The sequence below is a fragment of the Podarcis cretensis genome (assembly GCF_951804945.1).
Source record: "Podarcis cretensis genome assembly, chromosome: 10".
Lineage (NCBI taxonomy): Eukaryota > Metazoa > Chordata > Lepidosauria > Squamata > Lacertidae > Podarcis > Podarcis cretensis.
The window spans coordinates 41,859,043-42,109,125 of record NC_137179.1 but is presented as its reverse complement, the minus strand read 5'-3'; the positions used below and the strand labels follow the sequence as shown (position 1 = coordinate 42,109,125).

The following is a 250,083-nucleotide window of genomic DNA, read 5'->3' as shown; positions in this document are numbered from 1 at the left end:
ATTAATCAGACAGATTTCCATTATGTTTAATTGTATGCAAACTTATACTGATTTAATCAACCAGCTGAAACTTACATGACTAAGCAACTAAGATATGGTAACTGAGTGACACCTAAAACTCATTTGAATATCAAATTGTTGTTATTTTGTAAGAACGGGGTTGATCCTTAGCAGATGCCAGATTGGTGGTTTAGTGACAGAATGACTGTTTGCTACATCAGGGCCAGATGCAGTGCTTGGCCAATATAGAACATCCTGTTTATGAAAGCAGGTGTGCTGCAGTGGTTAAAGGCTGGGTTGTGGAAACACAGGTTTGAGCCCTGTTGGAAGTCTCGGCGCAATTCGGCTTGCACTGTAGGCTTATGTACCTGCATGAGAAAGGATAGAGAAGAGCTTCCAAGTATCCTAGACTATACTTGTGCTCACCTATTGATATTGCTTCAGGTTAGACTGAAACTCTTCTGTTGCTGATCTGACCTCATTTCCTCCTCCATGTCGTCCTTATGAAAGCAGGCATACTTGGAACACTTTCTGCTAAGATGAAAGAATAAGCATGGCTCTTCCCATCTCCACCTTAGAACTAGGGATCTTACATAACAAACATGTATTTCCTGTAAAAACCACCACCATAGCTTTCTTATTTTCCAAACCCAGAGTCTCAGTGTGATTATATCTAGGGTAAGGTGTCCAGCAGAGGTTTTGTATTAAAATTAATTTCTGCTGAATGTTTCAATTCCAAATGTCATCAAGCTCCTGCTCACTAATGAAGTTCAATTTGACCTTAAGCAAGGCATTATCTCTTAATCAAACCTCGCAGAGTGGTTCCGCCCTTCTTGGATGGTCATATCCAGAAAGTGATGTTTGGACAGTTCTCTTTGGCCCCATGGAGACTTCAAGGTGGAGTTCCTCAGGGTTCGATTTTATCACCCATGCTGTTTAACATCTACATGAAAATGCTAAGTGGGGTCATCCAGGGCTTTGGAGTACAGTCATGCCTCATGTTGCGTTTGCTTCAGGATGAGCATTTTCAGGTTGCATCCTGCGGTGACCCGGAAGTACCGGAAAGGGTTGATTCCAGGTTTTGCCACTTGTGCATGCACAGACGCTCAAAATGACATCATGCACAGTCATGGCGAATCGCGACACGCGCAGACGCGGTTTGCGTTCTGCTCAGGTTGCAAACGGGGCTCTGGAATGGATCCTGTTCGCAACCAGAGGTACCACTGTATGTTGTCAGCAATAAACTCATGGCACACACCTCTATTTCTCCTTTTCATCTGCAGTTGTGGCAGTGAATGTGCTGGACTTGCCTCAGCAATGGACTGGATGAGAACCAACAAACTGAAGCTCAGTTCAGATAAGATTGAGGCAATGTTAGTGGGCGGTTCACTAGACCGGATGGATGGGAGGTTGCCTGCTCTTGATGGAGTTACACTCCATCTGAAGGAGCAGGTACATAGCTTACGAGTATTCCTGGACCCATTGCTGTTGCTTGAGGCTCAGTTATCCTTGGTGCCACAGAGTGCCTTCCATCCATCACCTTTGGCTTGTGGCCCAGCTGTGCCCCTATCTGGACAGGAGTAGCCTAACTTCTATCGTATAGTTTCTGGGCCCAATTAAAAGTGCTGATTTTGTCCAATAAAGCCTTAAATGGTTTAGGACCGTAATACCGTAAGGACCACCTCCCCCATATGAACTGAGCCAGGCCCTGCAATCATCATCTGAGGCCCTTTTTTATGTGCCTCCATAAGAAGTCAGGAAGGTGGCAACACGAGAACAAGTGTTTTCTGCAGTGACTCCTCGTTTGTGGAATGCTCTCCCCAGGGAGGCTCACTTGGCACCTTTGTTACAGATCTTTAGGTGCCAGGCAAAGCATTCCTCTTCTCCCAGACCTTTGGCTAATTAAACAATTATTTTTAAACTGGAGGTTTTAAACAAACTTTTGTTTGTTACTATGCTGTGCAGTTTTGTGTTTTTATGTTGTAAACTGCTGTGTGATCCTCAAATAAAAGGTAGTGTAGAAATTTAATAAGCAAAAAGAATAGAATAGCATAATATAAGGTAATAATATAATATTATTAATTATAAGGTACTGTACTGTAATAATCTTATGTAGCCATTCTGAGCACCTAATAAAAATAGAGATTGGATGATACCAATACGACATAACATAAACATATGTTGTGCACCTTGGTTTGGTCTAGCAAAATGCCAACAACACCAGCAGCTTTTCTCACTAATTATGGGATTACATAACATCGTTCTGGATGTTCCTCTCATCCTCAGAATAAATTGAATCAGGCAAAAGCCAAGCCTTCACTTAGTCATTCCCTTTCCTCCTAGCCTATATCCAGCAAGCCTGCAGAGGTCAGATCAGTCAGATTGGAGAAAATGCTTGTTCAGTGGTCAAATCCCAATTATAAAACTCCCTCCCGAGGCAGCTCTGCCTGCTTTTAATGAATTGATCAATAAGTAAATCAATCATAAAAATTATTCACAGAATGGGGATTTGTGCTCTCTGTTTTTTAAATGTGAAGGACCAGGTGTCTTTATTTGCGATGACAAATGAAAGCTAGAACTTGGACTCAGTAGATATTTTCTGAATAATTGACTTTGTTGAAGGCTAATTAACCCTGGGCTCCTTTACCACAGAAGTGCGCTGGTGAAGCTTGTGCAGTCATCCAAAATCATCAAATCCAAACTCTGTTAGGCTATGGAAACATTAGTTTAAGCTCCTCCTTCATTTGCTTGCTGAGCAGCATTAAGCACATTACTAGTGCTTAACAAATAATAGAATCTACAAACCAGGATATAAATGTTCTGCAAAAATGTTTGCAAAAAAATACAAACACAGAGCGAAAGTATGTAAAGCAACTGCACTAGCACTGTTCAGGAGAGTGGGAACATTTTTTTTCTTTAAAGAAGAAATGCAGCTCACTGCTGTAATAGTGTTCTACATAAAGTGTTATCCTCATATTAATTATGTATTAATTTTCTGTCCCAAGATAATTGTACTTTAAAAGAGGATTAGGATTATGCAGTCTTATTCATCAAGGGAAAAGTGGACTAAATGGTTATAATAAATACTAAATGTAGAGAGTTTCTTAAATAAGTACAGTTGCTGTTCAGAGTTCTCCAGTTATTTAATTCCCCCTCCCCCCCCAGCAACATCTCTTACATGCAACATAGGTAAAGGTAAAGTGACACCTGACCATTAGGTCCAGCTGTGGCCGACTCTGGGGTTGTGGCACACATCTCGCTTTATTGGCCAAGGGAGCCAGTGTACAGCTTCCGGGTCATGGCCAGCATGACTATGCCGCTTCTGGTGAACCAGAGCAGCGCACCGAAACGCTGTTTACCTTCCCGCCGTAGCGGTACCTATTTATCTACTTGCACTTTGACGTGCTTTTTAACTGCTAAGTTGACAGGAGCAGGGACCGAGCAACAGGAGCTCACCCCGTTGCGGGGATTCGAATCGCCGACCTTCTGATCGGCAAGTCCTGGGCTCTGTGGTTTAACCCACAGCGCCACCCACGTCCCATACATGCAACATAGACAAAGATTAAAAGGTATGATTCATATTTCAGTGGGGAAATAGGATCTATCAATGTTTGCAGACTATTACCAGCCAAGAATAAATAACACTCTTAAAAGTATTCATCAGATTTTTACACCTATGCTTTGCAGTCCTTTGTAACTAACTAAACCAGATATTCCCTGCAAATTTCTATCATTCCTCTGTTAACGTGAGTCTCTACACCCAAAATCAAATGTATTTGATTGCCCTTCTTTATACCTAGAGCAAAGTATACATCAGGAGGCTTTAGTTTGCTCGGAATCAAGTCTACACGTCCAGAATTAGTGCTAAATACATTACTTCTAAGGGACGCGGCTGGCGCTGTGGGTTAAACCACAGAGCCTAGGGCTTGCTGACCAGAAGGTTGGCGGTTCGAATCCCCATGATGGGGTGAGCTCCCATTGCTTGGTCCCTGCTTCTGCTAATCTAGCAGTTCAAGAGCATGTCAAAGTGCAAGCAGATAAATAGGTACCGCTCCGGTGGGAAGGTAAACAGCGTTTCCGTGCGCTGCTCTGGTTCGCCAGAAGCGGCTTAGTCATGCTGGCCACATGACCTGGAAGCTGTATGCCAGCTCGCTTGGCCAATAAAGCTAGATGAGTGCCGCAACCCCAGAGTCGGTCATGACTGGACCTAATGGTTAGGGGCCTCTTTACCTTTACCTTACATTACTTCTGGTAAATGAACTACCACAGCCTCTAGAGGGCCGTGAAAAATTGTATCCCAGGCTTTTTAGACTAGTCTACCCATGTACTATCTGAAACCAAAGGGGCACATTGGTTGCCAGGTGTGATTTTTTTTTCTTCAGCTCTCCTACCCCACTAGGTATTTAACTAAGAAACAATGTGAAATGATTATGGAGGGGTTTTAAACTCAGCAACTCCAAAGTAGAAATAAAACACAACTATTGAGCAAGGGAAAGCATTTGTCCTTCACAGCAGAGTAGCAAAGGGTATGGCCGATGCTCTTTCATCAGATTTGTTCCATTACAAATCCAGAAAACAAGGGAATTCCACTGGGCCACACTATGGAGCCACTGCTGCTTGGGGGCCGCCTTGATTTTGATGTTAAAATTATGCAGCTATGTATCTGAGAACTGTACATTAGACCTATTGATGGTTTTTATTTACTGTAACTTGAGGTGCTTGAGGTGGGAGTCACCTTCTAGATACTGCATAAAAATGAGTCATCAAAACTGTAACTCGTATCATAGCAACCGTTTCATAAATTATCTGGCTTTGAATCAGACTAGCAACAAGCTATAGTCAGATTTGCCAAACTACTTACTATTGAGAAGTCCTATTGCAGCAAGATCCACTGCTTTAAAGACTGTTAACATGATATTGTCACAAATGTCTTGCAAAACATTTCAATCTAATTATAATTTTGCTGCAAGTCTTAGTCAGAAGATGAGGTTTCATTTTAGATATTACATAGTAGAAAGAAGATTTGACTGTATATTGACGCCAAATGGTGATGAGCATTGAAGTCAGTGACGTTTAGATTCTAAAGATTTAATGCATTCATTTGTCATCAGAGCTAAGCTGTTGCAAAGGCAGTCCCACTGCTGTCTTATCATGAACACAAAGCTTATTCATTTTTCCTGATGACTTCGGGGTCACCACACTTGCCTGACTGCCTGGTCATTTGCAGCCTCATGTCTGTTCGTCATTCTTCTGTAAATCTTGTTTTCTCCCATATACAGAGTGTCAATATCAACATACATCATTTTTCTAACTCAGTTTCAATATATGGGAAGAGGAGGGGGTTAGTGTGTTCCCACAGTGTCTTGCTTTTCAGTATTGCCTCAATCTGCAGATAAATTGACTTGGGAAAAACCAGAGGAGAACATGGGTACATAGAGGCAAGCAAGCACCATAGGTAAAACCAAACAGTCTTATTGTCTTCATGGTGGGCACCTCCATATACAAACTCTACACTTTTGGATGGATAGCTGAATTTAACGCTACTCTTGAATCAGAATATTCATCTATTGCAGACGGGGTTGAATTCGGATGCACAGAGGTTTTTGCCTGGATATTCTCCCCGTGAATATTTTTTAAATTAAAAACCCTCATTCTTTATTATGTAATAAATGGGGACATAAGTTAGACTTTGCCAGACATCTCTAAGGAAGGTCAACTTTGCAGTTATGCATTAGTATGATTTGTTTTGAAAAAAAATGGCACTTAAATATTTAAGTGTACCAGGTTCTATGTGTTTAATTTCATTGTTTAGCTGTTGCATAGTTTCCCAACTATGTAGCTGCTGGCAAAAAGCAGTGGGCTGCTCTTTATTTATGTGCTGCTGCTTTCGGGAGCTTTCATGACCGGCTGCAGTTATAAGTTGTTGCTTTATGCTTTGGAATATGTGTGTCAAAATGCATAGGATACCAACAAGCCCTCCTTTTATGGTACAGAAGATGAAGAAGACAAAGAGGAAGTGTAATTTTAGACTGTTTGCCATAACTGGTTTTATAAGAATCCCAGCTCAGGATTTTGTTTTTATCCTGGTGCACGGAGATTCAGGCTTGTGCCTGTTCTTGCTAACAGCAATAGTTAAATGCGACTACGGTTTTCCAGCACCTTGCTAAAAATGTCCTCTGAGAACTTGGATGTCATGGCTCTCTGTTAGCAAGCAGAATGGAATTCACAGTGCAACATGGACTATTGTGCCCTGTTGGTGTGCATGGCACTTTGCAGAAGAGGTCCCTGCCCCAGGGACCTTACAGTTTAAAGTTGGGCACAAGAAAGGGAGGGGAGGGGAATGGGAAATTGGTATGTGGTTATTTTATTCACAAATGCTCAGGCTTAGTCACACTAGGACATGGAGAATAAGAGGTTGTTGTGCCAAAGGCTATCGTCCTCCTTGCAGAAGAGCCATGCTTATTAATATGTACACACACACACACCCCTCAGTTCTCTGCTGACACGCCTTCTTTTCCCTAGAAAATTATGGGGAAGAGAAAGCTTGTGAGCACCTGATTCTCACCCACTATTATGTTTCACTTCTATGTTGCATTGGTGAAGTGGATATAAACAGACTATGGGAGAGTCCACTATAGCTTGGGCCAGGGTTCAAATCCCTGTTCAGCCACAAAACTCCCTTTTCCTGTTGTGGCTGCAAAGTACAATGAAAGCGAGATGGCTTGATGTTTCCCCAGAAAGAATCCGCTCCGCAGGCTTTTAGTTCATGAGATCCATAGATGGGATATAGCACAAAAGAGCAAGCTGTGTGACGTGCATATTTATTTATCTTTGCAGCACTGAGGAACAGCCAAGAAAAGGGCTGCACTTGGGATGCCTGCTGGTCAGAAGGCAGGTACACATGACTCGGGCAGCCTTCTCTTGTTCATATAGAAAGGAGGAGGCTGCTTGTGCAATTCTGGAACTTGGCTTTAGAAATGAGAGAACGTTTGAAAACTATTCTATTAAAGGGTATGTTCAGAAAAGGGACGTAAATAGAGGCTGGAATGTCATCTCTGAGGTTCTCATGGCTTATGTCAGCAGTAGAGCCCCTACATGGAACTCTTGCCTTCTTATGTATAGTTCACATAAGGACAAACAGCCGTCTCCATTCCCCAGGGAAGCCCCGATTACCAGCCCAGTGCAGAGTTTCTAAAGCGTTCCATGCAAAACAAAAGGCAGAGCCTGGATTTGGGACGGAGCAGAGCCAAGACACAACGGCACATTTAGAAAAGTTACTTAGGTGGACGACTGTAAAGCCCTACAGTGGGGATATTTTATAGCTGACTTTTGCCAATGTAGCTGAATGAGCTACATCATTTAAGGGCAGATACGTCCACTGATGGGTGTACTTAATTCAATCTGTGCAGCTGCTCTTCCAGATCCTCCAAGTGTCCCTATTATCCAGAGATGTCCCTGATTCAGAGAAGACATCCCAGTTTCTGATTTGATCCCAGAATGTCCCACTTTTCCTTAGGACGTCCCTGTTTTCAGTGGAGAAATTATGGAGGGTATGGTAAAGGTAAAGGTAAAGGTACCCCTGCCCGTACGGGCCAGTCTTGACAGACTCTGGGGTTGTGCGCCCATCTCACTCAAGAGGCCAGGGGCCAGCGCTGTCCGGAGACACTTCCGGGTCACGTGGCCAGCGTGACATCGCTGCTCTGGCGAGCCAGAGCCGCACACGGAAACGCCGTTTACCTTCCCGCTGGTAAGCAATCCCTATTTATCTACTTGCACCCGGAGGTGCTTTCGAACTGCTAGGTTGGCAGGCGCTGGGACCGAGCAGCGGGAGCGCACCCCGCCGCAGGGATTCGAACCGCCGACCTTTCGATCGGCAAGTCCTAGGCGTTGAGGCTTTAACATGCACAAATCATAGATGGGGGAATGTCACACAGCATGCTGAGGGAAAACTTCAGATTGTATTTAAAGAAAGATGAGCTACACTAACATTTGGACATGCACACATTTGACTTAAATCGAGAAGCAATATCTCTGCAGAGTGGAAAATAATCCCCAAGGCTGAACTCCTCATTGTGGTTGGGCTATGTAGATTAATCTTAAAAACTTGGCTATATGTAACTACATCTCTATAATTTGTTTTTGTTTTTTATACTGAACATGCTCCTTTTAAGGTTCTGCTAATGTTTGTACGATTATGTTCTAGTTTGTAAATATGATAAATCAATAAAAATATTAAAGAACTGAGGCATAAGAATCAGGAAACTGGTATGTTTTCATAGCTCTGCTTATGCCCACAAGGAAGGGATGCAGTGTGGCCATCAGAGAGCCGTTGACCCCACTGGGATTTCAGTGCCTATTGATGACATTTTTAGCTCAGATAAGCCTTCCCAGAAGGGCGATCCCGGCCATGCCTAATGTCAGTTTTGCAAAACAGAACATTTAAAAAAAATGTGTTCTTAATGTTGTTGTATATTCTGATTCCATAAAACTTTTTGTTGTGCGCCACTTTGAAATTCTTCAGAGATGAAGCAATTAATGCATTTTTCAAACAAATAAATAAGAAGGCAAAGTTTCAATAAAGGGAGGAATTATATTGGAGTCATAGCACTCTTAAGCACAGTTTTTGTTCGGCACCTAACATCATAATCAGACATATGTTATGTATGCAAGAGTTTACATCTAGAAATAGATCTGGCTTCTGCTTTTGTGGCATCAGGCTACATAAAGGTGCTCATTTATATTCTGATTTCCTGTTATGCCAGAGGATCCGAAGGGAGATAATAAAAATACATATTGTGGTGTAGAAGGGAATTGGGAGAAAGGGTATAAGGTTATCAAATCCTTTCTTTAACAGGTATGTGGTAAGTTTAAGAACATAGAACACAGAATGATCCCTCTTGGTTCAGGGTACAGTTCAGCATTTTGTTCCCAAGGTGACACAACCAGAAGCCCTCATGCAGGCTGTGGAAGCAGTAGCAAGATAAAGGTAAAGGGACCCCTGACCATTAGGTCCAGTCATGACCAACTCTGGGGTTGCGGCGCTCATCTCGCTTTATTGGCCAAGGGAGCCAGTGTCCAGCTTCCGGGTGATGTGGCCAGCATGACTAAGCCACTTCTGGCAAACCAGAGCAATGCACGGAAATGCCGTTTACCTTCCCGCCGCAGCAGTACCTATTTACCTACTTGTACTGTTGTGCTTTCGAACTGCTAGGTGGGCAGGAGCTGGGACCGAGCAACGGGAGCTCACCCCGTCGCAGGGATTCGAACCGCCGACCTTCTGATCGGCAAGTCCTAGGCTCTGTGGTTTAACCCACAGCGCCACCCGCGTCCCACAGTAGCAAGATACCATCTAGTGTAACGGCCAAGTCATTTTTCAGAGACAGCCCTCTGTAAAAGACAAGTTTTCAATAGACACCTAGATACAAAAATAAGAGACACTGGCCAAAGTCCACCCATTTTGGTGGTGGGCTTCAGAGAGGAAATTGCCAAGCTTTCTGAAGGTGTCAGAATAAATGTGGTTGGGACTGCTGCAAAAAACCAACAACCTAACAATATCCCTTCAGATGTCAAACATGCAAGGTTGAAAATGCTTTACATGCTATGTTGGTGATAATAAAAACTTTATTAAGTTATGGGGGTGGGTGGGAATCTAACAATTATAACCCCTCACCATTCCATACAGGTTTCTCAGTTTAATATCAATGTCTCACTTTTCCAGTTGGCAATAAGCAAAAGAAACATATAAGAAAAACAACAAAACAGGCAGAGTAAGGGAAGCACTAGGACTCTGGTTTTGAAACATTTCCCCATCCCTATGCACTGATGTACTACACCTACTTCCCACAGAAAATATGTAGTTATAAGCAACTACAATCTTTTAGCTAAGTTGCCCTCGGAAGCCTTGTTCTTATATATTAATAATAAAGATACCATATTGTTTTATTTAATATTGGGTGCTCTGTTAGTGCTTTAAAATGACTGGAAACCAAATTAAAGTTAATACGTTGTCTAGCAACCCAGAGAAACAAACATTTAACTGTTTTCTTATAGTGCATGCCATTTACTGACTCCATGCAAATGAAACAAGCTTACTGCAAGGAGTAAGTTAATTGTCCCTCTTGAGAACGTGCTGGAGGTTTAGACTCTGGATAAGAGATGTGTCACTCCTTGTGAAAGTTATCTGAGCCTCGTTAATTCTTTCTAGTCAAATCAACCCCTTCATTTTTACTCCTCTTTATGGAGTCCAGACCATGCCACAAGGTTGGAAGCATGAAATAAAGTAGTTCAAGAATATGATGGCAGGGAGGAGGTAGACAGGAGGAGGAGAGAACAGGGAAAGGTCACATTTCCTACCATTTTTTCCCCCTGAAGTCTTTCCCTGTTGCATTATAGAATGGATTATAATGATTCAATTATTAGACCCATTGCTCCAGAGCTCTAGTTGAGTAGAGGCCCTACTGCTGGCCCAGATTCTTAATTTTTAATGATGTTGGCAGTGGGTGTTAATGATGCTAGCCACCAACCTGAGTTTTGTGGTCTCATAGAATGGGGGTGATGGGCTGTGGGGAGTGGCAAAAGGAAAAGAAGAGTTGATGGGGGGATGCTCCATGAAACCAGATCTCTTATTTGTATTCCATTTTGGATGACACAAGAAGAGAAGCTACAATTCTGTGGTTCCATTTTCCTGACTATATTTACATGGAAAATAGATGTACGAAAGTCAGAACTGCAGTTAGCACTGCAGTAAATCACATTGCCTCTGACTTAAATGGTTGTTCGCTGTCAGCAAAATGAAATGCTTAAAAAAAGGGATCCAGAGAGATTATTTTTTCCTAAACATCATCATCATTAAGGTTTTATATCCAGAGGCTGTTCCCCTTCCCCGGCTCCACCCCCGCTTCTGCTCAGTGTTACAGATTTATTTTTAAATATGATAGAGAGCCAATTACAGGATGGGCATTTTTTTGTCTTTCTTTTTTCATTACATAATGGTAAATGGAGTATGGGAGTTAAACCTGAGAGACCTCAGCCAAGTACGCAAACTGGGTGGCCTTAGGCAAATCACTAGTGCTGTCACTCCATGTGTAAAGAATAGGAACCTGCCTGAAGTGCCTCATGAGGGTGAACATAAAGATGGCAAATCTTTTTGCACAATAAACCCTTCTATGGATAATTTAGATTTTCATCAAAATGTGTCACATGGCGGCTGAAATGAGCTGAATTAACTCTAGTGTACAGATAGACTTTCAGCATGGGACATATTGCTTTTCAGACATCATCTGCCATTGTTTGGAAAAGATGGATGTTTCTGAAAGTGAAAAAAGACTTCATTCAAAAAACAGACTGGAAAATGAGCCTTAACAATAGATCTTTATTAGAAAGGGCACCGGACTGCTATGCATGTTCCACTTGTTCATAGTATTGTATCGTTCTGAGTCAGCTGGCTCAGGCAGGAATAACAATCAGAGTTCTGTACAGCAATAATTGCTTGCTGAGGCACTAATTGGAACAAATTGCCCCCCAGGGGTAAAACATTGCATGATCTTTGCACCGTTGAATCTGTCCATTTCTCAAATACTGCAGTGAGATTTGAATGCAATACAACTGTGATCACGGTATCATGGTACTCAAGCAAGAAAGAGGTAGGCAAGTGAGTAAGACCTGCATCATTTTCAAGATTTTCATCTCTGAAGGATTACTTGCTAATTAGTCATCTGATGTATGATGAGATAAAGCAAAGGACTGAGTGTAACAATTTACTTGACAAAAATAAAATGTGGTTTGCTTCCCAAGTATTTCACGGAGTACTTTCTCCTGTATGAACCTCCTCCACTCACTCACAAGGCCTTAAGGTTGACTAGTATAGCCTACTCTGCTTTATTTCATTTAATGGTGTATGGTTATTTTTTGCGAGAAGAAGGGACATTTTGTGGTGGCCCCAGAGTTGTGGATAACTCTTCCCAAGAAATGTGTACATCGGGGTAGCCAATGCAGCATGACTGTTGGCCATGCTGCCTATAGCTGACAGAAGTTGCAGTCCAACATCTGTAGTACACCACACTGGCTTCTGCTTATGTCTGTTCCCTGGTCTCCTTTCACAGACAGGTGAGAACACTTTTAATTCTGCCAGGCTTTTAGGGGTTAGTGGAGATTCTGTCTCTATGTAGTTGTAAATTTTGTTTTTTTGCTTAGCTGTTTTTCTATTTTATTAAGATTTTTAGTGTGTAGTTTTTGAGTGTTACAATTATTAGCAATATATATATATGCTTGCAAAGGGGCTGTTTTGATGCTAAAGTATTACTTCAAAGGACATACCCAGATCTTACAAGAACAAAAATTATGTTGCTAGATTTGACCACAGGTTCATCTAATTCAGGATGCTGTCTTCAACATTAGCTGGTTAGATGCTCCCGGGATGCTTACATGATGGAGACAACCATTCCAATTTCCCAGAAGTTAGCCCCATTGAACCAACAGGATTTACTTCCAAATACACACATAGGATTGCATTGTTAGTTTTTACAGAGCATTCATGGTTTCCAATGTTTTTTCAGACATGTTTTGTGATTATTTTTCTGGGTTGATGGAATATAAAATAAATTAATAAAACAACAGCAACATACATGTATGCATGCATGCATGCATGCATACATACATACATATGTACATACATTTGCAGCACCAGCTTTTCCAGTGTGATTAGACAAAGTACTATTAAGCCTTATTGGAGCTCCTTTGTGTTTAATAGGACATTTCCTAAGTACAGCTGCTGCCAGTTTTATGGTTTATTTATGAGTGTCGGGGAGGGAACTAATATTGAATGGCCTATTAATTGCCCTTGAATAACCCTGCTTGATTGCCCAGTGTCAGTTTCTGTTCCTATGACAGAGAGAGGGAGTAGAAGGCTTTGATTCTGTTTGCTTGGTTTTCTTTCTTTCATTCATTTTTTCCTCCATGTTTCATTCTCATTTTTATAATGATACGGTATAGTTGTCCAGTTCCGCCTGAGCTTGGAGGTCACAGGGGAAACAGGCAGAGTGACCAGTCTATGCCAAGGTCAACCTGAGAGCAGACAAGAGCAGGACCTTGGACAGCTCCAGCAGAGCCTTGTTCTCTGAAGCTACAGGTGTTGCCTCTGCAAGGAGCTAGAGCACAGGTCGGCAAACTAAGGCCTGCGGGCCAGATCAGGCCCAATTGCCTTCTAGATCTGGCCCGCAGACGGTTCGGGAATCGCTACGTGGATTGCCAGTGTGTGGGTCGCCAGCATGCGCATTCTTTCCCTCTCCCTCCTTCTCCCTCCCACGGTGGCGCTTTTCTCCTCAGGGACGGAGCAATATTGTCCCACGCTGGGTGCTGTCGACAGCAGGAGTCAGCTCGCCCGCTGCCTGCCTCAACAGGACAGCACTGTGAAGGGGGGGGGGTGACGCCGGCTGCCGCTGCGTTTTCCTCCTGCTCCTCCTCCCTCTCCCTCAGTCCGCCCTTCCTTCCTTCTCCACGCCCCTTTTCCACGCCGCTTCCTTGCTTGCTTTCTTCTTTGCCACCTCCCTCCATCCCTCCCTCCTTCATTCCTCCCATGGCGTTCAGGTGGGTTGTTGCGGTGGCTGCGGCCACTGCTTGCAGGTTGGCGGGCGTCTCTATCTTCTTCTCCGCGGTGCCTCTTAGGAAGCAGCAGCAGCAGCAGCAGCAGGTGGTGGGTAAAAGCTCCGGCAATGCCCTGGTTCCCCTACCTCTGTCCGTGGCTCCTCCGCTGGGGCTGCTGCTTCTGTCTTCACCAGCCAACGCAGCCTCCTACCCTGCCACAGCGCCTGGCTGGCTGGAGAAGCCCACCTGTAGCTATTGGGACGACAACTGGGACAGGTAAAGTGAAGCATCTTCAGGCCTCTTTGTGGACAGATGAAAATCGTTTTCTCCCCCCCCCCCAATATAGTCCAGCCCCCCACAAGGTCTGAGGGACAGTGGTCTGCCCCCCTGCTGAAAAAGTTTTCTATTGCTAGAGTCAACAGAAGCCTTATGGAGGTTGGCCAGACCTAAGGTATGGTAAGCTCTGCCTCCCTGGAGGAACCAGTTGGCTGGTTAAATGTCTCTCACCCTATTTTGCAGGGAGACAGATAGTGGTGGGGCTGTGTCGTTTGGTCAGGAAGGTCCCCAGTAAGGTACAGGAGGTAGCCTATATGTCATTCTCATAAGAGACCTCCACCATCCATTGCAAGATTCTTGGTTGTGAGTCATGACAATTATTCCACTATTAAAATTATAAGGAAAAAATTGAGAGAAAATCAGTAACTAAAGCCATCTTCTCCTCTGGTCAGCAGAAATAGAAACCGACCCTGCAAATTTTCCAGGAGAAATGGAGATACACTCTTTAACACTAATTTTCCACCAACTCTCATATGAAAGCAATGACATGTAGGAAACATTTAGCCAGTGTTTCTGAGACCCTTTGCTAAATAGGCTCATCCGTGAACAAACATTATAGGATGATATTGGCCATAAGGATGATATTGGCCTTTGCTAAATAGGCTCATCCGTGAACAAACATTATAGGATGATATTGGCCATAAGGATGATATTGGCCTTTGCTAAATAGGCTCATCCGTGAACAAACATTATAGGATGATATTGGCCATAAGGAAGGGCAATGCTGGATGATATAGTAGTACAATAAATGCTTGAGTGGGAACTACAATTCAACTCTGTTTCACCTAAATTGTGGGAAAGTAATGCCTCAGCGGCAGACTAAAGGGCTGTAGAGTATTTAAAAAAAACAAAAAACTAGATAGGTTCAAACATATATTTTTGCTAGATCTGGAAAGCTCATTATAGCAAGGGTATCATTATAACATAAGGAATCCATGTCTGTGTTCAAGAAACTTATGTGGAACCTATGCAACTCTGTTAGTACTAGTAGATCTTGTTGTGTTAGTGGTGAAATGAGTGGAGCTCATTGGAACTTCCCAGGATAGGATTGTTTACCCTTAATTCTTCTCCTCCCTTTTTTAAAACATAGGCTTCTTACGGCAAGAAGATGAAATATGATGATTTCCTTAGGTTGCAATCCTGACCGTGCATACCTGGAAGTAAGCCCCACTGAATTCAAACAGACTATGAGTAGACATGGCTAGGATTGCGCTGCTAAATTTTATTTTATTTTTTCCTTTTAAACAGAAAGTCTTCTTTTGAGGCTAGTTCTTACCAGTACATTTCAGTGTGGGCTGGAGCTTCTCAGTCATGCAGACCACAATTAATATCTTTTACATTAGAGCTGAACCACAAACCACAGCTTTAAAGTATAACTTTTTGAAATCTTGATCTGGCAGTGTTCACCAATGAGTACTTTTGTACCATGGAAGTTGAATGGCACTGCAAATAAGATTAAGCAGAAAACCAAAGCAAATAACTTGCAGTTTGGAAAGCAGAAGCTGGGCCTTGGTTAGAAAAAAGACTGCTCAGCTTTAACAAACTCTCTATTTAAAAAGTCAGAACTGTCCAACAAGTGGAAACTCTGTGTAATACTGTTTATTTGAAACCTAATTTATTGTATCAATAAATTAACTCATTTAGATGTCATTTAAGCTGACCTAAATGAGAACTGAAGCAGTAACAACCCTGGTTTAAGTACATATTGGATCCTTAAACTCAGTCATAGCAAGCCTCACTCAACCAAGAAAACTAACAAAACCAACTGTTTGCATTCTCCATTTGTAACCAAGGAAAGTAAACACATATACTAGCATTGCTTTCACTAATTCTTGCTCCCAAATTGAGAGTTCATTTCACACTTAACATGAAATAAGTTTGCCATCTAACATAAGTTTGCAGCACAATCCTGCACATGCCTACCTCAACCCATTAAGTCCAAGGTTTCCCAAACTAAGCTTCCTAGAGCAAAAATATATGCCTGGAGGCTGAGTTTGGTCAGAATTCAGTATACACTTCCAGAGTTAATGCTAAAGACATTGCTTCTGGTAAATAAGCCACCATAGCTGCTAGAGGGTCATGAAAATTTGTGTACCAGGCTTTTTAGACTCATCTACCCATGTACTAGGGACACGGGTGGCATTGTAGGTTAAACCACTGAGCCTAGGGCTTGCTGATCAGAAGGTCAGCGGTTCAAATCCCTGCAACGGGGTGAGCTCCTGTTGTTCGGTCCCTGCTCCTGCCAACCTAGCAGGTCGAAAGCACGTCAAAGTGCAAGTAGATAAATAGGTACCGCTCCGGCAGGAAGGTAAATGGCATTTCTGTGTGCTGCTCTGGTTTGCCAGAAGCAGCTTAGTCATGCTGGCCAAATGACCCGGAAGCTGTACACCGGCTCCCTCGGCCAATAAAGCGAGATGAGCACCACAACCCGAGTCGGTCACGACTGGACCTAATGGTCAGGGGTCCCTTTACCTTTACCTTACCCATGTACTATCTGAAACCAAAGGCGTCCATTGGTTGCCAGATGTGAAATATGTTGGCATTCTTTTCAGCTCTCTTACCCTGCTACTAGAGGTATGTAAGCAGAGACTATATGGCTATCTGTCAAAGATGTTGTTGTTGCTTCCCACACTGCAGATTCTGCATTCAGCAAGAGGTTGGAGTAGAAGAGTGCCAAGATCCCTTCAAACTCAGATTCCTCAGATGTTAATCCTTCCCCCAAATTTCAATAGAATTAAAGTTCATGTAATTTACTTAAAGTAGGGATTTTAAATGAGTGGCAGTTAGGAAAGTGTTGCATTTTGTCATTTGTTATCTGCGGTTTTCTCTGCCTCTGCTCCCGTTCCATAGTTCAGTGGGGATTTGAAGCCGAACTTCCAATTGTTTAAACCATGGGTTGGCAAACTAAGGCCTGCGGGCTGGATCAGGCCCAACTGCCCTCTGGATCCGGCCCAGAGACGGTCCTGGAATTGCCGATGGATTGGCATTATCGTTCGGGCTGTGCCATTTTTTTTTTCCAGGCGCCATCCCCCCCCCACCAAGGCAGCGCCCCCTCTGTCCTCCTGGCCTCTCTCCGCCCTGCGGAGGAAGGGAGCTGGGCTTTGATGGGTGCCAGCCAATCTGAAGCCCCTCGACCCAGATTCGCCACCCGCCCGCCGGCCTCTCCATGCAAGACCGCGTTGTGGGTGCGTCACGGGGCTTTGTCTGGAGATTGGTGCACCTGCTGGCCCCGCACCTAGTGCCCAGGAAAGCTGGCCTGGAAAGGAGAGGCGGCGGCAGCTCCTAACCGCAGGCAGAGCAGAGGAGGAGGTAGGAAAGCAGGGGGAAGGGAGGGGCTGGGGGAAAGGGGGGAGACAGAGAAGCCCCCCCCCATGCTGCGTGTGTGTGCGCGCACCACAAGGTCTGAGGGGCAGTGAACGGGCCGCCTCCTAAAAACGTTTGCTGACTCCTGGTTTAAACTCAGCACTGTCTCCACAGGACCATATATCATAGCTGTCAACGTTTCCCTTTTTAAAAGGGAAATTCCCTTATTCTGAATTGGATTCCTCGCAATAAAAGGGAAAAGTTGACAGCTATGCCATATATTTTGGAAGAAGTACAGGCACACATATATGCAGGGATTTTTTTCAGCCAGACCTCAGTTCCAACAACTCTCAGGTGGCCACCATTGCCATTCTAAGAGAATGAGGGATATGTTCATGGTGAATTCCAGCACCTCTTTTTCTGGAAAAATAGCACTGCATAAATGTGATCTTGATTTGAAATGCTCATATTGAAGTGTCTGGTGAAATTTGGACTCTGTACACATACAGGTCTGCTGCAGCATCCAAACCTGAATTAAAGGTAGAAATCTCAGAAGAGAATGTGCAGGTTTATATCTGAACTATGGATATCACTGGAACTATGGTGTTCTCTAGGAGAAGGCACCCATAATATGTTGCAGTGTTGGCATTATCTAAAAAAAAGGTTGTTCATTTGAAATCAAGGATTTCTGGTAACTCTGGATTCAGCTATAGAGCTGCAAATAAAATGTTTTAAGTGTGTTTTAAGTGTAGTATACAGTGTGACACTAGATGGTGAGCCTTATGGAAAATTCAATGTATTTTTAAAGATGCCTTTTTTATATATAAAAAAAAGCATTTTCAGAACGGTTTTTATATGTGTGTAGAGCTAGGGACCTGGATTTGTAGCTTGCATCTCCCTCTGGCTCTCTTGCCGAGCACAGATAACTATGGCAAAATGCAAGCGTTTCCTAGCTGACAGTTAGGAAGAATACCAGATGCATATTCACAGAGTAAACTTCTGTGGACAAACTCTACTCTCTGGCAAAGGAATAAATGTCAAGGTAGCTTGGCAAACTCCTTCAGTCTGATACTATCTCTACCTTCTTTTGTACTTAGTTAAGGGCCTAATGATCTTTATGGGGGAAATTGCATTAGATCCAAACTAGAGGTAATCCCGACTTCTACTTACCTGGGAGTAAGCCCCATTGAATTCATTAGGAATTACGGCTAGCCTTATGTTACTGTAATTACTGAGAATTAAAGTCTTGCTGACCACCTTCAGCCCCCATCACTTTCAATGTGTGTACTCTAAATATGACCTATCCTAATATTTATACGCTACAGGTAAATACAATGCAGTAGGACTTCTACACAGACTGTGTAGAAAAGATCCTGGGGTGCTTCCACACAGGTGTTTATTTTAGGATCGGTGGTCCTCTTCATGCGTGCAAGCTTTTTTGCAGTGTACATATGACATCATTGTTATCAAAATGCTATTTTCCTCCCATTTAGAACTTGCACACGTTACCCCTAAAAACACAACTAGGTTGTTCTTTTTCTCAGTTCATATTGAAGCTGGGGTTTTTTTTGGGGGGGGGGCAGGAAACACATCAAAATGCAGTATTTCATAAGAAACTACATGATATATAAGGCATACATATGAACTGGGTCTAACGTCCTGTATTCACCACTTCCCAAAGCAGCAGATGCAGAGGAACGAGTGGGGGTGTATACAGCCTTAATCTGGACTGACCATTTCCAGAAGAACTCTAAAAGCTTTTTTTAAACTGTTGCCAATGCTGATTTAGATATTGGTGGGCATATTTTGGGATATGAATATGAGCATTATTCTCTGCAAGCAGGTTGCCTGGAAAACAAAGTACCGTATATGAGATCATAGGCTGTTCCAGAATCATAGAGTTTCAAGGAATTTTAGGATTATTTAGCCTCTCCCAGCTTCTCCATCAACGAACGAGTAAAAATCACATGCTTGTGAACAGCCACAGCTTCATCTGCTTGTTTTAGATACTACAATTCTTCGCAACATGAAGGATTATAGTGAATACTCCCATCTTAAAACCTCTCAACAACAAATCCTAAATTAGAAGTGGGACACATTCCAAGGCTTTGCGTCAGAAGAGAATCACAGTATTCAGAACTTTATTGTTTTGGACATCTCTCAAGATCAAGCTGTGTGTGTGCGCGCGCATGAGAGAGAGGGAGTGTGTGTGTGTTCATGTTTTGAAAGAGGCCAAAAATAATCTTTTTAATGGAATATTATTTATTTCACTGCCCTGCAGGCAAAATATATTGCCTGATATATTAGATACCAAAGCAGGTATGCACTAGAACTGAAAAGGTAGTATCGAATTCCAACTATTTAGATCAGGAATGTGCTAGCTTTCAAATCTGCATAACCAAAGGGATGTCTGCCAGATAAATATATGGTAATCTACACACATATATTAATAATTGTTTTTAGACATAGTACCAAAAGAATGTCTGCAATTACATTGTTGTGTTAATAAGGGTACACCATTAATGATTCAGACAGCATGATAAACATTGAATTAATAATTCCTTTGGAACATCCAGACCAGAAATGCTAGTAGCTATTCAATGCATTCTAGTGAGTAAGTGATACTTGGCAAACTCCGTGTTGAAGGCTTGATCTGAGTCAAGAAACTGCTTTCTGGAAACAAGCAAGGCCCCAGGATTCAAAGTCTTAACCAGGAGGAAGTAGATGAACTGTAAAACTCCCAGTGAGTTTGGATGTTTGGTACAGTGACCTGTCATATTAGAAATATTCAGGCATTTCCTGAATGCTAACAGTTAAGGAGATTGGTGGGGTGATCTAGGGAAGGAGTTCCAAAACACAGGTACCACCATTGCCTTTTGTGGAATCAGATACCTAGTGGCCACCAATTCCTAGGGAGTGCAGGCACCTAAAGTTACATACTCAACTGGGTGCCAGATGCTGCAATGCCTGCCTAAGGAAGAAGGATGACTCTGGAATAAAGGGATACTCATAAGTAAGCTACTCCTCACTTGCAGACCCAAGAAACATGGATGGTACACAGCTGTGCTATCAGACTGTAATTCTGGCCCTGATCCACTCTTAGCTGCTCTGCCTGTGAGTCACCTGGTTGAAGATGTCAGCAAGGTGTTGGCTCTATGGTGATGTTGAATGGAATGTCCCTATTTTAATCTTAGGAATGTTGGAGCATATGGGTCATCAGAACTCTGATCTCATCTTCAGGTAAGTCCTATCCAAGCAGACACGGATGATGGCTGGATTAATCATTGATCTCTGTTCTGGTACAAGGCCTATAGTAAGTTCATGGAAGGAATGTTTCGCATCTCCTTCTCCCTGTGCCCCCTGAATAGCATCGGGAGGGTTGTGGGCTCTGCTGGGCCATGTGTAAGGAAATCAGCCCTGAGTGTTCACTGGAAGGACAGATCGTGAAGCTGAGGCTCCAATATTTTGGCCACCTCATGAGAAGAGAAGACTCCCTGGAAAAGACCTTGATGTTGGGAAAGATTGAGGGCACAAGGAGAAGGGGACGACAGAGGACGAGATGGTTGGATAGTGTTCTCGAAGCTACCAACATGAGTTTGACCAAACTGCAGGAGGCAGTGGAAGACAGAAGTGCCTGGCGTGCTCTGGTCCATGGTGCCACGTAGAGTCGGACATGACTAAACGACTAAACAACAACAACAGCGTAATGCTCTAGAACCCATGCTACTTTTCTAGAAAAAAAATAGGTGCCGGAACTCACCACAAACACATCTCTTATTCTCTTATAATGGCAATGGCATCCACTGAGAAGTGCTGGAACTGAATTCCAGCAAGTTCCCGCTGGAAAAAAGGCCCTGCCTAGAACCAAGCGTTCCAGAAAACAAAAAGTCTGCTCTCAGTAGTCAGCCCCACTGATAAAAATACAATAATAAAATAATAATAATACAATAAAAAGTACTCAGCCCCACTGATAATAGCTGTCAACAATAAAAATCTGCTACACACTATACAAATGAATCAACTTGAGCTTTAGATGTTTAGTCAAGTGCAAGGACAAAAGCTTGCAGCCCTAAAAACACATATTCTGCATATCTCCCAGCAAGCCACAGGGGGAAAATTGAGGCAACTTCCCAAGACGATCATGTGATTCCTGCTGCCTGCTTTGACTTCCCCCTGCCCACTTGTGACCAGAAGTTTTCAAGTGTCTCCCTTTGACTTTATAGGCTTCCTGGGGGCATTTGCTACTGGTGTGTTTAGAGCTCACTCCATCATTTCCTTTCAAGAGCTGCCAAAAATGGCACTTTAGAGGAAACAGATGGGCTGAGTGTGGCAGTTAGAAGGCTTATTATCACCCTGAAATGGTTTCTATAGCAACTAGAGAGATGCTGGATTATTGGTCTACCCTCCTACAGGAGTAGGTGATGGCTCATCAGACTGGCAGGTATGTGGAAAAAGCTCTGGGCACATCCTTCCACTCCTCCCCAAAACCTATTTTTAGATGGCCACGGAAATAAAGTAAATGCACATTCATACATGGCCATGCCCAGGGGTGGTTTTTTTTGAGCAGGAACTCAGGGGAACAGAGTTCCCTTACCTTTTAAAAATTAAATAATAATAATTATTTTTGTCTGGGGGGACTGGAACAGTTATAAACCCAATAACTGAACCAAAAATTCACCTATATCTGTAATCGATAAAGTTGTGGCTATTTCTAATCCAGATCACTGTCTGCTTGAGTATATTAATCACATCTTACATTTAGCCTCTCTCTCTCTCTCTCTCTCTCTCTCTCTCTGTGTGTGTGTGTGTGTGTGTGTGTGTGTCTCACTGTGACTGGACCTGCAATAAAATAACCAACATTCATTCATTTATGCCCCCATCCCAAGAATCTTGTGAACTATAGTTTGTTTAGGGTGCTGGGAATTAAAGCTGTGTGTAAACTTCAGTTCCCAGGGTTCTTTGGCAGGGGGAGGAGCCATGTGCTTTAAATGCCCTTTACATGTATGGTGTGGATGTGACTTCAGACATCCTGGCAACCACAAATTGTGCCTCCAAAATGTGGAGGTGCCTCAATTCCAACTCATCCTGCTAAGCCAGTCTCACCAAGCCAGTCTGATGTGGTTTGGAAGGGAAATTTATTAGGAGCTCACTGTTGACTCCAATGGACATGTTTATACCTCTGCCATTTCAGGGAACTCAATGTGGTGTACACGGTTTACCCCTCCTCATTTAATCCCCACAACAACCTTGCGAGGTTAGGCTGCGAGGCAGTGACTGGCCCAAGGTCACCCAGCAAGCTTCAAAGCCGAGTGAGGATTTGAACCTTAGCCCAGCACTCTAACACTGGCTCTCAATGGATCTTTGAGTGCTATTTCTTTCCTGCCATGACACCACCTCCAACCATTTTCCTTCCCATGCAAACATTGTGCTCCTAGCAATTCTGGAGAACAGCCTTTACCAAAGGTGTCATGGACTTTGAAGACGCTTGAACTCAGGACAAAAGGGAGAAACATGCTAAGAGGAAGGCACGCTTGGCAAACTCTCACCATGATCAACTCCTGTCTGAAAACATATGCCTCCACTGTGGAAGGACGTGTGGACCCAGAATTGGCCTCCACAGTCACTTACGGACTCACTGTTAAAACCATGTTCATGGGAGACAATTTTACTCAGCTATGAGTGATCGCCAAAGAAGAAGTGGTCATAATTTGAAGGTGAGACCTACATGACTTATTTTTGTGTGTGCAAGTAATGCCCTTGCTCATCTTGTAGCAAGTCGTCTTGGTATTCTAGATCTTTCAAGTTTGACTGTGGTTTTTTTTTTTACTTTGAGCAACTATGTAGATCTCATCATTCCCAATATATTCCTCTGCCCCTCCTGCTGTTCTGCTTGCCCCTTGCTCCAATATCACATCCTTTAATTTTGCTTCCTCTTAGGAAAAGAAAAAAAAGCCCAGTTCTGTTACATTTAATATGAATTTCTTTGCTTGCTCTGTACCCTAAAAAAACAATGTTTGATTTTGTAAAAAGTTCCTGACTCCTTCAGGGTGTAACACAAGCAAAACACATTCGTAAGCAAAGAAACAACAGCAGTGAACAACAGCGCCGTGTTGTAATGAACCATTGTTTATTTACTATAACATTTAATTGCTCAACTTTAATCATAAATGCAACATCGTGTTATTCGTCAGGAAGACCTTTTGGCTGCTTAGCTGAGTCATATAACCAAGCCACATATTTATAAGTCTATGAAGAGGTGACCATTCAGTTGTCTACGGACAGTAGCTTGAGCTCCAGGAACAAGAGGGCAAAAACTTGTGCCTCACTTTCATGGGTGATGCTTAAACTGATTTTAAAGTACAGTAATCTAAATTTGCCTTCAGTGTGATTGCTCACCTGTATTGTCTCATAGGCATACACTGTCACAGTGCTTCAAATAACACCAGGGAGACTCCTGTGTGACATTGCACAGTGATAGAGCACTTGCGTTGCATGGAGGTTCCTGGTTCAGTCCCTAGCATTTCCTGGAAAGGCGGGGAAAGACCCAGACTGAAACACGAAGAACTGCTGTCAGTCACTGTTGACAATATTTGACTCATTTGACCAATGATCTGACTTAGAATTGACAGCAAGATGTCTTATACCATCTTCATAGCTTTGCCCTTCCCCAGAGCAGGATGGAGACCACAGCCAATATCCTTCTAAATGTTTCCCTCATCCATGGAGAGAATGACATGAAGGGGAGCTGGGCATACACCTGGGCGAGGGCATTTGCAGTCATTGCGTATCCATTTCCGTATGCATTCATTATATTTCTATGCGGCTTTTCTTTCACACAAATCACAAAGAAGCTCACAAACAATAAGTAACAATAACATAGTAGAGCATCACAATCACAACATAAATAATATCGAATAGTGTTTTCCAATCTTGGCTCTCCAGCTGTTTTGTACTACAACTCCCATCATTCCTAACTAGCAGGATCAGTGGTCAGGGATGATGGGAATTGTAGTCCAAAAACAATTGGAGACCCAAGGTTGGGAAACCCAGATATAGAATAAATAACAAATAGCCAAAAGAACAATGGCAAAACTAACTGGCTGTAATGGTGACGAGAAAGGTATGTTATCCGTTGCTCCCAACTCCAGTGTGACAGAAAACACCCCACAATCATTACATAATAATGTATAAAATTGTGAGCAAGCTCAGAGTAGATGGATGGATGGATGGACTGAGAGGGAGACAGGTGACCCACATTCATCCACTACTTCTCCCCTTAAAACTAAACCTCATTTCCCCTTTTTCCAAATGCACATCTTAGCACAGCCACCAGCTGGGCTAACCAAAACTTTTAGCTCCCTTGTAAATAATAAACAGCTGATGGATGTATCATTTCCTCTTCCACTAAGGTTGCAAATCTTTTTCTGCAGGCTCTTAATGCCTACAAAATCCTCGCTGTTAAGAGGCTGCTCTGCCCACGCAGCTGTGTCTATGTCAGAGGAATAACATGTTCCCTGCTGTATCGTGTATAGTTTTTCTTCTCTAGCAAGAGGCAAAATGAAAGCTACTCAAAACCAACTTCTTGATCAGCATGAGAAATATACATTATAGACAGCAGGGTGATCAAAGGGGTATGTGCTGATTCATTGGCTATATTCATCTAGAAAGGTGTGTGTGTCACATGTACAATTCTGACAGCTTCTAGGGCTGTGAGCAACTATTACAAAGCCTTAAAATGGTTCTAGAATTGTTACATACTGTAGGCCGTGCACTGAAAAAAAAAGATTTATTAAAGAACAAAGTCATTACGGATGAAAAATCAGTAAGGATGATTTTTTTCACCATTCAAGATGCTGGGGAACAGGAAGTGTGGCTGACTTACACTTCCTGCTCTCTATGATTCTTTATCATATCTGAACTGGAGATTGTACAGCCAGCTTCCCTTGCACTAAGATGCACCAGTGATTCCTACATCAGAAGCATGCACACATATCTCACAGCTGAGGAGATGCATGTGCTTCATTTTGGACATTGTACAGAAGCAGAGAGAAGAGGAATAAGCATTAATCACTTATACTTTCTGCCCCTTCCCCAGATGTCAAAGGAAGGGTACCCTCAGAGAATGGTGGACAAACTGAGAGCTTAGAAGCCTGCAAGATAAATAACATTTCTTGAAAATGGCCTGTCTGGCCAGTCACCTTCCTTTTCTGCTGCAAAATTTTGAACTACATCCCAGATTATCAGTAGCAGGATCTCCATCTTTCTATATGATGATTTCTCCATGTGCCACGTGGATGTAACCAAAACATATTTAGATTGAGAGGGAGTTGGGTGTTCAGATTTTTCAGAGGTTCTCAAACTGTATTCCTAAGAAGTTTATTGGGGGTCTTCAATGATAACATTTAGAGTAGACAAATGTCTCTGAAAGGCAAGCACTGCTTCATTATAAAACATCTCCAGAGATGCTCAGGCCCAGGGGAATGTTAGATTATAGATTGACACACTCTTATTTTGCACAGAGGAAGGGCAAACCCCAGAGCCTTGAGTGGCATTCGGTGTAAAAGAAGCCCCAAATCTATTGGCACTTGAGGTGGTCCAGCAAACATGCATAAAGTTTAGGAAGAGGTAATGAAGGTAATTTCTTACATAATGGGTGTAAAGGTAAAGGGACCCCTGACCATTAGGTCCAGTCGTGACCGACTCTGGGGTTGCGGCACTCATCTCGCTTTATTGGCCGAGGGAGCCGGCGTACAGTTTCCAGTCATGTGGCCAGCATGACTAAGACGCTTCTGGCAAACCAGAGCAGTGCATGGAAATGCTGTTTACCTTCCCGCCGGAGCAGTACCTATTTACCTACTTGCACTGTTGTGCTTTCGAACTGCTAGGTGGGGAGGAGCAGGGACCGAGCAACGGGAGCTCACCCTGTCATGGGGATTCAAACCACCAACCTTCTGATCGGCAAGTCCTAGGCTCTGTGGTTTAACCCACAGCGCCACGCATGTCCCATAATGGGTGTACCGATTCCTTTAAATCCCAAACTGTGACTTCTATCAATTACTGATGAGTTGAATAGATTTAATATGTAAACCACTTACAATTTTTCTATTAGTAGCTGCTTGTTTGACCATATCAAAGGGCTGGAAGGAGTCTTGGGTTTTTCTTTAAATAATTGGTTCAATGGTTATTCTCAGTTCTGTGAAACTGATTTATAAATTAAGGGAATCTTGGGGGGTGGGCAGCTACATCTATGGATTTTGCTTCCATTTGGTAGCAATTTATTGCTTATATGGTAAGGCCAATCACAGGGATATCAAGTCCTGATGAAATATGGCTTTATTTGGTATTCATAACATTTGTTTTGTATTCTTCCTATATCAGGTCGGTTTTTGTTGTAACATCTAATTTATTGTGCAGTCCCTTGAGAATGTATTTTATGAGGTAATGGCTGTGAAGCTTGGGTTTGTTTGTTTTTTAACTGTTTCCCTTCGTCTTCTTTTTATTTTTTAAATTTCATATTTCTTATCAGATTGTGATTCATAATACTTTTTTTAAAAAAAAACTCCCTAACTCACCCTGGAATTATCATCTTTGCAACGTTGAAGTCACTCAATAGGCAAACAGTGATTTTGTGATGGTTCCCAGAGGACAGGAAGTTTGAGAAGAAAACCACTAGTTACAGGGAAGGAGGCAATGCTTTTAAGTTAAAAGGCAACAGCACACCCACTTCTCATCCTCTTTGCAAGAGTTCTACAGGATGGGGAAATGGAGATACCATTGAGGCATGAGAAGCAGAAGGGCTGTTAAAGCTATAGGGATGGTGGGGCTACCAGATTTCAACGCAAGTTTCTTCCATGACTCCTCCAATGGAGTCCAGTAACACTGTGACTATAAAAGGTAAAGTATGCTGGTAAGCCACTGGAGTCCTGCAGTATTCCTGCGGCCTATCAGATTGTTTGAATAGGGTAGATAACCACTGGACTAAGCTGCTGTGCGTGCACATCCTGCTGCAGTAGTTAATTACCATGCCCTCGCTTTGGCATGCAGATTGGGAACAACCCCTTTCTTAGACAAATAAATATATGTGAGTTGTAAAGATTAATAGGGGGAGAGGAACGGGCGGACAGGGAAAGAGATCTTGGTTATAATCAATACCAAGTAGCAAAGTAATGCCTTTTCCCAAATACCTTATACGGCTATAGCCAGCCTTAGTCACTTCTTGCCAATTTATGTTCCCTTTGTGTTGGTGCCATGGCAACTCCTCTCCGTTTATTGTTGGCATGCTTGACAGAGGAGTTCTCGGAGGATGAATTCCTTGACCTTCCCAGATGCTGCTTATTTGGAGTTCAGAAGATTGTTTCTTTTTATAGGCAGCAAGTTAAATTGGGATTTTCTTACATATGCAAATAAATCAGCTTGCCTCCGATCCACCAACCTGCTCCCCCAGTATCTGCTGCTGCTTTATCTAGGATTTTTGCCATCGTCTGAAATGAATATATTTTTTTAAAGGAGTATGTCTAAAAGCAGAAGTAATGTTGGATTTATGGTTATGATCTGACTAACAAACATTGTATGCAAACAGCTCAGGTAATTAGGAGTCTGGATAAACAGGAGTGCTATGCTATATAAGGAGGGACAGCTTGGGGGTGGGGAGTGCAAAGCAATTGCAGGAATAATGAAGTATGGCTAGACGAGATATATATTAGATGCCTAAGTCCAGATTATTGCAAATATCTGGAACATGCAGGTGCAGAGGTAAATACTGGCATATTGCCAACAAGCTGCTTTACCTGAAGGAATGCAGTGGATCTGAGTTTTATAGCAGGCCCTGGCTTAAGAAGAGACTGTTTGGGATCATCAGAATCCCAAGATCAGGAGCTAAGTTCTCATACACAGTATCCTGGCTCCATCTGTATATATGATTTACTCTCTCTCAGTCAGTCACTTGATGCCCTGGACTCCTGGTTTCAGACACATAAGGTTCAAGTCAGGGGTGTGGAATCTTTTTCATAGAATAATAGAATTGGAAGGGACCATGAGAGTAATCTAGTTCAACTCCCTGCAATACAGGAATCTTTTGCACAGTGTGGGGCTCAAACGCACAACCCCCAGATTAAGAGTCTCATGCTCTACCAACTGAGCTATCCCAGTTTTAGATTTAAAAAAAACTTAGGGTATGTATATACCATATGTATATACCATACAGTTAAAATATATTTAAAGCAGCCCCACAAGGAATCCAGGGACCTGCCATTTCCTCCTCACAGAGATACCTTTTAACAAACCACGATTCCCAGGATTTGGGGTGGGGTGGAGAACCTGCTTTACAGGTGTGTTGTGTATGCACCTTGGGGACCACATTCTCACCTGGACAGCCTTCTGGGGGCTGCACACCAGAGGTGAAACAGTGAGCAAAATCCATGAATGCAAATTTAAACTTTGTACAGTAGGCTACTTTCTATACCTACTCACACCAACCAGGCAACCAAGGGGCCAAGAACAGATTGCAGCCAAGAAAACGCACCGATGAGAGATATGAAGTAGGGTCAGTGAGGGGTTAGGCTGAGGAGATGTGGTCTGGGGAAAGAGTCCCAAGGCTCAGAGAGCTGGAGAGTTGCATTTGGTCCCCAGGCCAGTTCCCAATCCCTAGTTTATGTAATGTGGAAAGCTGCCTTACATGAATCGCAATATTGCTCCATCTAGCTCAGCATTGGCTACACTGACCGGCAGCAGCCCTCTCATATTTCAGATGGAGGGGTGCATTCACAGTCCTATCTAGAGATGCTGGGGACTGAACCTAGGGCTCTCTGCAAGCAAAGGAGATGTTCTACCATTGGGCTACAGCCCTTTGGTTCTCCTACTGAACTACAGCTAGAAGGAAAAGCACTTTCTTTTTCCCAGGAACACTCTTTATAGCTACGGTTCTGGGGGAAACCCAGCAGGGCTTAGCAACTAAGCCAGTCATGAAAACCATGAAAAGCAAGGGAGTAAAAGAGGCAGGAGTGGGGATCTGGACAATTTAGTTTTGACAGCACTAATTCTGGACTGGGCATTCTGTATCAAGGGAGTGGGAGTCAGACAATGCTTTGGGTAAACCCTGCAAGGCCTTGAGTCAGGGCAACGTGCTCATCTGGGGAGAAAGATGACCTGTCTGGCGTCTCTGGCAAAGCCTGGAGAACACTGGAGTTGACAAATATCTTCACAGCTTTCTTCAGATACCTTCGGTAAAATTCCAAGCGTTGAACTGACCACTGGAAAACAGGAATCCCTGGTGGGAGAGTGTTTACATTGAAATGAAGTGTTCTCCTGTCTATAAAATCACCCTGTTGCTTTTAATCAGCTGTACCCACTTAACTTTATTACAAATATTGTCACTGAATCTTCAAACGTTACTTCAAAGGGCCACAAATAAAACCGAAGACATTTTCTAGTGGGGTTAGTTTGCTTCTTTACTCAGCATTCAATGGCCCCCTGGTGCCAGCTCTGTGAATCGCAGCTCAAGAGCTGAATCCAGAGCTCAAAGACTGGAATAGACTTTTGGATCAAACAGCAGGTATTTGTGAAAACAAACTACTCAAGGCTTATTGTTACAGTTACCTCACGGTCAAAGCTACAATTTCCGTGCTCAATCCATGACATCATAATCCAAACCACTTTTTTACCTTGCTTTCTGGACCTTTTTCATTCATAATTGCCACATAAAGATTCTTCTCCGCTCAGTCCTATGCATGAGTAGAATAGGGCTTGCTCCCAAGTATGTGTGGTATTTCAGCATTAGTCTTAAATTGTTGTTTAAAGACAAAATACTCCTGTCCTGATTCATCCCCTTCCTTTCCGCCCAAAAGTATTTATTTAAGGTATGTATAGGCCACTCTTCATTTTATCAATTCCAGTGTGGTTTGCAAATAGTTAGAAAGACCGACTTCCCAGCTTCTTTTCCACACTCAGTATCTCCCTGCCTTGGATCTTGCACTTATCCTCTTGCTGAATCCTGTGTGATTTGACTCTGCACCACCTTCCTGCTCTTCACACCTTGCTTCTTCATTCCAAATCCCAGAAGTATGACATCCTTCAGTGGTTACAACTGCCTTCCTCCACCTCCTGCTCCAGTGAATGAGGTAAGGTGGGTCGGTGTAGCCCTTCTCAGCGGTGGGTCATCTGGGATAGTGATTCCCAGGGATAGTGATTCCCAACTCCCCCAAACCCATTTGAACTTTGCTGTATTGGAATGCTGTACTTCAAAAAAACCATGCCATCAGTATATTTAAAAGTAACCTTAAACCCACTGAGGCTTATTCCTCCTGCGCAAGATTGTAAGATTGGGAATTCTAAATGGAGGTATCCATGGTGACAATTGAAGCAGGGTGCTCTTTTATTCTGAATTTCTTATTTCAGAACACTTTGTCTCTGGCAGGATCCAGTGGGGTGGGAGCACAGAATAGCTTCCCAACAGGAGAGTCACTACTGCTTATTAGGATGGGGAGAGGCAAGGTGGTGCTGTAGATGCATCTATGCTGTCTGTAAAGCCCTGACCTCACCGCCACTTCCCTCTCCCAGTAAGTAGCAGTGGCTCCCCTGGACAAGTCACTCCTGGTCTCTGCCTCTGCAGATCATTGCCTCTGTCTCCACCCACCTCTGGCTTGTACCCTGAACAGATGAGCCCTGAAAAAATTCAGCCCTTGACAGACAACACAGCTGACCACTCCTGTTCTGGAAGATACACATGCTGGAGTTTGGCTAGTGCTCTGGATGCTCTCTGCCTTCCGAAAGGTCAATAGAGATGACAACAGCTTCATTGCTGCCTTTTAATTTTCTGCAAGCATTACTTAACCAAGGCTGTGTACTTCGTTGAGATTCATGAGTAATGTGCATTAGCAAGCTGGAAATGGTTTATAAAGCATTTAATTGCATGTGATGCAGCCAAGTATTTTGTCCTTCTTTCAGGGTCCTTGCTGATGTGTTCCCAAGAGACCACAACTTCCCATCACCACTTTAGGAACAGCTCATCCTTTAATGGTTTCTTTTTCATGCTGACTAAAGATGGTGGCAGGAAGCCACTGTTGCTAAATATGTTTATCTCTCCATCTGACAGCCCTGACAGTGCAATGCTGTTTGCATGGCAAGGAGTTGTGGTAACTGCAAAAAAGGCCACTGTGTGCTAAATGGCATTCCCAGCCTTTAATTCGATACAGATTAAGGGGAAATTGTTTGAAAAGCTGTAATAAGCTAAAATGACAAATTAATATTAACCTTTAGAATATGAAAAGCCTCACTTGACTTTGAATAACAATGACATGTACATCATATACATCCATAGTTTGTCACAGTTTATTCTAAGTAGGGTTAAATGGAATATTTGAAAGGCAAACCATTTCATGGGAGGGGGGAATGCCCCAAGTTCCCTGAAGCTTCCTCTACCTTTTTGCATATGTGTACATATTTACATATCCTCTTGGTACTTCAGCACCACTTTTCTTCTTTCATATACCATCTTGATGCTAGCAATGCAACCCCAATTGGGGACCAAGTCTGCAAATGTAATGTGTGAAGAGGAAAAAATGCTGATGCAATTTTTGATTAAATATGCATGAAACTGGGCCTTAAAGTTTTAAAATAAGTTTTGCAAATGATGGATTGTATGATTTTAAAGTTCAGAATGGCAGAAAGTGAGGAGGAATTAAAGAACCTTTTAATGAGGGTGAAAGAGGAGAGCGCAAAATATGGTCTGAAGCTCAACATCAAAAAAACGAAGATCATGGCCACTGGTCCCATCACCTCCTGGGAAACAGAAGGGGAAGAAATGGAGGCAGTGAGAGATTTTACTTTCTTGGGCTCCATGATCACTGCAGATGGTGACAGCAGTCACGAAATTAAAAGACGCCTGCTCCTTGGGAGAAAGGCAATGGCAAACCTAGACAGCGTCTTAAAAAGCAGAGACATCACCTTGCCAACAAAGGTCCGTATAGTTAAAGCTATGGTTTTCCCAGTAGTGATGTACGGAAGCGAGAGCTGGACCATAAAGAAGGCTGATCGCCGAAGAATTGATGCTTTTGAATTATGGTGCTGGAGGAGACTCTTGAGAGTCCCATGGACTGCAAGAAGATCAAACGTATCCATTCTTAAGGAAATCAGCCCTGAGTGCTCACTGGAAGGACAGATCGTGAAGTTGAGGCTCCAATACTTTGGCCACCTCATGAGAAGAGAAGACTCCCTGGAAAAGACCCTGATGTTGGGAAAGATGGAGGGCACAAGGAGAAGGGGACGGCAGAGGACGAGATGGTTGGACAGTGTTCTCAAAGCTACAAACATGAGCCTGACCAAACTGCGGGAGGCGGTGGAAGACAGGCGTGCCTGGCGTGCTCTGGTCCATGCGGTCACGAAGTCGGACACGACTAAACGACTAAACAACAACAAAGTTCAGAATATACAAGCACTGAATATATAGCACTGACCCTGTCTTCAATATTTCCCTAGTGTGCAGAGGAAGAGCAGAAGCATGTGGGTCCATGAGGCTTGACTTGTAAGCGAGCACAATATGCAAGACTTAATAGTGACTTTACTGCTTGCCTTCATGTAGGTTGAAAGTTAATGCAGAGGCCTTAAGTTAGTGCTGAAGGTTTTTTTTATCCTAGAACTCTGATTTATGTCTAGCATTCAGTTAATATAGACATTCTCAAAATAATAATCATAGTATCAACACCACCAATACAACACACACACACACACACACACACACACACACACACAAATTGTTGCTGTCGCTTCCAGTTTCACAAATGGCTTGATTTAAAGGCAAAATAAAACAAAACCACCCAGGTTTCTACAGATATTTATTTCTGCATAATTCAAGTATGCCTCTCGCATGTACTGTTCTTGTAGCACCAAATGTAATGTTTATCTTGGCATTTTAATTGGTTTTTAATTAATGGGATTCATTATTAGACCAGTCTCTAGTACACTCTGCTTCACGTATGATATGGTGGCAATAAATCAGGGTTGCTCAGCCTATTAAGAATTTACAGCTGCTTTCCTTTGCAGAATAGGCTCTTTTTGGTGTGTACCTATCTCCCAATGCAACCAAGTAAGCTGTGCTGTTACAGTACAAGTGTAACAAGCAGTTCAATCTGATTAGAAACCAAATCCCTCTTCAATTGGATAGTCAAAAATAAGTAAATAAAGCAGCCTTGGTTTTAAACACTTGCCTGGCAGCTATAGGTGACCAGGACCTCAATGGAGGTGAGTGTGCCAGCTCTTAGGCAGGTGTGGTGAAGATGCCCAGAATGGATCTGCTTGCCTCCAAGTGATGGCAGTAGAGGTAGCTCAGGATACTATGGATTTACACCTGCCTGTTTGGGCTTCTGCCTGCTGTTGGGTAGATGCACCAGCAGAGCTTCCAGGCTAACAGCAGAGGCTGGCAAAGCAGGGGGACACCTCTGCTCCATCCAAACCCCCTGCAGCGTGGTGGACTGGAGGGTTGGATTGCTTTGTAAATAAATAAATAAATCTTCAAGAAGAAAAGGAATTTCTCCTTCATAGATGAAATCTTCGCATAACCAGCTTCCTTGCATTAACCCCACTTCATACGTTCTCTTACTGGTAAGCTTGTTGCTGCTCCCAGTTGCCCTCACGCCAGTCAGATACTGTAATGTCTTAATGTAGGGTTGCCATATTTCATAAAGTGAAAGTCTGGACACAAAAGTTGTTGAGCTGTGGTTTTTTGCAAGATCTCAAAGAAGATTTTTTAAAGGAAATTCGTCAAAAATCTACACTTCCAACATGGGTTGCCATATATCCAGATTTTCCTGGACATTTAAAGCGATTTTCCGTCCAGACACTGTTTCCGAGTCTGAATCCTGGCAATGTCCGGGAAATTCCGGACAAATGGCAACCCTACTTGATGTATCCTGTACAGATGAACAGCAAATTACATCTAAACCTGAAAAGTATTTTTTGCCCATCCTTCTTTCTTTGGCCACTCACTTTTTGTGTGCCTTGACTCTGCCTTGTTGTATCTGTAGAATACAGGCTTGTTTAATTATCTCCTACTTTTCAAAGGTAGTGGCAGCAGGATTCATGAATTTGAAAAATAAATAAATCACATTTCAAATGCTAGATAACAGCTCACAACTGTTGCTCTCTCATCATTAAAACAAACCCATGTCTTTTACATTGTGTGTGCAAGGCCTTTTTAAAGAACCTAATTAGATGTGAATTTTGCCTGCCAAAATAAAAGCATCTGGTCTAAACCATATGGTTTGTCTAAAAAAATTCAGTCTCTGGAGTGTTACTCACACAGGCCTATGTATCACCAATTCTTCACAGACCTTGTAGTTTTGTAGAAGCTTTCCCACAGCAATTTGGGCTTAATTGTTGGTCTGTTTCTAATCTTGTTTTTCTTTACAAGAGTGACATTTTAATATACTTCCTAATGTTCAGTGTTTCCACAATTGCTTAGGGTGTTACTACTGGCTATATTTTGCTTCCTCTGTGCGCTGGGACAGCTGCCGGAAGAGCACATATTGATATGTTAGATTTCTGAGTCATGAAAATGGTATGGTTCTTTGAGCATAAGGAATAGCCCATAAATACATTCACCCTGTTGCAATTGCATGGCTTGCTTATCAAGTTTTCTGCATTCTCAAAGTGTTCAATGCGCTCAAGTCTGACAAAACTCACAGAAAGCACCTGTATGTTTTTCTTATTTGTTTCATAAAAGTTATGCAGCACTTGATGGATGGGTGCATGGGACCTCAAAGCACTTTATAAAGAAAATAAAGCAAGAGAATTATTAATAAAACAACTATTTAAAAACAATTCTTTAAATCAATTATCAGCATCAATTGCAGTTGGTAAAAGTTACAGGTAGGTAGCTGTGTTGGTCTGCCATAATTGAAACAAAAATAAATAAATAAAAATTCCTTCCAGCAGTACCTTAGAGACCAACTAAGTTAGTTATTGGTATGAGCTTTTGTGTGCATGCACCCTTGTTCAGATACACTGAAACAGAAGTCACCAGACCCTTATATATATAGTGAGAGGGTGGGGAGCGGTATTACTCAGAAGGGTGGTGGGAATGGTAAAAGGCACTTCTAGCCCCTGAGGCTAGCTGAGCCTCCAGTGACATAACTGGGTCCAGAAGACCCTCAGACTACAAGCCTGTTCCTTCAGCAGCAGCACAACCCCCATCCAGAGAAGGAAGTTGACCAATTTCTCAGATACTACTAACTCACAGTACTTCTGTCTTGCTAGGATTCAAGCTCAGCTTGTTTTTCCTCATCCATCTCACCACTGCTTCCAAGCACTGGCCCAGGGACAACATGGCATCTCTTGATTCAGATGTTATGAAGAAATAGAGCTGTGTACCGATAATGCCTTGCCACCAAACTCCTAATGACCACTCCCAGTGGCTTCATATAGATATTACAGAATTATAGTGTTATGTACTGAGTCAAATAGGATCCAAACTGCAGCAGTCTGATTGGTCCACAATAGGATCCAAAAGGCAGCAGTCTGATTGGTCCTAGAACAATGCAGCAGTATGATTGGTTGGCAGGAACCACCCAATCATGCTCCAGATTGAAGTGAATCCACAACCTGATTGGCTTACAGTAGAATTCCGGAATTAGCCAATCATGTGCAGCCCATTGTGTAAATAATGTATATAAAGCAGATACTTTGAGGGGACATTCATTCCTCCTCACCACTATGAGCTGAATAAAGAGCATGAAATCACTTTGCGATTCTGAGTATATTTCATATAGAATCACAGAGTTGGAAGGGACCATCTAGTCCAACTCCCTGTAACGTCGGAATCTTAACTAAAATATCCATAACAGATGGCCACCCAACCTCTGCTTAAAAACTACCAATGAAGGAGGGAGAGTCCACAACCTCCCAAGGGAGTCTGTTTCACTGTCAAACAGCTCTTACTGTCAGAAAGTTCTTCAGTCTAGCACTGAAGACAAGAAAGTGCCCTGCATCATCCCATAATGTAGCCACCAAAGGGCTGAGAAGCACTCTTATAGTGCTGCTCTCTGGATTTGGTCCCAAAGCTAGGATTGGAACCACTGTTAAACAGTGGTCCCGATTCCTATTCCCAGTTTAGGATGATACCATGGTCAAAAGCTGATGAGAGATCAAGAAGCAGGAGCAAGTTTGCACTTCCCTGTCCCACTCTCTGTAAAAGTAATCAATCAGGGCAACCAAGGCAGGCTCAGCCCCGTGGCCAGGCCTGAACCTGGACTGGAAAGGATCTACATTACCTGTCATCCAAGAATTTCTGGTTGTTAAAATTGAGGTGCATGTTTTTCTTATACATCTAGTATGCTGAATTATGGTTACAGGTTTCTTTCCTTATAACCCATTTTCTGCCATGCATGCAGTTATACAAACATTTCAAAGTATCTCAAGGTAATTTTTATAAAACGGTTTGCTCACTGTGTGTTGGTTCATGACACATGATAAAGTTGCTTAACTAGGCACAGAGGCAACTAGCAGCTTTGAGCAACAAAGCTCTGATAAGTATGAGCAATAGGGAGAGAGGTGTGTTGTCAAACACACCCCATATCAAAAGGAGCAACTCATTTAGCCCTTTTCTTGTCATGGGTCACGGCAGCTGGAAATGAGCAGCATGTCAACAAAGAGGCATCTTGGCACTGCCAAACTGGTTTCTGAAAAAGCAGGCAAGAGGATGACACACCCAAAGATGGACTACTGTTGCCATGATCCATGCAAATCTTCTGAAAAACTAATTTGTGCTGGTATAACATCCCCATGTGAAAAAAGGTGTAACATCCTCATATGAATTTCTCATGTGATTTTCGGGCGTGGTTCCTACAGTATATTTAACACAAGGGTGGGGAATCATTATCAGTCTGAGGGCCGCATTTCCTCATAGGGAAAATTCCAGGGGCCAGTGGCCGGTGATGGGCAGGGCCAGAGGATGGAGGGATGGACTCTTACGTTTGCACAATGGGCTACATTCCAGCCATGAAAAGGGCAGAGGTTTCCACACACACTTTTGCATATAAGTGTCTCTCCACCCTCCAATAAAGCACTTATAGGAACAGGCATTATTATAGGCCATTTCAGGCAGGCAAACACAAGGAGGGTGTAGTGCAGGATGGCCTAGGGAGAGACCCAAAGGCCTTAAAAAGAAGCTGAGGTCATACCTGGTTTTCCTCACCTGTCTTAATCATTAAAAAGAGCCACCGAAGCACCACACAAACCTCTGCTATACATTAATAAGCTCCATTATATTTTGGGACCTAAGAATTCATCAGGTTATTCCAGTAGTCTTCTATTTTTTAAATTGGACATTTAAATATTGTATCGCTACCACAAGGGACGTGGGTGGCGCCGTGGTCAAACCCACTGAGCCTCTTGGGCTTGCTGATCAGAAGGTCGGTGGTTTGAATCCCCGCGACGGGGCGAGCTCCTGTTGCTCGGTTCCTGCTCCTGCCCAACTAGCAGTTCAAAAGCACGCCAAAAAAGTGCAAGTAGATAAATAGGTACCACTCTGGCGGGAAGGTAAATGGCGTTTCCGTGCGTTACTCTAGTTTCGGTGTTCCGTTGAGCCAGAAGTGGCTTAGTCATGCTGGCCACATGACCCGGAAAGCTGTCTGCAGACAAACGCCAGCTCCCTTGGCCTGTAAAGCAAAATGATCACCGCAACCCCAGAGTCGTCTGCGACTGGACTTAACTGTCAGGTGTCCTTTACCTTTACCTTTATTGCTACCACACTATTTTTTTACTGCCTCGCCAAAGCCTAGCATGATGATAAAAGGGCCAGTTCTGTATGAGCAGGCAAGGCTCTCTAATGCCAGATTTCTTAGCCAGAACATTATAGCTGTTCAGTGACATATAGAAAGTCAAATCACAGACCTTGGTAATTGATCAATTAAAAAACTGAACAGATAATACAGTTTAGTCTCAAGCCTTTTTACACAAAACCAGTTCACTTCAATGACTGATTGAACCTGTGCAATATTTTTGACAATAAGGCTGAGGAATATTTTTGACAATAAGGCTGCTATTAGCTGTTTCACATTCAAGCTCTCCTCTGAGAGCATTTAAATGTGTGAGAAAAGCATTTATCCTTTCCTAGGGTGATCAGATGCTTCCGTTTCTAAGGAAAACAACTGGGCCTCTTGGGCCTCTGCTTGATCTTCCCCTTCTGTCATATGCCATGTAATCAAAGGCAGAAAAAGTCAAAATTACAAGGAGAAAGATTTCAACTAAAGGCTTATAGATGACTGCTGCCGGACAGCTGGGTTTTGGACTGACAAGCTCCAATAAGAATTGGGGGCCCTCTAGACAACCTGTTTATGGCGTATTCATCCTGATATGCTTACCTAAAGCTTACATGAATATTAGATTGTATCCAGTCTTTATTGAACTTATGTTCTGATTGCTTTGTTGAGTGTTTGTACAATGAGCATTTGCTCTGCATTCATCCCGATTGGCTTGTGGGATGTTCATACATCTTTCCCTTAATTGTTCCTTCATTCTGCACTTTTCAATGCATTTCCCTGTCACTTTCTAAACTGCAAAAAGTCAGACCCTTTTCTAAAGTGGATTTTTGTGTGTGCAGTTTAATTTATTTTTACTGCACAAACCTAAAATTGTGGCATGCGCTTGAATTCCTCCTGCAAAATAGTGAAAGTTTGGAGGTGCCCTCCAATCACTGTGGTGGTAATTATGGGAATGCTACAGTTTTGGAATCTGCTTTTAGTGCTGGCCTTTCTATTCCCAATAGCAATGCAAAGTCTCTGTGTTAGTTAACAGGCAGGGAATGGCAAGACATGAGTTGCCTCACTTGATGTTCTGCCAGATCCTTCCTGTGGCATCACTCCCCTTCCTGTATCAGGGGTTGGATGGGGAGAGGTTTCTGACTGGTCTTTTGTCACAACTCTGCAAAAGAGCTGGTATCTGCCTTGCAGAAAGAAAAGGGGCAAACTGGTCATTACAGGACTTAGTCCTGTTCTTTCCTGGAGGACCTGTTTTCTTTTGGGCTCTTGAACCACCATGTAAGCCCAATCCTATGCATTTTCAAACCAATAATAAAACTGGAGAAGGAAAATATCACAACAGACTTGCTCTACTGTATATGGAAATACTATACTATTAATTCTGGCAACCAATCCGTTCTAAAGCTTAAGTTACAGAGCCCAGTCATATGTGTATCTAATCACACTGCTGGTTTAGTCCTGCTCAGCAGTGGCACGTGAGGGTGTGTGTAGAGTGGCAGTGGTGCCTTTATGGTGGTAATAAAGCAGTCGCCAGCATGAGGCAGGCTCGCAGTGAGGCTGGGGGAGGTGCAGGTTGGATGTAGCAGCCCCTCAAATGAATATCTATCTATGGGGCTGCTGCCACAAACCCAAATCTCTCTGAACTGTGTAACCACCTCACCTTGCCCCATCCAGCGAGTGGCAGCAGTACCCCAATCAGAAAGGCCCTGCTGCTGCTCCACCCCACTCGTGTCCTGTCGCTGGTCTCGCTGACTTGTGTGTTACCTCATGGAATGCCCAGCTGCCTTCAGTCTTGTGTTCCTCACTACATTCTACATCTATCAGCCTTGTTCCTCCTATGCACAGTGTAGCACTGCTTCCATGTGTCATTCTTTCTATAAAAGCAGATAGGTGTACACTTCTGTGTGGTGTCCCCAACTTCAGTATCAAACTCGAACCTTACAAGAATAGAGGACTATGGCTGAAAATACAAGGTAAAGTGTGTCTGAACAAAGTCTAAATTGTAAGTTAACATGTAGGGAGACTGTAAAATGGGAGACTAATGGCTGGACCAAAAGCTGTGCTTCTGATCATGGGAGGAACCTTTCTTCAAATGTAAGACACTTTGATCCAGCAGACCAACAAACAGAGGAGGTGTTTTGTTTTGTTTTGTTTTGTTTTGCTTTGTTTCCTCCCCCTCAGCCATGGGCATAGCCAGGATTTATTTTAGGGGGGGCAGGTTTTATGGGGGGGGGGAGAACCAAGTTATCTGTGACGCAATTGGTCAGTTAGTTAAGCATTTTTATTTCATTACTTGATTTGGGGGAGGGCAGCTGCCACCCTGCACCTTGCCTGCAGCCTCCCAATGCCACCTTGCCCACTGTTTTCTGTATTTAAAATATTTGGAGTACTGCAATGTGAAGAAGGAATTCGTGAAAATTGTCTCCTACCTCTGTTTGTGGGAGTCTCTGCTGAAACAAAGGTTTTGGATCCAACTCATGGTGCATAAGCTGAGGTAGCTGCACAAAATCAAGGTAAAATAGTTTTAAAATTAAATAAAAATGTATTCAAAAATGAGAAAACAAGAACCAAAGAGAACAAAATAATCAAGTCAGCAGTAACATTTCTGAAAAATCAACAACTAATATAATCTACACAATTCTGTTTTGTTTTTGTTTGAAGGATACAATACACTTATTTTCCTCTATGTAACAAGATGATATCAGTTTAGTGCTGAAATTGAGAAAACAGAGCCAATTTTGTCTTGGAAGGGCTCATTAATTTCAAGTCATGACACTGAAGATGCATATCTCCAAATATGAGGCGCCTAATAATGCATTCATTGACTCAACATATACTGAGAAAGCCAAGCATACTCAAGTTATAATGTCCATGTTGGCAAGAAAGAGTGAACTCACACTTTCCACAGCTCACTGAAATACCAAGTAGTTCATGAATGTCATTTATAAAATATGCAAGAAAGAACGAGATGACGCATGTTCACAGCAATGGTTACAATGTTCATGCTGAACAAATTTAATATGGAAATTATGTATGCTGAATGCAGTTGAGAGAGAATGCCATCTGTGAGTTATGGATGTCATGACCAATGCAGTCCATTTGTCCAATGTAAATTTAATAACAAAACAAATGTGGAAGTACTTTACCTTCTAAGGAACATAAGCTTTGCTATAGTAGGTCTCCTGAAATCTCAGGCATTTGTTATTTATCCATCAATATCAAAGAAAATAAAAATGTGAATGCAGGAATTATCTTCTACTTTCATTAGCCCCACAACAGAAACTTGAGGGCAAGATAAGGGTTTGAATGTTCAAATCTCCCTCTACTTCAAAGCTCGCTGGCAAATAAGGTACAGTTATAGTGGTATTATTCCTATCCTGTGTTATGCTTATCAGTGATAAGAAAATGTTTAAAATAACCGCTAGGTGGCATGCCAATTCTGGCCATTGGCAAAACCAATTAGTCAACATGAATCATATGGGAAGAAGGAAAATTATAAAACAGGAGGCTTCCAGTTCTAATAAATAAAATTTCTAGTAACTTTTTATACTTCTATTCTTATCACTTGTGGAGTAACAACAGTAAGAGAGAAGGCAAACCTTGGATGAACTGAAAAATATTTCTTAATTTGAAGAAAGGCCCACAAAATTTGGAGAAATACATGCCCTACCTAGAAACCATTACAGTGGTACCTCGGGTTAAGTACTTAATTCATTCCGGAGGTCCGTTCTTAACCTGAAACTGTTCTTAACCTGAAGCACCACTTTAGCTAATGGGGCCTCCTGCTGACGCTGCGCCATCGCTGCACGATTTCTGTTCTCATCCTGAACCAAAGTTCTTAACCTGAAGCAATATTTCTGGGTTAACGGAGTCTGTAACCTGAAGTCTATGTAACCTGGTGTATGTAACCCGAGGTACCACTGTATTTTCAACCCAGCATTATTTGTTTACTCTAATAACATTTGTATTTAACGGCTTTAATCCTCAGAGATGTCCATTGTTATATATACCACAAAACTTTTTTATCTGAAAGTGAATTGGACTGGATATGGGAAGCAGGACTGACTACAACTGATAGATTCAGTCTGTGGCAAGGGCTATGCACCAGAAACAAAATACATATTGGATCCATTAGATTGGCCTGGAACTGCTTCCATTTTCCACAAGTCAATATGATGGCACTGTGGGCAAATAGGAAGTTTTTATAGCTTCCAATTATGCCTGACTGCTTATAGTGAATTCAGTGCAATTCCCTCAATTGCATAAATTGCAAAGAACAAAAAAAAAAGAAAGGTGTTGCTGGACCACGGAACAAGTAGAAAACAATCTAACAGAATTATTAAATAAAGCATGTATGAATAATCTTTGTGATTGGAGCTGGAAAAATATTACCAATCAACACTAGTGGGCTTGTCCACACTTAACTTTTGCCCCACTTTTTCCAGACACAGGTCCATGCTTTAAACCTCTGTGTTCCAGCATTACTTTTTTCAGGTTTTCCATGAAAAAAGTAGAGATAGTGCAATCCTGTATGTATGAACTCAGAATCAAATCTCATGGGGTTCAATGGTACTTACTCTCAAGCAGATATAGGACTGCAAACTGAATCAGATTCCTACATCCATGCAACTGCAAAGCTGCATTATGTGGCATGACATTAATATGCAAGAACTACGGTAAATAGCATAGAACCAGCAGCTGCACTTTGTTCAGTCAGTGGTTGCCGGGATGGGTGCAACTTGGTTCAGTTTTCTGATACAACTATAGGTTTAGTTCAACCCTTGCACCTTAAAGATATTCAGTGGCCCTTTTAAATTCACAGCACAATTCTTTGCATGTCTACTCAGAAGTAAATTTAATGGTGCTTGCTCCTAGAGTGTGTAGGATTGTAGCCCAAGTCATAGTTATAGGGACTTTCCTTCCCTTGTCTAGTCATACCAATTTTGGAGGTGTTAGTGGGAACAGCATGATACTAAAAGGTGACAGAATATTAGTTTATCCAGAGCGAAAGGGCATTATTTTGCGTGTGCTCCTAACAGTGTTATCCTCTGCTTATTCTATGTGCTTAACATTGCATTTACTTAGGCTTGCCATATGTCAGGGAAATTCCTGACATGTCCTGGTTTTTGGGAGGCATCAGGGGATTTTTTTTGCCAAATCAGCAGTGTCAGGGAAAACCTGGGTGTATGGCAACATGACAGAAAAAGCAGGGGAAACAGAACCCAAAGCTTAAAATTACTATTTTGGGGGGAGATTTCCCCCCAAAGCTCAGCAATTGGGGCTTGTTCCCAAAAAGAACTCAACTACTTGGAGGGTGTCAGGAATTTTACTTTTTGAAATATGGCAGCCCTACACTTACTTATCCGAGTTCCACCAAAACTGTGGAACCTATTTCTGAGCAAACAGGAATAAGAATGGCTGATTTACTTGGAAGTAGATCTCACTGCAATAAAGGGAATTCATTTTGAAATATAAGCAATGGTTATGGAATGGTTGCCATTATTCCCACACTTTCTGCGTTGTGGAGGAAGGATATAGGGTAATCAGGAGATTTTTTTAAAAAAAGCTAATTGCTACCTTGCCATAAAACGCCTGGGCAAAGCATATAGTATTCAAGTCTTCTGAGTATCCATGACGACCGCTTTTCTAATACAGGATGACGGGGTTGAGTAAGTCTGCACACACCCTTATAAAGCATATCTGAAGCCTTCCCTCAAGTAATGATGGGAACAGTACTCTTCATAAGAGTTCCAGTGCCCACCAACCTTTAACAAAGTCTTTGGAAGGAGGAGGCCGGGGGGGGGGCGACGAATTCGCTTTAAACCGTTGGTGGGTTCGCAGCCTCAGCAGCGCGAGCATCAACATCAGGTGCGGAGAAATGTGCCTATTAAACGTTATGCAGCATGAATGCGCCTGACTGCCTCCTCCCACCCCACCTTCTCTCTCTCCACACAGGAATGCCCCTCGCGGAGGAACCCCTGCGAACAAGAGAGCCGCAAGCGCCGCCATTTCCCTCAGGCAACTGCGGCAACGGCGACGGGAGCCCAAAGCGGAAGCTCTGCCGGGCAGCGCGGGGCGTCGTCGGAAACAACGTCACGCCCCGCGCGACCGAGCCTGCCCCTGCGAGATAGGCCTGGGAAGCCCCGCGCGCTTCCTTTTCTCTTCCGCTCTCGCTGACGGCAAGGTGGGTGATCCGTGGGGCTCCGGCCTTTTCCCGGTCGCGGCGTTTAACGCGGGTCTCGCGAGCTGGTCTCTCACTCGCCCGTTTCTTTGTGCTTTTCTCCCCTCCCTCAGGCGCCATGCCGGCTAAGGGACCCCTCCAGAGCGTGCAGGTCTTCGGCAGGAAGGTGAGGCTGGCGGGGCCGAGGGGCTTGGTGGTGGTTGGGCCTTGGCGACTCTTGGGCTGTACACGGGGGAGGGAGGGAGGGAGCGGGTATCTTCTCGGTTCATTCTGCCCCGTGAGTCTCGGCTGCTGCGGTGGAGGCGCCTTTCCCTAGCGCGCCTCGGCTCCCTCACATAATTCACTGTCCCTTTTTTCCCCGCCGCCCAAAAATAAAGTAACTGCAGCTGCTTGAGTGGAGGGCGAATTGGATTCAGCGTCCCCTGCTCCTCCCGACGAGCTGTCTTGTTTTCTCATAACTTGGCGGGGTGATGGGAGGTCCTGCTCCACGTGGCTTTTGTAAGCCTCCCCCCTTTTTTTTTACTTAGGCGCCAGGCAAATACATTTCCCTCCCTTTGCCTTCTGAAAAGCTTACAGTGTAATTAAAAAAAAAAATCGAGTTTTGTTTTATTGTCTATTTGAATGGGCTGTTTCTGCTTTGGTTTGCTTCAGTTTTCCGTATTAGTTTGCATTATTCTTAATGTTATGTCAATAGTATTCGTTTCCCCTTTCTATATTGTTAACTGCCCTACCCCAGCCTTGGTATATATTAAGGTCACATGCGACATGGAGTACACCCTCGCTTTCTTATAGTGGGTCTTTGCCACTCCACTGCTCCACCAGTGCTGAAGTCCGGAGTTGTCCATAAGAACATAAAAAAAGAAGAGTATTGAATTGGGATGAGGGCCAATATAGCCCCAACATCCTGTTCCTGTAATAGCTTGTGCAAATGTCTATTGGAAGCAGGGCATGAATGCAACAGTGCACTCTCATCAGTTGTGGTTCCCAGCAATTTTGTGGTGTTGATCTCTGCAGCGTTTTTTCTTTTAAAAGGATTTACATTGCATAATGAGAAATGAGGATAGGATTTTATAGATATATGTAAATAGCAGAAGCTACACTGAAGTATGAGCCAGATCTAACAGCTACTGAAAGTGGTTTTAGTAGTAATAATAATAATAAATTTAATAATAATAATAATAATAATAATAATAGTAGTGATCTGTATATAGGGGTTGCTTCATAATTATATTTTAGAATGGGAAAGATACAATTAATGCTGCTCAACTATATACTGTATGTTAGAATTGTTCTTGTTTTTCCCCTACCTTGTTTTAGAAAACTGCTACTGCAGTTGCTCACTGCAAAAGAGGAAATGGCCTCATTAAGGTGAATGGAAGGCCTCTGGAAATGATAGAGCCCAGAACTCTGCAGTACAAAGTAAGTTTCTACTTTCATTTTAGCATCATGAAATGCTTGTTGTATAGAGGTACCACCTAGCATACTAGTACTAACTGAACCCCCCCCCCCCCAAGTAAATAAAAGTGTCTTGCTATGCAATTACCTATTGTGAGGGTGGACTGCGTGAATAAGGCATCTACCACTGCTTCCTAACAGTCATTGCAGTGTGACTGCCCCTTTAACATTTGGGGTAGTGTTATACTTTGGAAATCACTATGGTAAGGGGGTGTCAAGAATTTGAAGGCAAATAGGGCAGTGTTGCGTGTTTCTGTGCCATTGAATACTAGACAAGCCTCTTTTTTTTTTTAAAGCTGAGGTGGGGGGAGTATGAGGCTTTCTCGTTGTTGTTGGACTCCGCATCTTTCCCAGCCATCATGGCCTGTGGTTGGGGATTATGGGAACAGTAGCCTCACAGCATCTGGATGGCCACATGTTGGCCACTCTGGTTTAGACCACCAGTACTGTATTTTTGCAGTGCAGTGGAGAAGTAGGACTGAAGTGGGTATCTGGGTAAATAATCAAATCTAGTCAGAGTGGCTGGGGCAACCCAATCAGATGGACAGGGTACAAGTATTTATACATACATTTTATACCACTAAATCAAGATGAAAAATGGTCTCAAAACAGTGCACATAACAGTGAAAACATAAATAGGCAAATATGAAAGCAACATAACTGGGTCACATGGTAGGGTAAGGTGATGTAAATAAAAATGTTTTAAGCTGATGTCTAAAACTAAACACAGGAAACACTTGTCAGATACACAGATACTACAGTATAGGTGCTAAATACCTCATCTCTTGTGGCTTCCAGACATGTCATAAAGGGGACAGGTTAGCAATTTTTTCTCGCAGATTTCACAGAATGACTAGGAATGTATGGAGAGAAGTGGTGCTTCAGGTAGATTGAACAGTAAAAAAATAATTTGCATTCTAGGCGGTGATGCAGTCATACACTGAAGTAATTAAAAGCACAATCATTCTTACTGTATCCCTGGGATGCAACCCTGTGCATATTTAGCTGGAAGTAAGTCACACCAAGCACAGTGGGACTTTTGAGTTGACATGCATAGGATTGTGCTGTTAGTGATCTACTCTCCTTTCCTACATACAGTAGGTTCAGCTTGATAAACATGTATTGGATGGACATAGAGCAGGCTTACTAATTTTTTTGTAATTGCTACATCAGAACTTGTAGTTGTACTGCTAATTAAAGTGTGCTGAGATCATGAGTGCTTAAAGGTTCTTTTTATAACTTTTTATAAATTATATAACTTCTTTCTCCAGCTGCTTGAACCAGTTCTCCTTTTGGGCAAGGAGCGCTTTGCAGGAGTCGACATCAGAGTCCGTGTGAAGGGTGGAGGTCACGTAGCACAAATATACGGTATGACTTATAAGCAATACTTGTTCATTTGGGCTGAAAAAGAACTGACATTTGTTTACATATATTAGCCGCTTCCTAAAATGCTCATAAGTATTTCAAATCCACCTTCGTACAATTATAGATGTTATAAGAATATTGATAGGTCTAGAGTCCCATCTATTAAATTTGCCAACTAGTTCTTGTATTGGGTTTTTTCCCCTCTCAAATTTATACATGAGATCCCAGATCCAAAGAGAGCAGGAGTGTGCAGAATAGTATTGCTGTAGATGTGTACAAGTATATGTAATATGTGTGCATAGTCATATTAGCTCAGAGGTACTACCTAAATATCCCCAGTCACCCCATAGTTATGTGCTCTGATCTGCATTTCACCTTGCTAACCAGATTGTATCTAGTGCTAATTGTTGATTTCTTCTACAGCAATTCGGCAGTCTATTTCCAAAGCGCTGGTGGCTTATTACCAGAAATGTAAGTTGCTTCATTTAACTTTTTTCTTGTCTCTTACAAATGCATAACTTCAGACCAGCTGTGTAGAGCGACAGTTTGTAGAGTATTATTGGTACTTAATTGTACTGTTCTGAGCCAGATCCAGCATTGCACATAAGTGAATGTTTTGAGGACTAATGCAAGTATTATTTTGTTTTCCCAAGATGTTGATGAAGCTTCCAAGAAGGAGATAAAGGATATCCTTATCCAGTACGATAGGACCCTTTTGGTTGCTGATCCTCGTCGTTGTGAATCCAAGAAGTTTGGTGGACCTGGTGCTCGTGCACGTTACCAGAAGTCTTACCGTTAAAAGAAAACTATGCATTTGTTCAGTCTTTTAAATAAAGATGGAGAAAACTGAATTCTTGTGTTTGTCTGAAAACTTTACACAATTCTCTATGTTTGGGTGTTCAAGAAGAAAATTTATCAGTTGGTTGAAGTTACAGGATATAACTCCAATGTGTAGATTCCCTGATCTCCTGTTGTGAGATCAGGGAATATTAATGGGTCAAGGGACTTAAAGGGATCACAAAAGAAGCAGTGGATGTGATTGCTTCTGGATGTCTCCTCTTTCCTGGCACTTGTCCATTATTTGGTAAGGGGTCTGAGTAGCAAAGTAGAGCATTTTAGAAGCACCAAAAAGTAAATGCAGAAGTTATATCATCACTGTTGCTGCTACTAGTTGTCTTGAGGTGCAATTGCATGGATGAAAGTCAATACATTAAGAGATTTCTTCTCAGGAAAGTGTGTATAAGACTGCAGTTGTCGAATTAATTCCACCGTGTGATTATACAGGGTGAGTCCTTTAAAAGAGGTCCTGTGGATACAGAGTACACACGTTCCATGGGCCCTCTTTTAAAAGACTTGCCCATTATATAGGTAACTGATGGAGCAAAGTTATTGGAAACTAGCCTCTACAAATTGTGTTTGACTCTTAGAAGTCCCAGAGCTCTGATTACAGATGGCTGCTGTTGCCCCACATGATAAGCCTGCACATTTGCTTTTTCCCATACAGTTGTGCACCTATAGTTTTTGAGGGAGCACTAGTGTGTATATCACAATGGACATCTCTGAGGAATAAAGCAGTTACTTAAGACAATACTAGGTTGTTCTTGGCAATAAAGTAGTGATAATTTTCTAAATGTTATCCTAACAGCTCATGCACACTGCATCAAATAGAAATGCCTAGTGCAGATTTTCTAACCACGCATCATTACCATTTTGACCAAGGCCAAGATAAACATGCTAGTAAGGCTCTATAGCCTATTATTTTCATAATGTGCCTACTAAATTTATCCTAGAAATTCATCAGGGTTCTTCCTCAGTGTCTGGCATATGCCTGTGAGTTTCATAATAAGGTGCTGGTTTTGATAATGCCAGTGCTGAAAAAAAGATTTGTAATCCTTGTCCTGAGACTTCCAGAAATTTTAAGTGGTAGAGAACTGGCCTAGGGTCTTCAAATATTCCCTGTTTTGTTTGGAGGGCACCACATTGACTTCCTTTGCTCTAATTTCCTTCCATGCACACTAGGTAAAGGTAAAGGGACCCCTGACCATTAGGTCCAGTCGTGGCTGACTGGGGTTGTGGCGCTCGTCTCGCTTTATTGGCCGAGGGAGCCAGCATACTGCTGCTGAGTCATGTGACCAGCATGACTAGACCACTTCTGGCGAACTAGAGCAGCACACAGAAATGCTGTTTACCTTCCCACCGGAGCGGTACCTATTTATCTACTTGAACTTTGACGTGCTTTCAAACTGCAAGTTTGGCAAGAGCAGGGATCAAGCAACGGGAGCTCACCCCGTCACAGGGATTTGAACCACCGACCTGATCAGCAAATCCTAGGCTCTGTGGTTTTACCCACAGCGCCACCCGTGTCCCCTTCCACGCACACTACCATTCTGTTAATAGGTTCTCACAAGAGCCAACTGGATCAGGCCAAAGGCACTTCTAGGCCAATACTCAGTGGCCAACCAGATGGCCATGGGAAGCATGAAAGCAGGACCTGAGTGCAACACTACTTTCTGTACTTGTGATTCCCAACAACAGATTTCGAGCACACTACTCAGAGACAAAAAATGAAATTCAAATCTCTCATTCCTCTCTTTTGTAGAGGATGTTCTGTTTGTCAATATCTAATAGAGACAGAGATGTGCTGCTTTCCATTAATAGAATATTTTAGAATGTTACAGGATTTGCTGGGAGCTGTTCATTATTGACAACCAGATTTTGTTCTCTTATTGGTAACCTAATTTTTAAAAATTGAGGTTTGTATTGATCGTAATATAAATAAATCAGAGATGGTGCACCATCCCAATGTTGGTGGTGATGGCCGAAGCAATAAGTCAGTATGCTACTAGAACAAGCAGTAACAAGTGAGAGATGGAAGGAAAAAATGGTTTTCAATTGTTCAAAATGACTAGTAAATCCAGCTTGTATTTTGCAGGCATATATTCATTCCTGGCTGTCACTGATAATCTTGTATCCTCAGTTCTGAAAAGGAAATTGCACAATCTTTTGCATCTAATTAGAAGCAAATCCTATTGAGTTAATGGGGCTTTCTCTTAGGTAAATGGATATAGGACTGCAGCATCCCTTTTGTGCCGTTGCCTTGTTACTAAGTTCATATGGTATCTAGTAAGGGTAAAGGGACTCCTGACCATTAGGTCCAGTCGTGGCCAACTCTGGGGTTGCGGCGCTCATCTCGCTTTATTGGCCGAGGGAGCCGGCGTACAGCTTCCGGGTCATGTGGCCAGCATGATTAAGCCACTTCTGGTGAACCAGCGCAGCGCATGGAAATGCCGTTTTATTTCCTGCTTGTACTTTGATGTGCTTTCAAACTGCTAGGTTGGCAGGAGCAGGGACCAAGCAACGGGAGTGGTTTAACCCACAGCGCCACCCGCGTCCCATAGTATTTAGTAGGCATTCCTTGTTTGGTTTGGGACCCATTTCAAGCAGGATTGCTGTGGCCCCAGCCTGACTTTGGCTCTGAAGTGTGGGCCTTGCAGGCAGCAAGTGGTGGGGTGGGGAGAGATGATGTGCGTGAAACTTCCTGCATCAGTCTTACTCTTCCTCATAACCTGATTGCTCCCCTGCTTTTGACAAGTCCAGATCACTCGGAGTGGACTTTCACCAGTCTGGAAGAATCCCAGTTGAATCCAACTCATTTCAGGATTTGTCCAGATGGGTGTCACAGCCCTGGTAACTAGGACTGCAAACACAATTAATTCCTTGTTCTCTTTGAGCATTAATGTTGATGAACCCATAGGGGAGAGGCATGAAGCAGAAGAGGTTGTGGTGGTTATACTCTGTATTTTGGTATTTTCACTGGGCTTTCTTGTCTGTAAAAGCGCTACATAGTATTACACAACCACGGCATTATCTCAACTGAACACTTACTTGCTACCCAAAATGCGGAGGGCCACAATGGCTTTGTGTAAATCCACAGCAACAATAAGCTTATAAGCTTTTAAATAATATTAGCGTCAACATGTTACATTTAGCTCCCTCTAATGACCGAGCACGGGGACGCAGGTGGCGCTGTGGGTTAAAGCCTCAGCGCCTAGGGCTTGCCGATCGAAAGGTCGGCGGTTCGAATCCCTGCGGCGGGGTGCGCTCCCGCTGCTCGGTCCCAGCGCCTGCCAACCTAGCAGTTCGAAAGCACCTCCGGGTGCAAGTAGATAAATAGGGACCGCTTACCGGCGGGAAGGTAAACGGCGTTTCCGTGTGCGGCTCTGGCTCTGGCTCTGGCCAGAGCAGCAATGTCACGCTGGCCACGTGACCCGGAAGTGTCTCCGGACAGCGCTGGCCCCTGGCCTCTTAAGTGAGATGGGCGCACAACCCCAGAGTCTGTCAAGACTGGCCCGTACGGGCAGGGGTACCTTTACCTTTAATGACCGAGCACACTTTTTGACCATGTGGAAGGATTTGCATGATGCAATCAAGAAGAGCCAGAGTGGGATTACAGCTGGAAATACTAATCATTATTGAGGCTGTGGTTGCTGTTTTCACATCCCTTCAGGTAAAGAACTTGCCCATGTTCTCTTCTGAAATACTTGCTAAATACAGGAAGTCTGGTGATATAACCCTGTCCTTGTCAGATCATTTTGCTTGTTTATTTATACTTCAAAGCTTGCGTTTTACCAAAATGGCCCCCGGTTGAATTACAAAAAATATCGCAATGAAAACAAGTACAGTGTGTATTAAAATAAGTAAAACCACGACACCAATCATTATTAGAATACAAGCACAGCAGTGAGGAGGGAAGAGAAAACTCCATCAAAGGCTTGGGCAAAGAAATGTGTCTTGATCAGTTGTCAAAAAGCATACTGTGATGGTGCAAGTTGTACAACCTGGGGTCCGACACGTCAGCTCAGAGGGGCCAATGCACTTTTGGACCCCACAATGTTTTTTTTGGAGGGGGCCGGACCCCCTCAATGTTCAGAGGGCATTCGGCTCTGCCCCCTGCCTCCTCGCAACATCACAGGAGTGATGTCAGGAGATCATCTCAGGCCCCCTCAGTCTTCTTGAGAAGATGGCGCCTCTGCCTGGGGTCAACCACAAGCAAGATCCTTTTATGTTTTCATTGAACCAGGAAGGGTGGCAGACCTACCAGCAGGCCTCCCTTAGCTTAACATCCAAACATGTTGATGTGGGGGTGGGATATGCTCCTGTTGCATGACATTCTGACAAGATTCCAACACCAGGGACTGTCAGCATCACCCTTGAGCCAGTGCCACCAACTGGACTCATCCACTTCAGCCCCGACTGGGCCAGGCGAGCTGGGGTAGCACTTCCAGAGACCACCTTCTGCAGGAACAGGTCTAAGTGCTGTGGACTCACAACTCAGAGTTGTGAGCACCAGATTCACTTCCAAAGACAGTTGTTGCACAGCAGAGTACAGCAGAGCATAAACCACTCGGAGAACAGCTCTGTAGAATAACTACTTTTATTCTATCTACAACTATTATACAAACTATATACAGAGCTAAATGGAGAAGCTGAACTGCACTGAGTGTCTGCAGCTCTTAGCAGCAACCTTATCTATACAGAGATAACACACACACTCTCTAACAGTCTCTCTCTTTGATGTGAGGCTGGAGCGGAATAAGTAGTGAGCAGAAACCGCCCCCTCCTATCTGGAGAATCAGCAGAGAACACCAGCAGATTCTTGGAATGGGAGGGGTGAAATCTCCTCAGGGACTAGTGTTCCCCTAGCCCCATCACTTGAATGGAACACATTCCTTTGCATCTCTTATGAGAGTTATTGAACTATTCTGATCAAGAGACGGTTGTTCTGTCACTTGATATGGTTCCTTATCTGACGTCTTTGAGAGCCCTACACACATCAGAATGGCGTTGCTTATTTGTGTAGACTATGCATGATGTAAGAGAGGATTGCGGTCACGTTTCAGAAATTCAGGTTAAACCCATTACAAATGGATACTTGCTTGATGCAAATTGACATCATTGCTATTGAAACAAATGTGCTTCAAAGACGAACGTTTCTGCATGTTTGAACTCTTAAGTTGTGGTTGTAAGATGGAGAGGGTGAGGAACTCTTGGTCAGTGAAGGCTTCAAAGCAGACAGATGCAAAATGATCTCTCAAAGTAATGTGGCACAGAAAGATTTCTTTCTGTGTCACTGTCCCCAAGCGTTATAAAGGGTTGATTCAGTCCAAAAGAGGAGTAGGAGCGTCAGGTCTCGTGTAACTAATACTGACTCAGGTAAGGAGCTACCATGCATTACTAATGAGAGAAACCCAGCCAGAGCTCATGCTGCGTTTCCAAAGCTCTAAAAAAGTGAGTGTGGCAAGAAAGCTCCGTTTTGCTTCCCCCTCCCCCCTTTTTATTTCAGTTTACCAAATTTACAAAAGATCTGCGAAGGACGTTAACTTTTAAGATGCCATCATAGTTAAGGGCACCAGTCTGGACACTTTCCATCTTAAGAAGTTACCTTGAAATGAACATTGTGAGAAAAGTCAATTTCATGATACCGTGGGACATATTTTGGGTTCATTTTCTGCTGTTTTCCTTGGAAGGTAAGTTTTGTTCGTTTGCTTGGTGTGTTTTTTTACTACAAATAATTGATAAAAGCTCTAAGAAATAAAATACAGTTGGTTGCTTCCCCCCCTTTCTTGCAAAAGAATAAAAACCTATTTCTGTTACCGAATAAGGTGTATTCTTTATCTCAGGTATATTGAAAACAAAAGCAACTTTGATGCGGTTAAAAAAGTTGTGGTCTAAATTGAGGGATTTTGGTTTAAAACAGCTAACAATGCAATGCTGTGCGTGTTAACTTGGAAGCCAATCCAACTGTATGCGACGGGGCTTGTTTCCAATAAAGTGTGCATAGAATTGGATGACAAATTTATTTCCCTTCCAAGTAACTTACAGTTTTCTTCTGGAGTTCTGCTTTTCCTTCAGAGTGTTGAAATGCTAAAAAAACACACATTTAACTGATGAAGTATTTCTTAGCTGGCTTTTTATCTCACATGCTAATAACAGAAGTTCTGGAGAGTTTGGGGAGTTGTTTGAGACATTATGGCTTTATGGCAAAACTTAAAATGCATAAATAACAGTTTGTCATGCAGTAAATACGGACTGAAACAGATGGATCTGTGTGTTATCTAAAAAGGGTGCTAAAGAGTCCATTTTGCCAAGTCAGGACTCTCATATTTAATGTCAGTGAACCTGATCCTGGAAGGATTGCATAGGAATCATTGCAGGACTTCCACTTAAGCCTTATATTTCATATGCCTGTCATCCAAAGCATACCTACTTGTATGTAATTCACGCTGTGACTTATCTCTCAGTAAACACAGTTTAGATTGTGCTGTGCATGCAGTTTTCTTCATGTGTCGAAAGCCACAAATTCTGAGTTCCCAAACGCTTCAGTGTTTTAAAATAACAGGCTTCTGCCACTCATAAAAAGTCTATATTCTACCTTTGTCTGGATGTATCTTAGCTGAAAATCCTGTTAATCATTTCTGAAAGAGTACAACTCATCCTTGTTTTTAAAACTGAACTCAGATTCATCATAATCTTCTGAGCTCAGTCTAGAGCAGATACAAGGGGGAAGAGTGAGAGACTTTCTGCCTTTTTTTATCTAACAGGATCCCTCTGTGAATTGTCTCTTCTGAAAAGAGCTCCAAGGTGAGTCTGCATTCATCATTTGCAGGATATAATAGTCCATTCAATCACAGTGTATAGCATGACTCTGATGCATCGAAAGTATATGAAATAAAAAGTATAATTAAGCAAGTATGTATTAAACTCCCCCCCCCATGGTGACTTAACTGATTTTCAAAGCATTAGCAGGCAAAATGTCACCCAAAGGCATTTTGTTGGTAATGAAATATGCCTGTTTTGTAACTGCGGTAATTGAATATAAGGCAAGCTTGGGGAAAAAGTGCTTTTGACTGTGTTACATGGTGCTTGGAACGGAAAAGAAATATTTGAAAATGTTTATCTGAACTACCAATTATAATATGCTACTTGCATGGGTGTGGTGGAAGTATAAAGTCAACATATTTCAATTATTTCAGTTTAGTTAGGATTCTCTTTGAGTAGAAAGATACACTATTTTGTAGACTTAAACACAATACTCCCCCCCAAATGTAGCGCGTAATCTCTTGTCAAATTATTTGCATGCAGCAATATAGGACACATTACCCCCCAATTAAATGGGATGCTCTTAAATAAGGAAGGCCATCCAGAGGATGAAGCGCCTAGTAAGAATAATTTACCTGATAACTGCTTATGTTCTTGAAAGCAGAGGTAGTTATTTTGGTTCTTAAAACTATCCTTAGAGTCCATTAATTTTAATTTCTGTGTGTAGCTGTTGCCATAGGTGATAGCCCAGACAGTAGTAGCTAAATTATATTTAAATTATATTTAACAATTGAACTGACACTGCTTTGGTGGCAATTTCAGTTGCAAGTCAGGGAAGATAAACAAGTGAGGTGTAATTATAATGCGTTATTCAGAATGAAGGTGGGGGAAAAGAAAAAAATTAACCTGACCTTGAAAAGCACTTGAGTGTGTCACCATTTGCTCTCCTACAGTATTCCGTAAAATAATAATAATAATAATAATAATAATAATAATAATAATAAATAATAATTTTATTTATATCCTGCCCTCCCCAGCCGAAGCCGGGCTCAGGGCGGCTAACAACACTAAAACAGTACAAAAAAGACTGAGATCTTGGTATCACATCATTTCAATTACCAGTTTCATAAAAAGGCAAAGTGGGGAGGAACACCCCTTGCTCAAGGCAGAGCATCCTCAACAGATACCTGAATCAATTACCTGTCTGACTGGATGGGTGCTCTACCTCACTGCATCCTCAAGCAGAGGCTAGATAACCATTTTAGCTTTGCTGAAGTCTTCCTGCATGAAGCAAGAGTTTGGACTGGAAGGCCTATGGAGCACCCTTCAACTCTCACTGACTTATTCAATTGGCAGCATATTTCTTTGTTAAAAACTGCCTGTAGGACCACTGACCTAAATCTATGCATACTCAGCAGTTTGGATTGTGGAATTTAATGAAGCTCTTGTTCACTTTGAAAGGCAAATAAAAAAAAGGGGGGGTTCCTCTTGTATTTTGTCATCTGAGAGAAGAAAAAGAGAGGACGAATGTTGAACATGAACTTTAAAAAGGGGGAAATAAAAGAAGAATTAACTCAAGAAAGGTGTCTTTGATAAAATGAGAGAAATCAAAGAGAAACACCTCTCTCCTGGGAGCCTGCAGATTCAGGTTGCTTCGAGACCTTTGATTATACAAGATTCTTTTTGTTTTCTTCCAGGAATGAATTTAATGCAATTCGTCAGAAAAGAGATCTCTTAGCAGCTGAGGTAGGTTATACCTCAAAGGGAGAAAAGAAAAACCCACACACTCTCACCCATCAGCCTACAAGGGGAGCTTGCTATCCCTACAATGAAGCCTTTGTGCAGCAGAATGGAAATGGTAATAGCAAGGCAGGGATGAGGAGGAGTTGCTTTTCCATACCTGTTTTCCTGCAATTCTCAAAATGCAAACCTACATTCAGCCATTCATTCATTCTTTGCAAATCACTTCTTGAATTAACCACCCCAACAAACCAAGTGACGCACATCAAGCGAGGTAGGGGGTGTATTTCACTGTTATCTCTTTTGTGAGAGCAAACAAAGAGACTGGGAATTTTGCTAGTGCTTGGCAAAAGGCAAGATCACGAAACAGTAGATGAGCTGTTTTTCAGACGGTGCTGTTATTGTGACAGCTTCTGCTCCGCTCTACAATAGGTTCCCAGGACAGAGTTGCTTACTTGTGAAAAGTGCTCTCCCTGCTTCAGTGCCTCACTACACTGGAGATCTCCGCAGACTAGTTTTCTAATATACCAGTTTCAATGTCGGTTTTAATGTACAGCAGGGTTGGGGAGCCTCTGGCCTGGGACCAAATGCAGCCCTCCAGGTTTCAGTACCTGGTCCTTGGAACTCTTCCCAGGCCACACCCCTTGGTGCCCATGCATTAGACCCCAAAATGATTTCACCCAGCTGCTCTGGATGGAGGGTAGAGAGGTGTGTCTGTGTGCATTGAAACCAGCCTACTGCACTAAGATAAATTTTATATTAATTGCTGTACCCACTTTTGCCTCTAACCCTGTCCACTAGTGCAATGTGACCGTGGGAAGGTTGCCCAGAAGGGAAAATGTTCCCCTGGCAGAAAATATTCCCCATCCCTAATGCACAGTTTTTTTAGATGGGACTGGAGTAGAGAACTGGGTTTTTGGGTCAGCTCTGAACCAATACCTGTTGAACAAGGAGGCCTTTCAGGTCCCAGCACTGAGAGTCCAGACCTTACACTTGGGAGACATTCATGCCAGTTCTGAGATCCTCCTTCAGACTTGCCTTAAGATGCTCATTAAGCTGCTTTGTTGTCTTAATTTGCTGCTGGGTTCGCTGCTCCATGTTCGTTTCAACCAAATGCCTTTGCTGTTCCAAGGCCTCCGTCCTTGCTCCAAGATGCTATTTTGACTATTGGGATGCCTTCAGTTGCTGTTTCGATACATACCACTGAGCCTCTTGGGCTTGCCAATCAGAAAGTGGGTGGTTTGGATCCCCACAGCGGGGTGAGCTCCTGTTGCTCTGTCCCAGCTTCTGCTGACCTAGCAGTTCAAAAGCACGCCAGTGCAAGTAGATGAATAGGTACTGCTGTGACGGGAAGGTAAATGGCATTTCCATGTGCTCTGGTTTCCATCACGCTGTTCCGTTGTGCCAGAAGCGGTTTAGTGATGCTGGCCACATGACCTGGAAAGCTGTCTGTGGACAAATGCCGGCTCCCTCGGCCTGGAAGCGAGATGAGCGCCGCAGCCTTTGACTGGACCTAACCATCCAAGGGTCATTTACCATTATTATTATTATTATTAGAGTTAAGAATGTTTCTGCAGCTTCCTCTGTTTTAGTTCAGGCATATCAAGTTAGTTTCTCTCAAATAAAAGGTCATCTCATCGTTAATGGCATTGTTATGTGCTTCCATTTTCCTGAGCAGTGGGATATCCCAGGACCAGTGCTATTAACCTAAATTTGCCGAAAGAGCATCTCCCATTCAAAACACCCTAAAGAAACATCTACAGTTTTAACATTAACTCCCGGTGAGGAAACACCTACCACAATTAACAAGCAAATTCTCTAAGAAAGGAAGGTTGTCCCATCATGGGAGCAGCTTTATGTGCAAAGAACCAACCCATATGATCAAAAAAGTAAGGGAAGAATTGCACAGTGTCCATAATCTATATGTGCATATCACCTGCTTCACATGTGTACTGGTGTACATCTCCTGCTTCGCTAGAAATACAACTTTCCCACCTTTGGTGAATGTGTTAACTGCAGTCTGGTGGCTTTTAAGAAACATCAGTGGTAGAAACAAATGACACAATATGGCAGTACATTTAAACTGTACATTTCAGATATGGAATGCAGTTAAAATTGTAATGTATGACTTATATGAATTTTAAGTAGTGCCCACGTCTGTTAGCTTGCTGTTTGTGCAACATATCTAGTGTTTGAGTTATCAAGGCTTTTTGGCTTGAGTGCAAATTCAGGATAATTTAGTTTAATTGTCATAATTTTCTTTTGCACCATTATCAGAAACATTGGTTTTGTACTTCCAAGGGCTTTAATTAAACTAGCACGATTTGCTTTTGTCTTTGTCTTTCCGTCTTAGACTGCTGCAGTTTCTTCTGGGGCTCACATACATGAGGCCTTTTCTCAGGCTCAGAATTCATCAGGAGGTCAGTACCATATCATTACTATGATGCCTCTTTGAAAAGACATTTGTGAAACGTTCCATACAATAATCATTGCCAGTAATTTTAATCATGAATGCTGATATACTATTTGATTTTCTAGAGTTTATTACATTATTACATAGAGGATTGAAAGCGGTCCTGTGAAACCATTGGCCAAAATCATGGATCCAGCAAACATAGCAACAATTCTATACATTAGTTGCTGCAACCTCTTTGTCCTCACCATGCACTGAAAAAGACTTTTCATTGTTTAAGTATTTACTGTGTTTCTCCTGCTCCCTGACCAAGCCAATATTTCATGGGTGGAGGGCATCAACAGTTGGTAATCTACTATGCTTCCATATTGAATTTGAAATTGTTTTTACATATGATTTTTTAAAATAAAAACTGTTGTTATACATAGAATTCTAAAATTGTTTTCAATTACTGATGTTTTTGCGTGGACAGGCGGAGTCCCCAGATCCCGCGCAGTCCCCCCCCGACATGTGGAATAACGACTCAAGACAACATGCTATGGGATTAAATTGGCCACAACTTTATTAAATTTCAAATGTGGGTAGACCTTGGCTCAGGCATTGGGCGTTCTCCCTCCCCAGTCCCCAGCCGGGGACCTAGGGAGCATCAGGGTTATCCAGTGTGTGTGTGTGGGGGGGGATGGGCCAGCTCTGGAGAACATATGTTCAAGCAGAGATAGCCGCCCCCGTTATGCCGCCACCGCAGGGGAGAGCAATGATGACCTTTCGGCGTACGGTCAAAGCCTCCCTTCAGAAACCCCTTTAACGGGGAACCCCGGTATTGCCGCCGCAAAGAGGAAGATGGACTAAAGGATTCCGCCCAAGGCCTGATACCGCCAAAGTTGTGACGTTTTGCTACGGGAAAGGCAAAACCTGCCAATGCAGGGAAATTCCTTTCCGGCCCTTTAACAGCGACCTTAACGTAGCAGCACCCGCATACCTGTGAAGAAAAGTTAACCTGCAAAAGAAGACATTAACTGAGGGTGGGTAGGGTGGGAGAAGCTCTGGAGCCAAGTGAGGATTCCCAGGTAAGATCCTCCCTCTATTGTGTGGGCAGGTAATCCCTCCCCTACCTGGCCTGGTCTCCTTGGCAACACTTCCTCCAGGTGGGATTGGACAACTGACTGAGGTAGGCGGAGACCTCCAGGTATCCCACCTGAGGGAAGGCAAAGCCAAGCCTATGCTGTTGGAGCCGCTCCAGATCTAGGGGCTGCGCGTGTCCACGCAAAGGGCGCCCCCCGTTTTAGGCGGGGAGCGGTCATTACTGTATGATTGCTTCAAGATATTTTTATGGGAAGTAGTTCATAAATGGAATCAAATGGCTAAATGCACTCTTAAATTCCTTATTTAATGTGTAACAACCTGAGATTTTATAGTGTATTTCAAGTGTCCAGTATCTCAGTATCTTCACCAAAGAGGCCATGGCACCATCCAAAAACATCAGCAGTCACTAGCATCCCAGTGACGATTACAACTGCCCTGTAATGTATGCCAGTACTATTTCCACCATTATGATGGGGATTTTGGAGACGGGCACTGAAGCTGAGAGAAAAGTGGAATACTTTAAGGCTACCATGTGAATCCCTGCTTGAGAAAGATTTGAACAAGGGTTTTCCCATTTCACACTCATACACTGCATTCTACATGTGCTTACTCAAAAGTGCATCCTATTAGCTTCAGTGGTGTTTATTCCCAAGTTGTAGTTTAGCAATGTCTGTAAGAAATTCTAATACCTGGGCTGCATTGTACCATCCAGGTTTTCCCTGACATTTTGTCAGTTCAGCCACATTTCCCCCTAAGGCTATTTTTACATCCAAAAATCAGGACATGTCAGGAATTTTCCTGATGTATGGCAAGCCAATATGGGGTGATCCTTTTAATGCTGCCGGAGCACAATTTCTGTTCTCATCCTGAAGCAAAGTTCTTAACCTGAAGCATTATTTCTGGGTTAGCGGAGTCTGTAACCTGAAGCGTATGTAACCTGAGGTACCACTGTATCAAAGAAAAAAATAATTTGGGCTTTATGTCTTATACAGTATAAAAGCTGGTACAGTTTTCTTTAATATGGGTAAACTTTTATCCAAACTATGCAGGATGTTCATGTAGTTTGTGTGCTTGTTGACATCTGGCTGTTTCTGCTGTGCAGGTTCTTGCCCTCAAGAATGCCTTAATGGAGCAGTTTGCACAGAGGCCGGAATATGTGATTGTGAGACTTTCCAGGCACAGGGTGAACGGTGCCAAATTGGTAAGTTCCAGGAAGATGTTAAGGAGCTGAATTTCATATTAAGGTGAGATGTTACAACCTTGTTTGTTAAAACAGTAATGCATACAATGCTTTTGCAATTTGCTTCTAACAGTTTGTGGAAGCGAATTGTAAAAGTGTCACACATATCACTATTTTAACATTATTATTTTTTTTGGATTGCACATTTTTATTCTTTGTAAGCTACTTTGAGACCCAGATGAGGTGAAAAGCAGGGTATACATTTTTTAGAAAAATAATAAATAAACCTAATCAAATGCTAGATCCCAGTTTAATTGCATGGAACTTTCACTAAAAGACCAGTTTACACTGGGTTATATTCAGCCACCTGGAGTTTCTGTACAGAGTCAGTGACGAATGGATACAGGAACTGACCCTGTACCATCGCAAACAGCCTGTGCTGAAGATGGCTGAATCTGCATGGTAAGCCACTACATTTGAGTAAATTGTTGCATGAGCCAGCCTCCACATGACTGCATGGAAAGTAGCTATCTACCCATGTGAGTCTGCCACGAATCTCAGTGAAATTAATAGTACTTTTTAACTACTGAACAAGAATAATGGGGTTTCAATGCAAGCACTTACAATTTTATCCCCTCTCTTTAAGAGCTCTGAAGTTGAGCAACATTCAGCCTGTGTGCTATTTTCCTTCTCTTCCACACTGCAATGAGAGATGTTGCATCTGTGATATTCTTCTCTATTCTATTTTTTATTTTTTGCTCCATCTTGAGTTCATGTTCTCTGGTTGCAAACCAAATTTGAATGCAAGTGAAGGAACCACACATATTGGAGGAACTTTCCTGGGTTCCTTTCTCTGCAATAGCTCTGTCTTTTCAGAAAATACTCAAGCTGTTCATGTGATGCCAACGTGAATGTGAATTGATTTTTTTGATAGTGATCCAAATAATCTGGCCTACATGTGACAGGCATCTCTTAGATCATTCCATTTATAATCTAAATTTTTAATGTGTGTGTGTGTGTGTAAATATATATATAAACTGATATGATGAATATATTTGAAATGGGCGACATGGGCTTCTTTTACTGCACCTGCAAACCAACACTTTGCTCTTTCTAGTTCCAAACGCTGGCAAAGACAGAGATGGCATTTGCAAATCATGGGGTCAGCATCACTTTGAAACATTTGACGGCATCTATTATTACTTCCCGGGAAACTGTTCATACATTTTTGTGAAAGACTGCAGTGATCCAGAGCCTCAGTACACTGTGTGGGTAAGATTGGGAATTTGGCTTGAGAAGGAAGTAAAAACAGAATAAAAAAATAAGTACAACATTTCTTTCCACTTTCTTTAACTCCTCTGTAGTTGCTCTGCACAGACTGTAATGTTTTTAATTGAAATATGTATATCTGCTTTTCAAGACAACTCATACACCCATAGCTGGTGTTGATGCCCAGGTTTAAGAGAGAAAGATGTATGCTTCTATGTCTGATTTCCTATGCATGGTATTTGTGCTTCTGAGTTCTGACCAGGTATGCGGGAAAATTTGATTTGATTACCAAAGCTACCTAATTTACGCTTTCCAAAGCAACACATGAAGCAAAAACCAACCATCCTTAAAAGTTCGCAGTGTGCTGAATTGTGCAATGCAGTTCCCCAGCTGAGTCCTGGGTATAAAAATGCTTATACAAGAGTAAAGCATGCGTTGAAATGAATATATTAGTGGAAACAACATAATAATGTGTTACATTACAGGAAATAGTTATGCAAACGTGTGTATATTAAGCAAAATTGCACATAGGCATGTGTATATTAGAGGAGGATGTGGGTGGTGCTGTGGTCTAAATGTCTGAGCCTCTTGGGCTTGCCAATCAGAAGGTCAGTGGTTCAAACCCCTCGACAGGGTAAGCTCCCGTTGCTTTGTCCCTGCTTCTACCAACCTAGCAGTTTGGACGCATACCAGTGCAAGTAGATAAATAGGTACCACTGTGGCGGGAAAGCCCTTTCCACCTGGCCTAGGGTGCGGGGCCACACCCACCAGCCCCACAAAAGAAGCTCCTCATGAGGCCAGAGGAATATCGCCCGGCTATTGTTTTATTGATTTAGTATGCTGTAAACTGCTTTGAGATTTCTATTAGAAATATAAAGCAGAAAGAAAATTTAAAAGTATAATAATATAAGGTAAATGGCATTTCCGTGCACTCTGACTTCCGTCACGGTGTTCTGTTGCACCAGAAGTGGTTTAGGCATGCTGGACACATGACCTGAAAGCTGTCTGTGGACAAACGCTAGCTCCCTCAGTCTGAACTGAGATGAGTGCCACACCTCACAGTCACCTTTGACAGGACTTAACCATCCCTGGGGTCCTTTACCTTTTTACTCTATATTAGAGGAAATATGCAGTCAAATGCTCATGAATTTTCACGAAGACTTGAAAAAAAGGCAAACTGATGTGGAAATAATGGGGAACTGAATTTAAGATTGGAAAATGAGAGAAACCAAAACTGATAGATTCACCCATTCTTAGTTCTGACACACATGTTTATGGTACCTGTGTTTAGACATGAGACCCAAAAGGATTCCTCACAATTAAGGGAAAGAGGCAGAAGACAGATCACATGCTTGTGACGTGAGTTTTCCTCTAAAGTCCATAGAAGTAGGGGTACGATTCTTCAGCTGCATTGTGATGTAGCTGGAATGATGCATTTGTATTTTGTACTTGGATATTTGTACAAAAAAAATGGGGTAAAAAGCTGCCCAAAGTATTATTTGGGGTAAAGTTTATTATTCTTATTTCATTTTATAATGTATTTAAAGCAGAGAGAAGAATTATAACAACAGACAAATATTAAAAGATGAAAACCCAAACTATGAAATAGGCACGGAGAATGAGTAGTTAGATACACATGAGTTAAAATTGCCCAAAGTATTATTGGTCCCAGTTCTTGGTCTTTTTTGGAAAACAAGGTGAGCTGCTTGCAGATACTAGGCAAAATAATGTATTTGTTACTCATGTAAATCTATTTCTCTCCCTTTAAGATTAACAACAGCCCAAGTTGTGTTGGTTCAGTGTATTCTTGTTTGCGGTCAATCAGCTTGTTCTTTGCAAATCAGGAGGAAATAATCATATTGCGGCATGAAGTAAGAAAGGGCAGGATCAGGTAAACAGTCCAGAAGTTTTTATCTAAAGATGTTTTAAAATCAGATATAAAGTATTGCGATAACGCTTAGGGAAATAATGTACCCTAATACAGCTCTATTACAGGTCCAGTGTGAAAAAAACTTTGATGTAGGAAATAAAGATTGATTTGGAGTATAAAAACATTGCCTTCCCCCTGCCCCACTGTAATGTCATTAAATCAATATGGGGAATAATATGAGCTCACATTAATTTATCTAAAGTGATAATTTATGTTTGAATGATGTAGAAAGTATAATTAAAATCAAGAATTTCAACGGTACATTTTGATTGTACAGTGGCCCAATTTGTGAACTACTGAAGGCTGTAGTTAATGGTTTGCTGTGAATGCACCAATCTCATTCCCTTTGCTCCTCTTCAGTCGCATGCAGGAGAAAAAAGCCATGATTCCTGCCTTAACATTAGGTCTGAACTGAAAATTGTGCTTTGTTTTATTCAAACTACAATCAGTAAGCCAAGAACAAATCTTGGCTTTATATCATGGTTTGTTGGGAGTGAAACAAACCACAACCACTGGTTTGGATGTAACACTAAGCCAAGGACCATAGTTTGCTACTCCTATGTGAGAGTGAGAATTTGGATGAGTAAAGTGGTTGAGATCAGCACATTCATTGTAAACTATGGTTTACTGTGCTGTGAGCAAGGCCTCACAGCACAGTAAACCAAGGTCTGTTGAAAACCTTCAGTGCTGCCAGGTATATGTTGACAATTAAGGAAATATCCTATAATAGTGGATTTCTGATTTTAATTTTTTATATAGTTTTTATTGTATGGTTTTATGTATCAAATGAGTAAAAAGACAACATGAAATGCACTTGACTTACACTTTTTGAAGTGAAACTTCTTCTGCTTCCCCAGATTGAGATTGCCCCAAACAATTGGAAACGTTTTCATTGAAAGATTAGCAGATTATATTCTGGTGAAAACTACCTTTGGCTTTTCCCTAGCTTGGGATGGAAGCTCCGGGATTTACATCAAACTGACTGAAGAACACCAGGGGAAAACATGTGGCTTGTGTGGAAACTATAACAGCAACTCATTGGACGATCTTGTAATACAAAATAGTAAGCAGATAGCCGAGTCAGATAATTTGTGAATGCAACCCTCATGTATCCTAGCCTCTTACAAGTGTAAGGCAACACTGCAAGGATATTGTACAGTGGTACCTCTACATATGTTCACCTCCGGTTACGTATCCTTTGGGATAGGCAAACCTGGAAGTATTTTTTTGAGTTTTGCCATGCATGCGCATGCACAGAAGCAGCACCTCCAGATATGAACACCTTGGGATCCAGCCGGAGCTCCGGAATGGATCCCATGCGCAACTGGAGGTACCACTGTATTGTGAACTGTAGTTATCCTTTTTTTTCAAGTTTTGTTTGGGGCAAAATGTCAATACGTTTATATAATGCTTATGCATGTTCAAAGTACACAATATCATTTTTTCTTGCTGCAATCCTTACAATAACCTTGGAAGGAAGGTCAGTGATGTTAGCCTTGTATTACAACATAGGGGGCCGATGTTGAGAGACTGACTTGCATAAGGTCATCTAGTAAGTTTATTGCAGACATGAGATTCATGCTGGTTGTCTCTCAGTTGGGAGCCATTGATGCTTTGCTGAGTGATAACAAGATGCTTTCATATCAGCTCTGCGGTGTACCCATAATTCAGAGCAAACTAGATATGATGACAGAAGCCAACTGAGTGGAGGCAGTGATGACTACCAACTTGGATGACTTTTAAAGAGAATTAGACAAATTCCTGAAGGACAAGGCTACCTATGGCTACTGGCCATATTGACTATGTTCTGCCTCCACAGTTGGGGGCAGTATATGCTTCTGAATCCCAGTTACTGTTCACCATGGTCTTGTGCCTGGAACTTGCTTGCCGGTTTCCTACACGCATCTGGTTGGCCACTATCAGAATAGGATACTAAGCGAGAGGGACCATTTGCCAGATCCAGTAGGCTCTTCTTATGAGTAGACCAAGTGAAAATAATGGACCTAAGTTAGTCATCTCCAATCATTTCAATGAGTCTACTCTGTGGATACAACCTCATGTGTTGTTTTTTTTTATCATGGCCACCAGTATGCCGTAAATGCCTTGTTGTGTGAGATATGTTACAAAGGTTTAAGGTTTAATGAGCTCAGGTCAAGGGTGCTTCCAGACAAGCACATGGTGTCTGGAAATTGCAATCATTTCCATGACCGATAAATGTAGGAAATATTTATATGCATAAATGGACGACTATTTTAATACTATCTACAGCAGGCTTCCTCAAACTCGGCCTTCCAGATGTTTTAGGTCTACAACTCCCATGATCCCTAGCAAGCAGGACCAGTGGTCAGGGATGTTGGGAACTGTAGTCTCAAAACATCTGGAGGGCCGAGTTTGAGGAAGCCTGATCTACAATATATGTATTCATATGATGCTAGCCACATGTCATTTACTCTTGTGGGAAATTGTGTTGTTTAATAGGTGATTATAAGGAGGATATTGCTAAATTTGCTAACAGTTGGTCTGTGCAAACTCCAGATGATGCAGCTTGTGTAGCTATTGCCTCTGATTTTCCTAGTCCATGCTACATTGACACAGAATCTTATGAGGTAAGCTGACTAGATTGCTGTTTTTATAGAGTGGCCTCTAGGATATTTGTTTTTCTGGCCTTTGGCCAGAAAAGAGCTCTGGCCTTTGGCCATTGAGAGCACTGAATAGCAGAAATCTCACAGAATAGAAATTTGCCATTCTCTGATGCTCCTGCAGCTTCTTGAAAGCTTCTCAGGAGGGTTAGGAGACAGTGTGAGTGGGGTGTGGAGGCTTGCATCATGTACCTTCATGTATGCTTAGGGGTAGGGGAAACCCCAATACTGATTTGTGGAGGGGTCACAAGAGAGAAATCCAGTTGCGTAGTGGAAGTCTTTATGCTAGTGCGATGAGATCACTGGATACAGCCCATGGGCACTGGTAAATAGGTTGGGTCAAGAAGTTTAATCTGATTATCAGCAGTTCAGTGTGGGATGAGCCTTAATTCTTTTTTGATTTTAAAGAAATGTGAGGAAGTTAGAAGAGCTGTACTTTCAGCATGCTCTCCTGCGAGTGCATACACGGCATAGACTAGAGTTCATTTTATTGCCAAATTAAACTATGATTTAATTTTCATAGTTTCTTAAAGAATGAAGAGTTCCTCAGGGGAATGTTCTCTCATTCTTTATCACTGAACCTGGGAGATATTTTGCCAATTCAACACAGTTGGGAAGGGACAAGCATTAGAAACACAATGTAGGACAACAGAGGGGTTATAGCAGAAATTGTACGGGTCTCAGGGAGAGTTAAAAAGTGACCTTGGGATTGGGGGGGGTTGGAGTTCATGCTTATTTTATGAAACATACATGAATTAATAATCAGCTTTTTTTTTTTTTTTGCACAGAACATATACTTCAAGTGCCAAATACTCTTGCAGTTCCCTTTTCTCAGCTGCCACCAAAGCATAGATCCTTACCCCTATATTTCCAGCTGTATGAATGACCTTTGTAGGTAAGCAGAGTAAAAGCTCCCCCCCCGCCCCATTTCTTTTTTGTATTGTCCCCAGTTGGGTGGTGTGTTTCATTTTCACCATTGTTGTTTCTTTGCCTTGTAAGTGATTTTCTCTATTCTTAAGAACCTGGAACAGTTCAAAATGTCAAAGTCAGCTAGAATAGAGGTAGGCAAACTTCCTGCCCCATTATCTCCCATTAGTTTAGCCAGGAAATAAGCTGACTTACTTACCTAGAAACTGTCTGTAGCTCCATTGGAAGCCAAGCCAGATACACTTAATTTTCACAGGGACAGCTCTTCACAGTAGCCTCCTGCAGAGCAACATCTCTGTTGATTTGTTAGGGGACTGCAAAAACTATAAAAAACTTTCTGTGGGCAGCTCCATAAACACAAAACAATGCAGTGTTTAAGTAGTGCCCCATTTTCCCAGCTTGTCAAAGGACTTTAGCTTGGGCATTTCTAATGCTCAACTCTTGTTTGAGATGAACACTATCTAGCCCATAAAGCTTGTTTCTATGCCCAGGCCCAGCAAACCATTTTGACATCTCTTCACCGGTATCATTACTTATTTCCCCTAATGAACATTTGTGAAAACTAAGGATGGTACAAGTACAGAAAACTTTCAGATTTTTTTATTTTATTTTTTGCAGGTGGGGGTGGGTTCATTAACCAGGCTTGGGCTATTTGTGAAAGTGAATTCTTGCTCTGTGGCGGACTGCAGGAAGCAGCTTGTAGAATGGCAGTTTATCTATGCCAAGGCATGTAGTTGGTGAGATTCATTTAATTGGATTATCTGTGGTAAGGTGAGGAGAGTGAGGGTAAGAAAACAGCATAATGGAGTTTGACATGGTGACTTTATAATGAGGGATTTCAAGCCACCAGCACGCATACCATGTGATAGATCATTATATTAAACCTAAAACTACTAGAAGCTGGAACATCTGCGGAAAGGTAGATTTCATTTTCATTTCAGTGTCTTTGGCACGGATTCCAACTTCTGTTTTCTGTTTTGTGAACATAATGGACCTGTGTTCACAGAGCAGGGCTTTGCCACCTATGCACCCCACTAAGAGTCCTGAAAATGTACTCCTGAGGATTGAGGGACACGGGCTGTAGCAGGAAGGGGTTATTGCTGAAAACTGAATCCTAGCTTGTATTATATCAATTTTCTTACGAAGTTACAATAATCCTACACATATAGTTTGAAGATTACAGATTTAATCAGTAAGGGTTTGTTTTTGTCTTTTCAGAGAGGACGATGATGAAACTTACTGCCGAGCGGTGACAGAGTATGCTCGATCATGTTCACATGCAGGCTACCCAGTGCGAGACTGGAGGGATGATTTTCCAGCATGTAGTAAGTCTGGTGGGTCTAAACTGCAGAGCCTAGGGCTTGCTGATCAGAAGGTCGGCGGTTCAAATCCCTGCAATTGGGTGAGCTCCCGTTGCTCGGTCCCTGCTCCTACCAACCTAGTAGTTCGAAAGCATGTCAAAGTGCAAGTAGATAAACAGGTACCACTCTGGCAGGAAGGTAAACGGTGTTTCTGTGCACTGCTCTGGTTTGCCAGAAGCGGCTTTGTCATGCTGGCCACATGACCCAGAAGTTGTCTGCAGACAAACGCTGGCTCCCTCAGCCAGTAAAGTGAGATGAGCGCCGCAACCCCAGAGTCGTCTACAACTGGACTTAACGGTCAGGGATCCCTCTACCTTTACCTAGTACTTTAATATTAGGTCAGCCAAACAATAGCTTCAGTGTGTCAATCAGTGTTAAAGATGTTTGTTGGACCAACCTAATACCACTGAGAAATTTCCACTGCAGCAACCCAATGGTATGGATGGCACATTGCAGCCATTCAGAGTGGAAACAAGAACAAGTTTAAGTAATTGCTTTCATATTTTTGGATTTTGACTACTTGGTCAGGGTAACAGAGCTGTTTCAATATCCTGTCAAAGCAGAACAAAATAAAAAAATTCCTTCCAGTAGCACCTTAAAGACCAACTAAGTTAGTTCTTGGTATGAGCTTTCGTGTGCATGCACACTTCTTCAGATACACAGATATCTGATAAAGATATCTGATAAAGATATCTGATAAAGCAGATGTGTATTCTACATTACATTCATATAAATATTCATGTAAAATATTTATGTACCACCATTTTTCATACTAGATTTCAGGGTTATTTACATTCTCTCTCTCTCTCTCTCTCTCTCTCTCTCTCTCTCTCTCACACACACACACACACACACACACACACACACTCCTGGTTCCTATAAATGTACATATCTACAACTCCAGATTCCTCTTGCTATGAATGTGCCTATGAAGGTCCTACTCGAAGATGTTTGGACTTGAAACATATGCTAAATTTAGGATACTAGTACTTAGTTACAGTACTATTAAAACACTGTAGAACAATACTTTGTGGGTAGTATCCAATGCTAGTCTCAAGGTAGACCCATTGAAGTTGATGAACACAACTAACATAGGATCATTAATCTGCTGGGTTTGTGCAATATGCCTCCTTATCTAAATGCAATGACCAGGATCATAGCAATGTTTTGAACTTCTTGTATTTTAGATGATAAGTGTGAAGATAATTTTATACATCGGGATTGTATTAGCTGTTGTCCCCCAACCTGCACTTTTGAGAAAGATTGTCTTGGCAGTAATCTTCATTGCTTAGATGGATGCTACTGTCCTGATGGTAAGTAAGCTACTTTTCCCAATTACTTTATTTGAATGTTAAAACCACTCTGCTCACAAAAGAAGTGTGTTTTAATGGGGACACTCCTTTTGACCAGCATCTTCTGAAGTTCCCATTGATTTCTAGGTTGTATGTACAGAAGAACCTGTAGAGTTCTGTGTAAAGATAGTCAGAACCTCAGGAAAGTGTATGTTCATTTCTATATATCTTTTTTCCTTCCCAATTCTTGCTATATACTGTTTTGTGTATTGTTTTAAAAAGTTACTGAATACTTTACAACTCTGGGTCAATGTGAAGGCTCACCAAACATGTGAATGGCAGATATAGATATACAAGTAAAGAATGCTATTTAAGAGTTGTCCAATACTGACAACTCTCAAATAGCATTCTTTACTGCTACAAATACTGTAGCAGTATTTGTTGTCACTTAATAGGATGGTTTTGTTGTCTGTACAGAAGTTCTCTTGATCCTGGTTCATTGATAGGGAATAAACTGACAGGTTGTGGACTTCTTTCTCTATTTACCACCATTGCTACTTATCATCACCATCATCATTTCATTTGTATGTCACCTTTCCATAGTTAGATAATCACAAGCATAACCAAAGTAGTCATAAAAAATAAATCCATAAAGCATATAACCAAATTGAACTATTTCCACATAAATCATAAAATCTAAAAATAGGGATACAAAAAAATAATATCAACAACAGCAATTCGCAGTATTCATGCTGTCATCAGCCTCAACAGTGGTTAGGGATTAAATGGCAGTGCTGATATAATCCTTAACCACATTTGAGTATTAATGCTTCATTTAATATCAAACTCTCTTGCATTCTAACCATGGTTGAGAAAACATGGTTTTAAACCGTCAAGTCCAGAGAAGGCCTTATCAACATCCCTCCCTAAACTTCACCTGATGAACATCTTTGCTACATAGTAAATGACAGGATATATATATGTGTGTGTGTATATATATATATGTTTATTGTGATAACATAAATGGTATTTTTTTTATAACCTTAGGTCTCATAATGGACAATGGAACTTGTATTTCCCTCTCTGATTGTCCATGTGTTTATCATGGGACGGCATTTCCTGTTGGCTCAAAAATTGAGCAAGAATGTAGTAACTGGTATGTAGACATTACTTCTATTATCTCTGTCTTGTGTCTGAATACCTTTAATTACCTTACTTTAAAGCATTTGCCTTGTTGTGCTATTATTGTGGGAGTTTTTATAGTTGCATTTATATAGTAAATATCAAAAGGGTTACAATGTTTTCTCCCAGCATTCTATTTTGTTAACACATTGTCTATTTTGTTTTAGTATTTGTATTGGTGGAATTTGGAACTGCACTGAACATGATTGCCCAGGTAATTTATTTTTTCTCTGTTTCTGTAAGATAATTTTTTGTTTACTTTGTATTAATATATTTAAATGTTGGTATCTTAATAAGTAAAAATACTAAAAGTGACACATCAGTTGAAATCTAACTAATACAAAATATATTGTAAACCTCTCTAACCACTAACAGTGAAATCTTATACATCTACTCAGAACTCAGTTCCATCGAGTTCAGTGGGCGATATCCAACTAAATATTTAACTGTTCTTGCCTTAAGCTGAATGTTCAATCGTTGGTGATTCTCATTTCACAACTTTCGATGGTCGCCATTATACCTTCCTTGGGATTTGTCAGTACATTCTGGTGAAGGGCACTGGGAAAGACAAATTCACAATTACTGTACAGAAAACTCCATGCGGCCAGGTAAGGTCATGCTTAAAATAAAATTCTATGCTGATATATAAATACCTACACCATTGGAGCCAATTAATTAATTAAGAGGATTAGCAATAATAAATCATTCTTTTTTCTTAATATTGAGTGTCTACCTGATCATAACCTGGATTCCATTTCAGTTGTAAGTATTGCCTTTTTGTAAAGCCAATTGCGCCTTTTACTGAGATTAAGTCTACAGAGCTTTTCATTCACGCATGATTACACAAGCATCTACATATTTGGTTACAGTCTGAGCAGGTGTCTTAGGCAGATAAATGCTCTTGGTGACAGGGCTGAACAGGTTTGATATACTGCCAGCCAGATAAGAGGCATTTTGAAACTGACTGAGATATTTATTTGATATTTTATAAGCTCTCTTGGTTTTTTTTTTGGGGGGGGGGGAACAATAAATCTGAGAGCTCACAGAATATTAAAATATTAACGATAGGGCATTTCAACCGCTGGCTAGTTAAATCCAGAATGCTGCAACATCAATCTCTTCCTCTTATGTATGAAACCATTCTTTGAGTTTAATATGTGTAGCTCAAGGTTAGCCAACAAGACATCATCCAGATGTTGCAGGCTAATAACTCCCATTAGCCCCAGCCAGTATGGCCAATGATCAATGATGGGAGTTGTAGTACAACGAAACTCTAGAGGGTGCTGCTGCATTCCATGAGTATAATTAATTCATTTATTATCTCTAAAGTTATTTTTTAATGGTATATTGCAGCTTTTTCCTCTAGGCCTGGTGTAGTGGATAGAATGCTAGATTGGGGAGACCAGGGTTCAAATTCCCACTCAGCCATGTAGCTCACTAGGTGACCTTGGGTCGGTTACTACCTCTCAGTTTAAGTTACTTTCAGGGTTGTTGAGAGGGTGAAATGGGCAGCAGGAGGAAAAAGAACATTGCCCTCTTCCTTGGAGGACGGCCTAATAAAAATGGAATGTTGCTCAAAATGGAATGAAATGAATGGAATGCAATTTAGGAAATACTTGTCTATATTTTTCCTTTCCTTGTGCTCCCCATTGCCCTGCCTTCCTGGGCCCATTCAGAATCTTGATCATGTCTGCATTCAGTCTATAACACTAGTTCTTGAAGATGACTTGAACAAGCAAGTGACTCTGAACCGAGGTGGTGAAGTTCAGTACAGCTCTTCCAATCAGGGTTTGAACCTAAATGGTAAGACATTTATTACAATACCCTTCTATTAAGGTTCTTATTGTTCCTTTTCTAGCCAATCTGTTTCAATGAAAATATACAAATTTTTACATTAATGTCTCCCTGTGTGTTTTTTCTCATGCCTGGCACAGAAGATGAGTTAAATAATTGTGTGGTTTTTTGTTTTTTTTAATGAACTTTTATCATTTGATATGAATCAGGGTTTCCAGCTCCAGAAAACTCTTTTTCAGTTTGGGAACTGAGGAATCGTCCAAATTAAATAACTGAAGGCATTGATAGATTAGTATACAGGACTTCATTCATCATGTGACTTGAATTAGCTAGTTGGCCCACATCTCTGGCATTCTATATGTGAAAGTAAAAACGCATGAAACGAAGCAAGTTTTATAGCCCTAAGCCTGATCTTGTTACAGTTAATTGATATATTATGCTTTCGGCCTTGAATGATTAGCATACACATTTCACTCATCATGTGAACCGAATTAGGTAGTTGGCCCACATCCCTCAGGTTCTGTATGTGAAACAGAATACATACGAAACGAAGCACGTTTTATAGGCTTCTCTTGTCACGGTTAATTGATATCTCATGCTTTGGGCACCTTGTCAGGAGTTCCTCTCTGGAAGTATTTTAAATTTCTTTCACTCTTGTATATGGTATATACAAAATAGCTGCAAGGGACTATTCTATCTAAAGTGTCTGTCACTTGAGGCTGAATAAACCACAAAGTCCTCCTGGATAACTTGTCACCCAATCCCTCTCAATTTCCCACCTTGAGAAGGCTCCAAAGGGGTTTGGAGAAGGTCGTCATCTTTTCAGTTCTTTTTGTTTGCTTGTTTGCTTTTAGTTAAATGGAAGACAGTAATAGCGGCAGAGTTCTCTATATAAAAAAATGCTCTTTTTAAAAAAAAATAATCATTTTTTAAAGAGTTGACATTATGAAGATGGAATTACAGTTTCTTCTATATAGGTTAAAAATAACATCTCTCTGTTTTGATACTATATTAGCTTGTGTTATCAAAAGAATGCAGTCTCGTAGCTCTGGACAATGATTTAACGTTGTTTGGGGAATTATCCCACCTTCTGTTACGTGTAGGGTATGCTGAGGTGCAGAATCTGTCTTCATTGTTTGTGCAGCTGAAAACTAAATTTGGTTTAAGAATTCAGTTTGCTAAAGATGGCGAGAGAGTGTATATTCAACTCAGTGCTGCTTGGAAAAGGAGAACTTTGGGTCTATGTGGAACATATAATGGAAACTTGAGAGATGATTTTCTGTAAGTTTGATTTCTACTGTTACTTCATTATTCATTTAGTGAGCCCATAAGCAAAACTCAACCCATATGTAAAACCTGAGTAATGATGTGTATTAAATCCAGATATGCAAAATATTAACCAACATATAGAATATATAGCACTACACTTTATTAGATAAAGCTTAGCTACTCAGTCAGCCCAAATGATCAGTCACTAGAACTTTTCTGGCTATTGTTTATGCTTGGCTAATCTACTGAATTACGTAACTGTATAAAAGCAACCCAACATGATTCTGTATACCCTTGTTGTAAGTTCTTGCCACATGGTGACTAGCAAGCATCAAGGAAATGCTCTCAGGTGATCCTGAAAGTACAACAGAGCAACAGGCAAGATGTATAAGCCTATTTAAGTAGCTCTCAAATACAGTGGTACCTCGGGTTACATACTATTCAGGTTACATACGCTTCAGGGTACAGATTTCGCTAACCCAGAAATAGTACCTCGGGTAAAGAACTTTGCTTCAGGATGAGAACAGAAATCGCGCAGCGGCAGCAGGAGGCCCCATTAGCTAAAGTGGTGCTTCAGGTTAAGAACAGTTTCAGGTTAAGAACGGACCCCCGGAATGAATTAAGTACCTAACCAGAGGTACCACTGTAGTTTAAAAGGCAAACCTAGCAGCTTGAACTGTTCTCAGAAGACTACAGGTAGCCAATGGTCAAATGTTACTTCAGTGAGGAAAAAAGAGCCCCCTATTACGTTTTCAGACATGTGAGCACCTTCTATGCTCACACTCTTCCACTTGTGCATGCCTCCTATCATTCCTGCCCTGCAGACATGCTGGCTGGAGCTGATGGGATTTGGAGTTCCACATCTAGAGGGAGTCCATTTGCCTACCCTAGGTGATGTCAGGGCAAATAGATTATTCCCAGTGACAGGCATTTTCTCTTGTCCTGTCTGGTTCTTCTGCCTAATCACTCTCATTTTCCTCCTCAGATCTCCAGCAGGAATGATCGAAGGGACCCCGCAGCTCCATGCCAACGCATGGAAGGTTTCATCAGCGTGCCATGTGCCCGTCAACATCCCCGTGGTTGATCCTTGTAACATTAACCAACAAAATGGTGCACTTTTACTTGGGGTTTTTTGATGTAGATTTATCATAATAGCGTTCTTAGATCCCAGTTCTTTTCCTGTGTCTGAACTTTATTGTCTCCTACAGATGATTTTGGGCTGTTTCTTTAATCTGCCATTTAGATTAAGAACAATCTTTCTGGTAAAGGCAAATCTCTCTCCTGTTTGTTTAAATCCCATTGATTTCAATGGCTAGCATATACACCTAGCTTCCTGGAATGGTGCTCATTAAGGTCAGTAGGATGAGGGCTGTGCATGTATATTTGCATGCATTATGTTTTGGCTAGCCTGTAGTTTTGGTGTAGTGTTATCAAACTTGGCTACTTACTTTTCACAGAGTGCTTTAAATAGTATGAGTACTGCTATGAGCCAAATGTTGCTTTCCTTTAGCTGGGTATGCATCCCAGTGTGATCTCCTCAATCAAGAACTCTTTGCTCCATGTCATGTCTACATCAGCCCAGGATTATACTACCAGCGGTGCCGCTTTGATGCTTGCAAATGTGGGAGCAGCTGTTTGTGCAGTGCTCTTGCACACTATACTTACCTATGCAGCAAGCACGGAGTTACTGTTGACTTCAGATCTCATGTCTCATACTGTGGTGAGTCACTGAACTGTGAATTATTATTATTTTTTAAATTGAAGCATTACTAGGATACACGCATTCTTCAAAACAAAAAAACAAAACAAAAAAACCCCCAAACCCTCAGACTGCTTGTTTCCAAATCTGCCTGAATTAGTAACCCCATACTGAACATTAAGCAGATCTGGCCTGTTCTTTAATGTCTGAATTCCTCTGCTCCTTGATTAGGCTGGTAAGATGGAACAGGTACTAGAATCTACCAGCCTTTCTTTAAGAAGCAAGTGATTTAACGCATCACAAAACCAGCCAAATGCATCTATATATTTAGAAGGGAAAAAAAACTACATGCAAGTTTGAAATGCTCTTCTACAATCTTCACCTGAAATTTAGATTCTTACTATTGGCCAATTAACCCTGACCATAATATATAGCTGGAAATAAATATACAGCATTGGCAACAGATGACAACTACAGTGTTTGGGCCAGTTAAGGTAGGGGGAGGTAGTCACTGATGTATTAGGGTCCCGAGCCACATAAGGCTTTATAGGTCAAACCCAGCGCTTTGACATATTGAGCCCAGAAACTAATTGGTAGACAGGGCTGTCAGGCAAGGATTGGTGTTGTGTGCTCAGACCATCTTGTCCTGGTGAACAACCTGGTTGCTAAATTCTGCACTAGCTGCAGTTTCCAAACTGTCTTCAAATGCAGGTTAGCAGAGCAAGTAACCTGGCCAAGGCACAGTCTGACCCCCTCCTTTGGTAATCCTCACAGAATTCTAGTCCACTGGTTGCCATTAATTTGATTTTGAATTGATTTTAAAATGAATTGATTTTAGAATGCTGTGTTACTTTTATTGTTGTTAGTCCCTCTGAGCCTGGCTTCAGCTGGGGAAGGCGGGATATAAATAAATAAATTATTATTATTATTATTATTATTATTATTATTATTATTATTAAAGCATAGACAATAGATGTAAGGCTACTCCTGTCCAGATAGAGGTGTAGCCACCAGATGAAGGCAGTCTACACCACTGAGGCCTCCTGAGGCTCAAGTGACAGTGATGGCCCCGGAAGTACTCCAAGCTATGTACCTGCTCCTTTAGAGGGAATGTAACCTCATCCAGAACAGGCCTCATCCCATCCATCCAGTCTAGAGAACAACCCACTAACAGCACCTCTTGTCTGAATTAAGCTTCAGGTTATTGGCTCTCATCCAGTGCAGTACTGAGACAATATATCAATCTAGCATCAGTCCACTGCCACACCTGCAGGTTTAAAGGAGTATTTGAGCAGTATGTCATCAGCACATTGCTGACAAACATACTCCAAAATTCTGGATAACCACATTCAATGGTTTCATGTAGATCAGGCATAAGCCAATTTGGCCCTCCAGATGTTTTAGGACCACAACTCCCATCATCCCTAGCTAACAGGACCAGTGGTCAGGGATGATGGGAGTTGTAGTCCCAAAACATCTGGAGGGCTGAGTTTGCCTATGCCTTGTGTAGATGTTTAACAATATGAGGAATAAAATCAAACCTTGCAGAACCCCCAACTGAAGGTTCCACTCGCTAGGCACCACCTTCTGAATACAAGCATCCAAGTAGGACTGGAACCACCACAGAGCAGTGCCAACTGAGACAGCCACTCCATATTAATGTTTATAGGAATTAAAAAACAGTCCTGTTCACCTAGGCATTTGAGAACAGAAATACATTATCAGCAGCTTTGACATTATTAGCTTTGTGGATATTCATTTGGTGTTTGTGTGTTTAAGGTTTACATTTTATTGCTTTTATTGTTTTGTTTCTGTTTTTTTTAAAGGAAAGGTCAGATAAAAATCTAATAAATAATGCTAAAGAGAAAGTGGGTTTTGTTAAAGTATAGCAGTGCATCTTGATGTCTGGGCCTGACATTCTGACATTCGAACAATACATTGTTTATCTGCAGCATTAATGTGCAGAAGTGGTATGCTGTACCACCAGTGCTCCTCTTTCTGTGAGCATTCCTGTTCCTCCCTCTCATTTTTGGATGCCTGCAATCATGACTGTGCTGAAGGATGTAATTGCCCTGATGGAAAATACTTTGAAGAATCTATCAACTTTTGTGTGCCAATGTAAGCCATTTTAAATTTATTTAATTGTATTTTTTTTAAAAAGCAAACACATCCTAGTTCTAGCTTTCAGAATATTTTTCCTCATTATGGTGCAAATTGTAGACTTGAAATGGACGGACTTCCTCATCTTCTTATTATAGATTGACTGATGTAATGTGGATGACAGGCAAATCCCATCTCTGCAACTAATAGCAACCGTAACCTGGAAGAATATTTGCTTCCTCAAATTCCTTGCTCAGCCAGGTTCTGAGCATGAATAAAATCCCTTAATACTTGCTGAGGGCCAGAATCTATGCTATTCTGCATTCTGGCTCTGAACACACCATACATTTAAAGCATATTCTCCACCAGCAAATCATCTTGAGCTTTATCTGAAATTTATCCCCTAAAGAGCTACAGTTCCCAGGATTCTTAAGCGGGGGGGGGGGGGGGGAGGGTTGACTGTGCTTTAAATGAATGGTGTGTACACACACAGAAGGTTCATGGTATTTTGGCAGAAAACCAAAGCACCTTTCTCTCAGCTTGGTAAAACTATAATCAATTGAGCGACAGGTTGCTACCTTTTCATGGTATGTACACTGAAATCTTTCCCCTGAGATGGGACATTTCATGTTGTCTAATCACAGCGTCTGTCATGTCTGCTCTAAAGACACATTCCTATAGTTGAACTAGTTCTTAGTTTAACAACATTTCAGTGGCTGTTAGTTTCCCAAGCATGCATACAAGTAACATTTGACTGAACCACCAATCAGTAGTTGTATTAATGCCAATAATATTCTAGAGAACAGAAAGAAAACATCCTTTCTCTAGAACTTAAGGATACACACACAGAAAATCAAATATTATAGATCTAGTATAATCTGAAGGAAAATTTGTACTGTTGATATTAATGAGCAAGTCAGTGATGACTTCAAAGGATATGCCTATTGTAACAATTAGGATATGATGTATGAATTATGAACCACCTTCTGTTCTGTAATACTATATTATAACTGAATTCATAAGCTTTCTTTTATTAGGGTTAGTTGCCGATGCCACTATAAAGGCAGAAGTTTTCAGCCTTGGGAAATTCTACCCACACCATCAGGCTCATGGTAAGAACCAACTCTAAGAGTTTTTTTTTTAAAAAAAAAATCATTCAAATTTACAGATTTGCAAGCTGACACTTGTACATATTGTTTTGGATGTGCAGTTCTCAGTACATGACCAGTTGTTTCTGGAGCTGCTTTACTTATATTTTAATTTTAATTTAATTTAATTTTAATTTAAATTTAAATAGCCTTTTCCCAAATTAGTCTTGCATGCTCCTCGCCGAGTTTTCATAACTTTCTGTGTAGTAAACCTGTGATATATTAAGGAACAATACATACTATTCTATAAACTCTGAACTGCTTTACTTGTTTGATGCATTGAGGACCAATTCACATGACCTCTTCTATGTATGATGGCTGTCACTATATGGAGGTGATTGTACGAAGTGCAGAAGTAGGAATTTAGCTTATGTTTCTTGTGGAAGTGTAGACTTCATTCTCTACCCAGTTTGCGTACATGCCAATTTGGCCTTGTGAGACTGCAGTATGAACACAATTAGCAGTGGGGTTTTGGAGAAATTCTCCGAGATCTTGGAGATCATTGTCTTAAGGGAGAGGATAGGCTGATCAGACTTAGGCTGCATTCACATTGAAGTTTATTCCATTTTTCAACTATAATGGAATACAGTGCAGGTTTAGCACTCATGTTTTAATACTTTGCAAATGGATTTTTCTGGATGCAAATAACATGGAAAAGAGCACTCAGCTTGCACTGTTGTTGTTGCTGCTGTTGTTGTTGTAACAAAATAAAAAAATTCCTTCCAGTAGCACCTTAGAGAACTTAGTTTGTTATTGGTATGAGCTTTTGTGTGCATGCACACTTCTTCAGACTCTTCCGACTCTTCGTGACCCCATGGACCAGAGCACACCAGGCACTCCTGTCTTCCACTGCCTCCCGCAGTTTGGTCAAACTCATGTTAGTGGCTTCGAGAACACTGTCCAACCATCTTGTCCTCTGTTGTCTGCTTCTCCTTGTGCCCTCAATCTTTCCCAGCATCAGGGTATTTTCCAGGGAGTCTTCTCTTCTCATGAGGTGGCCAAAGTATCAGCAAATATCAGCTTCAGGATCTGTCCTTCCAGTGAGCACTCAGGGCTGATTTCCTTAAGAATGGATAGGTTTGATCTTCTTGCAGTCCATGGGACTCTCAAGAGTTTCCTCCAGCACCGTAATTCAAAAGCATCAATTCTTTGGTGATCAGCCTTCTTATGGTCCAGCTCTTATTCCACTATAATTCCAGAAGCAGGTTTTATGTCATGGGAAAGCTCAACTATAATGCAGAACTTAACAGTTAGGGGGGAATGTCATGAAAATGATATAAACTACTGTGTGAATGCAGCCTTGCATGCTTAGTATAAGAAGCAATAAGTACAAGTTGATCATTCATCTAACTCATCTATGTTATCCTCAGCAGTCAGATATTTTTGATGTTTAGAATGTCATGCTTATTGCATCTGTAAGTTATACCGCATTTAGTTGCATTATATGACTAACAATGTTATTCTGCTATATAAAACTGTATTTTTGTATTAAATTATTATGATGTGTTTTTTATGTGCACTGACTAGCCAGTGTCTAAATGGAACAATGAGATGCACAGAAGCTGCTGAAGTTCCTGCAGGTAACAAAATTCCCTTAGCTTCTTGAGCAGAAGAGTTCTCAAATGCTTTTTGGTCACTTTATCCGCTGCAGATGCATGAACTGCATGTTCTAAGGAAGGGAGTTTAATCTGAGTCTGGTTTGAATCCCTGCTCACCTGAAAGTGTTCTGCATAGCCATTCTTTTTCATCCCCATTTTGTCCTAGATCAGGCTTCCTCAACCTCGGCCCTCTAGATGTTTTGAGACTACAATTCCCAGCATCCCTGACCACTGGTCCTGCTAGCTAGGAATCATGGGAGTTGTAGGCCAAAAACATCTGGAGCGCTGAGGTTGAGGAAGCCTGTCCTATATCAAAGAACATCAATAAAATTCAGAGTTTTGGACCAGGAAAAAGGGGCCCGGAATCAACTAACCTGGTGTGCTAGAGGAAGCCAACACAAAGACTTGCTTCCCCCATTTGCTCCCCACATGCATTCCCTGAAGCTCCCCCAAATCTACTCTGGAGGGTTGGGGGAACCCCTAGCACAGGGTGTGGAGGAGAAGAGGGAAGATTGTTCCATCTGGCAAGTCAAGTGGAAATCCTTGCACTGACAGAACAATCACGTTAACATGTTGCTGAATTCCACCCTGTGTTTTCAAAGGAACAAGTTGTTGGATACCTGAATAGAATCCCTTGAAATATTAGCTTTTGACCAGTACTTTTGAAGTTTTTGCCAGTTGGGTTTTGCTGCAATGTTAAACTTAATCCATTGAGGGTGGATTTGCACAGTTATGTTCAGTGAGAACAAGTACAGCATATGTTAATTACTTTGGTACTCTCTATATGGATGTAACATTTCTGAAAACTCTTAACACTTGCAAGAATTAATTGCAAGTGGTTGTCAAGGAAATATAGAAAACATTTTACTAACTTCATCAAATAAAAAGCAAAGTATAATTCATATTACTCCAACATTTAAACCTACTGTAACAATATTGTATGGTTTCACATATCCCAACTTGGCTGAGAGAGATCCATCAACAATTTAACATGTTTTGAAGAAACTGATACTGCAACATTCACATGAAAAACTTAGTTTGACACATAAGAGGGTTTTTGATCAGCACTTGAAATGAGCGCTGCTTTACAGCTTAAGATATCAAGTGTCTGTATTCATGACTGATTTGCAAAATTCTGGCAATCCCGAATGCTTTCAGATTGTATCCATTCAGAAAATGTGCGCCAAAACGACCAAAGAATTTTAACCTCTTGAAGGGAAAAGAAAGTGTTACATTTGTAGTTAGCAGAATATGTTGTTGATGAATTGTGTTGAAAGATTAGGGCATGAACCGGCAAAAATTAAGTACTTTAAAGTGTATTTGAGTTCAAGGGATAGTTAAGCATATGCTGATCTCATGTAGTTTGCATTTTGAATTTGAAGCTCCCATGTGCCCTGAAGAAAAGATCTACTATGACTGCCGGTCTCATGTGCCTGGCTTGCCATCTGCTGGAGTAAACTGTGAGCTTTCCTGTGCAAACCTTGCCATGAACTTCACCTGTGCACCATCTCCACCGTGTGTGAGTGGTTGCATTTGTCCCCCTGGGTAAGTGCTTCTGAGATCTAGAGTACTGGAGAAGGAAATTGCATCTATGGATTTGATTTTTCTTTCTTTGGCTAATACTGTTGCACGTTTCTCAACTTCTCAAATGGTGAGAAGTTTCAGGGACTAGAGCTTATAGGTTTTTGTTTCCTTTAGATCAGAGAGTACTGGAACTTTATTTATTTATTTGCACACTACCCAATTAACAATGTCTTCTGGGTAGTTAAAAACCATATAAAAGACAACCAAGGAGAGACAGTTCAAAACCAACCACACAGTACAAATCATGGTGCCACTGCCAAAAATGCCCCTTCTCTGCTTAGCCGCCTGCATCTGAGGATCTTTGGGTCCAAGTAGGTAATTGTTGGAGAAGGTCGTAACCTGGCCTGAAGCCACCCAGTGCATTAATAGTTAAAGCAAGCACTTTGTATCGGACCCTAGTGAATACTGGTAAAATATTGATCTGATCTGGTCAGAATGAGCAGTCCCATCTTGCTTTAATTTGGAACAGCTGAAGTTTCCAGGCAATTCTCAAAAGCATTCCCACATATAACACATTACAGTAATCCAAGCAGGTGATAACAAAAGCATGGCTAATGGCAGCAACGCTATCTCTGTCCAGATCAGGGCACAGTTGGTATATCAGCTTACGCTGATAAAAGGCACTCTGCACCATTGAGGCCGCTTGTGCCTCTAGCGACAATGACGAATCTAGGGCATCCCAAACTGAAAGACTGCTCCGTTATGGGGAGTGTAAGTAGAAAACCACTCAACTGGGCCGACGAAGCACCTACTAACAGCTCTTCCATCTATCTGGATTGCATTTCAGTGTATTGGCCCTCATCCAGTTCATTACTGCACTTAGGCACTGATTCAGAACATCTGCTGCCTTCCCAGGAGCAGGTGAAAAGGAGACACACATCTGGGCATTTGCATAAAGTTGACACCTCGGGCCCATTTAATTTTCCAGTGCTGTTGTGCTCCTGTTTGAGAGAGAGCGCTTTGCCACTGGGAAACGTTTTTTCTCTCTTTATCTGCAGAAAGAATTCACTCCCATCAGTATTTTGAAATACAGTGGTACCTCAGGTTAAGTACTTAATTCGTTCCGAAGGTCTGTACTTAACCTGAAACTGTTCTTAACCTGAAGCACCACTTTAGCTAATGGGGCCTCCTGCTGCTGCCACACCACCGGAGCATGATTTCTGTTCTCATCCTGAAGCAAAGTGCTTAACCTGAAGCACTATTTCTGGGTTAGCAGAGTCTGTAACCTGACGCATATGTAACCTGAAGTGCATGTAACCCGAGGTACCACTGTACAGCTTTCCTTCCAACTTCCAAGCTTTTAGTGATAGAATTAAATGTTGTGTGGTATGTGACTGTGCAAGGATAAAGGGTGCTTATTGGGTAATGATAATAATAATCAGCGGTGATGATTGATACAAATGAATTATTTCTTGATTGATTAAATTTATATAACCCCCTTTACCTGAAGATCACAGGTTGATTGACAGCATAAAGAGGAATTTAAAAAGATGAGAGACCCAGTCACATATTTCTGGTGTCTCATTTAGTTTGACCCTCATCTGTATCTATGGCAATAAGGTGGGAGTTGAGCATATACACACTTAGGACCATCAGAGAATGCTTCTGCCTTTTGTAATAATGCAGTAGACATAAATTAGATTATTTGGGAAATGGAATGACTCCCATCTCTAACACCAGCACAGCCCTCATACTCCCAGAAAAAGCAGACAGTGAAGAAAACAGCATGCAGGTGCAAACTCTCAGCTGCCAGCAGCAGTATGAATCTGTGGTTATTATAATATGTGTGAAAACTGTGATGGAAGTGAGCTGAAATATATATGGCAGCACAATGCCTTGTGCATGTTTGCTGAGAAGGAAGCCCCATTTACTACTTAAGTAAGTGTCCAAAGTCCATGAGTGTCCATGTAGTCTTGCTTGGTAAATTGTATAGACCAGTTATTAAATATCACACCTGGTAAATTATAGCAAATGCTGAAATGACTGGCAGACTAAGTTTACCATACTATTGAATGGCATGCCATTCAAACAACAACTATCTGGTACGGAACGGACCTCTTCTGACTCATGCGAAAGCATCATTGTGACTGCATATAGGTAGATTTCTCTTTTGAATTCGTGGTTTTGTTTCTTTGAAGGATGGCAGAGCATAAAGGAAAATGCTACGTGCCTGACAGTTGCCCATGTACCTGGAAAGATTGGGAATATTTGTCAGGTGAAGTGATAGCTACCCCTTGTTACAGATGGTAAGCAGTTTTTATTTCCTTGTGGTTTTTAATGTTATAATTATTTTTAGTGTTACAGATAAGATTATCTGACCATAGATATGCTCTCTAATTCATGTATGTTTAAAAATAACTTTTAATTAAAATAAATAAATAAATGCAGTTTAAAGATCATATAGCATTTCAGTAAATAGATTATTTATTTAATGAAATTTATATACCACCCAACTATAGGTAAATATACATTAAAATTGTCAAATGCTTCTAAATTCCTCCATGTGATCATGCTAGAGGAGAGGGGAAGGGGAAGTGCTTGTTCTCTTCATACTAAGCTATAATTTAGCAAACACAGCAACTGCATATTCTACAATGCCATTAAGGGCACACATTTCCATTTATGCTGCTGACACAGACACTAAGCTATGAAAATGTGCCATGTTTTCATGTGCTGATTTGTAGAAGAAGCCTGCAGAACAAATTTCGTTTTCTTTGGAGCAGAGACTTGTCCTTTTGTGGCCCCATGTAAGTGATACAAGAAGCTATACATTCTCTGCTATAAATTCTCTCTCTAATGTTTTTTGTTTCATGACAAGAGTGTCACACTTTCATCTTCCACTCGTAAAAGCTCTCCAACCAGAATACCTTCATTTTTCCTCCTCCACAGTATTTGTCGACGTGGGATATTTAATTGCACATATTATCCTTGTCCTGCTGTTTGCACAGTCTATGGGGACCGGCATTATTACACCTTTGATGGACTAGAGTATGATTATGTCAGTGACTGCCAAGCTTATTTGGTAAAGGTAAGGAGGCATTTTGTAAATGCAGAAGAGACACCCCTCTGCACTGGCTTTTAACATCTGAGATGTATATTTTGAAGACCCACCTTATTTCTGTGATAGTAAGTTGTTTTTAACATTGCGGTTTAATTGTTGTAACCCACCCTGGGACCTTAGACTGAAGGATAAGTTATTAATAATCATAATAGTAATAATAGAATGCATGGTCTGTTCAATTACAAAAGTTAGAAATATTATATGTGCAGCAATATATTTATATAGCCTAGAAATATCTTATGCCTTCAGCTAAGCCTATACATCAAATAAACTAGTTTAGAACTGGTTTGCTAGCACTTCTGGGAATTCCAGCTCCAGATTACTACATTAGAATTCTCCAACAGAGATCCTTAACACCCTCACACACTCATAATTCCTAAAGATCCATGGTTAGATGCCCTAGCAATTTAGTGGAGACAGATTTGTAGAGGCATGACCCTTATGTGTGTCTCTTTTTCTGAGATGTCAACATGAATGCTGAGAAAATATTTTAAAAAATGTTTTTCCATCCTTTACTAGGCATATGGGTTCACTGCATTTTGGCAATTCCTTTGTCATGTGCCACAAGTGTTTCATATTAAGACACTTATTCTACCTGGGACATTAGGAGTTCTAAAGTTCAGGAGAGAAGTTGGCATTCACAAAAACAAGATTCGTGGCACATTGCCTGCAGCCTTTTCATCCAACAAGCAAGATGACACGGGTGATGAAAACGCTGCCTGTGTAGATTCGCGATATTAGAAGTAGCCTTGTTATTTTTTAGACAGGTGCAATGCAAGCCCTACCTAGACTCCTTTTCAGACTTCGGCTTTTTTCAAAAAAAGGGATGATCTGCTGTTTCATAATAGCTAATTTGTTCTTAGGATTTGGACTGCACGAGACTGTTGAAGGATTCCTCTGGCCTTACTGGAAGTTTGCTAACTGTAGTCTAGACTAGGTATTCTCAGACTATGTCATAAGGGACCTTTCTAGTTGATCTAGGAGTTTCTTGATTATATGGGGAGGCAAATTCTCCACACAAATGGAGGTGGCAGGACCATGTATCATATACCCATCATATAAGGCCAGAAATGAAGCAAAACTCCTACATAAACTAGTGATTATTCCATTGGCCTACTACGTGATTAGTCAAGGAGAGCCAGTGTGGAAGACCAGATAGATAGTCAACCTTCAACAAACATGCTCACCACAGTGAGTGTGACACTGCCTTCTGGAGAGCAAGATCAACAGCTAGTCTTCCTCCTAACTTTGAATCTGGAAAGTGGGCACAATGGTCCTAGCAGTTGCATGGTGATCTCAAGCATCTCACCAATTCCATATCTGGGTTTGAGGCTTCAGAGTTGTTTAGCATCTATGTGGCAAGAGCCTCAGCCACACAGCCCTACCCACTTGCTGGTCTTCCCTGCTTAGAACAGGAAAGTTAAGTGGAGAAAAGCATTGGATACTGTTACCTGAATGTCTCCCAATAGCACAAACTCCGTCATTCTGTGCTCCTTTGGGAAGCAGCGCCCAGTGGAATATTGGATGCTGCTTAACAAAGGTGTGCCTTTCCTTAGGAAAAGCAGCAGGAACTTGACAGTTTTTTGCATTGCCAATGAGACCTGCCAGAAATTGTAGGCTCCAGTGGATGGTGTCTCAGACCAAGAAGACCTGGACTGAAATCTCTATTGAGCCATGAGACCTATTGGGTGAACCTGAGGCACTCACCATATCTAAGTGTTCTTCTTCTTCTTCTTTGGCAATCACTCATAGCTGAGTAAGATTGTCTTCCATAAACACAGTTTTAACAGTGGGTCCATAAGTGACTGTGAAGGCCAGTTCTGGATCCACATGTCCTTCCACAGTGGGGACATAGGTTTCTGGGTGGGAGTTGATCATAGTGAAGGTTTGCCAAGTGTGCCTTCCTCTTAGCACATTTCTCCCTTGTGTTCTGAGTTTGAGTGTCTTCAAAGCCCATGACACCTTTGGTAAAGGCTGCTCTCCAATTGGAGCACTTGCAGGCCAGTGTTTCCCAGTTGTCGGTGTTTATACTACATTTGCCTTGAGAAAGTCTTTAAAACTCGTTTTTTGACCACCAGCATTATGCTTTCCATTTTTAAGTTTGGAATAGAATACAGTGGTACCTCGGGTTACAGACGTTTCAGGTTATGTGTTTTTGGGTTGCGCACTGTGCCGAACCCGGAAGTACCAGAACGGGTTACTTCTGGGTTTTGGCGCTTGCGCATGCACAGAAGTGATAAATCACACTTTGTGCATGCGCAGAAGCGCCGAACCGCGACCCGCGCATGTGCAGATGCGGCACTGATGGTTGCGAACGTTGCGGGTTGTGAATGTGCCTCCCGCACGGAGTTCCGGTTGATCACGGACCAAAGACGCAAGCAGGAATTTTCTATTGGAGAGATTCCGAGCTTTAGGAGGAAAAAAGATTTACATTTTGGGTGGAAATAGCAAGGGCTTCCTTGTTCTTGAGAATGCAGGCATTGTTTTAGTTGCAGTACTTTCTCCCCTGCCAAACTGTTTCTGCTGTGGGAATAAATAACTTAGGTTTCTGGTATGAACTGGAGAGGGTTTAAGTATCAAAATGCAATATTTGAGACTTTCCACTGAGTATTATTGCTTCACTCATTGCTTAACAGTAGAAGGATGATTTCCTTAATGGCAATTTGGACCTGTATTTCTGTCTTCATTTCTCTGCTTTGTAGTTGGGGCCAGTCAATTTACCTGGCAGTTGTAGCTTGACTTGGCCACGAGCCTTTTGGTATCTGATGCACTTTGTTTAATCTGTTTGCTTTTTATGGACCAGGACATCCAGCTGTACAAAAGAGGCTTTGCATTTGTATTAAAGTTCAATAAGTCCCACCTGTGTGCATTAAGAAGATTGGGAGGTTGACAGCAAAGTGAATGTGTGTGTGTGTGTTTGCACATTCTGCAAGCTATGAAAACTGTCATGTCCCCTCCAACATATTCTATCAGTCAGTATCTAGCTCTGGGTCAGGGCTGGGCATGGCAGAAGCTAGGTTTGAGATCTGCAACATAAATTAGCATGCAGGGTTAGATGGTGTGTCTGACAAGCTCTGTTTAGTTTACCGTCGTCAAAGACCTTATGTCGTCAATCATTATTACTTCAGAGTAAAGGTTATTGTGACAAAAGATTCTGAAACACATATTGGTTCCACCTCTATCTCTCTTTATCCGGCTATTTTAAAATTTTCCTTTATTATGTAATCTTTTCAGAGAAGAAAGGCTGTTTTCACAGGATATTGGCTTTTTCAGTACAATTGTCCCTTTTGGCAGATCTTCAGATTGATGTGCCTTCATGCCGACCAACTTTTTGTAGCCAAATAGAGAATTTAAGTTCCTCTCATGCTGTGCATTTCCTTTGCACCAAATGCTCTGTAGGCACAGGAAAAATAGCCCAATAAATGAACACTACACACACACACACACACACAGACATACATACATATATGTGTGTGTGTGTGTGTGTGTGTGTGTGTGTGTGTGTTGGTCTCTTATCACACTGTGATGACAGCCTGAGCTACTAGGAGGGCAAATGAGCTGATACTTGGAAGTTGGCCCTTGCAGGTATCTACCTCAGAGCCTGCATGAGCCACCTCGAAAAGGAGGACAACAGGAATGCAAGGTGTTGCCACGACCTGCCTGATAGTGGAGGACTCTCCTCCCTTCTCCCTCTCTTTCTCCCTGGGTCCAGAAACATATTGGTAGCTGGTGCAGCTCCTTAAAGGCAGGTGGCCACAGTGTCCTGGATTGCTAGCTCTGTTTCAGTGCTAAGGGCTTACCTCTAATTGGGACATAGATCAATTTCTGGCTAGTTTAGTGTGGTATATAGCAGGAGTGAAGAGAACATTGGAAGCTGGTGACAAAGGAAGACTTACCAGTTGAAGATAGCAAGCACCTGATGATGTGTCCATGAAAACTAAGGTCATAAGGTCCTTAAAGTAGAAAAGACTTGTTTTTGCTGCAACAGACTAACACAGCTATCCTCAAAATATATAAGAACTTGTAACAAGTACATAATATATTTTGCATGCAGTCCTCCTAAAATGGCTGGGTTGACTTGACAGTCCATTCATTTGGTGATTGCATTTATCGTAGGTGTGCTTTCTTCTTCCCATTGGTCTGCTCTTTCCAGTTTTTCCACTTCTTCAACCTTTCTTCAGTAGGCAGAAGATCCAATTACAATTGGCACTGAATTTACGTTCTTCTGACTGAATCTATTCCAGATAAGCAATTTCAGCTTCATTTACCTTTTATATACCTGGCTCCTTCAGACCAGTAAATGCTCTCAAGTTTTGTTCTTCAGTGCTTCTTTTAAATTGTGCAGATTAGCAGGAAGAGCTATCCTCAGAAATGGCAGGAGAAGAAGGGAGATCTATGATGATGCAATACAATCATTGTAGCTTCTTTTGAAAGGGGTCCAGTCATTCAGCAGTGACAACAGGGCCTGGAGAAAGGAGCTTGTTTGTAACAGACTCCTTCACTAAGGAGGAGAGCTGAGTAATGTGACCAATTTTCTGGGTGTTTAAAAGTTTCAACTCTTCCTTTTAACAACACTAGAGAGGTCTATGTTAACTGTTTGTGGTATCGTTTCTTTATTATACTGTAACTAGGTGTTATATTTGTCTGATGCCCTATGTCCACTTATTCCCCTACAAAGAGGCACTTCTGGAACAAATCTAGACTTTTTTATTTAATTACGCTCCTTGAGAGTTTTTAAGCTTTATGGTTACTCAGGCAAACACACTTTACAGAGAACCTGAAAACCTTATTCAATACAGTAGTAAAGGGACTCCTGACCATTAGGTCCAGTCGTGACCAATCCTGGGGTTGCGGCGCTCATCTCGCTTTATTGGCCGAGGGAGCCAGCGTACAGCTTCCGGGACATGTCGCCAGCATGACTAAGCCGCTTCTGGCAAACCAGAGCAGCACACAGAAATGCCGTTTACCTTCCCGCTGGAGTATTTATCTACTTGCACTTTGACGTGCTTTGGAACTGCTAGGTTGGCAGGAGCAGGGACGGAGCAACGGGAGCTCACCCCGTTGCGGGGATTCGAACCGCTGACCTTCTGATTGGCAAGTCCTAGGCTCTGGTTTAGACCACAACGCCACCTGCGTCCCTATTCAATACAGTAGTCTTATTTAAACCTCAGGATATACTACAACAGCAACAATCTCCCAGTCCCTTCTCAAATTTTTACTTTCACCTCAGGAAATCAAATCAGGTTGCCCTGCCTAACTAACCCATAAACTCTTTCAAAGCAGGCCCCTTTCTCCCCAGGCCCTGAAGGCAATCCCTCTCCAATGGACAATTTACCATTTGGATTTTTTATTGCACCAGCCACTCATGTCTCAGGATAAACTATTTCTACCCAGGGATGCTTTGTAGGGACATGGAAGACAGCTTTCTTGGTGGCTGCTCCCAGATTCTGGAACTCCCTCCCTAGAGAAGCTGGACTGGCTTCTGCCCAAGCTTTTTGACACTTTTATTATGAATAGATATTGAGAAATAATTCCTAAACATCTACTAAACTTCACCAGTTGGTTAGCTGGTCAATAGTGCATGTATAGCCACTCTGTTCCACTTCTTATCATAATCAGTATCCACTCTTCTGATTGTTGCAAAGTTTTGCAGTGGAGCCTAGGAAGTATCTTGCATGGGAATCATGCTACAAGTAACAGTGTTTTGCTGCTGCAACAACCTTAATGTGTGATCATATACAGTCGTACCTTGGAAGCCAAATGCCTTGGCACTCGAACAGCTTCCTGCAGCCAATCAGAAGCTGCACCTTGGTTTCTGAATGTTTTGGAAGTCAAATTGACTTCTGAAACGGATTCCGTTCAGCTTCCAAGGTACAACTGTACATGTTTTGCTTTGCACTGCAGGCCATCCAATTGTCCAGTAAATTGCTATATTCTTTTATGGAGGGACAAGAAACGTCCTTGCTACTTTACTGCTTGGATGTTTAGCTATGGTTACACTCTATGCATCACGCACCCAGTGTAGCTCTATGTTAATGTTCAATGAGTATTTCACTTGGGGCTTCTTGGCGTTTTAAGCTTTCGCCACATTTAACTTTGGCTTTGGTTTCTCTTCGTCAGCAGCTATGTCCAGTTTCTGAAGACTTTGACCTTGCCCTATTTGCAGCACATAGCATCACTTATAATTAAAGGAATTTTGTTTTGTCTTCAGCTTGAGAAAAATGTAATACAGGAAAAGCATGTGCTGGTGTTGCCTGTTCTGCTAGTCAGATGCAGAAGAAGAGATATTTTCAGAGCAGTAAAAATGAACACAGAGCATGCAGCCCAAATGGGGATGTATACCTACATATGGGGCTTTCTTTTGTCATATTCACTGTGGCTTTTAAGTTCCACATTTGAGTCTTGGATTTAATTGTATGTTAGCTAACTCAGGAATCCACACTGATTTCAGTGGAACTTTTCCCCAAGCAAATGCATTTAGATTGATAGGCTCTTGTCTGACATTACGGGAATGGAACTTGTTTGTACAGAGATAAAAAGAAATAGATCTGTACCATCCTAATTTTAAAAAAGTATATAACAGATTTCAGGTCATTTGCAAGCACAGTAATAATTCCTCTTTTCTTTTCCCTGCTCCATTTCTTTTCCTCATTTCCATTCTACATGAGACCAAAAGGGAAAAAAATCATGAAAACAGAAAAAAGCAACACTTCATGAATGTGTGTATAGACATGAAACAGAAATAGAGCACAGGGTATGCTTCTTAATGTAAGATGATCTCATATAGGTGACTTTGCAAAGGCATGAAAAATGCCACTTGTTGTGCTACATGGATAGCAACAGTCGGACATTGCTAGGGATTATATCACTTGGTAATGGATACTCAAGCCTTCTCAAACCTTAATCTTGGGACTATCATGTTTTTAATTAGGAAAGGATTGCTGCAATGTAACCCAGTAAAATGCCAAATCTGATACTCAGTGGCGCAAAACCGAATAAATGACACAAAAGAGAACTGTTCATAGCAGTAGTTGTATTCTTCAAAAAACACATTAATTGTCTTTCCACATTACATCATTAGTAAGAGTTTTTATTGAAATCAAAGAGCAGCTTTAGGTCTTTTAATAGTTGTCTCATTCAACACACCCATCCTTTTTAAAAACACTTTTATGGGAGTCATTGAATGTCCATTTTATCCTATTTATTGAATGAGAATGCTGCAGAAATCTTTTGTAGAGAAGAAGAAAGACAAAACAGCTTGAATACACTGCTAAGAACTCTGCTCATACCATGGTTGTTTATAGAAAGTCCTCTTTGTATGCCATAATTATTTTAGGAGCTCTTTGCACAGCTTGTCATCTGCAATGGCAAGGAAAATAACTAAATAATTATGGGTTGTTTTTTTACTTGCCTTTCTTTCATTTTGAGGAAAGTGGCCAAATAAATAACCACATAGTCAAAATCTTGTTATTTGCTGTAATCATACCCAGCAGGTGACGAGTAATCAATTGATAAATTTCAGCAGACTTTAAAATAATAATTAAAAACATCACAATAAAATGTGTGAAATTGCAACAGAAGGATAGTACAACACAGCCATGAGCTGTTTCTCTGGACAGTCTCCAGAGACCCTTCTGAGTCTCTTCATCAAGGGAAACAATAAGTTTATTATGAAGCAGGTGGCAAAATACCTGAATTTTATCATAGACCTGAAGTGATTTTTAGTGTGCAGCTTGTCTTTTTAAGGAATTGCATTTTCTCATATTAGTTGGTTAACCAGTAACCTTTGTGGCATGCAATTGTCTCCAGTAAGTATCTTTCTGTAAACTCTATTTCTGTAAGATGCATGTGTAAGCAGATCTGGTAACTTATTTAATATCTCTTTGCCTTATCTGGCACCACAGTATCTTCCACTGCCCTAAATTGTGTCAGTAGCGGCACCACAGTGATATTGGCACAGTCCTCTCTTCCCCAACATCCTTCCAGCTCCCACAGGGCACATAATTATTTTATATGAAGTACTTCATCCTATCTACATACCCTCTGCAACTGTCCCAGAAAAACTGAGACATATCATTTTTTTTTCTCGTGAGAGGGCAGCAGCCATTTGGGGAGCCATGAACTTGCATGATTTTGCATCACAATTTCCACCCAAAAAAATGTTTTGGAGGGGCACGATCTTGTGTGGCGCCCCAAACCACACACTTAGGGGCACTGTGCCTCCCAAAAGCACCTTTTCAGGGGGAAATAATGGCACGGAAACACACAAGGTCACAGTGCCCAAAATGGCTGTTGTCCTCTTGTGAGAAAGAACAGAAAGATAGCGTTCTGGTTTTTGCCTTCAATGTGTTGGAGACTAGGTGTCTGTTCTGACTCTACTGCCAGTCATTCCAAAGGGTTCAGTATGATGAAGGAGATGGGGGTAGGTGGAATTTCTTTCTCTCTACACTCTCTTCCATCATTCAAGAGACAAAAGGGGACATAGTGCTTAGTCAGAATTGGTATGCACTAAATGAAAATAATTCATTTTTGGTTGTAGAAGAAATGAGATATTGGATGGATCCCTTTTGTACTATTGCCAGTTTTGTCCTCAGTTTTTTTCAATGGCTGCAATTGCAGGTCTAGCTTACCACTGTTTGTTTCATATTCTAATTCTGAATGTTATAGCCAGCTTGGGTGTTGGTGTGTGTGTGATATATATATATATATATATATAGAGAGAGAGAGAGAGAGAGAGAGAGATTATGATTAAAATATGACTCATTAGATTGTGAAAGCCCTTGGGTGATTTCCAGCGTTAGTCATGTTCAAAGTAGCCCCATTGATTTCAGTGGGTCTACTCTGAGCATGCCTTAGCTGGATATCACTCATTATTAAGCTAAGATTTGGGGTACACCTGTAATAGTTTATTGGCTGATGTAACAGAAAACACATTTTAGTTTACCTTCAAATTCAAAATAGTGACACTTAGTTCTTCTGATAGTCTACTTTTTTCCATCTGAAGGCTATAAAGTTCATTATTTAGTCAACGTATGATATACTGTTTTGTGCAAATGCAGGCCCTTTGCTGAGTTTTTGGTTGCTTGCCCAGATTTCTGTCCCTGTTTCTCCATTGCTTAGCAACACCCCACTATCCCAAAGAAGTTGATACCAAGTAAGAACAGGCTTGTTTTGGTAATTTAATGGGAAGACAGAAGCAAGGCTTAGGGGGGTGGGGTGGGGGAGCATTTTGTTTTTGTTTTCTATCAGTGTAAGTTGACTTCACATGGCAGACCAATGTACTTCCCGTCTTTGTGTATTACCTTAAAAGGTAAATGTAGCTGTGCTCCAGAAAGTGGTTATGCAAAGATGGGTTTTTTAAATTGAATTTCATTTACTTAAAACGTTTTTACTGTGCTCTTCAGCCAAACACAAACACACACACACACACACACACAGAGAGGGGGGGGGCTCTGCCTATTGGCTTTCAGTCTAAAGGATAGGATAAAAAGTAAAAAGGGATGGGGAGGGACGAGGAACAAAGTAAACTCAGCCACCGGTTCTGAAAATTATACTTCTTATAGTAAATAGCCAGGATGGAAATGGGATGATGGAATAACCAATGCTAGATGACAGAAGAAAAAGAGATTAAGGCAGTTCTCTCCAAAGAGCTGATAGAATAGCTCTGATTTCCCTCTTCTGCAGCCTGATGGGAATATACTTATTCCTCTCTATATAGTGGGACGCGGGTGGCGCTGTGGGTTAAACCACAGAGCCTAGGACTTGCCAATCAGAAGGTCGGCGGTTCGAATCCCCGTGATGGGGTGAGCTCCCGTTGCTCGGTCCCTGCTCCTGCCAACCTATCAGTTCAAAAGCACGTCAAAGTGCAAGTAGATAACCAGGTACCACTCCAGCGGGAAGGTAAACGGCATTTCTGTGTGCTGCTCTGGTTCACCAGAAGCTGCTTAGTCATGCTGGCCACATGACCCAGAAGCTGTACGCCGGCTCCCTCGGCCAATAAAGTGAGATGAGCGCCACAACCCCAGAGTCATTTGTGACTGGACCTAATGGTCAGGGGTCCCTTTACCTTTACCTCTATGTAGCACTGTATGCAGTGAGGCTGGGGCCCGATGTAATTACCCATTATATTAATGTGTTTTTTCACTCTTTGCCATAGCATAATTGAGACAGCATACAAAAAGGTGGACAGGCACATGCTTTGCACACAGAAAGGCCCACCTTCTCTCTCCAACAACTCAAGTGTCTCAAGTAGCAGGGCCAGGAAAGGCCACTGCTTGTGAATTTGGAAAGCTGGTGCCAGCTGGGATAGACAGAAATTAAGCTAGATGGAGCAAATGTCAGCATAAGGCAATTTGTCTACTCATATGATTGACAAGAGTTATATTTTGGTTGATCTGTCATTTCGACAGACATGTTGGGATTAAATAAATACGGTAATACTGACATTCTTATGTAATTGTATTTCCCATTTTCTATGTTGCAGGTTGCCTAGAGGCTTCAGCATAGGCAACACACACATTTAATTAATTAGTAATAAAATTACTTAATTAAATTAGTAATAAAATTAGTTAATTAGTAATTAAAATTATGTGGTCAGTGTCAAAACCTGTAGTCATTCAAGCGTGCCACAGGTAAAAAGATGTGTGTGCCACTTCAGACATGCTGTTTTACACCTCCCCAACTTTTCTTATTTTTTACACAACTTAGTTTTACAATTGACTGGTGAAATACTTGGCAGTAAGGTCGTCTCTCTCCCCTCTCCCTCCTGCCCACACCCCAGCCAGCTTCTGGGGTACTGTCATATAATGAAATACAGTACAGTGGCACCTCGGTTTAAGAACAGCCCTGTTTAAGAACTATTCGGTTTATGAACTCCACAAAACTGGAAGTAATGTCCCGGTTTGGGAACTTTACCTTGGTCTAAGAACAGAATCTGAACGGTGGAAGGGCACCAGCGGCAGGAGGCCTCATTAGGGAAAGCGTGCATCAGATTAAGAACGGTTTCGGTTTAAGAATGGACTTCTGGAACAGATTAAGTTCATAAACCGAGGTACCACTGTATTTTATAATTGAAGGCCTATTGAAGCAAGCTAATTCGAGCTTTTCCTACGCTATGCTATTTCAGGCTGCAGGCAGGAATGTGTCAACATTCTGCAACTACAGATTAAGTGATACAATTGCACAAGTGCACTTCTGCTGGTTTTATACATTCAATATTTCTAAGGTAGTTTTGATTTGTAGAAGCAAGGGTTTCCCACCTTAGGAAGTGCCTTGGAATGAGTTGTTAACCCTCAGTTTTAAATGGGGATGATGGAGGTTGAGAAGAAGCTATTTGGTTAGGATCCTAAAATTGAATAGGTTATACAAGTAAGCTGAAAGGAGGAACCACATTCCTTTTCAATCTGTGGATGAGTTTGCAAGTCTTCTTCTGGGAAGATTCCATAGACATAGAGTGTTGGCTGACAAATTCAGTCTTCAAGACGGGAATGGTGTTTTCAGTCATCCCAAGTCACTTCATTCCAGCCAACTCAAGTTGTACTGTGACATGGACCACTTATACATTATGCAGCCCAATGGGTAACATCTGTTCCTTGGGCTGCATACTGGTTTATCTCAGTTTATATCTAGGTCGACCTGACATAACTTGATTTAAAACAGTGTTAACTCAGGCTGAACCAGAAACAGCCCAAGGCAGCTGGAGTCCAGTTAAGGGAATCGCAGGCAGTATCTGACACAGCCTGTAGTTTTGTCATGCGCCTGCTGCAGTGAAGTATAACCGTGTTTGTTCACAATAATCCTTTCTCCTTTACAGGGTGTAGACAGTTCAAACTTATCTATAATCATTCAGAACAAAAAGTGCTTTGATAACGACATTGTGTGTTCAAAAAGTGTCTTTATCTCTGTTGGAGACGCTGAGATTTTTTTCAATGACCCCCTAGCCATACAGGTAAGTTCTGTTTTCCTTTTTCTGACACACCCTTTACTCACTGAAGCACAGTACAACTTGCTAACTAAAATGCAATTTGTCTAAACAAATAATAATGTAAGGGAAAAAAGCCCAACTCACATAACAGCAACTAAAACATCATTTTCCTTGTCCTCCCACTCCCACAATGAACTCTGTTCAATTAGCATCCTGCTGGACATCACTGAACTTTTTTGAAACCATGGTATTGTTCAGCTTTTTAGTTCCCATCCCATGGGGTTTCTGAGGGAACACCTCCATCATACAACCCAATATAACTTTCAATTGAAAGAAGATAGCTTAAAAATAAAGCCACACTGGTCATTAGCCTAGGAGAAATGTCAATGTACAGTGGTGCCCCGCAAGACGAATGCCTCGCAAGACGAAAAACCCGCTAGACGAAAGGGTTTTCCGTTTTTCGAGGCGCTTCGCAAGACGAATTTCTCTATGGGCTTGCTTTGCAAGACGAAAATGTCTTGTGAGTCTTGCGATTTTTTTTGCTCCCCCCCTTTTTCTAAGCCGCTAAGCTGCTAATAGCCACTTAGCCACTTTGCCGCTAATAGCCACTAAGTCGCTAATAGCGCTAAGCTGCTAAGCCACTAATAGGGTTGCTTCGCAAGACGAAAAAACCGCAAGACGAAGAGACTCGCGGAACGGATTCTTTTCGTCTTGCGAGGCACCACTGTAGTCATGCCCAAAGAGATGTCAACAGATGACCAAAGGAATATATCTGTGGTAGGAAAATGTCCAGCAAATGTGGCTTCTCCTTCTCCGGGGATGTGAGAGAGCCAAACCTACTATAATTATTCTTGAAAAGCCTCTGTTTAAAGCAACCTATTTAGGCTAAAAAACTGACAGTCTAATGGCCCAGTTTTCACATCAACTTTTCATATGGCAAAGTAATTTACTCATCACCTCCACGTGCTGAACATTTCACTTGATTGTGCCCCTATGCACTGGAACTTCATTCGTTCACCACATCTAGCACAACTTAGTTTACAGTGGATCTCCCTTATGTTGGCCACAATCCAGATGGCTGCTTCAGGTAGAGCCAAAGGCTTGTGCACATATTCTGAATTTAAGAGGCTACCTGTGTGCGGTATCATAGAAAGCTTTTGAAACTTTTTAGTTCCTTGTTGTGTAGTAGAGAACTGGAATGTGGCAATTGCTTTTAAAACAACACAAACTGAAACTGATCAACTAATTATCTAGATCATGGTTGTGGTTAGTACAAAGTTTTATTATGTTAGGTTGCATTGAAAGTAACCGTGCACCTCATGAAAATTATATGGTAAAGTACCTTTGCAAGGGGTTGGCCTAATGAAGAATCAAAGATATTCCTGGAAATAGTTTGGAGATTTCTGTTTGGAGATAGAAGCTATCAAAACTATTTCCAGGAATTTCCAGAAAATATGCCTCAATTTGGCTTCAAGTAACAATGTCTCCTGGGTCCTGAATAATGATATTCAGACATTTTAATGAATTCATTTTAGTACTCTGGCTTGGGTATCTGTGGAAAGCTGATCTTATTGGCCTTTTTACAAATATAAATTTCTTCACAGAGGATGCGGAGGAGACATGAAGTCACAACCAAGTATCAGCTTTGGAAGGCTGGATATTATACAGCAGTGCACTTTCCAGATCAGGAGATCACAATACTATGGGATAGGAAGACAACAATGCACATCAAAGTGGGGGTTCAATGGAAGGTGAATGGATATGAGATTGCGTGGCTTATATTTTGCAGCATCAGAGTTTTTATAGGAAACAATTTGTGAATTCAACAAATAGATTCTTGATTGATATAAATTGCACAGTAAGTCAGATATAGGGCATCCTTTTCAGACCACGGGTGTATTCCCACTGGGGCAAACTTTCAGGTACCAAATGCCAATAGTGAGCAGCAGCAGCAAGTATAACATTTATCTTTGCAAAACAGGCTAGGAGCACACTTACATACCGCTCTCTATCCCCTCACCAGGCAAACAAGAGGCACTGTCTGAGTTCAGGGACACATTCCATCCAGACAAAAGTGGGGTGAAGCATGACTGGTGAGGGGTGTGGTCTGGGGAGAGGGAGGTGGCTAATGTGAGGGTGTGGTCTGTGGAGAATCTCATGGGTCACATAGAGAGGCTGAGAGGGACTTGTTTGGCCACAAAGCCTGAGCTTCCCTACCCTGTGGTAGGTCTATTTCAAGTTGCAAACTATATCTCCTCACAATATAGTGATTGGTACTGACTTTTGTCAACATTTTCAGAGTGTTCTACATTAACAAGGGTTCCATAAGAAGGGGATACTCGTCCAGTGCTCTGATTTCTATAGACTTAAATGTGGTTCTATTTGTCAGGAAAGGTTGTGGAAGGATATGTGCTTTGCTGTCTCATTTCAAATTGGGGGAAAGGGTAGCTCCAGGTGTGTGTGTGTGTGTGTGTGTGTGTGAACTAAAGCATCTCCTCCATTCTGACTGGGGCTGCTCAAAATCTCCCCCCATCCACTGCCAAAGATGAGCATACCATCCTGCGGTGAGGTGAAAAGCTGAGTCAGTAACTGGATGAAAGCTTGTCTTATTTACCTCGGCAAAAGCAACTTCAAATATTTTCTATCGAGCGTAGCCTTTTTATTGAAGTGTGTTTCTATGAAGACATATATTATGTCCTGAGATGGTGTTCAGTCAAGCTGTGTGTGTGTGTGTGTGTGTGTGTGTGTATTCATCTTGATACTGTATTTTGATTGATTTGACTATTTTGATTGAAAATAATCAATAAATATATCATCCTAGGGTAAACTGGCTGGTTTATGTGGCAATTTTGATAAATTCACTTCAAATGACCTGACTACATCCAGCAACATGGAAGTAAGAAATGCTCAAGTCTTTGGAGAGAGCTGGGAAATAGGACAGGTAAGCATGATATATCCATTCATTTTGAAAATAAACAGGCAACTGATGGTGAGGGTGTAAGAAATGTAGGAGCAGCATTACCATTAAACCAGCAACTAGTAGGCCATCAATTTGACAGGTTCTGGGTGTGGTAGTTCCCTGTCCTGTCGCCAACCATTTCTCATACTTCTGCACATTTACCTTATTTCCACTGTTTCACATGGTTGCCATGTGTAGCTAGCAAATACAAAAGGAGATGCAATGCATCTTGGCCCCATGGAAGCTGATGGGGCTGCAGCTTCCATCGAGGAAGGAATTTGTATATTCCAGCCACATCAGGAGGCCCCCAGGCTAACCACCCCTACTCTAGTACCTAGAAAGGCTTTTGTTTCATCAGCACAAGACAAAGAGGATGACACAGTGAAACCCGTTAAGAGTTTCTGCTGGTGTATATGATACACAAAAGTGCTTACATTTACTGTGCTATAGGCCAAACAGCTTGTATGACAATGTTTAAAATTTATTTCCTGCTTTGTTTCCCCCGCCCCCACCAGACTGTAGTCACGTAGCTCAATGTAACATCTCCTATTTTGCTGAAGCACAGTTGCTTGAGAGCATGCGGGCATTTCTTCCCCATGACTTCCTGCCTTTGCTGTTGCAATTGAAAGGTGCAGTGACCTTGCCCCCCCCGCCCCGCTCCTGTGCTGCCACATCAGATTACAAATGCTCTGACTAATTTTCCATCCTCTGCTTTCTCTCACCATCTTTACGGCTCCATCTGAGGGCTGCTTCATATAAGATTATTCCCTACATGAATGCCACTAATAGATTTTTAAAAAAACCCTGTGTATAATGCATGTACTTCGGCAACATCTAACAAATATGCACACGTCTGTTTTAATACATGACTAGAAGCAGCAATCTCCAGGGAAGGAGTTGCCTTCTGTATACCCAGGGAAATAAAACACAGACATCTGCAGTACATCACAGTGTTTATATGGTATATACATAATAGGTGGTAGTTTTATTCAGAGTAGACCCATTGAAATTGATCAACATGTCTAAGGTAGTTCTGTTAATTTCATTGGGCCTACTCTGAGTGAATGGCACCCAATATTTGTGTACAAAATTGTTTTGTTTGTGGCTCTTTGTATATGTTACAGATAACATCTCTCCCACTCTGATCCCTGCCTTTCCTTAAAAAGCTTAGGAGAGTTGTTGTTTTCCACTAAAGTTGATGGCCTTTTATGTTTTGTGTCTCTCTACTGTCCCTGAATTAATTTATTTCTACTGTTGCTTCTTCATTTAAACTTTTTAAATTAATTACAATTGTTGTTGTTAAAACCATCCATATTAACCCCAAAAAATCATATTCCAAAATGTTAAACTGGCAGTTGCAATTAAATACTTTTGTCACCTGCAGAATTTAAAGTTATTCATTTAAAGTTAGTGACTCTTTGTCCTTATTGCCAGAGCACTAAAGTTTAAACTAAATGGTACATTGGATAAACAATGCTCTGTTTATGATTTACAGATGGCTGCTGTGGAAACAGTGATGATGTGCGATAAAGAAAACATGTTGTTTGCCAAAAAGATGGGTGGTGGTGGTGGGGAACATGAGGTTTTTTTAAAAAACAAAACAATAAAGAAGGATCCATTCTAGCTTAATATTTTCAGCTGTAAGTAAAGTGTGAGGTTTAGGAGAAAAGATAACAAAAACATGGAATGCTTTTTAGAGACTGGGGGCAGGTGGGCATTTCTAAATGTGTAATGTACCCAAAGTTATTAACAAGTGCTTGTGATTTCAGTGTGCTAGCCCAAATGAGACCATAAAACCATGTGAAGTACATCAGAGCAAGTTCCCTTATGCCAAAAAGGAATGTTCAATTTTGTACAGTGATGTTTTTGCCCCCTGTCGCAATGTGGTAAGTATATATTTCCTAAGCTATCTAGAAAACACATCTGTGCTCTGGATCTCTGCTTGCCAAATGTAAGAGTTGCTGTGGCACTAACACCTGGCTCATAACAGGTTTAGTTAGCCCTGCTGTTAGGCACCTGCTTCAGGCACCAGATGGCAAGGTGCGGAGGGTGATGATCAGTGTCAAGCAGAGCTGTGTGTACCATGCATCCTGCAGTTGCTGCCCTCAGGTGAAGTAGAAGACACTGCCAGAGGTTGAAGTAAGATTCTGCTTCCAATCTGATTTGCTTCTGTATAGGGAGACCGTCCCAGGCAGCAAAGTTTGTTGGCTCAGTCCTGGTCCACAAGATGAGCAGCTGCTCATCTGAAGAGCAACAGAGCCAGCACACCACATAATGTCCCCAGGCTCTATTCTAGGAATTTACTTAGCAGATGCTACAGGCAAACAAGCCATAGGCTGTTCCTCCATATCCTTCCAGTTTGGATTTAGTAGTCCCCACCTGAAGACTTTGAAATTTGTGGCCTTCTCCTTTCAAGAGCAGCATATCAAAAGCAGGATAGCTCCAAAACATTTTATTGAAAAGATGTACGGTTCCAAGATATTTGTTGTTTGGGTTTGAAATGTTCCTGTCCTTTTCCTTTCTGGCCAGCAAGCTGCCATCTCACACTCCTTGTATTATCACTACTGAATTATACATACAATATATTATTAGCAGGCTGCTATTAGCCCTTGTAAGGGACGTGGGTGGCGCTGTGGGTTAAACCACAGAGCCTAGGACTTGCCGATCAGAAGGACGGTGGTTCGAATCCCCGCGACGGGGTGAGCTCCCGTTGCTCGGTCCCTGCTCCTGCCAACCTAGCAGTTTGAAAGCACGTCAAAGTGCAAGTAGATAAATAGGTACCGCTCTGGCGGGAAGGTAAATGACGTTTCCGTGCGCTGCTCTGGTTTGCCAGAAGCGGCTTAGTCATGCTGGCCACATGACCCAGAAGCTGTATGCTGGCTCCCTCGGCCAATAAAGTGAGATGAGCACCACAACCCCAGAGTCAGTCACAACTGGACCTAATGGTCAGGGGGCCCTTTACCTTTATTGGTTCTTGTAATCTGTTGGTAGGTTCTGATTTCTGTGTCTAGGATTGAATGAAGAAACTGACACAGGGAGATACCAAACTGCACCATGGAACATGGAACAAGGAGGCCTGTATTATCCAGGAAGCATACCTGGGGAAGTTACCAGAAGCCCATCACTAACCACCAGTTCCATTTTCCCATTGTTTACTTCCCAAGTTCACATCAGGATTGCCACTGTTTTCCTGGGGCATTATTGTAGGCGGCCTTTAAAGGGGGGCGGAATATATAAATGTACAAAATAAATAAATAGTGTTCTGGACTAACTGAAAAGAGGACCCAGGTAATTGGGAAAGCACAACTCAAAGGTGATGGTGATATCATGCTAAGATGACAATAAGCAGATGGGATGAGCTGCTGGCTGGATTTGACAGGCATGTCAGTTTCAGCTACATGGCCAATCATTACAGTAGATGGCAGTATTTGCTTTATAACTGAAGAGCATGGTCGTTCTTTGCTTTTTATAACATTTCTCTTTACAGACAATCTAGCCCCCAAAAGTTACTTTAATTCAGTGTGAGTTTATGCCATTATTATTGCTGTTCTTAATTGTACTACTGCTGCTGCTGCTGCTGCTACAACAGTGTTTGAACCACTTTTGGTAGTCAGATTTATTTTATCCACTTCTGGTTTCCATTTAATCTCAAAGCAAATGGCAAACTTCCGCATGCATGCTTTGTTTCTCAAAAATGCATAATCAGCTAAGCTACTTTTCTCATAGTTTTTTGGACTTCTAATTTTCATGTTTTCTACCCATTTTTGAGGACAAATGTTAGGTTGGCAGGTCTATAATTTCCCAGGTCCTTAAAACAAAAACAAAAACTGGAGTTAGCTTTCCTGACTACCCATCTTCTGTTAAGGAGGCCAGTTTTAATAATAAGGTGCACGTTTTCATTAAACAAGCAGGAATTTTGTATTTGAGTTTTTAAAAGAACTCCTGCCTTCCAACCCTGGATAAATGATTATTCTGAATTTGTCAGTTTAACTCTAAAGCTGTACTCTTTGTCGCTTCTTTGCGAAACAGATCTCCTCCTTGAAAATAATAGTTCACCTGTAGCTATTTGTTTAACATATTGTGCTGTGAAGGCTGAAACAAAGGGTCAATCAAGCTTTCTTTTTCTTTTTTTTGGCAATTTTCTTGTTCTTATCCAGGGCTCCTTCTGTCTGGCTGGTTTCCTGCCCCTGGTGTCCTTAAATCAATGTTTGCTGCTTGTTTCTACACTTTCATCAATATGCCGATTAAATGACTTCTTTACTTGTTTTATCCTTAGATTTGTGAAAGTTGACTCCTTTTAGAATGACCACCACTCTGTGGTGTACAATTTACCTGAGCCTCTTTCCATAATTGTTTTCAGTAACCTCTCAAGATACTTGAAGTATTTTGACTTTCCACAAAAATTTCATTTCAGCAGATCCCCTCATTTCCCTCCTCTGCTACTCCGAATCTGACTTTCTCCGCATTTTTCAGATTGATGTGACATCATTTGTCAAAAACTGCCATACAGATACTTGCAATTGTAATCTTGGCGGAGACTGTGAATGTCTGTGCACAAGTATTGCAGCTTATGCTCACAAATGCTGCCAGCAGGGTGCAGTAATTCACTGGCGATCTCCATCTCTCTGTCGTACGTATGTTTTGCTATTCATTATGCCGTCAAGCATAATCTCTGGAAAGCAGATTATTCCAGACTTTCTTTAACTGATTTCTAGCACATCAATGTTTCCCATGCAAATGCTGGTGACTAGTGTATTGATACCAGATATGGTTGCACAGAAGTAATTCAAGGGTAAACAATAGCTGTGCTACCCTGTGCTGTTCTCCACCAAACAAGCTTAAGGTTCATTAGTAGGAGAATGTAGAGTAGTTAAGCTTCCAAGACTCCAAACACGTCTAAGTAAGATTCACCATGTGGCAGTTTGCCATTCTTAAAAAGAAGTAGTAATTCTGGTCTGAATTTTTACAGATGGATCTTATGTTAAAAGTTGTACCTTTTTACAACTATAAGCAATATTCAGTGTTGGCCATACTTGGAGTAGACCATTGATTTCATTGATAATACCAGATGAAATCCTACCTGAGTGACTATTTGTATATATCATCTGCCTGTGTATCTACATCATGTTACTTTTGTATTTTACTCTTCTTAAGCTAGCAATTTATTAGCACTGTTGGCTGCTGCTGCAAAAAATAATAATGATCAGTGAATGTACAAACACATTTTAAAGGTTTTTGTTGTTGTTCTGCAGTGCAGAAAAAACATATCTCAGAAACTGCAGTTAAGGTTAGGTCTTCAAAAGAGTGCCACTAATTTCTTTACTAATAATAGAATCCAAGGAAAATGCAGGTTATAAGTAAAAGAACAGAAGAGTGGGTTTTGTGAATCAGAATTTAGTGCTTGGCTATGTGACCTTGTCTTGTTATTACTGACAATCACAAATTCTCTAATTATTCTCTGAGTTGTTATGCATGTCATTAAATGGTGTGCCTGTTCCTTCTTTCAGCTTATGACTGTGATTATTACAACCAAGGTACGTAGCATTTCTGTGAGCTTTAAAAATAAATAATAGTAATAAACTGGATATACAGATTCTCCCAAAACACTGCTGTAGTAGTGATGGTAGTTCCAAATATTTATAGACCAGTTTTCACCATACATGGTCACAAGAAGGTTTACACAACCATCAATAAAAAGAAATCCATCAGTGTTTCAAGTTGCTTATTTCTCTTGCTATCATTTAACATCTGACTGTCATTTTTCTCCCTCCAGGACTTGGAGAAGGACCATATATTTTGGCCAGCTATGGTCAGAATGACACTGTTATAGGAGTCAATGTCACCAGCAAAAATATATTTCCTTTGCCAAGAAGCAGTGTCAGTGGGAATGTGTATTTTAATTTTATGTTAACTCCAGGACTTTTCAAAGATAAAATACTATGTGAGTCCTATCTTCAGTACTTCATGTAATTAAATCTCAAGTTTTCAGAGTTGAAAAAATGTTAATCTTTATGTATCAGAGAATACTTTTTCATTATCTTTTCCAAAATCTGAGTATATCTATTTGTGATAGACCTGAAGACAAGAGTTGTAAGAGAAACAAAGGCTTTAGTCTTTTTTATCATTAATATTTTTGTTTTATTTATTTTTACTTTATCAGTGTACAAGTCCTTTCTCCCTTGATTTAGGAGAAATGCTTTTTTTAAAAAAAGTAGTCTAAAATAAATGCCTACAATTATCATTTGACTTTCATCCTTAAATTTCTAGACTGGGTTGCCCTGAAACATTCAGATGCAGCCCTACATTTCAGAAAAAAATACTTCTTATAGGTTCCTTGCTGTAGTTCTGTAGGATAAACACCCAGGGTGAACAATGGACTCTTATTTATATTAATCAGATTCAAAGTATCAGGCTACAAACCTATGCACACTTTCCTGGGAATAGGCCCAGTGAATACCATGGAGTTCAATGAGCCTATCTTTTAAGTAGACATGTATAAGATTGCACTTGATGTCCAGCCATAGTTAATGTAGGCCAAGAACAGGAATAATCAGAATGAAAAGAAGCCCATTTAAAATACTGTTAGCAGAATTTTAATGTAACCTTGCCAGGACTAGTTTGCCGCTGAACAGATTTTTAACGGAAGTATCACCATATGAAGCATTTGATTTTGGTGGTGAAATCTTATTAATATATTGCTGTGGATTTAATTTGTGGCAGCTCCATCTCTAGTTTCACTTGAGTCTGCTGAAAGGCCAAACTACTTTCTATATGTCCATGACGATGAAAGCATTTCCTTAGAACAGTGGGAGGCAAGTTCCTTGTTTCGTAGAAGAGCAACATTTTTCCATCATCAAGGCCTTTGGATCCCAGGCTACAGTGCATTCGAACTACACAGCAAGAAAGGTTTCTTTATCATACTCAGAGCATCTTCTGTGAAGGTATCAAAGTTTGATGATTCTGAAGAATTCAAACGTTCAAGCAGTTTCAACATAGAGGGTGAGTTGTACATGTTCCCGGGAGCAATGTGTGTGTGTCAGGCGTCAGGGAATCCGATCCCCCCCATGGTAGGGTGCCAGGAATAGATAGACAAGGAAGGCTCTTACCAATGTATTTAATGTAATATTCACAGAGAGAGGCTTAGGAATGCTGCCTTTTGGAGTAATGACGTTGCTCCGAGTAATCTCCACCCTTCTTCTCTCCTCAATCGTCAACAGACCACCCGCCTTATGATGACTGCTTAGGGCCATTTGTCTCTGAGCTCTTTGTTCTCCTTCTTTCAATGCTTGCCAGGTTCTTGGAAAATGGGGATCTGGAATGTTTTCTAGTGATAATGTGTCAGCCAGCTGCTCCGGCTCTGCTTCCCTCTCCTCTTCTCCCATTATTTCCCAACTTTGCCCCTCATCTACCTCTGAGCTGTGACCTCATCAAACCACTGTTGTAAATCTATACTGTCTTCCTCTTCTCTGGAAGGTTCACACTGGGAAGGCGGTCTCCATCATTCCTCCTCTGTCCAGTCCCTGACAGTGTGGAATGCTGTGGATATATCATTTTCAAGATTTATAATGGCAGCAGTTACATTGTAACTTCAGGATGGACAAATCAGTCAATCTGCGGCCAGCCTCAGTTTTTATGTGTTCGTTTGCAAGCTCATTCCATTGTGCTTCCATATCTGTGATTTTAGCTTGTTAAGAAAGCACGACAACCACTTTATTTTTTAAACACCTTTTGGTAGATTTTGTTGAGCTGAGAATTGTATGGAGCTGAGAATTGCAATTGTATTGCAAAATTCAGACGTGTGAAAACTGAACCCTAACTCTACACAGGGGTCCACAAATCAGTTCACCCTGAAAGAAACCCTAAAGTATTCTCATTTTGCTGTTACCACTTTAAGAATTAGGATGAACCTGTTCCATGCAAAGAGATCTCCAGACAGCCTTCATTTATACACAACGGGTGTCAAGATTTCAGATTTCCCCCCAGGCATTTGCTGGCCTTTGTGTCTGCATTGATTTTATGCTGCCTCTTTTGTGCTATGATCTCTGCTTTCATGCTGTTGTTTTATGTTCTACTTTTAATTAGTGTTGTCATGATTTTCACATATATTATCTTAAGGGTTATTAAGGGGAAAGACAATTTATAGATTAGATAGCTATTCTACTGCACCTATTGTATGGAAGTACTCAGTAGTGATCCTAATTTTTCTTCTTATTTGTACCCCACCTTTCAAGTCACAAATCCTTACAAGGTGACTTACAAGTAACAAAAATATATAACTAGCATGACTATATTAAAAATTTAACAATTCATTGGGATTCGTCTCACAGGGCAATTTGTTGTTGAATGCCCAGCCTATGCCTCCCTCTCTCTGTCTTACTCCCTTAACCCAACTTTTCTGTCACACATGTTTCTTCAGTGTTCAAATGGTGAAGGAGAAGAAAAGACCATCTCAAATGATATGCAATAGATAACAGTCATCTGTTTCTGTTGTATCACTCAGTGTAGACGCAATCTGTCTCCAGAAGAAGAAGAAAACCAACATGTACAAGGAGGGTGGCGGCACTGGGAACATGTACTCCCTTGTCCTCCATCAAGTGAACTTCCCCTTCAGTTTCCTTGTGGGTGTTCAGATATAGTTAATGTTTACACCCATGTACCCAATCTGATGCTTTTGTTGTTTCTCAGAACTCCATACAGCAGTACCTTATAGGAGGATGTGTGAATGGAGATACGAACCTTGTACAAGTCCTTGTGTTAAAACATGCAGTGACCCTGAAGGAGTAGCATGTAAATTTCTTCCACCGTGAGTATAATTAATATTACATGTAATAATTAACATACTAATCTTGGGATATTATATTCCACCATGTTGCCACATTTGCCTGTTCGACCAATTACAGCTCATTAAGTTCTGTATTCAGAAAAATATATCTTTCTGAGTAGCATCCTTGGGAATGAAGTAACATTTGAAGAGGACCTGAGTTCTGCTTACATTAGAAACTTGCTTACATTTTCCACCAGTGTGTTTTTTGAAGTTCCTGGCAATTTTCAGAAAACATCTTCCGTTGTCATGAGCAAAAGATGCCTTGTTCAGAGCTGAAGTATAGAATTCAAGTATTGAAACAAAGACTAATTTTCAACCATTTCCATTTTGCGTCATGTATTTTGAATTCTATGGAGCACCTGTGCAAACTTCAAGCTTCTTGCCTTTTTGAAATGACTACAACAGAATTACTGTGTTGTTGTTGTTTTCCTTGAACCTTTTAGGGTTGAAGGATGCTTACCATACTGTCCCAAAGATATGATTCTTGATGAAGTCACACTTAAATGTGTTTATCCAGAAGACTGTAAGTGTCTCCTATATATTTTGAGTAGATTGTTAGAATACTGTAGTATGTAATGTTTATCACCAATATAATCCAACATACAAGTCTTTGCATCAATAACTTTAAAGGTGTTATATTATACTACAGTAAATTTAAAGGTACCATATTTTTCACCCTATAGGACGCACCGTCCCATAAGGTGCACCAATTTTTTTTGGGGGGGGGAAGGAAAAAAATTATTTCCCCCCCAGCCCCCAGAACAGGCAACTCTCCGCAAGCTGCGGGAGCCCAGCACAGGGCTCCCGCGCCTTGCTGGGAGCTGCGCGAAGTCTGGGCGCGCTGAGCTCAGCGCACCCAGCCTTTGGCATGCAGGCAACTCTCCGCAAGCCGCAGGAGCCCAGCACAGGGCTCCTGCGCCTTGCCGGGAGCTGCGCGAAGTCTGGAGAGTGAGAGGGGTCGGTGTGCACCGACCCCTCTCACTCTCCAGGCTTCAGCGAAAGCCTGCATTCGCCCCATAGGACGCACACACATTTCCCCTTCATTTTTGGAGGGGGAAAAGTGTGTCCTATAGGGCAAAAAATACGGTATAAGTCGCTTAGTGCAGCCTATGAAAAATACATTTTTACTGATATATATCTGAAAGTTTAAAATAAGGAAATATACCAATAGCAAACTCAGTTATCTGAGTGTTGCTTCTTATGTAGCCAAAATGGCTTGTACATGAACAGGAGGGAGGGATCACTAGGGGAAACTAGGCGAAATTTTGCATAAGTCCCACAAACATCTTTGTGGTGATGGGGGAACCCTATGGAGGCAAAAATCTTCAAACAGCTCGATGCAGACTAAACGTGCTGAGTAGACATGGACTGCTGACTATCTTTTGGAAGGTGGGGGATGGAATTGGCATGGATGTTTGGCTGGAATAATGAACATGAGCAGGGCACCATCCTGGTTACATTTTATTGCAGGCCCCACTTGTTTTTATTAATATATTTCTGGAGAAGCAATCCTATGCAGCAATCCTATGCCTCAGGAGCAGGACCCACTGAACACAGACTGGGTTTTCTTGGCAAACATATATAAGATTGGACTATTAATTGTAGAAGTGAAAGATCACCTCTTATATGTGAATAAGTAAAAGAAAAGCTGATTGTGTGTGTGTGTATTGGCTGCATATTTTATAAAAAATAATTATGAAATGCTTTGTTCTCGAACAAAACTGTGGGATGCAACTCTTTAAATAGACCTCATTGCTTCTTGTACAATAATTTTATTAAGCAAAGCAGCAAAATCTACTATTGCTACTCGTTCAGGCCTAGGAAGAGTCTGACTTTCTATCTTCCACCTTATTAAGAAGCTGGAGAGCCTGAATCTAGATTGCTTCCCACTTCCCCTCCCTTTCATTACTATGGAATAATACTGAAGCATGCTCTTTTTACAGGCATACCTGTGAAAGCCACAGAAGCTTCAACGACAGCAAAGCCACTGAGAACAAGGCCCACCGTATTAAGCCCCTATACAGTGGACACGGCACAAACATTTCCTCATATGCCCCCTGTGCTTGTCACTGAAGCGGTTGAGACAACAAATATTAATCTAACTACCCAAATGGCAACTGAGAGAGTGGGGACATTTGGAGGACAAACTACGGAGAAAATAGTTACGGATCTTCATTCAGCAACACTTTTACCAGTTCCAGAGCACTCTTCTGAAGGTAGCTACAGCACTACAACACCATCTGTGCTACCTATATCCCCAACAGCTCTCCCAACCACTAAGGAAGCCACAGCAGTTACAGCAAAGGTGACACCCTACACCACAAATCCTATCTTTTTTATATCATCTCTCACTGCAACAACAGCTGAACCATCACTGTCTGCCTTTCCTTTAATATCCACATCACCTATACCACTGAGATCTGCTGCATTACCTGCTGGACAAGAATTTGCCTCTGCTAAAACACCTACAAGCATCTTAATGAGTGGAGGTCCTTCCACAATCAAGTCTGAGGTTTTGGTAGCAGGAACACCACAGCCATCTTTATCAACTGAAAGAACATCTCGTTCAAGTCTGTTTTCAGGTTCACCATTAACAGAAACGCTTACTGTGACTTCAAGAACCAGGTCTACTATGTCCGAGCCAACTATTCATTTGACTCATTTGCCTGTGCTTACAACAACTCAAATTCCCTTATCGGCATCTAGATTAACTGCCTTTTCTTCAAGTCCTCCTCATAGCATACCAGTTTCAGGCTCAATGACAACTCGACCTGACTCAGAAGTGCTGCTGCCTACATCTCCATCATCACCAGAAGCACTTATAACACCTTCTGAACACACTGTTCCCTTAACCACAAAGCATTTTTCTACTACAACACCATCCTCAGCTGCTTCACCAAGCCCTACAACAATGCGGTCTTCATTGAGTCCCCAAGTGACACAGGCAATGTCTACGCTGGTGTCTCCTCCAGTTACGTCTCAAATGTCCAAAGCAACTGGGGAAGTTACAATTATCTCAAAGAGCTTTCATATAGGACCTTCCACTGCTTCGCTTCCAGACGTTCCTCAAACCTCCCAATCACTTGAAACAAAAACAGTTTCGACAGAAAGCAAGCATGCATTGCACATTGGTTCATCTCCAGTGCCAACGGTTTCTGTAAGTTCATTAGAGTTTGCTGGCACCAGAGCTTTGCCAAGTAGAACCCCTTTGTTACCTACGAGTATTTTATATAATACAACACAAATGACTCCGAAAACAAGTATGCATTCAGTTGGCCCACACACAGGATTAAAAACTGATTCTACTGTTAAAAGTGTGGGTAGTTTCACCACTTCTGCAGTGCTTCCGGGGCATCTATCTGCTTTCACAAGTTCGTCCACATTACTTACAGTGTTACCTAAAACTTCTTCTGTCTCAGCCTCTTATTCTGAAAGCTCATTGGTGATTCCCACACTTGGCATAACTTCTGCTGTGATGCCAGCTAGCACTCCTATACAAATGCCAGTTGGGGAACATCCTACCTCAACAAGCCCGGGTTCTTACCCTGCAGCTTCTCCTTCAGCTTTGTCAACTTTAAGTCCAACTATTTCCACAATAAATGCTTCATCTTTGCCTCATCTGGAGGCCTCTGATATGCCCATGCTGTTTTTAGGAACTAGGAGTTCCTCTTCAGTGGATGGTAGAACGTTATCTTCATTACCCAGTGCAATCAGTACTCAGTCTTCAGAGCCAGCATTTACCATGGGTGCTCTTTGGAATATGACATCAACCCCAACAAATGTCACTGAAAAGTATACCCTTAGCCCACCAGTAAGTTTACTACCTTCCTCTGCAGGCACGATAGTTCCTATCAAAACTGCGCTAGTCACTGAACTCTATCCTATCGGTTTTGAGCACCACACTGCTACTACGTCATTCCCAATTCCTACTACCTCCCAAACATTTAGGCATACTCCAAACTTTACTTTGTTTACACCCAAACCTTCCACAGAAGCCTTCAGAAGTATACCCATTAAAATGGATGAAGGGACTACCTCAGGTTGGATAGAGCTGGGAGCGACACATGCTACAGAACTTCGAAATGTGACCGCTTATGCCTCAGAAAGTAACCAGACCTCAGAAATACAAACAAAAGTCACTAAGTACACAAGCGCTGAGGAATCTTCTCTGCTTCCCACTCAGATGACTCTGGCTATCAGTGAAAGCAGAAGGGCTTCAGTGAAACCAGTCTCTCTCTCAGACGATCTGATAGATGTAACATTATCCGATTGGTCTAGAGCTCCACCACCAAAATCAATTAGGCCTTACTATAGTGTGGCTGAACCCGAGGAAATGAGAACAACCAGCTTGCAGAATGTCACAATAGCAGATTCAACTCACTTAACTGCAGAGCAATTGGGGGGCCAAACTTCAAAGGCTGAAATGGAGATGGTGACTACAGATGGTGCAGAATATGCTTCCTTTGGCACAATGATACATACATTAATATCTGCGACATCTGCAGAATGCACGGTGAGGACATTTTTACCTACTTATTTAATTTACTTAACATTCTAAAATTTTATTAGACCATTTATTATTTTGATTTGCACATTATTTCTTTTTGTTCTTCAAAGCTGCTTCAAAGACAATATATTTATCACCATAATATGCAGACATACACTAGAGTTTATCTTTCCTTTTTTGTATGGTGAATGGGCATCTTGGTTCATGGAATAAAATCAAGGCTGGTGTTAATGTCTCCCAATTCTCCCCCCATTATGAAACAGCCAAGGTATCTTGATCCAGTAGACAGATGTAGTCAGTACGTGTGCATTAATATGGGATGGATGCTGTACAACCTCTCAAAGAACTGCCATAAGACTGTGGAGAAGCCTGACTGTGGTTTTCGTGGGATGCCAGTCCAAGTAAACAGTGACAGCTGCTGTCCAGAATGGGAATGTCCTTGTAAGTTCTAAATCCCTGACATACAGTGAATAAAAAGTAACACACTTCTTAGGATATACTCTACAGCTGCATAGGAATGTGCCTATTGACTCAATAATATATGAAGCAGTCCTAGGAAATGATGTAATGATGTCAGGAAATCCTATCCAAGCTTCCTTGAACGTAACCCCCACATTTTAACTTCAGAGTAATAGGATTGTACTGCTGAATAGTTGCCATTTTAAAAATATTTTTCTATTCAGTGAACTTTCTGTGCATTTCAATATGTGAAGTAACCTTCTCTAGCAAAATAGGTCCTTTGTCATTATAATTTTTTTAAAAAATCTCTGAATTGCTGGTTATTAGATGTCACTTTTTTCCTAGGTCAATGTTCTGTCCTGTCTGAACTGAGCATTATTACATTTGATGGAAATAACGTGGCATTGTATAAAGTAGCGTCCTATATTTTAGTCAAGCTACCCACAGAAATTATTGTTGCTCATATTGAAAGGTGCCCTACAAATCAGGTAGGAACCTTGTGTACTACTATGCAATATTAAAAGGGTTACTTCCCCCCCCACCAACAAAAAAATTGTTTACAGTGCTTTTAAAAGGAAATTTGCAAATCAATATTATCTCTAGTAACAAATAAATGAGATCATTGTTTCTATTATGTATTATAATCTGATAATGTGCAATCCTTGTGTCAGGGATTCTGGATGGATTCTTAATTGACCAGTTAGCAGAACTGTAGTATTAGAAATATGGATCGTATGTAACGCTGTAATTATACTGCTTTATGTAACTGATCTAACCCATGTTTATACCTATTTTTCAGAGTGCCAATTCAATAAGAAGACTAGTGAGTATTTTTCTAAATACGATTTTAATATATCTGTAAGCGAACCCTACAATTAGTGCTGATGGTGCTATATCGTTCTCTGTGTTTGTTTTCTTTCAAGGTTCCACCTGGAAGTTCTTCGGGTCTTTGTTTTAAGAAACTTAATGTAACAACACCTTCACATATAGTACTTATCAATCGTTTAGAAAGAAAGGTGAGTTAAGAGGAATATTAAGTGAAGACTAATACTATTAGAAATCTATTGTGGATATGTAAAAGAAATAGGAAAACCTTTTCCAGAATTGCAAACATGCATTTAGATATTTGGGATTATGACAAGCAAGTCATATCTGCCCCATTGGTTGGCCTTCAGAGGGTCAAATTAGATATCATGTGGGAGATTTGAGACCAGATCTCCTTGACAAATAATTTATTTTCCTAGCCTGGCCTGAAGGGGGCAAACTAAATGGTAAGCAAGTGATTAAAAATGTGCTTTGATTGGCCATGTCTATTTATTTACAAAGAAGCAGCAATGAGGCTGGGGTGGATTGAGGTGTTTCACCAAGATACAGTTATCCTGCATTTTTCCCCATTTCTTTATTTTTAGGTGATTGTGGATTCTATGATTCAGCCTCTGCCTTTCTCAAAACATGGTTTATGTATTCAAGATACTGGTGCTATGTATGTAGTCAACACGCCAGCTGGCATCAACATTAAGTGGGCTCATGTCACAGGCATTATAGATATCCAGTATGGCTTTCATTCTAACACATCTACCAAGACTGAAGGACTTTGTGGTGAGAATATGGATTCTAATCAATATCTTCATTTTGATCCGCGGCTGTTTTATTTATTCAAAACAAAACAAAACAAAACTGAGTATGCTTGCTATCCAGTGTCCTGCCAACCAAAACCAAAAGTCTTATTCATGATCTGATGTCTGCCTGTCTGTCTCTCTCTCTCATGCATCCCACCACCCCAGATACTGGTATTGCTGGTAAAGCTTTAGTCTTGTTCAGGGGGTTGGACTCGATGGCCCTTGTGGTCTCTTCCAACTCTATGATTCTATGATTCTATGATTCTATGTGTTAACGTAGAAGAAGAGTAGAGGTGGTGACCATTTTAGGCAGGTCCAAATGATGCACAATCACCAACATATGGCTCCTTTTGCACCCGGAAGAGGGAAGAACAGGGGTGATATGAGGGTAGAGCGGGGCCCATTGGGGCTGGGAACAGAACCCCTGCACAACATAGTCGTCGCCTGTAGTTAGTAAAGGACTTACTTGTATCTTTCTGCCGGAAGATGACTGGATCATAACAGGGCCTATTTACATTAATGGTGAAGGAAATTTATACTAGATTGTATCACTCCACACATCAAGATTAGCTTTTCTGCCTGCTCTCAGCTTTCCCTATTGCTCTTTCCCTATTGCAGAATAAATCAAACCTTTTAATTTACTGTCTAACATAGTAAATGTTCTATGCTCATTTGTTAAGGTATCTGCAATGGCGATCCAGGGGATGACCTGAAAATGCGAAATAGAACCATAATTACAAATGTGGATGAAATTGAGGCTTTTATTAAGAGTTGGGAAATCGAGAAATCCGTTGATCTAACAACAAGGAGACCTGTAAGAAACTGTACAGAAGATAACTGTACATACTGCATGGAACTCTTACATAGATGGGCTTTTGCCCCGTGCCACAAAAAAGTAAGTATATACAAAGGAGTGAGCACTGTCTCTAGACAATCATATCTAGCAATTCAGGGCACGCTAAGATAAAGGATATAAATTAAATTTGAATATATATGAAATGGTTTTAATGGTTTCATCACCTGAGGGCACTGTTCTAGAAATTGTGAGGCGAGGAAGAGGATTAACTTTCTTTGTAAGATAATTGCTTGCCAGTGCTTACTAAGAGAAGTGCTCATCTAATGTATTGTGAGTGGACTCAGTTCCAAGATGGAGATTGCAGGCTGAATAAGTGCCTCACAGTTGCTGCAGGTATCAGGTTGCACATCCAGGAGTCTGAGAACTCAAATATTTGCCACACATCTCTGATATTCTGGTGCATATCCATGAAGGTATTGAACAACTGTGACTCTGAGGGTTTTTTTTTCTTATGCACCCATGAGGTTGTCTTTACTATTTAAAATGACATCTCTCTCTCTCTCTCTCTCTCTCTCTCTCTCTCTCTCTCTCATTTTTTGTTCCTAGTGAATATAAAAGAAATTTACTCATCAATTAATGAGTGTTAATTGATCATTCACTATATAATGTATTTTAATGTAGGTTTCACCCCAAGACTTTTGTGAAAAAATGTGGATCAACAATACATATTTTTGGAATTATGAATGCGATGCTCTTTCTGCATATGTAGCGCTGTGCAACAAACATAATATCTGCATTAAGTGGAGAACACCAGATTACTGTTGTAAGTATAGTACTTCTGCTTCTCTCTCCCTGCTACCTCAGCTGCTTCAATTAGGCGAAGAAAATGTCAGCAGTTTTGATTTCCCTCTGTGTGTCTGACATGTAGCTCTCCGTTGTCCTGATGGGAAAGAATACCAGCCTTGTGTGCAACCGTGTGCTGCTAAAACATGCCTAAATAAATGGTTCTATGAAGAATCACCCTGTTCCTACTTAAGAGAAGACTGTGTTTGTAAAAATGGAACCATTCTTCACAGAACAGACTCTGATCTCTGCATTCCAGAAGAAAAATGTGGTGAGTAAACCTATAGCTATATAAGCACATTTACCCACACTAGGCCCAAGCATGCTTGGTTTCTGGTGGGGCAGAGACATGGTTTTTATCTTTGTCATTTATTTATTCAAAGAGCTTGAAATTAATAGACAGCCCAGAGTACCTCCAGCTTTTTCTATTCCCAAATGAATGCAGCTTGAAAAACTGTGCTCCATCTACAGGCTGCAAAATCACTGCCACTGTTTATCCTATGCATGTTGATTCAGAAGTGAATTTCTGAGTAACAGTCCATAGGAATGCAGTCGGTGTTTGTTTTAAAATTTTCATGGCCTGTTTTGTAAGCTTGAAGAGTCATTTATCTGTCAGCTGCTGGAAATAGTATGGTGGGTTAGATGGAACTCAAATTGACCCAGTAAGGCAAGTCTTCATTTTCACAATGGTTCATAAAATCACTCAGCTCCTTTAACTGGACCATGATGAAGTAAATGGGTAATTTGTGCAGAAACATGAACTCTGATGTGCCTAAGTTGCCAGTCAGGAAAGCAGATAATTCTATTTTGGTCATAGATATTGAGTAACTAAAAACTCTTTTAAGTTGACAGTTTTTCAAATGATAGTCTACAAATATGTTCCAGGAAGAAATGTAAGCCCCTTAATTAGAAGTTGCATTTGTACTAATTTTCTGATAGGATATGGTTCGTATTTTCTGTCTTTCTGAAGGATGTTATGCTCTCTTTTCATTTATAGCATGTACTGACAATGCAGGACATCCCCGTTCAGCTGGAGAGGTTTGGAATGGCTCCAACAAAGGGTGCTGCATGTATATGTGTGTGGAGAATGGGAGCATTATTGCCATAGAGCCTGAATGCAATAAAGGGGCACCTCCGATATGCCGACGAGAGGGTGAAATGATTATTAATGTGATCGAGGAAGGGGCTTGCTGTCCAAAGAAAGTCTGTGGTAGGTAATGTTTATGAGGTGCTGTATTATTATGTTGAAAGGAATTGATCTGCGTGCTAATAAAATTTGTCAAATTGCTTACAGTTAGAGAAAATCAATAATTCCTCATGGATAAAGCCAGTGCTGAAGTTTTGAAGAGAAAAACAAATGAACATATATTATGGTTCTGATCCCTGCTATAAGCTATAAAAAGGCTCCCCTCTGAGTTGTGATGGAAATGTCCCATCACCATTCAGCTGAGGAACTGGTGTGGTGGGTGTCTAGAATTAAACACCTTTCTGGTTACACCCTGTGATAGGAATGTGGGAGATGGGACTGTGGTTTACTCACTTCTCCACAATTAAGGAACATAATTAGGCCATCCAAAAGGCTTGCTCGGATGTGTACAGAAGTGCAAAAAATGTATAGCACTCTTCTTAGCATCTTTGTGATTCTCCTCTTCAAACTCTGACTTCTCTGTTTCCATTTCATTATGAATGATCATATAGCTGCAGTATCATGGCTGCATGCAGAGGGGTGGCAGGAGGCACTAGCTGAGGAACCCCCAGGGGAAGAGGTCTCAGAGCCAGAGGACTGGTGACAGGACGACGACAAGCAGTCAGAGGGAGAAGACTAGGAGGGGGAGGTGTTGAAAGCTGAAGAGGCAACAGGGTTTAGTGAGCAGGGAGAAGCCGGGGCAGAGAGCAGTGCAGAATCCGATGCTGAAGTGAAGGCTGGAAAAAATGGTAGGCAAGAGGTAGAGATGAGATAGTAAGCTGTAGAATCCCGGGGGTCTCCTCCTGCTGTGACCAGCTCCCCTTCTTCCTGGTCTCCCAGAACACACAGAGAAATGAAAAGAGCAGAGCAGAGCAGAGATTGGTTGTGTGCAGACACAGCTTAGGAAACACACTGAAGAGGAGGCGCCTTAGAGAACAGTGGGACCTTCAGTCCTTGCAGCTGCCTCTTTGGGGCGAGACTTGCTGGGATCACTAGGCCTGCACTGTTTTAGTTTCTTTGAAGAAAGAGTTAACTTCACTAACACCGTGTTTTTTAATTACTGACCTACAATCATCTCTGGCTGCTGACACTTAAGTCTTCCTTAACAAATGAAGAAAAACAGATTTGGACATTGACAGGCTGAAAATGTTGACATACTTTGTTCACCTTTGATTTTGTGCAAATAAGACATTATTATTTTTTTCTATCCTGCTTTTGAGAAAAAAGCTCTTCTGTATTTAAAACGATTGACCCATATCCTAATAAATAATAAACCAAGGTATTATAATATTAAGCATGACTAATTGTAGGATCATTTTTTTATTTGGAACATACTTCCTTGCTTCAGTATTTGCATCTTCTGGTAAATAGTAGATTTAATAAACAGCCTTGGAGTTATGAACAGATGTCATCTTCATGAGACATGTTAACGTTTGATAGCACTATACTGAATGGGCCAGTCTTTTTATTTTTGTATTCAGAATGCAACATGACTCTATGTGATCCTCTTACTCCAACTTGCAGAAGTGTTGAGAAATTGGTAGCGGTATACGATCCTTTGTCATGCTGTCCTCAGTACCGATGTGGTAAGTGATAATTAATGTTCATTTATTTTAATTTTATTGTATGTATATCCTGCTTTTCTTTCATCTTGGAACACAAGTTGGCATACATGTGATCAGACTGAAAAATTACATCAAGAGATTGGTCATCTATGTATGTGTAGCTCTTCTGAGGATTTTAAAATAACAAGTTTTTACTAGAGAAACTGTTTTGTGTTGTTTTTTAATTCAGAATGTGATCCATCAGCATGCCCCAATGCTTCCCGTCCAGAATGCAGAGAAGACCAATTTCTTGTTGAGGCAAAACAGGAGGATCCTTGCTGTTTTTCTTATTTGTGTGGTAAGGAAGCTTTCCCATGCTGGTAAGTCCATGAGTAAGCAGGGGATTCCAGATTATCTACAACTGAAAACGTAAGAGCCCTGCTAGATCAGGCCAATGGTTTATCTAATCCAGCACTGTCTTCCCACCATTTTGTGTCATCAGAAGATGCAGGATATTATGAGTGGAGGAAGATGTCACCCTATCAACTTCTCCACAGTGTTACAATGCATAATTTGTGCCTCTCTATCATGTCCTCCCTTATTCACCTTTTTCTTAAGCTAAAGAGCCCCAAACACTGCAACTGTTACTCACTAAAATAGTTTTGGCAGCTCCTTTATTATTTTAGGTGTAGAGTTTGGTTTTTCAGTTTAGTTACATAAGTTGCCTGTTTTTAAAAGTAAGGTGTAAGTGCAGTCAATTTTAATGGCTGGTTTTCTCAATGTACAAAAACTGCAGTATTAGAGAGTGATTGGGTCCTAAGTTTAATTTATGGAAACCTATTTAAATGTGCGTAAACCATTCACAGTAATATATATATGAAGTAGCTATTGTCCCCAAATTTTAAAAAAGCGTAGTATGAATTAGCTCTAAAAAGAAGCTAATCTGGAGCAACTTTGTACAACTGCATAACTGCATAGAATTATTTGGACTTGATTCTCAGAGTAATTTTATTTATATATGAAATAATTGAATTTGCTCTAATCTAGCACTTCAGATAGTGGGAGATGAGAACCTAGCTGAAGGCATCTAGGCTTCAGCTGAGACTTTTCAAGGCTATGCCATTTTTGAGATAGTTAGGTATTCCAAAGCGTCTCAGCTGAAAAAGAAACTTCAGGAAAAAGAGGAACACAAATCTAAATAAAATAAATTTATAAAAGTTGTTTTATACATTTGTATGTCAGTGTAGATTTGAGGTACCTGCAAAATTCATCTGATTTCTCTCAGCTGTACATTGACTGCATCTAGGAATTAAGTACAGATTTGGTGAAATCTACCAGAATGAAGAGTGACCCAATGCTATGGTTCACCTCAAGTTAACATTAGATCTCTACAATACTACAGCTGTATAAATTTTAACCTACTATTAGGTATTCTTCATTGTTTTCCAGCAGTTTTTAATAGCAATAAAGCAGCTTCATATATGTTTTAACCGGATGTTTGATTTATTTTCTCCTGCAGTTTGTGAATCCTGCATTGAACCTATTCCATTGTGCAATGAAGGGGAAATTCTCACTGTAGATCTTAGCTCCACACATTATTGTTGCCCTCGCTACCACTGTGGTAAGGTCTGCTTTGTTAATATATCTTGGGTTAATATGACTGCTTCTATTACCATTCAGTTACTATTGCAGTTACCAGGCAGTGGTATCAGTGTGGGACCTGGCAACTCTTTATTTGTTGATGTTTTATTAATGCTAATCTTTTTTCTTTTTCTTTTTAATTATGTCACTTCTCTTCCTGCAGTCTGTGATGAGAATCACTGTCACTTACCTCTTCTGAACTGTTCTGCTGAAATGAAACTGGTGAAGAAGAGAATAGCTGGACAGTGCTGTCCAGACTGGAATTGTGGTATCTGCGTTTTATTTTTATCAATAATTATTTGAATAAGCAACGCAAGGCCACTTTTCCCACTGACTGATCCTTCTCTCTCTGTCCTTCTCTCCTCAGAATGTGACTGTGAAAGTGCTACTATCCCATCTTGTAAAGTGGTAAGACATGTTTGTCTTGGAGGCAGTTTAGTAACATATATAACGTTTCAGCTTTTTAGAGGAGAACTGCAATATCTCAAGGATGATATCAACTCTTTAGCTTCCTCCATAAAGCTAAACATGGTCACACATATTTCAAGCACTGCTATTTCTCATTAATCTGACTAATATTTTTTTAAAAAAACAACAACACTTAAGCCATGAAGTGTTAATTATTTGTTCCGAGTCATTGGCTTTATAAATAAGCAAAGGTCATAGAATCATAGAATCAGAGAGTTGGAAGAGACCACAAGGGCCATCGAGTCCAACCCCCCTGCCAAGCAGGTCGATGGATATTAATGTATTATTATGAATGCATAGTTGGTATTTGGGGGAGGGGTATGTTTGTTTTACTGTTTTTATTCTGGTGTTAGTCACCTTGAGTCTCTTTGGAGAAATAGATGGGATAGGAAAAATTAAAATAAATAAAATTAAAAATTTGAAGATTCTTACTTTGAGGCCTTTTTTAAATCTGTTCTACTATCACATTCTTTTCTAACACATGTTCTATATCTGTTCTGCCATCATCAGTCATAGGTATGCAGAAACTATATAAGATACGTGAAGGATAAGATTGTGTCTAAGTCTGTGTATGACTTAGTTGGATATCGCCCTATGATTTTAAATATTATCCTGGTTCAGTTTGCTAACACACATTGAAATGTATGAGCCTCTTTATTATCTACAAGAATGTAGACTTGTTCTGAAATGTATATACACTTTAAATTATGTCGACTTTTGTAATATGTGAGCTTTCAAACAAACCACTTTCCTTCCATTTTTCTAGCTTTGCTTAAACAAATATTTCCCGTGACCTGGAAAATGTCTAATTGAAAATCCCTATCTATCACAGTGTGATAAAACATTGATTTGTCTGTTATACCCTTCCTAAATAATATAAAGGGTGTGGTGCATAGTTCAATGTAGTAGGTGCTTTATTGTGTGCCTAATATTGCCATTAATTCTAAAACCATGATGGTATGAGGAAAGCAAAGAAGTGACCTGATTAAAAATATACAGCAGTACCTCAGGTTACCAGTTTAATTCCTTCTGGAAGTCTGTTCTTAACCCAAAACGTTCTTAACACGAGGCACCCATTCCCTACATAGGACTCCTGCAGCCCCAGAAACAGATTGTGTTCATATCCTGGGGCAAAGTTCACAAACCGGAACACCTACTTCCAGGTTTGTGGAGTTCGTAACCCGAAGCGTTCATAAGCAGGACTGTTTGTAACCCGAGGTACCACTGTATATTCTGTCGTGTTTTTTAAAGAGGGTCTATGGGGCTGTGACGAGAGAGCAGGGAGGGCATTGCTGAGCATTTGCCAAGGCCTGCTCCACCTCAGGGAAACCCGCAACATTCTAAAAAAGTCACTTTTCACCTGCCTTCTCTGAGTATATAAGCAGTGAGAGGAAAGAGCAGCAGCCTGCAAGTACTTTGCCCTCTTCTGCTTGGTTTTTTCCCTGAGGAATAAAGAAATCCTCTTGCTTTTGTTAACATATGCATGTATCTGTGCCAGTTTGTTTATCAGAAGTTAGTTTTCTCTGTCTCATAGATGAAAAAGCATGTGCATATATTTGGACACATATGACACTGCAACATCATTTTTCATATCACAGGGAGAAGTTCAGAGAATAGATGGCAACGTTTCTAGCACGTGTGGCTGCTCGCAGTACACCTGTGGTATGTTTTGTGTGTGTGTGTGTGTGTGTGTGTGTGTGTGTGTGTGTGTGTGTGTGTAAACACACAATATTATCAAGATCTGTATATATATCCAATATTGTCAATATCTGTTTTTAATAGATACATACATATGTTTGGCAGCAAACCCCAGAAATCTTCTACTCTTAAATTTCTCACTGAATTCTTGGCATGCAATTAAAGAATTGCATTCAAATGCAATTAAATCAAGAAAGGGGCTACCTGATGGAATAGAAATATTTCCTACTCACTAGCTTTATATCAGCTATGTTTCTCAAGGCTATTACATCATACATTGTTGATATGGCAAGATAAATCCTGTTCTTTTTGTATCTGACTTTGAACCAAAAAATAAAATATAAATTTAATTAATTGATATAAACTTAATTAAAATTAGATACAAAGCTACTTCTGTATAGTGTGAAAAGCATGATTGGATAAGCATTGAAGGCCTATCTTTTACTGAAAGCAGAGACATTCTGGATTTGTAAGTAAAATCGTGATCTGAATTTATTTCCCTCATAACTACAAACATTCCAGGGGATTTAGCAATGATAAACTTGATAGAATACCAGGATTATGTGGGGTTTTTTTGTTGTTGTGTGTGCACGTATAGAAATACATAATTTTTCTGTGTCAGATAGAGGCTCTAATGCTTCTTAAAGGTAGAAGGTTTATAACTTCTTGCACGTTCAACATTTTTAACACAACTATTTCATTTTTTACATTAGAAAAGGATAATGTCTGTGTATTCCAAGAAGTCACCATATTGAGCCCTGGTCAGTCCATGATTCAATATTTGGATGAAGATCATTGCTACATAGCAAGATGTTCACAGGAAAAAGACCCTAGCACAGGATTTCATGCCATGGATCTGATCGTAGTTAACTGTTCCCAAAAATGTGAAGCTGTAAGTATTGTTACCTCCAGATGCTTTTGGAACTCCCATGATCCCTAGCTAGCAGGACCAGTGGTCAGGGATGATGGGAACTGTAGTCTCAAAACATCTGGAGGGCCAAGTTTGAGGAAGCCTAAACAAATGAGTCGGATTCAGTGCTTCCATTCCTTTGATGGAAGCTCCTCCACTTAGTGAAATGAAATATCTGGGTCCAGTACAGTGACTGGGAAAGACTTGTCTGAAGAGAGCCGCTGCTAGATGGACCAATGCTCTGACTGCATTCAGCACAGTTTCCTTTGTTCCTTTGGTGAGATATTGCCAGGAGTGCAGTTAGCTGCTCTGGCACCCATAGCAGCGGGGGTGGGGCAATTTGCCCACAGGGGCAGAGTGATCCACCCATGGGGTGCCATGGTGATCTGCGAATGGGGGCGCTGTGGTGATCCGCACATGGGGATACTGCAGCGATCCACCCTGGGGGGCGGTGCAGCAAGGCGAGCTGCCCACAGAGTCCACCTGACGGACGCAAGCCCCACACTGCCATTTTGGGCAGCGCAGGGCCCCAAGCCACTACATCGCTTCCAGGAGAGACGCATGGCTCGGGCGCCCTGCAGGCCAGGCCCCGCAGTAAGTGCTGACCCCCACGGTATGCCATTTTCTTACCCCTCCAAGGATGACACCCGGGGTGGACAGCACCACCCACACCCCTCTTCCTACGTCCCTGGATATTGCATATCCACAGATCAACTTTGCCTTCTTGCCAGGTGCTGTAGTCTAAACCACTGAGCCTTTTGGGCTTCCCGATCAAAAGGTTGGCAGTTTGAATCCTAGCCATGGTGTGAGCTCCCATTGCTCTCTCCCAGCTCCTGCCAACCTAGCAGTTTGAAAGCATGTCAGTGCAAGTAGATAAATAGGTCCCATTGTGGTGGGAAGGTAAACGTCATATCTGTGTGCTCTGGTTTCCGCCATGGTGTTTTGTTGTGCCAGAAACAGTTTAGTCATGCTGGCCACATGACCCAGAAAGCTGTCTGTGGACAAATGCCTGTTCTCTCATTCTGAAAGCAAGATAAGTGCTGCAACCCCATAGTTGCCCTTGACTAGACTTAACCACCCAGGGGTCCTTTTTCACTTGCCATTGAGCAGGATAATTTTAGGCCTGCATGATAAGACAACTGGAAGAAATCCTTTTTCTTGGAACAGTGGCATCCTTTCTGCACCTCTCTCCTTATTTACTTATCTTAGGGAGAGGCCTCCTGGACTGTGGATAGGAAAGCAAAATCAGATTTAGTGTGTAAATTGCATGAGAAAGCTTTTCCTCTCAGTTGGTCTAAGGGCTGGTGGCAGTAGTTACAAGGTGGCAACATGTTCACAGCAATGACATGGGAACAAAGAAACACACAGAAAACCGTAATATCAACATTTTGCTATCACAACACATTAAATCCATGACATGGTTGTAGTTATTAGTATGTATTTGAAAATAATGCTTTTAATATTATCCTTTTTAAACACAAAATATCTATATTTTTAACAGCACCAAGTATATGTCCCATCTCCTAGTCAACACGCTTGTTGTGGTTCCTGCATAAATGTGTCCTGTATTTTCTATTCTGGCAATGGAACCTCAGTCATTTATGAAGTAAGTCCTCTGGAAAAGTTGAAAAAAATAGACTACATTATCAGAATTCAGACTATGTTGTCTTTAATTTATAAAAATTATTAAATCCTATAGAAGATGTTCCACATATTCCTACTCTTGATTCAAACTTTCTTTGGTTGGAAGCCACCTTGAATATTTGGTGCTTGTGTCCATATGGGCGTCATAACAAGCCAGAAAATAGTTAGGGCTGCCACCTGCACAAACTCTTGTAAGTCAGGTGATGTTTGGCACATTTGATCCAAAACACTATAATTGAAAATCTAATGTGTAGGACCTGAACACAGTTCAACAGCAGCAGCTCTTTCAGACCTCTTGGTACCAAATTCTTGTTCTAAAATTATGGTCCAGATCTTTATGGGATTTTTCATCCCACAACACTGCCTCCCTTCTTATTTCATACGAGGTAAAAAACAGCATAAACCTTGGATGCTTTCAGGCAACCTGTATTTTCAACAAAATATGGATTTTTAACTTACTCCTGTATTTGCCTTGGTTGTTTGTGTGAGTTACGTTGTAATGGCCATCGCTACAAACAATTAAAAAATCTGACCAAAAAACCCAAACAAACCTGTAAGAGGCCAGAAAGAAGCTATCTCCTCTCAGTTGCACATCCTGCTTTGTAAGTCAGTTTAAACCCGAGTTTCCCCATTTAGATGTCACAGGAAATTAACATGCCATGTATACAGACAGAGGGGCAGGGCAAGGAGGGAGTGGATGGGCATACCATTCACAGACCAACCCTGTTATTATGTGAACTGAGCCAACAATTAAGAATATTGGATGCAAACTACAGCATGATGTCATAATTTGAAGTGGATGTGCAAACTATGTTGCATCTTAACTGTGACTGAGTACAGTCATACCTTGGATCTCAAATGCCTTGGCTCCCGAACAAATCAACTCCGGAATGATTGAAACCCAGAAGTGAGTGTTCCGATTTTCGAATGATTTTTGGAAGCCAAATGTCCAGCACAGCTTCTGTGGCTTCCAATTGGCTGCAGGATGCTCTTGCAGCCAATCGGAAGCTGTGCCTTGGTTTTCGAATGGTTCTGGGAGTCGAATAGACTCCCAGAATGCATTCTGATTCAGAACCAAGGTACCACTGTGTTGCACTGGAACTGAGTAAATCACGGTTAAAGCCGCCTCTACGCCTGCCGCATAGCAAGGTAAGAAGCAAGAGTTCTGCTAAGTTGTTATATATGCACTCTCAAGGCAGGGCTTTATAAGCTCAGTTATGACTCTACTCCAGGCATAGGCAAACTCCATCTCTCCAGATATTTGGGACTACAATTCCCATCATCCCTAGCTAACAGGACCAGTGGTCAGGGATGGTGGGAATTGTAGTCCCAAACATCTGGAGGGCCGGAGTTTGCCTGTGTCTGCTCTACCCCGTGCCTGGGAATCCCCAAGTGGTGTGAAGGCAACAAACAATGGTGAGTGCTAGCCAGTGTGGTGTAGTGGTTAAGAGCGGTAGACTCGTAATCTGGGGAACCGGGTTCGCGTCTCCGCTCCTCCACATGCAGCTGCTGGGTGACCTTGGGCCAGTCACACTTCTCTGAAGTCTCTCAGCCCCACTCACCTCACAGAGTGTTTGTTGTGGGGGAGGAAGGGAAAGGAGACTGTTAGCCGCTTTGAGACTCCTTCAGGTAGTGATAAAGCGGGATATCAAATCCAAACTCTCTTCTTAATATGGTGTTCTCAGAAAACATTGATTGTGGTCAGTTCCATAGCCATTAAACCCTAATGTCAAGTTAATGTTCCTCTGGTCTTTTAATCTGTTCTTTTTTCTCCTGAAGAATAACATTTGATCGCTTACTTTATAGGAAGGAAGCACATGGGACTCAAACTGCACTAAATATGAATGCACAAAGACTGCTGGTGGTGCAATAGTGCTTGGCTCCAGTGTGGTTTGCCCACCCTTTAATGAGACTGAGTGCACAAAGGTTTGTAATCCTATACATATTGTATACAAATGAAGAAATATATGAAATAACATTTTTCTCGAGCATGCAATCCGCTTGTTACTGTTTAATATAGAGAAAATGTCTACATTTCAGTGTTTTCATTAATCTTTTTTTCTGAATTACGCCAGACGGCAAATAATATCTTAATTACATAAAGTCTTATTTACATAAATGAAAATGTCATTATCTGTCCATGAGTCCATGAGCTTTCTGGTGCAAATGTGGGTGGTTCTGCATGAATGCTTGTGGATCTGCTTCTTTCATTGAAATGAATACATCAGAACTGATTCTAATCAGTGGATTAGAATAAATGTGGCTAATGCAAAGGCTCACGGTTTTCAGATTTTGTGACTCGCAGTGTGTCTGCTCAGAAGAAAACCCAATTGAGTTAATTGGGACTCACCGTATTTTTTGCTCTATAAGACTCACTTTTTCCCTCCTAAAAAGTAAGGGGAAATGTGTGTGCGTCTTATGGAGCGAATGCAGGCTGCGCAGCTATCACGGAAGCCAGAACAGCAAGAGGGATTGCTGCTTTCACTGTGCAGCGATCCCTCTTGCTGTTCTGGCTTCTGAGATTCAGAATATATTTTTTCTTGTTTGCCTAGGTGCGTCTTGTGGTCTGGTGCGTCTTATAGAGCAAAAAATACGGTACTCCAAGATGAATGTGATAAGGATTGCACGTTAAGGATTCTTAACATGAAAGTTATACAGGAGTACCAAAGGTAGAGCTGCCATAGGCTCAGAATTTCCCAGACATAGCTGGGATTTGCCCGCCAAAAATTGCGTCTGGGCGGAATTTCCAAAAATTGGAAAAAATGTTCGGGAAAACCCAGCTGTATGGCAACCCATGTCAGAAGTGTAGATTTTGTGGCAAATTCCATATATAAAAAATAGCTCAAAAACTTTTTGAAATATGACAACCCTACCAAAGATTAGTCGTCCCTGGTTTACAAGAGTCATTCAGACTTATCAAGATGTTCCTTTGGGCACAGTCTGTTTTGAAATATTCTTTTTTTTATTTTCCCAGAATGGAGGCACTATAGAGACATATAATGATGGCTGCTGCAGGACGTGTAAGTGGAACAAAAGCTGCATTCAGTGCTAGTTGTATGCTAGTTTGGCTTCGGTTTCGGATAGCTGTGTATGTTTTTCACTCCTTTTGAGTGGGACATGTGGAAATAAAAAGCATGCCATCCCAAATCATGTAATGTATGTGTAGTCTTAACAAATGTCATTGACAAGCCTTGCTTTATATGGCTGCTCACATGGTGATTTTGGTTGTGTGTTTTTTTGGTTAAACTTTTTTTCTTCTGGAGTATAACCAAATCTCGCCAAATACAGCAGAGGGTGAAACTAAAAGCTACTTTGTATTTTTAATAAATGAGGTTGTATATATATAGCTATAGCTATAGATATTTGCCTAGATTGTTCCAGAACAATTCATGCACACATGTTTGAAATAAAAGTTCAAAAAAAATAAATAGAGAATTGATTTATAACTTAGTGTGATGGTCGTTTTAGGTTCTCCTGTTATGTGTTCTCTAGGAATAAATGTTTTTCATCTTCAGTCCAAGTCCATATATAACAAGATATTTAAGTGAGCAAAATTATGCATAAAGAATTTTTAAAAAGAGACAATTTCCCTTGTAAGAAGTTATGTATCAAATTGTAATGCGCAAATGTGAAGCCATTTGCACAAAATATTGTATGGCATATTCCAATTTCAGAATCAAAAAGGTCTCTCTGACATGAATTAGCACATCTGGATAGTGAAGGACATTGTACACTTGGATTCTCTTTTGACAGTTTCCCCTAGGCTTATTTTGCAGTGACCTAAACATTTCAGAACTTTGATAGCCAGTGGGAACTTTTCACAGGCCTCATTCACATACCACATTGAACCATAGTTCAAAAGCAAATATTTAATGTGAATATGAAGAATATGAACTGTACGAATATGAGGAATTGTAGACATTTTAACTGAGAAGGAAGAACAAACTTTCAACACCTGCATGGGCTCTAGTAAGAACGGAATTGGGGGGATCACAAACAACTCTAAGCGAAGCACTAAAGAAATACAAAGCAAGCTACACAGATTGGTGGTTCCTAACATCTTTACGAAGGGAAAGATGTTTGTTCTTTATATTCATTGGGAAATCTTTCATGCTGCAGTTCACTAAAGCAGACTGAAATGTAATCAGCCCAACAGGAGATGCATTTGATGATCTCCTAGAAAACCTGCCTCTAACAATTTGCCAAATGTCTTGGGAACTTCTGTTCCATGCAGCTGCCTTTTTGTTTCTTTAGGATCTGGAAAGCACTTCTTGCTTGTGCCTGGAGCCCCCCCCCCCTTTTCCTTTGCATATAGGCCACACCCACACTTCTTTTCATTTGAAAACATAATACTGCCTGAAGGCATGTATCTGCAAACATGTGTTCAGGGCATCTGGTATGGGCCTTGCATATATAATGACTAAAGCCCTAGATATGGCTTTGGCTAAAGAGATCACTATTTTGAGTGATAGACATGAATGGCCTGCACCTGGCCACCACCTTAAATAAGCTAGGCATGGGCTGATCGCAGCCCCTCTGATTGGCTAAGTGGGCACTGCCCACCTTTACCTAGGAGCCCGATGTGGCTGGAGGTGCCAGGTGACCATCACCTTCCCTATCCGTGTCAAAAGATAGTGGCTTCCTCATTCGCACCATGTGGCAATGGCCGCCCACCTGGAGTTCCAGGTGAGCGAATATTTTGAGTGACAGACATTAGGAAAAATATTAAGGAGAATAATTCTGCTATGTAGATAACCAACGCTGATTAAGCTCTCAATGAAGCCACATCTTTCTCCTTCTCCATTCACTATATGAAGCAGACGAGTTCAGTGTACTCAATGTATCTTCAGGGTATTATGAAAACTCCGTAGCTTTTGCAGAATTCCATAGTCTTAGGAAAGGCATTGTTATACTTCAGAACCATTGGGTGAAATGGCTTCTAAGAACAAAAAATGCAACAAAATTAAATGCTATTTTACATGCTAATAGAGAATGTTTATATATATATATATAAAACTAAAAGCATGTGCTTTCTTTCATAAAGCAGTTTAAAAGTCAGCTCCAAGTATAGCTTGCAGCTCCTTGGGTTTTAATGGGAACCAATAATCTTCATTTTAACAGGAGAATGATTAAATGCATGCTAAGTGAGTTCATATATTTAATTCTTACCTTGCCAGAGTCATAAGATGCCCCCTAGAATAATTATTTTTAAATCTCTTGTGTGAACATTGTAGTTTTGTTACCCAGGCAAGTCTTAAAGCGCAGGTTGTCAATAATTGAGAAAAATAGGAAGACTTTTTTCCTATTTTTCAAAAAGAAAAAAAAAGAGAAATTACAGTTGGCAGTGTAAGAATTAATACAATGTTATTCTTGTAAAAATATGTTTTTATATTACAAAAAAACTTATGTTCCCAATAATTCTGCCAGGTTCTGGACGGGGTGTATTACCCTTTGCCATTAGCCCCGTAGTCTCTACTGATAGTATTAATTGTGAACCAGGTATTACTATTTTTAATAATGTATTTTGTTTCCTTTAAAAATTGTTAAAATGTTAATATTCTTTATAGAGATGTTGTAGATATGCTTCTGTGACTCAGTGTTTCCAGTATTTATTAGATGACATTACACACCTTACTTAGTTCATGCTTATCGCTTTGCAGAATCAGAATATTTGGGCCATTTGTTTTAAAGAGAAAATTGCTGAGGCTTTTTCTTTCCTAAGTAAAGAGCCACCTTGCAGTGATGGCTGTCACAGTGCTGTGCTAGGAAACAATTAAGTTGTGACTGAGGGAAAGATGGTGCCCTTATTTGTGTTGTGAGTTTGCGTTGTGAGGTGGTGGATGTGGGGGCATTTGTGATATAGACACATGCATCTATTGGCCTAGCTGTTCACAAAAAGAGGTATATCATAGAACTGTCTTTTAACATTGAAATAATGCTTCAATTCCCATGGCTGATGGAAGCTCCATGATTGTATTGGCACTCCTGTGTAGATTTCACATTTTTATCCTTGAATCCTCTCAACATATGCAGTGAACATGGGAGTGTTAAAAATGGATTAAAAACCTATTTGGAACAATTTCTGACATATATCATGCTTCATCTCTTCCACACAAAATGGATTCTATCAGGAATGTTCCTGCATCACAAACCAGTACTGAAGAATTTACTCTTAAGTTAACCCTTAACAAATGCTCATTAAAAGGCCATTGTCCATAGAACCATGAGATAGATTTTAGAAATTCAATATGGCTCCTGAGTTCTCACTTTTGAAACCAGTCCTAGAATCACCTAATGAGAGGCTCCCAGAACTTCTGGACTGATATCTAAGCATAAGGATGGCAGGTTGGTGGGAAGGATGAACTGCTCTGGAGCATGTTCAAAAGCACCAACACAAACCTAAAGGCCTCTTTGAATCATGGCCTAATGAATGTTATTTTGAAAATTATATTCCTGGTTTAGCAAGTATATATGAGTAAATGGCAGGTTATTTTATTTTCCATTAGGCAAACGAGATGAAAAGATTTGCCAAAAAGTGACTGTCAGAACAACTATAAGGAAACATGACTGCCTAAGTCGGAGCCCTGTAAGTATAAGTGCCTAAAAGGGGGTATTCGGTTGTTGTATAGGGTGTATATAGGTATAGGGTGATATATAAATAATAATAATAAAGGTTACTTCCTTCCAGTCAGTGTGGGTAATAAAACAAGCCAACCATTAAAACACTCAAGGGTAGTGTGCAAAATAAAGACACACCCACACCTACAGACCAAAATAGGACCCACAACTGCCCTGACATCTGGAAAATATCTCACCCCGGCAATGTCCTCCTACTCATATATGTATTTACAGTTTAATTGCCTCTTCCCTGAGAGAAATGCTGAGCTCTTCTGTTCAGACTCCAGATAAACTGTACACAACGTAATTGCTGACACCAGGCAAGAGCACTGACGTCTATCATTAAATGTCCTCCTACTCTAAACGAAGTGTGCCAATATATAACAGATGCACATAATGTGCTTTAGAAACAAACACCCCCCCTTTGTCTTCTCACAACGGGTATGCCTTTGATGTCATACAGAATAAAATCTCTTTAAGAGATCAAGATATAATACCTCTGTTTTGTGAGCTACCAGATAAAAGATAATATATTTCCATGTAAGTATATACAATCAATCATTTACTATAATGTCTCACAAAACAGAGGTATTACATCTTCCCACCCTTAAGGGGCGGATTTCATTTCTATATGTATATATTAATTACAATGTTTTTGAAGTATAGTTGATATACCGTGGTTATAGAGGTACATTTGCAGTTGCAGCTTAACCAATACAAAGGTTAGGATTGGGCTGAATTCATTTTTCAAGTTACACGAGTTAATTTTTACAGATAAATGAAACTATCGGAGCAGGGTGCATATTTTTATGGCAAATTTGGCATGTGAGGCGAGTTCTTTAAGCTCTTCTTTCTTCTGCATCTCCTGGGAATGGATGTATCTCCATGTTTGGCTTGAACAAATGCTTTAGATAAATGTTTTGGTAGGTGAATGGAGACAATACCCTGTCAGGTTGCTGAGCAGAGACCTGCTGGGCACAAATCACCTTCTCTTTCTCTCTCATTTGTGTTTGCCTTAGATTGGAGGCACAACAGATGTTTGCTTGAGGACACATGTGTACTTGTAAGGAGTTGGACTCTGAGCCTCTTACGCTTTAGTTGAGGGATCTATTCCAACTCTGCAATTATGCGATTCTATCTTTCATGTGAAGTAAGAGGTGGGGAGTGTAACTTCCCCATTCAGCTCTGAAAACAGCCTGTAGCAACCAGAGCTAACTAGTTACCTACAGATAATGTTCTCTTTTTGGGAAGCAGCCCTGTGAAGTCATTAGATGAGGTGTGCACAAAGTAGACATTCACCCAAAAAATTGCTTCCTTCCTCCTCACCCCAAAGCATCAAGTAACGGATTATTTCTTGCTTCTTTCTGTCTCTCTTAACAGATTAATGTGGCTTCTTGTGATGGAAAATGTCCATCTGCCACAATTTTTAATATCAACATTAATAGCCATTTAAGATTCTGTAAATGCTGTCGTGAAAACGGAGTGCAGAATCTCACCGTGCCACTCTACTGCTCAGGAAATGGCACTGAAATCTTGTATGTCATCCAGGAGCCCACAGACTGTTCATGCCAGTGGAATTAAGATTGTCTGGAATCTTACGGAAGACCATAACCAAACAGGCTACTGTATGTTTATTATTGTATTCAGATTTAATAAATATCTTATTAATATATAAACATATTTTTCATGTTTCATAAATATATTAAAATTGATAGTATTCACTGTTTTAATGCTACAGCAAAATTGTACATGTTAACATATATGCAAGAATTAGTTCATTTTAGTTCATCGACTTAACTTCATTTAGATGTGTGAATTAATCAGTTCACGATAATGTTAATCAAGTACACATCCCTAATGATAACTGGAAACCTTTTGTAGCTTATTAGCGTGTCTGTTGGTATCACTCATTTATACTTACAATTATTGTAAACGTTACACTGTGCAGTAAAATGTTTGCAATAAATTACTGGCAAACTGGTATTCCTTGTTTCAGTTGTGTCTTTCTGTTTGTTTTCTATCTTCCAGCACACTTTACATTTTTTGTTTTCCTTTTGAACATCCCCAGAATCTTGTGGCTACTGTTAAAGTATATCTGAAAACTACTAATTAATCACTGCTGACATGATTTGATATTTACGGGGTTTAAAAAAGAGCTACAGGTGTTTGTGATATGTCCCTTGGATTAAAGTGATACAAAATTTATGTATACTTCTGTTAAAAGAAGAAAATGGGTGGACTTTGGGTGGACTGCTATTATTATTTAAACAATTTAAAGATATTATATTACTATTTTGATGAAAATATCTGATAACTTTTTGTTATAAATATATGTGATTGTTCTGCAATAAATACTACAGCTTTGGAATAACCTGTATATTGCGCCCAATACTTTGACAATAGTATCAGGAGAATTTAAAAATGTGCAGTATAATGAAAGTCAAAGAGCATAGTTACTTCTGGAGTTAGTGTCTTATGTAGAATCTGAAAGCTCCTCACTCTGTATTAAAACCAATCTGAGGATTTCAGACAAGCACCTCATCATATTAAATCTTAGTGCAGTCATGAGAAAGAGGAGTTCCACATCCAATGACGCATATTAGATTTGCAGATTAGAGCAAATTCAGATAAACACATGTGAAACTCTGGACTGTGCAAAACTATTTACAGATACAAATCTGCTGATCTAAGCACATCTTGAGAACCATGGGGCATTATTGAATTGTTAACCTACCTGCAACTTCTGAATACTGTGCTTTTGTTACATATCCTATTAAGTAAATAAATATATTTTAAAAGACACTTACATTACTATGAATTATTGCACTGTGTTTGTGTGTATGAGAGAGAGAGAGAGACTGAGAGACAGAGCTAGAGAGGGAAGGAGGAGGTGCTTTGCAGTCCTGCAGTATGCAAACTCTGACTTTTGGCTCTGGCTCTGCTCAAAGCTCCCAACAGAAAAAATGTTCCCCATTCCTGGTGTAACCTGTAGCTTGCCCCCTGGTTTTACTTTGTGAATATTTTTAATTAACTCACAATGTTCACTAGAAGCAGTGGAAAACAAAAATATTTTTATTTAAGGAGTATCTCCTTAATTAAGATAAAAAAAATGCACCACCCAAGCAAAAATAACTTGCTTTGTTTTTAAAGGAGTATTTATGCTGATTATTGAAGACTGGCCCTCACTTAAAGTTTCCGCTTGGCAAAAGTTATAATGTATCTGTTTCACACTCTAGATGATCAGTGAACATGACCCCCATTATATGGAGGAAAAGTGCTCTTGCACAAGAAAGCCGTATCTATGCTTATCTTCCTTTAAAAACTTATTTATATGCTGTGTCATCAGTGTTACACCAATCATCTAATACGGCCGTGGCCCCAATGCAGGAAATCCTACAAATATACGCAGATACAATATTACTTCCTGCAACATAAACACAGTTTTGGATATATCTGAATTGTATGCAACAAATTGAGACCAAATGTTAAATAATTGCACTGAAATGTATTCAAACAGCAACATAGTTTTTTTTTTTATTTCTACAGTAAAGCAGAGTTTGTTTCAGGTGCAGGGAGCTGTTTGCTATTAAGACATTGTATCACATTTACTTTGTCATTGTTCTTAAAACTTAGGAACATAAGAAGATCCCAGCCAGATAACACCGGAAGCCCATTTAGTTCAACTCTAGATGAATTATGAACAAGTTAAAAGGGACAGGGACTCCACTTTCTACATCTCCATTCAGAGACCTTTCAGTTCATTCCTATCTGCTTCCTGTTCCTTAACCAGTTCCTGACCTGTCCTCTTATGCTAAGAAGAAGAAGAGTTTGGATTTGATATCCCGCTTTATCACTACCCGAAGGAGTCTCAAAGCAGCTAACATTCTCCTGTCCCTTCCTCCCCCACAACAAATACTCTGTGAGGTGTGTGGGGCTGAGTGACTTCAGAGAAGTGTGACTAGCCCAAGGTCACCCAGCAGTTGCATGTGGAGGAGCAGAGACGCGAACCCGGTTCACCAGATTACGAGTCCACGGCTCTTAATCACTACACCACACTGGCTCTCTATGCTCTGCATTCAGAGACCTTTCAATTCATTACTATCCTCTTCCTGTTCCTTAACCAGTTACTGACCTGTCCTCTTATGCTAAGCTTTAGGAGTCTTTGCTGAGACTTCATCAGAAGTTTTTTTAAAAGCCCAAGAGCACCATGTCAACTAGATAATCTCTTTCTATGCTTCTTGACACATTCAAAGAAATCTAAAAGGTTAGCGAGGGGACTTAACTGCACAAATCATGCTAGTTCTGCTTCAGCAAGTCTTATATGATTTCCGCCAGTTTTCCAAGGACAAACTGGCTTGTTATTTCCTGGATCCCCACTGGCTCTCTTTTTAAAAAATTGTGTTAAATGTGGCAACTGATCTTAAGGCCGAGTTGCATATTTTTGTCATAAGACCGACAATTTCACATCTGAGTTATTTAAGAACTCTCAGGTGGATTCTCTATCCAGAACTGTAGTTAATTTGTCAACTGGGTCTAGAATTTCAACTCTCACCATCGTGATTTGCTTTATCTCCATATTTTAAAACAGAAGAGTTATCAGATTTTGGAGTGATCTACATAGGTAATTTCAAAACATTGCAGGAGGCTACAAGAGGTTTATAAATGTAGTTTTTAATGTGTAAGTATCCCCTCTTAAAGTTAGTTTACCCCTTTCCTTTGGGATGTTCAGTGTTTTGATAAAAGCTTAGACTAGATTTGGAAACCTAACAAGAGCCCTGCCAGATCAGGTCAAAGGCCTACCTAGCCCGGCACTCTATTCTCATAGAGATCAACTGGATCCCTATGGGGAGTCCACAAGCAGCATGAGTGAAACAGCACTGCAATTCCCAGTAACTGCTAGTTCAAAGCACATGACAGAGGTGGCAGAACACATCCATCTGGGTATGAAGGCCAGTATAGAAATGTAATAAATAATAAAATAGCTCGGTCTGTAGAGCATGAGACCCTTAATCTCCGGGTCATAGGTTTGAGCTCCATTTTGAGCAAAAAAATTAAAAATAAATAAATCCTCCACTGCAGTAAGTTAGACTAGAATGACCCTTGTTGTCCCTCCCAACTCTACAATTCTATTTTTCTAATACCCCACCTTTTCCCCTGAAATGACTTTGGGCTAGTTCAGATGCTCTAGGGTTGGGCTTTTCGTGGAGATTGGATAAACCTTTGGTCAACTCAGTTTGAATCCTTGAGTGATGACAGCATTCATTTTCACTGTCCTTTTCAGTGTGAGGCCGTAATGTCCATGAACACCTGTCCACAAAAATGGAAACAATTTTCTTACGGGGTGATCTGGAGCTTTAGGAATCTGGTGAATGAAACTATATAATTGGTCAGTTTGATTAAATTGGGGGGGGGGTTAATTTTATTTTGTTTTTTTTACAGAAGTCATGCAAATCCAACCCTCCTCTCCCTGCCCTTCAGGTATTCCTCCTCTGAAGAGAAATGGATTTCAAGCTTCCATTTCGTTTTCACCTTGACCCTTGAGCCATTGTGTGCCTTGTGGGTCCTCCAGTCTTAAGGCTTTGCTGGGTCGTCTGCACTGTTATTAATGCAAATCTCCTGAATCTTAAAAAACACACACAACCCAATCCTAACCCACCCATCTCCCACAAACAGAATTTCCCCCCTTCTTTAAAAATAAGCTGAGCGTTTATAGCTATCCGGATTTGTCTAATTCCAAATGCATTTTGGAGCTCAGGATTCAAACTGGATTCTTAAGGCAAAGTTTTTTAAAGGGGGGTGGGGTGGGAGCGCTCGTTCCTATGGACCTCAGAACGAAGGTGTCAAAGCCTCCCCCTGCTGCCTCGCCTTCCTTTCCTCCCCTCCTCAAGTTTCCATGGAGACCTCCCTTCCCACGTACCCCCCGCTGCAGCCTAAAGAAGGGAAAAAGGCGAGACTCGCCAGAAGTAATTGGACACGGGGACCAGAAAGCGCCCGCGCCAAGGAAGAGCTGGACACGCAGGAGAAGACGGCGGCTGCTCGCCTAAGGCGGCCTTCCCTTCCCTTTGCCAGCAGGTGGGTTCTGCGCAGCTGGGGAGAGGGAGCGCGAAGATTTGAAAAGGGCGCCGGGGAAGAATAGGAGGGAGGTTTCTTTCGCACGTGCGTTTGGGGGCTTCCTTCGCCACCTCCCTCTTAGTGCGTAAAAGCGCATGTGAGAACTAAATGGACTGGACGACAGACTATTCTAAACACATTCCCCGCTCCCCTTCTCGCGGTAAGGCAGGAAGGTTGCTTCTTTTTGCTGGCAAGTGTGTATAACTGAAAGCTTAGCACCATGGGCGTAGTCAAAGGGCGGGAGGGGTGGCAGCTTCCCCCCAAAATCAATACAAATCTGAGGTCCTACCCCTCCTAACAGAAGCCTCCCCCCCCCAAAAAAAAATCCTGGCCACGCCTATGCTTAGCTAATAACAATGCAGTAGATGAAAAAAAGCAATGCAACAAGTGGATGCTGCTATATTAAGTATCTTATTTTTCTACGTTTATGCAACCATAATTTAGCTATTGGGATTCTGACCCAAACCAAAATCTGAGAGCCAAAGCAATCCCACTCTATGGACAAAGCGGTTTGGTTACTGATTGTTATACAGTGCGCATTTCAGGTAAGACATTGTGAGCTCTGTTTATCTAGCATTATTTGTCATGTTTGCATAAAGTGAGCTATTCTTTGATGTTTCAATTACAATAACAAATTGCTTCGTGAATTACAACAAACTATGGTTTGATTTGTTAAACTGCACACATAAAGGGAAAGCTAAGGAGAAGTTAAAGATTTTCTGAATGTGGACATTGTCTGCATTATCCCCATCTAAGCTTCACAGCAAACCATTTGGCAAACCTAGCAGTTTGAAAGCCCGTCAAAGTGCAAGTAGATAAATAGGTACCGCTCCGGCGGGAAGGTAAACAGCATTTCTGTGCGCTGCTCTGGTTCGCCAGAAGCAACTTTGTCAAGCTGGCCACATGACCAGGAAGCTGTACACCGGCTCCCTCGGCCAATAAAGTGAGATGAGCACCGCAACCCCAGAGTTGGTCACGACTGTACCTAATGGTCAGGAGTCCCTTTACCTTTATCCTTTTAAAGCAACTCAAAAAGGTCATCAAGTACCCTCATGTAAGATCTCCTTGCTTCTGGGATGATGTCGTGAGCATGCAGATCTAAGTCCTACGATGTGCCATTTTCAGGGTGTCCAGTGTCTATACTAAATACTCATGAATGCTTGAAGGTTGTGTATCCCCAAAGATCCTTGCAGATTTGCACATGCCCAGAAGTTTAGTTTACTTTCCTAGTCAAAGAAGAACCTCTTGGTAAGGTGGCAGTTTAAAGCAGCTGAGCATTACAATCTAGATAAGTTCATAATATGAAGCTAGGTAGATATTAGCTTTGATGACTGCTAAGTGATATGTAGCAACAATATATTATTTTCCCTCCAAATATGCACTTGATTATCATTTGACATATACTGCATCTTTGTTTTGCAGATATCTGGTGGCCTGGAGTGTGGTCAAGTAAAGAAGCCATCTAGAGCTGTTTTCTTGGAGTGGTCAGAGTTTCCGAAAGGGAGGAATCCAGATTTTTACGTTGTAACATATCACCTCACTGATGACTTGGCTCAAAAAGTAGGCTGTATGCTTAGCATCACATGCTTTCAGCAGTTACACTAATTTGATTTGATCGCAGGATTTGGTTGAACATGTTTGTTTAAAAAATAATGTTGGCAAGGGTGCTTTGGTTGTCTAAAGAAAGTTTAAGAGAAAATGGTTAACCTTTGTGTAATCCCTATGGGTTGGAAAAAAAGGAAGTCTAAACAGGGAAGATGTTATAAGGACCCTTCCAATCCACATGGTATTAGGCAATCTGACCTTTATTTCACCTGAATGTAATAGTAAATGAGTCTGTTGCTGCACTTGCTGGACTCTCTATAGTTCTTTTAGTTATAGACCATTCCAACAGAAATGCCATTTGAATGATTATAACCTGGGCGCTTGTGATAAATAACAAAACCATAAAAGAAATTGAAACCACAATAAAAACAAAAACCAGTCAGCAAAACAGAAAGCCTATACAGTGGTACCTTGGGTTACAGATGCTTCAGGTTACAGACTCCGCTAACCCAGAAATAGTACCTCAGGTTAAGAACTTTGCTTCGGGATGAGAACAGAAATTGTGCATCAGCAGTGTGGCGGCAGCAGGAGGCCCCATTAGCTAAAGTGGTACCTCAGGTTAAGAACAGTTTCAGGTTAAGAACAGACCTCCAGAACGAATTAAGTTCTTAACCCAAGGTACCCTTAACCCCAGGTACCACTGTAATAATATAGATTAGAGGCAAGAGGGAGGAAACATTGTTGCAGAAAGATTACAGGGTGGGAGGCATAGATGCATGGAAAGGCATGCCAGAATTTGAGAGCTGCAATAGAAAATGACCTTTTTCTCATGGAAGATGGAACTTGAGGGAGAGGAGGATGAGATGCTCTTTAATTAATACTGTATTTAGAATTACTGCCTCAGATACAGTGCAATATTAATTCTTTTTTAAAAAATAGCACTCTTTTAAATTGCAGAATGTGAAAAGTGTTTCCACAACACAAGTAAAAGCACAAAATGTTACAATTCTGCTTGAGGAAGGGAAGAAATATGATGTGATGGTGCAGTCACTGAAGAATGGGAAAATTCTACATGCAAAATCATTCAAGACACGTAAGTATAGGCAGCTCCCTGTTTATGCAGAGGTTACATTCTGAGACACCACACACTTTGGTGAAATCGCATATCATTGAAACACATTGAAAAAGCCTGCAAACAGCCTTCTCCGCCCTTTTAGTGATGTTTTAGTGACATCTTTATGCTGTTTCTGGGTCACTTCCGGGTTTGGTCTGATGCTCGTATACACGGTCGCTCACATATTGGATGTGCCTAACTGGGGGGGGGGGGGGCTGTACAACAATGTAGGACTTACTTTTAACATAATCACAAAGATGGAAAAGGTATATGATTACATTTAATATTTTATAATAGCCAAGTTGATATTGAACAGAAACAGTCTCTCACACACCCCAAATCTATTATTTTGGAAAAATTTTTTTTAATTGTGTGAATATTTCCCCCCTATTAATCTGATGAAATTTTCTAATTTGGTTTGCAGGTGGAATTTCAGACATCGTCAAAACACACGTGACAAGTACTAGTGCATTGTTTAGCTGGAATATTCTAGCTAATGATTTTTCTGTTGAAATTTCTTGTAATAACATTTCTCGGATGTTTAAGCACAATGAGGTCTTCTATGAATGGACAGATCTGAGACCTGCAACGTTGTACACTTTTAGTTTTAAATTTAAACAGCTTCACTTGGATTTTGTTAATGTGTCTCAGATGCTGGATGTTCACATTGAAACAGGTGTGTACTTCAAATTTTGTATTTTGCTATTCCTGGTCTAAAAGCATCTAATATACTGAATTTAGAAATGACCAGTGCCTGGATGGGAGAGTGTCTGGTAGCTCCATGTAGACCATTTGTAATTTCTACAAAGGAGTAGAATACAGGTATAACCAGGGCTTTTTCCCAGCCGGAACTTGCTGGAACTCAGTTATGGCACCTTTCAGGTGGGTGCCATTGCCATTCTAAGAGAATGAGGGAGGTGTTCATTGTGAGTTCTGGCACCTCTTTTGCTAGAAAAATAGCACTGGATTTAACCAATTAAAATATGAGTGAAACCAGGCTGATGTCACTGCATGCTTATGAACCTATGAATCACTGAAGTTAGAAGATGGCAGTGCCCCATAGGTTCATCTAGTGGCAATCCACACTTCCATCACCTGGTTCTGGTCCTTGACAGCTGCCCCACCCTCCCACCACAGCCTACCCCACATTGCTCCAGAGAGGTCTTAGTTGGCTGAAAGTGGAAGGAGGTAATGGGAAACTTTTCCCCATGAACTTCCTTAAGTTAACCTAACATTTTACTAATGCAATACAATATAAATATGCACATTAAAAGACATAGTGCTATTCATGGTGTCAATCTACAGTGATGTGAATACAGGCATTGTTATTCCAGTACAACTCAAGTAGATTTATAAGAGCATCCTTTTGTATAAAACTATGATGATTTAATTTGTTTTAGAAAAAATAGTGGGTGGGGTGGGTATGCTTAATTTAACTGTCATCATATAGGAAAATAGATTTATTTAGTCATGTGTGCATGTGTGTTGAGAAATGATTTTGGAATACTGGAATTATATGTCTATTGTAGGTTTGTGTTCAGATGGTTGGACAGCTTTCAAGCATGGCTGCTATAAAGTAAGTAAAGAAAGCAAGCCTTGGAGTGTGGCACGACAGAGCTGTGAATTATTTTCAAGTGGGGCACATCTTGTTGATATAAAGAATAAAGAAGAACATGCATTTCTTACTTCTTATCTGCGGTCATTCAGTCACATAATCATGCTATGGACAGGTCTCAATGACATCAAGGTCAGTATACTATATCAGAGGTTAGTATGTTAGATCCAGCTCTGCTCAGTCATTTGTACTTTTTACATGCATTCCTAGCTGGAGCCCTTACTCTGGGGTTGTGGCGCCCATCTCACTTTACTGACTGAGGGAGCTGGCGTTTGTCCACAGACAGCTTCCAGGTCATGTGGCCAGCATGACTAAGTCACTTTTGGCGAACCAGAGCAGCACACGGAAATGCCGTTTACCTTCCTGCTGGAGCGGTGCCTATCTATCTACTTGCATTTTGAGGTGCTTTTGAACTGCTAGGTTGGAAACAATGGGAGCTCACCCCGTCACGGGGATTCAAACCACCGACCTTCTGATCGGCAAGCCCAAGAGGCTCAGTGGTTTAGACCACAGTGCCACCTTGACTCAAATTGCCCTGACATAGCAAGGAAAGTATCTGTGGTTTTTGAGGGGAGAATTGTACAATCAAGCACTGCTTCCAAGGATGGAATGGCAGCTTTATTTTAATTAATTAAGTTACAGTGCACTTTTAATTCACTTGAATCTCTCAAGTGGAGGACAAGAATAAAAAATAGCCAAATTCAACAACTGATCTCATATAGTAGGAGGAAAAAACCCAACAATTCCCAGTATACTAGAAGGTCAAATGCCTGCCTAAAAAGAAACATGCTTTGACAGCCCGCCTAATAAACTTGCTCAAAAGGAACAAGGCATGGCACTTGTTTGAAGTATATCAGGTGTATTGTGGAATGCAGTTATCTAAAACAAGGAGGAATTTATTACTGTAATTTTGATTCTTGCAGGAAGAAGGACATCTCTCATGGACAGATGATTCCCCATATTTTGGACAATCTGAGTTCTCTTCTCTGCCAATGATCCCAGAAAATGAAACTGATTGTTATGCATTTCAGCGAAATTCTAGTGGTCCAAATTACTTTTTCATGCCTTTCTTCTGCTATATCCCATTGCCCTATATTTGCAAATATGAATGTAATTATTTTATTACTGCTATCAAGTTAAAACATTTTATTAAAAGATACTTTTAATGAAGAATAATTTAAATTTTATGATCAAAAATGGCATTTGGATTTAAAGTGTTAAAAATTGTTCTTTTCAGTGTCCTCTGTTCCTGAAAACTTCACATTTAAGGTGCAGGATTTTGGCACAGATGAAGCAGCACTTTTTTGGAGCAGTTTGATTGGCTGGTTTACTTCAGACTTTCAGCTCAGTATTAAATACTACTTTGAACTTTCAGAACAACATTCTGATACTTTTACTCTAAATTCAACGCAAACAAAAATTTTGAAATTGTGCCCTGGTCGTTTGTATAATTTTTTATTATCAGCAAGAAGCCCTGAAGGGGCACATATTAGCTTACACCCAGTGAGGATGCTAGAGACAAGTAAGTTGCATTACAATAAAATATGATATTAATGTAGCACATTTTTAATATATGTCATCCATGGAAAAATAATATATTGTGTTTTATATAGATCAATATATTGATCTATATATTTTATATAGATCAATATATTGATCAAAGATCAATATATTGATCTTTAAATCTCTGCATAAAAAAAGCAGAATCAAATGTTGGTTGGAACAGACCCACTTAAATCAATGGAACTTAAGAGTTAGTTATGAGTAGGGATGGAAAGACCTGCCAATTTTGGTTCTTTCACTTTCTCATTTTTCAAACCTCACAGTTCAGTTCTCCACATTTCTGCAGCAATTTAAGATTTTTTTAAAAAATCTTCATAATAATTCTCAAGATTTTTTGTGTGACTTCCCCCCCAAACCCCCAATTTTTCTATTCAATTTTAACAAATGTACACATTTTTGCAAGTAATTTCTCCTATTCTCCTATTCACAGAGAAGGAGATGTATGTGCTTTCCTCCAACACTGTGCACCACTAAATTGATGAAAACTGGGCCAAAAATGTATGTGTGAGAAAATATGATAAGTTAAACAATAATATAGGGAGATAGAGATTTGAAGACTTTAAATCTAAAAAATATTTAATAAACAACAACAACAACGTAGTTGAGTCCAGCCCATAGACTGTAAATATTTTATTTATTGCACCTTTGTCTAAAAGTATTTGTACCAACAGCTACTTTTGTATCAGAATTCTGTTTTCCTATCTTTTGATCATTAGGGCCATTACATTTACTCAATGTAAAGGCAACACGGGTGACATCATCAGAAATAGTTTTGCAATGGGATTCTCCAATGAGCCCATGTAATGCATCCTTTCATCACTACCTAATTAGCATCTTAGAGAGTGGAACAACAAAGTGGGAAGCCATTCCATTTGGAAAAAGTAACACTTCTGCTGTAATTGGAAATCTCAATCCATACCATCAGTATCAGCTACAGATTCAAAGTGTAGCTGAAAAGGGAACTCTAAGCTGCTACGAGGATCCTATGTTAATAGTAACAGGTACATAATTTTTATTTTATAAACAATGTACATAATTACTTTTAACTGGTAGTAATTTAGGATATATATCCTAGGACTCCTAAACAAAAGGAAGAAATGTGGAAGATGATAGCATCTACAGATAAGTTCAGCATGCAGTTAATTATTTATTTCACAAAATTTATACACCACTTGATTGTAAGAAAAACAACAACCTCAAATCCTCATTCTTAAGCAATCTTATTTTCATTCACTCCCCCCTCTCCCTGCAGTCCCTTATGGTGCCAGATGTTTACTCCTGGGTTGTGAAGGAGATGGAACTGTAGGGGAAGGGTAAATTAGTAAGAACGTCTCCTCCTTTTTTGCTAAAATTTAAAATGTTTATCCAAGTTGTTAGAGAACATGTGTTACAATTTATGCAGTTCTCCCATTTTAGTAACCACGAAGGAATGTCAATATTCTAAAATAATTACCGTTTTTTTCCATGTATAAGACTAGGTTTTTTCCCTAAAAATAATGTCAAAAATTAGGGGCGTCTTATACATGGATACACCCCCCATTTTCTTAAATCTGAGTCCCCCAAAATAGGGGGCGTCTTATACATGGGGACGTCTTATAGATGGAAAAATACGGTATTTTTGTGAAGCTATGACTGAAACAATACATGCTTTTTCCATCATTGACTGCATGCATCCTTCTCAACTGAGAACCGAGTTTTAAAAGGAGAGCTAATCAACTAGGAATAATTTGTCTATCTGATATGCGCTGTAGATATCATTTTCTTTGTTTAGGTGTCAGCCCACCTACGAATGTATTCATCCATCCAGAAGATATAGGAGAGGACCATGTAATTATCTACTGGAAACTGCCACAAGAGGGCCAGGAATCCTATATCCAAGCAAGACCATCTGCAGTTGAGGATAAAAACATGGTGTTCTTAGTAAACAATACAGAGAGTTTTAAAATTGAACTCCTAATACCTGGAATGACTTATGAAATAGGAGTGGCTACAGTAACAAATGGAAACAAGAGTGATCTAATTACCATTCAATGCACTCTTAGTAAGATGTTTTAAGACTTTTTTTGAGGGAGGGGAAAGAAACATTGTTGTTAGGATACACCCCCCTTTAAATTGTTGTATATCAGTTGTGCCATTGCAGACACATGTCTACTCAAAAGTAAGTCCTGTTGAGTTAATGGGGCTCATTCATAGTGGGTATAAGAATGCAGTCTAAAAGAAGTATATTTATTAGTAGTAGTTGCTGTAATCCAGTATGGATGTTTATCAGTTGGATCAGGATTAAAGCCTGTGAAGGAAAGTCTTATGGTGAGAGCTAATATTATGCTAGCAGGACTTCTCCCTCCCTTCTCCCTGCAGTCCCAGTACCCCAGCCTTCCAAAGCAGATAGATTATGGGAGTGGAAGAGAGGAAGGGAAACTCTTATTTGTGTGAATGGAAATCCATTGCACAAGTAGGTTGCCATAATATGAAGTAGACGATAGAAGCAGAATTTATTTCAAAGCACGCTAACACAATATTTTGGAATTGTTGCCTTGTGGAAATGAGACATTACTTTCATTGCCAACCATCAACTGGCTTGAGTGGGAATGAGAGCACAGTGGTTCCCCGTCCCCACTTCAAAATAATGACACATGGCCTGAGAGCAAGAGAATGTGTATGGTAATGTTTTTCAACAGTCATTTTAGAAAGAATACCTATAATTCACTTCAAATACATGTAAGGTTGTGCAGAAAAGATAGTATTCTAAAACAGTAGGCAACACATGAAATATGAACACTACATAGTTTGTCAAAGTGGCATGACCATTTCCATTGTTCCATAAATTTTATTTCTTTAGTTTAGTAGTTGATACCCATATTTTGATGAGATGGGGTAGATGTGAGAAAGTTCAGCTGGAACATTAAATCAGGCCTTAGGCCAGTCAATCAGGAGTTGATTACTCTTCTGAACAGATTGGATTGTCAAATCATTAAACCCTCTTGATGCTTCCATTGAAATGAACTGTATTTGTGTTGACCACCTAGCACCACTATAAAATCCATTGTTTGCCAACAATATTGTATCTGACAATCCTTACTTTATAGTCCCCTGCATTAAAACATGTGGTCTACATTTACTGTTCTAATTTACAGCTGTTTATAAAACATGTTTGATCTGATCCCTCCTTCTGTTGTCACTCTAGAACCCAAACCAGTACAGATTGTCATCCCCTATGAAGTTCAAAGTCATTCTGTAGTTTTATTTGTTCAAATGCCTGCTGTTGGAGTCTTTGATGGCTTACACGTCATGAATAAAAGAGGCCCTAATGCAACTACAACTTTGTCAACTGATGGGAAAGTAACTATAGAGAATTTAATCCCGGGCACGGAATATGATTTTTTTGTTTCCACTACAAGTGGATCTATGTTAAGTTCTGTATACCACCTGCCAGCTATAAGAACATGTAAGTTATTTAAGGTTATGTGATTACATCCTCTTCCTTCAATATGAAATCTTGCTGTAATTTGTCTAGTCCATATATTGTTTTCATAACTATATGTGGAAGTATTTGTCAGGGCCATTTCTGATTAACTTACGCTGATAGTTGTGGACTCATGTTGGCATTGCTGATTTATTAGCATCTTAATGTTTTTATTGATGACATAATATATTGTCTATAAAATTATAGGTTGTATCCAACACTGCAGTTCTGTTCATGCAGCAGACATCATGGTGCACAATGAGATGTCCATGACTTCTCTGCCCTACAGCCCTGTATCTCAAAAGCATATATTGGGTTTACACCAGGAAAGAAAAGGAAGGGGGAGTCCCAATGCATGCATGGAAATCTACTTGACTTATATATCATAATTTTTTAACTTCTCTGTAACTTAGTAGTTCAAAATATTCAGCCTAAGGCTGTGCTTGTTTTCTTGGATGTAAATTGCAGTGGAATTCACTCCCTAACAAGTATGCATAGGATTGCAGTCTTGGATGATATAAACAGTATCAGTGTTTGTGATACAGCATTTGAGACCACAGATTCTAATGCACATTAGCATTTCTCTGTGTACAGTAATATTGAGGGCTCAGATGGTTCTACCAATAACTGCAATCAATGTTTATAGGGGAATGGTTAGATGCTGAGTCAAAGTATATGAACCTTAATTTTTTTTTTTTTTGTATGTTCATGTAGTCCTGCTACAGTACAGAGAATAGGGGGAAAGAGTAACCTGTCGATTTCATGACTGTTCATCAATCTCCTTTTTAGTTGCATATTTCCCCACCTCCTTGTATGCATATTTTTGGCACTGAAATAAATGGAGGTGGGTTACACTTTAAGCAAATAGTAAAAGTGTAGCCGGAAACATGACATTTTTAACATAGTATCTTTCTGGTGTTTAGATGTGCAATATTACAATCTATTACTGCATTTTCCAACAAGAAGGGAAAACCTCTTCGAGGAAATGGGGAGGTTTATCACCATCTGATTCTATGTTTTGGCATTTCGTATGCCTTCACTGCAGCTCATCTCTTCCTAAAATAGTAGGAGTTTGGAGCTGCAGTAGGACTTTGTGTAACAAGAATTAACTTTGCAAAGAGAATGGGAAGGACACAGATTCAGAAGGAATGGGCTGTAGAGGTAGGGAAATGTAGACAAGAGTCTTCAGGATTTGTTATATGGAATTCCACAAATTATGGAGGACTGAATTATCCAGTGGGGAACCCCCCCCCCCCAAGATGAGAATGGATGGAAATACAGTATTTCATCTGAGCAATTAGCCTAGGGCCTACAGAAAGACACAGACAGGAAAGCAAATAGGGTTGTATCCAGTGGAGTCATCCTATTAGTGTAAGGAATTCTGTCTGCACAATGTTTTTCTTCCTCCTCTCCCTGTGTGCCCTTTCCAATTCTGCTCTAGAAAAGATTGGGGGGGGGGACATGGTGTGCACAGGGCGAGAAGAAGTCCCATTGCACAAACTGCTGACTAATTATTGGATACAATCCATAGTCTCTAAAGCAGGAATGGCTACCTGTGTGTGTTTACCTCTAAAGCTCTAGAAGGTCCTTGATGTCTCTACCCAAATTTACTGACACTGTGGTAATAATTGAGTTGTTCTTGGCCCTAAACAAGTATTTGGGAAAACAGAATTTGGCCATACGTACCTGCTCTAGTGTATAAAGATAATGTGTTTGTGTGTCTTTCTGACATTCAAAACATTTATAAGCTTCTTTATTGCAGAACTACTTTTGAAAATAAAAGATAACTCATAAGCTGAAGTAAATTGAGTGCTGGGGTTGAACATAGTTGATGAAAGGTCTCTGCTGGTACATTTGGATGTGGCAGAAATCCAAAAGGCTCAGACATTCATCCACTCTGGCTCTTTATTATGACATGAGAAATGAAATGTATGATGTACATGTTTCACATATTTTGCAGGCCTTGCAGTTCCACTAAAAGTACGTGAAGGAAGAATTACAGATATTTCAATACAGATTATTTGGGATAGAGCAGATGGAAACTTTCAGCAGTATGAAGTCACATGCATAAACTATGCAGGTATTTTCATGGTATGTTTAAAAAAACCCATCTGCTTTATATCACCAATGAAATCACTGCTGTCAAGTAAATCATAGTCATTTTAAAAAGGGATGAACCCACACAGACATTTTACTATTGTATTGCTGTTTTGAATGCATTTTTCCAGCTGATATTATGTATGTGCCTAGGTTCTCAAACCCTTGGCACTTGTGTGCTTGCAAAGCCAGAAGTCCACAGGGAAAGACGAAAGACTTTGTAGTCTCCAGTCCCTGCCATTCAGCTTGCACAGGTCCTGCAGTGTGAATAGGGGCAGTGATTAATATGTGCAGGATGAGGTCACAGCACATGTTGATTGCAAGAATTACATGTGCATTGAATGTGCTGATATATATATACACACCCACACCCACACCCACACACCTTCAAAACTGCAAAGAAGACACTACCTCTGTTTGATCTGTAGGTCCAAAAAGTCACAAAAGAATTGGTAGAATTTTCCAGTCTGATCCCTGGCTCACTATATAACTTCACAGTTAAAACTGAAAAAGAAGGATATAAAGACAGCCTTTCTGTGAGCATACAAATAGAGACAGGTAAGAATGACAAACTTCTGCTTGTAAAATATACTGCTGCTGCAAACATCACTTTTGTTATCCTGATACACTAAAGGGCTAATCCTTTAAAAAAAAAAGAAGATTTCTGTGTAATGGGTAAATTGAAAATGATAAATGCTTTCTCGTTTATATATTTTTAATAGGGCATACTGGGATGTGTGTATATAAATATAGCGGAGAAGCCGTCTCTGTTTGCACCTTGTATAAGAGTCTTAAGATGAAGTGAGGGTCAAGACTCCAAACATTCAATTGTGCATAGGCAGTTTCTGGGTAAAATATTATTTCCATGCAATAGCAAAGTAGGAAATTTGCTGAAGTGCATATACAAAATTACAAGGACATGTATAATTATTAGAGATTGAAAAAGTTAACTGCCTTTTGTACAACTGTAAAAAAGTGGTAACCTCTCGCAGAAACATCAAGACTGATATTGTTTCCTACCTTTGATGCACCTTATCTGTTCTCAGAAGGCGGAGAATCAAATCCTATTATTTTATGTAAGGTGTTATTTATGGAAAATTGGACTTGGCCATCTATTCCAACTTCAGGCTGCCAGGCACAAAATCCTATCCATTAAGCATTGTTAATAATTTTGTATTCACTTCCTCTTAAGAACCTCCATGGATGGAGATAATAATTGTTGGCTTACCAATATATGCTTGAATTGCTAATTTTCAACATACTAATCTTTGTTGATAGTGCCAAGCTCAGTTAAGTATATGAATTTCAGTAAAGACTCTGAGTCAATAACTCTTACCTGGCCACCAGCACTGGGTATCTTTGATGGATACATCATTACATTGGCTTGCAAAAACTACAGCAAAGAAGAAAAGCTTTCTTCAGATATAAGGTATTGTATAAAGATAACACATTACTTTCTAGCTACAGTATGATTAGACAATATTTTTCTTAATTGTATTTTTCTTAATTATGCAGGAAGTACAAATTTGATGGCCTTTCTTCAGGCACGGACTACTTTATTAAAATAGTTACTAAGAACAGATTAAAGAGAAGCTTCCCCACCACTTTAAAAATCAGCACTTGTAAGTTTATTTTATGCTTTGTATTCTGGATTTTCAAACTATGTCCATGCAGTCATTTGTAATTTAAGAGCATAAAATTGAGGGCACTTCACTACAGATGCAGTATCTACATGTGAGGGATGTATCTAATTGTTTGCAGTTTTTGATACATGATGCAAAGCTATCCTGCAAAATGGTGATTAAATGATTAATTGAATGGTGGCATTAAAATCCCTTAGTAAATAAATAAAGCACCAAGGACTCAAGACAGCTCTGTTTTCTCCCCCTCCTAATCTGCACATACGCAGGCAGCACAATAAAAAGGTAAAGATACCCCTGCCCGTACGGGCCAGTCGTGTCCGACTTTAGGGTTGTGCGCCCATCTCACTTAAGAGGCCGGGGGCCAGCGCTGTCCGGAGACACTTCCAGGTCACGTGGCCAGCGTGACGAAGCTGCTCTGGTGAGCTGGCATCAGCGCAGCACACGGAAACACCGTTTACCTTCCCACTATAAAGCGGTACCTATTTATCTACTTGCACTTAAGAGTGCTTTCGAACTGCTAGGTGGGCAGGAGCTGGGACCGAAAGACGGGAGCGCCGACCATGCGATTGGCAAGCCCTAGGCACTGAGGTTTTACCCACAGCGCCACCCGCGTCCCCAGGCAGCACAATATAATAATAATAATAATAATAATAATAATAATAATAATAATAATAACAATAATAACAATAATATGCCACCTATCTGTCTAGATTATCCCAGCCACTCTGGGCAGCTTCCAGCAAAGTATTGAAAGACAAAAACCCTCAAACATTCAAAACCTCCCTGTACAGGGCTGCCCTCAGGCGTCTTCTAAAAGTCAGATAGTAGGGAGGGCGTTCCACAGTCCAAGCACTACTACCAAAAAGGCCCTCTTCCTAGTTCCATGTGACCTCATTTCTCTCAATAAGGGAACCACCCTCAGAGCTGGATCTCAATGTCCGGGCTGAATGCTGTGGGTGGAGACTCAATGGGTTACGTGGGAGGTTCATATCCCCATCCAGTCTCAATGTAAGTTAGCTGTTCTCCAGAGAATGAGCATTAAGTGGAAGGGGAGGCCTAGCTAGAGATCCATGCAGATCTTGTTAGCATTTCACTCCTCCGTTGCTGGATGCGTGATTGTTACATCACATGTCAGTGTTTACTTTCTAGGCTTGGAAAGTGTGAGAACGGAAGTCAGTCTTATCTCTCCTCTCCTCTGCTGTACTGTACTTTTGTACTTTTCTTTTTCTCTCTCTCTTGGAGAAGACGTGAGAGGACACCATGATGGCTTTGTTCTGTGTATATTGCTGAATAAATACTTAGAATGCACACACTCATGTTCCACGATCGTTTCTGCTATACTCTGCTGATAGAGCATGCACATGTCTTTTGATACGTGTCACTGGTGCGCCCTGGGACTGATTTGCGAACGTCCCAGGCTGCACTTCATCAGGAAGACGCCCGGAGAGGTCTGTCTCATTCCAGGGGCTGTGTGTGCCCTCCCCCGGGCGTGTTCTGACAGATCTCCCATTCACCTTGACAATTATTCACACTGCCTGTGTGTACAGGTGTGTTACAGAGCTCACACTTGTGTAGCTGTTTATTTGCTCCTGCCATGGTCCTAATTAAAACCAGCCCCAACCTTGTGTCTGCTATTTACAGTGGGAGGAAAGAGTAGAATGCAGTCAATTAACCTACAGGGGTTCTCCATGTGCGGGTTCTTCACCAGCAGTAGACTGGGATCATGCCTTGAATCCCAAGGATAAGCTAGCTAAAACAGAGGTAACAATCCTTTGACATGCCCAAGGATTGCTTGGCTCCAGCTCCCATCATCCCTGACCATTGACCGCACTTGGCAGGGGCTGATGGGATTTGCAGTCCGGCAGCATCTAGAGGGCAACTCTCCGCTTGCCTGAGTTACAGAGAGGCATGCACCTCATAATTCTTATCCAAGATCTGAGAACAGATAATCCGGCTGTACTCTCTAAAGACCGTGAGAGAGGAACCCAGGAAAGTTTAAAAAAAAATCAAAAAAAAATCCATGAAAGATTGAATTGACCTCTTGGGCCTCAGAACCATAAATCAACACATCTTTATATTCTGGCACAGCCATGATTCATACCAAAACTGAATTGGAGAAGAGGTCACATTCCCTAGCAACTGCCCTTACTTCCTTGCACATTCAGAACTGCAAATTTAAAGGAGACTATTATAATTTCTTTAATTTTATCTCTTTCATGTTATCTCTTTAATCCAGGTCCCGATCCACCCGTAGATTTACAGGCATTTGGAATAGAAGAGAACACAGTTTATTTGTCATGGGAATTGCCCAATGGAAGCTTTGATCATTTTGAGGTAAGAAAAATAGTATGTAATTATTATTATTATTTACTTACTCCCCCCCCCATTCACATAGGTTGACAGTCACAGAGGAGGTTATGCCTGTGTGCAGAAAACAAAGCAAAATACATAGGCAACACACACAAAACAAAATACATGTACTTGCCGTAATCCATGTATTCTTCCCCAGCATGGAAAAAGGCATCTTGAGGTGATGATATATAAAGGGGGGGGGGGAATGTCCCAAGAGAAAGAGATAAGTAGTTTCTTTTCCCATACTCTCACCATCCACTGTAGCCTCAGTGGCTGTATTGTATAAAACAAACACAAATATCTCCTTATGCCTCCTTTGACATGGCAAAGCAAGAAAAAAACACCAACCACAAATCTATTTTGTTATTCATCCCAGAATATTTTATGAATTTTAATGTGTGTGTTTTTTTAATATGTACATGTGTGGAAATTACAAACTCCAGATTGTTTGTGCTTTTGTATAGATGTTTGTTGTGGAAAGAAAATGTCATTTAATATGGATCATAATGACATCACATTATTGACTGACATACCGCAGAGCAACCAGCCATGTTAGAGCAGTCCTTCTGAATAAATGAGATTAAATGTGAAATATTAATAAGGGAGGCTTTGGAAGAGCGGTTGCCTAGCAAAGTGCCCAGCACAAATGGGATCATTTTACTAGTCATTTAAAATTAATCAGCCCAGCTCATCCAATTTTCATTACACACTTAGGAATTAATGGCATGAAAACAATACAAAAAAAGCAGCTTTAGTCATTTGTTTCCCTTTATATCCCTATTTTTAGTTCATTGCTTTGCATTTAGTATTTTGTATTCCGTTATAATTTGCAAGCGTACTTGCCCGAGTTTAAGTTTGAATCCTCACTCTGGGTGCCCACGTATCTATTGGGACAGATCCTCTTTCTGCCCAGAAATCCTTTATCTCTATAACTGTGATTTTAGTTTCTTACTCACTTTCTTGAGTGACCTGAAGCAGTCAGCCTAGGCATTTCACAGCCCTGTGACTGATGAGCAGGGCAATCCTGCACACTAGATCCTGGCACAGAGGTGCAAATGGGACTGGTATAAAACTATGTCAGATCCGTACACAACAACCCAAAATGCAGAGAGCCAATCCCTAATTGGGTGTATGCGCACTGTAAGGCCTTGGGAAAACAGCACAGGAATGGAAACACATGGGGCAGGGGTTTTGCACCCCAGCTACATCCACCACATGCTGTGCCAGTCAAACAGCCACATGCAACAACAGTGTGATGCAGGTAAACAGAGGCACACAAAGATCATAAGAATTGAAATCACATATACAGGCTGTTGCAACCCCCTCCCTCTCCCTAAGAACACACAGCACACCTAGGGAGATGAGAGAGGATGACTTATTGAGAGCATGTTGCACAAGACCAATGGTGAAATCCACAGTGCAAAGCGTGAATGGGCTGGGTACAGTGGTGGAAGAAGGGGTGTGTGGCAGAGTGTGTCATCCCTGGGTGTGTGTCCTGGGTGTCATCCCTGAGGGGGGGTGATATTCGGCGCACTGCCCTCCCGTGACTCCCAAGCCTGCTGCCTACCCTGAGCTGTTTGGGGAAGGGGGGAGCTATGCCGCTATGCCGGACGCCTCCCCCCTTTGTTTTGACAGCCCAGGACTCCACTGCCTCCCCCTGAGCTATAGGGTGGATGAGTGGGAGGAGGCATGCAGACTCCTCGGAGGCCCCGTGGGCGGCTGGCCCTGCCCCTGGGTGCAGGGCATGTGTGCCGCCCCAGGCGCCCGATCGGCTTGCACTGCCACTGGCTGGGCATACACAAGTGCCCTGATCAGCTCACCTGAGAAAAAGTCATCAGCAGTAGAAGCAGCCCTAGAGACAGGTCACAGGCATTCACTTCCCCTTTTCTCTCAGGCCTGGAGTGTTGTTCAAATATCGCCATAATGGGACTCCATCACTTCTGTCAACAAGAAAAGTGGAACTGAATCCAAATGTATTCTCCTCTCCTTGGCAAGAAAACTGCTCTAGGATATAGTTTTTAGAGCATTGTGTGAACTCTTCTGGTTTTCCACATATGCAGACTCAGATAATGCAGGGATTAATCATCACCATTAAAAAAACACACAAATGTGGATAGTTTACAAAATTACCACAATGTTACTAAATTACATAAATGTTACTTAATGGCTATAACGTGACACTAGCACAATGGCACGAACGTATACATCTTTCACTGTGTTTTAAATACTATTGGTGGGTGCTGGTGCTGCCTTGATGACTGACTCCCTAAATTATATTAAATTACTTGGGATATAATCTCTACATGTGCTTTTCTTCCCTAGCTTTCCCATGGTTTTGCAACAAGCGTTGGTTTTCTTCAGACAACTGCAGTTGCTGTTGGCAGGTCTGTAGTGGAAAATCTGATGCCTGGTGTGGAATACGTTTTTCAAGTAAAGACCATTAAAGGAAAAGACTTTAGCGTGGCTGTGGAGAGAAAAGTCACTACAAGTAATTTCCTGGGAAATAATTTATATTCTCCCCTCCCCAAATACAGTGTAATATTGGAATATGATGTGAGACACTGGGCTGGTTCAGCGTGTCATGCTGGTTCAGATGCCATGGTTTAGCACTAGGTGCACAAACCTCAGCAAACCCAAACAAAGCATTGGGGTCATGTGCTTCCTGTTCCCCACCTCTTCCTGCAAAGCCCAGGAGAGGACTTCTGCTGACATTACTTCCGGTTTCAGTTAATTTCAACTTAGTTGTATGTAAGAACCAGGAATCCTGGTTTAAAACAAATAATCATTAAACAAAACAGTGTGACAACCGCTGGTATAATTTCAATATTCTCTACTAACCACCTCTGTGGGTACAAATGCCATTTGTTTATAATTCTGCCCTATGTGAAATGGACAAAAAGCCAATTGTGTGTTTCAGTTTTCATGATGAACTTCCAGCAGTTTAGCCAAATTTTGTATTCAATTAATTTATTGGTCGCATAAATATTTAATTTATTATTGTCACAACCCTGAAGCAAATTTGTTGCAAATAACCCTACAGTCATTATTGAGCAAGACCTACCACCAGATACATGAGGGAAATCTGCTGGTAGTATTAGCTTGTGTGTTCACTGTGCTAAATTGAATTATGTCCACCAATGTTTCATTATGTTTCATTGGTTATGGTTATTTCCCCATTATACATTGGAATATTGTGTATGTTTTCCTGATTATAATGCTAGCGCTTCTGTCCCAGTTTTCTAATGTTCCTTTCACACTGTGATACTTGTTGTGTTACGAAACTATGGCTTTTTGACAGATATGCTAACCAGTTAACCACCAGATGGTTGATAAGTACCATTGAAGGATAGCGACTTACCCAAGGTCACACCATGACAATGCTCAAATGTAATAGCAAACCATGGTTTGGTGCTATGCTTTGAGTTCTGCCTTTACTTACTCCCCTCTGTTGCACGTGAAAGTTCCAGGATATGACCCTAGTTTGCTTCAGTAGCTGCTCACACTACAGATTGTGGAATCTTGCAGCTCCAGACCAGGAAACTAATTTGCCTCAAACTAGGAGGGGATATAAGAGACATGGGTGGTATAAGGGACGTGGGTGGCACTGTGGGTTAAACCACAGAGCCTTGGGCTTGCCAATCAGAAGGTTGGCGGTTCGAATCCCCGCAATGGGGTGAGCTCCCGTTGCTCGGTCCCTGCTCCTGCCAACCTAGGAGTTCGAAAGCACGTCAAAGTGCAAGTAAATAAATAGGTATCGCTCCGACGGGAAGGTAAACGGCGTTTCCGTGCACTGCTCTGGTTCGCCAGAAGCGGCTTAGTCATGCAGGTCACATGACCCAGAAGCTGTACGCTGTCTCCCTCAACCAATAAAGAGAGATGAGCGCCGCAACCCCAGAGCCATCCGCGACTGGACCTAATGGTCAGGGGTCCCTTTACCCTTTAGGAGGGGATTCTCATGTCAAGGGGGAGGTGGAAGAAGCTGGAGGAGAGGGGAAGGTGGTGCACATTAGGCCATTGGCATCACAACTGAATGTAGCCAATGTATATCTGATTTAGGAATTGAACTTAGTTCCATTAGGCACAAGTTTTAAAATGTTGTTCGGTTGACTGATAAACTAAATAGGGGTCTATCAAACTTAACTGGTCATCAGCTGCCAGCCTGTGGGATTTTTTAATAGCACCAATTTCAAAGGTGTTGAGTGCTTTTGTCAAGTTAAATGTGCTTATTTAATCTTTTTTGCCATATACGTATAATCTATTTTCTTTCTTTTTAATCAGAACCAATGAAGATATGTGGTCTAACCTTAACACTGGTAAATACTTCGTCTGCTACATTAACATGGAATCCCAAGAAGACCAACTTTACCCATTATAAAGCGTCTGTATCAAACAGTACATTCACAAAGGAATATACTATTTTAGGAACTCGGACACATTACACCATTACAGATCTGACTGCTGGTGGGATTTATAATTTCACACTGCAAAGAGTAAAAGGGAGTGTTGAAAGTCCAGCTGCCTTTACTGAAATCACTGCAGGTTTGTAGTTTTCTCTGCTGCTATATTTATTTATTAAGGGTCCAATAAATATTTATGCACACTGCAGCCCATTTTTAAGGTTTTAACCCTCTATGGCTTTGTGACAACATGGGCTGCTTCACTTTTTAAAGCTGCAATCATACACTTACCTGGGAATAAGTCCCAGTGAACTGTGTAGACATGTAAGATTGCTGAATTTGGGCATTTACTCATATCAGAAAACGTTGCACATGCCGAGTGAGATGGTGCTGCAAAAATAACCCTGATGTAAGATGGAAAAAAGATGGAATTTGTTAAAGAGCTTAGGAACTCAGCAGCACATATAAAACTGGCCTACTCTAAGGACTGACCCATTGATTTCAGTGGCAAAAGAGATCTGTGCATTTGAGTCTATGTGAACTCAGGGTAGGAATAGACTTCTGAATTTTTACACACCCTGAAGTTGAATACTTTTTAAGTATTCAGATCATGAGTGCTTTCTTTGTAGCTGTAATCCAGGCAGAGTATTTTAGAAGAGAAACTCCAGTTCAAGCCCATACCTGATTTGTTTTCCACTGGTCAGGTTTCACGCTTGATTTAAGTACGAGTGCTGTAAATGCCTTCTGCAGTACCTGCTGTTTTCATGCTCAATTGAAAAAATGACAGTAAATTTTCCTTTGTTTTATTCAGCTTAAGAAAGTAAGTAAGGAATCACAGGTATTTGTGTTTAGTAATAATATAATAATTGTTTGTTTTCTACATATAGCGCATTTGTTCATGTTTGTGAACAGATTATGGGGAATTTTGAGATTTGCAAATTTCCAGATTTTGCTCCTCTGTTCACCACACAAAGACAGGTGACTTGTGAATAACTGGGGTTGTGGTCTACTTAAGGGTTGCTCTTTTGTGTGTGTGTGTGTGTGTGTACATAATAAGTACATTTCCAGGGAAAAATAATAATGAATAAATGAATTTTCTTCAAGAGCCGGAAAAGCCACAGAAACTAAGAGTCTTCAACGTGTCGGCACATTCCTTTTCTCTACACTGGAGGTTGCCGCATGGATATGTGGAAAGGTTTCATGTGGTTCTCACACCTCCTCATGGCTTTGTTTCTATCCAAGATGTGGGAGGTGGGGAGTATCAGGTATGTGGGGGCTTTTGTTTTGTAGTGCTTGGATAGTCAGCAATTGTTCATATGCTCTGCTGATAGGAAAAATTGGCCAAGCATGACGTTCTCTCTATTTAAGCTTTTAAACCTTAGATGAGAATTCAAAAGTACACATGCCAAATTTGTGAGAGCAAATTTCAACATCTATGGTTTGTTGCCTTAACAACAGTTATAATACTTTTACGAAGTCCGCCGCAGACATCCAGCCAGTCATTTAAGGGTTCATGAATAGTTTAACAAAGGCAGGGCAGAGCTATTGAGTAATACAGGCTCATTAATTGTGTACTTGCCAGGAAGATCTAGACTTAAATCATTAATGCCAGGCAACATTTCCCTCTTAAGCTATCACAAAGTTATAGGAGCATTGTTTGATTCCTGTATTTGAAATATATATATATCATTACCATGGTTTTTCATGTTATTTTGCTTCTGTTTTTTATTGGAGCTTCAAAGGCACAGGTACTTCATAAGAATGCTAACTAATGGTTTTGGTGGGTTATGTTTTAAACTGACAGCTCAACAAGTTTTTTTCCCTACGATGCCTCAGCAAAGATGAACAGAATATTCTAGTGTTTTTAGCTGCAAGATACTAACTTGAGAATTCTGCAGAATCCTAGAATGCAGTAAACAGAGTCTCTGCGATGAGTTGTTCTTTGGCAGAAGAATCTTGTGCTCTTTGAGTGTTACCTTTTCACACCTTTTAATAGGCAACTTTCATATTGCAATAATGTGAGAAGTATATTTAAAGAAAAGGATTTAAATACGATGTGTGTTGTGAATCTTTGTAATATGAATACTGCTTATTTAATGTTTGCTTTTGTTTAAATTGTAAGCTGTAGTTCTAACTGGGTTAATTTATTATTTTAGGCTGATATTTCTAGCACTACTCCTGGAACATTGTACAATGTGACTGTTTCTTCAGTTACCTCTTCGGTGTACAGCTCACCTGTCAGCAAAACAGTGACAACTAATGTAACTAGTGAGTTTATTGTCATATACTGCGCGTGACTATTTCCTTTAAAGGTCTTTAAAAATACCTTTTAAAATATATATAATGTGCTATTTTGAAGATTACAGTACATTCTTTCTATTAGTGTCTGTTCATTTCTGTGTTAAATTGTTTAAGAAAGATATCGTTTCTTGAGCAAATGGTTCATGTGTTTGAAAGAGATACATGTCTGAAAAATCAATATAATTTGGCATTATTTATAACAGAGTTGCCAAAATACAAGTTCTCCTGGATCAGATAAGCAGCTTCCTTTCGTGTGATTTCTTGGGGAATTCCACTTCCAAAAAATCTGTAGTGTTTAAAGTGCACAAGCCTGGTGCAAAGGAAGCTTTAATAATGTGTGCGAAAAACTAAACTGGCATCAAGATCTATTTTGTCTATGACTATTGCAGCATTCCATTTTTTGAATTCTTATGGAAAGAATGCACTTGGTGTTCCAAAAGGCATTTTATCATCTTTCATAATAGTTCTAAAGAAAGCCAACTTCATACTATCTGCACTTTAAGAACTCAAAGACATCTTTGCTGGCAAATTCTTTCGTTATTATGCACTAGCACAGAGGTATACACGCACAACTTAATTAAAAGCCTGTCCTTCATACAGATCCAGGACCTCCTGTTTTCCTTGCGGGGGAAAGAGTTGGATCTGCAGGAATTCTTCTCTCTTGGAACACACCACCACATCCAAATGGGAGGATTATATCCTACATTGTTAAATATAAAGAGGTCTGTCCTTGGATGCAAAATACTTATACCCAGGTTACAACAAAGCCAGACAGTTTGGAAGTTCTTCTCACCAATCTTAACCCTGGAACAACTTATGAGATTCAGGTATGTGTTTGGTTGTTTTCTGCCTGCTTTCTTGTTACTTGCAAAGTGTGAATTAAAATATAGTTTTTATTGTGTGTAACAGTAGGATAAAAAAGATACCATATTAACCCACTGTTTTACCTTCTCATTGCACACCTGAAATGCACAAAGGACAGCATGACTGTTGCATTTTGCCTTCTCGTTGCTTCATCTCTGTTCATTCATTATTCATGGACAATTAATTGATAGATATGAAGGTCTTTACTTCAAAATACAAAGCCTAGTTCTATTATACACATAGCACATGATCATTGCAACAGTAATGAAAATCAGGTTACAGGGGTTTTAATCTTAAGAAAATGGAAGCAATTTACTATTTTGCAATTCCTTTTTAGTTCATGTTGTACCACAGTGGTTAATTCATTTTGTTCAGAGGATTTTGTTTAAAAAAAAATTCCAAAATATTTTATGACAAAAAACAGATGGCTTATTATTAACATTTTATGATTAAAAAGCCTAGTTAACTTGAACTACTGCAAACCAGAGATTGCTTTAAAATGATCACTTTCAATTTTAAGAGGTTTGGGGAAAAATAATTATGTCAATTATTGAATGGTAGCTCTTTGAATTGTACATTGATAAAAAACAACAACATAGCATATACAGGTTTGAATCCGAAGAAATGCACTCATCTTCCTCATTGCCACCCCTTGCAACCCACAAAAGCCAAGCAATTCATAATAATAATAATAATAATAATAATAATTTTTTATTTATACCCCATCCATCTGGCTTCAAGCAAAATATTAAAATACAATAATTCATCAGATATTAAAAGCTTCCCTAAACATTCCGTAGAACACTTTGGGAGAGAGCACTGGGAGGTGGGAATTGGCAGAAAAAATGAGGCCCCCCTGCTTGAGCAGAACAGTCTTCTCTTCTTTCACAAGGTTTGTGTCTAAGCCATAGTGGAGATTAGTGAATACTTTTGCTTTTTAAACAGAATGATATTATTTATGCTTTAACAAACCAAATGCTTCCTTCCTTCCTTCCTTCCTTCCTTCCTTCCTCTCTCTTATCAATTCTATTCCAACTGGATTTTGACAACAGATTTAACTTTTTAGTGTTGTTTAATTTATTTGTTGTAGCCAAAAAAATCCTTGCACTGTTTCCATTCATGGGTCCCACCCCACGTGATCACATCTCCTGTTGTGATCTCACAATCAGCATCCGATAACAATATTTCACACTTTATGAATAGGGCAAATGAAATTTCCTTCCTCTGAAGAGCCTTAAATTGTACCATTAACCATTCTCCTTGCAAAACGCGAATATGGCTATAAGATAGGCATTGTAAAGATCAAAGGTTAAGCCCATTTCCTTTTATTGCTCAGCTGAGAGCTTTTGCTGTCTCTCTTCTTTAAAGTAAATCTCTTATTCCATGAAAAATAAGTCTCCTAGTACCCATCATTTCAGCGCACATTGCTGAATTTATTCTTTCATTATTTCAGGATGTTGGTGCTATGAAAGCTCAGGTTCATCACAACTGCACTTGGGTTTCTCCATTCTGTTCTATGGCAGCTCTCATTTATACCTGGAAGAGATTATTTTTTGTATGTTTAAGTCTAGCAAATTCATGTGTCTATGGAGCTGGAGCTGGCCTGTTGAGCCTGGCTTGGCTCAAGGGGTCAGAGACACTTGTACCACTGAAACTGTGTTTGCAGAGGCTACAATTACAGCTGAGGTTTTTGGAAGGCCAGGACTGATGTTTAATCATGCCATACTCATGACCCACTCCCAATCCCCAGTCAGGCTCTTAAGATATGCCATAACTCTAACAATGCACCTAAGAATTAGTTAATATGAGTTTCCACATGTATGTTTAGGCTTTGGGTAGCTTCAGATGACACAGTGTCACTTTGAGGTCATTTCCACATAGTGAACCAGTTATCTGTGGCTCTACTGCAGTCCTGTAATTGCACATAAATATGGACTTGGCAGTGGTGTAGAAATGAGAGCTTGGATGGTCACCTCAAACATCTGGCTTTGAACATGGATGTGTTTGCACAGCCAGGGGTCTGCAACCTTTAAGACAAAAAGAGCCACTTGGACCCGTTTCCGAAGAAAAAAAAACTGGGAGCCACAAAACTCATCATTATAAAAATAACTTTTTTGACACTTTTTTATTATTTCTTTGTTTGACCCCTCAGAATTACTCCTCCTCATAGAAATAAACGTTAAATTAACAAGTTAATCTTTTGTGTGTGTGTGTTCTTCAATCCCCTTCAAAACAGTGACCAGCGTACATGCCCCCTTTCAATGCAGTGACCAGCGTACATGCCCCTTACAATGTAGCGGGCGGGCGGGCGGACGGGAAGGTGATGTCGGGACGGTGCGTGACTAATGCACGCACTGTCCCCATGCAACGTCACAGCCAGTACAGCGCCTGCCACAGTGGGGAGTGTCGGGGCGCACAATGCGCCTCCTCCCCTCGCTAGTATCCGCCCTGGAGCCGCGGCAAAGGTGTAAAAGAGCCACATGCGGCTCCGGAGCCGCGGGTTGCTGACCCCTGGCACAGCCTATGTGTTGCACCATTGGCCATCACATAGAACTAGATATTGGATTAAAGCATCTTTGGTCTCTTTCTGTATATGTTCTATTTTTATTATGTCGCTTTGAGGATGCAAACAGAAATTTGCCCTTCTTTCCCGCCCAAATTTATGTCATTTTGCATCTTAACCGGTCCCGATTTCTGTTGTCTGTTCATATGGAAGCCTGTTCTGCCTCTGATCTTTGTCTTGTTGCTTTTGGATATTTTCTGTCTCTGCTGTTCACTTTTTGAGATGAGGTGGCCCAAACTGAAAACCAATGCCAGTTCAAGGTTGGTGCATAGCATTGTTTTTTATTTTGTTTTTTTTTTAAATTATGGCAGTTTATAAAATTACGCATGGCATGGAGAAATTCCTTAGCCCTAGAACTTGTGCATATTCAATGAAGCTGAATGTTGGAAAATTCAGGAGAGATAAAAGAGAGTTCTTCTTCATGAAGCATGTAGTTAAACGATGGCTCTCACTCCCACAGGAGGCAGTGATGGCCACCAACTTAGATGGCTTTAAAAGAGGCTCAGAGAAATTCAGGGAGGAGAGGCAGATACAGATGCTAGCTATCAACTAGCCATGATAGCTATGCTAGTGTTGAAAGCAATGCTTCTGAATACCAGATGCTGGAAACCACAGGAGAGGATAGTGTTCTTGTTATGTACTAAGCTTGGATCCTAGAACAATAGGCAAGTAGGATCCTAGAATGCAACAACTGATTGGGTTGCAGGAGAAGACCAATCAGGCTCCAGGACAGGATGTCAGACTAGATGGGCCACTGGCCTAATCCAGCGGACTCTCCTTATGTTCATATGTCTGTGTCTCTATGGAATTGCCATTGTGAGTGTATGGGGCTTGCATTTGCTTCCACTCTGTGCTAATTTACTAGGCATTACTCTATTCTTCATACAATTTGTTACTGTGAATTGGCAGTAAATGTTGGAATATTTTGTTTGAACTGGATTTTGATGAGCCTCATTCTGTGCCGATAAGCATGGGACATCTTTGCCCGGTGTCACTGGGACCCATAGATTGCAGCAAAATACTGGGCAAGGTTTTGCCCAGTATCTTGTTTGTGCGATGTGCTCATGGGAAAAAGTTGTCCCATGAGCCCTTCCAAGGGGGAGGTGAAACCTATATAAGGCTGCTTCCTCTGGAGCTCAAAGCCATTTCGCCTTGAGAGCTTCCTGCTCACACACCCTCATGTTTGAGTTTTCACTGAACATTTTTGGGTCGCACATTGACAGGGCCAGATAGATTTTTTTCTCTCTCAACCTGATTTGCACCTGGTTGGAGTTTTCTCCGCCTCTCCTTCAGTGACATTATGGTCTTCTTTTGTTAAGTGGAAGAGTGCTGTTTGAATGATGCTGGAAATAGCATTGGGCAGGACCAACATAGTATAGGAGGCCCCCATAAGGGCCTAAGGGGAAGATTGACTATGGCACCTCCAAGCTCAGGTTGGGGTATCTGCCTGGTTGGGATCCGTACCCTGGTCACCCAGTGAGACCTTGTTTGCTTTGCAGATAGGTTATTTGCTGCTCTCCTGGGTCACATAATGTGCCTGCCTGGGTAATCAGGATTAAGCTGTTGACAGTGAAATTTTAAAAGATAAAGTCGCCATCCACATCTCCATTGAAATAAATAGGAGTTATGTAGCATCCTTCACCTGCTCTTACACAGCTCTTTCTCATTTCAAAGATGCTTGTGCAGGTGAACTTCACATTTTTATGATATGTTTTTAGCTTACGGGAATGTATGCTGTCTTGCAATTTATTATTATAATAAATGTATAATTTATTATTAATACTGTTATTTCTTGCTTTAAAATAATTATCCTAACGGCACTAATTTGGGTTTATTGCAGGTTGCTGCTGAAAACAGTGCTGGCATTGGAGTATTTAGTGACCCATTTCTCTTTCAAACTGCAGAAAGTGGTAACTTGATTTATGTTATGATTTTTATCTAGCTTATTAGCTTATTATGTCACTGTGGAGAGCTTCAGGCCCTGTAAGTGCAGATCAGTAGATGAAAGTTGGGAGAAAGTTTGGGATGCTAACAAGTTAGTCCTGCTTCTCCTGTTACTGATTTTGCAATTTACCAAGAATATTGCCCTTATGCAGCTGAAAATTCTGGATATTTTTACTAGGCTACTAGCATAATTAAGCAAGAGGATTTTTTTGGCATTTTTGTGCATGTGGGTGGGTGGATTGTTCTGCGAGTGAAAAGGTGAGGGCTTGAGAGAGATTGTGGCTGTGCATCAGCGAACTGCTTAGAAATACATTGATGAGCCAGTCTCTGGATCAAACTGGAACAGAGAAATTACGGTAGGTTTGGGCACTATAATGAGCTATTTCATCCGCCAAGTATAGGCTATCTGGCTAGAATACTCATGTATTAAAATTTGACTCTCACCAAGCTAAAAATGCTAATTAAATGTTTTAGTTCTGAAGTCTGTTTAATGTTACATTGTTTTTAAAGCTCCAGGTAAAGTGGTGAATCTCACAGTTGAGGCTTTCAACTATTCTGCTGTAAACCTGATTTGGTTTCTACCTCGGCAGCCAAATGGAAAAATAACCAGTTTCAAAATTAGCGTAAAGCATGCAAGAAGTGGGATAGTTGTGAAAGATGTCTCTGTTAAAGTAGAGGACCTTCTGTCTGGAAGGCTACCAGAATGCAATGTAAGTAAAGTAAAATGTTTTGGTTATGGGTCGACAATAATTTGATCTATCTGCATTTTTATTTAGAAAGATGTATTTCATGTAAAATAAAAATAATCCAAAGGTCTTTACTCATTCAGAAGTTGATACAGTGCTATCGTTTGCAGCTTGATTTGTATTAATCTCTTGGATAACAAGGATGTCACCCCCCCCCCGAGTGAGTGAATGCTGCAGATTGTGATCGAAAGCATGTGGACCATCTATGAAATTCAATTTAGCAGCTACCCTCACAGTATCCCCAAGCTGCTGCTTAAACTGTCCCAAGTTTATAACAGAATTTGGAGAATAAGGCTAAATAGTTTTACATAGATATAACCACCATTGCACTTTATGGCAATTACTTCTGAGTAAACATACCGTATTTTTTGCTCTATAGGACGCACTTTTTCCCCTCCAAAAATTAAGGGGAAATGTGTGTGCGTCCTATAGATTGAATGCAGGCTGTGCGGCTAAGCCCAAAGCCAGAACAGGGAGACAGAGCGCTGCACAGCTGCTGTAGCTTGGGGTTAGCTGCGCAAAGCCTCCGCAGGGCAGCGGGGTGCTTTCACCCTGCTGCCCTGCGGAGGCTACGAAGGCTGTGCTTCCCCCCACCGCCAGCCCCACAAGCTCGGGGGGCAGCGGGAAGGCGGCGCACCACCTTTGCGCTGCTCCCCGACTTGGTCTTTGGGGCTGGCGGTGGGGGAAAGCAGCGCTTCCCCCAGACAGCCCCAAAGAGCAGGTCGAAAGGAACCCCCGCTGGGCTCCGGAGGCTTTGGGTGAATGCACCTTGAATGCACAGAACGCACCTTGTTTTAGAGGGGGAGAACAAGAAAAAAAAATCCCTGTTCTCCCCCTCCTATGGTCCAGTGCGTCCTATAGAGTGAAAAATACGGTACATGGGATTGTGCTGCAATCATTTATTTACTTACTTGGAAATAAACCCATTGGGTTCAATGAGGAAACATGTATAGGATTGTGTTGCTAGCATGAGAACCATTTAAAAGGAAATTGCTACCTGGGGCAATGTATACTTTTTACATTATGTTTCTCTTTATGTCTCACACAATCATTGACCTGCTTTTGAATTTTGTATCAATTCAGGTCACATAACCCAACTCATTGCTCAATCATGGTTGAAAGTTAAAGTCTGTAGTAGCAAGAATCAGACATCTATATGCCTGACTTTTTATAACTAGAGCCCTAGTTACATTAATCAACATAAGATTACTTCCAGCTAATTAAAAGGTATATAAAATATATAACGTTAATGGCTCCAGCAGGTTAAGACCTTGGGTTTACATTTCATTCAAGCAAATGGATTTGCGGCAACACAGTTTCCAAACTTCATGACAAATAGGTTCTACATCAAGAGTGCTGTTTATTCAATCGGTAACGTTGCACCAGTTGTGTTACATATTGTTGTGCAGTTGCAGGCCACATAGATCAACATTTATCAGTGTGCAACCTAATTTAATATTTTTTATAACAGAGATGGAGAGTGCTAGAAATATAATTTGGAAATGCTTCACTATAAATTGAAGTTTGGTTCTCTCAGGTAAAAAAAGTAAAGGGCCCCTGAACGGTTACATCCAGTCAAAGGCGACTATGGTGTTGAGGTGCTCATCTCGCTTTCAGGCTAAGGGAGCCGGCATTTGTCCACACACAGCTTTCAGGGTCATGTGGCCAGCATGACTAAACCACTTCTGGTGCAACAGAACACCGTGACAGAAACCAGAGGTGTATGCAGGTCCATTAATAGTATATTGCAAGTGTTGATGCAGAACTCAGTAATTTGAGCTGCATCATTTTGTACTTGCCTAGGAAATAGCCTGTATTGGAGTTGGCAAAAGAATAAATGGAAATTACACCAAAAAATGGCAATATGCAGCTAAGGTTTTTATTCTTTTCCCTTATTTATAGTGCTGCCTAGAGAGTTCTTAATGAAAGTTTTTGTTATATTCTTCTTTTGGACACATAATTAACATTCCTATTGACTCTGTATTTATCATGTTGTAGGTAGCATGAAGCTAACTGTTATTCTTAAGTTATTTTGTCTTTACAGGATAACAGTGAATCGTTTTTGTGGAGCACTACGACTCCCTCAACTACTTCTAGTAAAACTACTATGTTGACACCAAGTACAGTTGCTCCCAGCAAAATGATCTCTGTCTGGAATGAACCTATCAGTTTTGTTGTGACTAATCTCAGGCCATACACGACTTACCTTTTTGAAGTTTCTGCAGTTACCACCGAAGCAGGTTATATTGACAGTGCAATTGTCAGGACACCAGAATCAGGTATGTATTTTTTAGCGGGGAGATGTCAGCTATACTGCAGGCAGTCTTCCTGGCTTCACATGCTTACACAAAAGCCCAACTTGAGAGTGTCTTGGGGGTCTCAGGAAGAGTGGGTACCTGGGAAGGCTGCAGAATGCAGACCACGGGAGAGAGAATTTCTAGAATGAAAAAAACAACAACACTCTAAAGTTAAGAAGGGACAAAAAACAACAACAACAACCCTCCACTCCATCCATAAGAATTCCACGAAAAACGTCTTCGTTTCAGAATTCTTAAGAGAACATGTATGAATAAAGAAATAAGAAGAGCCTGATGAATCAGAGCAGTGGCCCATCTGCCTGTGGAAAGCCTGCAGTTTCCTATAAAGAAATATAAAAGGTTTAATTTCTGCAGGCACAACAAACATGGCAATAAAGAACCTACAATGGGGTCCATTTAACAGTCAAAGTAGATAAGATGCTGGAGATCTGTAATTCTTTTAATGCTTCTGAAAAACAGCCTTTATACTAGGAGTGGGTTTAACGTTTTCACCCAGTGTTATTTTTTTCTGAACTTCCAACCCTTGGCTGCTATTTGCCTTCTTAGGGATAGCATATGGGTACTATTTCTACTTTTCTACAAATATCTTCATGTTTTGGTGGCACAGCATGTTAACACCTTAGAATGCAGTGAGTTCCTATGAATAAACGAGGGCGAGAAATGATTAACCACGATATAAACCCTGAAATGGTTCACTGAGTAAGACATGTCTCCCAACTAGAACTGCAGTCCTGCTTAACCAACTAAGATTAACATTTTAGAATAATGCATTAATTGTGGGGAATGCCCTTACAGTTGGCATCAGGATGGCATCATCTTCAATAAGCACCTAAAAATCCTTTGAACTGATGAGAGATTTATTTCCTTTCATTAGCAGCTGTTCTCATTTTGACAGCGAGTGTAATATAAAATATTTGTCTTTTTTCATGTCCAGCAGTGCCTTTGAATAATGTCGTGTTTGACCTAATCGTTGTCACACTTCAAGCAGCTGAAACATTTTGTCAGCTGTGCAGAAATAGCAATATGTCAGGGATATCACTAACAAAGTGTTCAAGCGAATATTTGAGACAGTTTGAATTCATTCCCAAGATTATTTTTAGCAAATGGTCTGCAATGTTTTTTGGCTTTCAACTTTTTTTTAAGGCCTCTAACAATATCTCTTAGTATATCTCTCTTGCTTTTCTACAAATACATATATATTTTAATTAATCTTATGTGCCTGAATGCCAAGATTTTTTGAACCCAAGGGCTACATGCTATGAGCAACCTTCTTCCAGAGGGCGCATAGCAGTGGTGAGTGGGGTGAGTGGTCAAAAGTGGGCAGAGCAACAAGTGTGTGACTTTTACCTTTGTGCAGGAGGCTGCATTCCAAGTGTGCAGAAATCAAAGGTTTCTAAATACACACACTCTCCATTGCCAAATCTCTTCATCCAGGCAAGTAAGAGGCACTGTAATGGTTTAAGGACACATTCCAGCCAAACAAAAGCACTCAAGTAAGATGCAGAACAGAACCACTGAAGTGGGTGGTCTGGAAAAATCTTGAGAGCTGGATAGAGAACACAAGCGGGCTGCGTTCAACCCTTGAGCATGAGGTTCCCCACCCCTAGTCTAAAATATGCCAACTGCCACACTCCAGAAATAGTGTATCCTTAGTAATATACCACCTGAACTGTACACAAATAGCCTCTTGAAACTTTCCCCCATATTTGTGGGCAGAATAATAATAATAATAATAATAATAATAATAATAATACCCACCTTTTCCCCTAGCTGCAGGAGCTGAGATGCCACCACACACTCCAGTATCTTGCCCAAAAATGGGATACCCAAGTCACCCAAGAACAGTACTTCTATCTTGTCAGGATTCAGCCTCAATCCATTAGCCGCCATCCATCCTCAAAACACCTCAAGACACTCACACAGGACCTTCACTTCTCTCACTGGTTCCAATTTAAAAGATAGATAGTGCTGGGTATCATCCGCATACTGATGAACACCCAGCCCAAACCCCCTGATGATCTCCCAGTGGTTGCATGTAGATGTTGAAAAGCATGGGGGAGAAGACAGAACCCTTATGGCCTTAAAAGCACCATTTCATTTCATTTCAGTTCCAGAAGATCCACCTCAAAATTTTGTTAAAGTCAACATTACAGGAAAGTCTTTTTCAGTTTCTTGGGAGCCACCAACCATTGTTACTGGAAAGTTTAGCTACAGAGTTGAATTATATGGACCACTGGGTAAGCCTGCATGAAATAATTTTAAGTTTTTGCTTAGTCTTTTTGAAGGACTAAAATTATTTTTTAAAAAAATTGAACTGCACTGAGTATTGTGCCAATTTAATATCCGTCCACACTGAAGACAGGTGCAGGTATGGTTTTGGTATGATAATCTAGTCTGTGCGGTCCAACAATATTTATATTTAGGGTTGCCCCCTTTTCATGAGAAAGCACCTGTGTGTCTAGGATACCAAAAATAGCACAACAATTTCCCCTAATAATGGAGACAGCAATGTGAAAATATTGCTGTTTGATTTCTGCCTGTTGCACTGTAAAAGCCCAGGTCTTCTGCCCATAAAAGTAACCCTATGCCTGCTTAAAAAGAAATTCCATGCTACGCTATCAGCTAAGTCCTATGGGACAAAAACACAAATGGGTCAGCAAACATGCCTTAAGGCAGGGGTAGCCAACATGGCCCTCCAGATATTGGACTACAGCTCCCATCATCCCTGACCATTGACAACATAGGCAGAAGTTGATGGAAGTTGTAGTATAACATCTGGTGGGCACCAAGTTGTCTACTCCAATCCCAACAAGTCAATGAAAAATAGTGACTGGAAAATTTGCTGCAGGAAATAGTGAGCAGAAAGCAGCTTTTTTATTTTTATTTTGGCTTAATGAACAGGGTTCATTTGCACTGCAGTTAGCTTTCAACCCAATCTCACCAGAGCTTATTAAAACAGTGCTCATTAAAACTCAGCACATATTTGACATAAACTAGCTACTAAACATTAATTGCCTGTTGCAGTTGTTATTCAATGTAACAACAGTGACCAGGTCAGTTGAAAAGGTCGGTTCTTATACCTTTATTTATTTTAAACTTACTTCTTCATTTCAGGCCATATTTTGGATAATAGTACAAAAGACCTCAAGTTTACTTTTACTAATCTAATACCATTCACAACCTATGATGCTTTTGTCGCTGCTGAGACAAGTGCCGGGGTGGGGCCTAAGTCAAACCTAACTGTTTTCACTCCTGCAGGAGGTAAGTTGTATGCTTGATAACAAACTACATCATATTATTGATATATTCTATTTTGTCTCATTCAAATTCAGTGTTTTTTAATGTGGTCTGTGAAAAACATGTATGAAATGTTTAGAAGTGCCACAGTAACTGTTACATACTTTCTACAACAGTTTAGCATAAATAAGTATGCCTACCACAATATTTTCTGACAGGGTTCGAGTCTCTTCATGACTGGCAGAAACTCTGCCTTTCCCTCTATGGGGAGAGAAGGAGGAAAGGTACCAACTGCATTTCTGCCTCTCAGGCAGCTGTTAAAGGAATAAACACCCATCTCCCCAACACTCCAACAAGTAGGATAAAAGAGGGACCCATCACACATATGCCCAGAGTAATTCTGCTGAAATACAGGAGGCTGTTGAGTATTGGCATTCTGCTGGATCTTGAAAACACACCAGTTTAAACAAGCATTTTCCTGATCTCCTGACCCAAACCTCATTTTTAAATTATTTTAATTGCCGTTTTGAGTGTTGGTCAATATGTACCATTAGGTCCAGTCATGACCGACTCTGGGGTTGCGGTGCTCATCTTGCTCTTTGGTACACACTGTTATACTTGAAGCAGCTACATGTGTTTGTTCTACTAGGAATCTTGAAAAATACAAAACATAAAGTGGTTTGAGGATTATGTACAGATTATGTAAATAGAAACTGTCACCAGTACATAAATGGTATATTCTTCCTCCCCACCAATCCATCAACAGCAAAATCCCTGCTCTTTCACTTAATTTGCTTACTGCTTTTTGAAGTCAGGCTGGACTTTAAAAAGTGCCGCCTGAAACTCCCCCACCTGTATTATCCCTTGTAGGCACCCGTGTTTACATCTTATGAATGAAAATTGTCTTTCATTCATAGCAGCTGTTTAACCATTAGATGGCAGTAAGTGGCTACAGTAAATAGTAAATTGGAATTTCATAGTTTTGCTCAGTGGAGAGACCGGCTTTACTTCTACAGCTTATTTAAGGTAGCATCATTTTATACAACATTTACAATCAAGCTCTACTTTCATAGGCATAATTTCCATTAGGTCTGTTAGAGGTCCCTGAAGCTCCTTGTGGAGTCAGTTTCAATTTTTGCAGCCGAGGATGTGGACAGAACACTTGTGGCAGTGGCAATGAAGCCACTGTTGACTGGAGGGTCCAAACCAAATACTTGGTAGCCAGTTCTTAGACAGTAGTGCACTTATCTCAATTCAGCAGGGTGTTATGCCCTTGCCTTGAAAGAAACAGTGATGTTGCCCTCTTGAAGAGGTCCTTCGTGGATCCAGAAGTTTTACGAAATTACTGACCAGACTCTAATATAACTAATATGCACCATATCTCAGTGCACTCTAGGTCAGTTGCAGGGTACTTGTGTAACTGTAGCTTTTGTCTACACAACTCTGTGCACCTTTGCACATTCAGGGTGCCATGGTCCAGATTTAAACTCTGACAGTATTATTAGGCAGAGTTCATATTTTAATAGTCATACAATACATTACAATTTAATATTAGACTCCAGATCCTTGTACAAATGATATTTTATGATACTTAAAAGTTTATCTGACATAATCAATTAATGATTTGATACAAACAGAATAATTAAAGTGTTTGATTTTCATTATATTCCTTATTTTCCAGTTCCAGGACCTGTATTTGATTTGCATATGGCAGAGGTATCTGCAACCTTTGTTCGAATTGGTTGGAAGAAACCACAGCAACCAAATGGAATCATCACTCAGTACAGAGTAAAAGTTTCACTTGAGGACACAGGGGAAACTCTTGAAGATACAATTCTAACAGAAAAAATCCAGGTGCTTTAACTTACTGATTTGCTACTTACTGATTTTCTGTGCATTCACTTTCTCATGTATAATTATTCCTAATTCTTATGTAAGACTTGGAAATTAGAGTTTTAGCCAGAAACAATCACTTGTCACGGGTGCATAAGGCACACTGAATGGCTGTGGGGATTGCCAGTGATAAATAAGACACAGGATGGGATAAATCAGGCCACAACTTTATTGATTACTGATGTAAAATGGTTTGGCAAAGACACTGGGTAAGTATTCGTCCTGGCAAGCTGGTTGAACCTGGGATGGGTTGGTCCTTTGACATGGTAAAGAATGACATTCCTGCCAGTGCCACTTCTCAAAAGGGCTGCTATGGCCCATTGGCTTCTGTGAGGGATCCCACTCAGCAATATCCCTTCCAGGACCCTTTTAAAAGGGTAAAGGTAAAGTTAAAAGGACCCCTGACTATTAGGTCCAGTTGTGGCCGACTCTGGGGTTGCGGTGTTCATCTTGCTGTATCAGCCGAGGGAGCCGGCGTACAGCTTCTGGGTCATGTGGCCAGCATGACTAAGCCACTTCTGGCGAACCAGAGCAGCACACGGAAACGCCGTTTACCTTCCCGCCAGAGTGGTACCTATTTATCTGCTTGCACTTTGACGTGCTTTCGAACTGCTAGGTGGGCAGGAGCTGGGACTGAGCAACGGGAGCTCACCCCATCGTGGGGATTCGAACCGCCAACCTTCTGATCGACAAGCCCCTAGACTCTGTTGTTTAACCCACAGCGTCAGCTGCGTCCCACATTTAAAGGAGTACGCTGATGTTAAAAGATACCACCCAATGCCTTATCTGCCAAAGTTGTTACGTTTGCTATGAGGCAGGCAAAAACCTACAGACAAGCCAATTAGTCTGCAGGAAAAAATTCCTCACACTGGCCCCAAATACAGCTACTGGGTATTCCATAGCAATGTCTTAACCTATCCAGTCCTCTCAACTTTGGTTTGAACCACACACATGCAAAATGAAGAAGGTGCAATAGTGGGTGATTCAGTGGTGATTGGCTCCACGTGGGCAAGAGGCTGGGCACCAGCCGCTGCACCCTTTCAAAGGGGGAAGGTGATCCCAGCTGCCACCAAGCTTCCACCTCCACCTGCCCCCCTGGCGTTTACCCGATTGGCTGGAAGAGGAGGTCTCATGCCCCTCTCCAGCTGTGCAGGGTGCCTCTCTCTGTCCCCATACTTCTAGCTCGCCTGGGCAGCAAGTCCACTCACCCCTCTTGGTATGGCGGCATTGTGGGATGGCAGAGGCTTCACTGGGGCCCCGACGTGGGAACTGGAACTGCCCTTCCTGGCAGAAGCCCCCGCCGCCTATCAGGAACTGGATTCTAGCCTGCATCTTGTTTTGGCAAATGGGGATGTGGGCTGTGCCAGGGGGCGGAGCCGACAGAGTGGGTAGGCTTCCCTCAGATCTGCCCCTTGTCCATTTAATCAGCCCACACCTGGGGCACTACCTGTTCGTTGCCTCACTGGTTGTATTCTCTGCTTCCCCCTCCAAATGCTGGGGTATCCTGTTAAATGGATCTGGGGGGAGTGGCCATTTCTGTGTGCCCAAGTGGGGCCAGGGCCAAAGGCACCCCCCCAGATGGCAATCTCTGTGGGGGGTCACCTTATTTGATGTAAGTCTTAGGAACATCTGCTTGGATTGACCACACGGCACTTCTTGCCGGCGGGCCAGAAGTATTTAGATTGCCCCAAGCCCAAGCCAAACCTCTTTCATCTGTATTCAATAAAGTTGTGGCCTCTTTTGACCCCAAACCAGTCTTGTTGGTCTCTTATTTATATGGGTTGGGGTATGGGGAGCCCAACGCCTGGTCCCACAAATGGTGGCGCAGTGAGTTTTTCTAACTTCCTTGTTTTTCATTTTTAGGATTTTATTGAAGCTTTGGATCCAAACATTTTAAATGAGAACACAGCACCGTCTTTCACGTGGAGTGAAGTGGAAACAGTCACTGGTTCATATGAAGGGTCAGCTGAGATGTTTCCAACAGTGCACAACTTTTCTCCAGTAATATTTACGAGCATGTCTGAGGATAATTTGCCTGTTTTGAATAGAGCTGCAGAACTACATCCAGATTCTGGTAAGTTTCTAAGTCCCTCTTCTCCTCCCCACATACCTCCCTCATTGTTCAAAAGGCTGCTGTCACATATATGATCCTTAGCACAGAGACCAACCAAATTATTAATGGGTCATTTACTGAAGTCAAATTCCAGCCCCCTCCTGGAGCAAATGCAGAATGCCACACAAGCAGAGAGTGCTAGCATCTTGTCACCCAGTTGACCTTCCACTGAGAGAAAGAAGATGCCAGAGCCGTTGAGCAAGCTGCATAGACAATCAGTTATTTCAGTTGCCAAGGCAGGTGTGATTGGAGGAGATTAACATATCTCCATGTCCCATGTGGACGTTAATTTTTCCAGGAGCTTTTGACTGATAGGTTTTCAAATGCCACTGAGGGTAAATAGGTCAAAAAGTTATAACTCGGCTACATGGGAGCAACAAGCAGGTGGAGATGACCCTGTGACACAATGGTGTCATTAGCACACTCTCTTGCACAGCATTATCAATGGGGGTATTTTTCTTGACTAAGTATGGATATTTATGACCCATTTAACAAGGGTTGGCTGGCGGATACAGGCTTAAAATACCTCTCTGAATTTTTCAAGTGAAGGCATTCAACAAGACAGAAGGCCACATTCTGATTTTCTTTACATCCCTTTGAAAGTAAAGTGTGAATGAAGCTGGGGCTGGAAAGTTCATTTTTAGAAATACGGTAGTCATTCAGTCTTTATATTATCATTACTGATTTTCACTGTTCAAAAATACATTTTCCATTTTCATTATACAGTAATAGGAATAACTAACTCTCCCTTTTTTAACCTATGTGTATACTACAAGAATGGAGACATTCCAAGGCCACAATCCTATACATATTTAACTGGAAGTAAATCTCATCGACTTCAGTAAGACTTACTTCAGAGTAAATATACATAGCATTGTCCTATGTGACTCCCATTTTTCAGTCTAGTTCAATTTAGGGTTAATTTCTAACCTCTGTCTATGACGACTGTCCTCTATTCCATCTCTATTCCAACATTGGTTTTTGCTTAATGGGGTAAATTTGCTTAATTTGTGTATAATGGTAACAATAGTTTTCTTTTCCTTCATGTATATATATAATGCACTGAAAACATTTCCTGATACCATCAACCTTTCAGCTGAGCAGCTGTCCTATCTTGTAAATGGACTCCAGCCTTTCACTAAATATGCAATTGAGGTGTCTGCTTTTACCATTATTGGAGAAGGACCACCAGCTCTTCTCATTGCTAGGACAAGTGAACAAGGTAAAATTTTATTGCTGACATAATGTCATGCTGGCAGTACTTAATTTTCTCCACACTTCTAACTCATACTAAATGGATTGTTTTTGTTTTGCAGTTCCAAGCTCAGTCGAAAATATCAATTATAAAAATATTAGTTCGTCCTCAGTTTTGCTTTATTGGGATATACCAATAAACCCCAATGGAAAGATCACACATTACACAGTTTATGCAATGGAGCTGGATACACATAGAGCTTTTCACATGACTACGTCAAATAACAGCATCTTGATTACAGGTAAGAGTAGTTTTTAAATAATTGCTGTAGTAGCTATCAAAGCTTAGTTGGAATAGAATATAGATTTAACTTTTCTATACAGTGGTACCTTGGGTTACATACGCTTCAGGTTACAGACTCCACTAACCCAGAAATAGTACCTCGGGTTAAGAACTTTGCTTCAGGATGAGAACAAAAATTGCACGGCGGTGGCGCGGCAGCAGCGGGAGGCCCCATTCGCTAAAGTGGTGCTTCAGGTTAAGAACAGTTTCAGGTTAAGAACAGACCTCCGCAACGAATTAAGTATGTAACCAGAGGTACCACTGTATTTCTGCATCTCTATGTATATTCAACAGGCCTTAATGAACCAAAATACTTGTAAAGAACTGACAATACTTGCAGCATTCTTCACCTTGGAGGAATGCTGAATAAAGGATACTTTAATCTAGCTTTAGATTCTTCTATTTTAGTGGTATTTAGTAATACAAATGGTCTTAGATTGTATTTTCATTCTCGTGGTTCCCTCCCTCCCTCCCTCTCTCTCTCTCTCTCTCTCTCTCTCGCACACACACACACACACACACACACACACACACACACAATATTAACAACAACTAGTGGAAAACAGAATTTAAAAAATAAAATCATAAAGATAATGTGGCAGAATCCAAAGCCAGAGTCCCCACCCAGATCAATAGTGAATCAGAACTGTATGAATTGGTTAATTTCAATAGTGCACATCCAATATACCAGTGTCTTGTGCTTGCAATGTTTTTTCTTCTTATTCCTTCTAGGTTTGAGAAAGTATACAAATTATAAAATGAGAGTAGCGGCTTCCACAACTATAGGGGAAAGTGCTCTGTCTGAAGACAATGATTTTTTTGTGAGAACACCCGAGGATGGTAAGCATATTGGTCATGCTAATTTTATATTTTTTTATGTCATTGCTGATTAATCCATCTTGTGCAGTCTACCTAGTGGAAGTTAATAAATCTGTGTTTCTGAGGATCCCCCTGGACTTCATTGTGTCCTTCACTAAATTCGGTTTTTTTCCTAACTAAAACAGGACAGCAGCATTTCCTGCTTTGATTTTACATGATAGAAATTTGCTTCTAAATTAGAGAAGCACCAGCTGACTAGGTTTTGTATAGAAATGTGAAGGCTCCCCCCCCCAAAAAAAAAAACTAGGAAAATTGAGGAGAGGGAAACCGCCACTTCATTTTTCTCCCCCCCCCCAGACCGTCACATCTCTAGTTCTATATTTCAGTGCCAATATGCCCAAACAGTTACATATTTAAAACATATATAGTGTTTTTATTTTGCATTAAAATTAACTGGTAATGTTGGCAGAAATTGCATAGTTCTTTGGATATTCAAAAGCTGGAAATGAGTCATTCTTTGAAAAGATTACCCTTCACTATACCTTTAAATTACATTTTGACTCATAATTCCATGATTGATGAGAAGGTGGCTAGCTATCTTACCTATAATTGATGTTACAGTGACAGCATAACTATGGGGAGAAGAAAAATGTTGCATCGATCAGTTCCTGTTCTTACTGTAACTTCTAGTTGTTCTTAAAGAAACTGAATTGATGTAGACAGATGTTTAATATGTGTGTGTGTGGAGGGGGGGACAACTCCAAGTGATTTTCTTTTATGTTTTCTAAACTAAAGAACCAGGTTCACCACCCCAACATGTCGAGATATTAGAAGTGACTGCCACAGAAATAAGTTTAAGATGGTCACCACCTGAGAAGCCTAATGGGATTATAACTCATTATGAAGTCATGTGTGATGATGCTAGTGCTTTAATTCTGAGAAACACAACAGCAACAAATCTTCTTTTAAATGGCTTGAAACCATATACTCTGTACAATATTTCTGTAAGGGCATTCACCCGCCTTGGGCATGGGAATCAGTCATCTCCCCTGTTATCTGTAAGAACGGCTGATACCGGTAAGTGCAGCATTTTGGAATACTTTTTTTATCTCTGTGGCTTCCATTTTAAGCATCATTAAACTCCAGTGGATTTTCTTGCAGATAAGCATCTTAGGGATTTCGGCATGAACCTGATATATCATGGTAGCACATGTATTCGGTTTCTCATCTGGTATATTCTAATGTAGGGGATCACACTGCTATCCGTGTGCTAAGTATCAGATGGGACAGGGGCAGGAAGTAAATATGCTTTTCTCCAACCCACCAGCCCAGAGTAACAAGCCAGATAGGTGGGCAAAAGTCATAGGAAATGACAGTTCCTTGAATCTTGACCGGAATTACGCTGCTAAGCATGTTAAAGAGTATTGATAACAGTTAAGGAGATACCAACAATTCATCATCAGCCTGCAGCCAGCAGTCTTCCCTTAAAGTTAGCCCAGGAAGATAGGAGTGCCAGTCAAAACTGGGGGCAAACTCCTTTGCTTTTATGCAGTGGGGTTTTCTAGCATCCTGCCCTCACTATATACCCTAGTTGTCTCCCAATAGCCTTTCTTGAGAGTTGGGGATACTCAAGAAAAGCTTGGCATATGCAAAGCTGGACTGCCATAGTACAAGGGAACTGGAGAAAATCAGATGGAGACAGCTTCTGCCCAGTTGAAAAGAACTAAGCAAATACATTCATCACAAGGCAAATTAGACTAACAAGGGCTGATTATTAATAAAGACCTTCACACTCCTATCTGATATAATTTGGTTTGAAATAATATACTCTGTCTGAAAAAAATCATTTCCCTACTAGTGAACTAGGAATCTAACTAGATGATAAGAGACCCCATTGCGGCGCTTTTGTACTAGATTTGAAGTTGCTAAGTCTCCTTTGTAAAATTCTCCTTGCTTTTGTTTTGTTTTGTTTAAAAACTAAACTAAACTAAATCTGTACTGATAGGTCTGCAAGGATTACCAATTGGTTGGATAAAAGAGTGATGGTGGTACTTGATGACTGGGATGGTTCACACTTGAGTTTCAGTTGTTACTTCCTCAGTCATTATACACTTAATGATTATCTGAAATTTTAATAACTTTTCTCTGAATTCTTCCTTTTCAGTTCCCGAATTCCCACCACAAAACGTAACTTATAAGAATATCTCTTCTTCAGAGATAGAGCTATCATTTCTTCCACCATCTGTCCCCAATGGGATTATAGAGACATATACCGTATATCTCAGAGAGACTGATGGAACTGATGAAAGAACCATCAACACCACACATCTATCACTAACTATTACAGGTGACTGTAATATAGCAGTTTGTGACTTTAAAATGATAGTGTCTTTGCTGGTTTATTTTGCTTAGTTCATACTGTATATATTTAATAATATTGCTTTAGAATTAGATTAACAATAAAAATGATAGATGGGGGGGGAATATTGTGTTGAAAAAAATTTATCTGTGTTTACTATTTATTTTGTTTTGCCCTGATATTAGGGTGGGATAGAATCACATAAATATAAATTTAAAATACAACAATAAAATTTGAACAGGCAAAGGCAAGTTAATTAGTAGCCTGGAAAAGGCTTGTCAAAAAACAATTCAATACTGTTTGTGTGCCACTGCAAAACATTCTTTGAATTTTGTGACTTTTATTTGTTGTAAAATAACAAAATAGAAATGGTTAAACCTTTATTTATTTAAGTTTTTTTCTGATTGCAATACTGAACTTTGAGGGACTTCGCTAAAATATGTGAAAGTAACAGAAAAAGCTACATATAACACACAAATATGTATGTATAAATGTGTATCTAAAATTTCAAACATATACATATTATTAACAATTTATTATTTATTTAGGCTTAAAAATATATACAAGATATATTGTTGAGGTCTCTTCAAGCACTGTAAAGGGTGAAGGTCCTCGCAGTGCTCCTTTGCACATGTTGACTGATGAAGATGGTAAGCTTTCTGTCATTGTCTAATTACAGTGTTTTATGCAGTTGACATCTTTAACATCAATTGGCTAAGCAGGACTGAAGGCACAGAATGTTGTACAAAAAAAATCTAATTGCTGGGGGCGGGAGGATTGTCAGAATGTTTGTAGACAAACTTCTGTGTGGGATGGAAAAACAGGCAGTTTTATGTTGGCATTTGCTAATTTCAAAAAATTCTCATATAGCCAAAATTCAGTTACATAGTAAAGAAAGCAGTACTGTATTATGACAAACAAACAAAAAATGTTTAGGGTGTTCTTTCTTGCAAGTACAGACTGTTCTGAACCTCAGACCACATGCACCACATATTTCTCATAGTTGTGATCATGTTTCCAATTTGAATGCATGATTACACTATGACCTGAAATTTTGGTACACTATGCTGTTTCATGTGAGTTAAAATAAACACAATTAAATGTTAATATTTCTGTTTCTGATGAAGTGTTCTATCATCTGTTGTTGTTGTTGCTGTTGTTGTTTCTTAACATATACTAAAACTTAAGATAGAATAGTTAAAGACCACTGGATGAGTTGAAATAGTTCAAATCGGATCGACCTTAGTTGTTGTTACTTTATACTGAATCAGACCAATGGGTCATGAACTGGCTAGGTGTTGGTCTTCTAAATCTGAGATAGAGATCTTTTCCAGTTCTACAAAACTCCTCTTTTTACAAAAAGTTTTGTTTGTAAGTTAAACACAAATAGGGCACTCATTTGTTGGAGTAGGAACAGGATCACCCTTCTGTTACCTGGGCTAACCCTGCCTGTTCTCTCAAACATCTACATGTTGAACTTGGCTATCTCTAAAGCAGGCATGGCCAAACTTGGCCCTCCATCTGTTTTGGGATTCCTATCATCCCTGACCACTGGTCCTGTTAGCTAGAGTTCCTGCTCTAAAGGAACTCTTAGGCAGATGTTGCAGCGATGCTAATGTGATGTTGAGACTGGAACCAGAAACATGTCCCCATCCATGCATAACACATGAATAGGGCTTACAAGACCAGGACTAAGTGTGTGTGTGTGTGTGTGTGTGTGTGTGTGTGTGACATGCTCTGCCACTGAGCTACACCTATTCCCCCCCCCCCCCGTTATATCGTCTTACTGTATAGTTTTACCACTGTTTTGATCAGGCTGAGTTTTAATTATCTTGAGTCTACATAACATATAAACCTTTGACTCTTTTGAAATTTAAAGGGGTTAATAAATAAACATGCTTCGTGCTGTTAGCCATCAATCAGTAAAATACTCAGCAATTTCCCCACCCTTTGGAGATAATATAATTATTTCTAGTTCAAAGGAACTATTTTACTGTAGTTTACATGCTTTCCCAGCTATAAAGTTAATATTTCTATTACAAGGAAATAATTGCAGCAATGCACTTGGAACATAGGTGAATCACAGTGACACACCCATTGCTCTGTTTTCTCATGAAATACTGTTTTCTATTGAATTGCAGAAACAGATGTCTTAACAGCACCATGCAAAATTGTCCCTTATTATCTCACTGCAAAACAAAGACAAAACACCTCAAACCAAATACCCTCCTTTAAACGCTAATTTATATGGATAAAATGCCATTTTAAGATTTTTTTATTTATTTATCGCTGAAATTGTATTTAACATGATATTGTGTCCTCTCTTTAAGCTCCTAGCTCTCCTCCGCAATTGCTCGCAGTAAAACAGTTGTCTGGTGTCATTGTGAAGTTGTCATGGCAACCACCACTGGAGCCAAATGGAATTATCCTCTATTACACAGTTTATGTCTGGTAAGATTTTTCTAGATAAATAAGAATCTGTCACCTACCAGAAATTTTAAGCTGTTTTTTTTAACTCTTTACACTTGTTGATTACATTTGTTATGCATGAGTTCTGGCTCATCACTTTAAACAACTAGACCTTTATGAATTAAAGCTGAGGTTTCTGCAGCTTTTACACATTTTGCAGGCCAGTGCTCACTAGATTCTTGAAGTAATTTTGGATGCCAGTTTTCAAAAACAAGACGTTTTTGCCATCCAAGCTGCTACACTCTGTCCAACAATAGTGCAAGTGATGGTCATACGTTGACATCAAAAGCTGCCTTACACTGAGTCAGACCAATAGTCCATATAGCCTAATAACATCTTTGTTGATTGGCAATGATGGGAAAATGGTATGTGTGTGTTGGGGAAACAAATATCTACATGCATTGCCATATAATCTCATAAATAGCCCTTGTTTGTTTGAATGTACAGTGGTACCTCTGGTTACATACTTAATTCGTTCCAGAGGTCTGTTCTTAACCTGAAACTGTTCTTAACCTGAGGTACCACTTTAGCTAATGGGGCCTCCCACTGCCGCCGCACCATTTCTGTTCTCATCCTGAAGCAAAGTTCTTAACCCGAGGTACTATTTCTAGGTTAGCGGAGTCTATAACCTGAAGCGTATGTAACCTGAAGCGTATGTAACCCAAGGTACCACTGTATTCCAGATTGGAACCATGGCATAGGGCAGGCTTCCTTAACCTCAGCCCTCCAAACGTTTTGAGACTACAATTTCCATCATCCCTGACCACTGGTCCTGCTAGCTAGGGATCATGGGAGTTGTAGGCAAAAAACATCTGGAGGGCCGAGGTTGAGAAAGCCTGGCATAGGGAGATTAAACCCTCTCCCCTCACAGTGGTCACTATTCAGACCCTTCTCTGCCCCCAAACTACACACATTTGCTGGCTGCCCTAAAAGGAGAATTGCCAGTGTCAAATAGCAGCCACAAAAGATGGATGATCCACACCATATGTGTGATCAGCAGTGGCCAGAGGGATGAGGCAGTCACCCTGCTGACCCTGCTGCTTCTGTAGTTTATCTGGATAATGATAATAATAATTTTATTATTTATACCCTGCCCATCTGGCTGGGTTGCCCCAGCCACTATGTGTGCCTTCTAACACATATCGAAACTTAATAAAACATCAAACATTAAAAACCTCCCTATGAAGGGCTGCCTTCAGATGTATAGTTATTTATCTCCTTGATATCTTATGGGAGGGCATTCCACAAGGAGCGCATGACTGCTGAGAAGGCCCTTTGCCTGGTTCCCTGTAACTTCTCTTCTTTCAGTGAGGGAACCACCAGAAGGCCCTCAGAGCTGGATCTCAGTGTCTGGGCTGAACGATGGGGTTGGAGACGCTCCTTCAGGTGTTTGGGGTGATGGCAAGGTTCGGGTTCAATGATATTGTTGCAGGAGTTTTGGATTGGCTCCACTGCTGAGCATGCCACACAATCCTGACTTCAACCTTGACCTTCCTCAGCCTTGTCCAGGAAAGCTGCAGTGATGGCACTTTTAGGATGGTCACTCAGCCCTACAACAGCTATTGACTGGTGGGGGCAAAAGGTTAAATTCCCTCTCCCTTCATGACAACGGTTCCAGTCTGGATCATCATCTGCCCTCTATCTACCAGACAAAAATCAAATGGTTAACATCATTTCCTGTTCAAACTTCAGATGTGTTTATGAACAGATAGATAATACTTTATTCGGCTATAAGCCCACAAGGTAAAACAAATCAATAAATAAAATAGCATTTTACATTTTAAAATATCAACTAAAATATTTCAACTCATAATCTCCTTCACATTACTTACAATCTCTAGATGTACCGTATTATGGCCTTGAAGATAAAGATGGTGCATAGAGTTTACTAGATTTTTAATAGTCATGCAGCATTCCATGAAGTCTTTTATATGAAAGAACTGCAAACAGGTATCTGGCAACCTGTAATGTTCTATAAGAGTCAATGTCCTGGAGTAGATAAGCTAGATGTAATTCAGGTGGCTTAGCAACAATTTCCAGAATGGTTGAACTCAGAATCCTTGATCGGGGAACAGTGTATAAAGGGCAATTAAACAAGATATGATAAAGGGAATCTATTGATTTGTTGTCACATGCGCATAAAACAGAGGTTTTACCGTTAGAAAATCTATTGCTCAGCACATTTGAGGGGAACACATTAAATCTGGCTCTAACAAATGTGAATCTATGCGACGCAACCGATAAGGTAGACAGATATCGAGGTATCTGGGACATAGGTGTAATGCCCTGATTTATCGGAGAACATGTACCTCCACCTGTAGTAAGATTTTGTTGCAAATCAACCTTCTCCAATCTTTGTTTGATGACCTTTTTAGCTGTAATTAGATCTGACTTTAGTATATCGGAAGGAGAGATTCCATAGGACTACAGTTTGGAATGGATTTGTGTTTATGGACAACATCAGTGATTTATACATTTCATTTAATGCATTTAGGAATATAATTTCAAGAAGAAGCATTAATGTAACAGAAACTTCATTAGACATCACGGATCTTGAAAATAAGATGGAATATAGTGTTTATGTAACAGCAAGTACCAGATTTGGAGACGGAAATATAAAGAGTGACATGATCAGCTTCATTACCTCTGAAGGAGGTAAGAGTACGTTGTTGCCATAATTTAATTTTGTAATCTGGTTGTTGCTGCTTTTCCTTTGACTTTTCTTGTTGATTGTTCTTAATGACTTTTTAGCTTTTATTATTGATCACCTGGAAGACATAATTCATTGTTCAGTATACAGACAATAATGTTAAAAAGTAAACATTATTGCAAGTAAACAATGAAAGAAAGAATTTGATTTACTATTGAGAATGATCCCACCAGTATGCAGTAAATAAAATCTTATCCATCCAAATCACCCAAGACAAGTAAAATAATTTGGTAATAGATGCTGTATGTAAATAAGTATCTCCTAAAAAGAACATGATTCCTTCCACTCATTCATAGCATTTCAGTTCTGTTCAAGCCAAGTGCATTCAGAAGCTGAATTCTTATTCCAATCAAATAAAGGGACATTTTCATCTTATTGTTTCTCTTCACTCTGGGGGTGATCAGTCTTGCCTCCTCTGAGATTGCTTTCCCTTCATAGACTAAAACGGGGGTGGGGGTGGGTGGGAAATACATGTTGACTAAAATGACGTGGCTAGGAAACTACAATTCATAATTTTTTAAACAATGTTTAAAAATACTTTTCCTGATGTGTTCTCTTTCAACCTAAACCTTTAATATGAACCCAATTTTTACCAAATATCTGTTGGTCTTTCAAATGTGTTTCCAGATAGCATTTGTACTGTTGGTTCTTGTCTACCACTGTTTGCCCACATTATATGCCTTATCTGGAGGATGAGACTGAATTTAAAAATTATGAATAAATTTTGCATAGTGTGAAATCTCCCCAATTTTGCAGGCCAGGAAAATCAACTGTGTTGTATTATTGATTCATTTGTGTAGCAATTACATGCCAAAATGGCTTGTGCAAAAGGTAAATGTAAACATGTTTTTCAGCTCCAAGTGACCCACCTAAAAATGTGTGGTATAAAAACCTTACCTCTTCATCAGTGCGAATCTTCTGGGATCCTCCGCAAAAACCCAATGGAGTTATACAGTTTTATTCGATTTACTACAAAAATGATTCGGACACTTACATGCAGGTAAATTTCAGTTTTTTTTTCTTTTCCCTGAATTTCCATGATAAAGATTGAATTAATTGTTTTGTAAATTTGTTCGTGACCACCATATGCATGAGGAGCAGCTTCATATTAATTTTAAACAGCTCTCAGAATGAGCCCATATCACAGCATGAAACAGAAACAGGCTTATGAATACATACATCCTTACACATCTACCTACCCACAGTTTCACTGAAAACTGCTGAAGTTTGACTCCTTCCATGCCATTACAACACTAGTTAAACTATAGAATTTAAGGTTCACTTTCACTACCGTTTTAGTATAAGCAAAGCCCCCTCTGGTGGCTGTATGAAGAACATAGCAAAAACCTAAACTTTTGTGTGCTTAGAAATAGAAATTATATCCTTAAAAGCTTTAGTGTCATTACTGCTGTAGTGCTTGATATAGTTTCATTTGCTCAATAAATATAGCCACTGGATGCATTTTGTTATCTAAAGGTTTACAAATATAGGTAATTTTACATAGTTTTAAATATCTTAGTTTCTTGCTTAGCTAAGGTACTAGTTCCTTGTTTAATATCAAATAAATAAATTTAAAATTTAAAAAATCCTTATCTTGGCCCAGTTTGCAACTAAAGCTAAATCAATACACACTAAAACTAAACCAAAACACACAATACACCAATACACATATGTGTATGTGTACTCACAATAAAAAATCATGGCTGCTATGCTGCTCCTCACATCATCCTGCTATCGTGGTACCTGAAGCTAAATTGTGGTTTTGCTTAGCATTATATCAGAACTGAGACCTGTAGTTTGTCTTATTACAGGCAAACCAGGCAGCAATTTGCTCCAAGTAGTATTGCAGAAGGACCAGGGAAAAAGCAAAACTATTGTGATTTTTACAGTGAGTTTGCACATTTACATTTAACCATGGTTTCACTTAGTGTTACATGGCAACTGGGTCACTGTTTACAGAAATGGTTACGAGTTTGGTTTTAATTGTGCTTTTTTGTGCAAATATTTTTCCCCTACCTCTGCCCAGAATTTTACCAGTTACGCTATTGACAGTGGTGTTGACAATGCAACTTTGTCTACTGTATTAAGCAACTTGGCAAAATGGAGCCACTACACACTTTGGTTAAGTGCTAGCACAGCCTTTGGAAATGGAAACCAAACCAGTGAAATCATACATTTGTACACAGATCAAGACGGTATGCATTTAAAAAAAATATTATCAAAATATATTGTAAAACTTATAGAAATTAGTCTGCTAAGGAAGGATTTGGCAGGATTGCAATATGGTAGTGATGGTACCACATTATGTGTCCCTTTTAAAGGCATCTATGGTACTCATACAGTGGTACTTTGGGATACAGGCGCTTCAGGTTACAGACTCTGCTAACCCAGAAATAGTACCTCGGGTTAAGAATTTTGCTTAAGGTTGAGAACCGAAATTGCATGGCGGCGGCATGGTGGCAGCGGGAGGCCCCATTAGCTAAAGTGGTACCTCAGGTTAAGTACAGTTTCAGGTTAAGAACGAACCTCTAGAACGAATTAAGTTCTTAACCCGAGGTACCACTGTATAGTTATTTCTCTGTCCCAGAATTTATGACATTCCTCCCACCAGAGATTCAACTAGATGTACAATAATCAGATTTAAGGTGTATCTCAATTCACTATTTTTAACAGACCACCTTGTTATCAGAGTCTCTTTGATTTGGACCTAACTACTGTATTCCACAGTGCACCTGTTTTAGCTAATACTAGTCTCTACCCATCTGCACTGCAGATTTTTCACAATTATATTTGTTTCCTTCTTGTCCTCCTCAGACATACAGTCTCTATGGCCCTGTTTAGACTTAAGGGGTTGCAAAGTTTTCTCATCATTATTGCTCCTAGGAGTGTAGCTTCGTTCCATTTTCAGTTTCTAATAAAGCAGGTGTAGGCAGATTGCTTTTATTTATTCATAATCCCATATACAGGCTTTTAACCTTTGGGATTTATCCCTGAAATTCTATTTGACATTCTAAATTATAATTATTAGTGGAATGCTAAAACTCAATTTTCAGTGTAAGGTGTGATCTCTGTCCTGGAAGCAAGTCTTACTGAAATCAGTCGACTTACTTCCATTGAAAAACGCTTAAGAATCAGAGAATATAATGGCACATGCCTCACCCACCATGGTTTTGCATTTTAATGAGATGTTTAATAAGCCTTCATTACCAAATTGATCCCCCAAGAAATCTATATCTAACCCTTGTTAGATGAGGGAATATAAAGCAAAAATAAAACCATCTGCTTAAACTCAATAAAAGTTCTGTAACATCCAGACAATATGAGTTGCATACTGTGCATTTTCCAATTTCTAGCATTTTCAATTGTGTGTGAAGGACAAAATGGTCCCTCATATACAAAGCTTCCTGACTGCTGGAAAGAGAGAAGACTAAACAAGAAACTTACTCCCAGGCATGCTGGTTTCTATACACAGGGACATGTTTTGTTTTGTTTTGAATACAAGGGAGCTTTGAATAATGTTTTCCTCTGCCTTTATCATGCTTTGGCTAAGGAATACATCCACATACACTGAATATATAGCATGTGCTTACTTTTAGTACAGAAGACTAGAGTTTTTTTATGTGTATAAAAGCAATTGTCTTTTCAAAAAATGAGTTAAGTATCATTAATCCGGAACATTTCAGGTTGAAACCAATGTGAATTACTTCCATCCCTAGTGCTTATGTATAGCCACATGTAAGTATAAGAGAAGAGAGTGCATACAGACCCTTTAACTTTTGCTTATTTGTGCTATAGTTCCAGATGGACCTGTGGAACAGCTGGCCTATCAAAACATTTCTTCCACTGCTGTAAATATAAGCTGGATGCCCCCAGCCCAACCTAATGGAATGGTCTTCTACAAGGTTTCACTGACAATGCAGGATGCTCAGACAGACCATAAGATTCTGTCACTCATTTTGAATGATACAAATGTGGTTCTTCGTAAACTAGAAAAATATACCAGTTATCTTCTAAAAATCACTCCAGCAACAGAAAATGGAGTGTCTGAAATGCACACTGCTAGTCTGCACATCCGAACTGAAGAAGATGGTATGTTCCATACTTTGTTTTGTTCTTGTTCTTAAATATTGGGTTTGTCCAGGCATGGGCAATGTGTGACTTGGAGTACTTCTGTGAGGACTATGGCCTTTCTGTACAACACAATATAAAGAAGCTTAAAATGTGATGGAAAACAATTTCTGCAGAATCAAAATCAAGGAAAGAGGTAAAAAGAGAAGCCAACTTCAAAGCTGTTGTGATGTTAAAGTCTCATAACCAGGATTTTTCAAGGCCTGGATACAATTTTGCATTTCTAAAATATCCATTCAGTGTAAGGTTATAGGAGAAACACAGCACTGCACACCTAATTTTTGTGAAACTGTGTAAATTAAGCTTGGATTTTTGTGTGGAAGTAAGTGACATGGGCTTACTTCAGAATAGATTGGTCTGTATGCTAATTTGCAAGTTAGCTTATGGATGGTGCTGTATCCTATGATGTTGCCCTGTGGTGTTTGCCAAGATGTCCAGCCTCTGTTTAGCAAAATGATAGTTTTTAAAAAAATAAATTCACTGTAATATTGTCTCATGAAATTATTTTAATCACTTTAAACTGAATTAATTATAGGTGGTTAAGAAAAGAATGGGCATGCCATTACTGTTATCTAATGTGTGCTGCAATTCTGCATTTAGATAATGAAAGAAAAAGTATATGTGTATGTGTGTAGATGCTTATTAGAGATTTCACAATAAAGTTTTTTCAGCAGTTTAATATTTTCCCCTTTATCTATTGATGCAGTTCCAGAATCTGCACCAATTATGACATCTTATAAAAACCTTTCGTCTACCTCAGTGATGTTATCCTGGGATCCTCCAGCCCGGGCAAATGGCATCATAATAAGCTATGTCTTAAAGCTGCATGGACTAGAACGAAATGATTCTTTCACTACTTCCAATAACTCAGTTGTCTTAGAAGATCTTTCACCATTTGTACTCTATAGTTTTTATGTATCTGCAAGAACTGGAAAAGGGCTCGGCCCATCCACTGTTTTGATGTTCTTCACAGATGAGTCTGGTGAGTAATAAGTTTAGGTGCCAGCAAGATCATTAGACACAAACTGAGTTGAATGTATTTTTTTTTTTTTTACTTTAGACAAGGTTTTGTTATCTTAATATTTGTTGTCCCTGCAGTGTAGAACACTTATTGAAGTAGGATCTTCTTCTGAACATACAGTGAGGGGGGAAAGTATCTGATCCCCTGTTAAATTTGCCCATTTGCCCTCTGATGAAGAAATGACCAGTCCATAATTTTAATGGTAGGTTTATTGTAGCTGTGACAGACAGAATAACAACAGGAAAACCCCCAGCTTTAAACTCTTAAGGTTTTCAATCCATGGAATCTCCAAGTAGGGATGAGGGAGACACCAGTCTGAAACCTCAGAGATCTGCTGCCAACCTGTGTAAACAATATTGAGCTAATACTTGTGCTAATACTTTGTATGAGGGGCAGCATCCTATGTTCTTATTTTTCTGTGATGGGACATATACCTGTTAGCTGAATATCAAATTAGGTGATGTGATAACAAGGAAATTAGGATTACACTGCCTCTTGAACCATTCTCTGGTGGTTTCTAAATTGACTGTTAACATTGTTTTAATCATTGTGACCTGCACCTATTAAGATTAGGTAAAGGTAAAGGGACCCCTGACCATTAGGTCCAGTCATGACCGACTCTGGGGTTGCGGCGCTCATCTCGCATTATTGGCCGAGGGAGCCAGCATACAGCTTCCAGGTCATGTGGCCAGCATGACTAGCCGCTTCTGGCAAACCAGAGCAGCGCACGGAAACGCCGTTTACCTTCCCGCCGGAGCGGTACATATTTATCTACTTGCACTTTGATGTGCTTTCGAACTGCTGGGTGGGCAGGAGCAGGGACCGCACAACAGGAGTTCGCCCCCTTCGCGGGGATTCGAACTGCCGACCTTCTGATTAGCAAGTCCTAGGCTCTGTGGTTTAACCCACAGCGCCACCCACATCCCTCCTATCCAGATTACGGTATGCTTTACTGAAAAGGAAGGTAAAATATTCTACTTGTTACACAGATTAAGAATGTAGGGAGATCTATTTTAAGGTGTTCTTTTAGCCCTTCCTCTAGATGAAAGTAAAGTACTGCAAAATCACACAATGTAACTTCTCTTTTAGACTCTTGAGTGGGTTTTTTTTTTTTTTTTAGCAAGGTGAAGCCTCTCCAATGATATATTTGCACTATAATGTGTGAGGTACCAACATAGTTGGTATTCCCCAAGCAAATCACTTGCAAGGTGGCATGGCAAGTCTTAGGAACAAGACTAGAAGTTTATTTTAATTGATTTGACTTAGCGATTCAGCTGACTAATTTTCTCTTTGCCTGAAATTTGATTGTTATTATTTGTTTAGCAGTGAAAATAAATAGATCTTCCAGTTTCTTACAATTACTCTTTACAGAAACATACATCTCTGAAAAACATATCAAACAGGTTGAAAGAACAATTATCCTAATAGAACTAATAGCATTGCTATATTGGTCTGAAAGATGTTAAATGAATGCATGTCAAATCTCTAAGAGTGAATTGCTTTTACAAAATATCTGTATGTACAAGTAGGATATACAGTGTTACAGTTAAATGATGTTTATTTTCATAGTTCCACTGGCTCCTCCCGAGAACCTGACAATTGCCAATTACACATCTAATTCTGTATGGCTGAAATGGAATCCAAGCCCTCAACCAAATGGTGTTATTCAAAGATATGTTTTTAACATTTTGGATAATTGCAGTCAAACTACATTTTATCAGGTTTGTAACCCTAATGTTATATTCACACATATAATTAATATTATTAATTAAGATATATTTTGCGGTTCAGGACTGAACTGTTACTAGGAAATAAGACCTCAAAACTACTCTGAACTATGCCCACTATAAAAAGGAGTTTGTAGATTTCATACAAGAAATTTTTGAAAGGAAAGTGCTCCCAATTTCTTGGATTTGCTTTAAATCGTTCACATGACCTTTGTGAATTTAAGGCAGTTGTACAAAGTAAATCAAAGAAGGTTATTTTTTAACCTGGACATTTCTCATTTCCATAATTCGTGCCTTTACAGACTTGCCTGTATATGTATGACCAGTGGTGAATTGGGTTAGTTTATATTTTACAATAACATTTCATCCAGCTTATTGGACAGGGAGTCGCACCTTAAGAATTTTTTTTTGGGATAGACTAAATGAATAAGCAGTGGGGAAGCTTTGGCCCATGGGACTGATTACACCCACCTGGCCTGTGAATATAGTCCACAAGGCCCTGTCCATTCCCTTGATATGAATGAACTTAGCAGTACTAGGATGATGCCAGTTATTGCTGTTGTGAATGGTCCTTAAATTGAATTGTCACGGGCTGTACTTATGGCATTTAATTGTGATTTGACCCCATTGTTTCCATTCCCCCCTACAATTCCATATATACCCAGCCAACTGAGCCAAACATGTCATTCATCTAACAAAATGGACTCTAATTCATGAAAGCTAATGCAATACAGTGCTACCTTAGGTTACATACGCTTCAGGTTAAAGACTCCGCTAACCCAGAAATAGTGCTTCAGGTTAAGAACTTTGCTTCAGGATGAGAACAGAAATCGGGCTGCGGCAGCGCGGCAGCAGCAGGAGGCCCCATTAGCTAAAGTGGTGCATCAGGTTAAGAACAGTTTCAGGTTAAGTACGGACCTCCAGAACGAATTAAGTACTTAACCTGAGGTACCACTGTATTTAATTTGTTAGTCTTTAAGGTGCAACAAGTCTCTGTTTTCAATTCTGTGGAAAATCTGGCAAAAATAGCAATTTTATAGTAATTGCTTTCTTCATCTAAGAACATTTCAGGTTCACACAATGAAGCTAATATTCTTGGACTAGAACCGTTCAACACTTACTTCATCAGTGTTTCTGCATTCACAAAAGTTGGAAACGGCAATCAATTCAGCAATCTTGTTCAGCTGACCACAATGGAATCAGGTTAGCTTGCTTGAAATGTAATACTATTTGGGGGTTTTCTCCCTGCACACTTAAGAAACCTTAAGTTATGGGGCAATCCAGGGCAAGTTCGCTTTCAGAAGTTGGTTTAGGACTTTTACCTCTCCTACCAAGTAGGTTGTGTGGCTATTCCCTCCCCCCCACAGGTGGAATAAATGAAGACAACGGACACAGAGTTTTAGGTTAATGGGCGAAAAATGGCCACAACTTTATTGATTACAGGAAAGAAGGGTATTGGCTTTAGGCATTGGCCCTAACCGACTATCCGGTCTGACCGGGAAGGGTTAAACACCAACAGGGGGAGCCACCCGAGATGCATATCCCTGGGCGCTCCCCAAGGGGTTACCGCTCGGGGGCGCGCTTTAGGCCCTAGCCTCCGTAGGTTTCGGACGAGGCGTCGCCCCTCGGAGTCCTTTAACGAACTACCCTTCAAGCATTGGGGGAGGTGATGGCGTTCCTCCCCCCCAACCTCATCTGCATGATAATACCCCGGCCAATGCCTACCGCCAAAACCGAGGGAGTTGTGACGATTTGCTACGAGGTAGGCGAAAAAACCAAGTGGCTCACAAAACCAGCCAATTAGCCAAATGGAAAAACTCCTACCAGGCCCCTTGCGGCGACCAGCCGAAGCCCATAGCAAGGTCAGTGGCAAAACCTAAAGGGCGGGTGGGTGGGAAACTGCGTCGTCTCCAGGGAAGAAAGGGGGTGAGCCAGGGGCTGCCCTGACCTTAAGTGGCCCTAGGAAGGCCCGCCCCTGCCGCCAGCCAATTGGCTGGCGCCACAGGGTATGCTAATTGGGTGAATCCCTGTCTCCTGCGAGGCTGACGCCAGCCTCGCAGAGTGTGGGCGGGGTCGTGATCCCACAACCCCCCCTCCTCCTGAAGGTCGGAAGGGGCATTGTCTGTCATAGGAGCATACTGTCTCTCAACTTGTCAACCTTGGCTTCCTTCAGTTTCCTACTTCAGATGGACTGGGAGGACTCCTCTGTAAGCAGACAGGTTATCATCTTAGTTGAGATCCTTGTCCCTTGTGCAACAAAATTCATGAAAGCTGTCATTAACCCACCTGTTGCTTGTTGAAACCCATTTGTGTAAGTCTATTGTCCCTCTTTCTCTTTGCATTGCGGCACAGTGCTAAACCAAGGCCTTCCCTCGATAGCTCTCTCGTCAAGAGCTCTAGTTATGCTGTCATCTCAAATAGCTGGAATGCTTGCCCCTTGGTTGTAACATTACCATGCTCTTACTGAAGTATACTCTAATGCAACTGCCCTTTCAGTTTTGTAGGAATGTTAACCTATGGTGCATGTTTCTCTTTGAAGCTCCAGATATTGTCCAGAATATCCAATGTACTGCAACCAGTTGGCAGTCAGTCCTAGTCCAGTGGGACCCTCCTTTGAAGGCAAATGGGATTATTACCCATTACATCATAACATTTGGAAAGAATTCAACAATCTTGTCGTCTGATAATGAAACAGTGCATACTTTCAGAGACTTGTTATCAAATACCTCTTACCAGTTTAAAATACAGGCTGTGACAGCTGCCGGGGATGGAAAAGAGCAGCTATGCAATGCCAGCACATTTCCAGAAACAGGTAACAATTCTTGTGGTTACAATTGCACTTGATGTAAATAATATTTTCCCTACTCACATTTGCTAGGCTATCCCAATCCATGAATTTGTTTCTCATATCTCAAGAGGATATTCTTACGAATTCATGGACTAAGAACTAGGATATTGTTAGAAGTGTGGTAAAAGGAGCAAAGCCACATTATGAAAATAACTTAGATTTCTGCTGTGTTAGTTATGATTTTCTATTTTAAAGAATTTACTGGAAAGTCAGTATTTTATTGAAAGCAGTGGCACTTATTTTCAAATAAGCATATTCTGGCCTAAATGCCAGGAGTAACAAGAAGAAGAAAATGGTCATTATTAGGTCAACATATTCTTAAATATATGTTTACATGAATTGTTTTCCATTGAGTTGCTACCACTTGAAACTGGAGACTTGTGATTAGGAATGGAAACAGTTTTATAGTTGTTCTCAGCTTCTTATTTATGGTGGTCTATGTTAGTCACAGACACACAGCCAACACTGAGTCACTGCCAAAGCATTTATTTTTGACACCAAGTGAAATCAAATTAGGTTCACTGCCTCATTGGAAAATCTCTGAACAGCAGCTCTGGAAGTACTGTTTGATTGTTTTAAGCAATGGGCAGAGCCCAACTGATCTCTATACTGGCATCCCCTAGTATAGCCCCTGGGTGTTGCAGAGTATGGACGTTTCTCACAAAAGGTGGAGAGTTCAACTCTTATTGGAGTGAAGTGCTTATGAGGTCAGGTGCTAAAGGCCTGGTCACAGGGGTTCAGGTGGAGTTCACAGTTTGAGACCCCATATAGCCCTTACGTAGGTTGATCACATGTCAGTAATGGCATGTAATGAGATTTAGGTGCTAGGTAAATCTCTTTTCTATTAGTCCATGCCTTTAATGATTTTGGTACTCGCATACACACACACTCCAAATTTTGTGAGGGAGGCTCTCTGGAAAAGTGTGGGAAATGGTGCAAGGGACTGCAGAGCAGTTGGGGAATTTGTGGAAATTGCTTCAACCCTTCCATGAATAGAAAGGCACCATTGGATCCAGTGCCTTACTGCTTTAATGGCAGCCTTTGCCTGCTGGGTATGTTCGTTGCATTTGCAACATTGCTGTTGTTTTCTTGCTGCAACCATTGCATTTTATTTTTTTTCACCAATTTGAAAAGGTTATATTTAAAAACATGGTCTGAATGCAGCCAACATACCCATGCCCTTTCCATTCCTTCCAGATTCCCAAGTCATGGCCTGATAAACTGTGTATATCCATTGAAGGTTGCAGTTCTATTCAGTTCTAAATAATATATATATATATATATATATATATATATATATATATATATATATATTTGCATATAGTCTTTGTACACTCCCTTTCAATAAAAGGAAGCAAATGGCCCTCATATTCATGCTTTGGTAAAGTACTTATTGCAGTTAATCTAGATACCACACCCTAATATCCTAATAAATCATTTTCTCCACAATCCATCTTAAACTGAATTAAGCTGTGATAAACCTAACAATCACAATATGTATAAAAACAGCAAACAGGCAATCATATTAAGGGCAATTGAGCAAAGAAGGATTTAAGACAAATCTTCCAATTATACAAAGTTTTCTTTCTGCTTTGAGGAGAGGCATCTTTTGAATATTATATTTAAGGAAGACTTTGGTAGGAAAAAGGAGTATTCAGCAAACTTATTTTTGTCCTGGCTATCTTTTAACTGGGGTTCTTTTGTGACTCCTTTAAACTACCATATTGATAATACAGTCTTTAAAAATGTATCTAGCCCTCCTGAGGTCTGGTTCACTATGTAAGAAATATATACAACCCAGTCTATTTCCCCCCTTTTGTTCCAGGGAAGGAAGTACATTTGTTCACATATTCCTCTGTGAATGTTGATCTGCCCTCATGTGCTAAAAGTCTTCGGGTACATCTGTACTTCCATACTGTTTTATGAATTCCCTAGATGTTTACTTAATAGGGCTTTTACAGAATAAGTATCATTGTATTCAGTGGGTCTTATTTCCTAGCACCCCTGCTGTGGGGTTCAATTTGATGGTTCCCTGGACATCTGACTCTGTAATTATGGAAGCTCTTTTTGTAGATGCCCAAAGTGTGGCAAAGTTCCTGCTATGGCTGGCCATTTGTGTTCTTTGAAGACACAGAGGTTCTGGGACTAAATTAACTTGCATGTGAATTGTATTCCAAATTTAGCTTTCCTCTATATAAATATCACATACAGATTATACAAAATGTGTCTGTAAATACTTGAGATAGATACACCAGACAACTGAAATGGCCTAATACTGACCTTCAGTGAATTTGATAAAGTGTTATATGCAACAGATTAGACAACTTCAAAACAATTATGTTCCAAGGTTACAGATACGAACAGAATTGAAATATATTTTGTTCAAGGAAGCAGATACTTGTTCTTCCACACTTATCAACCCCAAGCCAAAGAAGCAATGTTTTTTTAAACGTACAGATGTTCCTAGTTTGAATGCTTCCCAGTGTAATCCTGCAGCTTACTCAAAATTTATAAACATGACTCAGCCATCGTGATTCGGTGATGACCACTTTACTAAATATTCTTATGCCAGCAAAGTTCACATTCATGAATCATCTGGTATGGACAAACATTTTTCATCAGTCCACCTAAAGGTCCCAACATCTATTCATCAAGTATTCTTTTGTAACACAAATGTAAGTAAGACCATAAATCTCCAATGACCTCTAGAAATGTCAAGGACCCTTTAAAGAATGATGTTTTCAGAAAGATTTTAAGGGGAAATATCCCTTATGTGTGCCAATGTATATCATTCTCAAAACACACAAATCATTAACAATTTATAGAGAAAAACAATTAAACCATCTTTAACTGCAGTTGTGTTTAGCATAACCCTGTTTTCAACAATAAGCACAAGCTATTGATTGCTTACTGTAACGTGTGGTACATAACATTTCCAAAATTATTTTTAGCTCCCAGCGCTCCCAGAGATATTTCGTTTTCAAGCATACAATCAACAAGTGTGACCTTGAGATGGAGAATGCCAGTTACTATCTTTGGCTACTTTCAAAACTACAAGATTACTGCGCAGTTACGATCTATCCATTGCAACAACTGGGAAGCTGCTGAATGTATTGAATATGAGCAGGAGCAATATTCATATACTGTTGGCACTTTGTCAGAGGAAACAGTCTATGACCTGAAAAAATTTAGATGGTATAGATTTAGAGTTTCTGCTAGTACGAATGCTGGTTTTGGCTCCTCTTCACCATGGATTTCTACACAAACTCTTCCTGGCTGTAAGTAAGAATGACTATCATACATCTTAGTTTTACATGGACACCAAATCTATAAAGGTCTGGAATAATTCAAACCATGCACAGTTGATGATACAGCTACCTTGAATTTATCAATGGTACCCCGATGTGTCTCTCTGGATATTCAAATGTAAAATGCAATCAAGTATATAAGCATTGTTAAAAATCCATTGCCTGTAAGAACTTGTATTATTCAATTATATCCAGTTACATCCTCAGGAAATCATAAGTGCTGCATATGTCAGGAATTAAGCATGCAGTAGACTGTATACAATAGTCATGAAAGAGGAAGAGGGTCTGACAGCAATCATATTGCATTGAAGTTAGCATTTTTTTTTCTGTTTTCCATGACTACTTCATTTTCCACCTAAAAACATTAGCAAAATCATGGAATTCCATATTCAAAGCATAAACATAATGTATAGTTGATATTAGTGAACATTTATTACATACAAGCTTGGTGTAATGGGAAGATTTAATTTTTTAAATTAACCTTACCATTCCCAATTCTCTGAAGAAATATACAGGAGAATATATTCGTAGTCAGCAATTCTGAGAAAAAAGTCTCACTTGTAGATCTTAACAGCTGCTTGTTGTGGTCATTATCCAAAGCAGCTGCTGAATCTAGATATTTTCAGACTGTATAAATTGTTTAAAATAAGAGGGAAAACATATTTCACATTCCCCCCCTATAGAAAATGGCAAGGTGTTTTTTTTGTGTGTCTGCTCAGCAATCCTCTCTTAGGAGTTTTTCAAGGAAATGTTAGCTAGAGAAATCCAAAACAATCAAGTCACTGTTTGCTTCAATAATCTACTATTTTAGCAGTTGTTTAATTTGGGATTTTTGTACACTAAGCTTTAAAATTTCACAAGCACTAACAGTATCTCCCTTTTAAAAGCTCATACCAAACGTTGAAATTGATTTTTGGATAGAGTGAATTTTAAAAGGCTTTTGGGTGGTTCTATCATTCAATAGGCTAAATCAGTTGGATATTTAGGATTGTGGCCATGATGCAATTACAAAGTAGAAAGTGCAGGCTTCAGCTCATGCAAGCTATGTCTGTGACAATTGCGTGGTAAAGTTAAAATTGATTTTCTTACATTTTAAAAACATTAGCAATTTTGGAAAGATTCAATACATGTTTACACAGAGGTAGGGATAATGATACTTACTATTAAATAGTCACCAATGCTAGTTTTGCTCCCATAGTTAGATAGAGTACTCAGCCTTCTGTTTTATAGATTGTCCTCTTAGGAACTGTCTTTCTGTCTCATAAAATAGCTTGATGGCAGTGTTATTGCATTGCTGATAAATTATACAAGTCCACTTTGCAATGGGATCTGTTTTCTAAAGAATCAAACTTTGCCGTTACCATGATATTAAACCATAACTTTGGTTCAGAAAAGGAGAATTTTTGACAGCTGCAGCTTGTCGTAGACTTGTGAGAAAACCTGACCATACTGAAATTCCCTCTTTTTAATAGCTATTAAAGATTGTGGCTCTCTCCTCTTTAGGCACTGGTTGCTTTGAAGTCGGTTTCTGTATAGCAAAGCTTTCTCTGTTACGTAGTCAGTGAGCTTTGCCTACTTTTCTGCTTTTCACACATGCTAAGGGCACATGAACTCTACCTCCATTCCAAGTTAGTAACCCTAGGAACAGTGGCTGTGTCTTGCTTTGATTCTTAAGATAACATTCAACCCAACTTGAACCTAAATCTGCTTGTATAGTTTCTTCCAATGCATTGTGAGAACCATTGGTCCAATGCAGATGACAATGTAAACAGAATGAACATAGGATGAGAGTCTCAGGATCATGGTTTTGCCCATGATCTCCATATGTCCAGCTAGCTGTGCACAGTGCTTGAGCTATATATAAATTCATAGCTTTAAACTCTTGAGGCTTTCTGCATGGGACAGACTATAGACTGGGTAGATAAAGGCTTTGTAGCAACAGTTTATACATATGTGGATGCTGTTCAGAAAGTGGGATGTATAGGTTTGGGTAGGGTGCAATCATTACTCCCTTCCATACACTCATTCTGCCTTCATCATCCCTGTACAAGGGTTATTGTTTCTCCATCATTAAATGTTTCATTTGAGCAATTCAGGACGCCATTGCCCTGTTTCTAGATACACATTGTTGAGCTTACTGACAAGCAAATTTAAAGATTGCAGTCAACTGAGTCTGTTCATCATTCTTTCCTTATTTTTCTTGAGGATGCAAAGGCTGACAAGAGCAGCACATGAACAATTGTAGACAGGATGCAAAAATAAAGCAAGCCAGGACTACAGCAGAGGTGCATAAGCCAGACCTCCTCAGCTGCAGTCATATGTTTGGTCACTTTCTTCTACCTATATTGCCCCCAGGATGCTTTGCAAGGTCTAGGAGTTCGTATAACAACTTTGCTCATCAAAATTGCCCAGAACAAGGACATTGGTATGACCAATAAACTTCCACTGAAGTTATATTATGAGAAATTGCTTTCCCCCAATTTCACTGCCTTTACATGCCTTATTAAAATCACCAGATAAATGCTGAATTTAAGGGCAGAGGGAATAATCCTGAATTGCCTCTAATTCATCACAAATCTTGCAATAATAGAATAGAAGATACCTTTCCATTTCAGAATTTTGCCTTTGAAAAATACTACAATCTAATCTAATATTTATTTTAAAATATTTGTTCAAGTAATCTTATTTTATGTAAAATGTTAGTGTTGTAAAAATGCAGGCATGTATTTACGTTTAAAGGCACATGATAACTCATAGCCTTGCTTTCTTTTTTTAAAAAGATCCTGTGCCAACATAAGCCCTACTAAAGTGCTGGAGTCAGAGGATGCATTTGAGCATCAGAGGATCAGTTTTGCTTTTTGATGAGTGGCTCTGTAAAATGATAAGCTATCCAGACGTACCTTCCAGCTAACAAACTTAACTTCTGCCTCACCATCAGGACACAGATGGATGGGAAAAAATGACCCTGACCTCCATAAGACCCACATTCCTGTGCAAGCATAGAAGCATGATAATCAGGAAATGATGGTTATTAGTTACAGAAAATGCATTATTGTGAAAACCAGGAGAAAAGTGCTCATGAGAGGAAGTGATTGGATTATAGGGGAACGAGTGAATAAGACTAGGTCATTCCTACTGAGTAAATTGCTGTGATTTATAAGAGAAAGGGTATGGTGATATCTTGCCCCATTACCGACTAGACTCATTTCACAAACAATCTTAAATCAGTATGTGACAGCTACCATTGGCACAAAAATTGTTTGTGTAATATGTTTGTTGTAAGGCTGCTAGACTGAAGCTAACAGATTTCCAATTTCTAGTCATGTTTTACTTATATATAGATATCAGAAAGTTAGTTTGTTGAACATTCTTCAGCTATGATGAAAGTTGTGAAGGGATGTCTTGGCACTTTAGATGAAGAGTTTTAAATGCATTCGCATCCTGATCCTGAATGCACTTATATGGAAGTGTCTAGATGTGCATCCTTTTGAGTTTGTGGCAGCTGTGGTTTTCACTCAGCCTGTGTTGATTTCCAGATATGCTGCCACAGTCTGAGCTGGCCATATACACACTGACTGCCACAAGCTTACTGCCACAGGACAAACTCCACTCCAATCAGCTTTGATTCTTAACTACGATTCACCAAAAGCTACAGTTGCAATCAGGTTCCCCAAAACTGGTTCAGGCTGAGCTTAGAGCATGGCCAGTCTGCTTACACAAAGCCAGCTCGGCCAGTAAGATTGCATGGACTGGCTCAAAAGGTCCCATGAACAACCCCTAATCTCATTAATATCAATGGAACTTCAAAGGCATGGACAGTATCGGGACTATCCTAACAGACATTAGCAGAGGCCATTAGGAGAGGCTATGGACATGCAATATTGTATTTCAGATTTCCGTTTGGAAAGAATTCATTCTGGGTGTTCTGTGTAAAGAAATAAGATAAGGAAGGAAATATCAACACAGCTTGCTTCTAACAAAGCCTATGCTGCTTGCAGAAAGGAGTTAATTTTTAAAAGTCTAAAATATAGCATTTTTCCACCATGATAACATAGGAATAAGTATCTTTAAATGGACAATTTTACACATTACACTACATTATAAAGTGATCAAGTCATTTGTTCCCATCATTCTATCTTAAAGAATTAATTGATTTTTAGTAGCTAACTCTTAAAGAAACAAACTTTTTCTACAATATTCTTCACCTTCCCCATTAATTTTGTAAAGAGGCTACCTGATCATTGTTCTACTCTCAATAATATGAAGCACTGATCACTAGGAGAGAAATAATGGAACTTCCGCTACCTGTGGAGAATGATGTGGATTTGGTTGACCTACCAAGGACAACAGTTTACTATTGCCCCACAAATTACCACCAGATGCTATTACACCACTTGTTTTACCATCCTTATCACCATTTATGTTAAACTTGCCTCATGGTATAGATTTTTTACAGAGGGGCAGTTAATACTACTATGCAAATATCCCTGCATTTTCAGTAAAGGAATAACTGTTGAAGGAAGCATTACTGTATTGGCAGAAAATTCATTTTTTCATCAGCAGAAATTCATCAGAGGTGGCCAATATGGTGACCTTCAGATGTTGTAGACTTCAACTCACACCATCCTTGACCATTAATCAGTCTGGCTGGGGTTGAGGAGGATTGTAGTTCCCAATATCTGGAGGGTACTAAGTTGGCTACCCCTAAATTAAACCAGTTTGTTATTTTAAATATGAATATCCATATTTATGTACGGCATGTGTTCCCTTTACACGTGATAGCGAATGTTAATTACACTCAGAGTAGACTCATTGAAATCAACAGCCATGCCCATTGTTTCCCGATGGGACTACTGTGAGTATGACTTAGTTGGATACCACACAAGTAATGTGACTGCCATAAAACACATTGTATTTTATAATATTTTGTTAAAATGTTGATTAGAGTCCAGTTTTACTGGGCCTTTGTTGACTGCCACAAAACTATATTGCTAGATTTTGGGTGATACAGTTATCACACATACAGTTCCTAGATTTCTAATTTGGCTGCAATTAAAATCAATATATGGAGACTTTTTCTATGACAGGGGCAAAATGCTGTGACAGGGCCAAAAAAAAAAAAAAGGTGTGAATACCATTTATTGTTCTTACTAAACTTGTACCGAATGAAATATTTTTGAGAGCTAACTGTATTTCCTGATTTGTTTTCTACTTTTTCTCCAGTTCCAGATGCTCCTCCTGAAAATGTAACTGTGGTAGTTACATCTCCTTACAGTATTAATATTAGCTGGAGTGAGCCTGTCATCATTACTGGACCAACATTTTACCTCATCGACATTACCTCAGTAAGCCACTGCTTTTTTTCTCTATGACTATTAATGGTACAATCTGATACCTTACATAAATTTAGTGCTTATTTTCTAAAGAAAGATCCTGAAGCAGAGGGCTTATCTAGAAATAACAATTATTATCTTGAAAGTTCTTCTCCTGAATGCTGAGGGAAACATTACGAGGGAAACTTGTGGTGAGGGAAACATTGCAAGGTGGTACAGTTAGTCAGAAGGACCAGCAATCTAAGCTCGTGATCATCTATAGCTGGAGAAGATGTGTAGTCACAGATAGGACAATGCAGAAAAAGCAAGTCATATATGCCAGTACAATGGTACCTTGGTACTCAAATGACTTGGCTCCCAAACAAATAGGCTCCTGAATGCCACAAACCCAGAAGTGAGTGTTCCGGTTTGCGAACATTTTTCGGAAGCCGAACATCTGATGTGGCTTCCACAGCTTCGGATTGAGTGCAGCTTCCACAGCTTCTGATTGAGCTCCTGCAACCAATTGGAAGCCATGCCTTGGTTTTTTAATGGTTTTCCGGAGTTGAACGGACTCCTGGAATGGATTAAGTTTGAGAACCAAGGTACCATTGTGGAGGGATATATGGGGTGCTAGAAAAAAAGTACTGGTACTCACCATGAAGTTGTTAACGGTAAGTGCCACAGTTTTAACCAGTGCTTTTATTCTAGCAAAAAAGGTACCAGTACTGCGTACCCTTGAGAACCCTCAGGGAAAAAAGCACTGAGTATATAGCTTTATTTTTAAAGAATGGTTTCTTGTTAAGCACTGTCTTCTATGTGATCAGTACCTACAGGTGTGAAGTCTATATAGACAGGTCCACCGCTGCTTCAATAAAACTATCCATCTGTCTGTAGTGAAAATCCTGGAATAAAATTTTGTTACTCTTTAGGGAAACAGAGTTACTGCTTCAGGGTCCAAAAACAAGCTGTATTCAGCAAAATTCCCATGTTAACATTTTAGTTAGTTAGTGAGACTTTCATTGTAGATGTAAAAACTTTAAGACTGTTTTTAAAACAAAAGCCAAATCTTCCCTATTCTGTATATTTTAAAATATTTTTTACTATGCTGATATACGGAAGTTACAGTTGTTTTAGCCTTCTTTTGAGCTTGCAAGTAAATTATTCCTAAAGAACCTGATCCGGCCAATTTTTATCTGCATTGTGCAGAACCTTATTAAGGTCTGGTGAACAGAAAACAGTGCCTTATTATTATTATTATTATTTATCATTCTTTTGGAATTTATCTGCTTTTTTCAGCCACTTCTCCCTCTCATTGCTGTTTTTTTGTGTGGTTTTTTTTTTTTGGGGGGGGCTGCAGGACTGAGGCCACCCGCTATGTTTCCATACTGAGCAGGAATTTATAACTTGTTCATCTGGTCTCAACTCTCTGTTCCCTGCACTGCCCCCCCCTTCCCCCAGCAATATCTTCTTAACCTGAATATACTTGTTCAAATCAGTATTTTTTTCTCCAGTGGAAGGGATGGATGAAAATGCAACAGCTTTAATCTGCTCCAGGGGAAATGAGCTACCAGTTTACAGCCGTTGCCTGTTGTGTACACTCAGTTCTTTTCTACCACTCCTGCTGCCAATGCAGCACTGTGAATGAAACAGGAATCAGATTTTTTTGTGTTGTGCAAACCCGGGCTCCTTGTTTTTTTGGTTTTTTTTGGGGGGGGGGAAACCACAAGTCTGGGTTTGGATGATCCAAGCTAGACTTTGGCTTGTTTCATTCACAGTGCAGCAAGGAAGGAATGGTACTAGAGTACTTGAGCCAGCAGTGAAATGTTTCCTGCTAGCTGCCAGGGTGGGAGCACTGCCAGAATGACCCCCATCCACTTGAGCAAATTGGGGCTCGCCCTGTGCTGCCTGCCCAGCCATGCAGTGGTGAGCCTGGCCATTTGAAGGACACACTCATGGTGTCCTGTGGGTCCAGCGCCACTTTGTGAGACTCATAAAAGTGGCGCAGGGCTGGCAGGGCACATGCCTGTTGTGTCCTTCTCACCTGCCCTGCAGCTGGAGGGTGGCGTGAGAAGTACGCGACAGCTCATGACGTCCTGACAGGGTATGTCTCCAAAAAAACTGCGCCCAGGGTGATGCCTCCCCGCCCCCAGTCCTGCCCATGCTACAGCTCTAGCTTGAGCAGCCCGCACCATGAGCATAATGCTCATTCTCATTGAGCCAATAAACTATGGTTTTTAACCAGGCCATTGCGAATAAAAGTGCCACTTGGGAGGGGTCAAAAGAGTTCAGTACTGTTTCTTGATGGTCATCCCAGGAAATGAGTGTCTGTTTAGTAGATCAGAATCTTTAGTTAAGGTTAACTCTCAGTGGGGATACTAAGGCACATCTGTCAAAGAAAATATATGTTTGACCTACCTTAATGTGTTAGCAGCTGCATCTACTGCACACTTGACCCACTGGGGATTGCGAGTGTAGAGATTCATACTTCTTATTTTCTGTTGCATCACAGATAAACAAAATTGGTGCATGAGGAAGGATAGTCACAAAGAAAGGATTTTATATCAGATTATATTTACTCATTTGTTGGCTGAGCTATTTTTTACTGCTGCTTAGTTCTTGGGATTTGCTTGTGTCTTCTGGTGCTGTTGTTTTGACACCAGAAGCACGAGGTAGGGTCACATGGTGGTTTATCCTATGCAGTTCAGGAACACTCAGTGACAACAACAGCTTTCTGAGTTTTCCGCATACGATCTAGTTTTCCTCTTGCAACAACATACAGTTACTGGTGGCACTCTATGGAAAGGACAGAGTTCCTTTTCATACACCCCACATCAAAGGGCAGCATGAGGGTGTTCTTACAGATTCCCGAGTAAGGAAAAGCAAGACTCTCCAGTTCAGAACACCACAAATGCAGGCTAGCTATATATTCATTGCAGTTTTAAATGAGAAACAGCAGGTAGATGGTAACCCGGCTTTCCATTTCATGACATACAGTGGTACCTTGGGTTAAGTACTTAATTTGTTCCAGAGGTCCGTACTTAACCTGAAACTGTTCTTAACCTGAAGACCACTTTAGCTAATGGGGCCTCCTGCTGCTGCTGCGCCGCCGGACCACGATTTCTGTTCTCATCCTGAAGCAAAGTTCTTAACCCGAGGTACTATTTCTGGGTTATCAGAGTCTGGAACCTGAAGAGTATGTAACCTGAAGCGTATGTAACCCGAGGTACCACTGTACCTCGTGCTCCGGCGGCACAGCAGCAGCAGGAGACCCATTAGCTAAAGTGGTGCTTCAGGTTAAGAACAGTTTCAGGTTAAGAACGGACCTCTGGAACGAATTAAGTACTTAACCCGAGGTACCACTGTATTGCCTATATGCCATAATGCTACACCATTCTGTTAAATATTGCCCTAATTTTGTTTGTTTATTTTTGCTTTGTATAGGTAGATACTGATGACTATAAAGCTTCATTCGTCAAAACAAACGATGAGGATAAAAACCTTGATGTTTCAGGTTTAAGGGCATTTACAAGGTATTCCGTAGTGGTCACTGCTTTTACTGGAGATATCCATGCTGCACATATTGAAGGCAAATCTAGCCCTGCAGTCATTGTTTCCACTTTTGAAGCAGGTAAGCTGTTTCCTTTTTGTTGTTGTTCTTAGTATCTCTTTGGAAAAAGAAAATGTGAAGCAATTAATTTTTCTATGTTGTAAATGAAGTTTATGATATCAGGAAATACCACCATTCCTTTCGGCCATAGTAACTCTGGAACAGCCATCACTACTATGAAACAGCTTCTCCTCTTAACTTCTGCCTGTTATGTCCTTGCTAAAGGCATATAGCCACTGCTCATAAAAGTGACATCCCTAAGCAGTGGTAAGCGAGGCACTTGGGATGCAATTTCAGGGGAAAGGAATGATGAGTTGGGTTTCTGCACATAGTCTTTAATGGGCACTGAAGTTGAAAAGGATGCTTGAAGTTCTTTACTGGTCTCAGATTTGTGAATGCCACTCTGCCGTAACAAAAAACAAAGGTACGGCAGTATAAAAGGCACATTTGAAATCAGGGCAGAAGCTGCCATTATAATCAGTAAAACTAATGCAATAAACCCCACATCTGAATGCAGCTTAAATCTTTTCCTCTGCAATGTTTTAGAAGCTGGATGTATACTAGTATTTGCATTTTTTGCAAAGACTCCTAAGGCTTGTGGTTTGTTTTTAACCGAAACCTAAAAAAGAGCAATTGCAAGACCAACGTGTCCAAAATCACATGTGAGTTTAGATGTACATGTAAACTGAGATCCAAACGTAGCTGAAATATAAATATAGCAAATAAATAAATATAATTGTAATTTTAAAAACAAATCGTTGAACATTCTTTCAGTGCCCAGAGACCCACTTAACAACATAACATTTCAGAAGATACCCGATGAAGTAACAAAATTTCAAGTGACGTTTATATCACCATCTGAACACAGTGGAAATATTCAAGTGTATCAGGCAATGGTATACAAAGAAGATGACCCAACAGTCTTCCAGATCTATAATTTAAGTGTTATTGACAGGACAAACAAGTCAGTCACTGCTTTGATAGAGGGACTAAAAGGGGGACATACATATAATATCAGTGTAAGTTGAACTTTGTGTCTCTTTCTTTAACACAATCAGTAGTAAAGCTAAGCCAGAGCACTTTACTGTGGAGTGGTTTAAAAGTTATTAATTAATGCATGACTTGATTTCCAATTATTATGTTTGTGTGTATATATATACCGGTATCTATCACACTACATGCAATTAATGCATAGTAGTCAGCAAAATAATATAGGGTCAGTCTTGACCTGTACCCTTAGAAGTAAGCCCCACTGATTTCAGTGAAGTGTCAAAGTCTTACTTTACTCAAGTAGAATTTAAATACTCTTCCACACACACCCCGTGTGTGTACATGCATGAAATAAGTCCAAGTTAATGTAGGTCTATTATGATTAAGGTAAACAGACTGAGATATAGGAAAATATATATAATTTAAACATTTTTATTTAGGTTTATGCAATAAATGGTGCTGGTGCAGGGCCAAAGATCCAACTTAAAATCACAACAGACATTAAAGGTAGGTTCATGTAATGATTTCATAGTTTTAAAATAAAGATAATGCAAAAGAAACGTGGTCAGCTTGTTTTTTTAAAAAACAAACCAAAACTATTCTCTTACGCACATCCTAGGTCAGTGGTTCCCAACCTTTTTTTTTTGGCCATGCCCCACTTAAGCATCTCTAAAATCCTGATACTCACCCCCTGTGACATATAATTCTTATTCACATGGAGGAAGCCTAAAAGGCCATTAACTGTTAATAACTCATTCTCAAATTGCCCCCCTTAAAAATCAAGTTGCCCCCATGGGGCGTGTTGGGAACCACAGTCCTAGATGGTGTTATCAACTGTTTCCCATTCCCATCCTCATGCTAACTTGAGTTATATTAATTATTTGCATTAATTTTGAGCAGTACCTGTGATGTAGCTAAGGTAAATTAATATTAGGTTTTGGAAAAGAAGCCATGATGCTAAATTGATATATTTATCATTTACATTAAGGCTGCAATCATAAGCAGCTTTACTAAGAATTATGTCCCATTGAAACCAGTGAGATGCATGTCCAAGTAATTATGATCATATAGGAATGTACATTATTTTAATATTTTCTACCTATAACATTATGCTGTGAGTTTTCTGGGAAATTTTTATTTTGAATCGGGCAATTTGCATTAGAGGTTTTTTCAGTTTGCTCTAGAAGGATTTAATATGTTTATTTGTATTTAAGAACCAAAGCTAAAAAAAAGTACCATGTTTTTTTGTCCAAATACACCATAAGTATTTGACCTGAAATATTTGAGGTAAGCAGCAGTACTGCTTTCAGAAGACAGGAGCGCCCCACATGTTCAGCCCCACCAGTCACCACTGCAGCCCCATATGCACACACACACACTCTCTCTCATATCAATACTCCACACTATTATGTATTCTGTGGTCTGTTTTTGCCTGAGCTTAAGTCTGGACTAAGGATTCTGAGCCCCCGTGTTCTGATTCGATACACGATATCCAATCACAGAACATTTCAGGATTTGGGCCTCTGCCATTGGCCCTTAAACACAGAGTCATGATTCGCAGCTTGGAAGCTTAGACAGCCAATAACGTTGGGAGTGGGAGTGGCCCAGGAATTCAGAAATGTATATAAGACACACCAAATTTTTTTTATCTCTTGAGATTTTATAGAGTGTGGGATATCTCTGGCCATGCTTAATACCACCTCCCCAGCCTACACCAAGCTGTCATGTGGCCCCCAAGAGATTGCCTTCAACTGATGTGGCCATTAATGGGGGGGGGGAGGAATTGTCCACCTCTGATTTTATAGCATAATCATCCTATAGCTCCAACCGCTTTTTCAATCCTGCAAGGGGCAATTGCCCTTACCTTGCCATCCTTAAAAAAAAGGGATGAAAGGAGGAACCATTTGAATAGCAATTTTGGTGGCTGCTGTGGTGAAGTTCTGAATGGTCTGCTGCCTTGGTTCATGGGTTTATATAACTGAACTATTCAAACAATATTGGGTGTTTGTAATGGGATCAGTGCTCCTCATGCATGTGAGTTTTTTTATGGTTCACACAATATTATTTGTATTAAAATGCCAGCATGTGTCATCATCCCCCATTTAATCTAGATTTACCCATTCTGGAGGAAACAACCTGTTCGCAATATCTTAATGACTTCTTTGCAATATTCAGCTCCCATCTGGAAGCCCTCATCAAGGGGATTTTAATTAAGTAGAAAACTACTTGACTCAGTAGTAGATGTAAAAATACTGTTGAACAGAACAGCATCACAACATATATTTGTCTCAAAACAGAACCACCAAGGCCTAGTAAAAAGCCAGTGCCCGTTTATGATACCAGTGGAATGCTCGTCACTGCTACAACAATTACTATTCGTATGCCGGTTTGCTATTATAATGATGACCATGGGCCCATCAAGAAAATACAAATTCTTGTTGCAGAAGCTGGAGGTATAGAAATATTTTCCCCTTAAATGTAAAGATAGGGATGTTCATTTTTTTCTACTTTGTTCTGTCCTTTTGTTTTATTTGAATGTGCAGGCTTAGGGCTCATCCAGATTTGCATTTACCCCACCGCTTTCTCCCAGCGAAACCTGATCTTTACTGCTTAATCGGAGCAATCATCAATTGGTTTTTCTCCAAATTAACATTTGCTCCGATTTAGTGCTTTCTGGGGGAAAGCAGCGGGGCAAGGAAAGAAAAACCACTCCGACCTGTGCTTTCTGGGCACAGAACAAACGTTAATCTATGTTTTATGGACTTTTCATGTGCCAAAATCTGGAAAATGTGTGTGTGTGTGTGTGTGTGTGTGTGTGTGTGTGTGTGTACACACACACAATTACAAGATTTCTAGCCCACCCTATAGAACCGAGGGCCACATTTGTCTCTGGGCAGTCAACCAGAAGCTACATGCCTGGATGGAGGATAGAAGTCAGCAAAGCATTGAATGTTAATTTTGTGCATCTCTCTCTATCCTCCATCCAGGCAAGCAAGAGGCAATATCACAGTTCAAGGACACATTCCAGCCAGGCAAAAGCACTCAAGCTGTTAATGATGCACAGCAAGTGAAGGGTACAGCTGGGTCTGGGGAGAGTCCCAAGGGGCCCAGAGATAGGCCTGGGGGTGCATTTGGCCTCTGGGGCTGAGTTTGCACATCCTTGCTATTGGGCAAGGTCCTTTCTAGGCAGCTTGCAAAATGAAACAAAACAGAAACGCAGGTTTCACAAACAAGGAGCAGTAACAACAAATTAAAACAGTTTACAGTCCAGCATAAAACAGTCAAACAATTTTAAACTAATGGACTGAAACCACTGTTCTAAAACAGTTGTTGTTGTTGTTGTTTAGTCGTTTAGTCGTGTCCGACTCTTCGTGACCCCATGGACCAGAGCACGCCAGGCCCTCCTGTCTTCCACTGCCTCCCGCAGTTTGGTCAGACTCATGTTTGTAGCTTCGAAGACACTATCCAACCATCTCGTCCTCTGTCGTCCCCTTCTCCTTGTGCCCTCCATCTTTCCCAACATCAGGGTCTTTTCCAGGGAGTCTTCTCTTCTCATGAGGTGGCCAAAGTATTGGAGCCTCAGCTTCACGATCTGTCCTTCCAGTGAGCACTCAGGGCTGATTTCCTTAAGAATGGATCGGTTTGTTCTTCTTGCAGTCCATGGGACTCTCAAGAGTCTCCTCCAGCACCATAATTCAAAGGAATCAATTCTTCGGCGATCTGCCTTCTTTATGGTCCAGCTCTCGCTTCCATACATCACTACTGGGAAAACCATAGCTTTTACTATACGGACCTTTGTTGGCAAGGTGATGTCTCTACTTTTTAAGATGCTGTCTAGGTTTGTCATTGCTTTCCTCCCAAGAAGCAGGCGTCTCTTAATTTCGTGGCTGCTGTCACCATCTGCAGTGATCATGGAGCCCAAGAAAGTAAAATCTCTCACTGCCTCCATTTCTTCTCCTTCTATTTGCCAGGAGGTGATGGGACCAGTGGCCATGATCTTCGTTTTTTTGATGTTGAGCTTCAGACCATATTTTGCGCTCTCCTCTTTCACCCTCAATAAAAGCTTCTTTAATTCCTCCTCACTTTCTGCCATCAAGGTTGTGTCATCTGCATATCTGAGGTTGTTGATATTTCTTCCGGCAATCTTAATTCCGGCTTCGGATTCATCCAGCCCAGCCTTTCGCATGATGAATTCTGCATATAAGTTAAATAAGCAGGGAGACAAAATGCAGCCTTGTCGTACTCCTTTCCCAATTTTGAACCAATCAGTTGTTCCATATCCAGTTCTAACTGTAGCTTCTTGTCCCACATAGAGATTTCTCAGGAGACAGATGAGGTGATCAGGCACTCCCATTTCTTTAAGAGCTTGCCATAGTTTGCTGTGGTCGACACAGTCAAAGGCTTTTGCATAGTCAATGAAGCAGAAGTAGATGTCTTTCTGGAACTCTCTAGCTTTCTCCATAATCCAGCGCATGTTTGCAATTTGGTCTCTGGTTCCTCTGCCTCTTCTAAATCCAGCTTGCACTTCTGGGAGTTCTCGGTCCACATACTGCTTGAGCCTTCCTTGTAGAATTTTAAGCATAACCTTGCTAGCGTGTGAAATGAGTGAAATTGTGCGGTAGTTGGAGCATTCTTTGGCACTGCCCTTCTTTGGGATTGGGATGTAGACTGATCTTCTCCAATCCTCTGGCCACTGCTGAGTTTTCCAAACTTGCTGGCATATTGAGTGTAGCACCTTAACAGCATCATCTTTTAAAATTTTAAATAGTTCAGCTGGAATACCATCACTTCCACTGGCCTTGTTATTTGCAGTGCTTTCTAAGGCCCATTTAACTTCACTCTCCAGGATGTCTGGCTCAAGGTCAGCAACCCCACTACCTGGGGTGTACGAGACATCCATATCTTTCTGGTATAATTCCTCTGTGTATTCTTGCCACCTCTTCTTGATGTCTTCTGCTTCTGTTAGGTCCTTACCACTTTTGTCCTTTATTATGGTAATCTTTGAACGAAATGTTCCTTTCATATCTCCAATTTTCTTGAACAGATCTCTGGTTCTTCCCATTCTGTTGTTTTCCTCTATTTCTTTGCATTGCTCATTTAAGAAGGCCTTCTTATCTCTCCTTGCTATTTTTTGGAAATCTGCATTCAATTTCCTGTATCTTTCTCTATCTCCCTCGCATTTTGCTTGCTTTCTCTCCCCCGCTATTTGTAAGGCCTCGTTGGACAGCCACTTTGCTTTCTTGCATTTCCTTTTCACTGGGATGGTTTTCGTTGCTGCCTCCTGTATAATGTTGCGAGCCTCCATCCATAGTTCTTCAGGCACTCTGTCCAGCAGATCTAAATCCTTAAACCTGTTCCTCACTTCCACTGTGTATTCATAAGGGATTTGATTTAGATTGTATCTTACCGGCCCAGTGGTTTTTCCTACTTTCTTCAGTTTAAGCTTGAATTTTGCTATAAGAAGCTGATGATCTGAGCCACAGTCAGCTCCAGGTCTTGTTTTTGCTGACTGTATCGAGCTTCTCCATCTTTGGCTGCAGAGAATATAATCAATCTGATTTCGATGCTGCCCATCTGGTGATGTCCACGTGTAGAGTCGTCTCTTGTGTTGTTGGAAAAGTGTGTTTGTGATGACCAGCTTGTTCTCTTGACAGAACTCTATTAGCCTTTGCCCTGCTTCATTTTGCTCTCCAAGGCCAAACTTGCCAGTTGTTCCTTTTATCTCTTGGTTCCCTACTTTAGCATTCCAATCTCCTATAATGAGAAGAACATCCTTCTTTGGTGTCACTTCTATAAGGTGTTGTAAGTCTTCATAGAATTGGTCAATTTCAGTTTCTTCAGCACCAGTAGTTGGTGCATAAACTTGGATTACTGTGATGTTAAAAGGTCTGCCTTGGATTCGTATCGAGATCATTCTGTCATTTTTGAGATTGCAACCCAGTACTGCTTTCGCAACTCTTTTGTTGACTATGAGGGCCACTCCATTTCTTTTGCGGGTTTCTTGCCCACAGTAGTAGATATGATGGTCATCCGAACTAAATTCGCCCATTCCCGTCCATTTTAGTTCACTGATGCCCAGGATGTCAATATTTATTCTTGCCATCTCATTTTTGACCACCTCCAACTTACCCATGTTCATGGTTCTTACATTCCAGGTTCCTATGCAATATTTTTCTTTACAGCATTGGACTTTCCTTTCGCTTCCAGGCATATCCGCAACTGAGCGTCCTTTCGGCTTTGGCCCAGCCGCTTCATCAGCTCTGGATCTACTTGTACTTGCCCTCCGCTCTTCCCCAGTAGCATGTTGGACGCCTTCCGACCTGAGGGGCTCATCTTCCAGCGTCATAACTTTTATATGCCTGTTGTCTTTGTCCATGGAGTTTTCTTGGCAGGGATACTGGAGTGGCTTGCCGGTTCCTCCTCCAGGTGGATCACGTTTGGTCAAAACTCTCCACTATGACCTGTTCATCTTGGGTGCCCTGCTCGGCATAGTTCATAGTTTCTCTGAGTTCTTCAAGCCCCTTCGCCACGGCAAGGCAGTGATCCATGAAGGGGTCTAAAACAGTAGGCACCTTAAAATCATCCTAACTAAAAGCCAACTGGGAAAAATTGGCCTTCTGGGGCTTTTTTTGAAGGCTGGTGCTTATGAGGCCTATTATGCATACGTAGAGAGGGAGTTTGGTAGGCTGGAGGGCACTGCTGATGAGGCCCTTTCAATGTAAAGGAAAGAAAGATGCCTCAGGTCAGCAGAGCATGGTGCCATCTGATTTCCTGAGTGACTAAAAGGTAAAGGTAAAGGTACCCCTGCCCGTACGGGCCAGTCTTGACAGACTCTGGGGTTGTGCACCCATCTCACTTAAGAGGCCAGGGGCCAGCGCTATCCGGAGACACTTCCGGGTCACGTGGCCAGCGTGACATCGCTGCTCTGGCGAGCCAGAGCTGCACACGGAAACGCCGTTTACCTTCCCGCTGGTAAGCAGTCCCTATTTATCTACTTGCACCCGGAGGTGCTTTCGAACTGCTAGGTTGGCAGGCGCTGGGACCAAGCAACGGGAGCGCACCCCGCCGCAGAGATTCGAACCGCCGACCTTTCGATCGGCAAGCCCTAGGCGCTGAGGCTTTAACCCACAGCGCCACCTGCGTCCCTACTGAGTGACTACTTGCTCCTTATATCTCCCCCTCCTATTCTTGAAGCAGGAGCTCTGAATACAGGAATGAGAGGAGGGAGCCAGGGCCCAGGGACAGGGGGTGCCAAGGGAAAGAGCAATCTTTCTAGTCTTCATGGGTTCTGGGCCTCTCCATTGCTGCCCAGGATAGAACTTAATATAATTCTGTCAGTTTCTTTACATTGTTGAAGCAACGTTTCAACATTACTTTGTACTTTACATTTTAAAATGAATTGTATTCGTTCAATCTATCTTGCAGATTTTATAGACAGAAGTTGTACTTTTTTTCCATAGGAAGATAAATGAAGTTACACAGTTCTGTGTCTTTTTCTATTCCATAGAATATGTTCACAGAATTATTTGACTATCTAATTTTATTATAGTTACAGGTAGGTAGCCGTGTTGGTCTGCCGTAGTCAAAACAAAATAAAAAAATTCCTTCCAGTAGCACCTTAGAGACCAACTAAGTTTGTTATTGGTATGAGCTTTTGTGTGCATGCACACTTCTTCAGATACCACTTCTTCAGATACCAATTTTATTTTGTGATGTATTCAGAATATAAAATATCATTCTTTTTTTCTTACTTTAGCTCAGCATGATGGCAATGTAACCAAGTGGTATGATGCCTACTTCAGAAAACCAAGACCGTATTTTGTAAATGAGGGCTTTCCAAACCCACCATGTACAGAAGGAAATGAAGGGCTGAGCAGCAAAGATGATGTATATGTAATTGGGGCGGATAGTACATGTATGATACCAGGCAGTGAAGAAAAAATCTGTAATGGCCCACTGAAGCCCAGGAGACAGTACTTGTAAGTATATTACTCAATTTTTCTATCTATATAATGGATAATAAGCAAATAGCAGAATATTAGGACAAAGACATGGGCCATTCTTTTAAGGCCCATTTAAAAAGTGGCAATATTAGCTGCAACAAAATTAGCTGCAGAAAATTAGAAAGTTGTCTGTTTTTTATACCTGCCATCCCTTTTCTGTGAACTATGAAAATGTCTAGAGCATGGGGAGGTTGCAGAGTATGGAGAAAATAAAAGATAAAGTGCGAGATTGGCTGCATTATGCTCAGATTAAAGAAGTTTTTAAGTTGGACAAAAAGATAGGATTCCAGGTGGAAAAATCAAAGTTAGAAACAGAACTGTTAGAACCCAGCTCTAAGATACTTTCAAGAATGTATAACTTGCTGTTAAAATGGAATACACAGGATGAAACGGTCAAATCAGCCATGATAAAATGGGCACAGGACATAGGGTATAACATCATGTTTGCTGACTGGGAAAAGTTATGGACCACAGGTTTGAGATTTACGGCATGTAATGCCTTGAAAGAAAACATTATGAAAATGATATATAGGTGGTACATGACTCCAGTCAAGCTTGCAAAGATATACCATGTGTTTGATAATAAATGTTGGAAGTGTAAAGAAGCTGAAGGAACATTCTTTCACCTCTGGTGGACTTGCCCTAGAGTGAAGGTTTTCTGGGAAATGATTTATAATGAACTGAAAAAGGTATTTAAGTATACCTTCCTTAAGAAACCAGAGGCCTTTCTCTTAGGCATTGTTGATCAGAGCGTGCAAAAGAAGGATCGAATCTTTTTTATGTATGCTACAACAGCAGCAAGGATACTCATCGCTAAAAGCTGGAAAACTCAAGAATTACCCACACTGGAAGAATGGCAGATGCAACTGATAGACTATATGGAATTGGCGGAGATGACTGGCAGAATCTGAGACCTGGGAGAAGAACTGGTGGAGGAAGACTGGAAGAAATTTAAGGACTATCTACAAAAATATTGTAAATTGTATGAATGTTAAGAAAGATGTAAGATTAGCAAAAACATGGCTTCAACAAACTAGTTATAAAGAATATAAATTTAAATTTAATAATTGGAAGACGAAAAGATAAATTTTGGATAAGTAACATTTTATGATTAAGTTTCAATAAGAGTATGTTAAATCCCAAAATTTGAGATATTAATATTGGAAAATTATACTATATGAATTAAACCAAGTTAATAATTTGCTGGTAAAATTTATGAGTTTAGAAAGCAGGAACAAGGGTTGTGAGGAAGTCCAAAGATGAATATGAAATGTGGATTTTGGAAAAGATTGTGTTATTATCTATGTATTTTATTGTTAAACTAAAATTTAATAAATATTATAAAATAAAATAAAAATGTCTAGAGCATGGGGGCCTTGCAGTGCTTTTTGTTTGTTTACCAGAACATGGGATGGGCAGTTAGCAAGCTAGTAGGTTTGCCTAAGTTCAGATGAAACCCTAAGCAAACCAAACCATTGGTTAGCTATCATTGGACTTAGCAGTATGTGTAAGCTGTACCTCAAGCATCCAGACATGGATCACTTTCTGTAAGTTATTGGAGACATTTTTGTGCTAAAACAGAGACAGGCAGACAACAGAGATCTTATCTCAGAGCAAAATTTCTCCTAATCCAAGTATTAACTGACCTCCTCCTTTAAGAAGATAACACAAATGGATCTTAGACCCCACTCTTGCAAGTATGTGTGACCTGCATTCCATATCTTTTTAGAAGGGTATGATTGAGACCTACATAACAAATCAGCTATTATGGGGAATGGGAGCCCTATGTATGCCCCTCTGCTGGCCTCCTCCATTCAGTCAAGGAACACATAATATTAAGGATATTACCGGTAATTGCAGACCAGTTTGGGAAAAGCAGCACACACCTATAAATAAATATCCCCAAACCTGTAACTTGTAAGTTGTAAATGACTTTGATTCATTTTGCCTTGGAATTTGTTCTGGGTGCTTCTAGATACAGTATAAATTCTGTGTGAGAAGAATCACTGGTCTGGCCATGGTAGTTCCTGTTCTCTAACTTATTTATATTTCTCTTGCAGATTTAAGTTCAGAGCTACAAATATAAAAGGACAATTTACAGATTCAGACTACTCTGATCCCATCAAAACTTTAGGTAAAGGGAAGTCACTATGCTTTCTTACTGTAGCATTACCAAGTTTTCTGTACGACTTGTGCAAAAACAACAGCCATGCTAAACCTGTGGCCGTGTCCCAGTTGCTATGGGAATGTCATTTGCATGCACACTACAGAAAAATCAAGGTGCAGGATTTCATTGATTTTCACAGCTCCAGTTCCCCTCACAGCCTGCCCATCTATCTCACACAAGTTCTTCTTCAGATGTTGCAAGGGGTGCTTGACAGCTTAACATGCAAGGTCCCACCCAGGGTCACTTGCAGGTAATGTCGCCGTTTTGTTATGTTCAGAACTGCTCAAACAGCCCCTAGGGTGTCTCAGAATGGTCTTTCCCCATCTGTCTTTCACCAGAGCTGTAGAAACCTTTTGTAGGATGCAACTATGGCTCATAACATCAAAGGCAAAAAGTCCTTGTGCATCTGTGGCAGCACCACTAACTGCTGTCTTGCTTAGACTGGGACTATGCAACCTCCCAGTTATATGCTCATACTGGTGTCCTGTCTCAGCTTCCTTTGAGGAGCTACAAGCATGCAATAACTCATGATATTAATTTGAAAGGTGGGCACTTGTGCATTTACATTTTTTGTTTGTCCATAAGCCACCCTGAATCTTCTGCACAGCACAACCCTACTGATATAATTGCATTAGGGAAACTGTGGTGATCACATTGACAGTGGACGATCCTTAAAATAAAAACATTTTGGACTCTGCTAAAATCTGTGATGGTGTGCGCTTAGGCAAATTTAGCAGAAGCACTTTGCATAAAACGTGTTTACAAAACTAAGCCATGTATTGCCATCATAGTCTGTCTTTAATGTTTCAATTCCCATTGGGCTTCCTTCATATTACAGGTGATGGGCTTTCCGAAAGAGCTGTAGAAATAATACTTGCAGTTACACTGTGCATACTATCTGTAATTCTCCTTGTGGCTGCAATTTATGCTTTTGCAAGGTATGTGCATCTCCACTTGTTTCTGCTGAATTATCCTTGAATTTAACTTGCTCATTCATTGAAATTAATTAATTCTGCCCCCCACTGGGTCCCATATTGGAAAGCAGGAGTAAGACATATCAGAGAAGTATAGCAATGTATAGCTGTGTTTTTGGAGAAGTATAGCAATGTATAGCTGTGTTTTGGGAGATGGATTTACTCAAGTCTTATTCTTTTTATTTGTTTCTTTGTTTATAAACAAACAGGTTTGATCCCCATATGGGTCAGTTGCATATTCCTGCATTGCAGGGAATTTGACCAGATGATCTTCAGGGTCCCTTCTAACACTACAGTTCTGTGATTCTATGAAGTGTAGAAATAGTGTTAGGAACTGGAAAAATTAAGGGTCCTTCCTCACTATTTACTGAATTCAATCTGTATAAATCAGCTTGAACAGAATTGTGGTCACTGCTGTTGACCTCTACTCAATTCAGGTCTATGACACAGGAGAGTCAATGTTAGAAGAAATCAATAGAACTGTTACAAGCAAGGAAGCTGATTGTGTAGCAGCAGCAAGAATTATAAGATGGGGGGGTGTTAATTTTTGTAAAGTAATGTTTTGGGGTGTGTGGGTAATATATTTAATTTGTCATCATGCTGCTAAATTTGATTAAAAGTCCAATTTCCTGGGTTACACAGAAAAATAGAAATCTCAATTTATCTATCTTAATTTGATATGCAAAAATGCTAGGAAATATGCTGTAACAAATCACAACAGCAATGCCAAGAAATAGATAACAATTACTGGCATTTGCAGATTGTGACTTTTTAACTTTCTTCTCGTTTTCATACTACTAGCACCTTGAAAGCATAAATACATACTTTATTAAAGGTCCAGTGAATTGGGAAAAATACTGAACATTCTTTCTCATTCATTCTCCTATGGTTTTTGTCTTAGAATTCGACAAAAGCAAAAAGAAGGAGGCACATACTCTCCACGGGATGCAGAAATTATTGACACCAAATTCAAACTAGATCAGTTGATCACAGTGGCAGACCTGGAAATGAAGGATGAGAGATTTACACGGTAGGCGTACTCCGTAGGCAAAACAGTAGTTCTGGGGGTCTGCAGTCATGACCCCATTGTGACCTTTTACTTGTTTGGAAGTGTTTTGTGGTGTTCTTATTTACACAGGTCACAAAGATCCTTTTTCAAAGGGTGACCTCCAGACACTTCTCTCAGGAATTCAGAAAATCACTTTTTCTTCCCCACTTTGGAACAAGACCAAAATGCAAACCGTTATATAATTCTGCCAAGAACATTGGCTCCTTGTTTGTTTATTTTTATCATTACAAATGTAATCTCTCTGAGTAGTTTTGACATTAAGTCTTTTATTGAAGACTTAATATGCAGTCACTCTTAATACGGTGGAGCATATAGCTGATTGTTCACTTTGACTCAGAGTCATTTGATAACATGTCACCCTATGCTACATGACCAGCTTTCAAAAATCTGTCAGCACTAAAGCCAATGTGCTGTACTGGATTGATCATTCAATCTGGACCAGGAAAACCCTGGGCTAAAATCCCTGCTCAGCCATAAAGTTCACTGAATTACTTTGGGCCAGTCTAATATACCTCACAGGACTGTTTTAGAATAAAATAGGGCAGGTGAAAATGTATAGCCCTCTGAGCTCCCTGGAAGAAGAGCAGACTGCAGTTCAAAGACACAACACACAACATGAACATTGTTCATATTAAGTTATTACATCCCAATCTACAGCTCAGGGCCATTATAGATGCCATATCCAAAAGGCTTCTTCTTTTTTCTTTTTACATTTGCTTGTGCATGGTCCTTGACACAATGCAAGGAAATGTGTATTGGAAAACATGAGTGTGGGTTCTTAAGGTAACACATCAAAATGTGCCACCTAAAGAGGAATCTGTGCCTGAGAACTTGAATGTATGCTGAATTAGTTCCACTGAGTTTAGTGACACTAAACAAGTTAAATAGAAATACTTCACCATGAATTGGTTTTGGATCAAATTGCAAAATAATTTTGGGCCAAATTACACGTGATCCTATGTGGGTACTTTTGCACTTCTTTGCATGGATTTCCCCCAACAAATTGCCAGCGTTGGATTTCTAATCTGCACTGGAATCGTAATATGAGAGGTGCAGCGGAGGGGGTGTTTTAACAATTTGCCCACTCTTAATTTGGATCTGAGGGCTCATTCCAACAATTTGCATTGGGGGAAAAAAGTGCCTCTGATTTCAATCAGACGTTTTTTCAATGCAAATTGCAGGAGAGAAAGGGGACTAGCCAGGTTGGACCTCAGTCGGGATGGCAAGTAAAGCTCCTCTACCCCCATTCTAAGGTCCCAGTTCTCGTCTCTCACACACTGGCAGTTTTTGAGTGTGGAGGTGGAAGGTGACCTGCACTCAAGGCCAGAACTGCACAGTTAACTTCCCATATAGTTCAGCCCTTATTGTCCTGTCTTCAGGAGAGACTAGCCCAGAGTCTTTGTGAGCCAAACTCGCATGAAAGGTAGCACAGTGTGCTGGACCCTCCACCTATTTTGACTTGTACAAGTTTACGGATAGAACAGTGAATGAAATGTACTTCAACTCACGCTTGTAAAAAGGCCCTAGTGTCCCAAGTTCTGGAGCTCACATAACTTGGCAAAGTATTTGCTCATGTTGGTGGCAGCAATCATGTCTACAGGATACAAGGAATTCTACCCTGTCCTCAACTCCTGTGCATTCACCTTATGCTGTGAACTAGTCTTCTGTGTGATCATTGCACATAAATTGGCTGATTTTTACAGCTAGTACTAGTGGTGTGCAATATTTCCTCCTTGTTGCCTCAAACCCTATTTGTGCTTTCTGAGTATCCCCTTTCAATGCCCCACCCCCAAACCTGAAGTGGTTTTCCAATTTAAAAAAAAAAAAAACCCACAAAAACCACAAATATTGTTTGTGTGGTCCAGTTTGCCATCAAAGCCCCTGTATTTTAATTTGTGTACAGAGCCTAGTTATTTTAGGTTTTGAAAAAACATAAATATTATATTATAGGAAATGAGTTCTAATTTAATGACTGATTAATTGTGTCAAGAATTACTATGTCCTATTAAAGTCACAGAAAACTAAATGAAAGATGTCACCTTGAAAACCTGTAGCCTCCCAAATGATGGTCCATAGAAAGGCTGGAATTACATATTATGAAGCCAAGTTGTACTTTCATCCATGTTTCTGATGCAAATTCAACTGCCTGGGTTAGCAGACACCTAATGTAACATATGATGTAGCTTGAAGATGGGTAGCTTACATTACTTTGCTCAAAAATTTCACTGCCGCAAACTGAATGTGGCTGGCAGAGTTACAGCTGTTGATTTATACTGTCTGCTTCTGGGCATTTTTTTTTTCTGTGTTTAGTAGTTTACTTCAGGAGAAAAGCATGAAAGTTTCATAGGTTTTGTATTTAAAGCTCTGCACTTTTCTCAAAGTCTACACATCAATTAATATATGCAACCTTTTACCTAAATAAGAACTCTTGTCCCTGTTTGAAAACTTAATTCTGAATGGGTTTTGCTTCCAGATATTCCTCCTTTTTCTTTAGACGCAAGGAGATATTTGTCATCCAGTAAGTTACTGCATGGCTGAAGAGCCCCTGTGTGGTTTCTAGTGTGCTGTGCTCACTTACTATGCTTTATTGGCTTTCATCTGATAAAACTGCTCTCTCTCTCAGTGCCTTAGGCACATTTTGAAACTTCTAGTACTGTAAAATGATCCTCAATAGGCAATGCAGGGTCTTCCCAGATGGCCGAAAAATTGAGATGTTCTCAGTAGTGCTATATACTAGTACTGCTCCATATCAATGTAATATTCTATTCCCTTACAGGGATGAGCAAGAGATAGTCCTGCTGTGGCTAGAAACCTATTTGCTGCCTTAAAACACAAATCAAAGAAGTAAAGTGGTGTACACAGGTCTCAAAAAGATAATTTTTTGAAAGACGAAGGTTTGCACAGTGGTGGGACATTGATGGGAGAAAAGGAAGTATTGTTGGCATTGCAACTTCTCTATTTTAAATGGCTGCAATAAAAATCATTCCTTGTACAGATGTGTAGATCCCAAGTAAAAATAATACATGTTTACAGTGTGAAAAGGCCATCTGCATAACCCCTCAGAGCGGATTCAAACAGAAATTACAGAAGTTCATTTCGAAAACATCCAGTTAAAGCTGGACATAATTTATTTTTGAGGTCTGCCAAACCTGTGCTGATCTGCATTATACAACAATATGTAATCTTCCAATAACTAATTTCATGTGAGGCAGCTGTAGAAAGCCACCTTCAGGTAGATAAAAAGAGAATGATTATTGCTGGTACTAATGAAAACAAAAGTACTCCCCCCCCCCCAATGAAATTAGACATTCTGACTTTTGTATATCAAGAATAGTATTTGTTCTGATAGTCAGAACTTCAAATTGAAGTTTTCTTGGACAACAATTGGTGATTGACTATTATCAGTTTGTTTATTTCCCCCACTCATAACCCACCTTTTGCTCCAAGGAATTCAAGGTGCTGTAGATGGTCCTTCCCTCATTTAATCTCCACAACAACCCTGTGAGGTAGTGACTAGTCTAAGGTCACCAGTGGAGATACTAACCCCAGTTTCCAAGTGCTAGTCCAACATGCTAAGCACTACAACACAACTGACTTTCCTATAAAGCATCCAGTTAATTTAGAATAAATTCATAAAAATTAGAGAACTACGCGGTATGATAAAACAAGGCTGCCGCTCACAATGACAGCTCTATTCCTAGCTTCCCTCCTCCACAACATGTGGCAAAACTTACTCATGTCATGACAGCATCGTGCTGCTTCGCTATCTAGTCCACATAATTGGCTGCTGGTGATGTGAGGTGTTGTTTTTTTGACCAGAGTTGTCTAGACTAGATCAGTAACAGTAGCCAAGGTAGCAACTGCGTATTTAATGCATGAAAAACATTTTCTACAAATTCCCGAAAACAGTGCCTTCTCTCAACAGCACTGAAGACTAAAAGTCATATGCACTGGATCACGTCAAAATCTCAGTGCTGTCTTAATAACAGCATTTGACATTATTGCCAGTTGCTGTGTCCCCCCCTTTTAAACCACTCCTCTGAATGTGGGAAAGATGAAGCTCAGAAATTGCCAAGAGGGCTGCCAGCTCAAAATGTCTTTGTGTATGAATGTCTTAGACTGTTATGAAGTAGTCTTAAGCCCTGATATTGAGCTCCAGTACATTGGTTGGGTGGGGGACTATTGTAAGGGCCTCTCATAAGGAATTATTGATCTGTACTGTCCCTGAAGGGTTAGACCTATGAAAATCTCATTTAACTCATTGAAAATTACTTCCTTGGTTATTCCTAGCAAGTGCTTGTGGTGCTTATGAGTTAAGCCTTTAGTCTGCTCATTCATTTCTGTGGTTTTCTATTGAACAAGCTGTAATTCCCCATAGATTTTCAACAGATTGACCCAGAGAGTAAGCTGATGCTGTATGACAACATGAACTCCAGTCACCATTGCCAACATAAATAAATGGCTTCTTATAAAATTTAGACCAAAAAAAAAAACTTGAGTGAGGGGGAAGGGGAGAATGTCATGCTGGAATGGAACTTCAGCTAGGCTCAAAGGCTGCACCTATCACTCAAATACGTCTCACAAAGCGGTAGCCAATTAGCTATGTTATTCTGTTGCACCAAATACAACATATTATTGTGGCATCTTAAAGACCAACACAATTATTTTGCCATTAATCTATTTTGAATCTCTGCGTAATAAAGTACTGAGGCATGGATCTCTTGCATAGGTTTCTTGTACACAAGTATATTGCATTATTAGTGGTCTGCAACTTGAAGAAAACTTATGCAATGGTGTAATAACCTTCCTGTCTCTTGAAAGGTCCCTATTCCTGTGTCCTTGACAAGTTTACATTCCTTGCGCAGAGTATGCTTGGATTTTTCTTTTGCATTAGGAATTATATAATGCACTTAACTCTTGGTCCTAATTCACCTGCATATATCCTATGGTGCTATGTACAATAAGCTTCCCATCCCAGAGGAGGCCAGTGCTGAGAGCAGAAGGAAGAGCCTAGGATCAATCCCCTTACCTACGAACAGTTAAATCAGAACCATTTGATCTGAACTTCTGTTTGCATGTGCAAATCAGAGGCATACCTAAGCTGCTTTGTGCCATTGGCAAAGAGCTGTATTGGTACCCCTGCCCGTATCCCTTGCAGAAGAGCGTAGGAGTGGCCTGGGTTATGCGCAGAAGGGCAGACAGGCTCCTAGCCAGAGTGGAGAAGTTAGATTTCTCTACAATCAGCCTGGGCCTGGGCCCAGGGGCAGAGTAAGGGAGGTGCAGTGGGTGCGGTTCGCCCCAGGTGTCACCACAGAGGGGGGTGACAAAATGCCAGGCGGCAGTCACCACAGGGCCTGCAGTGCACCCAAGCCATGCATCTCTCCTGGGAGAGACACAGTGGCTTGGGCGCACGCAGGCTCCATGCTGCCCAAATGGTCCACCTACTGCCTTCCCCCAGCTGTAGGGTGGCTGAGTGGGAGGAGGCAGGCATACTCCAGAGGCCCCGCAGTGTGCCCGCCCTGCCCTTGCCCCTCCCCTGGGCGCGCCACCCTAGGTGCCCAAGCGGCTTCCTCTGCCACTGTCTGGGTCCTTTGCAGGGACCAACCTATCCAATCACTAGGTATACCCCTGCTACCGATTCAGCAAAGGATTCTCCACATGTAGGCTCTCAAACTATGGTGCATTGATATTACCCACATGCGATTTGATCCAGATGGTTGAAGAATCCCATTCCCACATGCAGTGTCAGTGGCAGACATATAATGTGGTGGGCATATGGTCAGCCACTGTGAGAACAGGATGCTGGACTGGATGCAACAATGGCCTGATCCCGCAAGCTCATATTATGTTCTTATTCATATTATGCAGGGTATGTAGAACACAAAAGCCCAAAGCTTCCAGGGGCCCACCAAATGCATAGATATGTTTAAATTATCATAAATTATAATTTAGTCATATGCTGTGTTTATATAATCATTTGCGTTTGTTTTCATTTCTCTAATAATAACTTTGTCATGTCGATTACTATTAGGCATAAAATCCATCTATTCTTCCTATAGATTCTGAAGTTGTGTTCTCCATGTTTAATTAAATTTCTTCCTCTCATAATAATGTTTTATCTCCAGCCAGAAGGTATGTAATTAGGCACTGGTGTATAGCCCCCCAAAATTGAGAAGGGGCTCCAAAATATATTTCACACAAGGTCCAATAGCAGAGCAGGCTGCCTTAACACAGATTTTATTATTTGATATTTAATTATGGCATTGTAGGCTGCAATCCTACACTACCTTTCATGGGATTAAACCCTACTTAACCCAGCGGCATGTATTTCCAAACATCCACAGGATCAGACTGTCAAGTAAAGCTGGGTGTTATATGAATAAAGCCAAACTGCTAACAGAGCAATGTCTGATTTATTTCAAAAAGCTTATTCTAAGAACCTTAAAGCAATTCAGACTGAAATCCTGTGCACACCTATCTGGGAATATGCCTGTGCAGTGGAACTTACACCCAAGTAAACATTCATAGGCAAGTCTCATTGCAATATTGAATTTTCCAGTCGGAAATAAAATGGTGTCTTTGAATTACTACCAAACTGCAAAGATAGCTGCCTGAATAGAGAACTAACAGCTCAAGCCTGTACATGTCAACTGAGAAGGAAGCCCCATTGAGTTCAAAGTGACTTACTCTCTGGATTGCAGCCTAAATTAGCAGAAAGGGCATTTTGGTGTCCACTCTTTCTGAAACACTAAACTCCTCAAAACCAAGTTTTGTACGGTAGACATCTAAACATGGCATAGATCAAACATGATCCCTAATTCAATTAAGCTGCAATTGTATCTAGTTCTATTGACGACACATGGTTTGCCCTTTTAACTGAAAGTTTAAAAATAAATCACCAAGAAAGCACAAATATCTCCACTGAGAAATGCTTTATTAAAAAATGTTCAGCTTTTTCAGTGGGAACCTTATGTTTTTTAGCAGAACAATCCTGGTTTTGGTTTACCAATTTACCAATTTAGATAAGTTTATGAATACCTGTTGTACAACACATGATTTCATTTTTTGTCCATGTAAAACATATTTTTAAAAATAGGATCTAGCTACATAGTTGGGCGAGTTTATTACAGCAAGTTGCCCCTGAGCTAGTGAATTTCTACATTGGCATTGTAATAATTTGTCCTTCTTTCCTCGCCTTTATAGAAGCACCTCAGGACTTCTATTCAGCAATGGCTTCCCTGAGTATCACTTCCTTTCCCATGCAATGTTCTCCTTCTACATGTTAGGTTACTTTTAATGTGACTTTCTTGTATTATTTTTTTGTGAAGTATCCTATGCACAAGCCACATCCATCATCAATCTGTTCTGCAGAACCAGAACTTCAGCAACAGAATTCCGAAATCGATTTTAATAAATGAATTTCCTAAAAACTTCCATTGAAAGCAAGAGATGGAAGCTGGGAAATTCTCTAGCCATTTTTATACTGAACCCTACTGCACACAGTTTTTTTAACAAAATGCTAAAAAGCAGATAGAAAAAAGTTGGTCATTGGAATTCAGGTTCTTCATTGATATACTAGGGTAAAACAATTTGAGAAGTATGCTGCTATTTAGAAATGTTTATAGGAACAGGGTCATTATAAAGAATGGTTCTCTGTTCCTCACATCCTTCTCTAAATTTCATAGCTTAGGAAGCCAGTTTCTGAATCTGCCCCCCACCCCATAAATGAATACAATTTATATTACATCATCATCATCATCATCATTATTACCGGTAAATGTTTTATTTAGGCGTACTTACAAACAAAGAAACAATAAGATACACACACTTAACCACAAAATAAACGGAAAAAGTAAGAAGAAAAAGTAAGGACAAAAGGAACATAAAATACCACACCCGTGTGACTTCCCTCCACCATCTTTAAATTATCTAAATTCTTATTTACATTGCATATCATTTATCACTGTAATTACTTCTTTTATGGTACTATTATAATATAACATCAGGTCATCCTTACAAGCTTAGTCTATACATATCAGCATGTTATCTTTAGAGCAGTGTTTGTTCATGTAATCTTTGAACCATAACCATTCTGCCCTTAATTTCTGGTGTGTTTGGTATCTTATTACCCCAGTTAATTTTGCCAGTTCTATAAACTCTGTTAATTTAATTAACCAATCCTCTTTTGTAGGTATGTAATTTCCTTTCCAGTTCTTCACAAGTTGTATTCTTGCTGCTGCGACTGCATATAGGAATAATTTTCTCCTATCTTGTGGTACCTCCTTTCCATTCTCATTTTACAGTACAGATTTTATTACTCAGACTTTAGGCTGCTTCTTACCTTGTATTTGCCACTCCCATTTGGAGGGCCTGGGTACCATCAACAGACAGACTCCCTCAGAAGGTGGTGGATGTTTTTAAGCAGAGGTTGGGTGGTCATCTGTCAGGAACACTTTAGTTGTAATTTAGTTGCGATTCCTGCATTGCAAGGGGTTGGACTAGACGACCCTTTGCCTTCCTTTCAACTCTGCAATTCTGTGATTCTATGAAACGATATCCAGTTAGTCATACTCAGAGCAGACCCACTGAAATCAATGGACATCAGTCCATGAATATGATTTGTTTTGATATCACCCTGTGCCAAATGCAGTACAGGAGAATATTATGTGCCACTTTCGACACAGCACCCTCCCTTCAGGAAATGAGAGGTCATCCTGGAGGCATCCCCGAATTTAGCAGCACCTGTCAACTCCTTGATCCTTCTTGAAACCATGCGTCCTTTGCCAAACATCTACAACTAGGAGGAGTCAGGCTGCAGCCCACTGACCAATCCTCAGCCAAGCTCAAGATACTAGCCACTGCTGACTATAGGTGTTGAGCGATTTAGAAAAGTTTACATTGCATGCATACATGAAGCAGATTGCTATTAAATGTGTGACTAGTTTATCTGAGCTCAGTGTGTGCTTTTAAAAGCTTTCTTTGGGAGACATACAGCAACACTAAGGTGTATAATGTCATAACAGGATGTGCTTTGAAACATTGGATTTTTCTACTGCTTTTGAGAAGAAAGGAGTTTGAAGAAAGATATGAAGAGAGAAGCAGCATGAACTTTTCTCTAAACAGAAATATTTTCCAAATAAGACTTTTAATCCACCAAACCCTTCTGCTTAATTATCTTTGCACTATACAAATCAAGTTAGATATTCCATAGCACCAAGATCTCATTTCCATGCTAGTAAAAAAATTAAGAGTATTTTAGAATTGGTGCAACTGCTTTGGTATCCCATAATAAGGAGCACAAATAAGTTTTAAAATTGATTCATCTGGAATATTGAATTAATTTTTCACTTCTTAGTTTTGACCTCTCTGTTGTGTCTACAACCTAACCAGAATGCAAAGTGTTCTTTGACTCGCAACTTACATCATTTAACAATCTCTATTACAGGTTACTTAGTTATAGAAAATCCATCAAGTAAGTTGACTGCTAATTTTTACATTGTGGCTATAGATTTCCTAGCTTGGTGAATCACAATGTGTGGTTTCTTTTTGTATATTTATTAGAAAAAGCTCCAAACTGTGTATAAATCATAAAAGCATGACTAATTGCATGGTAACTGGAGAAATGCTTTCTCTCTCTCTGGGGTGAAGCCTGCATGTCTGTGTTTTAGCTTGGCAAGTAATATAGGGATATTTAACTCCTTGGGGTTTAAAAACCATGTAATTATGGGAATGAAGTCACTGCTATATTTTATATATCTAAAACCCTGCATTGTATAGAATGGTTTCTGTGTGACAAAAGAAGCATTATGTGCTTGAATAGAACTGAGAGGTGACTTTGCAGACACACATAAATATCAAACAACTGAACTTTGGAGCAATCACATTTGTAACACACAGTTTGTAGATAACAGTTGTGTTATATCAACTAAATCAGGGGAGGTTTGAAGTGGCAAGAGGTTATTATTTCAAAACAATTCCTAACGTAAAGCCAATTATTCCCTTTTGTAAACTATTCATATTACTGTGTTTTTTCTAAATCTTTGTTATACATCTGGATAACAATATATTTCGATTCTGATTATTAAATCCTAGGCAACCACTAACTCTCTCTAAAAATGTTTTCTAGGCCCATAGGCAAGAAATGTTTTCTACAACACGTTGAAGAGCTTTGTACAAACAACAACCTAAAGTTTCAGGAAGAATTTTTGGTATGTTACCAGCAGTTGTCACAACATTGCAAGACCTACACTCATTTCATGTGTCACATTTCATGTCCATTTTAAGCAAGCAAGGCCATGAAGGACTCTTGCCTTGATCATCAAGACCCAATTACCAGTTTATCCATTTAGGTACTACAGTCTCCTTGTTGCAGTGCGATCAGAATTATCCATACCATGATCTTCCTTCTGCCTCCTGTGCAATGACACCAAGTATTCATTATCCCTTTGACTGTAATCTTAGAGAAATCCATATATTTTTAAAATGGCAATTTCAGCAATATAACTGTGCAGTGCTACCTTGGTTTAAGAACAGTCCTATTTACGAACGATTCAGTTTACGAACTCCACAAAACCAGAAGTAGTATCCCTGTTTGAGAACTTTACCTCAGTCTACGAACGGAAGCCAAACGGTGGAAGGGCACAGGTGGTGGGAGGCCTCATTAGGGAAAGCGCACCTGGGTTTAGGAACGGTTTCAGTTTAAGAATGGACTTCCGGAATGGATTAGGTTCGTAAACTGAGGTACCACTGTAATTTAAAAGGAGTTTTACATGAGTCATTCTCAGACTGGGACTTGGTCTCCAGCAGAAGACATTGAACCTGGATGCAAAGTAGGTTCTCCACCACTGACCTATAGCCTTTCACCAACCTTCCAGACACTTTTCTTTTATAAATCCCTCCTAGATAAATGAGAGTTACTCTTGTTTAGCACCCGCTCATCTCTGTAAGGTGTCATAGGAGCAGTCTGCAATGGATTACACTATGTATGATCACAACCAGTAATGTCTCATCTCGTAGCATCGAAAGCCTTTGTTCCTGTTGAAAACAGATAGGTCTTCCAAAGCATGTGTGAAATTTATATAATAGGTATGTCATGCCAAAACTATGCTTAAGTCTTGGACTTTTCATTGTTTTTGTAAGTAACTTATTTTCTATGGCTATCATTATTATATTTTAATTCAAAAATAGGTCATTTTTGTTATCTCAGTAGCGTTGTGTTCATCATTACTAGCACATGGAGTCATTTACTATCCTAACAATCATTTGTCATTCTCCAGTGACTCTATTATTTTGGATTTATAGATTTGCCATGAAGTGTTCATTGTCTGGATCTGTGAATAATGAAGAAGAAAAAATCGATTGACAGTTATACTATTGGATTATAATGTTTCACTCACTTAGGAAATAATAACAAAAGAGTGATAAGATGAATAGTATTTCCTACAGATTCTTGGTCATGGTTCTTAAGCAGTCTTGGTCTGCATGTAATAATGAACTCACCATAACATACTTCTGAACAGTGCACGGAGAGCTCTTTTTTCCAACAAGAGCAGAAATTCCATCTTACTAGGACAGGGCAACTGAGAGTTGCATTTGTGGCACACTACTCTGTTACTGGGACGCGGGTGGCGCTGTGGGTTAAACCACAGAGCCTAGGGCTTGCCGATCAGAAGGTTGGTGGTTCGAATTCCCATGACGGGGTGAGCTCCCATTGCTCGGTCCCTGCTCCTGCCAACCTAGCAGTTCAAAAGCACGTCAAAGTGCAAGTAGATAAATAGGTACCGCTCCGGCAGGAAGGTAAACGGTGTTTCTGTGCACTGCTCTGGTTCTCCAGAAGCGGCTTAGTCATGCTGGCCACATGACCCGGATGCTGTATGCTGGCTCCCTAGGCCAAGAAAGCGAGATGAGTGCCGCAACCCCAGAGTCGGTCACGACTGGACCTAATGGTCAGGGGTCCCTTTACCTTTACCTTACTCTGTGAAAATAGTAGTAAACTAGCACTAATAATAAAACATAAAAACAAGTGGTAAGGCAGGGAAGGGAAACCTGCAGCCCACCAGATGTTGTTGGACTTGAACTCCCATTGGTCAGTATGGTCAATGATCAGGGATGATATGAGCTGTAGTCCAACAGCTTCTAGATGGCCACAGTTTAGCCATCCCTGAAAGTACTGTAAGGTCATTCAAAAATAGCCTACTCCCATATGAATCTATATGTGTATGGAGCTTTTTCATACATGAAGCCTTTTTGTAATGTCCAGCATCTGCTCTAGGGAATGAAGTTTTATGCCCTTTGGAAGCCCAAGACACTTTGAGGACAAAGTCGCTTGCCTTTGTAGTGATCTTGATGCCTCATCCACACCTGCTGCAATCTGCAGTGAAGTTTCCAGTGCAGATGAAACATTATTTCAACCCATTTCAGTTTGGGTTCAGGCCTGGCTATGGAACTGAATCAACTTTGGTCACCCTGTTGGATGACCTTTACTGGGAGTGTGACTCCTTCTTCTTCCTTGAGCTCTTATTCTTCCTTGAGCTCTCCATAGCTTTTGATATTATTGACCTTAGTATCCATTTGAGCCAACTTAGTGGGATGGGTATCGGAAGCACTGTTTTAACGTGGTTCCAATCCTGTCTCCAGGGTCCATTTCAGAGAATAGCATTGGATGATTGTCTTTCATTCTCCTTGGCAGTTATGCTGTGGAGTGCTTCAGGGTAGCATCTTATCTGTAGTGCTTTTTAATATCTATACAAAGCCTTTAGGAGTATACCATGCTACCTTCCATGTGTATGTGCATTTAAAATGCTAAAATCAAAAAGGGCATCTCTGTATCATGGACTTTACATTAGCAGGTAGGTGGAAATAATTATCCAGGTATCATTTTGCTTTGCAAAGTTTTGAACTTTGCCCATAACTTCAGTCCATGTTCAATTGGTGCTAGATGAGCGTTGAGTTGTTTACAGAAATATGTTTGAATGAGAGTATTTTACCTCAAGAAAACAAATGACAGTGTTGGTAGGAAGTCGAAATAAATGAAAATAGCTGAGGATAGGTGGGTGGTGAAAGCAACGAATCTTCACAACAATTTGCTTTTATTTGCTTTTAAAATAAGTTTTAAAAAGTAGTCGTTGAGGTACCCTACTTTTTATGTGACCTGGCCATGCCACTTCTATTCCCTTGCATTGTAGATTACATTTAATACTTTGAACTGGGCTGTGATTCATTCATGTATTTCCTTATCCCTATTCGTTATGCCCAGTATACATCTTCCTGTCCTTCCTGAACTGAGGCAGAGGTCAGTGAGGAATAACAAATTGCCAATCGCCCATGTTTGATTAAATACTTTCTTGTTCTCATACTGTAGCAAAGCACGAGGCCATCATAGCTACAAGGGAAGCAACTCAGGAAAAGGCTTTCTCCTTATTTAGTTCCCTCCATTAAAAGCCACACACAAAAACACAGAAAGTGGCACTCCGACTTCATCTTGACTTCCAAGGTGAAAGTTCATATAAGCTTAGATTGTTCAGCCTGACAGTCTGTTCTGTAGTTTAGCATCTGAAACTGCTGTTGTAACAAGGGTTGACAGTGAGGTGAAAGGCTTCTGTAATGTTACCAGCTGTCCTTAGAAATTCAATACACCTCAATCCCTCCAAATCTTTCCTCATACTGGAATGGTTCACCTGAATTCTATTTTGGTATCATTGCCACATTTTATTTTAGACATACAAATGCTAAAATGCATCAAAATATTTTTTTAATAACTTTTTTTAAAAAAGTTAATTTTCACTTTGGATGACATGTACCGGTAACTTTAATAAGTTTTTCTATCTGAGACTTTCTAAAAAATAAATAAATAGTGGATCTATTTACTCCCTTTTGTACCTTGCAAAAACATTTATCAGGTATATTAACTTATTTTGGAGGGCAAAGACAAATAGCCTTGCTAGCGTTTAGGAACTTCTTTTTAAGATTGTATTATGCATCTATAAATGTACTATTGTGTATGCCACTCAGTGAACAAATTTCATATTATATTTACATTGCTGAATTGCAAAGCGACCCCAAATACATTCTAACATATATGCTGTTTTATAGGAACTTCCCAAGTTTCTTCCAGATCTTGCCTCAGCTGATGCTGATCTTCCTTGGAACAGGTCTAAAAACCGTTTTCCCAACATCAAGCCATGTATGTTGTGTTTTACAAATCATTCTTTCTCTCCGCTAGCTAAAAAGTGTCTCAAACTTTTTTTATTATTATTTTTCACTGTGATGTCTGGGAAGAAGTGTGTTTACTACATGATAATTTCTTATTACAGACTTGAGAGTTTTGTGTTTTTTTTATAATTAAGTTTTTGCTTTCACTCACAGCCATTAAACTGGAGGTGCTGGTATCTTTATAGTCTCAAATAGTTTCTTAGCTTTGTAACATAATCAAAGTGGTATCAACATCTTTATTTTACGCTTAGTGAAAAATATTTTTTTTGTAAATAAAAAGGTGAAATCCACCTGTTGGCAGTTTCCCTTTAAATATGGCGATGCTTTCTTAAGGTACTTGTAAATGTGCTGTGTAAGAGTTTTCCGAAAGATCAGAGTGAATATATGGTAACTTATAAGTTGAGGATAGATTTTTATCATAGGAGACAGGGGTCTGTCTCTCTGTAGTCAACACTACTTCATTTTTCAGTTAATAAGACAGAAATGCCACTATTATTTTAAGCATTAGCTGTGATGTGAGACGGGGGCAAGGCATTCCTCTGTTAATGTAACCACATTCTGTGCTATTAACTTTTTAGAACAGCTGCTCCTGTTATCTGTTTCAGAGGTTTTATTTTTTTACCTTATTTTAATTATTTTATTAAAATCATTTTAAATCCACTTTTCATTTAGAGAATACTAAAGTGGTTCATAGAAATAAAAAACTGCAGTCAAAATGGTTTAGGGCTGGGCATATACAAACATGCCTCAGTCCATTCCAATGTTCATTTTCACATGTGTGTATATTTATATCATTGTCCAGCAAGGCAAATATATGCATATTTTTAACGTGCATCTCAGCCATCAACAGATATTTACAAGATGTCTACATCCCCTGCATGTTTCCTTTCAAAGTTAATGAATTTCCAGAAGGGTAGCAGTTTTGGTCTTTTATGCAGCAAAAATAGCAAAGAGCCTCGTGACAGCTTAAAGACAAAAAAATTAATGAACTGATTAATTACCCATCACAAAGGCATCCATGGCTGCAAACCTAACCATGTCTACTCCAAAGTAAATCCTATTGAATTTAGTGGGGCTTACTCTCAAGTAAATGGGGTTAGGATTGAAGCCACTTTCACCGCCTTGATTTCACAGTTCAGTATAAACTAGTCATCCTATCTTGTTTCAGACATCAGGGAGGGACAGTTTTGCTATAAATTAAGGAAACCTCCAGGGGGGAGGCAGTAGGAAAGTAAAGGAAAGTAAAGGTTTTAAATTTACCTTTACTTTTGAAATAAAGATTTTGGGTGGTAAGAAATGGGCAGTCATTTCCCCCCATTTTGGCAAAGAGGCTAGCCAAAGAAGCACAGATAAAATCCACAGGTAACAGAGGAGTTCACTTCTTTCTGTGTAAGATGAACAATAATGAAGGATGCGTTCTATTGTTTTTAAAATTCACAATAGGAAACAGTTTAAGGCTGAAATGCTAACCCAGTGCCATATTAACTCTAAGCTAAACAAGCTATTAAGGGACGCGGGTCGCGCTGTGGGTAAAACCTCAGTGCCTAGGACTTGCCGATCGTATGGTCGGCGGTTCGAATCCCCGCAGCGGGGTGAGCTCCCGTCTTTCAGTCCCAGCTCCTGCCCACCTAGCAGTTCGAAAGCACCCTTAAATGCAAGTAGATAAATAGGTACCGCTCCGGCGGGAAGGTAAACGGCATTTCCGTGTGCTGCGCTGGTGCTGGCTCGCCAGAGCAGCTTCGTCACGCTGGCCACGTGACCCGGAAGTGTCTCCGGACAGCGCTGGCCCCTGCCTATAGAGTGAGATGGGCGCACAACCCTAGAGTCGGACACGACTGGCCCGTACGGGCAGGGGTACCTTTACCTTTAAACAAGCTATAGCTTAGGGCCCCTCTTTTGGGGGCCGCCAAAAAAATTAAGGGGGGGAAACTGGATGTACATTTCCAAAATATAAGATAAAAAACAAATTAAAAAACCCTACATACAGCAACAGTGTTTTGTGTTGTGTAGGCTCCTATGATGTAAATAATTTGTTATGTGCAAATGGCTTTAGATACCTATTAGGTCCATAAATTACCATATAGCATATATTCAACAGAAAAAACCAGCAACAATTTGTTGTTGACAAAGGACAGCTGGACATATAAAGGGCCCCATTACCTTCAGTAGCTTAGGGCCTCATCAAACCTAAATCCGGCCCTGTGCTAACCACACTTACCTTAGAGCAAGCCCCACTGAATTCAGTTGGATTTACTTCTGTTTGCCCCACCGCTTTCCCTGGGGAAACCTGTGCTTTAGCGCTGAATCAGATGTCAGTACACAGAATGTCAGTCTGCAGAAAAGCCGGTATACATTTGCTGTGATTCAGTGGTAAAGATTGTCTGGGTGAGCCCTAAGTTTTGAAATATATTCTAGCATACTTTATTTGTACTACATAAGACTAGAAATGGGCATTATGTTTACACATTCAGGAATGAGGAAGAACCATATTTGGAGTTCTTATTACATCATGGCTTCGCAGAAATGACAAATATTGTAAAGAACTGCTCAAACCTTTTAATTCCACCCCCCCCCCAGTTACTACATTTTAACAGAGGCAGAAGATACGGTAAGTGAATATAGGCATCTCGCTAACAGAAATTATCTGTCAAAAGGTATGTAAACTCCAAGAACTTGCTGGACACAAAGACGGCAGTTATAACAAAGAAGTATAGAATTTTTTTTACTCCAGGTTTATACTCTTTTTAGTGTCATATTAGGATCCTTACGGTATTTCTGTACCCCATTAAAAATCAACACTATAACATATGTAAATAGGAGTATAGACATATAGGTCAAGTGGTTTGAAACAAATAGAAGAAACAAGCATATTTCGTTTCATTGACTTTATTTTCGTTGTACAGATAATAATAACAGAGTGAAGCTGATGCCTGATGCTAGCATACCTGGATCAGATTACATCAATGCTAGTTATGTGTCTGTAAGTTTGGGATCATTTGTAATTGTTATCACATTCTTCCTATTTTTAGTGTGTGTGTGTGGTTTGAAACAAATATATTTTATGCAGAAAATAATTAGGGTTTTTTTTAATTATGCTCACAAGTCAATAAAAATCTAAATAGTTACAGGTCAAATAATTCACAGCTGTTTATTAGTCACCTGATACATTATATACAGAACAGGTGGCAAGGAAAAGCTATGTTAATCCTCTCTCCTGCAAGAATGAGGTGAGATTCTGTAACTTAGGGGTGCAAAATGTTACATTTGTTATGTGCTTTCTCAGCTGGTAAAGCTGCTGTTGGAAGCAGGCTCTGGGCTAAATAAACCCTCAGCCAGATCCAAGAGGGCTGATTTCTTACAGTTTTACAGAAAAGCAGCAAAACTAAGGCATTAGCAAAATGGTATCAGCCTCCATTTGTAATGCAGTATATACCATATCTCTGATTATATATCAAATCCATTAGGAAGATCGATATAAAGATTTCTGCAGGGTGAGGACTTTCTCTACCACTCTGTCATCTCTCTCTGTGTGTGTATATTTCTGCACATGAGAGTGCTGATGTCATCCAGTGCTATTGCTTCATATGAATCAGGAGGGGCTCCACATGTACTGTGACCAGTGTCTGAAAGCAATGATGGGATTCAGGAAGGCTAATAAACTGAAACTTAATAATAATAATAATTTATTATTTATACCCTGTCCATCTGGCTGGGTTTCCCCAGCCACTCTGGGCAACTCCCAACCGAATGTTAAAAACACAATACAGCATTAAACATTAAAAACTTCCCTAAACAGTGCTGCCTTCAGATGTCTTTTAAAAATCATATAGTTGCTTATTTCCTTGACATCTGCTGGGAGGGTGTTCCACAGGCGGGCGCCACTACCGAGAAGGCCCTCTGCCTGGTTCCCTGCAACCTCACTTCTCGCAGTGAGGGAACCGCCAGAAGGCCCTCGGTGCTGGACTTCAGTGTCTGGGCTGAACAATGGGGGTGGAGACGCTCCTTCAGGTATACTGGGCTGAGGCCATTTAGGGCCTTAAAGGTCAGCACCAAACTTTGAATTAATGGGAATTGAATCCCATTAATGTTGAGATGCTATTCGTAGGTGGTTCCAATGTCCTGGAATTAGGGAGACAGCCTGTGGGCTCCCTCTACAGCAAAAGGTCTCTAGCTTGGGTATACTCCTCAATCTCATGTTGTCACAGGAGGCCTAGATTTCCTCAGTAGTGAGGAAAGCCTGTCCCCAGTGGTGAGTCATTGGCCAGCTGCGGCTGTTGCTGGACTGGAATAGATTGGCTTCTGGAAACCATGCCCTAGTAACCTGACAATTGGACTATTACAATGCGCTCTATGTTGGGCAACACATGAAGATGGCTTGGAAGCTACAGCTAGTGCAGAATGCAGCTGCCTGGCTGTTAAGTAGGGTAGCAAAATGGAATAATATATCACCAATTCTCACAGCTTTGTACTGGCTCCCAGTGCATCAAGCCCTGAATACCTTGGGGCCCTAGTACTTAAGGGAGGATTTCTGCAGTGATAAAGATGCAAAGTTCCTAAGTCCCTGGCATCTCTAGGTAGAGCTGGGCAAGAACTCTGACTGAAAGACTGGTGAGCTGCAGCCAGTCAGTGAAGACCATAACTGAGCTAGATGGACCAATCATCTGACTCGATACAAGGCAGCACCTATGTTCCAATACCTGCCAGCTTGATGTGACAGGGAGGCTTTGTTTGTGGCCTCAAAGGTGTGTGTCATCTGTTGGGTGGCGATGCAAGACAAGGTCTAGCTCCCCAATTGTGGAATTCTCTCTCACGGAACTAGGAGTGTCCTTGCTGCTAACATTTTGGTGTCAACAAAATACAATTTATTCATTCAGGCCTTTGGAGGATGATGCCTCGGATGGTGCCATCTGTTTTGTGATGTGAATATTGTTTGTTTTTTTGTTCACTGTGTAATTTATTCTGGCCAATGTGGGATTATTATTTTTTTGATACTCTGCTTTAAATATTTTAATTATTGTAGTTCATGTAGTTGATCATGCTGTAAACTGTGCTGGGCTCTTTTAAGAGGAAGAGCTGTTTAGAACTGTAATAAATAAATCCCCCCACGTACAACGTTTTTGAGAGTTCATAGGTTCAGTAAAAGATTCCTACATCGTTCTCTCTAGTTCCAAATTCCTTCTGAACACCCATGGGAATGCACTGAGTTACTGAAGGACCTCCTGCAATAACAGGTGCATTTCTCTTAATATAGTCATAGGCTGCAAATGAGATGGCTTGCTGAATGCATCTTTTTCGCTCTTTTTCTTTATAAGCATTTGCTATGGTTCATCTTTTCTTTAGGGCTATTTATGTCCAAATGAATTCATTGCTACTCAAGGACCATTACCAGGCACAGTGGGGGATTTCTGGAGAATGGTATGGGAAACAAGAGCAAAAACCCTTGTTATGCTTACTCAGTGTTTTGAAAAAGGACGGGTAAGTTGAACTTAAGAAATACATTTGGTAACTGCCAATTGCCCTTTCAAAAAGCCTTCATGTTGTTATTCCCCCCTCCCCAAAATAAGCCACTTTATTCCATACTGGTTGCAGATAAGATGTCATCAATACTGGCCTGAAGACAACATACCAGTGACTGTGTTTGGAGATATAGTGATTACTAAATTAGTAGAAGACGTTCAAATAGACTGGACCATCAGGGATTTAAAGATTGAAAGGGTAAGGTCTGGTGATTTTTTAAAAAGTTGTTACCGTTTCTGTGAAAACTATGCTGCTTACACTTCTGATTTTAATTCAAAACATATCAAGCTATCCATAATATTTATTATTCCATTATGAATACACTATATTGAATGTTATGCTTCCAAATACAGTGGTACCTTGGTACTTGAATGGCTTGGCTCCGACGGGAAGGTAAACGGCGTTTCCGTGCGCTGCTCTGGTTTGCCAGAAGCGCCTTAGTCCTGCTGGCCACATGACCCGGAGCTCGGCCAGTAAAGTGAGATGAGCATCGCAACCTGAGAGTTGTCCGTGACTGGACCTAATGGTCAGGGGTCCCCTTACTTTTACCTTCTATCAGAGGCAGAACAATCACCTACAATGTTGGTCTTCCAACCGAGTCTATTACTTCTGAGAATGGTTGATTTTTGTTCTTTGCATATCAATGCTTAATTGTGTTTGTCAGATAAGATAATCCAGTCAAGATCAAGGTTCTTAGGTGGGAGAGCTTAGTCAGTAGGGTCTCATCAACAAAATCTTACTTGAATTTAGCCCAGTTATGTGTGGCCTTTCAAGCTGCAGTTGAAAGTACCATATTTTTCGCTCTATAGGACGCACCATACCATAAGACGCACCTAATTTTTGGAGGAGGAAAACAAGAAAAAAAGTATTCTGAATCTCAGAAGCCAGAACAGCAATAGGGATCGCTACACAGTGGAAGGAGCTATCCCTCTTGCTGTTCTGGCTTCTGGGATAGCTGCGCAGCCTGCATTTGCTCCATAAAACGCACACACATTTCCCCTTACTTTTTAGGAGGAAAAAAGTAAGTCTTATAGAGCAAAAAATATGGTATTTGCCATTCTGAAATAAAACCTTGCTTCTTTCTGTTTGTATTTGGAAGCATGGAGATTGTATGATGGTACGTCAGTGTAACTTCACAGCCTGGCCTGAACATGGAGTACCTGAATCGAGTGCATCATTAGTCCATTTTGTAAAGCTGATCCGTGCTAGCCGAGCACATGATAGCACACCTATAGTTGTTCACTGCAGGTAATAAATTATTTTCCTTTGTAAAAAATGTAAAGGATTTTATATATTTTTCATCTAATTCCTCCTAACCCCAACCCCCATATAATATAGCATAAATGGGTACAGTAACATAAATAGCATTCTTAAGGGCATATACATAAAAATAAGCAGGAAACAAAATATTCAGTACATAAAATGAAAACCTGTAAACAAAGCAAGTGATAAGCCAATAATAAAAAAGGTGTGGCCTAGTGAACACTTTTGATAGTTAGACTATGAAGCTAAGTTAGGGGCATGGCCTATTCTTTCTAGATGTGGCAGTCACTAGGCATGTTGCTTTTAGGGCTAGAACGGGAGGGTGGGGGAATGAAAAGAAAAACATGCAACATGCAATCCATAGCTCAACACCAATGAAGTGTCCGGAGGAACCTACTTCGTGTAGCACAGCAGATATCTATGAATGAGAGCCATCAGTTGGAGAACAGCATGGAGCTAGGAATGACTGTGAGACCAATGACAATTGCAGTAAAAAGCCTTCATTAACGTAAGCCAGGGCACTTACCCTCTTACCCCTATTAGGAGTGAATCCAGGCCAGCAACTTCCTTCTGTTTTGATTGGATACCATCGTACCAATCTGGGAATGCAATAATGCTTAGTCAATAAAAGATTCTGGGGTACCTTGTTTGGTTTCACTGACATAAGTACACCTAAAAATAAATAATCATTGTCTATATTTAGTCAAAACTGTAATCTACTTTTTATTGCAACTGTGATTTTCCATTAGAGATGTTAAACATTCATGTGAAAATACTTCAGTCTTGACTTGTTCCTTATAGCGCTGGAGTCGGAAGAACGGGAGTTTATATCGCCCTGGACCATTTAACACAGCATATAAATGACCATGATTTTGTGGATATCTATGGTCTTGTAGCTGAGCTGAGAAGTGAAAGGATGTGTATGGTACAAAATCTGGTAAGATGCTCAGAATCTATGCTATGGCCTACTTGTCACTAATAGCAGCTGAGATTGCAAGCCTGCCCCCTTGGATTGTATCTGTTTAAACTGCAGATGATGGCTCAAATGATAAATTGCTGCTGCATGAAAAAATAAAAACTCCAACACATAGAAAGCAGCATGTTGGGGAGAAGGCTTTATTGGGGTGGTTGGGTTTAGAGTCTGTAGTATCATGCACAGTCCTGTTGATGCACATAGCAAGAAACCGATGCAGTCCTCCTTTGTGTGTCTTCTCATATCTGTTCCTAAAAGTCTGATACAATACAGAAAAGGGTGAGTGGGCGGTTTCCAAATTATTAATGGTAATAACCAGTGCTTTTGTTCTAAAAAAATGTTTAGGGGTACTCTCATTTTCCTACTCATATTGAAATACTGCCACTCAGTGAGGCCAAACTTAGATTCACAAATTGTTTAGGGTATGCATACCCCTGCGTACCCCCAGAATAAAGCACCAATAATAACAATAACAACAAGAATAATTATAATAATTTAAAATTAGCATTGCTTTCCTTCTCTTCCTGTAAATGGCTTCTAAGTGAATCTTTGGATACTTATGAACTGTTAAGCCAGGAGAATAATGCTTTGAGTGTGTGTGTGTGTGTGTGTGTGTGAGAGAGAGAGAGAGAGAGAGAGGGGGGGGGGGGGAGAGAGAGAGAGAGAGAGAGAGAGAGAGAGACAGACAGACAGACAGACAGACAGACAGACAGACAGAGACAGAGAAACATTTTGTTACCCACCAAGAGAAATGTAAAAAAGGGCAAGCTAAAATATACTGGATAGTGATGAGTTGGATTTCATCTACAATGTTGCAACAGAGAGCCAGCTGGAACTTAGCTGAGTACATGCACCAGGAATGGAGAGCCCTGGAATCCAACAGATGTTGTTGGACTCTGGCCCACATCATCTCCAACCACCATAAATAAAAATAAATAAATAAACAAACCTTTATTGTCCCTATACCACCTGCGTGCAGTGAAATTAAACAAGCCCCCCCCCCCATACACTCAGTCGCGTTCGCACTCTGTGTGCTTGTTGGAAGTCAATTGCCCAATGGTCAGGGATGATGGGAGCTGTAGTCCAACGACATCTCGATGGCTACAGGTTCTACATCCCTGGCATATACAACGGTGCATCAAAATATGTGTCAATTCTCCCTGGGCTCCCAGAGAGCATTTTAATAGCCTGTGGAATATCATCTTCTCCTTAGGTCAGGAGTCAGGGCCACGCTCCTTGTAGCATCTCCTGCAAGGAAAGGATGTCCCCAAACCGATTCTACCCGGTGGCAGCAAAGCAGGTCTTACCTTGACCTTTTTCTTGGGATTCTAATTTTGAGATGTTTTCTTCCACAGTTGTAACTTTTGGGAGGACAACCCTACAAATGATGCTTACCTAAAATTTTTCTGATTTTCCTGGAAGCCCACTTTCCCAAATATTATTCAGATAACCTCTTGGAGTCTGAGAAAACATGAATTCACTGTAACAATGTTCTTTGTGCTAGAAGTGCTCTTTGTATAAATTCCAAAATAACTTCAAAACATTTTCCCATTAGAAGCAAGTTCTCCATGCATAAATAAGCTAAACTGAGAAACCTTTAATTTTCAAACTTTGCAGGCACAGTATATATTTTTGCACCAGTGCGTTTTGGACTTATTGACAATTAAGAGGAGCAGTCAGCCTGTGTGTTTTGTTAATTATTCAGTACTGCAGAAGATGGACTCTTTTGATGCCATGGAAGGTAAACAAATATACACTGTACCAAAACAGGGGGCTATTTTAGGTTGCCATGTGCAAGTGTTTGGCCATATTGAAGTAGCATGCATGGAGAAACATTATTTGATTTCAGGGGTTTATTTGTTTTTATGGTTTTCTGCCCTTTGGGGGGGAAACCCAATTAGTTTTCTCTGTCTACAAGCTGTCACTGGATGAACTCATTAAATCCCATGGATTTCATTATGATCAGTATGCCAGTGACATCCAGCTCTGTCTCTTTACTACAGAACTTCCACCCTCCACACAATTCTGCATCTCCATTTGTCTGTCTGGTGTTTCCACTTGGATGTTTGTCATCTCGAAAAAATGAAAACAAAAGACTGCACTTCTCATCTTTCCTACTAAGCCCTCCTCTTCTCACATACCTTCCACATCCATCAACAATGTCACTGTCTACCTTAATGAATATGCATGAAATTTTTGCCTTACCTTTGCCTTCTCTTTGCTCTCCATATTCAGTACAGTCATACCTCGGGTTACCTTCAGGTTGCGTTTTTTTGGGATATGGACCACCAAAACCCGGAAGTACCGGAATGGGTTACTTCTGGGTTTTGGCGGTCGTGCATGCACAGAAGCGCTAAATCACGCTTTGAGCATGCGCAGAAGCGCCGAATCGTAACCTGCACATGCGCAGACATTCGCAACCTGAGCGTCCACTGTACCTTGCCAAGTATTGACCTATGCCTCCATGGACAGCTGAGAGTCCAAAATGACTCCCAGGCTGCACAACTGGTCCTTCAGGGGCATGGTTACCCCATTCAAGACCAGAGGTCCCCCACACCTGCCCACTCTCTGTCCCCCCAAACAGTAATTCTGTCTTGTCATGATTCAATCTCAATCCGTTAGCCACCATCCATTCTCCAACTGCTTCCAGACACTCACACAGGACATTCATTGCCTTTACTGGTTCTGATTTAAAAGAGAGGTAGAGCTGGGTATCATCCACATACTGATGAACACCCAGCCCTCTTCTTTGCCCCTTCAGCAGAAACTCCTCATCTATGCCTTCAAAGCGCTCCATGGCTTTGCCCCTCCTGATCACTCTGCTCTTGTTTTCTGATACATTCCTGCCTTCACATCCAGCTCTATCATCCTCAGCTTTTCAGTGGTTGGGGGATGCAGAGACACTGCTTCTTAAGCCCCTTCATTTCCCTGACATGGGCCACATCCCAGGAATGGACTACATCTGCCCTAGTCATGCAGTCAGTGAGAGGGTAAAAGATAAAGCTCACCACCACTTACATCATCTTGCCTGCATAGGATTTGATGTTTGCTACACCAGTGGATCTTCCCCAGCTCCCATCACTGTAAAGTAGGATGGCTCTGTGACACAAATGGAAAGTAGCAATAAGCAAGTTGTGCTTTACTATGGTGACTGCAGAACAGAAAATTGCAGAACAGAAAATTTCCATTACCTTCCCTTTTCTTGTGGCACCAGGAGCAGTCGAAGCTACATGTTTTTATAATTTAATTCTTAATTTGTTCTAAACCATTTTGTGTGACCGGTTGAGATTAATTTTAAAAACTTTCAACTATTGTGTCTGTTTCTTTTCTAGGTGATGTGGAACTAGAGTGGGAAGAAACCACCATGTAAAAAAACAGATAAAAACCTTACATTTTGAGAAACAACTGTGTTGGGTTTTTTAAAAAGATATTAAAAAATCAATAATTCAGGGGCCAAAACAAACCCCCCTCTTACAGTGAACTAACAGCAAATATTAATTTTTGTAAGAATAATAATGTTATAGTTTATACTCTATTTATGTGCCTTCATAAATACTATAAATTATTAAATGATACTTTTGTACAGAGTTTAGTCCTGTTGTTATAACAAAATTGTTATATGTATTGGGTACAGTCCAGGAATGGCTAATCACAAATAAGTCCCATTGATAGCAATAGAATATAAGCATTTAACTGTATGCTGTGATCCGTATCCAGCTAAATCATTACACTTGCAGAAGCCAGCACATAGCTTCCCATCAACACAATGGAAGCCCCCATTCCCATGTGTGCCCAATGGCATCCCCAAATCTGTTCTGGAGGGTTGGGGGAAGTCCCAGAACAGATTTAGGGGGCACACGGTGGGAGAAGAAAGGGGGAGAAGAAGGTTATGTTGCACAAGAAAAATCCTTCTGCTTACAGAACCCTACCCTTAGTGTTACATTGGATACAACCCTTTCTCTCACTAATTTCCTTGGGATTTAGGGACTAACTAGGCATTACAAGAGACACTTGAGTGGCTGCTGCTTCATGTCCCTTTCTCTCCTCTTCTCAGTAACATCTAGAATACAACTCATAATATAACATCACCACTGCTGTACATTTCCATGCTTCCAACACTCAGTTATGTGGGTGAAGCGATACACAGTGCAGTGATAATGCATTGTAACCTGAGGTTCATACAGTGAATCTGACTGGCAGGAGATGCAGAATAGATAAGCACTTCTTCACACAGATCATAGTTAATCTGATTTTTGCTGTCACAAAATGTGGCGGTGGCTACTCGCTCAGATGGCTTTAAAAGGAGAATAGACAAATTCTTAGGTGGTAACTACCAGTGGCTAGAAATTAGGGTGGGTATATGCCATCTGTACTTGCTGGTGAGCAACGGCAAGCAAAGGCCTTGTGCCCTTCATGTGGGATTCTCAGGGGCATCTAGTTGAAACAATATGGTAGCTCAGACAGGCCTTCCACCTTTCCTGATCACCCTGCAGTACTGCTTTTATGTGTTATACAGCAGCACAACTGGACACCTTCCTCTGCCCCAGCTGCAACAAACAATTTCTCTCCCATATTGGTCTCAGCAGCCACAACATTATATTTGAGCTTTCACCCAATGTAAAAGTCAATTCTTGAACTGTAGTGGGATATAGTGCATTTCCAAGTTATTTGCTTCCAGGGTGGAGGGCAGAATCCATTTGCAAATAATATGAAAAAGAATGCTAAACTTGCACTATATTGCCACTAGAAGTGTACAGATAAAATATTTTACCATGCTCACCTTAAAAAAACATAATGACCACAATCATGCAATACTGATACATGTGGTTTTATGCCCATTAATTTCAGTTGGCTTTAATGTGCATCACTCTGCCCACTTTTGGGCACAGTTCTGAAGCATCTACACCAGTGGTGGCCAAGCTTGGCCCTCCAGCTGTTTTGGGACTACAACTCCCATCATCCCTAGATAACAGGACCAGTGGTCATGGATGATGGGAAGTGTAGTCCCGAAACAGCTGGAGGGTCAAGTCTGGCCATCACTGATCTACACCATGTACCTACATACAGGCCCATGAGTGTACACATGAGCAGATTATTTCAGAATTGCAGCCGGGAGTCCAAATCCAAAAATGGCAACCTATCTACCAAAGCAGGCTTCCACATATGTAGCAGAATTCTTGCATGCAAATGGGGCATGAATCCAATCTATGCCTTTCATTGGTAGGCTTATTTTTGTCCCGATGTGGATTAACATACATCCAAATGATACACTACTAAAAGCAACAGACAACTTACTTTGAAAGTGTGTCTAATTTTTCTTTGCTCTCTTGTTAACTGGTAAGTTTAAAGAAACCTGCTTTTGTGCATGGATCACATCTTTGGATCAGGGCCTATAACCTTCCTTTGAGGAAATGCTCTGGACACATTCCGCATACCTCTAAATTACTATAGGATAAAGGTAAAGGGACCCCTGACCATTAGGTCCAGTCATGACTGACTCTGGGGTTGCAGCGCTCATCTCACTTTATTGGTCGAGGGAGCCGGCGTACAGCTTCCGGGTCATGTGGCCAGCATGACGAAGCTGCTTCTGACGAACCAGAGCAGCGCACAGAAACGCCGTTTACCTTCCCGCTGGAGCGGTACCTATTTATCTACTTACACTTTGATGTGCTTTTGAACTGCTAGGTTGGCAGGAGCAGGGACCGAGCAACGGG

At 40.6% G+C, this 250,083-nt stretch overlaps 3 protein-coding genes and 2 long non-coding RNA genes across 7 annotated transcripts; 3 read left to right on the top strand and 2 right to left on the bottom strand.

Moving 5' to 3' along the window:
- Positions 1-14,848: 14,848 nt before the first annotated feature.
- LOC307224754 lies at positions 14,849-43,936 on the bottom strand. The gene is made up of 3 exons (XR_013842725.1): positions 43,733-43,936; positions 40,397-40,465; positions 14,849-15,360 (listed from the first exon to the last, which is right to left on the bottom strand). It is a non-coding gene; the product is annotated as an uncharacterized lncRNA (long non-coding RNA).
- Positions 43,937-44,052: 116 nt separating this feature from the next.
- RPS16 (ribosomal protein S16) lies at positions 44,053-47,819 on the top strand. Its single transcript, XM_079991864.1, has 6 exons — positions 44,053-44,151; positions 44,262-44,314; positions 45,466-45,567; positions 46,875-46,971; positions 47,392-47,439; positions 47,622-47,819. Exons 2-6 carry the CDS (start codon positions 44,267-44,269, stop codon positions 47,765-47,767), a joined length of 441 nt encoding a protein of 146 aa, XP_079847990.1. The 5' UTR covers positions 44,053-44,151; positions 44,262-44,266; the 3' UTR covers positions 47,768-47,819.
- Positions 47,820-53,410: 5,591 nt separating this feature from the next.
- Positions 53,411-135,571, top strand: OTOGL (otogelin like). The gene is made up of 57 exons (XM_079992039.1): positions 53,411-53,495; positions 54,570-54,609; positions 56,265-56,425; positions 60,906-61,004; positions 62,101-62,255; positions 64,022-64,143; positions 65,040-65,245; positions 66,661-66,788; positions 67,610-67,716; positions 68,967-69,073; positions 70,297-70,422; positions 71,449-71,557; positions 71,751-71,797; positions 72,046-72,191; positions 73,260-73,386; positions 74,481-74,658; positions 75,632-75,756; positions 76,157-76,366; positions 78,298-78,463; positions 79,483-79,557; positions 81,121-81,173; positions 82,574-82,736; positions 84,914-85,021; positions 85,665-85,803; positions 97,649-97,783; positions 99,364-99,510; positions 100,581-100,700; positions 102,488-102,604; positions 105,192-105,348; positions 106,226-106,252; positions 106,492-106,659; positions 107,439-107,717; positions 109,404-109,521; positions 109,986-110,065; positions 111,486-114,055; positions 114,313-114,490; positions 114,854-114,996; positions 115,308-115,331; positions 115,432-115,524; positions 115,918-116,107; positions 116,808-117,022; positions 117,605-117,746; positions 117,852-118,037; positions 118,764-118,976; positions 120,434-120,538; positions 120,747-120,854; positions 122,016-122,117; positions 122,301-122,405; positions 122,505-122,545; positions 124,204-124,267; positions 125,017-125,195; positions 126,715-126,819; positions 128,664-128,783; positions 129,832-129,877; positions 132,285-132,356; positions 133,364-133,443; positions 134,856-135,571. The coding sequence occupies exons 1-57, from the start codon at positions 53,417-53,419 to the stop codon at positions 135,054-135,056; spliced, it is 9,606 nt and encodes a 3,201-aa protein (XP_079848165.1). The 5' UTR covers positions 53,411-53,416; the 3' UTR covers positions 135,057-135,571.
- Positions 135,572-139,523: 3,952 nt separating this feature from the next.
- On the top strand, positions 139,524-247,795 carry PTPRQ (protein tyrosine phosphatase receptor type Q). Of its 3 annotated transcripts, XM_079991789.1 has the most exons (64): positions 139,524-139,547; positions 140,031-140,131; positions 141,009-141,146; positions 142,089-142,224; positions 142,670-142,921; positions 143,775-143,992; positions 144,784-144,970; positions 145,098-145,382; positions 146,140-146,424; positions 147,195-147,464; positions 148,608-148,868; positions 150,847-150,977; positions 151,412-151,541; positions 152,262-152,412; positions 152,499-152,605; positions 154,863-154,960; positions 157,301-157,466; positions 159,257-159,517; positions 160,480-160,640; positions 161,532-161,643; positions 162,277-162,503; positions 166,944-167,013; positions 167,558-167,757; positions 169,838-170,072; positions 172,220-172,348; positions 173,226-173,372; positions 175,030-175,202; positions 177,105-177,315; positions 178,451-178,576; positions 178,671-178,850; positions 179,624-179,731; positions 180,506-180,787; positions 181,875-182,057; positions 182,618-182,719; positions 184,400-184,520; positions 187,033-187,193; positions 188,103-188,248; positions 189,275-189,443; positions 191,044-191,337; positions 192,083-192,358; positions 193,967-194,118; positions 195,186-195,327; positions 196,664-196,936; positions 199,924-200,250; positions 205,504-205,625; positions 209,037-209,223; positions 209,977-210,221; positions 210,633-210,699; positions 212,490-212,645; positions 217,949-218,171; positions 220,256-220,329; positions 221,201-221,300; positions 222,238-222,366; positions 224,879-224,923; positions 231,851-231,877; positions 232,532-232,613; positions 236,497-236,587; positions 239,520-239,596; positions 241,957-242,091; positions 242,206-242,331; positions 243,233-243,381; positions 244,198-244,333; positions 245,987-246,110; positions 247,702-247,795. In XM_079991789.1, the coding sequence occupies exons 2-64, from the start codon at positions 140,084-140,086 to the stop codon at positions 247,737-247,739; spliced, it is 10,164 nt and encodes a 3,387-aa protein (XP_079847915.1). In that variant the 5' UTR covers positions 139,524-139,547; positions 140,031-140,083; the 3' UTR covers positions 247,740-247,795. The 3 variants fall into 3 exon arrangements, with proteins under 3 accessions (XP_079847915.1, XP_079847916.1, XP_079847917.1); XM_079991790.1 differs by lacking the exon at positions 224,879-224,923; XM_079991791.1 differs by lacking the exons at positions 224,879-224,923; positions 231,851-231,877.
- LOC307224760 lies at positions 151,049-170,127 on the bottom strand. Its single transcript, XR_013842734.1, has 6 exons — positions 170,000-170,127; positions 159,667-159,779; positions 156,799-156,918; positions 152,320-152,376; positions 151,395-151,487; positions 151,049-151,240 (listed from the first exon to the last, which is right to left on the bottom strand). It is a non-coding gene; the product is annotated as an uncharacterized lncRNA (long non-coding RNA).
- Positions 247,796-250,083: the final 2,288 nt, after the last annotated feature.

What these genes read in the sequence shown, in the direction of transcription:
- RPS16 (XM_079991864.1), top strand. Translation starts at nt 44,267, where the DNA reads ATGCCGGCTAAGGGACCCCTCCAGAGCGTGCAGGTCTTCGGCAGGAAG. An exon ending in TGCAGGTCTTCGGCAGGAAG is followed by an intron (nt 44,315 to 45,465) that starts GTGAGGCTGGCG and finishes ACCTTGTTTTAG; the next exon opens with AAAACTGCTACTGCAGTTGC. An exon ending in TCACGTAGCACAAATATACG is followed by an intron (nt 46,972 to 47,391) that starts GTATGACTTATA and finishes TTTCTTCTACAG; the next exon opens with CAATTCGGCAGTCTATTTCC.
- OTOGL (XM_079992039.1), top strand. Translation starts at nt 53,417, where the DNA reads ATGAACATTGTGAGAAAAGTCAATTTCATGATACCGTGGGACATATTT. An exon ending in TCTGCTGTTTTCCTTGGAAG is followed by an intron (nt 53,496 to 54,569) that starts GTAAGTTTTGTT and finishes TTTATCTAACAG; the next exon opens with GATCCCTCTGTGAATTGTCT. An exon ending in CATTCCAGAAGAAAAATGTG is followed by an intron (nt 118,038 to 118,763) that starts GTGAGTAAACCT and finishes TTTCATTTATAG; the next exon opens with CATGTACTGACAATGCAGGA.
- PTPRQ (XM_079991789.1), top strand. Translation starts at nt 140,084, where the DNA reads ATGGACAAAGCGGTTTGGTTACTGATTGTTATACAGTGCGCATTTCAG. An exon ending in TCCTATGTTAATAGTAACAG is followed by an intron (nt 146,425 to 147,194) that starts GTACATAATTTT and finishes TTCTTTGTTTAG; the next exon opens with GTGTCAGCCCACCTACGAAT. An exon ending in ACCTCATCGACATTACCTCA is followed by an intron (nt 205,626 to 209,036) that starts GTAAGCCACTGC and finishes TGCTTTGTATAG; the next exon opens with GTAGATACTGATGACTATAA.